Source organism: Xiphophorus hellerii, chromosome 23, assembly GCF_003331165.1.
Source record: "Xiphophorus hellerii strain 12219 chromosome 23, Xiphophorus_hellerii-4.1, whole genome shotgun sequence".
NCBI classification, from domain to species: domain Eukaryota; kingdom Metazoa; phylum Chordata; class Actinopteri; order Cyprinodontiformes; family Poeciliidae; genus Xiphophorus; species Xiphophorus hellerii.
In genome coordinates, this window is record NC_045694.1 from 17,308,684 (window position 1) to 17,542,503 (window position 233,820).

Here is a 233,820-nt window from a genome sequence, read left to right on the forward strand (position 1 = left end):
ATATAATACAACAGATTGAACATTTGTTTTATTATTCTTGCTATAAGATTAAACCAAAATTCCACAGCAAGAGAAAGAATGAACTACTTTTACTTATTCATTCAGTGGGCCTTTTTTGACTGGCTTTGTTATTATGTTTTGTTATTCTATTGTGTAATACGTGTTTCCTGGTATTCAACAGATTCAGTTGGTTATTTGTATCTGACTGAGTCCTGCAATAAATCTGTCCTTTTCAGGGACACAACCTTGTCTTTCAGATAAAACCATGACCGTGGGGTTGCAGATGCAGATGATCAATAATCAGAGCACGCTGAAAACTCAAATTGATGTGGTCTTTGATTTTTCTCAACTCCTCCATCACGTTGGCAGCCGGCCATTGTAGTAAAATGCTTGTAGACGTAGATTTTCGCAAGGCAAAGTTGACAGCCAAACCTGCTACTGCATTTAGTCCTTCAAACACATCGTTACTCATATGTGTGTAGTGTATTGATTAATTTAGAAATGCATCGCTTGCAAAAATATATGTTGCTTTCTCTTTCTTTTTTTTTCTTTGTTTTAGATGTGTAGTGGTGTCCGTGAAAATACAAAAGACACATGAGTTTGGAAAATGTCTTACTTTCTACCTGCAATTATCTAAGTTAATTTGATTACTGCAGCAGTTCCCTCATATGTCTGCCTAAAAAGTCAAACAGCTGCAGTGCCATGCTGCTTGTGCATTCTCAAGAAAACTAGAAAAGTAGAGCACATCACCCTCCTTCCTAAAGTTCTTACACGGACTCACTGTAGCTCATAGAAAAGACTTTAAAATACTTCTGTTAGTTTAAAAACCATAACCAAACATGGAGAAGAGCATTCGGTTTTTCTGTTCCTCTAATCTGGAAAAAACTTCCTGAATACTGCTAAGGTGCTGAAACGGTTCATTTAAATCAAGGCTAAAACTCCATTAGTTTTATAGTATTAATAAGTGAACATACAATAATTCTAGACATGATTTCAACTTTGCATTATTTTACCACTGTCATGTGATGTTTTTTTTTTTTGTTTGTTCATTGATTTTCTTTTGCACTTCGAACTGCCTTGTTGAAGAAATGTGCGATGCAAATAAACTTGACAACTTACATATTGCTTGCTGGTTCTGAAAAAAACATTTTGGACTAATCCCTACATGCACACTTCATTTACTCTAATACTGCTTGATCACAAGTGGTGAAATGTTGTCTATGCTTCCACTCTGGATTCTTTATCGTTTTATCTGGTTTGAGAGTTTGATGTCATACTAGGATTTATCACTGGGAGATTCTACAGCTGTGTGGAAAAAAAACCAAACAACGCAAGGACAGACGGGAGAAACAGAATGTGATTGATATTGTTTGACTTGCAAACATTTGTGCCAAATATTGCTGTTCTCCCTTCACATCTCATTACATTACTTGGTGTGATGCTTGTCATAATGACAAAATGGCTGTCACCCTGATATAATGACTCCTGTTATGACAGAAAGAAAGAAAATGTTCTTCCACAGGCATTTTGGTGGTTGAGAAAAAGTCATTAACCTGAGATTTGCTTCCTGGCATTTGCATTACAGACCCTCCCCTCACCCCCACCCCCACCACTAAATTGTGTTGTTAGAAGCACTGAGCCACAACCTCATGTTTATAGGCTGAGCTTTTGTACGAAACCCTTGAATAGAGTCATGCATGTGCTCATTATATCTGGCAAGCTGTCTGTATTAAATCAGCTGTCATGACGTTTATTTAAATTAATTGCTGGAGAGAGAGAATATATGAATTACTTATAGATTTACAGTACAGACCAAAAGTTTGGACACAACTGTGTGTCCAAACTTTTGGACACAGAAATGTTTTCAGTCCAGCTGCCCTGAAACGCACTCAGTTCTAAGCTCCTCCTCCAAGTCTACAAAGAGAGATGGACGTCCTTTTTGTGTCAGTTCAGTTAAAAAATATATATATACTGCTCAAAAAAATAAAGGGAACACTTTAAGTGTTAAACACCTGTTTAAGTGTTCCCTTTATTTTTTTGAGCAGTGTATATTTTTACTTTTAGACAAGGTTGCATTTTTTGGAGGGGTGGGGTGGGCGAAGCACAACAACTCCCAGAGGGCAGCTGTTTCTCCCAGCTAAGGAAGTGGAATACAATGTTGCTCCGTTTTTCCCGTTACTGCAGCCTCGCCCTCTTCTCAGGCGGAGGTTTTGCTCGGTCCAAACTTTTGGTCTGTACTGTATATAACCAACAAAATTTGAAAAATCAATTAAAGCAGCATTGTTTTTTATTTTTATATTTTTGTTTTCCACCTACATGTAAACAAACATCCATATTGTTTTTTTGTTGTTTTTTTTTGACAGAAGATTGGATGCCTCAACTGGCTTGTGGCAAGCTTTTGCAGACAGCTGCTGTCAGCCAGTTAAACAACTTTTTTATCTGAGCATATTTCCAGAACACACATGCCTAATGCAGCTGTGATGTTCATTTGGTAAACTATAAAATCTAAAAATGGATTTACCTTCCTTAAAGTATGGAAGTAAATCCATTCCATACTTTAAGGATGGAAGGAATTCTTCCATCCTTAAAGCTCAATCTTTATTTGAGCTATTTATAAGTCTGCACATTCTCCAACTATCTCCAAGTACTGCTGCATATTGTTCAAAATGTTTATGAATAAAAAGTAGAAAAAGGCAACCTCACTCTTTGGAGAATGTTGTTCTAATGCAAATAACCTTAGCTCTAACTATGAAAGAGAGACATATTCACACAGACAACATGCAAAGATATGTAAAGCCCTGATGTAGAGGTAAAGAGAAAGTGAAAGTGATTTTAAAAACTGCTGCAAAGAGCACAATGAGAGAGAGAAAGCGAGCGAGTGAGAGAGAGAGGAGTGAAATGAGGACATTTACAACAGTCATTTTCAGTCTCAGCGGATAACGTTCGTCAGGTAAGAAGTAACTCAAATTGTTTGATGGAAAGATGAAAATTGGTGGTGTGACTACAAATTATGCATCACAAAGTCTACTTTTGAGTTTGCTTTGATTTTGTTGAAAAAGGCTTCTGTCGCCTGTATCTTGTTTTGTTTGATCAAATCCAGCTGATCATAATTCTGAACACAAGTAATTAGAGTCTTAGTGGTTGGTTGGAGGAGGAAACTTTTAAAGTGTAAACTTTAAAAAGGGCTCTACATTTTAGCTGTTCTCATGAAACTGCCAAAACAAACTTAAGGTGTGTTCATATTACACAACTTCAGTGGTGCAAGAAGGTATCAAAAAACTACAGACACAGTTTAACATGCTCAGATAGTTTATTTAAACAGAACAAATAGTTTAAATGTAAGCTGAGTTTTAGAATATTTCAGTGGTGAAATCATTTATGGATGATTGTAAAAGTATATGCAATATTCGGTAAAAATAAAGATGCAAAACAAGCAAAAAAAAAACAAATTTTACTTATATTGTCAAGTAGCTTCAGAGAGAGAGAACCAGAGCGAGAGAGATAATATACAGGAACTAGCTTTATGGACTCCTATAAAAAGCCATTAGGCTCCCTCCAATAAAGATATGGCTACCTACACTGCTTTAAAGATTTGAACTTTACTCATGTCATCCCTATTGCTACTGTGACGGGGTTCTATTATGATTTAGTCAAACAAAATGACTGTTCCAAGTCGGAGATCGTTTTGCTACCTAAAGTGGAAAAATTGGAAAGTTACAAATGTATATCCAAAGTGTGATTTAGTTTTCATAGAAGCATGGAAGAAGGACGAAGGTACTGCAAAACTGTAACTCGACACTTAATTCAGATTCCAGTTTTTCCTGTTTTTCTGTTGAAGTGTGCCAACAGGTCTCCCAAAGAAAACAAAGAAGAAAAGAAAAGTATTAGCTTCGTCAGCTCTTTGTGTTTAGAGTTTGTTAAGTGTCCCCACAAAGCATTCAAGTTACTGAGCAACTCAAAAGTTTCTCAACAGTCTTGTAAAATGGAGCCATCAGGTGAACACCACAGTCTCTATGTCAGAAGTACACAACTCCTCTTGGTGGCTGTCCAGTTCTGTAAAATAAGACAACAACAAGGTCAGTATGGTCTGATTAAACCTTCCAGTGGCTTCCTGTGTTTCCTTATGAGTAGCACAGAGCGTGCACAAGACTCTGGGAAATTAATCTGACACTAAAGAATAAACAGATATAAGAAACATAATTAAACTAGAGAAACAAGGAATAATTAGACACAAAAGATAAACATGCTAAACTAGAAAATCTAAGAAAGTACTGTACCAAAGTAAAACAGGAACATGACTGATGTAATCAAAGAAAATGAACTAATGGACACAGAATGCAACAAAACCCAAAACCAAGTCAAAGAACCGAAAGTCCTGACACTTCCCTTTTAACAGTAAAATGTCTTGCTTGTTTTTTCAACTTTTGCTACCAGTAGTTAACAAAGATGGGGAAGGAACAAAGTAAACTGGCACAGGAAGGCTACGTGGTATCAAAAAAAACTGAAAGTGACATTACTGCTACAAAAGATGACGACACATATTTTATAAAGATGATTCATCTGACAGAGGTAAGACTTCAACTGTATGTACACTAAATTAAGTAATAAATCATTCGATGGAAGGAAGGTTCTGCCCCTGCTTTTAGTAATAGTTTAGTAATTAAACATAATTTACCATTCAGAAGCCACTTGGTGGTCGATGCAATAAACTCCACTTCTTCTTCGGTTGAACAGTTGAGTCATTATATCTGTTAACTAAGATGATTTTCTGCTTGCAGATAGCTAAGACACAACATTTAAGACCAGAATATTACATCAGAACATAAATGAAAGAAAACTTGTTTAATGTAGAAATGTTGGCTTAATGTAAAGTATGTTTATTACCTGATTAAAGCTTGATATTTTCAACAGTTTCTTTTAATCTGACCAACAAGCTTCATCAAAATGCATGTTGGAATTCATATAACTATATATTTTTATTTGATGGATGGAGAATATTGTTAGATCAAATCACTATCTTGCAACCATGCTTTGCCTTGCAGCTTCCCAGACAGGCTCTTGCTGCACTGATGTCAGAGATTGAAGTTCTTCGGCAAACAAACCACCCTCATCTTACAAATATAAGAAACTCGTTTAAAGGTATGCTGCTTTATATGTTTAAACCATTTTTTAATGAATATATCTATTTTTTAGTTAGAAATGTTGAAATATGAAAAAGCAACAACACACCCACAAATTGAAAATAGGTTCAAGGTTATAGGAAATAATTTTCAACTATAGACATGAGTTGATTCTCTGCGGGTTCATCGGCTTTCTCACACAGTCAAAACACATGACTGTTAGGTTGGTTAATCTCTCTACATTGCCCTTAGCTATGGCTGTGTGTGTCTGCATGGTTGTTTGTCCTGAATGCTGTTGTGTTTTCTTGTGATGAATTGTCAAACTGTCCATCTCTCACCAAATGACTGCAAGAGATTGGCATCAGCGACACGGCAAGAACAAGAGGGTATATGGATGGATGGATGGATGGATGGATGGATGGATGGATGGATGGATGGATATAGTAAATTCTTGGAGGACACTATATGAAATTCAAAAATGTATATTTACTTGAGCTCTGTAAGCTTTTGTCTGTTTCAGACCTAATAAATTAAAAAAACAAAAAACCTATAACTCATTAACAAGCTTTGTGAATGGCATCATTTTCTGTTAAACTTTCAAGTCTCTTGCTATTTCAACTTTATTGTCTTTAAAAATATGTAATTCCACAGACTGGTGTGTATTTTATGCACATTTGAACTTCCTTATATAGCAGTCTTGTACAGAACATTGCTATTTAAGGAATGTTTATTACAAACATTTTACAAATCAGAGCTCACAATATAACAGAATATGACTTTTTCATAGTTGAACATTTCTTGGACACTAACTAACCCATCTTGTTATTACCCAACAAGAGTTTAAGGAAAGAAGCTATACAACAACCTATTAAGTTGCATCCTTGACTACGAAAAATAGCTAAACTAAAAATACTTGTGTGTGTGTCATTAAGATGAAAATCAAAACATCTACTACATAATACTGAAGGAGTGCCAGGGTGGGAGTCTTGCTGATGTTGTTGGAAAGAATCCAGAAGAGTTGCCACAAGAGTGTGAGGTAAACTAAATACATTTTAAGACATCTTTTATATAGATTCTGACAGAATTCAGATTTCTGATGCCAAGAAAGGGGAAATCATTCCTTTTTTATTTGCTGTCTGTTACGTAGGTACTAAGCTGGATTGTTGAGATCTGTATGGCTCTCAAAGTCATTCATGAGGCGAATTTGCTTCACAAAGATCTGATGCCAAAGGTACTGCACATACTACACAAGCAAGTGGAAAGGCTGCATTTTAATTTTGCATTTTAACATTAAAAAAGAACTCACAAGTTATCTTCTCAATATAATGATGTTGTAATGGATTGACAAGACATTCAACATAATCTTTTGAAATACTTAAAATATTTACCCTTCTTTGACTATTTCTTATAGACAACTTTTTCCATTTTCTATAGAACATATTGTTGTCAGAATCTGGATTGGTGCATTTGGGTGGATTTGGAAATATTCATGAAAGGTAATATTATTCTCAAAATCTATAGTCTGCCAACACCTACCTCTGGCTTTACAATAATTGTAGCAATCATTGGATGTTTTCATTGAACATCCTACTGTTCATGTTTATACTACCTCTGTGGAGTCACAAAATACTAATGACATGTTATGCTGTACTGCTAAATAGAAATTTGTCATGTTTGTCAGCTTGTTTTCAAAGAAGAAATTTAAAATGTGAATTATATATTTTATCTGTTTTTCTCACAGTTCAAAAGGCCAGTCTGCCACAAACTCAAATCCAACAATAAATTACCTAGCTCCTGAAGTCTTCACGGGGGGAACTTATGATGGAAAAAGGTACTTTTTTTTTTACAGTAATATTAAATTAGTTTAAGGTTACATTTTGGTGTTTTCTAGAGTTTGCAAATAGTCACATAATGTTCTTGTTTATTTTAAAAAATATATTAAATAACAATTTTTGCTTGCAGGCTTTAAGGGCATTTGATAATTTTCCCTTAATATATCTTGTTGTAGATTATGCATTTCTTTTGTTCAGCCTATAAGAATAAGAATTAAAGCTGCAAGCAGCCTCGGGCGGCCCTCGCAGCAAGCGCCGCTCCGGCCTATTGGCCACCGCGGGGGTTCCGGCCACCGCAGAAGCTCTCGCACAGTTTCCAGAGCCGCAGCCCGCTCGCCACCGCAGAAGCTCTGCCGCAGTTTCCAGCACCGCCGCCCGCCAGCCGCCGCAGGAGCTGTCGCGCATTTTCGCCGCCCGTCCACTGGGCGACACGCGTGAATGCGTTCGGCGGCGCTCCCCGACGACTGTCAAAAAATCTGATGCAGATCGGTCGATGCATCGAGGAGATACAGCCCAGGTATTAACTTAGGGGGCGCAGTGGAGTCAAATTACATTTCAACCTCGTTGGGCTCTTTAGAGGTGAACAAAGGTCATACATATCCAGTTTGGCGTCAATCGGATGATCCATGTGTGATTTAGAGCCAAACGTATGTATATGGCGAGGGACTGATATTCGCCATTTGGCCACGCCCACACGGTTCAGCCAGAAGCGAGCATTGACAGAGTTTATCATCCGAATCATCTTGATTAGGTCAAAAGAGCCATAAACAGAGCTTTCCAAGTAAAAAAATAGCACTTCCTGTTCCGAGGGGGCGGGGCCTAAGTGATGTCATCATTTGACCATTGGATATTATTGGACACTCGATTATGATCAATCACTGAACGTTTGGTGTCTCTGTGAGTTTTTGTGTTAGAATTACAAATTATTTAATTTTTTCCTCCATTACAACATTGAACTTTCATTCCGTAGGGCAATGCTGCCCTCTGGTGTCGAATTACTGAAATAATGAAACTATTTCAGTGGGCAGCAGAGGGCAGCATTGCCCTACAAACAACGAACATGGACTGTTTATTATGTAATTACACAGAAGATCTCTCTAATTCATTCTGAGGGGGCGGGGCTTAGATGACGTCATAATATGATGACATAGCATTGTCAGGTATCACACCAGGATGAGTCAGGCCAAGTTTGGTGCAGCTCGGTCGAAACATGTGGAATCTAGAAGCAAACGTATGGCATCGGCGTTACAGTTCACTTCGCCACGCCTCCACACCCAGCTGCTTCATCGCAGCAGGTCAGGGCTTGGATCCACAACACACCAACATGTCTTCTGTCTCTGGACACAGTTTCATGTTGATTAGGTCAAAGGGCTAAGATAGCGACCGTTCACAGTAAAACATGACACTTCCTGTTCTCAGGGGGCGTGGCCTACTTAAAAAAATAATTTCACCACAGGGTATTTTAGGACACCCGATGACAATCAATCAATGAAAGTTTGGTCCCTCTCTGTGTTTTTGTATAGGAAATATAAGAGTTTCGTGTTTCATGGCGAGTAGGTGAACTTTGACCCCTGCTAACCCCCCTTCAACAAGCTGATGCAGTCACCAATTTGATAACTTTAAATCAAACATGCCTTATGATCAGACTGACCGAGTTTGAAGTCGATCAATCGAAATCCCTAGGAGGAGTTCGATCAAATGCAAAGGCTGTAAACGTCAAAATCGAGGTCAAATGAACTTCAATCTAAAATGGCCGACTTCCTGTTGGGTTTAGAGCATGGCTCTAAGAGACTTTTTTGTACGTCCTGACAAGATACACATATGTACCAAGTTTCGTAACTCTAGGTTAAAGCATGGCTTGGGGCTGTTCATTTAAAATACTCTAGGGGGCGCTATAGATAAATTAGGCCACGCCCACCAAATTTTGTTATGAATTCCTGTCGGTGGGTGGATAAGGATCCATCCTAGTGAGTTTGGAGCAGCTGGGCCCGAAATTGTGGAATTCAGAGCCAAACGTATGGCAACAGCGTTACAGGTCACTTCGCCACGCCGCCACGCCCACCTGCTATGTCAAAGCCGGTCGAGGTTGGAATGCTCAACACACCAACATGTCTTCTGTCTCTGGACACAGTTTCATGTTGATGAGGTCAAAGGGCTAAGATAGCGACCGTTCACAGTAAAACATGACACTTCCTGTTCTCAGGGGGCGTGGCCTAAGTGATGTCATCATTTCACCACAGGGTATTTTAGGACACCCGATGACGATCAATCAGTGAAAGTTTGGTCCCTCTATGTGTTTTTATATAGGAAATATAAGAGTTTCGTGTTTCATGGCGAGTAGGTGAACTTTGACCCCTGCTAACCCCCCTTCAACATGCTCCAAAACTCACCAATTTGATAACTTTAAATCAAACATGCCTTATGATCAGACTGACCGAGTTTGAAGTCGATCAATCGAAATCCCTAGGAGGAGTTCGATCAAATACGAAGGCTGTAAACGTCAAACTCGAGGTAAAAAATGGACGTTCAATACAAAATGGCCGACTTTCTGTGATAGTTGGCTTATAACATTAAATGTAAGTTCTGAGTCTTTTGGTGAGCTCTACAAGTGTACCAAATTTCATGTCTCTACGATGAAGTACGTTCATACCATTGTGTCAACAGAAAATTGCTAGTTGCTGCCGTTGAGCAATTTTTTTTGCGATTTTTGTGACAACCTTAAAATTCAAAATTTTGAATTTTTCTAGTCGCGACCGCCAAGTTTGGTGAGTTTTTGAATATGATAAAGCCCCCAAAAAGGCACCTCTTTAGGGGGGCAGAATCGTAATAATAATAATAATTAAAGCTGCAAGCAGCCTCGGGCGGCCCTCGCAGCAAGCGCCGCTCCGGCCTATTGGCCACCGCGGGGGTTCCGGCCAGCGCAGAAGCTCTCGCACGTTTTCCAGAGCCGCAGCCCGCTCCCCACCGCAGAAGCTCTGCCGCGGTTTCCAGCATCGCCGCCCGCTAGCCGCCGCAGAAGCTGTCGCGCGTTTTCCCCGCCCGTCCACCGGGCGACAGGCGTGAATGCGTTCGGCGGCGCTCCCCGACGACTGTCGAAAAATCTGGCGCAGATCGGTCGATGCGTCGAGGAGATACAACCCATGTATTAACTTAGGGGGCGCAGTGGAGCCAAATTACATTTCAAACCCGTCGGGCTCTTTAGAGGTGAACAAAGGTCATACATATCCAGTTTGGCGTCAATCGGATGATCCATGCCTGAATAAGAGTCAAACGTATGCATATGGCGAGGGACTGATATTCGCCATTTGGCCACGCCCACACGGTTCAGCCAGCAGCGAGCATTGACAGAGTTTATCATCCGAATCATCTTGATTAGGTCAAGAGAGCCATAAACGGAGCTTTCCAAGTAAAAAAACGGCACTTCCTGTTCTGAGGGGGCGGGGCTTAGATGACGTCATAATATGATGACATAGGGTCGTCAAGGATCCCACCAGGGTCACTCGTGCAAAGTTTGGTGCAGAAGCTATCGACCGTTCACAGTAAAATACAAGACTTCCTGTTGTCAGAGGGCGTGGCCTACGTGATGTCATCATTTGACCATTGGATATTATTCTACACCCGAGGATGATCAATAACTCAAACTTTGGTGTCTCTGTCAGTTTTTGTGTTAGAATTACAAATTATTTAATGTTTTTCCTCTATAATTCAACATTGAACTGTCATTCCGTAGGGCAATGCTGCCCTCTGGTGTCGAATTACTGAAATTACTGAAATAGTTTCATTATTTCAGTAATTCGACACCAGAGGGCAGCATTGCCCTACACATGACAAAGCCCTTTGTATTACACAGTCGATCAAAATTGAACTCTGTCATTCCGTAGGGCAATGCTGCCCTCTGGTGTCGAATTACTGAAATTACTGAAATAGTTTCATTATTTCAGTAATTCGACACCAGAGGGCAGCATTGCCCTACACATGACAAAGCCCTTTGTATTACACAGTCGATCACAGGGGAACTTTGAGCCTTGCTAACCCCCCTTCAACATGCTCCAAAACTCACCAATTTGATAACTTTAAATCAGACATGCCTTATGATCAGACTGACCAAGTTTGAAGTCGATCAATCGAAATCCCTAGGAGGAGTTTGATCAAATACGAAGGCTGTAAACGTCAAAATCGAGGTCAAATGAACTTCAATCTAAAATGGCCGACTTCCTGTTGGGTTTAGAGCATGGCTCCAAGAGACTTTTTTGTACGTCCTGACAAGATACACATGTGTACCAAGTTTCGTAATTCTAAGCTAAAGCATGGCTTGGGGCTGATTTTTGAAATATTCTAGGGGGCGATATAGAGAAATTAGGCCACGCCCACCACATTTTGTTATGAATTCCTGTTGGCGGGTCAATAAGGATCCATCCTAGTGAGTTTGGAGCAGCTCACCCCGAAACTGTGGAATTCAGAGCCAAACGAAATTTGACGGCGTTCGCAACGCCGCCACGCCCACCTGCTTCATCGCAGCCAGTCGGGGTTGGAATACTCAACACACCAACATGTCTTCTGTCTCTGGACACAGTTTCATGTTGATTAGGTCAAAGGGCTAAGAGAGCGACCGTTCACAGTAAAACATGACACTTCCTGTTCTCAGGGGGCGTGGCCTACTTAAAAAATAATTTCACCACAGGGTATTTTAGGACACCCGATGACAATCAATCAATGAAAGTTTGGTCCCTCTCTGTGTTTTTGTATAGGAAATATAAGAGTTTCGTGTTTCATGGCGAGTAGCTGAACTTTGACCCCTGGTAACCCCCCTTCAGCAAGCTCATACAGTCACCAATTTGATAACTTTAAATCAGACATGCCTTATGATCAGACTGACCGAATTTGAAGCCGATCACTCGAAATCCCTAGGAGGAGTTCTATCAAATGCAAAGGCTGTAAACGTCAAACTCGAGGTCCAAAATGGACCTTCAATACAAAATGGCCGACTTCCTGTTGGGTTTAGAGCATGGCTCCAAGAGACTTTTTTGTACGTCCTGACAAGATACACATATGTACCAAGTTTCGTAATTCTAGGATAAAGCATGGCCTGGGGCTGTTCATTTAAAATACTCTAGGGGTCGCTATAGAAAAATTAGGCCACGCCCACCAAATATCGCTATGGATTCCTGTTCGGGGATGGATAAGGATCCATCCTAGTGAGTTTGGAGCAGCTCACCCCGAAACTGTGGAATTCAGAGCCAAACGAAATTCGACGGCGTTCGCAACGCCGCCACGCCCACCTGCTTCATCGCAGCCGGTCGGGGTTGGAATACTCAACACACCAACATGTCTTCTGTCTCTGGACACAGTTTCATGTTGATTAGGTCAAAGGGCTAAGATAGCGACCGTTCACAGTAAAACATGACACTTCCTGTTCTCAGGGGGCGTGGCCTACTTAAAAAAATAATTTCACCACAGGGTATTTTAGAACACCTGATGACAATCAATCCCTGAACGTTTGGTCCCTCTATGTGTTTTTATATAGGAAATATAAGAGTTTCGTGTTTCATGGCGAGTAGGTGAACTTTGACCCCTGCTAACCCCCCTTCAACATACTCCAAAACTCACCAATTTGATAACTTTAAATCAAACATGCCTTATGATCAGACTGACCAAGTTTGAAGCCGATCAATCGAAATCCCTAGGAGGAGTTCGATCAAATACGAAGGCTGTAAACGTCAAAATCGAGGTAAAAAATGGACGTTCAAGACAAAATGGCCGACTTCCTGTGATAGTTGGCTAATAACATTAAATGTAAGTTCTGAGTCTTTTGGGGAGCTCTACAAGTGTACCAAATTTCATGTCTCTACGATGAAATACGTTCATACCATTGTGTCAACAGAAAATTGCTAGTTGCCGCCGTTGAGCAATTTATTTTGCGATTGTTGCGACAACCTTAAAATTCAAAATTTTTAAATTTTCTAGTCGCCACCGCCAAGTTTGGTGAGTTTTTGAATATGATAAAGCCCCCAAAAAGGCACACGAAGAGGTGGGAAGAATCGTAATAATAATAATTAAAGCTGCAAGCAGCCTCGGGCGGCCCTCGCAGCAAGCGCCGCTCCGGCCTATTGGCCACCGCGGGGGTTCCGGCCACCGCAGAAGCTCTCGCGCGATTTCCAGAGCCGCAGCCAACTCCCCACCGCGGAAGCTCTGCCGCAGTTTCCAGCACCGCCGCCCGCTAGCCGCCGCAGAAGCTGTCGCGCATTTTCCACGCCCGTCCACCGGGCGACACGCGTGAATGCGTTCGGCGGCGCTCCCCGACGACTGTCAAAAAATCTGGTGCAGATCGGTCGATGCGTCGAGGAGATACGGCCCATGTATTAACTTAGGGGGCGCAGTGGAGCCAAATTACATTTCAACCTCGTTGGGCTCTTTAGAGGTGAACAAAGGTCATACATATCCAGTTTGGCGTCAATCGGATGATCTATGCATGAATAAGAGCCAAACGTATGCATATGGCGAGGGACTGATATTCGCCATTTGGCCACGCCCACACGGTTCAGCCAGCAGCGAGCATTGACAGAGCTTATCATCCGAATCATCTTGATTAGGTCAAGAGAGCCATAAACGGAGCTTTCCAAGGAAAAAAACGGCACTTCCTGTTCTGAGGGGGCGGGGCTTAGATGACGTCATAATATGATGACATAGCATTGTCAGGCTTCACACCAGGATGAGTCAGGCCAAGTTTGGTGCAGCTCGGTCGAAACATGTGGAATCTAGAAGCAAACGTATGGCATCGACGTTACAGGTCACTTCGCCACGCCGCCGCACCCAGCTGCTTCATCGCAGCTGGTCAGGGCTTGGATCCACAACACACCAACATGTCTTCTGTCTCTGGACACAGTTTCATGTTGATTAGGTCAAAGGGCTAAGATAGCGACCGTTCACAGTAAAACATGACACTTCCTGTTCTCAGGGGGCGTGGCCTAAGCGATGTCATAATTTCACCACAGGGTATTTTAGGACACCTATTGATGATCAATCACTGAACGTTTGGTATCTCTGTGAGTTTCTGTGCAGGATATATAAGAGTTTCGTGTTTCATGGCGAGTAGGTGAACTTTGACCCCTGGTAACCCCCCTTCAGCAAGCTCATACAGTCACCAATTTGATAACTTTAAATCAGACATGCCTTATGATCAGACTGACCGAGTTTGAAGCCGATCAACCGAAATCCCTAGGAGGAGTTCGATCAAATGCAAAGGCTGTAAACGTCAAACTCGAGGTCCACAATGGACCTTCAATACAAAATGGCCGACTTCCTGTTGGGTTTCGACCATGGCTCTAAGAGACTTTTTTGTACCTCCTGACAAGATACACATGTGTACCAAGTTTCGTAATTCTAGGTTAAAGCATGGCTTAGGGCTGTTCATTTAAAATACTCTAGGGGTCGCTATAGAGAAATTCGGCCACGCCCACCAAATTTTGTTATGAATTCCTGTCGGTGGGTGGATAAGGATCCATCCTAGTGAGTTTGGAGCAGCTGGGCCCGAAATTGTGGAATTCAGAGCCAAACGTATGGCAACGGCGTTACAGGTCACTTCGCCACGCCGCCACGCCCACCTGCTATGTCAAAGCAGGTCGGGGTTGGAATCCACAACACACCAACATGTCTTCTGTCTCTGGACACAGTTTCATGTTGATTAGGTCAAAGGGCTAAGATAGCGACCGTTCACAGTAAAACATGACACTTCCTGTTCTCAGGGGGCGTGGCCTAAGTGATATCATCATTTCACCACAGGGTATTTTAGGACACCCGATGACGATCAATCACTGAAAGTTTGATCCCTCTATGTGTTTTTGTATAGGAAATATAAGAGTTTCGTGTTTCATGGCGAGTAGGTGAACTTTGACCCCTGCTAACCCCCCTTCAACATGCTCCAAAACTCACCAATTTGATAACTTTAAATCAAACATGCCTTATGATCAGACTGACCGAGTTTGAAGTCGATCAATCGAAATCCCTAGGAGGAGTTCGATCAAATACGAAGGCTGTAAACGTCAAAATCGAGGTAAAAAATGGACGTTCAATACAAAATGGCCGACTTTCTGTGATAGTTGGCTTATAACATTAAATGTAAGTTCTGAGTCTTTTGGTGAGCTCTACAAGTGTACCAAATTTCATGTCTCTACGATGAAGTACGTTCATACCATTGTGTCAACAGAAAATTGCTAGTTGCCGCCGTTCAGCAATTTTTTTTGCGATTTTTGCGACAACCTTAAAATTCAAAATTTTTAAATTTTCTAGTTGCGACCGCCAAGTTTGGTGAGTTTTTGAATATGAGAAAGCCCCCAAAAAGGCACACGAAGAGGTGGGAAGAATCGTAATAATAAACAGTACAGATACAATAGGCCTTCGCAGCGCTTTGCTGCTCGGGCCTAATAATAATAATAATTAAAGCTGCAAGCAGCCTCGGGCGGCCCTCGCAGCAAGCGCCGCTCCGGCCTATTGGCCACCGCGGGGGTTCCGGCCACCGCAGAAGCTCTCGCACAGTTTCCAGAGCCGCAGCCCGCTCGCCACCGCAGCAGCTCTGCCGCAGTTTCCAGCACCGCCGCCCGCCAGCCGCCGCAGGAGCTGTCGCGCATTTTCGCCGCCCGTCCACTGGGCGACACGCGTGAATGCGTTCGGCGGCGCTCCCCGACGACTGTCAAAAAATCTGATGCAGATCGGTCGATGCATCGTGGAGATACAGCCCATGTATTAACTTAGGGGGCGCAGTGGAGTCAAATTACATTTCAACCTCGTTGGGCTCTTTAGAGGTGAACAAAGGTCATACATATCCAGTTTGGCGTCAATCGGATGATCCATGTGTGATTTAGAGCCAAACGTATGTATATGGCGAGGGACTGATATTCGCCATTTGGCCACGCCCACACGGTTCAGCCAGCAGCGAGCATTGACAGAGTTTATCATCCGAATCATCTTGATTAGGTCAAAAGAGCCATAAACAGAGCTTTCCAAGTAAAAAAATAGCACTTCCTGTTCCGAGGGGGCGGGGCCTAAGTGATGTCATCATTTGACCATTGGATATTATTGGACACTCGATTATGATCAATCACTGAACGTTTGGTGTCTCTGTGAGTTTTTGTGTTAGAATTACAAATTATTTAATTTTTTCCTCCATTAAAACATTGATCTTTCATTCCGTAGGGCAATGCTGCCCTCTGGTGTCGAATTACTGAAATAATGAAACTATTTCAGTGGGCAGCAGAGGGCAGCATTGCCCTACAAACAACGAACATGGACTGTTTATTATGTAATTACACAGAAGATCTCTCTAATTCATTCTGAGGGGGCGGGGCTTAGATGACGTCATAATATGATGACATAGCATTGTCAGGCATCAGACCAGGATGAGTCAGGCCAAGTTTGGTGCAGCTCGGTCGAAACATGTGGAATCTAGAAGCAAACGTATGGCATCGGCGTTACAGGTCACTTCGCCACGCCGCCACACCCAGCTGCTTCATCGCAGCCGGTCAGGGCTTGGATCCACAACACACCAACATGTCTTCTGTCTCTGGACACAGTTTCATGTTGATTAGGTCAAAGGGCTAAGATAGCGACCGTTCACAGTAAAACATGACACTTCCTGTTCTCAGGGGGCGTGGCCTAAATGATGTCATCATTTGACCATTGGATATTATTGGACACTCGATTATGATCAATCACTGAACGTTTGGTGTCTCTGTGAGTTTTTGTGTTAGAATTACAAATTATTTAATTTTTTCCTCCATTACAACATTGAACTGTCATTCCGTAGGGCAATGCTGCCCTCTGGTGTCGAATTACTGAAATAATGAAACTATTTCAGTGGGCAGCAGAGGGCAGCATTGCCCTACAAACAACGAACATGGACTGTTTATTATGTAATTACACAGAAGATCTCTCTAATTCATTCTGAGGGGGCGGGGCTTAGATGACGTCATAATATGATGACATAGCATTGTCAGGCATCACACCAGGATGAGTCAGGCCAAGTTTGGTGCAGCTCGGTCGAAATATGTGGAATCTAGAAACAAACGTATGGCATCGGCGTTACAGGTCACTTCGCCACGCCGCCACAGCCAGCTGCTTCATCGCAGCCAGTCAGGGCTTGAATCCACAACACACCAACATGTCTTCTGTCTCTGGACACAGTTTAATATTGATTATGTCAAAGGGCTAAGATAGCGACCGTTCACAGTAAAACATGACACTTCCTGTTCTCAGGGGGCGTGGCCTAAGTGATGTCATCATTTGACCACAGGGTATTTTTGGACACCTAATGATGATCAATAATTTAAAGTTTGGTATCTCTGTGAGTTTCTGTGCAGGATATATAAGAGTTTCGTGTTTCATGGCGAGTAGGTGAACTTTGACCCCTGGTAAGCCCCCTTCAGCAAGCTCATACAGTCACCAATTTGATAACTTTAAATCAGACATGCCTTATGATCAGACTGACCGAGTTTGAAGCCGATCAATCGAAATCCCTAGGAGGAGTTCGATCAAATGCAAAGGCTGTAAACGTCAAAATCGAGGTCAAATGAACTTCAATCTAAAATGGCCGACTTCCTGTTGGGTTTCGACCATGGCTCTAAGAGACTTTTTTGTACGTCCCGACAAGATACACATGTGTACCAAGTTTCGTAATTCTAGGTTTAAGCATGGCTTGGGGCTGTTCATTTAAAATACTCTAGGGGGCGCTATAGATAAATTAGGCCACGCCCACCAAATTTTGTTATGAATTCCTGTCGGTGGGTGGATAAGGATCCATCCTAGTGAGTTTGGAGCAGCTGGGCCCGAAATTGTGGAATTCAGAGCCAAACGTATGGCAACGGCGTTACAGGTCACTTCGCCACGCCGCCACGCCCACCTGCTATGTCAAAGCCGGTCGGGGTTGGAATGCTCAACACACCAACATGTCTTCTGTCTCTGGACACAGTTTCATGTTGATGAGGTCAAAGGGCTAAGATAGCGACCGTTCACAGTAAAACATGACACTTCCTGTTCTCAGGGGGCGTGGCCTAAGTGATGTCATCATTTGACCACAGGGTATTTTAGGACACCCGATGACGATCAATCAGTGAAAGTTTGGTCCCTCTATGTGTTTTTATATAGGAAATATAAGAGTTTCGTGTTTCATGGCGAGTAGGTGAACTTTGACCCCTGCTAACCCCCCTTCAACATGCTCCAAAACTCACCAATTTGATAACTTTAAATCAAACATGCCTTATGATCAGACTGACCGAGTTTGAAGTCGATCAATCGAAATCCCTAGGAGGAGTTCGATCAAATACGAAGGCTGTAAACGTCAAAATCGAGGAAAAAAATGGACGTTCAAGACAAAATGGCCGACTTCCTGTGATAGTTGCACTATGAAATCTATACCAAATTCTGAATGTCTTTTTGAGCTCTACATGTGTACCAAATTTCATGTCTGTACGATGAAATAAATGAATTGCAAAGGTTCCGTTGAAAATTGCTAGTTGCCGCCGTTGAGCAATTTTTTTTGCGATTTTTGCAACGACCTTAAAATTCAAAATTTTTAAACCACCTAGTCGCGACCGCCAAGTTTGGTGAGTTTTTGAATATGATAAAGCCCCCAAAAAGGCGCACGAAGAGGGGGTAAGAATAATAATAATAATAAACAGTACAGATACAATAGGCCTTCGCAGCGCTTTGCTGCTCGGGCCTAATAAACAGTACAGATACAATAGGCCTTCGCAGCGCTTTGCTGCTCGGGCCTAATAAGAAACAGTACAGAAACAATAGGCCTTCGCAGCGCTTTGCTGCTCGGGCCTAATAAGAGTTGTTGGCCAATTTTATTCAAGTAGGCCTGTTACTACAAGAAATAAAAGCTGAAAAGTACATTAGAAAGATCAGAAATATGTCACTAACACAACTGGCTATAAAAAAATAAAGAATAATGATCATATGAACCTTTGGGAGTCCTCCCCTCAGTCCATCATGGTAAACGGTAAAATGATCTGTACTTGTAAAGCACTTTATCAAGTCCAGAGAACGCCAAAGTGCTTCACACTACATTCATGCAAACAATCACACACTGGTGATGGTAAGCTACTACACTGTAGCCACAGCTATCGTATGCAGCAATCCCATTTGATATTGGTAATATGTGTTAATATGTGAAAAAGCTGAAAAAAGCAACTCTTTTTTTCTTTTAATTTTTTAAACTTTGAGTTAACTTGAAAACATAACAGAAAATCCTTTTTTCATCTCACATTGAAAGCATAATTGATGTAAAATTGGCTGCATCCCATTTGCATATGAATACATAAATAAGCTGTGTTAAATAATTATATCTTTTTTGTTTTAATAAACCAATCAGAAGAAAAACAGAACATATTACACAATCTCCACTCATATCTTATAAAAACAAAGTCAGATGTGTAGTCACCTCAACAGTAGATTCATGATATTAAATATTTTGAGATTTTTTTTCTCATGTTTGTCCTGTATTTATTTAGTGACATCTGGTCGCTGGGATGCATACTGTATGAGCTCTGCACGAAACAGAAAGCAGTAAGTTAACAACACTGACTTGAAATATGTAAAAAACAATAGTCTGCCTAGTTTTGGGTGAAAGTCAGCATTAAAGGCATTTTTTGTATAGTTTTATTTCATTTTTTACTTGTGGATAATGTCTACAGTTCTGATACAAAATACAATTTGGTACCAGGTCAAAATGATATTAGAACAGCAGGTCTTTCAATTGTTCTTTTAAATTTGGCTCTCAAGGCTTTAGTACATACGTTTTATACAGTGACAAAAAATTTGCTTATATGTTGAAAGTTATAAAACCTTGCCTGGTATTGATTTTTTGCTTTTCAGTTCTCTGCAGAGACTACAATCAAGCTCATGCCTAAGATAATTAGTGGTGTTTACCAGTCCTCTTCCAAGCCATTTTTCATTTGAGCTTTGTGATCTCTTGAGTGACCTTCTGAAAAAAGAGCCTGAAGAAAGACCAACAGCCAGTGAGATCCTGCTGCGCCCTATCATCATCAGGTGTCTTAGAACCAAGGTAGGATATTTCCATTTTTCCAATTATTGCAGTGTAGTCTAGAGGTGCCCAAGTAAAGTATTCAAGAACTAATGTTCAGAAACATCTCTGCATCTATACACCAGAATCAAATAGCTGAATTCTCTCAGTTGGCTCTGCTGAGGCCTGGTAACTAGCAGTCCATTTGATTCAGGTGTGTTAGAAAAGAGACGCATGGGGCGTAAGGTAGTGCATAGACATCTGCAAGTTGCTCTCATCTCAGGTGTGCTTCTACAAGGTTTCTTTTTGTGTGGTTTCAGAAACTGACTGTGTTTGTTTTTTATTTGTTGTTTTAGTGCCAAACAACTGTGGAGGATCTTCAGATGAAGCTGGAGAAGCTGAGAGCTCTGGCAGATGGTCTGGAGCGTGTTCATGAAGGCACTACAATCGGCAGCCTGACAGGAGGAGTGATTGGAGCCGTGGGAGGAATTACATCCATAGTGGGGCTTATTCTGGCACCCTTCACTTTAGGAGTGTCACTTATTGTCACTGGAGTTGGTGTGGGGGTGGGTGCTGTTGGTGGGGTCACTGCTGGTGCCTCAAACATCACAAAAATGGTCAACCAGTCTTCTGACCGTAAAGCAGTTCGCAGTATCATTAAAGAAATAGAACAGAAAATTAGTGCAGTGGTGACATGGCTCTTGGAGATTAACAGTGGTATGCAGGCCATCAAAAACCAGTGTCCACAAACACCTGGCACTGATAGCACGTTTACAGAGGAAAACCTGACGAGTGTTGGCACTAGGGTTGGAAAAGGGCTTGGAGGCATTGCTGAACTGGTCCGGTTAGTTAGAGTGGCTAACATTGGCAAGCTTGCTGCACAAACATGCAGGGTAGTGCGTTTGGCAGAAGTGGCAACAGGTGTGCTGTCTGGTTTGTTTGTAGCTGTGGATATTTTCTTCATTGCTTTGGATGCAAAAGAGATTCAGCACATTAAGGAAGCCAGAGAAGCAGAGAAGCGAACTGAACCTCCTTCTGCCTCCGAGTCTGAAACTGGAGACTCAATGTCAGTCTCTGATCAGGCAACACTGTTGTCAAACTCACTGATGCAAGAGTCTGACAACGGTGAAAGTGACCTAGTGGCAGAGGAAGCGTCTTCCCCACCAACTGAAACCAAATCTGAGATCATGAAATTTGTCAAATCAGTCAGGAAGGCAGCACACAACCTGGAGCAAGTCCTGGGTGAGTTAGCCACCATCATTTCATCTATCCCTTTGTTTCAGGAAGATAATGATCTGGAATGGCAAAATATGGAATTCACATAAGCAAAATCACAGCTTTAAAATGTTGTGCTAATTATGTTTGTGTTTTGAATTACATTTGTTATATTGAACAGCAACACATCAAATTTTTGTATGAGGAAATGTGCCATAATTGGTAATTAATTAGTATTATTTTATCCTCAGCAGAATTTCTCCTCCTTTAAGTTTTCAAACTACTAAGAACTGAAATTTATGACTTAGATTTTCTTTTACAAGTATTACTAGATTGTGTTGAAATTCTCACAAGCTTTCAAAGAAACTCTAATCAATCATTTTGAAAATTTCTTAATATTATTAACAAACCATGTTTTCAAATATTATCACTATTTGTATGTTTGTTTGAAAATGTGAATATTCTAATGTTATTCTAATCAAATATTTACATATATGTAGTGTATAAAATATACAAATATATTTTTTGGGTGCAAGGATAATTATTAATACTTCAACAATCACTGTTTGGACGATATTGAAAAAAATAAATATATTCTAAAAGTTCTGTATAAATGTCTTGTACTATGTGCTGTTGCTTTTGGAATTTCATATAATTATTTGTCATAAGGCTCGAGGTACATGCATGTTCTCCAGGTTGGTCTTACATTCTCAAGCTGTGGTACAACTGGTGGTTTTCTTACAGACAGAGCTGCCTTCTCATATTATCCTTTTTGAACTGACATGTATGATATCAAAAGCACCATGCCGGAGCTTATTTAAACCTCACATTTACATTTGCCAAGAACTTAATCCTCACTCAGATTGCATGCAGAGTGTAAATTTTCATATTTTTATACAGATTCTCAATTGAATTTAGCCACATTCAAGTCTTTTGCAGTATTTTACAGGTTCTCTTACAAGATTTTGCATCATACACCTTCCCATTTACTGTGACCAGCGTCCCTTTAAAAAGTATCCCATTATTTCTCTGTTTCATGATGGAGATTATTTTTTTAGGGCGTTAATTTTCTGTCACACAAAGCACATGCAGGGCACATTTCTGTCAATATTCACACAGTGGAAATTTGTTGTTAACAGTGTTTATTCTGATACTGTGATTATGCATGTGTTTAACTGTTTTAATTTCATGTGCATGATTCTTACTCAAATTTTATTTTTACTGCATTCGCAATAAAACATCATAGTTTTAATCCACTATGGTTATTTGGACCTGGACAAATTGCTTGACGTTGCTTGATGACGGTCAATATGTGGAGTTGTGGCTGTGCCTGGAAGTGGCCTATAAGCTGTTTCCTAAACCTGCTAGTGAGGTTTAACACCTGAAAAGTGTAGAACTCAGTCTGCAGTAGTAAGGGAACATATAGCAGCCGGAAGCAACGAAAGGACAGTTTGTTTGATTGCCAGGTGAAGACGACCGATCGGCATGATCTGCAGTTCCGTTCCTGCAGCAGAAAAAAATACAATCAGTGGAAAACATCATGTTAACAGCAGAGCAGAGATGAACCTCTCAAGCTTCTGTGAATTCTGTTATCTACTGACATCTGCAGGGTTTGGCCTCGTAGGTCGCAGAGGAGATTGGCTGGCTCTATGGACTTCTTCTGGCCAGCACCTGTTTTTGTTTACAGGTAGTGACCCGACGGAGCCCATTGATGAGTGAGAGCTGCATGTAGTGGATCTCAGCTGTACTGTGGTGCGACAGAGTCAATAAACGCGGCTGCAGGAATAGATCTAAGAGGTTCCATCTTCTCCTGAATTGAACTGACATGGTTGTAGCTTTTTAAGAGTCATTTTTAACTGAAAATATAGAGAACAATCTCATCCCGGACTGTGAAGACATTTTATAAAGTTGTTTTAAGTTTAGTTTTTAAATAAAACACTTAACTATTGAAATATATTGGTGATTGTCTACAATATGCCTCTGCGAGATGTATAAGGAAGGACTCTAAGATAAACTTAAATAAGTAAACATATTAAATAATCCAAATAAATTCACATATTAATTAATCTATCGTACAGACTGGTCTGGAGGAACAAAGAAACTGCAGTAATTCTGTCTCTTCATAGCAGTGAAGGCAGCATATTAACAGCTTTCCATATTTGGCTTTTCTATGCTTAACCATCACTTATGTACAAAGGTGCATTCGTTCAAATGCACCTCAAGAGTCCATATAGAATAATACTCATTTATAAGATATTACATACTTTCCAAATATGAAGTCTTACTGTATCTGCTACATGTTTAAATGGCTCAAAGCTGCAGTAAAAAGAGCAAAGCAGTTAAATGACCACCGCATGTTTAACTGGAATATGACGAACAAACTACTTTCAATTTCTATGAAATTGTCAAGTTTGTATTAATTAGCAGCTAAATCTTAATATCTGTTGGGTTAATAATCTGACACCCCAAGTCATCACAGCTGTTCTGTTTAGTGTTGCTGATTAATATGCACTGACATTTGTGTTTTTCAATTCCTGTTTAGGAGAACAGACACTGAATAATGAACATAAATTAGAATTTAAAAGTATTATAAATGCTGTAGTGTGGTAAGTAATACTTAGTACAGTGTTACAACTAGCTGATGGTCATAACAAAATCAGGAGACCATGGCACGAGTAAAGGTGCATAATGGAAACATTTATTAAAAGATAAAATTAAGAAAAACTAAAATGGAACATGAGTGTCAGTGTTAGTGGTGTATTGCCTGTCATGTTCCGTGTTTTTCTGTGTATTTATTTCGAGTCTCTGTGTCTGAGTCTCCCTGTTATCCTGTCTTACCCTTTGATTGCTCCCTGGTGTGTTTCGTTTCCTTAATTACTCCCTGTGTATTTAACCTCACCTGTATCCTTTGTTCTTCGTCGGGTCCTTGTCTACCTACAGTCAGTTGTCGTCTGATGTTTTTCTCAGTCCGTCGTCTGTCCATTCGTTTAGCCTGTCGCTACCTGTGTTGAGCCAAGGTCTTCCGCTCAGCAGTGCTGCCTGGCTTTTGGACATTTTGTACTGTTTATTCTTCATTAAATATCATTATCATCACTGCAACCTGGTTCCACTGGTTCCACCACAGCTTATGACATTGCCAGTGCTTGAATGTGTTGTGTTTATGCATAATGGGGTGTTAAAATGTTAAAAAGACAAATGTGCATGTGAAGGAGCCAGAAAGTGTGGACACAGAGAGAAGGAGCAGAAGATAGATAGATAGATATGATTGACTTTTCAAATGCTCAGTATAAAAATACACAACTAAACAATAATTTTTCTCACAGCAGTGATGGACAAACTAGTAAAATGTGGCTCAAATCATAATGAATTGTAAGCAAATATGCCCGATCTATGCACATTCTGAGTGTGAAGAGTTGCTATGATTTACAATCTGAGATGCAGAATACATTATTCATTACACAGCCTCTCAGACAACACAGTATGTTTGTAATGTGTGCTAAATAGCTTCTAATTATATGTAATCAGGCAGAAATGAGAAGATTAGTGTCAGTACAGCGTGACATGAGAAATAAAGAAGGTATGATAGCTTGCCAGCTATATTTGATATATGTTATAGTTTATAAAAAAAAATTACCCACTACTATGCCATTGCCTCCCTTGATTGCAACAACAACCAATGAAATGCTTATAAGGAGGTGGCATTTGAGATATATAAAATAGTATATTACATGACAAAATTTGAGAGTTTCAGGTTTGTTTTCAACACAAAATGTCGTGACAGATGCTTGAACATGCATAACACAATCCACATAACCACAAAATGTATAAACAAACTTATACAGGCGAAGTTTTTAGATTATCTGTTCTCCATCCCAGCTACAGAGTTGTTTTTCTTTATTTTAACATTGGTTTTACTCACTACCACTCCCTCACTTATGTATTATACCACCCTGTGTATGTTCAGAGCCCCTTGTGTTGTTTTGAAGTTACTAGCTGCTGATAAGCTTCCAACATGCCACCCCTGGCTGTGTTTCATTTGTTTCCCTTCTTTCAGTTTTTCTCTCATCTCTCTTCACTCGGGAATCATTTGTTTCCCCTCAGAAAGTGCCAAAGACAAGAGAAAGGCGTCTTTACAGGTGGCCACAGGAGATAGGGATTAGATTTCACACTCTGTGCTTTTGTTTGTTCACATGTAGAAACTTATTTTGCTGTGTGTGATAAGAAAACACAGAAGATTGAAATCAGTGCCCCTTGTAGAGTTTATCACTCCCTTCAAATCTGGCCAGCACACAGGATAGTCATCTTGCATAACAGATCGGCTCTTAAGCTCTCGCCGAGTCTGATGTTTTTTCTCCTCTCTTGGCTTGTCTATCTTGGTTGTGCAAACTGTAACTTAAAAAGTTTATTCTTTCAAGTTTGGAAAGATCAATCTCTGCAAATATCTCCTGATAACTTGAACATTAGTTGAGTTTTTTTGCCAGTCAACAATGTTCTAATAATCTATTGAGTCAGCATTTCTCCCACGCTGCATTTTTGTGTGTGTGTGTGTGTGTATCTTTGATCCTAGAGCTTGGTGGGTGTAACCTTAATCCAACTCTTCTATAAAATACCATTACCTCCACTTCTAATTACACATATGTACATGCCAACACACCTACACAGACAATATGTAAACATAGAAACAGATGCAATAACAATCACATACATATAGCATGCAGCTTCTAAGAAATGTGATATTACATGCTGCTGCTTCCCACTAGACTTTGTCTAGTCCTCTCTGTCAGTGTAATGTTTGTCTTCTTATAATTATCATTGCCTGTCCAATAGCTGATAGTGAAGCTTCATGACCTGGGACTTTCAACATCAATGAAAGTATTGATTCTGAAATCAGTGTTTCAGAAATTAAGTGATAAATCTCTTTTATAATTTAAACAACACGAAGTAACCTCAGGGAGGAACTGTACTCGACCCTCAAAAATCAATAGAAACAACAGTCATCAAGCTCCAGTTTAAGCAAGTTATTGAGAGTGTGAATAAAACTCAACTCTGTAATTTAAGGATCTGTAGTTTTATTCATATTCAGCAAAAAAAAGAAAAAAAAAACTACCAAGAAATTAATATGCTTCAGTGAAAATGGGTGAAAAGTTGTATTTGAAAACTGCTCTCCAAATGAAACGCAATAATTTTACAAATTGGTAATTGTATCATATTATAATTTTTTTTCTGAGGTCAAACCAGGAGAGTTTGGTTTAATACCTTCAGATTTTACTCTAGTCCTCTTGTGCATGGCCAAAAGGTTTCTTCACTTACTATTTTGGTATTATTCATTTGTGATGATAAAAGCATGTCAGGATGGAAGTTTGGCCATTCAGTATAAATAACTGCTACCAAAAAAAAAAAAAAAAAAGGTTTTTATGGAAATATCCTCCACCTATCTCTGCCAAGGAATTACAGCTTATTGTATATATACAAAACAAGACAAACAATACCTTTCTATTTACTTTGTCTTTAAATTCCAGGATGTTTTATCATGTCACGAGTCAGTCTGTGAGAAAATGTGACAGTTCTTTAGTTTACCCTGTTGGCTGTTTATTTATACACCGTTTAAATTTAATTGTACCCAAATGAGAAGAGAACACACCATGACACTTGATGTCCCCCCTGGGCTTGTTTTCCTGATGACAAGGACTTCACAGGGGAAAACCAGAAAGTGAGGACTGGATTAGCTCCATCCAATTTTCCACACATTTTAGAGCATGTGCTGATCTTATTCCTGAACTGGTTGACACATTTTTAACACAAGACAAAACACTGAGGTCATCTTAATGGATGACTTGAGGCTCAGATGTGTGTGACAAAACAAACACAGGTGTGTATTGACAAAAACTGATATCTTGGTTGCTGGCTTTAAGAAACAATGTTCTATCTTGGCCTGAAAATATTTTCTTTTTTAATAATAATTAGGCATGGGGTGCTGGGTGGCTCAGTTGAGCATGCACACCATGTGAACAACACACTGTTCAATAAAAGATACCAGTGCCTAAAAATAGCCTTTTTAAATAATAACAATAATAATAAATAAAAAAGAGTCAACAGTCATTAAGGAGGACAATCTGTAAATATCTATGGTTCTTGTTTTGGCCAATTAATATATATTTTAAATGGGACCTATCATCTTTTCTGACTGCTTCTCATAAAAGTACATAATATTGAGATATTTATTTACGTATGCTGCCTCTCTTACAGTTTGAAGTCAGAGAGAATTTATATCTATAATTATTTAACTTTTTATTTTGCTAAAATTAATGAACACAAACTGTGTGCTTTGCTTTTTTTAAATGCCCTTCCAATCTTACGTCAAATCACTGCAGTTTTGACTAGCTGCCTAAGCAACTGACTGATCGACAGGAAGGGGAGAAAAGTCTTTTTAATTGGCAGTCAGGATTCAGAAGGAATGACTGATTTGTTCAGCTGTGCGAGAGACAGTTTTGGAAAGTTCTCTCAAATATAAGACAGGTTTGAAGGAGTCCCTGTAACTGTTTCTGGATATTAATTAGATGACATTTAGCTGGTTTACAAGCAAACAATATTTTAAATTCCTCAACACACAACACAAAGACACATACAGTGGATGCAGAAACATTAGATAATTATTAGCTTTTCTTTAGATATTGTATAGGAAGTTCACATTTTTTTTCTCCTGAAATATGCAAGTAGACAAAATAGTTGGCACTCCTATAGAAATAACTTGAAACTGACAAAAGCAACAATGGGTTCCATCTATGTTTGTATTATGTGTGTGTAGGTGTGTTCTCACCTGTGTTATTACTCTCTGCTGGATTCTGGAGTCAATCCCTGTTCTGCTCTTTTGTGTCTCCAGTATTTTCTAGTGTTCTAGAAAGTGTTTGGATATTTACTAAATAATTTTCATCACATCTGCCTCTGTCCTGTCGCACTTGGTCATCCTCAACATAAGTCATAAATTATAATGGTTCCAAATAATAGTAAAATAGTATTTGTACGCAAATAGCCTCTAGAAATCACTCATTTATGGAAAAATATTAGGATTTTAGGTTGTTTTGTAGTTTGATTTGAGACTAGTTTCATTATGGTTTTGTGCTTGTTTCTTAATTTGGTTGGATCATTCTTGTTCTTGTTTGTCTTAGTTCAGTCCTTTCTTACTGATTCTCGTTTATTATGTTTATCCTTATTTTCTCTCTCTCTCTCTATTTAAGCATTTCTTTCTCAGTCACTACTCGCTGGTTACTTCTCTGGTTTCCTCTCATGCTCCTCATGTCTCCTGGATGATTTTTTGGTATGGATTATTTTTGTTCAAGTTTGGCTTCCTGTATTTTTGTAAGTTTGCTTTTCTCATTATTTTTCATTAAATTTGCAAAATCACCTGCTGCCTCTACCTTCCCACTTTTGGGTTCACTTTAAATAACACTAAATATGACAACATAAAGTGTATTTTAATCTCAGCACAATGAGAATATTAGTGAACAAACAGCATCATGAAGCCCAATGAACCCAGAAGACAATTCAAGGATGAATTTGTAAGCACGTTTATATTCATTAAGATTTGTATACAAATCAATCTAGAACATGTTTATGGAGCAGAGTTTGCTCAGTTAGATAAGATAAGGTAAGATAAGATTTATTTGTCATTGTCATCAACAGATTACAACGAGATTGAGATTTGCTCGACTCGAGTTGAGATGCAGGTTATGTGTATATACATAATATACAAAGATAAAAAAATAAATAGTACAAAATGAGAAATAAATAGACATCAGAAGATGGTTGCGGCGCCTGGAGGTGTCTCAACAGAATTTACATTTATAACAAAGTGGTGTCAAGAGCAGAAGTTCTTATGCCTTTGAATTTAGTGCCATGATTGCCATCGGGTAAAAACTGTTTTTTAGGTGATTTGTCCTGGTTTTTATTGATTATTTGAAAACCATCAACAATTAACTCGCACATTTAAGACAGAGTGAAGAATAGTAACATTTTTCACACAGCGCTGGGTCAACATTTGACGGAGATACCCCTGCGTTGTTTCAGTTCAACAGCGCTGGGTCTTAAACCAGTACACTGGATATGAATAGCTGTCTGAAGACTGGGATAAATTATTCAGTGTTTAAAGTTCAAGTTACCAAATTGGGTGAAATCAAAACCCATCACAAGAGGTTTTCTGCCATTAATGTTTGGGTCACCATCACCCTAAAACATAACATTAAGCATTTTTTTTCTATGCAGAAATATGCATGATTTCTTCGTTACAAGTGTTGCTGGTCTTATCTGTTCAATCAAAAGTCTGTTAAATTCTAGTCCAAGCAAACAATTTGTAATCAACAAAATTAACCTTATCACTTATGAACAGCTAGAATTAAGTTATTACTGATTTATTTCATAGTGGAGGAGAATTCCCGTGATCACATAGATAAGCTGTGGAGTTACTCAAAGAATAGCACAGTGCCGACTTCAACTCCAGAGTCATAATTTTTTAACTCAATTTTTGTCAGTCTAACCCAGATAAAACCTAACAGCATTTGAGTTGTTAAGAAAAGCTGAATTGTTTGGTGTGTACCAAGGCATTTATCAAAGCAACAGACAAAAGCCCCATAGTATTCCTGGAGGAGATGTGGAAATCCACACCTCAAGTGGGAGAAATCTTTGATGGAACACCTATTAGTCATACACTCCATAAATTTGACCTACGTAGGAGTGAAAAGATGAATGCCATTGTTCGGGATAAACCATAAGAAGTCCCATTTTCAGTTTGAAATCACTGGGGACAAGGCAAACGTGGAGGATTGCTGCTCTGGTGAGAGAAGAAATAGGACTAAATAGAGCTAAAACGGAACTACACAAAACCCTGAGCAAACCTCCCTAACTGTGAAATACAGTGGAATGGTTAAGATTAAAACACAGTCATGTGTTAAATTGGCCTAGTTAAAGATCTGACCTAAGTCCAATTGAGAATCTATTTTAGAAAAAAATTATATTGTCAGCGATTTCCCTTTCACTTTGAATGAGCCTGCGCTATTTTGCAAAAAATGGGCAATTCTAATTGCTGTAAAATGTGGAGAAACAGAAAAGCTAAAAACAAATGTGCACCATAACTATCAAGATGATTTTCTAATAAAATACATTAATGTTCGTGAGATGACAAAATGTGAAAATGTTCAGGAACTGTAGATATTTTTAACAAAACCAAACTGTCTTTCTAAGGTCTGTTGTTTTAACAGAACTAAATGACAATTATTTTTGAACTTTTGAACTGCCTGTAGGAAAACCCAGACAGTAGTATTACGAGAAAAAAAACAACAACAACTAGAAAACACTGGGTCAACACCTTCAAGGAGACTTTGGAGAGAATATGGAAGAATGGATTCAGCAATTAATTCTTCTTGGAGATTTTATTTAGCTGGAAATGCCATAATAGATAATGCATTACAATATGTTTGAAGGGATTTCTTTTGAGTATGTGTTTAAAGAAACTCTGATTAAAAACAAATTGGCCTTACATCTCTTTTCAGACATAGAAACATGTAGTGGATCAGTGAGTTTTATAGTTGTTCTCCATGGAGTCAGAGTGTAATTAGCTTTCACGGCTGTGAGTTCCCTTTGAGAAAAACTTGATAAGGGTTATCTCTTTCCTCCCACTCTGAGGCAGCCGTGGACCCACTGCTGTGGTCAGCTGCTAGATTTCTAGCAACTCTTGTGGGTAGAAAAAAAATTTATCAAGTTGAAAGTTCAGTATTCACCTGGGGTGTGCTTACAACTTGTGCAAAGCGAGAATTTGTCAAAAACTGTCAAAATATATCTTTCCTCCTTAAAATAAATAACAAGGTGATAATACATTGGCTCTGACTGTTTAGTGATTGTTGAGCAATTTCACTGAGCTGAAGTCTTCCATCCTAATTTTTAATTAAAGCTAGTTTTATTCTTAATGAATCTGCTCAGTATGATTTTTACTTAAAAGGAAGCCCTTTGGAACATATGATGCTCTGTGTTATAAAGGAGATATAATAATCAGAGTTGAAAGAGAAGCTCAAAAACCATAGATTTTTCTCTTTGAGTCTTGTGTTCTTAAATATATTTCTAATTTAAATGCATAACAGGTTGCACATTGTCCTTGAAAGGCAAACAGTATATGAACATAACGTATTTAGAACTTTTTCTTTTCAACTTTGTTGAAGCTTGTATATCATCATAGATGTATTACTTTCCATATCCATATCTGGAAACCTTCGTCAAGTTCACCAAGGATGCTGGAGAAAGTTGATGAGTGGTGACGATATCACGTCTGGAGCGCCAACCTTGGTGCAAACGTGATATCCAGTGAGGTGATGGAAGTCACAAGAACTGTTGTGTGAGGGCAGTAACTCAGAAATTTAGCAAAATGGCATTAAGCAGAAGGAGTATGAAGTGATCTGTGGCAACTGCAGTCAGCCTGTACGTTACCGCAGTTGTCTACAGCAAATACTGTCTTTTTAAACTCTTTCATTCTGGGAATATTTCAGGTTAGACGTGCAATTTCATTCCAATGGTAGTCTAATGTTCCAACTTTTCCAAACAGATGCTTTTGAAAAACAGCTGTTCAATATTTTTTATTAGTGAGCTGTTGTCCAAGTCTCACTTTTCTCCACATAACAAGTGTCTATTTTACTCAGGAGATTTAACTACACTAAAAGTAGCAAAACATAATTCTGAGCGTCCCACAGTACTCACACTGTATCGGTCCATCGGCAGTTAGTTTTCTCACATCAATATGTCATTTGTTCTGATAAAACCCACTTCAAGTTATTGCCTCTCATGTGGTGGATGGAAAGGAAGTTTAAAAATGTGGACAGTGTCTGGAGTCAAATGTTCTCTTCTTACGGTATTTTGCTTTTTTCATTCAGGCACAGAAAAAAAAGACAGTTCAGCTGGATAGATATTAGTGTCATAGCCTTAGGCTTAGGTTTTGTCATTTTTCTTAAACTCTAAATTCTAGTTGAGTCATAATCTTTTGGCAAAAAGTGTCAGAGACTGTTTCCTGTCAGTGACGTGCATACCCTGCATGAGAACAGTATTTACTACTTTCTGTTTTGTCACCAGCAAGGACCCACGCATTTACCCAACTTAAGAATTTCCATTTTAAAAAATTCCCAAGAAAAAATAATCAGTTCTATGGTTTTTGTGACTGTTTTCCATGTGCAGTTCCAGAGAACATAAATGGTAGTGAATTTCAGAAGGATGCATTTTAAAATAATGGTTTGCTTTGAAAGACAATGAACGGTGGTACATTTGAGATTGTTGTGTTTCCTGGCTCTGAGTTATTATTTTAAATACCTTTGAAACTCCTTATTTCCACTGTCTGGAGAACAACTTTTTCAGATATGCATACATCTTGAAGAGCAAAAGCAAAAGTTGAGCATGAATCTTACAAATTGATTTATTTGGGATTCAAATATAAAGAAATGAAATAAGGACAAGATTAGTCAGCACTCGACCAAAACACTTTGTTTTTATAGCAAAGTAACTCCCTCCTGACAAAAACTCTCCTGACTACCTGAGTCAAGAAACCTTTGTGACCTTGTGTGTTGCCTCTTCAGTACTACCCAGGAGGGAGGCCCCGGTTTTTCGGTGCAGTACTGCATTGCAGTGTACCTCCGTTCCTTTTAAGTCCTCTCAAACAGTGGGCTGCTGTAAGAAGATAACCTCTCTGTGTCATTGCTGGTTTATAATACCAAACTCTTCTCTCATGTCCTCTGGGTTGCTGGAATATCAGCTCAAATGCCCAAGGAAATTTGAACCCTGATCACAACACTAGATCGCAATGTTAATACAGGTTCAGATTTTTTCTGTTGTATTTATATTCTGTATCATTAGCGAAACCTCTTTTTTTCTGTTCATTATAAATTCACTCTTAGTTTTCATGTCCTTGACCACTGACTAACTGTCTGCTTTGCTGAGTGTTCTGTCATCTTTGTGAGAAAATGACAAACTGAGACTGAACAAACTTTTATTATTGCAGACTTTTCCTGTTTGCTATGGTTTTGTTTTACTTTTTTCATCTTCTAGTTTGCATTCAGGTTGTTTGAATGTTCTATATCTGTCAGTGTCAGCCAGTGATGAATATGTTTAAGTTGAACTTTGTGTGAGATATGCTACATAACATCTTTGGGAAGTCCCAATTCTACATCTTGCTCAGTGTGGTTTAACAATACGATTGATGGTGCTCCGCAGTTTTCCCCATCCAAGGGATTTCCAGTGTTTTAACAGCACTAGATCTGTTTTTCTGTTGAATATGTCACCTAAATGTTGACTTTGGTTCATTATTTTGGATAATAAAATATTCTATTTTCAAATAACAGGTTTAACCATACTTTCCAGCAGTGGTGATCACCATCGAAGGTTTTCCTCTGCACACAGAGTTCCTTTAAATCTGCCAAACATGCATATTTGATCTGTTCTATCATTTGTGTTTTTGCTGAGCACCTAAAACATTCCCCCATTGCCACAGAATTTATACTATTGCTAAAGGTTGAAAAGGTGAAAAGAAATAGGTAGCTTTCTTTTACCCTTGACAAACAAAAATTGTCCTCCAGCAATTTTAATTGCAATTTGTTGATTCTTCTTGTTTAGCTGCAATTTGCCTTGGGAAATAAGAGGAAGTATACAGATGCTTCAGTCAGTTCCAGATTTACTGGATTTTTTTTAACAACTTTAAAATGTGTGGTAAATTCCAGCACCATAGACAGCTCCTAGGAAAATGTTGCCCTGCAGTGTGTGCTGTATTACATTAAATATGATATTTCTGCTGCCCAATTCCAAAAAATAACAACAGTCAAGAACCCAAAAGCTCTATTTAAAAAATGACCTTTGACTATTTTCTCGATTGTATGTTTTTGACTTGTAAACAGAAATGTTAAAATGTCTGAAAATAAAATAAATTACCAGAGGGTAGTCTAAAATTCTGATAAAGACAATAAGAAAAAAACACAACAGTTTGATCATTTTCCAGCATTAAAAATGTGACACCATTTATGAAATGACATTACAGGGTTTTTGTAAAAGGACTAGTTTTATTTAGTTGTTGAGATCATTGCAATACTGTCTCTGGTCCAACTTAGTAGTCCTTCGGATGGCGCTATGATTCCATTACAACTTGGCTAAAAAAATGGCATTCAATAGTTTAGGCCAATCTTATCTGATTTTCTTTTTTCTTTTTCTTTTGACATCACTGTGAGTTATGACCAATGAAGAGTAGTCCTGAGATGATACTCAAGTCTGCAGAGTTTCAAATCTGAGCTATAAAGCACTTCTATTTGTCAACTTCCTTAGAAGTGCATGTGGTCATTCTGATTGTGTGGGTTTATGGTAAATAGGGTCTGTTTGGGTGTTTTATGGTTCACTCAGATAATGAGGGGTAATTCCATGATCCATGTAGAAATAAAGGTTTTCCCCTGATTTGCCGAAACGGAAAAATTCTTTCAGAAAAAAAAGCTGTTCTGTTCTTAGGGCTTTTCCTGTAGTGTGTTATACAGATATAAAGCTGAGCAACAACAAAATCCATCCATCTCCTTGCTTTGAAGCTTACATATAGTAGCAGCCAAAATAGCACAGAACCAAAAAAAAAATAATTAAATACAATCCAACTGAAGGGATCTTGCAGAAAGAATGTATCTTCTTCTATGGGATTTTCATGTGTTTACATGCTAAACATAGTCTCATTACTATTTAGATAATGAATGAATGTTGTTTTTAGATGGGGTATATCAACACCATGTTCTGAACTACAGCATTATAAAAAAAAAGAAAAAAAAAATCTCTCTACATGTTATCCTATTTGCTGGTGTGTTCCATGCTCTTTGAGTTTTCTCTTTTCATCTTGTGTGTAACGTCTTTGGTAATTGGATTTATGAATGCCCCGAAGAGCACTATAAATGTAAATTTTTGTGTGACAGAGATGTTATGTTTTGCTGGAATTCTCTCAGCTTCTAGAACAGGGGAGACCAGACATGCGTCATCTATAAGCTTCATTCTCAGACAGATGGATGGAGCCACTTATATGAAAGTTACACACATAAAACTCATTAAGACACTGTCCATCACAAACCTCTGCACATGTTCAAGAATCATCTTCCTGTTTTCTTGTCTACGGCACACCTACACACATCCACACACTCAACTTGAGTCTTGTTTCATCATTTTGTTAGCCCTCTGTTGTTTTTCTTTTGCCTTCTGCACTTCTAGAGTGAAGGATCTAAAGCTGCAAACTTATTGCTAGGATGCAGTTTCTCCCCTTCACTTGTTTCATAAGTTTTTATCTTCTTATTTAAAATTGGTTAACCCTAAAGCTGTTCTTCTGTTTTATCCTCAGAGGAAAAAAAAAAAAGAAAAACGTTGAGAAAACTATCTGAGTGAAGTGGGACCTTAACTGGAATAAAAGAGTGGTAAAATTTGACTAAAAATGTTAGACAGAAATAACAATTGCATCAGCTCCCGGAGTTAAAAATAGAAGATACATATAATCCAAAGACCTGTTTTGGATGCTTGAATGCACTTATGGTTCACTATCAATAGGCTAAAGTACATGATAGATCCTTTTGTACTAGCATGTCTTTGCAAATAAAGAGCTTATATTATTAACACCAAATTATTTGCTGCTTTTGCAAGTTTTGTATTAGTGATTGAATAAACATACAACCTTTGGTATTTTGCACATGGTTGAGTCTTGCTCAGTGAAAGATGTTCTAGATCAAATTTAGCCCACAATTGAAAAAGCTTTTAAAACTTACATCTAGATGTCTTGTAAATTTTTGAATATCATTTATTCTAATTCATGTCTCTATGAATAGATACTGTATAACTCTTTCAGAACTTCAATTTGTCCACATTGAGCTTCTTAACTACTTTTCCCATTTGGTCTACCACACAATCTTTCTAGCCCTTTCTTGTATTTCAAAGTACAAGATAACAAACTGAAGAATGTACTTACATCTAGAAGAGACACAATCCTTATCTTGTTCGTTATGGAAATAATGCAGTCAGGGCTGTTGTATGTCATACAGCTGGAAAAAGCTGTATTTTTTACTTAAGTATTCCACTTAATCAAAGTAAGAAAGTCATATATTACTTTCTTACTTTGCTTAAGTGGAATACTCTATAGAGTGTTCAACATTTACTTTCAGCCATTTTGAGCCCAAAAGCAAATTCTTGGGTTGTAACAGAAAGTCTGTTACACTTTATGATCATTCTCTGTCAGTCAAACTTATTATAATATGAGTCTGATTGTGTTAAAACACTGACGTGGCTAATTTAATTGGAAAAGGCAACATGTTTTGTATTGCTGGGTTCGTTGACATTAAAAAGAAAAAAAATACACATTAGGGTAAATCCTATTTCATAGGGTTAATCATATCCAATATCATTTCATTTAAGTGATTTCTTAAGAAATATGACACTTTCAGTTTTATGACTTAGGCAACATTAAGCAACAGGCGAATGCCTACATGTGACAGATATTCAACTTTTGATGGCTGTCTGAATGGCCCAATACAGACATGCTGGCCCCCCTTCCAAGAAAATCAGAATTTTGCCATGTCCATATGTGGTACTGAATAGGACAGCTATCTGATTGTTCTCAAAGAATCTGCAGTTTGAACAGTTATGTTGAATTTTATTTGACGTTTAGGTGATTTATGTGAGATGTGCATCATAATTCTGCCCCAGAAGAATGCCAAATGTGGCAAATCCAGACAGAAACAATTAGCTGTTTATGTTCAGATTTGGTGTGATTGGTAACATAGAAACAAGATTAGTACAATATGACGGAAGCAGATGGATAGGAAAAACACTAACTTAAGATAAAATACTTTAGTATGAGAGAAATATATAGTTGGACAGAGCCCTTACATAAAAAATACCACCTATCAAAATGGTGAGAAGAGGAAAATAAAAACCACACATAGTTGAAAATGTATTTTTAATTGAAAATTACATTTAAGAAATAAAAATAAAAAAAACTTTAAAAATTGTTTTCTTCCTGTATCTGATATCAACCACATTCATCCATAGCAGCTGGCCACTTCTCAAGCATCAGCAAAGAAAATAGTGACAGCAGTCAAAACATGCTAAAACAGAAAAACCTTTCATGTGAGACTTGGGGAAATAGAACTGCACTGAGTTACTGCTCCCCTGCCCCCAAAACAAATCAATAGAACAGAACAGATATAGTACAGAGGAGTGGTTTCCATTATTCTTATTTGCCCCAAACATTGACACAAGCATTAGAGCAATAACTTCACTATAAATGTGCAAAAATGAAAGAAAACTAAAGTGGATGATGAGCACTGATTAAATATGAAAGACTTTGCCTTTCACAATGGAGCCCCAGTAATTTGGCCTATATATAACTGGAGGCCACCTAAAAATATGAGCTTTTGAACAGCGTTCTTTGCCCTGTTTCTAAAATGTGCTCTTATCAGATAAATCCATCCTCCATGAGCACCAGTACAAATAAAGCTCTTATTTTGTTTTATGTACATTATGGCAGAGCACACGAGGTGAGATTGTACAGCAGATGCGCGTAACTAACCCGGTGTTGGTGTTTGCACAACGCAGAACAGTGCTTTGACATGACTCCGAAATTCAGCCTTCGCTTTGGTGTGAGCGTAGAAAAGATCCCCCAGCGGAAAATCAATGACACGGTGAGGGCTGAGGAGAGAGAGAGAGAGAGAAGAGAGAGAAAAGGGGGCGGTGTCTGATGGCCGAGGAGGAGGAGAAAGCTCCCGGTCCCCACAGTTGTCCTCCCTGCTTCGCTCCTTTTTTTTTTCTAGCTCAGTCAGTCCCACAAGCAGCCGGGCGCTACAGGAGGAGTTCCCGCTGCCGCCTTGGACTTATTTTCATTTCAGATCGGACACCGAATAACTATCTCGGGTAGGCAAATAATTTGCTGTTGGAACCTGATAGAGTTGATCAGAAACGTGAAATTAAATGTAACAGTTTGAGACTAATGGAGAAAGCAGAAAAAAGCCAGGACAAAGCTGCGAGGGGGTGGTAATTATGTTAACGCCGTTAATTGCTTAATAAAGAAGGGGGTGGTGGACGCTGGGGGGTAATTGTTTGCCCCATCTGTCGCGGTGACAACTCTGTGTTTATAATCCGATTAGACAAAGGATAAGCAGTTTGAGCATTTATGACACTACTCCCAAATATTAACAGTGGTTATTTTTTCCTGCGAAGTTTTTTAATTATTGCATGTGGAATTCTCCATGAGCCTCCCGGTAACATTTCTTTATCTTCTGAAGTGCTTTATCAGACTTTTCTCTCCATAGCCTACACTTTGCAGCAGCTTTCCCTGTCAGCCTCCTTTCTCTCTCTGCTTACAGAAGATGCTCTTCTTTCTGCTACCTGCCGTGGCTCTCTTGCTGAGCACAGAGACCGTGGTCCACGCTATCAGTCACGAGAAATGGCCGGGCACCGTGGCTCATGTACAACAAGGATCGATCCTGGAACAGATTCAGAGATGTGAGTTGCGCTGCAAGAAACAACATAACGAACTTGTTCCCCCAAAATGAGCATATAGTTAAATCCATTGTGCGTAAATGTGCGCGTGTGGGTTTATCGTTAATGCTTGGATCTGCGTGCGTGTGTGTGTGTGTGTGTGTGTGTGTGTGCGTGCACACGTCGCCCTTGATACACCCAGTGAGTACTTGAGCTCTTGCCAGCAGACGTAATCCACCTTGTAGAAACTCAGCAGGTTGGAACCCTGCTTGAAAGCCAGTCAGACTTTTGGACAAACAGCATTACTCGGCTGCACATGGCGGAATGATTATCTACGGCTCTGAATGACTGAGTTGTTTCCCCGCTGCCTGATTTTCATCATCAGTATTGGCATTCTGACATGTTATCCGTTTATTCTTTCTCTCGGCTCATGCAGAACATTAACTTACAAACACTGAAGGATTTTACAATAAGTAGAAAACCTTTCAAACATATCCATCCCCTTTTAAATGTTTCTTTGTTTCCTTAAAAAATATATTGTGGTTAAAGACACAAACTTTTGTGTTTTGTTCTGGGGTTTGATGTGACAGGCCATTACAAAGTTGTGCATACTTTGAAACTCTCGCATCGTTGCTCTTTCAGAAAACTACATTTTTGGTTATTCTTTGCAGTACAACTCAACCTCTATCATATGGGATGGAGAGCACCTGTGAAGATGAATTTTCTTGCCACAAATGTACAATAAATGTATGTCTAGACTTTGACTGTTCCATTTGAACACCTGGATATATTTTAATATAAACCAATGTAGCTCTGGTTGCATGCTTAATGTCATGGTTCAGCTGTTAGAGCAATTTATCTCTTGCTCTAAAGGGCTTTCTTCCATAATTGCCCAATATTTAGCGCCATCCTGATGCTGCCAACTTTGTGTCACCATGGAGATGGTGTGGTTAGTGTGATGAGCAGTTTTGTTTTTCTCTACACATATTTTGCATGTGTGCCAAAAAGTTTGTATGCTCTCATTTGAGCAGAGCGCCGCTTTGAACATGGTTGTTCTGTTTGCTATATGGTCTATGAAAAACTGCCATCGTGTTCATTCAGTAATGAGTTTCTGCCAGGCAAGATTAAGAGTCAGTAATGAACAGTTATCCTGTCAAACATGGGATATGTTTATCACTCCAATGCAACACATTCTAGATCTGTTAAGTCAAGTTAGTGTTATTAGTGATAAAAGGTAAACATGGGGTGATTTACTTTTTTTAAAAATTCAACAAAGTAGAAGTTGAATTTAAAAAGCTGTATTCTTCTTCAGGAAACTCAAGGACAAATTGGAATCAGCACATATTTCCCCTGTTTTCTTTTAAAAAAGGCAAAATTTTACTGTGTTGTTTGGAAGAGAGAGCTCTGATCAATAGATGTATTTTCCTTCTTGCAATTGTTTGTTTAGTGGATAACTGGGTTAGTCTGCTAGAATTCATAGTGCAGAATGTGTTTTTTCTAGCTGGTTCTACGATGTTGCATCATTGGATTTGTGTGCTGTACAAGCACAGATGCACTGCACAGATCAGATTTCTATCAGATGAAGTGCTTTAAATTATGTAGAAAGTCTTTTTCTCAGAGGTAACAAATTATCTTTATCCTGTAAATGTGCAAATTAAACATAACACAACCACCCCATACCATCCTAGATGCTGTTAAAAAAAAGTTTTATTCCACTTTCACCACATGCTCATTCAGGAAGAAGGACTGCTGCAATTAGGCCTGTCGCGATAAACGATAAATCGATTAATCGTACGATAAATTAAAACTATCGACGTCATTTCAATTATCGGCACTATCGTCTCTCCCGACCTTTTTCTCTTTCTGTTAATGACACCGAATGAAAAAAGGCTCAACTCCGGTGCTCTCCACTGACTCCTCCCTTCCTCATTTCCTTAGTGTAAAGCCCAGCGCACACTACACGATCTTAGAGCTGTCGGCCGATTGTCGGCCCATTTTCAAAACCTGACAGATCACACATTAGCCGACAGAAATCCTAGGTATAACGGTTCGATCGGGTTCGTTCCTGCCCTGTGGTGTCCAACAATGGGCACAAAATAATGGCTACAAGTCCAGTGAACTAATTTTAAAACCAGGCATTAATCAATGCTTTACAACAATCTACCTGCAATGCATGTGGCTAGTGTCAGCGTAAAGTCCTGACTGAATGAAAATCATTAGAACCTATTTACGTCACGTTAACGAAGAACAGCTGAAAAGTTACCGGGTTTATCAACTGCGGTAGCAATTTCGCTCCAACTCCTCCTCTTGTCATTTCTATATTCTTTGCATGTTGAATAAACATTAATGTTGTTTCCACGTCGGCTGGACTTCGGGTTGCGCAGTGTCAGCTGTTTGGGATTCCCCGACGTAATTTCCCCTCAGAAAACACGGAGGAGAATCCGAGCTTTCTGATTGGCTACCTGTCACATTCAACAGGCTGCGTTAAGATCCCAGTCGTGGAAAACCCCTGATTTAGATCGGAGCGGCAACGACGATCTACCGTAACACACCACACAATCTTAGGAAGACCAAAGGTCTAAGATTGTTGTAAGGGGAAAAATAGGAGCAAAAAATCATGTAGTGTGAATTATTGCATCAGGTAGTCGATGTGCCCGTCTTCTCTATTTAAATCTAATTATTACTGAAGGGCAACATAGTATACAGACTTCATAATCTGCACTCTTTGGGTTGTATGCAGTATTTATTTCCACTTTGGCTTTATGTTGTTTAGTTTTTATCAAGTACATTTTTTGTTAATGGAGACTGAGAATCCATTTTGTTTTTGGTTGTTTTGTTTATTTAGTTTATCAGCTCCAGTGTTAAATATTCTTTTGAAAATAAAGTGTATCTATCTTTGGCAGGAAATCACATGCATTATTACGTCATTTCCATTAAATCAGTGTAAAAAGGTCTTCAGACAATATTATCGTTTATCGCAATAATTTTTTGAGACAATTAATCGCTCAGCAAAATTTGCTATCGTGACAGGCCTAGCTGCAATCAATTGGGTTTCCTTAGACAGAAAACATTTTATTAACGGAAACCAGACTTGACTGCCATGTTTTTTGAAGTAGGAATGGATTTGAAATATTCCAAGGAATATTGTTTCTGTTAAATTATCTTGATGTGATACTGTTTTCCCTGGATAGTGCATGATCTCCAACTCAGCCAAATCCTTGAGGACCAACATGTCTTGGGTGCTTTTTAGACTACATTAAATAATTTATAAACAGAGAACAAATCCTAGCACTCAGAGCTTTTACTTGTGTCTTTGAAGAATTGGGACAAGATTCTCCTCTGACTAGCTGGAGTAAGAAAAATTTACCTCCAAATCTCTTCTGAACCTTTTTCAGAGAGTATCTTCAGTACTAAACCTGCCCAGTCTCAAGTTATTTCACTGCTGACAGCTACAGAAGTGATTCCACGCTCTCAACTCTATGATGTCCTTGTCTTCCTGCAAACATGTTCCCCAGACATTTCAGCAGTCTAAGGGGTAACTTTGGCCTTATTAGAGGTGGCCATCTTGGTCCAGCACAGGACCTGTGATGTGAAAGATGTTCATGACAGCCAGAGCTCGACTACCTGGTGTGTGTGCTTCTCCACTGCTTTCTCTTAATGCTGCTCTATGGTCTCCTGTGCAAATGAAACTTGTTAATGGCAAACTGTCAGTGGGGGATGGGAGACAGTAGAGGGGAGTCAGCAGAAATAGGAGGGGAAAGGAATGGCAATAGATAGGGGTGGCATTTATGTTGAATATTTCAAGCTCTGCTGCCGTACAGATGCAGGAGCTGCTGTGGTGATTATGTGTGTGTGTGTCCGAGTGTGTGTTGTCTGACCTATCGCATGAAGGAACCTGCTGTTTGCAATTTGTCTCCTGCAACAGTGGCTGTGGCTCGCTCTGCTGTGTCTCCTTTCCACCTCCATACTTAGCTGCTCATTTCTCTCTTCTTTGTCACCCAAATTAAATTTGCACGAATAGTGCCTCAAAGTACAACAGCATTAAACCATGGCACTGTTTAGAAATCGGTTATGTGGTGAGGGATTGCTTTGAGTGTTGGTAAAAAAACAAACTAAATACTTCTACATGCATCGCTACAAGTCAGTAGAAGTTCTGCAAGATGAAACTGAACTGTTAGACTTAATTGAATAAACTGTACATAAATATACCCAGGTTCAGATTTTCAAGATAGTTTTTTTTATCTCTGTTTCACCCTGTAGCTGATGATTTAGTTAAAAAAATTTTGAAGTAGGCGTTCTTTATTTTCACTTCATTTCTGTGCAATGCACCACCACCTCTGGCAGTAAAACCACACAACATGATGATACTGCCACCACCAAATTAATATATATATTTTTAATTATTCGAAAGTTGACTCATGTTTTGTCTATACCTGCTTGTCCATGCAGGGTCACGCATAGTGCCTATCTCCAGTGTCCATATCTGCGAAGGAAGGTAGACAGGTTGGCAAGCATATTGCAGGGCAACACAGAGACTTACAAGACAAACAACCATACTTGCACATAAGGGCAATTTAGAAAATCCAATTAACCTAACAGTCATATTTTTGGATTATGGCAGTACTTGCAAAGAAGCCATGCATACATGGGCACATGCACAATGCTACCACTTGCACCACTGTGCAGCTCAGTATGAAATCCTTTTTTAATATAAAACACCTGGGACTTGGACTCCTTTTTGCTATTTTGTTCTTCCTGAAAGGATTGGCATGACATTTGGGTCTGAAGTCACCCCGCTGCTGTTCTGCCTCTCAGCTGCCAAGAGAGGTAGTCGCAGTGTTATCCTGACTTGAATCAAGTCGGGGTTTGCTGGCATCATAGCTGAAGGATGTGGACGGTCTGTGTGACCAGCTGGTTGGGCGATTTAATGCAAAAACCCAGTGGAACTGGTGCTGATTAACAGTGGACAGGATGTGCTCAAGTGCACAGAGACAGAACAGTTTACTTAACTTCAACCAAGATTAGTTCCTTCAGTAGCAGTGATGCTTGAAACCAAAACTAATAAGAAGCACTGTATTGTTTTATCCTTTCCTCTCTGTGGTATATCCTTTATATGAACCCTGTGAGTTCCAACCCAGGCTAGATTCATTTTTGAAAATGTCCAAGCTAGAGAGATATTTTAGACCTCATTAGAAGGTTTATGAACTTATATTCACAGTGTATGTAGAGTGCCATATCTGAGTGATTTTTATTACAGAACCATTTGTTGTACAAGAAAGCTAAAGAAGCCTTACCATGATGCCTCCAAACACAATTCTTTATAAATGTGACCAACTAGCTCAACATTTGTTTGACTGTAAAACATTTATCCAGACACTTCTCCCTTGGTCAACATCCTTTTAGTTTGGTGACTCAAAATATCCTTTGCTTTAAACATAAACCCTTGTAATTCAGCAATGTCCAGTTCATCTCCAGCTCCCCCTTCCTAAATATCTCATACAATTTGCTGTTATTTTATGGTGACAGGTTAGGAATTATATCTTGAAGTGATTCCACATTTGAATAAATGTTATTTACAGCTGTTTAAACAGTTTAGCTTGAAATCAGCAGATGTTCATAAATTGTTATAAAATACTGGGTGTCTAAATCTTCTTCTTGGATGTTTTCTGTAATACTGTACATTGTTACAGTTGTTAGCGCGGTTGCAGCTATAATCAAGTCCTTGGATCAAGGCTTCAGGGTTTTTCTGCATGGAATTTTCTTGTTCTTCCAGGTACATTCCTGGTTTCGCTTCTTGTATTAAACCTTCCTCTCACAGTCCAGAAACAGGCATTTTATGTTAAGCCACTACATCAGAGTTTAAGTGTGTCTTTCTTGCCCTGTGATGAACTGGCGACCTGTCCAGGGCGAACCCTGCCTCTTGTCCATTGACAACTATTCACATTCAGGCCTTCTAGGGTTGATGGGGACCTGGTGTGTAAATGGTTAAAGAAAATGGATAGAAGCTATGGATACATTTAGCCTATATGTCTAGTTTGGATTTACCACTGGATGGAAAGTTAAATTATAACTTGTAATTTTTGTTCTGATATTTTAAAAATAATCAAAATTGTATTTATATAATTTTTCTGATGAAAAATAGCTGGTCCAAACAGGTACTAAAATTCACTTGATTCATGCCCATGATGAATGTCTGAAAATGTGTGCATATGAAACCCATTCAGCTTTACACAAAGGTAGGATGTAATCATATTGTCTTCTGCATAGATTAAGTAGTTTTGATCTACCCATCCACTCTCCCAACATATACTGAATTATAGATGAGAATTAGGGAATAAGGCAATGCCAATCAAAGTTGACCTCAGCATACAAGCTGGGAAATTTGTTGACCAAGTAACAAACAAATGCTGAAGGAGAGTGATTGTGACATGACGTACTCACAAGCTCACTTTGTATTCCCATATGCCCCAAATGAAAATTAGCACTCATGAGAAATTTGTGATTTTGTTCTTCATCAATCATAACTGATAATCTTCCATTACACTATGTGACAGGTGTGTGATAAGATCTGTCATGATTGTGTAGTTTTAGCTGACAACTGCAATATAAATAATCACTACTGATAATTCGGCTTTCTTTTGTTATTTTATGTAGTTTCTATAGAGCATTGTAGAAGTGATTGCACACACATCTTGAGAAGATGTGAATATTTTAAGTGAAAATGTTGTTTTCTTGACTTCTTTGGGCATTTATAAAGAGAATATGACTAGTAAGGGAAGACATAAATAATAATTTGGTGCTGTCACCGTCTTTCCAACGTCAAGCAAAACAGATTTCTGTGGTGCAACTTTTAGGTGTTTTAGCTTTTTGTGTTGTCCTCTCGGTGTTAAAAAGAGGATTGTGCTTTGCTGAATAAGAGTTGAAAAAATTGCATATTACAGTAAGTTTATGGCTTGGTTGGTGTATTAGGAATAATTACTTTTATCCTATGCAGGATACTAAAGGTATAACAAACGTCACAGAAAAGTTCACCACTATTTTATCTTATATTATCTCTAACATGTAAATCACAGTTTAAATTTCTTTTTTCCTGTAAACCGCCTTCCTTCATTACACATTATTTTATTTTTATTTTTTTTATTTAAGTCATAAACTCAGTATTTTTGTACTGAGTTTCTATCGTTACGCTCCTGGTCTTTTTCTTGCTGTGACCCTGTGCTCCCTCAGCCATGCCCTCTTTGTCTCTCTCCCTTTTTTCCCAGCACCTCCTTCTGTGACTCCTCCTCTTTGCTGCTCTCCCCCTGCCTGCCATGTTTCACTCGGCATCCCCACTGATAAACCATTTGCTACTTCTTGCATTATGCATGAGTGTCCATGCTCAGGCAGAGGAGCCTGTCCAAGACTTGGAGTCAGAGTTCAGTTAAGAAAAGTAGGGTTTGATTAATCCTTTTGTCGAGTACTAATCACTGGACTATGAAGTGTAGGAGGAGGGTTGGGATGCACTCTGAATAAACTATTTTTATCTTGTCTAAATTTAGTCCAGGAAAGTTTTTTAGTAGATGTTTTTAAATTGTCTCATCAGCAAACCAGTTTTCTTTTTTTTTCAGAAATATATCTGAGTTTTTCATAAATGGGGGTGGAGGGAGAATTTCAGAACAAAAATAGTCCAAATGTGCAGGTACCTACAATATTGGAACAGGAGTCATGCATTACACATTATAGAAAAACAAAGGTAAGAGTGTACAAATAATCAAGTCACAAAGTCAGTGAGAAAGGAAACTAGCTGGGTACACCAACAACTCTTCAGTCGCATCACTCACTGAATAATCATTGTCCTTCATGTGGATTATGAAACAACCCCAAACTTTCTGGAATAGATCGTGTCTGATTTTGAGTATAGCAGAGATTTTTTTCAGGGTTAAGCAAGAAGTTCGTTCCTCAAACCATCCCGTGATACAGTTTTTATCCATAAATTTCCAGGTAAGTGCAATTTTCCTATTTGCTCTTTTATTTTGGTTTCACTTTGAGTAAAGACCTAGCAAGAAGATCCTGCGATCAAGTTCCAGTCTAATGAGAAGAACCTCCTGTATGGATATTCCATATTATCAAAAATAATGAAACAGAGTGCCCTCATATACCACACATTTGTTGTAGGTTTCTTTAATGTCTTGATTGAATTTGCTTCACTTTTCTGAGTTAATGTCTACTCTCATCTACCATTATGTTGTAGTAGCTTAGGGCTTGTATTACCTGTTTTTGACTAATCTGTTTTATGTGTTGTTCTCCAATGTCCCAAAGACAAATTTTTCTAAAGGTCTGCTTTCCATGCATTTTGTTCAGAAATAGAAGAATCAGAAGAGTCGTCTCAGCAAGTTGTAACATTCTGAAATGCCTTTTCTAAAAGGATTTTTTATAAGGATTAACTGGTTTTATTATTATTATTATTGGAAACTTTATATTTAAACTATATCTTTTAAAGCAGCATATTTCTGATTCATAGAGAAGACTTGGTACAGTTCTTTTTATTTTTTTAGCTTTTTGCTGAGCTAACAAAAAATATAACAGTTGTTTAGCTGTAAGTTAAAGCTAAAACAAAACTGTGTTTCAGTAAACTACAAACATCCCTAATCTTTTCTTCTATTTACAAAGTAGAATCTGTTTCTTACCCTGCAGATTTGATTGTGCACCTTTGTTCCACATTTGCCTAATCTCCCGTTCTTGTTTATGAAAACAATATGTCATTTTGCTCAGGCTATAGTTCCCATTTTAATTTTCCAGGCGCTTTTATGTTAATACAGAATAGCTGCGGAGAATACAGTCACATTTGTATGCGACGCTGACTTCATCTGCGCTTCTGTTTCAGACAGGGTCAACTTTGTTGTGAGCCTGCAGCTTCTCTGTGCTGTTTGGCTGCATCAAAGTGTTCTGGTCAGGAGAGAAAATATCTGGATATGCACAGTACAGCTGGAGCAGTGGGGAAGAAATGGCAAAAATAAACAAAAGAAAACTCAAGCAGCCAATCAAAATTTAGTGACAGAGTTCAGGCCACAGAGAATAAGAATAACCGGGCTGATTTACATAAAGTAGAGGCAGTAACATACACAGTACCGGCACGTTGAACACAGACATACTGCTTTTCTCTGTCACAAATATCATTTCTGTAGCTTTGTGACATAAACAATATTTGTCAGTAGTGTACCAGAATAAACACCTTCCCGATTAGAGCTTAGATTAGAAATTGTAGCTGCCTTCTACACTGATTAACTATTTGTTTTTTTAAAAGGCAAGTTAAGACAATGAAGGATAAAGGATTAAAGTTCTGAGGTTTGTACATTGAATGACAAATGTTTTGAAGTACTATCATTAAAATACTTTCCCTCCATTGTTTGGTACAAATTTATCTTTGTAGTATGAAAAAAATGGGTTAAGAGTTGGACATTTCGCCTGGAGGAGCTCTCCTAGCACTATACATCCATGAACAACTTTTTATGACTATTTTATGTTGACCAGTTCTTGTCTTTTAGTTAAAAAAATAGTGGAGAATAATACACAACATTTAACCAGTATTACATGCTCTACATTAGTTTAGGCCTATTTGTCATTGTACTGCACTTAAATCATATTTCAATGTAATGCAACTGTCTCTGTATTTCTTATAAGAGAGATACTGTCCCAATTTAGCCTCAAAATGCTTCTCGTACACAAGTTCACTAGGTCAAGAAAACCACTAATTTTGACAATGCATCACCTAAGACCTGCACAGCTTTCTGTTATTTAGCCATTTACTTTTTGCTTTGATATTGGTTGATAATTTGACTTGTAAAATAATGTTCCAAATTAACTGTCTGCAGACAAAACTCACAGAAAACATTGTGCTACTTCATGAATTTACTGTTTTGTTTTAAACATTGTAACATTTTCTACATAGTTTCTACAGAGCTATGTAGAAATTCTACATAGCTCTGTCTCCTGTACTGAGAGCTGTCTGTGGATATGTTTGCTCAGCCAGCACAGATATATCGAGTGCTGCAGCAACTAGCACAGTTTCACTGTGAAAGTTGTTGTATGCAGCAAACACCTAGGGGAAAGCACAAAAGACAGATTTAACAAGAAATGACAGCAGACGTTGCAGCCACATAGCTCATTCAAAGACAGTAATCCACCAGCAACAGTTCACTTTAGTCAGTAACTTTGACACCAATCATTTAAAAATAAATATTGATTGGTGTGGGAATGTAACACTTGTAACTGGACAGAGAAATCCCTACTCGCATCTTTTAAACCACGTTTAGGCCTCTGTATGCATCTTATGTGGATATTTTAACAGCATTTTACGCTGTTTTCATGGGACGCAGTGTAGTCTTTTCAACAAAAATATTGCTCAGTGGTTGTACATAGCACTATTTAATTTATATTAACAGAAGTAACAAAGAATGTTAGTTTTTCTTGTAAGATTTGTCCAAACACTGATCTCCTTTTACCAAAACAAACTGTCATCATCACCATTTTGGCAGCTTCACTGTTTTTGTCAAGATGTGGAAAATTAGTTTTAACACTTCTAAATCCATTGTTTGTTTTGTCTTCAAAGGATTTGCCTGTCCTTTCCCTCCCTCTCTCACTTTCACTGTTTTCAGACTGAAATCCGGTTTGCCCTGCTGCGTGCTGCCGAGGTTACAGAAAGGCACTAAATCATACTTGCGCAGGACACGGCTTGCCTGCAAAGCACCAGATTGTCAATTCATTAGTTGATGAACCTGGTGACGGGTAGAAAAAAATGCTCAAATAATAGCGTGAGTGTTGAGTATTAGAGCGGCCTGTCTCAACTCTCTCACAGTGGGAATTAAATGTTGTCATCGTTTATCAGCAGCACTTTGAGATGACAGCCTCTTCAGAGCTGCCAGTCAAAACACCAGCATTGGCTCACTGATCATTTAGGGGAATTCGTGTTAGCAGGTGTTGTTCTGCAGTGGAAGCATCTGACATTTTATTTTTACTTCCAACTTGCTCTGGTTGCTTGTTTTGTGCATTCTCGCCCCCACCTTTTCATTTCATTCATGGAGGAAAAAGGTTTTGCTGAGCATGCATGTTCTTTTTAGCACTCTTCGGCCTTGCCGTGCACACATTCACACCTGGAAGCACGCCTCCCCCTGTTCATCCAAAATAAATTGCTGTCCTCAGTGTATCTTTGTCTTTGCCCTGGTGTGCTACGTGCAGAGATTGGCTTTGTTATTCAGTCATTGTTATTCAGTAGGGAGGGGGGCAGGGCAGGGTGTGGCTCAGAGAATCCCCACCCCCCACAACTTTCAGACGCCTGTATAAAGCCTTTCAGCGTATCTCCCCACCAAACATGCATCATTTATGGCTGTTTGGCTCGCCTCTCTTTTTAAAACCCTGTGCCATCTCCCCTTTTTCTCCTGTCGTTCTAATTCAAGAGCAAATATTTTGCTCCAAGATCTAAATTTTTCTTGTTTTTTCCAAAAATTCTACTGAAAAAATGTAAAAATCCATTGTTACAGCGGTGATTGCACTTTAAAAATATCAGTGTAGAAATATCCACATCTTGACTTTGCTGACTTGTTTCTTTGCGTATTGATGCATAAACACATTCAGGCTTTCATTTACTCTGAAAGTCTTGGAGAGATTGATTTCTAAATGCACAAGGAGAGGTAACCCAGACTGGAGTTTCAATATAATTTGTTTGCATTTGAGAAGCCAGTTACAAAAAGGTAGCAGAGGACAATTTGGACACAGGGAAGATAAAGGTCGCTGCCCCTTATAACTGAGACAAATAGGTTGTCTGGTAGAGTATTTGGGAGTGTGTGTGCATGCGAGCTGGAGTTTACAACGGAGAGAAAGGAAATAGCAGGGTCACTGACGGCAAAACAGGATCTGTGCGAGAGGAAGATGAAATTTAATATGAAGCCCATCAACACTATGAGCAGATGTACAGTCACAAGGCCAAAGGGATGTGAGAATTGCACAATCCGTCATTAGTACAACACGTCGGTGTGTGTTTTCTCTCTTGACTTTGTCATGACAGCCTCTCCAAGTTTTATTCTTGCTCTGGAGGAATTGCCTTTCTGTCAGCATTCTGGGTGCTGATATGAAGCTCTCCTGCTAAACTGCAAAGTCTTTTGTAGAGATGCTGTCGGATATGTTGCTTAGCAAGACAGTGAAGCCACCGTGGGTTCTGTGTTTGGATATCTTGTTCTAATTTATAAAGAGGGAGACAAATAAAAACACATTGCTGCTGTTTTTGAATGAATCAGGGTTCATATTATGTCCTTCATCCTTCATTTAGTCACTTCTTTAATCTGTTTGAATTTGCCAGATGAAAATGATCAACACTGATAATTAACATGAACTTTTTTCATTATAATTGTTTAAACCAGGGTCTTACTGTGCTGATTTCTGTTTGTCAAACGTAGCTATTAGATAAAGCATCAAAAGATTTTGTAATCCTTAGAAGAATGAACCCTGATGTATACTGATGCTTTTTTTGCTTACTCCAATGTATGTCGAAACTTGCATTATTATAAGGTGATGGGCATGATCAATGTTATTTATATTGAAGTGGGAATTTTTAAAATATTAGGCAAAGAAATGTAGATGCTCATATTGCAGTGAAAAAAAATACTTGTACAGCAATTTTAGACAACTGATTGACTTAAGTAATTTTAGTAATAAAGTATCTTTCACAGGCTACAATGATGACTAGATATAAAGTATGAGTAAAGAAGCATTAAAGAATAATACAGTCTCTGCAGGCCAATTATGCAGTATACTGGGCATTTAAGAGCAGCTTAGGTATGATAATTAAAGAGGAAAGTAAAATAACAAAATAAATTGAAAGTGTGAAAATCATATTGGTAAATACTGTTTTGTTTAATCCATTTGCTATTCAGTCTGCATTTTCAGCTCTGAAGAGTGATTTATTTCAAAATCTTATTTTTATTTTATTTTTTTGCACCATACTTCATATTTTTGACTGCATGTCATTTCTGGTTAAAATCTATGGTATAGTAATGATAGGGAGGCATCTCCTCGTTACTGCAGTGGGACTATAAAACTGCTGTATTTTCATTCTTCACACTTCAGCTGCATGCTGTTTTTTTATGGGGGAGGGTGTGTGTGTGTTCATGAATCAAAGTAATGAGCTGATTTACACCTCTTCATATTCTGCAAATGAAGAAAATTATGCATAATTCCACGTATAAACCATCTGTAGTTTTTTTTTTTGTTTTTCTGTAAGACTAAAAATGGTTTAGTCTTATGTTATGATTCATGTCCTGATATATTTTTTTTCATCTGTGGATTTTGGTGAGTGCTTTTTTGTCATTGATATTGATGAAGCTGCCACCCCTGCTGTGTGCTGGATCAAGCATTTGATTAGATGGTGTAGTTTTTTCCGTCTTGGTTTGGCAGCCTCTACATCTCCGTATACTGTATCAGGGTGTTATTCGTCTTCCTCTAATGTGTTTTATTGGCTGAATCCATGAGTAGAGATGAGCCATAACATTCGTATTTGTCTGTTTCCTATCAAGGGTATTGTTTTCAGGGTGTCAGCATTGCTTTGTTCAGAGCATAACGTCTTTTTTCTTTGATTCATTGAGTGCTTAATATCTGTTTGATGTGTATCACAGCTTGTACTACTCCAGTTCTTGTTTGGAACTGGAGTAGTACAAAACCGATCTTGATGGTTTTCGATCTTTTGAGAGTTTTTGTTTAACAACGATTCTAAAGTACCATCAATTCTCCCCTTTGCTCACCACATGGAGATTGTGCAGCTAAATTACAAACATTTTCTTCTATGCCACAAATTCATCCACTTGTTTTTGAAATGTCATATCTTAAAATCATCAGTTCTCAGTAGTAATAGTTCTTGGTAGTGTTAGTGTGATGTGGCGAGAAGGCTTTTCTCAGCAAGAGTCCATTACAATTTAAATTGCTCACAGGGGCTCATTGTCTCCAGTATTGTGTCCAGAATTTTAACATCAACTTTGCTTATAATCATTTGAATGAAACGATTGACAAGAAAACTAAACAAGAAACACAAGTTGTTACATGGACAAAACAAAAATATTTCATTTGTTTTATTTTACAAGTGTTCTTAGTGTTAAAGGTTACTCAGCAACTCATGGGAAGTCAGTTTAGCATAATCTGAGGATGGAGTAAAGTTGGTTCTTCTCTGATCTGTCATGGCGAAAGAGTTGAACCATCATACGTTATGAGGCTGTCCACCAGATAATGCTTGACAGAGCAAGGTTTCAGAAATAGTTTTAGACTCAAGTTTCAAATCTTGAGTCTCCAAGAAGTCTCAAAATCAAAGACTTCTTAAACTTAGATTTAAAGTTTTGAATTTTAGGGTCATTAATAACACTTTTCTTATGTAAAAGGTTCTGATAGAAGACTCTTTGCATCTACTTATTCTCCTCTAAAAGGCTGAACTTGGTATTTAAGAAACTATTTATTTAGCTTCATCTTCATAGTAATGGCCATATGGAAATCTCTCACACAGAATGCTTTGACTTTGTATCATTCCAGAAACAAAATAAGAATAATCTGTTTTAAACATCTAAAAGGCCCAGAATAGGTGGTCCAAAGATGAACTGTTGATACAGAGTCACATGGTTTCGGAGTGTTCATTTTCGTACAGAACTTTCACGGTTCACAAGTCACACTTTGCCGTCATGGTGTTTTCCCGTGTGTGATTTACAACAGCAGAGAAGAATGAGTATTACAAGTCCACAAATTTGGAGGAGAAAATTATTTATCACGTTAAAACAAAACAAAAAATGCAAGATGTTTGTGAAACGTTTGCCCAGTGTATCAAACCAGAACCGAGCAGAGAGAGTTTAATATTTCAGTAGATATTTCCTAACAGTCTCGAACAATTGCTCCACAAAATCTGCTCTGACAGAAAAACCGGTGTTCTGACTGTCTATGCTGCCTGACAATCTGTCCTGCCTTGCACAGTTAGTCAGAACACCGACTCATGGAAGTTGAGCAGCACATAAATAAACACACCCATGAAATTCAGACCAATCACACAAGAAGTTTGCATGGAGAGAGGGGGTTCTGGGGCTGTTGTGACAAGAAGGAAAGGACGACATGAGGCCGAGAAGAAAATTACGTGTCAATGAGAACTTATTTTGACAGTTCAGCTGAGCCATGCAGAGACCTTTTGCTGTGTTGCTGTTAAACTTGCGTCATTGCAAACAAAGGTCCTTTCAGCTAATTGAAATAAAAGCAATTCATATTCTATTCATTCAGAAATTCAACATCCTGTCTCATTTACTTACCAAACTGTCTTGTACATTATATTGTAATTTACAAACCTATTCAAGAAGAGTACTATTGAAGTGTCCATTTATTTAATAAATTAATTTATAAAGGAAAACATAATATATAGATTAATGACACACAGATTGAAGTCTTTTTTTGTAAATTATTATTTTCCACTTAGAATATTATATTGGATGAATAAATAAAGAAAGGGCTTAAAGATATGATCTTGTTCTTTTCAAATGGTACTTCTAATCTGTAAATTGAGCCCAATCGGGACACACATTCTAATTTCTAACTTCACTAAGTTTTATGTCCTCTAAAAAACAGTTTCTGTGTGGATGAAGGGCAAAAATGGTATAAAAGTTTTAAGTTTTACAAAAATAAATTCTTGTCTGGGCAGAGGCATAGGCTTGGGGATAAATGACTTATTAATATCTGTGTATGTAATTTCAGCTGAAATTAGATTCCTCCATAAGGTGGCAAGGCTCTGCCTTAGAGATTAGGCATACAGTTCTTTCATCTGACGGGAGCTCAGCGAAGAGTTGCTGCTCCTCTGCTCTAATTGCAGTCAGTTGAGGTTGTTCGCATTTGATTAGAATGCATCCCTTCGTAGGTTTTCTGAGCATGTCCCACTGAGAGGCGACCCAAGGACAGACCCGGATCCCACAGGAAGGACTCCTGACCTGGAACACCTTTGAATCCTCCAAAATAAGATGGAGGAGTTCACCGGGGAAACGGATGTCAGGATTTCTCTCCTTGACCTTTTAGCCCCTGCTAAGTGGATGGGAGGGTGGGGAATGTACTTGCAGCCACAGTTTATCCTTAACTAACTTCAATTTGCACTAGGGCTACTGTAAAATAATATTCTAGTAATCGAGTACTCTATAGAATATTTTTACGATTATCCGAGGAATCGGATCTCTCTCTCTCTCTTTCCGCCAGTCCTACTGTTTGCCCCAGATCCATGACGACCCGATTCCGACGCCAGAAAAGCTGTCATAGTCCAACCATCGCACCTGCAAAGTTCAACAATCCTTATTTGTCCCCCAAACCCTAACAAAACACCACACAATGCAACACCATGCTGCTAGCACTACACAACAACTCATAGGTGGAAGTAAAAGCGCTGCCCACCTCAAATAATAATCCAGCTGGAACACGATGCGTTACATAAGGAAACATAATGTGACAAAGCTTCGAGGCAGATAAAGTTTCTTCGATAATCGAGGTACTCGAATCATTCGAGGAATCGTTTCAGCTCTAATTTGCACAATCAAAAAATGAGCACTGGTTTCTGTATTTTGCTCTGTCCCACATTACTATGAATGCTGTTTGACTGTGAACCCAACACTTGGCAGTGCAGGACATTAAGTCATAAGGTCACAGAGCTCTGTCCAATTATTCGTTCATTGGGACTAAGTAAATTTTCTGCTGTTTGCAAACTATTTCTGTTATACCAGCACCGCATCAACCAACTTGTAATAGTTAGTTGACGTAATGCAGGACTGCTTGTGAACTAGATCTTGCTATTGCAGAATAAGACATGAAGACTTTGTGTGAGTGGAAAGTAGGTTTCCTATTTCTAATTCCTTCCTGTGTCCTCCAGTATGTTGTCACCACTCTTTGGACCAACATTTTTCTCTTCCCAGTGCTGCATAATGAGCTGTACAGTATCTTATGATTTATATACAAGCGCCACACCGAGACTGATTGTCTAGTTCAACTTGTTTCCTGTAATCATGGCCGTTAGTTAGTTAAAATGAAGGCAGTCAGTCAGAGAATACATTGTTTGGCTGCATATTTTTGGAGGCAAGCTGTTTCAGTATAAAATGGGAGAGGTCATGTTGGCAAAGTGGGCAGTCCTGCACCAATCACATTTTAAAATTGCCTTTCCAACTCAAGTGTCACAATGTAGGATAAATCAGGCTCTCTGTTTTTTCACACCTCCTCAGTGTCACCATCACTCCTCTACTGTACTCTTGTTCTCTTCTATAGCTATCATGTTTATGGCCCCTAAAACCATGTCAGATTGAATTGGTCATTATCTCATTTTTCCTCCCCGAGGGCACAGATAGGGTTACTGTTTGTGTGTGTAAGTGTGTGTATGGGATTTTGACAATTGTCTTGTCTGCTTCAATAATTCACAAGGTCTCTGCTGTTACACCTCATGCAATGCTTGGGGGGGAAAGTGAGAGACAGAGTGAGGGGAAAGAGCCATGGATGGGAGGGACCGTGTGACACTGTAATGTGGTAGAAGTACAGCTTGTAGCTTTTAGTGCCTTTTCATATTTTGTACTGAAGCACTTTGTAGTCTGCAGAAAAAACAACCTGTTATTTTTTTTAAGTCATTTTTTACACAACATATAAAACAGCTATCTCAACACGTACCTTTTATGTAGGTGATAAGGCTTTTATCAGCACCTGGGGAAAAAAAAGCTAAATTCACTGCTTACTCTTACAGTAAATGTCCCACTCCAGCAGTTATGAATTAATATGTATTTCTGTTTTTTAGAACATCAAATACAAAGTTTCTGAAGCCTTGAAGTGGTAAGTAGGCTGATTTGAAATTGAGTAATGTGGAGCACTTGCTTGTACATACAGTAGTATCTGCCTTTTGGTGCAGTTTGAAAAATCTGGAAAAGTTTTTCACAAGGGTTTTGGATTAGTTATAGGGCAGCAGTGGCTGAGGAGGTAAATTACAGGTTAGTGGTGGACTTGCTGGTTCGAGCCACCACTCCATTCCTCTTTTGACTCTGCTGTTGTGTCCTTCAGTAGGACTCCAGCTCTTGAAGGCTGGATTTGAAGATCCCTGATTTAAAACAACTCATTCACTCATGAATTTCCTGGACCCGTTTTGCCCTTGCAGTGTCACAAAGGATGTTTACACAAGGATGACCATACACATATATACGCTCATGCCTAAAGGAAGTTTAGAGTGGCTTATGTGAACATTTATGGGCTGTAGAATGAAATCTGTGTACCCAGAAAGAATCCATGCACAGAGAGAACATGCAAACTCCACACAGAAAGACCTTGGCTAGGATTTAAACTCAGCCATGCAGCCCTAAAACACCCTAACTTGTTTCAGCCAAAGTTTATGTGCCATCATTTCTTGGAGTTTTGCAGAACTATAGCTTGATCAACATAGAACAATAAAATATTGATTCCACCACATTCACTGTTTACAGAGAATGCCAATCAATGCACATAGTACCACCAGGCATTAGCATTTGTTCTTGATTTCTGTATTCTCACAACATGTTCAATAATAGTAAAATATACAGCATTAACGAGAGTAAAAATATTTTTGCTGTCTACTTGTAATATGTATGTTTAGTTCGAAATATTCTAAATACTTTGGTCTTGTTAAACTGCTTTTACAAAGTTCTCTAATTCTCTGTTCCACAAGAGTTTTTTCTGATGAACTCTGAGAAAATACCACATCAAAATATGAATTTCTCTCCACTACATCAAGGGGAAGAAACTTAAACTAAGAGAACCAATATGGCAGATATGTTTTTGTTCTAACAGTGAAAGCAATTTACTCATCATCTTTTGATCTGATACAGGTTGATGAGAAAGGAAAAACGATTTTACTAAAATTGTTTTAAGGCACATTTCACACATGAAACAGAACAAAAACATTACAGTTGTATGGTAAGAAAACTTTGTTTCTGAAGCCAGTTGGATGCATCTTGTTCAGACCAGCAATATTTGTGCTGAACTTCATGTGAACTCATCCTGCTTGTCAGATTAAATAGAAATGTACTATTACTCATAGAGCTGTATTGCTAACTTAACTGGAAATATGGTATTTTTTATTTTTTTTTCCAAGGGAGCAGATAAGAAACTTGTCTTCCAGTTTTTGCAGCTGCTGTATGTGACTTACAACTAAAATGAAGGAATTATATTTCAGCACCCTGGTCAGCACCACACTGTTTTCAGCCTGTGTGTTGGTGTGAATCTGGTGTTGAGTGTAGTGTTGAGTTGTTCTATACTCCTGAGCTGCGTGTCAAAAAAAAAAAAAAAGAAAAAGTTCAAGTGGATAAAAATGTTTTTTTTTTAGCTGGATGTTGATGATGATCTGCATTACATTGGTACTTTTAGTGAAGTTCTCATTTTTCTTTGCTGAATCTGGTTCTGTTCTCCCTGGCACCATATGACTACTCTCTCCAATCACGTCAGAGCGTTGTCAGTGAAACAGCTGGCTGGACGTCCTGTTTCAGGCTGACTTTCAAACCCAGAGAGACACGACGAATCAGATTTAGGCCAGATGGTGTTTTTTTATCCCTCATATGTTATTTTATTAATTTATTTACTGTACATTTCTTTTCAAAATGGAGAGTTGAAGGAGAAACCAGAATTTAAATGTCATGTGGTGATGTAAATGTAGCTAAGAGTGTACTTGTTATGGAGGGCAGCTGGCTGAGCAAAGGACACCTGCTCTTTTTATTTATCTTTTATTTTTTAGTGGACCATCGCTACATAAAATGGAATAATAAAACAACCCCAGTGGGCTGGTGGACTTAACAACCACTCATTTGAAACATATAATTTTGTCTCTAACCCTAACATTAGACAAAATTGTAATACACTGCTTTTCAAAAATATTAACTACCCTTTACTCTAATACAAAGTAGTGCATAATAATTTACAGTCCACCCTTTTGGGTGAATGCCTTTACCAATTTTGTGTAAATTTATACTGATTCGTTCCAGAACAGTTCAAGCTCAGAAAGATTGGAGTATGCCTGTGAGCATCAGTTTTCAAGTTATGCCAGAGATACTTAATCAAACTTTGTAGGAATTCATTGATGTACTAATATTGATGTCAGATATTAATATTGCTGTCATGACAAATACTTACTGGTATTATATGTAATGTTTCCTTACACTTTCAACACTGTGAGAGTGACCACTCCATGTAGTTTGCTTTTCTGCTTTTAACACCCCATAATCCTTCACTGCATCACTGCATCATGAATTGTCAAATGCCATTTGTATGCATACACATACACAAACAGCAACAAGATGCATATAAAAATGGGTTGTTAATATTGGCCCAGTTTTATTGATCAGACTCGTACCAATATGTTTAAAAAGTTTAAAAAAATATTGGTGGATGCCAATGTAGATGCTGATATAATTAATCCCTAATATTTAGCCTTTTAGGTCATTCTACACATATATATTTTGATGTAAAACACTACATTCTAGCACTGGTTAAATTTTTATGCAAGTTTATGGCTCTACTGAAAGGTAAATGTCTGGCCCAGTTCTAACTATTTGCAGGCTTTATAAAATATCGGCCTGTCTTTAGCTCCATTAATCTCCCACCGGCTCTGACCACCAACCTTGTCCCTGATAAATAATAGCATTCCCAGGACATAATCCAGCTGCTAGGCTATTTTATGGTAGAGATGTTGTTATTAGGGTATTCAATCTCTACCACTTGTAGCATTTGTGTGTAGGGTACAAAGTTAAATTTGTATTTCATCTGACAAGGCCTGGGTGGGCATCTCTTAAAGAGCGAGTATTCTGCATGGTTTACATGTGTCCTTGCTCCAACGCAGCTGAATTAATGACTGAATTATCGCCACAGTATGAAATCAATTTCTCCAGAGGCTTGCTAATAAGCCAGTCATGTCATTCAAATGTTTTTAACCAAGAAAACATCAAAAACATCCTCGACTCTTGGGAATTGAAGTTTGCTACCCTTGGACCTTCTTACATATGTTTGCTCTATTCCCCTTTAAAGAAATAGCTCCAAAATCTTGACACTCTTCCATAAAGAGCACATTACTGTTAGGTATGCTGTCCATTCTCTCAGTTTTGGCTTTTCTGCAGCTCCTTCAAGGTTTACTACAGGCAGCTTACTTGTGTTGGTTGGTTGGTTTGAAGTTCTGCCATACTGTTCTCAATTGAACAGTGCCCTTTTGAATATGTACAAGGCGGGAATACTCTTGTATGCTCTAACACAGCTTTAAACTTCACCACCACCTTATCTGTGAGTTGTCAGTTTTAATGATTGCTTTTAATGATGCTATTTATTCACTAATGTTCAAAAAGAAACTTCTGAAGCCTTCACAGTACAGCGGTGTTTCTACTGTTTGAATCACACATAGATGAGCTGTATTTTCTAATTAGATGACTTCTGAAGGAAATGGGTAGGATTGGATTTTATTGAAGGTAAAATAAAAAAGACTGACATTTGCACACTGCACTTTTTCAGATTCTTATTTGGAAAATGAAATGACACCATGTGTGATTTATTTATTTTTTTCTACCTGACAATTATGCCCTGCTTTCTGTTGGTCTGTCACAAAGGGGGGAAAAATCTAATTAAATACATTGATGTTTGTTGTTGTCATGACAGAAAAGGTCAAGGGATATAAATATGCTAAAAAGAAATGTTATAGATTTTCAAAGCCGCAAAGAAATAATTTAAACTATGTTGGCTAATAACAGTAGTTTTCTTTGTGCTACTTTTTAGATAAAATGTCTTGCAAAAAGAAAGCAATCATTCATGGATTTGTTACCACATCGCCAAAGTTAGTTAGACTAAAGCACTACATCAAATTTGACTTATACAGTATATGCCCTCATTTCAAATTGTATAGTTTGTATATATTTTTTCTTCAATTTAAGACATTAGATTGAAATGTCTGGACAAAAATGTGCATCAGGAGGATAAATGAGACCATTGGTCTACGTTTCATCTATTTTTTTAATCCATCTGCTCTTCTGTCTGTTAGCAAAGGGCAAATAAATTAACAGACTGAATTTTGTTAAACTTGTTGTGGAGTTGCAGCCAAAGGAGTCATTAAGATTTGGCATAAAAAAATGTCCTATTTGTCAAAAAGGCACAAAAAAAACCCCCACCACTGCTCATGTTCAAAAATGAGTTATGTCTGGATAATGTTCTTGACTATAATGATATAATGACCATATGATAATTTTATATGGTCACTAGACCACAGTCATGCAAAGAAAATCTTTAAAACATTGTAGAGCTTCTGATTAGTCATGATTACAGTAATAAGCATCATGCTTGACTAAATTTGACATCTGCTTATTGCTGCTAGATAATTGGTGTTATATTTCCATAGTGCATAATTTTAAATGATGGTAATTGTGGGGTGTCTTGCAAAATAGCGAAATGTGTACTGTGTTTTTAAGCTGGCTTAAGTGCATGAAAAATATTAAAGTTAATTTAGATATATTAGGTCCTCTGTGGAAGAAAAAAAAAATCAATTTTTCTTTCTCAATGATAGGTCACTTTCTTTTTATTTGAAAAATGTCAAACTAAGGACAAAATGATGCGAGTGGGGGAATAAATCAATACCCTTCAGACAGAAGTTTATTGGCACATAAATTAGGTCTGGTCCATCTTGTATATTAGATTTTTAATTTTGGGGAGTTTCTTGGTTAAATACAGGCAAAATAAAAATCAACTGAAATTTCAACTTCAGTATACAAGACTTGGTGTATTCACATCTGAGACAATTGGTCTGTATTGAGCGGATCAAAGTTTATTTCCAGTGTTGCTTCAGACCATTTGTGCAGATGTGAACACTGCACAAATGTGAAATCTTCTTGAAATCTGGTACAGACTGAACATCCAGACTGAGACCCACTTTCTGAAGCAGATTCGGTCCGCTTCCAAATGAACCCTGGTGTCTTTAGCTTCAGGTGTGAACACAGACTGACCTCCATCCAAACTAATTACGGTAAATATTTAACTTATATTTGGACTTCACAAGCCACCGGTTACAGGGCATCATAATAAAAGCGAGCCCTTTAGTGTTGCTAATGCTACTATGTTCTGATAGTGAAACACACATAATCTGCTGTTTTCTGCCTTAGCGATGCTGCTGCCAGTATGTTGAGGGTCATGTCACACGGAGCGTCTCGTCTCATTCAGCTTGCAGAACACATTTGGTGACGCCGCTCTAAAATTGGATGATCATATGGATCGAATGAGCTGCTGTTGACATTCAAATGCTATTGCTGTTGTAATGTCAGAACAAATGTGCACAACAGAAATGATGAGGATTTCTGTGCTCTATCCAGTCTTCATCATTTCTGCCCAGTGGGACCAATGATTGTCACCTTTGTGGCTTTGTTTACACATTATATTCCCTTCCAAAATGCTAATGCATGTGGTAACAAACCACCTCAAACAAACAAATTATAATAATTCCACATTTGGTTCGGACTAAACAAGCGGACCAAAGGACTTTCCGAGTGTTCATATACATTCACAATAAATACAACCTTTTTCACTCGATAGTGGTTTTTGTTGTATGGAAATTCTGTTTCACCAATTTTTCACTGCAAGGTCCAAGTATAAAATGTTCCTCTTTTCTTCATTCGGCACGGAAAGCCACATGTTACAAGAAAGTGGTCAAAATGTACATAAAAGCAGCAACCGTGATCTAGTTCTCACCCAATGCAGTAACAATTTCTGACAGGGTCGAATGCTTATTTGAAATGAAAGCTACACAGTCCAGCGAAGCATGCTTTCTGATGACTGGAGCTCCACCCAGGTAATAACAAAAAGAATGATGGATTCACATTTTGGTTTTTTCCCTTTCACTCTGTCACTCCTCAGTTCATCTCTTATCCTTGTGTCACAGTAGGGATGCACGCACATTTTGTATGTGTTGACACCAGCAGTCCGAGGGATGGAGAGCCGGCAGAAAGTGACGGGAAGAATGAGAATGAGGCCAAACGGCTGGTCATGTGTTAGGATGAGTCAGGAAAGATTGATTATGTGGGTGTCACACTTCAGTTGATGACACAAAAAAAAGAGAGTGGGAGAGAGAGTTTGTGGAAGAAAATGTATGCATGTAAATGCATGCTGGACAGTGACACAAGAACTGTTTGACACCTTTAATTAAACTTTGCTGATTCAGCCTGTGGGCTGCAGTTTCATTTTAATAAGCCACAAACCCTGCAGCCCACCTGGGATAAACCCTGTCTCTTTAAGCAGGCCTGCCTTTTCTGTGTGTACTTGTGTGTGTGTTGGGGTGTGTGTGAGTGTGTGTATTCCTAACCTTGAAGAACAAAAGCCTTTCGGCTCATTCCTATCGACCCTGTCATGGATTTTTGATAATAAAATGTGCTGGGATGTTGCTGATCAACACTGTGAGCTTCTTTTATCTGGAAGGGACAGATGAAACTCATCCATTTCTTCTACTACTGGCAGACACGGTGTCACTGTGAATGACACTTTTTTTTTGTCCTGTTTCAATTATGGGATTTATTTAGTCAAAGCCCTTAAATTAGACTGCATTAGAAGCTGAATAATAGACTGTTAGGCCAAATCATGATCTCAACTTGGCTTGTCATAGATAGTGTAATCTATTTATGCCACGAGTTAGAAGAAAATACGAATCTGTAGTCAAAGTTATTAATTTCTCATATTACATATTGCCAAAAAGCTTTGCAGAAACAAGGGTGAATCTAATTTTGCTCTTTGCCTTGACTGCTTAGCAATGCCTCATCCTTTGCCCATTAAAAAATGCAACAGAGAGGGAAGGAGAAGAGCTACCTGCCCCTACAAACTAATGGCATCATAGGGAAGGTTGTCAAACGAGTTACACTTGAATTAAAAAAAGAACCTTACAATAATAACTTACTATGCTCTTGTCTGCTACAAAGGCATCAAATGCCTTTGTAGCGATGAAGGTTAGTTTCAGGCTTAGGCTTGGACTTGCAGAAACAAAGACTTCTGACTTGACTTGTACTCTAAATACTTCATATCTGACTCAAACTTGTTGTATGGAACTCAAGTCTCGGGAACAAAACCACACACAAGCAACTCCATCAAGAATGCGCCGCATACACGTTCTTCTGCATGTACTTGGTTTATCAGTCAGAAATGCTATCAGCAACTAATGGCTTATGACATCCTGTTTATGTTAGCAATAATTTCAAAACTTTGATATGGATGTTTCTTTAACTGCACTCAACATTTAATTACTTCAAGTTGCTCAATAGCACAATAAAACGGAGCAATATGTATTCAGGTATCAACAGGTTTTAAGTATATAATTACAAAGACGCTAATTATTTTAGACACCGGCGTTGGTGATCAATTTTCAAGGTAATTTTTAGCTTTTCCTAACAATTTAGTTATTATTGAGTATTATTATGTCTTCTTATATGAAAGTTGTCCAAAGGAATACATTTAATTTGTAATCTTCAGCAATGTGGTGATATAGATGGTATTCATTTAGTATTGAATTAAATTTAATATGAATTTAGTCAGCAGAGATTGTTAGTCTAAAAAATTACTATAATGTCAAGTTTGTTTATGTTACAGTGTGATGTGTGAGTCTCTCATAACAGGAAAGACTTATCAGCATTACTAATCAACTTTTAAAGGACCGTCCCATTTTATATGAGAATGTTGCATCCAAAATCCATTGCAATGTTAAATTCTAGACTCGGGCAACACTTGAAATTCAGAGATATGATAATATCAGGAAAAAACAAATTACTCAAAGTACATATGCAGGTCTTTTTCCCTTTTTTTGTGTGTGACTTTCACAAGGACTGAGGCTTTTTTACGTGACGCACATTTTAGTTAACATTGCCACGACATAACAGTTATACCAGCCTTTTGTTGGTATAACAAAAGGCCTTATTTTCTGACACTTTTGTTGCATCTAATATCGCTGTCTGTATCAATTTGTATTATGTATGCAGAGTTGTTTTGCGGTTGAAACATAATATAAGGTCTCTGCTATTGGAAAGATTGGAAGAAACAAACAATATTATATTTGTCACAGGCTGCATAGAGAATTTTATTGAGTGAGCCAAATAATATCTGCAACAAAATATTCTCAGTTTGCTCATGTGCGACATATCTATTTATCATGTAGTATAGGAATAGAGCAATTTAAGAAGCAGGCAGCCAGTATGGTTAAAACTATTTTGTTTAGGATGTAAGAGAGGTACCTTTACAAGCTACCAGAAAGTATATTTTTAGTGGTATAGTTAACATTCCTTAAGCAATGGTCCCCAAGCCCCGGGCCGCGGACCGGTACCGGACCGCTCAAGAAATAATTAAATATTTCCGTCTTATGTATTATTTGAGTCTGGAGGATCTTTTACTTTGAAAATCCTTTAACCAGATTCTATCGATTACGTCTTGCTCGCCAACATTGAGCCCACAAGCAGCAAAATGAGTAAGAAACAGATCAGATGTATTTGGAAAGTTTCTTTGCAAAGGGGAAAAGGCCCAGAGGAGAGACAGGAGAATGGATTTATCCCGGTAGGTGATTCCCACATTCCAAGCCCGCTCTGCATGATATGCGGCGACCGGCTCGTTAATGAGGCAATGAAGCCTTCAAACTGCTTCGCTACATAGAGACCAAGCACCTTGTGCATAAGCAACACTTCGGGTTGCTTATGCACAGCTCCCAGATGGGACCGTCTCGTTGCAGAGAAACAAGCTCGGGGCTCCCATTAGTCGTTATCGTGAGTTAAAATTTTCACAAAAGTAAAATGTTCGTTTTTGTGGCGCATATGTATCTTATTTTCAAAATAAGATACATTTTGTATCTTATCTCCAACCAGAGTCAGAGAGCGTTAAGGTAGTGGTCGAGACGAGATGAGAGGAGTGGAGCTTGTGAGTTTTAGGTGTGGTTCACACGGCAGGATTTAAGGATGGTCGGCCGATTTTCCAAACCTCTGTGACCACAGAGCCAATAAAAGTCCAACAGGTTCGGTCGGTTCGTGTGTTCAGCCACACGGCAGGAGCAACACACCACACGAACCGATTCCACTCACCAACATCCGGATTCCAGAAGAAAATCCAATAAAACCCCCAACATGCCATACGTGAATTTAGAACAATCAAACACAGAATGACGATGTAGAAGCAGTAGTGATAGTTTGTGGACTCATTTAAGCGATAAATTGTAACAAAAAGAAAAGGTGTTTGATAAAAGATGGCGGGAGCAGCCGCTCTATTTGTTGCACTATTATTTGGAGGTGAGTTATGTTTTTTTGTGGTTAACATTTTTAACTAAATAAACATAACCACATATAATAAACATATATAAAAATTACTTTCACATATAGTAATAGACATTTCCACATATCACCTCAGATGTCCACCGGAGTCTCAGTTGCCATGAAAACTGTTTGGGATTCTGATTGGCTACCGGTCACATTCAAGAGGCTGCGTTCTCGCTCCCAGTCAGTAAAAACCCCGCAGGCAGAGATAATCGGGCCAAGACAATGTTGAATATGCCCGATTTTAGATCGGACATATTCAACACACCGCCACCTAACACACCACACACTGCAGGACATTGGAACATAGTCGTAAAGAGAAAATTGTGGCAAAAAATAAATTAATTAAAAGGCTTATCTGACGGTTCCTCTCGCCCCCCGGACCGCAGCAAAATTGCCAAGTCTTGACCGGTCCGCGGTAATAAAAAGGTTGGGGACCACTGTCCTATTAATGCATTTAAAGTAATGAACAACACTGTAAATTACTTAGCTTTCTTCTATGCTTGTGCTCTCTCGTATACACGCTCTCAAATGAGAAAGTTTATGACCCTTTACTTGTGTGTGGTGTAACTCTTTAATACTGCCGCCTGTCATTGTGAGAGCTCTGACATTTAGGTGGAAAAAGTCAACACAAACACTGACTTTTTTCTGACTGAGTGGGTGAGAGTTTCTGTGAATCACTTCATCTGGAAGTACTTTATGCCATTGAATGTGACAGATTTGAATGTGTGAGAGTGTGTGTGTGTGTGTTAGGACACTGTACGCCTTAGTAAATTCTGTCTGTTCTCATGTTTTTATTTGGTTCTTTTGTGACCGAACAAGACCTGCATTGCCTCCATGTGAGGTTGTTCTTTAGGGACCCCAGTGAGTTGTGACTGTAACTCATGGTGAATAAGATGAATTCTATGGATGCATGGATCTGCCATCTCTGCCAAAGAAAAATATATGGGGTGCCGTTTAGGACAGAAACCATTTACTCTGGAGTGTGTGTATCTTCAGCAGTGTATGCACGGTGTTGGTGGTGTGTGTGGGAGGAAAATTTCCTGTCATTCCTTAACTGCTCCCCATAAAAATAGATCTATATAATGCTGTAATCTAAAAACTTTATAGCATTGTTCATGTTTGAATAATGAGACATTTTGTGCTAACAATATCATTTACACATTCGGTCAACAAATTACAAATGAAAAAAATTGTTATTGTATGATAAATATGTATATTGTAGCAACATGATATTATATTGTCCATACATGAACTGTAAATTGTGTTAGCATGCTAATATGTTGTACAAACATGAAAAAGTGATTGTTGGAGCAAAAAAATGATGCATCTCTCTTTTTCTTTTGCTGAAGTGGCAGCTCTATGCTTTTACAGGATTTCCTATTTTGAATATTTTATTTTCCTATCTGGCATATTAAGTGACTGGTTGACTGGATGATTGAAGGTTTATTTTTACTTTTTTTTTTTTTTTTGGAGTTGCATTGTCCCATTGTATTACAGAGATGTTCAACATGCTGACAAAATGCTCGTTTCTGTTTATTAAAAAACATCACTCATGTCTTAAAATATAATTTAGTGATGTACCAATCAACTGGAGAGAGACCGGCCTGGAAACTGCCACTGTCTTGTCTGCCAGTGTCGGCAAAAAATACGCTAGGTTACTGCCTTTGTGAAACTGTGTTGTGTATGTTGACTAGTTTGTGGTTACATTAATTGTGACTAGAGGGATTTGCGCTATGCTGTTGGCAACATGGCTTGTTGACTTTGTGCATCATGTGTCTTAGGAAGAACAGCCTTAGTTACCACAACACAGGCCTCCGGGCTCATGTGTGACAGCAAAGACTTAGCTCCTCTCCTTTGCTCTTCCAGAGCTTCCTTGTACATTTCATTTCAGTGCAGCTTAATATCACCATAAATGACAAAAACTGTCTTGTCTTTAGTTTTAGTTCAAACAGGCAAAACAAGATGGCAGGACGTAGGTGATGATGTACTCCACAAACACCACAACACCATGTGAATGCGCAAAGTGTGATAACCCTGAGATGGGTGTCATGATCTCACTGACGGTGTTTATCCGCCTACTGACAACTATCTCTCTTCAAGTGCATTTCAAGATCTTCCATGCAAGGTACACAAAAGCAGCATAATTTGCACAGCAACAACAAAAGAGATGAAATATAAACAATTATATGTACAAGTAATCTGTCAATTGTGCGAGAACCGAGTGGCTGCTGACCTCGCCAGTGTTTCCTGTAAAAGCAGAAGTTGGAGAAAATTTCCGCTCATTAAATTTCAAAGTTTGGCTTTTAAGCTCCAAAAATTAAATTCTGACAAGTGTGTTTTTAAAGACAAGTACACTCCTGAATACAAGAGAGTTCATGAATGGTCTAATCCTCTTAAGTAAAATCTAAACTAAAAAAAAATACTGATTTCTATTTTTAGTGACTGATACAGTGGCTTAGAAAGAAATGTTCCAAAAATGAACCTACAATTCAGTTTAATGGGGATTTAAGCACTTAGAAACTGGAGTGTTGTTTGTTTTAACTAGATGTGCTGTCGTTAGATTCTACTAATACACTTCAACAAATTATCTACAGTTTCACTGCAGTGTAAATAGAAAAAATGTTTGAGTGTGTCAAAATATGACTTGTTGCTAAAGCAATTCAATTCAACATCAGTCTTTTTTCTATTTGGGTGTTATCACAAAGGGCAGAACTTTGAGTGAATAGTTGCTGTTAGAAATGTGTTTTCTACATGCTAAAGGACGACACCTGTTCTCTGGAAAAGAAGTGGGTTTTTAGTCTAGATTTAAACATACTAAAGATTTTCAGCTGTTAGTAAATGAAGGTTAGTAGTTGCAGTGCATTTTCTCTAGAACAATGTGTTTTAGTAGCTCAATAAACCTGCATTTCTCTCATATTACTAACGACCAACATGGTCCAATATGCTACCAATAATTATGTGTAAATGATGTCCAAACCTAACGGAGCTCATTATTATAGGACTTGACCTGACCAATGATTAAATGAGGGCCTTGAGCAGCTGTTGAGCAGCGAAAGCAAAAGGCTCATATGGCTCATAATGTTGAATTAAAAGCCTCCATCATATTTGCACTGGATTATGTGTATTTGTGCTCTGCCTCTCCCCTTACTGATTTGTTTGTTCACTGTTTTTAGGCCAGCTGAACAGCAGAGCATCATGTTTGTACCTTTGTAGAATCTTAAATGCTTAACACACATAAAGCAAGAGACTTTGCATAATAATTGCTTCAGATGATGCTGACTTTTAAATAGACAATTTAATTGTTTTTCTTCCTTTCTACTACAGTTCTATAGATTGGATTTTTTTTTTTTTCCATCATTTTAGCCATAAAATTAATATGCGGCTGAAAGCACCTTTTGAATTTTTTAATTAGCCTATGTTTGATGTTAGTGGCAACTTCTTCCAGTGCTGAGTCAACAGTGTAATCAGCTGCTTGTGCTCCTTTCATCAGTTTATTTTTATGTTGTTTTAGGTGGGCGTCATGTAGATTCGAAACCACTTCAGACTATATTCTCTTTGTAGAAGTCTAATCCTCCCACAATGAGTTTATCTTTTCAGTGATATTTAAGGGAATTTAGAGGATGTCATATACACTTGTGACTAATTTTGTGTTCTTCCTAATATCCTGATAATTTGGGATCTGATGTTTGCAATGGCCCCTGTTTGGTCTACTTTTGAAATGTTGTACTTTATATCACCTGATTTCAGTGTATTTTGTCAATACAAAGCATTTTATCCATATTCCTTTCTCTTGCTAAAGTTGTATGAAATCTCAATGTTAGATTTGGATATATCAGAAAAAACTTGTCTTTATTTAGGTTAATGCAATAGTAAAAAAATTTTACTCAAAGGATCATTTAGTTTCACTGCTTTGTTTTAATTTTGGTATAATCGTCTTTAATAAAATCTACATACTACCATGGAACTTTCAAAAATATCAATAGCCTGTGGCTGATAAACAAATCCATGCAAACCACATCTTCAAATATACCTCACTGGCAGTACAAGTTTATGTAAATTCAGCCTCATTTTATTCTGCTTTTGATTCAAAGAATAAATAATGTTGGATGTAAATATAGTTTTTCTTAGTGTGCTAGGAGTATGAAAAATTCGTTCATACATCCCCATATTTACTAAAGATATTTGCTTTAATAAATTACATGTTTCTATGACGACTGACAGACAATGTAGGGTGATTATTATTGGAGCAGGGATGCATCTAAAAGTAGCAGGGTTGTAGCTCTTGAGGGCAGCATTTGGGCACCCCTGGTTTAATCCCTGCTAGGTTGGTTCTCCAATTCCAGCAAAAGGAATTGCAGATACAACAAAGACAACAATTTTTTATTTTTTTTTGGAGAGACTTTTCACAATTACTGTTGGCTAAGGCTGGAAGATGCACATTTGAAGAAAAATTATATATAATTTTGATCCAAAACTTGTACTAACTATGAACAACAATGGAGGCCTGGTACTCTGAACATTTACAAAATGGATGCTCTCAAAAGCATCCACTACGGCTGAAGAATAAAAACAAGCTATTCTCGGCCTCTGTTAACTGCTTCCTCCATTACTAAGCCTATTGAGGAGTAGCTGCTGACAGGATATTAGAGGTCAAATTAAAGTCTAGAGGGTCAAGGCACTTATTTCCTAAAGAGTAGAGTGGGATGGTTGTGGGTTTTCATTTGGGTACAACTTATCCAGCTCTAGAGTAGCAGTGCCCTTTTTTATTTTGCAGCCACACATTTAAAATATGACCTTTTATTGAAAAAGTCACCAGGACAATACCTCTTTCCGATCCTCATCACCAAATTCCATGTCAGAGGTTTTGTATGAATGTACAATAATATATATATATATATATATATATATATAAAACATATTTCCATTGTTACATGAAGAGGCGTGGATTGATTTTGCCTCAGGCAAATGGTGCTCTGTGACACATGGAACATTTCAATGATGGAGGGAGAAATGTGTTGTGCTGTGAACTGCTTGCCAAATCTCACTGCAAATATTTCAAAGTATCAATAAAAACAGATGAAAAAACATTGCTTAGACAACATGGGAATGATTGTAAACACACTTTAAAATCTACAGCAGACTACATCAGGAGAAACTAAGGGTTTTGTCATGACCCATTCTAACCACCACAGGTTATCTGTCACTGATTGTGCGAAATCACATGAGAAAGTTTCTGTGCCAGAAGCGTTTTTGTTTATTAAGAATAAATGAAGCTCCACAAAATATGCAATAAAAATAAAATCACAGTTACAGACAACATTCGCAGATGAGAAAATATGGAAGGAGACTAAGGAGGTGAGTGACTAAACTAAAAAGCATGGCTTTGGGAAGTGACAGCTGCATTACTTCTGTCATTCATTAATGAGGCGCCAGGTCATCAGTGTGAGAAATGAGTCCAGGTGTCACAGACACAAACAAACACATTGCTAATCTCCGTTCTCATACAGAGTGTCATCAGTCTAGCATAAATAAGAGGAATGAAAAGTGAGTTGAGAGGTCAGGGGGAAGAAGCAGAAAGCACTGTAGGGAAAGCACTACGAGAAATTGTGACAATTGAGAAGCTGGCAGGAATGTATTACTTGGTGGATGCCACAAATAGAAAGTATCCTGGAAAATGAGAAGCATGGGCTAACAAAAAACTGAAAGCAACATAAAGAGAGAAAAGAAAGATGTGAAGTGGTTATTTTTTTGCAGAGAGACTCCTTTTTTGAAGTTTGGACAATGACAACCATTATTTCCATCATCGGAAGAGCCCACTAAGTCATTACTGCAACGAAAGAGTCCTGGTGCATGGAGACAAATAAGCAGTACTGATCAAAAGTTTCAAACCAAATGCCAATCAAAAGCATGCTTGTGATGAATGTTTAATAAACTATTAATGAGATGGGGAGTGAAAGAAGGAGCCAATGTAGTCTGGGCTTTGTTTAATGTGTTTCGCTTTACTAAAACTTTCATAAGTTATCTATCATTTTCCTTTTTGAGTATGCATGCCTTTGCTTTTTATCATTATTATTGTTTAATATAACTCGTGCAATATTTGACCTAACCTCACAAGTCTTGTTTTGCCTTTTTGTTTAGTTGAAAGATAATGAGTTGAAGCTTCATTGTTTTGTAATATAATTACAGATTTTCCAGACATGTATAATTAAGAAACAACATTTTTGTTTTAATTCTGAAGGCAGCCAGGGTAAATGTATGTGTATAATTTAAATGGCAAATTCAATTTCATCTTATAATGAAAATATACTAAAGTTTTCTTGATTATTCTGGGTACACGAATTCTTTGCGGTATACTTTAAAAGTTAAGGTGAAATACTGAACAAAATATAAACTTTACATTCAGAAGAAAGAGCTTTATGATAAATTTAGCAAGAGAACAAAATGTTTTGGGAAAACCAAGAATCAATGTTTTAGTGAAGTAAATATTTCACAAAACAATCAACTCAATCAGTAATTTAGTACGAGTTGATAAGTCGATATCATGTGGGTTTTATTCTTTAATTTATTGTAGTTTTCAAACTTGTGAAAAACCACTTGAATCTGTGTTTGAAGCGACCAGCTGCCTTGTTACTATTTTGCTAGTCACATAAAGTCAATTAACATTAAATATATTAGGAACTTGAAGCAGGTGTGTTTTCTGTGCTCTGACAGCAGTGAGAATTTGGAAGATTCAGTAAAGTAACACTGAAAATACTTGGTCAGAGTTTAAGTATATGGACCAATCACATCGGCTCATTTAATTGCAGAAGACAGTTTTCTAATGAGTTGGGTAGATGGTGGTGGTGGGGGGGGGGGGATCGGGTCAGGCTGTCATTGGAAAAACTTCTCCTGGAGGCAGAGAAACTACAATTACATTAACTTCTGCATTATTAAACCCATCTGTATTACTTGTTTAATTAAGTGATTAACACACGCAGTGGCAGTTATTTTCCTTGAGTTTTCTATGTGGCCAATTATTTTACCTCTCAAATGCTGTGAAATTACTTCTAGTTCTGTATAAGCTCCTTTTATTTTGTAGCGTGAGCACATTCAGAGGGCATGTACTTTTTAAAAAAATTTTTTTAGATCTTTTCTCGCTAATTGTTAAGGTAAGCATGTTTAATTTGATCAGGCTGCAGATTGAAAGTTACAATTATAATCGCTTTTGGCTCAATTTACCAATAGGACTGAACGCCAAAGAAAATTAGGCAGTTAAACTATTTATCCCAATTACTGGAGAATTTTTACAAACGTTTAGAGTTTATATTTTAAATGACAACTTGCCCATTTATTCTGACCTATGGGATGAATGTACATTATGGATGCCTGTGTGTCTGTCTACACCAAGTAACAATTAAAAATTTACTCCTTTCAGACTAAACTGACCCAGAAATGATCATTTACTGTCAATGTGCATAAGATGAGCCAAACTATCATTGAAAATTCTTTTTTTTTTTTTTTTATCTCAAAAGGACAATTTCAGAATTATGGTGTTGCTCACCCTAAAGTTTTGAATCTTTTTAACAAAAAATCTGGAGCTGCTCATATTTGAATGATTGTTGATTTTGTATTCTTCATCATATTTATTTGTTAAATAGGTAGTCAGTCTGCAATTTAAGGTCTCTTATTCATGTGAATGTTCTGCTGCTTGCTGTGACGAAGCCACCTTGGGCTGAGTGTCACTAGGGAGCCCCGGGTCCTGATGAAAAAATGATTTAATCATGCTCTTTCACTGGAGCCTGCAAGTTGTGTGTGTTGAACGCGTGTCCTTTGGAGTCCTTCAATTCCAAAACTGAATTGTTTTGCCTCAATCATTCATTTATAAAGGATGGGAATGGATAGACAAAAAAATGGAAAATAGAAATTCCCACGGCAAATAAAGGAGCCTTGAAATTACGATCAGGCGTAGTAACCCCCCCTTGCCAATCCCACACCCGTTCGATCCCTGCTTTCCTGTCTCCCGAGCCATTTGACGACAGTGTTTTTAAGTTTACCTTGATCTCTGACCTTGTTGGAGGCGTGCTGTGAGCTGCACTTTGAATTGTTTACTGATGGTCTATCACTTTTTTTTCGACAGGAAAAATACAGGACTAGAGCACATCCATCATTTTGGATCCTCTTAGAATCAGGCATCATAACCTCATTTTTATGAGACATGAAAACATGAAAAAAGAACAACATGAAAAAAGAAAAAGGAAAACATGAAAAAAGAACAACTTGGAATATAAAATCTTCAGTTATATTTAAATTTACTTTTAATTATACATGCACTGTGCATCAGTGGACATCACCTTGGGATGTTTTACCTTTAAGTAACAATGGAAATATTTTTACTTTAACAGAAAAAAGAAAACATTTACGTACCTCAATCTTTTTATCATATCAAACAGGTGTTTTTTCGTTGTTTTGATTCATTATTGTTGCATTATTTTACTTTTTACTTCTACCACTTATTTTAAAAGTGATTAATGATACTCTTGATGAAAATTGTGATTTTCATTGTTGTGCAGGCAGCTTGTTATTATGGGCGGTTAGAATGAAATGTTTTGGAGGAAACTTGATTTTACACATCAAGATTTTTTAAGATACAAATTCCTGTTTGACAGAATACAGATTTTACTTGGAGGTTATAATCTACTTATCTTTATATTTCATCAAAATACTTGATCAACATTACAATTGGAGCAGTACTCTGTAATGGTTACGGATGTGGTTACAAAATGAAAGTACTAGTATGAAGCTACAAAATGGCTGCATGTAGGTATGGAACCAAGGTAGTAACTTGACAATGGGCGAATTGAACCAGAACGTTCATGAAACCATAGAACAGGTTTGCTAATCATCAGTGTTAATAGTTTGAATTAATACAGTAAAAATACATGAAACATCCAACTGGTACCCCATGTTATAAAAATATTTTTGCATAAATAATGTTATTATATAAGATGGCCCCAGTACACTTAACAACAGGAGACATTTCTTTGGTTTTCAACAAAAACATCCAGTTACCCATTCTTGGCCAAATGATATTGTTGGGACTATCTGGATGTACTCCAGGCTTATTGAAGCCTTAATGAAAGCAATCGAGTTTTACTAGCTTTTAGGAGAGGATTGTGTTTGATGGAGTATTCCATTTAGAGTCTCTAGGGGTTAATTGAAGTTGTTTGAGACACAAGGTGCAGCGACTGCATGAAACAGAAGCAAGCTTTACTGGATGTAGATAATGGTCTGTTATTGGGAGGTGGCGAGAAAGACAAAGATGTTTTCATTAACCTGCAGCCACACTTAGCCTAATGTATTGTCGTACAGTGAGTTAAGTGTGTTCCTTATCCTTTCAGATGTTTTGTACAAGTAAACTACAAGAAGTTTCTTTCGTCTGCTAACAAATGTCTCCCACACAATAATGAAAAAAATAATGAGTTCAATATTTTTCAACAAGAGTACTCATATGTACGTAATTTTGTCTGCATTGTTAACTCTCACTTTGGTAAGACATATCTTGTTTGACTAAAACAATACCAAGCTTGCTGTAGATTTGACACATGAATGTGATGAATGTACAGCTTTTTGGCAGTCCAGCTAGAGAGGCGGTGTTGTTGTCAAGAGGTCAAATATCTAAGCTGTAGATTTATTTTTTTAGGATCACACTCAGTTTGGTCCAGAGCCGACTTTGTTGTTGTCAGAAGTTAGCAGAAAACTATTAATCAAAACCTTTGGGCTATTTTCAGCTATTATTTTTTTTTTGTAAAGAGTTAACCTTTCAAAACACAGTTTAAATGATTTTTGTCACTTAAGGAATATAATGTACAAGGCATGTGATTTTTTTTTGTAACCCTCCTGCTGTAAGTGTCCATTTATTATCTTAATTTGGAGCACAGGCGATGTTGCACCTTGTGTGAATAGCTGCAAGGATTTTACTACTTCAAAGACAACACAAGACTTTAAATTATCCATTAAATATATTTTTACGAAAAAAAGCAATTCTAAAAGCAATTCTGTGGGGGTTTTATAGAGCGTACAAATCCCTCAACTAAAAACTTTGAGTTTAGCTTTGCAATGTGAACATTTTCTACATTTTTTCAATCCAGTATGATCTTACCAATGTTACCAATCCCACCAGTGTAGCATTCACTATCACAAAGCTGCAGCATGTATATGTCTCACGCATTGCAGAAAACGCTGTTTTCCTTTTAAGTAGCTCCTACCATTCTTATACTTTCCTCTGGCTTTATTAGCTAGCTTTATTTTCAAAAACTTCACAGGAGCAGAAAATGGCTAACTTTGAGTCTAATTCTTACATTTCTAACTTGGACTTAAGAGTGTTATCACTATGTTGGTATGACTTGACTGGGAAAAGACTGGATTTTGTGGTTCTAAGTGGCCAGGCTCTGGTTTGGGTTGATCAAGTAGAAAATCAGTTGATGCTTGTAACCAGCCGGTTTTATTTGTGCATGCCTAGGTGATATCATTGTGACGATGAGCATCTAATTTGGAGGAGAGGCTATGACGTTTCAGCTCTGCTAAAACATCATAGGGCAAAAAAATATATCTATACATTATTAATGTGAAGAAATACCCCATTCATTTTAACTGATATCATACATTCAGTCAAGAGTGATGACCAAATCCATGTGTTGAGACCAAAGATGGGTAGAATGCACAATGACTAAAATCTTTGCATATTGAAATCTGAAGTAAATATCTCACATTAAGAACAGAGAATAGAGATTTTACATAGAAAACAATGTTTTGACACCAAAAGAGATGAGTGAAAATTTGCAATGATGCATTTTCATTTATATGAACTTTCTTCCTTATACTGAGTAGGGAGGTACATAGTTTATAGGAAATATTCAGGCATAAAAATGTAAAGTTATAGGATGAGCTGTCTGCTTGGTTGAAAATACATTAAATTACAATATTTATCTGAAACATTGGATCAAAATGATCATGCCCTTAAGGAATATTTTGGTGTTTTGTTTTAGAAAGAGTAAAAAAATGCAGCAGAATCACTGGTGTGTACTTAAAAACACAGCTCGACAAAACTAATACTTCAGCCTTTAACCTCACTTTGCATTTTCAACTCTTCACCTGTCTTTCCTCTGAGATAATACGTTCCCTGTCTGTTTTAGTATGCAGAACACATCCCTTCTTCCTCCTATCTTTTCAACTACTTGAACTGTGCTGACACACATATTCCCAGTTACAAACATCATAGCAAATATGCAGTCACAACAGCAGAGGAATGTAAAACCACCTCTGTAGCTCCCCTCACTTTCACAAGGGTTGAATTTGAGAAGAAAGGATCAATCTTTACAACAGAGATTAATACCGTTGCAGTCATTTCAATTACTTTAACACTTTACTAACAGCATTTTGATTAGCACCCTGTCAACTTTATGATTATGACGCTAATTGTGGATGATGACTGTGTCTTTGAGATTTATTATTGACTGTTACTTTGTGATTGGTGCATCATTTTAAGTGCTGTTCAAATGGAAGCTTTACCTGCTTATACACTGTTAAGATAAAAGATTCATAGCACACATTGTACCTTATTCAGTTGTTCCCCCACCAAATTATTAAAAAGTAGCATTCTGCTGTTTTTGTTTTTCTGAACTACACTTAGTTTAAAATAATGACAAAAACAAAAGGTTGATCAGATGTTACACTGGATGCTATCATTTGGTTATATTGCATTACATTAGGCTCCCTAAAAATCCCATGAAAACAACTTTCAGAAGCAAGACTAAGTGGGGATTTGTTGATGCTGAACACTGTGTAATAAAGTTGTTCACATTTGGAAAAAATGAAGATAATCTTCCAGTTTTTGTCTTTACTAAATGACTTCCTGTACAGGTTGTGATTAAAAGCACCCTCTAAACACTGAACATCCTGGTGATCGTGGTAGAAGATAAATCAGTTCAGCCTCTGTTTGCCCTTTCTGAGGTCACAAAGAGATTTGATTGGGCTTTGTTAAATCCCGCATGATTTGCCCATCTGTGACGGTTCAATTCACACATCTGTTTTATGTTTTGAATAAAATTAGTTAAGTAACATTTTCAACCAACTTATGGCATCATCTAATATAACATGATTAAAAATTCTTTGGGGGGAAATCTCGGCCATTGTATTATTTAAGCCAGAAGAGAAAATAAGTTATGTTTCTAATTATTAGCGAGGTGAGTGAGAGGTTCCATGCAGAGACCGCATGGAACGTTGGGAGTGAATTAGGACACATTGCTTGGTGAATTTACATTTGAAGGTGCTATTATTAGGAAGGATGAAGGAAATGTTCCTTTATCATGACTTACCTTCAAGTAAAATCTGCATTTTCAGAAATACAGTGCAAATCGCTGCTCAATTAAGCAGACAATTTATTTTTTTAGGCACATATGATGGTATATCTGAAGCATGTTTATGCTGGTCTAAATATGAATAATATGAAGACATTATGTGTAACATCAAGTTCTGTCTTGTCTACTAAGTATGTGTGCTGCTTTTCACTCAGAGTTCTGCTGCATCAGAATGGCTTAAACCCTGACGTCATTTATTCTTTCCTTACTTAGCATCTGTGGGTGAAAATTCAGTCTATGCACAGTGTATGAATGTCCCTTTGTGGTCAAATAATTTAGCTAAATTAATCTGAGAGCAGGTCGGGCTGCAATTAGTTGGAGCAAGTAGAATATTTTCCCTCCTTTCACTTCACTCCTACATCAGCTAGCTATTAAGTTTATTGTTCTGAGCAGAAGACTTTTTTTCCACAAAAGAAGAGAACCAATAAAAGGGTCCCATGAAAGGGAACATCACCTTCTTTCACACCTGACGCTTTTGTGAAATGGGTGACAAAAACTCCAAGTGCCCTAAGAGAAGCATTTTATAGCAAAAGAAACACAGATGGGAGTAAAGAGCTATTATCACAGCAGTTTATTTATGGAGGCTAAAGTACAAAGTCGAAGAACAGGACAGAGGGGAACATGCTGCTAAATGTTACTGTCAGTTTCAGAGATTTATGTCTCATTTATCACCATTTAGGACAAGATGGAAAGAAGTAAGAGGAAAAAAGATGACATGAGTAGATGCATTTGAGCATGTTAGATTCTTGGCAAGAAACAAGAAATGAATAGAAAAAAACATGAGAAGTCATAACAATGACTGAGTTTTGAAAATAACTGTAATTGTTTTATTTTTTTTTTATATTGCTGAATAATGAAAGTTTATATATCACAATGATGAAAAGCAGACAGCAGCTCATTATGCATTCTTTATAGACCTTGTTTGATGAAGATTCTGCAGATAGCCCACCTGTCAGCTTTACACAGCAGTTTTCAGACCATGTACGGAATAGCAAACCAGCTGTCTGTCTCAATGAAGGATGTAGATCTCCGTTATTATGCAGAGCAGCCCACTAAACACAAAAAGATCTCACAGAAGAGTGCAGGCTACACCCAAAACAAATCTGCATTTACGGCAGGGCTTCTGGTAACGTTATTAAGACCCTCAATCACCCTTACTGAATTACTGTTTGAACAGCATGGCGGAAGAAGTGTGTGAGGGCTGTTGGAGTTCTTTATGCGCTCCACACACTCAATTCAGAGAGATTTTGTTGAGAGCTTTAAGCAAAGATGACTATTAAGACTCATGGAGTGCTCCTCAGAGGATAAGACTTTTGTTTAAGTCTTACTATCTCCCTGCATTTTTGGCATGACTGTCATGTTGTCAGTCTAATTATACACATTTTGGTGATTACAATGTGAGAACCAAGGATTCTAATTAGAAACGCTGAAACTTTACCAATAGACTATTAAAGTTGACTGAAGAAGATTTTCTCGGGAACAGCTGGAGAAGCTCAAGGTGATGTGTGTAAAATCATGTCCCTCTGAAGCACTGAATGAAAGGTGGCTAGATTCAGGCTGCAATTCGGAAAAAAGAAGGTTAAGAGCTTGAACTTATCTTAGGAGGTCTACAATCTCTATATAAAGCGATATAAAATTTCCTATCAAAGATACAGACTTTAACATGGATTTTCAGACTGAAGCACATTGACTACTTCTTAATCTACCATCTGTTTGAAAAACATTTTCTCTTTGGATATATGAATTGCACATGAATAGAATATAAAAAATATCCCAGAAACCACATATTTTACCACATTCATTTCGCTACAACATCAGCCGTATTTCTATGGAGTTGCTGTTTTTTCCAAAGAATTCTATGTTGGTGTCATATTTGGTATCTCTTTGGTTTAAAATCTCCAAGTTGCTGATCATATCTTATCACATTATGTTTGCATTGTGCTGTATGCCAAAATATATTGTATGAAGTGATTATGCATTGCATGATATATTAAAATGTGTGGTGTCTTAATATTACTGAGTGAACAAATGCAAAATTTGTTCTTGCATCTGCCAGGGACATAAATAATTTAGGCTGGAAGTGGATTAATTTATGTTATTGAATCATATTGTGATTAATTTCTTCACATCGTACTATATGCCTTAAAACTCATTTTGTATCTTATCACATTGCGTTTATCAGGCTTGTATTGTCTTATTACAATTATTTTTTGTAAAATACTTCAAAGCAACAATGTGTTAATTATGTTTATAACCGAAACACATAATTTAGTACTTACAATGAGGTTGATTTTAATGCTCATTCAAGAAAAAAAACAAACAGACATAGTCAAAAAGCTGCAAGTTGGAGTAGCTGTGCTTGTTATTCTGCAGGGTGTAAACATAAACACCACATCCAGAAAAGCAATCTTGACAATTTACTTGATGCACTGAAAGATGGATGAAGAGAAAAGTGGATGGGACTGGTGGTTCAAGGTAAAACTGAACAGGATTTAACATCCAGGGACCTGTTTCACAGAAGCAATTTGTACGACTATTTCTATGCAGATAGTGGAAATGATGCCAAACTGCCAGTGCTATTTTACAAATGGTTGGCACTCAGACTGCAAATTGCAGATAAACTCATCTTTCACTATTGTTTGTCATGCAGATCTGGTGCATTTGTAGTGTAATGTTCACTTCTTGACAAATGTAATTCCCCAAACTAGCACCAAAGATGGTCCAACTTGCAGTACACATAATGTGCTGTTGCATGCATATCACAGTTCAAATATGAAACTTTTTTTTGAAAAATAATGATAAACCCCAGCAGGAGTTTAAATTCCGAGTTTCTTTTAGAGGTGGACATAAACGCACTGTGCTTGTCTGAGGTTTCCCTCAAGGAATCAGAATTCTCTAACATACCTGCTTCACATTAAGCACTGTTCGTAGACTTTGTGTCCTGTGTGAAAAGTAGGATTCATATATATTTTGATGTGAATTTGACAAATGAATGAACACTGTTAAACAAAAGCTATTCATGAGTTTATTGTACATGGAAAATATTTATTTTAGGTGACAGAATATATTCATGGCGCTTCTGTATAACACCCAGGTGAGTAATGTGGTCAGTGACAAGCACCTGCACTGTTTGCTTTGTCCCTCTACCTAAAAGTGAAGGTCAGTCTTTAAAATATGTGTTTGACACTGAACACCCAAAGCAATAAATCTGGACAGTGACTACAGGTATTGTTACATAAAATGTATAATTCCTATTATGATTTTTGAATGTGCATGTTCTGAATCTCCTCGTTTTATTGTAAAAGGATGTCATTTGCATTTAATGCTGACCTGTGAAGGTGAGGGTTTTTATTAGACAACTCGAATGGATCTTTTTCTCAGGAGACCTCATTAAATCTTATTTTGTTCCTTTTAAATCAAAGTTAAGAACATCTTGGTGTCATTTCAGACTTTAATCATTTTGAAGTAAGAGTGACACAATGCTCTCTTTACAGTCACACAGCACTGATGGTCTGATAGAATCTACAGCAATAATTGCACTAGATTCTTGTATTAATCCGGCGGAGGAGAGACGGCCCTCAACCAATCAGAACAGTGATTACGTGGTTGGAGAAGCCAGTTCCCCTTGTGGGCTTGTTAGGGACCTGATGTTTGTTTGTCGAAAGAGAGTCAGTTAGGATTGATGCAGGTTAGAGTAAAACAAAACTGCTACCTGGGTGTGCCTCTTCCATTATCTAAACAAAGGGTTTGGGATTTTGGTTCAGCGGCACTAGGTGGAGACAAATAAAGCAAGCAGGGAGTTATTCTTATTTTTAATATTGTTTTAGACGGCACAATGGGGGTGTCTTTTTGTTGAATGCTTTGTTTGGTGTGCTTGGCAGAGAAATATCAGTGTTTACACTTAGTATGTTGCTTTGATATGGGGCATTGTAGGCACCGTAAACAACAGCGTGCTGCGTGACTACAATGCGAGCCCAACAGCTTCTCCACAGGCTAAACCACCGGCCCCCTAATGCACCGGCCCACTGGGCCCGGGAAGTATATAAATTTTATCAAACTTCATCTCAAACATAGAGTCCAGCACTGGGCGAGTGTCACACACAATTTGTTGTTCATATATATTTCACAATTTGCTCAACGCGCACCTCCAAAAGCATGATTATAGATTATTTTGTTGCTTTTAAGCTTGACACCTACCTTGATGGACGGGGTTCATTTAAATGCAGATACAGGTGAAGCTGGTCTGCAAGAACACCTTCCAAAAAATCTAGTTTGAGTGAAAGGTAAGGAGCACGAACCCCATCAAGGGTGCCCCCAATTTCATGTCCTGTTCTATGCATCATCTATAAACCCACCTTTCAGGATTGTCTCCGCTCCGCCAGTAAACTGTGCCTCCAAGCATGAATAAAAAAACTATTTAAAATAGAAACAAGCAACTTTTAGCCTGGCAAGGGAGTCAAGTAAAACCTGACTGACTGCCAGGCTTTACTTGACTGAAATTGCTCTTTGCCTACAACATGTGCTACAAATACGGCTTTATGATAAATAATTGCTATTCAAGAAACGATAAAAGATTATACTCAGTCTGGACAAGCTAATCAAAAATAGTCATTTGTTTACCTTTTTACCTTCGATGTTGAAGAAGACTTAAAGAAGTTGGTATGTGCTTTGTTTAGTCATGTACGTGTTTGACATCAGATTTCCAGACAAAGTAAGACCACAGTCAAAACTGAGGAGCTGTTTTTTCTAAAATTGTGTCTAATTAATTTATACTTTTTGCTTGCTTAGTCTTAGTCTAGATTTGTTTATATAGAAAAGCACAGTGGAAGGAAGCTATAACAGCTCGTATTCTGCAATGCCTACAGCATTCATCCTCAAAATGATGGGCCTTCCACTGAAGTTTGTCGCTTCATCTTTACTATTTTTTTTCTAGTGCTTTTACTGACATAGAAAAAAGATTTTGCTCCAAATCTGCATTTGCCTTCTCTCTCTTCATACTACTCTTACACTCTCCTTGTTCTGTGTAGGTTTTCATTTAGCGTTTAACTTTCCAATTGAGTCTCATTTTTATTTTTCTACATCAGCACCTTTCCCTCTGTTTCTTTTGTTTCCCTCAGACTTTGTTTCTGTTCCTGAGTAAGCCTTTTAGATTCCTATGAGGCAGTGTGAAATTAGCTCCTGGCTCATGTGGGCCATAGAGATTTGTGAGTTTGTGTGTTAGTTGGTGTGAGTCTCTATAATCTTTACTGCAAACTCAGAATAGATATTCAGTAATTGGGGTTTCTATTGTACTATAGCAAAGTAATGGAACAGATGTACAATACCAATTATTGCTGTCCTATTTAGGAGTAACTTCAGTATGGATATTTTGTTTTTACATATTCCTAAAATGATCAAGAAATGCATTTATTTTACATATTTCTATCAAGTACTTATAAAGATTTCTCATAGGTTTTTGTTTCCTTTTTTGTATTGCTTCACTGGCTCACTGCGGCTCAGACTATGACTTTTGGTTAATTCAGTTGTTTTATTTTACAAGCTATGACCTTTCCATGTTTATTGGACTTTCCCTGTTATGGAAACAAAGAAAAATTGGATTGTTGTTCAGATTTTCTGGCTGCAGCTTAAGGTTGGATTGTTGACTCTCAGCATTTTGTGTTGTGGAAATCCTTACTAGACATAGGGTGGGTTGGGGTTATCAAAAGAATCATTTATAGAACATTTCTTCTAGGTTTTTTTAAAATTGAAAATAATCTGAGAATACTTTATTATTGTAAAGTACTTTTTGCAATAGAAACCACAGGGAGAAATTTGGTCATGAATCAAAGACACTTTGCTTAAACTTTCTAAGTAAACATTACGGTTTAATTCTGAAATGTACTTTTAAAAAATCTAATTTGGACAGGAACCAGATATTACTTATTAAATTATTTTTCAGTAACTGCAGGTAATTATATCAAAAATATCAAACAGCTGTTTCTAGCTCTTTAGTTGATTTGTAAGTTATGAAATTAAAAATTCAATATTAAAATAACAGTTTTAATAGAAGAGCTACATGGAGAGAGGGGATATCATTTTTTTCTCAATTAACTTTAGCTATATTTTGGTTTTCTTTTTCTTGAGAACATTATTATTTCAATAACATTTAGCTTAGTGAAAAGGCAACTTTAAAGACAACTTTTTAACTGCTCTACATCAGTTAGTGTCGCAGCAGTTCTGCCTTATGCTATTTTCAGGGGGAAAGTGATTGCTGCTGGCAAAACAAGAAGTACTAACTTTTTTTTTGTGGTAAATGAAGCCCACATTTTCCTGGGAGATATTTCGCACCCTGTGGCAGATGGAATTGCATACTGTAGTAAATTACATTGTTAGCTTAAGGGAACCAATCTAAATGCTGATGTGTCCTTATTCTGTTGTCATTACACTGTGCAAACAACATTTACCTCATAATGATGAGTACAGAGAAAAGTGTTTATTGCCACTTAGAGTTTAGTCTTCTTCAAGCACAATGTGTGGTTGTGCAGCATCATTTGTTTGAACACAAATAGGCACTGAGCTGCAGTGATAAATGTTATATGTGTGCCGAGCTTCAGGTATCACCAAATGTATTTTTAACAGTAATGGACAAAAGTAAAACACATCCTCTTTTAATTATGCGTCAGGAAATAAACATTTTCTGGTCTTTTTTGGGACTGTATATTGATGTAATAAGTATACAAAAAGCAAAACAGAGATTCCAAAAAAAAAAGATCCAACATGTCACTTCTTATGATATAAAAATTTGTGCATGTGTGGAAATCTAATTATCATTACAATACTCAACAACTTGTGGAACCACTTTGTAGCAATAACTCTTAAAACCTTAAATCTTAATATTTGACCTTAATTTTTTTTACTTTCCTTCATTAATGTAGAAGCCTTTGTTTATGCATAGATCTTAAAAAGTTCTACCAGAACATGTCTATCAGGTCGAGGTTTGAACTTTGACTGGCCCATTGCAGTACCTGATTTCTTTTCTCTTTCAGCAGTTCTAGTGTAGATTTGCTGCAGTGCATGATTCTCTGTTGGTAAGGCTTTACCTGTCGGACAAATGTCAGCTCATTGACTCTAGAATACTTTGTTATTGAAAGGTGTTCATTGTTGACTCAACAATGGGAGGACAACTTAGTCTGGTAGCCACAGACAAGCCAGAGTTGTCACCCTGCAGCTTGGCTAAACTTCTTGAAATTGGTTTCATCTGTTCCAAAAACGTCTTGGCTATTCAGATTCAGATATGTCAACCTAAGTCATGCTGCCATATTCTTTGAGACAAGAGCCTTGACCTTAGGCTTTTTCTTAGCACATGAACAAGCTGTTTGTATGGTCTTGAACATTTAAAGTGCCAGCGGAGCTTTTAACTGGCTTTTGTTTTTTACTATTGCGTTGAGCATTTCAGGGTCTGACCTTTAGGGTGAATTTGCTGACGGATGCACTCCTGGAAGGGTTGATATTTGTTTCTACATGTTTCAATCTCCTTAGTAATTTTTTTCACTGTTGAATGAACTTCAGAACAAAATGGACATACATATTGCATCTGCAAGGTAATTTCTGATGTCTTTATTTTTTTAAATTGTGTTAAAGCACAACATATGCAACACATGAGCAGCCATTCCTGCTTTTTACAGCGATTATCAATTAAAGAAATGTATTTAATCAGCAGTATCTGGCTACAACCCTTTGCTTTATATCCATATGAATGCAGCTATTGTTTTAACCTATGAAATTTCTAAAAAAGTAAAGATAATGTACTTTTTTTCACAGTGGCTGCAGGGTTGAAAATATTCTGACATGGTTTGTATTAAACCATGTCAGCTCTTACTGTACAAACTTAATAAAAATGCACTGCAGAAAAATTAACAGGTTGCACATTAGAGGTTAGGTGTGCAGAATTTTTCATGCATTTATTTAGCTTAAATTGACTGACTAAATCCTAAAGACAGGTGTGTAAGCTCAAACACAGAAACACACACTGTGGTCTTTTTTTTTTAACAGGCTAACTTTTTCAACTTTGTATCATTCTTTCTGTTGTTCAAAGAAAACGGGCCACACAGCGTTTGTGCAGAGGGAAGGCAAATGATGGAGCTGCTTAAAAAGTAAGAAGATGCTGAGCACAGAACTCATCGAATTGAGGACAACTGTGAGATGCTGAGGGAGGAGCAACTTCTGCAAACTTGCTGTGGGGAAATGAGGTGGAAGAAGAACAGGAGGAAAGGATTATACGGAGCAGAGTAATGCACTTAGAGTAAAGAAAGGACATTTATCTCTCCGTCCTCCAGAGCTGCTGCCTTGTTTTCCCAGTGGAGCAGATAGATAAGAGAGAGCCTGTGCATGATTGGCTTAACTCTTGGCTCACTGCCACTGCTGCTGTATCGCTGTGGAATACCGACAGGTGCTGAGGGATTCTGTCAGATGCAATGGTATTTAGACAAGATTGAATAGTTTTGTACATGAAGTCAGCTGCATGAATTTAAATCAGTATATTTGAATTCTGTGTGCGAGCTAAGACAAGGACTGCCCAAAAATCACAGCTGCAAACCTACTATCAGTCTCTTACATGTCCCTCACATAATTTCCCCAGATTGTATTAGTTATGGTTTGAGTCCTGTTCTAACTGTGAAGCATTAAATATATATATTACAGAATCAACCTCTCTGCAGGATAAAGAAGTGCTTTTTCTTCATTTTTCCTGTACTTATCTATTTGTCTTTACTTTTTAGAAGCTTTCCTAGGCGCATGAAGGCAAATTTATTAATGCAGTTACTTTCTGTTTGTTTTTTGTTATACTCGGTAGCCTAAAAAGTGAGAAATGAAAGGTCTGTATGTTGGGTTTTACAGCAGAACAGAAAAGGTACATATTTGTTATGTGGATGGAAAAAGTTATAAATGTAGCAGGCATTTGTACTAAAGGCATCTGCGTTCTTTAAAATGGTCAAAAGTTGTGAAATTGTTTTATTACAAAGCACTGATTTCAACTTTTTTTTTTTCCTTTTGCTTTGCGATTTTGCGCTATATTGTGTCAGTCTGTCACATACGATTCGAACAAAACACTAACGTTTGTGGTTGTAATATTGCAAAACATTAAAAAAAAGTTTAAAGGGTCTGAATACTTTTGCCAGATGTACTGTACTGGTTTGTGCTAGCTTTTCTATCTTTCCTAGTTCTGCAGCTCCCTGCAGATATCACCTTCTGCATCTCTTCCTCATAAATTATTCAGGATTAGAGGTTTAGCTGTGGTACAAACAACCCAATGAAAACAGGTGGGCTATTAACAGTTTGCAATTTCCACTCTGTAGATGCACATCTTCCTGCAGTGATGTGGAGGCAACAGCTGTCAGAAGGGAAACTGTGAAAATGTTCACAGCGATGTCTTGAAAGACGGACTAAAGAAATGACTTTAGCTTTGTATTTCACACCAAGAAAAGGTTACAGAAGCACGACTGGCTGTTAGCGGACAGCAGCATCAGACTGAGTTTATCATCATCTCGCTTGTGGCTGAACACACAATGGGTGAAGCCCTTTGTGCTGATAAGAAAATCAAGGACACACACTAAGTGACATGTGGTCAAGCGCTGCAGAGAAAAAACAAACAGCTGTGGGGAAGCAGACCTGTATCTTTGTCAGGCTAAGCTAGTGACATGTTGTCTTATCTGGTATTTATTACACTGACTGCTCTGTTCCGTTATCTCTAAATGTGTTAAATCTACGCTGATCTCAATACGCTTGGGAGCTGCTGAAAGGCTTATGTAGTTAAGAAATGCAGCTCTGACAGCAAACTGTTTCTAACACGAGCGAGGTGCGTGGCGAGGATGTCGGAATCAAAGCAATTTTTTTTATCCTTGTCAGTTTGCTTCCGCGTCCCTTGATTTCATCCGCCACAATTTTTCTGTCACTCTGTGTGAAGCTGACATGTGGGCTCACCTTTTTCCCCTTTACCCTTGTCACGTTCTGACTCCTTCACTATTTCAGTAAGTCAGATGTTTATCTGTTTACTGTGTCAATAATGGGGGATGCACACTTCTTGGCAAACAGATGAGGCTAACAAGAAAATATGTAACGAAATGTCTTTAAAATGTAGTCTTACAATGCTGAGTACTGAGATCTCAACACATGCGAAGGCTGGTATTTTGGCAGGATCAGGGAAAATTAGTAATATGTTGAAGAAGTTTAATAATCTGCTTTGCATCTCTATTGCCTTTTCAGCATTTTAACATATTTTTTTGTGCATTATTCCAAACACCTAACATTGTACTTTAACTCCTGACCTTAATCATTATAGAGTAGTTTATTCTCTATAAAGTGGATAGGTGTGCATTACTTAGGAATGAGATTCTCACAGTGGGGCACATTGAATTGAAAAAAGATTTCGTAGTGTCATGGTGTTATCAGAAGAAAGTCAACCATACAATATAAAATAATATACTGGTCAAGAATGTCATTTGATTGAACCAAAATGAAGGCAGATAAAGCCAGTGCTGTAAAGTGCAAATTTTATTGATGAAATAAAAAGACCTACAGATCATAGCACGACAAGAACAGGACATAGGAAAGAGCCTAATGAAAGAATCCAGCAAGAAAAATGCTATATAAGAAATGCTACAAATGAAAAATATACTATTGCATGTGACTGCTTGTTATTTAATTATTTGTTTATATCTAGTCATTTTGAACTTATCACTCTTAGGTATATATATATTTTACAAACTTTGTATTTATTACCTAAAATAGAGTAGCTTTCAACAAATAAGCAATTTCCCCTTGGGGATCAATAACGTCTATTCTAGTCTAAAACCACCTGAGTTAAAGATCTACAAAGTTTGATGGCAACATAGAAAAGAGGTGAGTTCAATCAGGAGAATGCTAAACAGCTGAGAGAGTACTGTGCAGGAACTAAAACAGAAAACCCCAAATTAACTACAGTTGGTAAATTTTGCAAAAGTAAAAATCAGATGTGTACTTCGTGGCACTTCGTTACCAGAAAACGCGTTCATCTCTTAGCAACAGATTAACAACAATTATTGTTGTTGTTCAAAAAACATAAGATTTCTTCTGATATTTTGAAATAATACGTATCTTATAAAACTTAACAAGAATTGTGCATTTGGTAAATTTTGCAGAAAAGTGAAAATGTTTTTTTTCTTGCCACTGGTGGTAAATATTTTATGAAAGAGACATTCAAAACAAAAGTAAAACTTTGTGGCAGTTCGTTACCAGAAAAAAAAAACGCTCATCGCTTAAAAGGATCCAGGATGAGTTGAACATGTTGGCCTAAATACAGTATGTTGCAAGTTTCCTATTACCTGAACAAATGCTGTTTGTGATACACCAAAACTGATCATTACTTAAACAAATGTGCACCTTTTGTTATATTTTTCACCCATGGAGGCCGCCATTTCTTCACCGATGGGTTAATGACTTGTTTTGGTCCATTCTGTACTGGGATCTACAGAGTAAACACAGGAAGGCTACCTTTACCGGAGTAGTTGTTTATCATATTGCGTTTGACTGGTGTAATTTTAGAGAACGCCACACTGTGTCACTATTGGCTGTAATTAAAACAATAAATACATTTTAAAAATTAGGCGAATCTGGATAGTTTCCAACATGAAAGAAAGGAGAGCTGGAGTGGAACACAACTTAATGTGGACCTAATCTGGACGCTGGACTTTTTTGAGCCATTTATACCAGCAGAACCAACGAAGGGTCTAAACAGGTGATTGTTACCTTAACGAGCTAAAAATAAATGCCGAGCTGCCGCTGAGACAGGCGGAGCTGGAAGCTCTTTGAGATGCTAACAGGAGCTATACTGCCTGCGGTAACATCACCGATCTGATCGGACCCATGGAGGTCCGGTGTCGGTGATAACAAAGTCCCGTACCAACACACCAGACTCTACACGGCACAGCTGACGCCGAACCGGACACAGCCCTACAGATGGTGGGAGAAACGTCAAAGACAAGCAGCGCTAATGGAGCTATTCCTACTGGAAATGCTAATGGAGCTAGAAAACCAGTACTGAATGTGAAACCACTACCAACACTGAACAAAGTTCGGACTCTAAACCGCTGTTGCCTAACTGGACACAGAGCTACAGAAGTACTTACCGGATCACCCCGTCCGACCAGAGGTAAGTATCATTCATTGTTTTGTTTTCAAAGCTGAAGGCAGCAGCACCAGATCCTACAACCAACTCCGTCCTCCTCCTCATCACCTCTTCTGATTTCTACGTTATGATCGGTTTCAATGCTCTCTGGTTCAAAGTAAAAAGGCTTAATAAAGTTACTCATCACTGCTTTGGCTGGAGAAGACAGGCAGTTGGGCCGTTACACGTCATTTACCCAGAATGCATTGCAGCGTGAACAACATGGCGACATTCCTGTGAAAATATTTAATTAAAATGTATAAAAACTAAGTAACCTACAGTATTTTTACTGTATTGGTTTTACATTTAAGACAAATATTTCCTAAATAAGGTCTATTTTATTATTTAGGCACAAGAAATTTACAGTTGGTAAATTTTGCAAATGTAAAAATCAGATGTGTACTTAGTGGCACTTCGTTACCAGAAAATGTGTTCATCTCTTAGCAACAGATTAACAACAAATATTGTTATTGTTCAAAAAACATAAGATTTCTTTTGCTCTTTTGAAATACTTCTTACCTTATACTACTTAACAAGAATTGTACATTTTATGAATTTTGCAGAAAAGTGAAAATGTTTTTTTGTTTGTTTGTCATCGGTGGTAAATGTATTATTAAACAGACATTCAACACATAAGTAAAAATCTGATTTATACTTTGTGGCAGCTCGTTACCAGAACAAAACACTCACCTCTCAACACCAAAGTAGTTATTATTTATGAAACATAAGTGCTTTTGAAATACTGCTTATCTGCTTAGACACAAGAAATTTACAGTTGGCAAATTTTGCAAAAGTAAAAATCAGATGTTTACATCGTAGCATTTTACCAGAAACCCGCTCATCTCTTAGCAACAGATTAACAGATATTATTTTTCAAAAAACATAAGATTTCTACTTCTCTTTTGAAATACTACTTTTAGAATTGTGTATTTGGTGAATTCTTCAGAAAAGTGAACATGTTTTGGGGTTTTTTTGTCGTTGATGGTAAATATATTATAAAACAGACATTCAACACAAGAGTAAAAATCTGATTTATACTTCATGACAGTTTGTTACCATTGTTATGCCAGGCCCCAGGAAATGAGAAACTAAACACAAAGGACTGAATATAGCTAGACATAAATTGCAATAGTGAAGCCCACAACGAAGTATCTTTTTCTGGTTTAACTTTTCTTGGAGAAAAATGAAATAAACTCGGCAAAGATTTTGTATCTTTCTGATGTCATTCCCAGCAATCTGAATCATCAAACACCAGAAGGTTTTTAGACCAAGATGCAAAAATTTCCCCAAGTAGACAAGCTGTGCTTTTAAAATGTTACTATTCGAGGGTTTTTTTATTTATCCTTTTTGACAACTGAGAGCCTTCTCTGAATACTTTAAAAGGCCTGACAGTTCACCACTTCCTTTTGGCAGTTCTGCCCTTTATAGAGCACATAAATATAACAGACTGCTATTAGCCGGTTAATTAGACAGGCTATCTGCTTGGATTCCACTGTAGTTCTGTAATTCCCCAACAATGACTGTTTTTTCTAACTTGCAAATATTCAAACTGTTTTTGTGAGTCAGTTGATCAGCAGTTACAGCAATCTGTTTAAATAATCAGAGAAATGTTATGGTTAGAAAGTAAATCTAAATACTACTGATTGAGCAATACTCAAATTCATATTTGCTCTTACATTTTTACCTACCAAAGCTGTTTTGTTTTGTATAAGTAGGTTAGAAATCTGTAAATCTGCTATACAGTGATTGTTAAAACTTTCTATTGCTAGTCATCTTAGTCTAGGCAGATATTTAATCACCAGTTTTAGCTCTATATAATGTGTACCAAACTGTTTGGCCTCAAAAAAAGTCAAGTTGTTCTTGCTTTCACAATCATCCGTTTTTACTTTCTCACTGCTGTTGGTCTGCAGTTAGTCTGATGTAACTGTGAGTCACATTTATTTAGCATTTAAACTGCTTTTGTTACTTTGCTCTTGAACAGGCCCTGCTGTGAGCAATTAGAACATCTCATAGGAACGTTTAGTTGCTGGGAACCTTCTGACTAGCATTTAGCACAGATAAGATTCTGACTGCTCATTGCTATTTCACACAGCCAAAGAATAAAATGGCGAGTGCAAATTAAGAAATTATGGAGACTGTGTGTGGAAAATTGAAATGACGATGGAGAACATTAGGCGACATGAGTGAAAGATGACTGATGAAGACAGGATTCTGCTGGATTAGTTTACCGTCACTAAGTCCTTATTTCTTCCTTATTAGTTCTTTTAAGTCATATCTTTCTTTCTTGGTTGCCTCATCACACAGGAAGCAATGTTGTTACAACTAGCAAGATAAATTAAGTGTACACTTAGCATGATGAGAGGCTGCAAGTAAATATGTTTCCATCGAAAGACAAGTAGAAAATGTGCAAGTTGTTTACTCTTTGTCTTGCAGTATTTTCCGAAGTAGAACCAAGTAGCTTTGACATATCCGTCGTACCTCTAAGTTGTGATAAAGTTTGAAATGTAACATTGCATACATGGCAACAGGATAGAAATACATGCATGATAACATATAGCTGTCATGTTTGTCTTTCATTGGGTGCTTTGAAAAAATATTTTATACCACTTGGAACTTTTGTACATTCTGTCACAAAGACTTTAAAATATTTTATTGGTATTTTTTGTGAAAGATCAATGAATAGTGGTGACATGTAGGGAAAAGGATAAATTATTTTCTACATTTCATCCAAGTAAAAAACAGTAAAATGATTTGATTTAATCAAAGTATTTTATTCAGCTTCCTTTGAGAAAATACATTACAGATTTTCTTTCATCAGCAATTACAGCTGGAATTTTTTTTCTAAGCTGGATTTTTACATCTAGAGACAGAGCTGCTCTTTTTTAAGGTCTTTTTTGGCACAAGTGGCCTTTATTCATTAGTAGTTGAGCAGGCATTAGGGCAAAGAGAGATCGGGAAGACATGCAGTAATTGGTCTAGGCATGGAAATCGAACTTAGGACAGCTGCTTCGAGGACTATAGTTTCAGCATGGAGTGTCTGCTTTATACTGAGCCACATAACACCCCTGACATGACCATTCTAACAAGGAAATATGTCTTGATCCGATCCATGCAGTTGTCATTCTGGCTGTACGTTCAGGGTTGTTGTCCAAGTGGAAGGTGTGGCCTCTGCTGCAGTCTTTTGAAGGCTCTAGCAGCTTTTCTTTAAGTGTTGCCATATTTATATTCCATCAACTTTGACCATCTTTCCTGTTCCTGCTGGAGAAAAAATATCCCCACAGTATGATGCTGCCATCACTATGTGTTACTGCATCATTATCACCATATGATGTTTTTTTTTTTTTTCAGGATCATATGCAGTGTTTGTCTGCCTCCACTTATAGCATTTTGCATGTAGGCCAAAACTCTTTTTTCCCCACCTTCATTTATGGCCTATGGCACTCTGAATACGGTAATTTGTTGGGTTTCTTTTTAGCTGTCATGCTGACAGTATATCCTACATAAACTGCAGCTCCTCCAGAGTTACGTTGGGCCTATTTCCTGCTAAACTGATCAGTTTTCTCTGGTCCCAGCATCACGTTTGGAGTTGGATCGTCCGTTTCCCATGATGGACTGAGTTGATGTTGAAAGTTGATGTCCAAAGTTTGGTATATTGTTTTCCATCCTAATCCCCCAATACAAATTCTCTATAACCTTATCCCTAACCTGTTTGTGCTTTTTGGTCTTAAAGACGCTGTTAGTTCTCTGAGAAATACACTGATAACCTCTGAGGTCTTCAGAGGTTTGCAAGATACTACAAATAGCATATTATAGAAATTGGGTCAGCCCAAAAGGAAGCAAAAATGAACTTCTATACATTTGAAAGTCTAACTAGAAATAGTAACAAAAATAAATAAATAAAAAAAATTATGTGATATTTCTATGCTAAATTTTACTTTACCTCTCTGTCAGCAAGTTGCTGCACAGATTTGATTAAATGTGAGGGCTAAATGTGCCCTTGTTACCCAATCAAAGTGCTTGTCACATGGACGATTAAGTTGTCCCAGTAAGCCAAGACAATGAGCCAGCATGCACCGGTCAATGGAACGAGGTCACCGACAGTTGTGACGTAATTAAATGTACTTGTTTTTCATTTGCTATGAAATGTCAACAAGTTCACAGTGAGAAAGATCTAACAAACATAAGTACTACTACTAGATGTCACTTTTCTCTAATGGCAGACATTTATGTCTGCCCTTAAACAGAACCCTTGAATGCATCTCAAAGTACTTTTACCTTTTGAGGACGCTTAAAAAAGCATTTTGCAACTCAGTATGACAGGTTTTAGAGCATATTTTTTTCTAAATGCAAAGCCGAAAAGGTATAATTTTGTTTAAGCATTTAAAAAGAAAGGGGCAGATTAAAGTCCCCCTTTCTATGTGTCTCTCATAAACCGGCTTGTACAACTCTAAACTCATGTACAACACTGTTGATTATTCATTTTCCCAATCATTTCTATTTCATGGCTTGCACAATTTCTGAAGCAACAAAATCACTTGACATTTGAATAGAAATACAACTGTCATTTTACTATCTGGACTCTTTTTCTCTCCGCACTAATTGCTCCTGTCATTTCTGCTCAGTCTCTTTGTCACTCGGTTTGTTCTGTTATTAGCAGCTGAAAGCTGTTGATTTCCAAAGTACTCAAATAGATTTTTGTTTCTCAGAATTTCACTGGAGGCTTTTAATTTTCTCCTTTTGTTTCTTCAAAAGCTTCAGTTTTTCCTCTCTTCTCTGTTCTAAGTACTTTTCCTTAACACTTTTTTTTCCTCCCTCCAACACTTTCCGTCTTTCTAATTTCTTGATTTTGTGTTCAGTATTCTGACAGAAAATTGGACAGGAAATAAATGAAAGAAAACCATTTGGATAGCCTATCGGAAAGAGAAAACGATGTGAAAGATGGCACAATATTTTGATTAACAGACTGTCCAGTGAAGATTTTCCCTCTCATTAACTTGAGAAAAAAAAAGACAGATTGAAGAGGAAGCACATTTTATGATGTTGGCTTTGAGCCACATTTTGGGTTTCTGGAACTGCTGGGAGACGTGTTCGGTGGAGAGAAGGGGGAGAAAATGATGAATGAAGGGGGTTTTAAAAATGGAGCCATTGGGAGAAGAGTAGGGAAGTAAGCAGAAAGAAAATTATTTGTTAGTTTCTGTTTAGCGAGGCTTGCTTGACTGTGACTGTTCATGTTGTCATTGATTTGCCAGATCCTTACATAACTTACAGAAATAACAGTATTAACAGACTCCTTTTCCTGATTTGTTTTGTTTTTTCTTTTTTTTGAAAGTCCTTAGTCATTCTATTTTACATCCTTTTCATCTGTGAAATACAAAATATGAAGAACTAGAAAATAAATTACAAATGAATCAACTTTTTGCCTGTAACTTCTGTGTAGACATAAATAAAATGTAAAATACCTTTGCCTCAAAATATAGACAGTTGTGTTAAGTAAAATGCATAACTAGAGATTAATCATAAAAAGATGATGTTCTAAAGTGTTTGTTTTTAAATCTTTCATTTTCACATTTAAATCATTTAATTTCTGTCAATATAATGTGAAACTGGAATGCTTTGGTTTGAATTCCTCATTATTGTAGCTCCACATGCCCGTCTTTTACCCCTGTCATGAGGTCCATTTCAGAGCAACTCGTTTTGGTGTTCTTTAAAGGAGACTCTTCACATGCCGCCCACCTCCAGATCGCAGAGCGTTTCACTCCGCTACATTTATGACGGGCCTTTTTAACATAAAATCTGTTTCGTCTGACTATCCGTAATTACTATCTAGATATCTAAAAATGACTAGACTAGACCCAACTACATTTTGACTATCCGGAATGGTCATTTGAGATATCTGAACATTTGCATTCTTTAGTAAGAATAATAATTCAAGATATCTTCAATTATATTTTGATGAGTCAAAATTCCTTTCCAGATATCTCAAATGACATCATCGGATTTGTAATTTGACGGGTTACATATAAGTAATTACAATTTAAGATATCTCGAACATAATCATGACTAGTCAAAATTAAATTAGTCAAAGATCAATTTAAAATCTTAAATTTATCTTAAGAATTATGTGTAAGCCACTTGTGCTGCCACTGAGCTGTCCAAACAGTTGCCTGCAAATAAAACACAATAAAACCAACAGGGGGAAGTTTAAACCTCCAAAGCAAACATCAATATCAAAGCCAAACCATGACAGTGCAAATGGGTGAGGGAAGCATTCACACATTTCTGTTTAGCATGCTTCACTTCTTCTGATGCCCAACAGTACAGTAATCTGATGCAGTGTATTTCTGGAAGCCACTCTCTCCTCCACTGTATGTCCCGCTCACAAAGCTCATATATCAGCTTCAGCAGCTGCTGATCAGATCAGACGATGTAGCCTAAGGAAAGGCATAAAGATTGTTCGAGAGGAGAGAAAGGGAAGACATAGATGGAGAGGGGTAGTTTAAGAGACTATGGGGGGGAGATAAGGAAGGAAAGGAACTCTGCGATCTTCCAGAGTCATGAATAAAATGTATAAAGTACACAGTAAAATTTTAATGCTGTTTAGTTTCCTCAGAGAGGCCAGATTTGCATCCTCATCCCCTTATTATGACATCTACGGTCAGCACTGCAGGCTTGGATATGCCTTTTGTAATGTTAATGTCAGTATTTGCACAGGCTCACAATTACCCACTTGTGAGCACGCACACCCCGACACGCATTCAGCCCTGCACGCACACACACATGCACACACACATCCAATGAATGCTATATTTTGCTGAGAGAAGCTGTTTGGATTGAAGCCAGTTCCGCTTTAGTTCCCCTATGGATCGATGTTCCTTCTCTCCATTTTCCTGTCACAAACTTCCTTAAGGGTCTTTTATCATAGTAAATTTTATAACTATCAAATTAAAACAGGAAAAAGGACTGACCCAGAATGCTTGATGACCACATGCACATGGTTTTTATAGAAATGAAATATGTTTTACTCTGCACTATGTTTTGAAAATCAATGGTATATCAGTGCAGCTTTAACAGTCAGTTTGCACTGACCACCCTCCTTTTCTGCAGTTACATCCTTTAAAATCTGTAAGCCTCAAAGTTTGTAATGCAGTGACAAGAAGTCATGAAATCATTTCATAGTAAAACCAGAGGGCATTGTAGCAGATGATTTGTTGTAAACAAAATCAAAGAGTGCAATAATATTGGCAAAGAAAGATCAGTTTAATAGAGATTAGAATGGAGATAACATGCAGTTACTACTTTATGCTGTGTTAATGATTCCTGTGCACAAAACATATATATTTCGAGGGAAAATTAATAGGTTTACGTAATTCAGAGCACATTCAATATATTCTTTTCCTGTTTACACACTTCTATTTAATATGTACCACTTACCTCTCCCATGCTCCACAGAAATATTCATGCCTGATTTAATCGAGTCTGGTATGCTATTAATGTAGTGCAATAAATAGTTTGAGCCAGAAGTAATGAATTGGATTATGAATGTTTTTCTGGTGTGGACTCACTTCCTTACTGACTTATTGTTGTTGTTTACTTATTTGAGAAATCAGTTCTTCTTTGCTTCTTTATTACTTTGTCTGAACACAATTGGGCTGATATGAGAGGCTCGTATCTTCTTCCAGACGATGTTTTATGAATGAGCGAGCATGACAATGGCCAGATCTCAGAACATGAACTGAATTATATCATCCTCAGTATGCAGTTGAAGTCCTCCAGAATCCTGGTAGTCAGTTTAGTATTTGATTCAAGTGATGAAGCAGAGACACACCAGAAGGTTGCAGGACACCTGCCTCCGAGGCCTGGTTTTAAAGACTCCTGTCATAGAACATCCGCCAGGAGTTTAGTGAAATCCATGCTTTAGCTGGAAATTTATTCATATATACCGTAAACATAGAAGTGAACTAAAGCCTCCAGGGTTTCTTGGATTCAAACTGTTGCTTCAGAGTTTCTTGTTCACAACCACAACACAGGAAAAATCTGTTAATATCGCAAACCATGCAAAAATGCCACAATATAGTAAAGCTTAAACAGCATCTCTAATCATGTAGTACTTCCATTTCCTTATTATCTGCTCTTTCCTTCTTTTCCTTTCATTGATTGAACATTGCAACCTAGTTTAATCTAAATCCTCTAGTTGCTAAAAAGCAAAACCTGATAAAAATGCTTCCTTACCAACTCAGAACTGTTGAAAAGCATACTTGCATTGGACACCAATTAAAGCAAGGCATTGTGGAATAAACTTGTGTGCAGTTTTATAAATAAGGAATCCCATTTACACTGACAGATTCAATTTATTTTAAATGATTTTTAATTAAATGCTTAAAATAATCTTTCAAGTCATTCACGTATTTTGCTCCAGCAGAGCCTTCCTAGCTTTGAACCAATACGCTTTGATCAGTTTGACACTTGCTGCTGAAGGTAGCAGCTCCACTTTTATCAAAGATTATATAATAATAAAGGCACAGTTTTATCTCCTTGTAATCTCTTTTAAAGGTTTGAATGACATTGGGACAGTGTTGCAGTGAGCTAAGCAGGGTATTAATGCTTCAGAGATGTGCACATTCAAATATTAATGGGAGACTTTTGTGAGGAAAGGTCATTCCTGTTACTTCAGCTGAATAGTAATTTGATCACCAGCAACCCTGTGATGCCCAAATAACAGTAGCTTGTATACAGTACAAGGTCTTTGGTTAGACACTGCAGGTGAATGCAACATCGTAATAGCTCCAGGTCAGAATTAATATAGTGAACTGGTACCACAAATTACAGACTGTCTAGATGGTTGAAGAATGAACAAGACACCATAAGTGTTCGTTCTATTGAATATGAGTCAGATGTGTCATTGAGGCAGAGAAACCTGTGTTCTGGAAATCACCAGGCTGTGAATAAGAGAAATGTACAGATTAGCAAAAACAAAGACAATTTTAATAGGAAAGGAAATATGTACATTTATATTAGTATCTAGCTTACTCTATTAAATTTTATTTGCATAAAAATTACCCTGAGAATGAGTAGCAGTATGTATAACACTGTTGTACAGTAACAGAATAGAAACTGTGGTAAATAGACAGTTAAACTTTTCCCTTAGTCCACAAGACCCAGAGGAATTTGAAGTACTGCACACTAGCCTTAGGGGCCCTTCAGGGAAACATGCTTTTACCAAACAAACCCACTCTTTCACACATTTTGTCCTTTTACAACACATTTTGTAAGAGCACAGATCCTGGTTTTTGCAGTCCAGAGTTGGACACTTTTGTTTTAAGTTCATTTCTATTAGTCAAATATAAAAACAATCTAATAATCAATAATTTTACAATATTTTAAACATATTTTTTTAAAAACAACTGCAACCATATGAAGGACAAATTATTCAAAATGCACTAATCCTAAACTATTTCTTATTGCCAACAATCAAAACCACATATGACATAATTTCAAACTTATATTTTTACAGTCAAATGTGGAAAACAAAGGGAAGATCATGCTCCTAACAAGTCAGGAAACCAGTAACTGGAAGGTCAAATATGCCTATGCATATGGAAGTTCTCATTTTTACTAACAAATGTCAAAGCTGAAGAAACACAAAAGATTTGTAAATTTTTCACAATAATACAATAAGGAAAAATGTGTGTTTTCTTGCACACTTTTAGGAAGTTTTAAGAGGTTATAGGATTTTGTGAAATATGCTTTGCACTCTTCTTTGCCCTGACTACATTTTTTTCACTTTCAGTTCAGTGCCATTTTAAATGGCAAGCTGAGCCACTCCATTTCCTGACTGGATGTCTACACTTTGGTTTGCTATTCCACAGCCATGCCAACTCAAATTTACCCTTGACACACATTTAAGCACATCATTAATGTATGAGGAACCATATGTAACCTTTACAGCTCCACACAAGCACACAGAAATCTGACATTGCTCTATTGGGCAAACACAACACCATATTTAATGATACTGGCAGGTCTTATGGGCAAAAATTTAAGTATTGAAACTAACAGTGTCATTTAATTCAATACAAACAAATTGAAGGCTTTTTGCTGGTCAGATTTAGGTTTTATATGGTAAGCTACATCACAACATTCATATAAAGTGAGATTTAATGGCATCAGAAGGACAACAAACACACTTGCTCACTAGATAAGACAATAATCTAGTGGAAATAAGGTTATTTCCACTTATTTCAGTGTAGAGTTGGGAAAGAGGGGGCAGTTATTTATTTATTGATTATTTTACAGTTAGATGGTGCATAAAATGTGACCTCAGACCAGACACAAGCAACAGTCATGGTCAAACTAGCAACTCTACATTAAAACTAAAGACTGTATAGATTTAGGTGAAATAACAAATTACATAACGGTAATTATATAAAAAAATATATATATATTTTTTTAAATCACCAAAATAAATAGAAAATTAATTAACTTCATTCAATTTGCCTTTGAATCAAATGTACCAATACGCTGCTGACCTAATGGCATCTCAATAAGTTAGAATATTATTTATTTCAGTAACTCAATTCGTTAAGTGAAATACATTATAGACATTAATTCCACAAATGACGTTTTCAAGCCTTTACTTAACTGATAGTTTTCTAACCATGAAAACATGACATTTAAGATTAGAGTATTACATGAGACTACTAAAAGAAAAGAAAATTGTACAGCATTGTGGATTTAATGAAAAGCATGTTTAATACTTGAAGGTTATGTTTGAAAGATACTTTTAATCTGACAAACCAGTGTCAATGGAACAATTTACTGAGATGCACTTGAATTTCTCGTTGCCTTGGGCCAGCTCTGGTGCAGGGCATAAAAACAAAGTTTAATGTCAGGCACGCCTGACTTTTGAAGACGGGTAAGGTATGTTGAGCTGTATCTGGAATTTAAACCTTATACCTGTGTGCTCACGGTAGCGTAACCCTACTGTCAACAGTCATGTCTGACCTCATCGGATCAGTGCATTATGACATTATTCAGAAGTTTTCCTTGATGCAACAGCATAGTTTAAGTTCTTCTAGAGTGTTTTGCTTTCCCAGCTGTGGAAGAAAAAATTGCACATGTCCAGATGCTGACATTCAGTCCAATTCAAAGTGCATGTTCATTATATCAGCATGCAGCTCAGTTCCATTGCTAGAAGACACTAAAGGCATTAAGTTGTGACTTTGGTAGGTCAAGATTTTTTTGTTATGTTCCCTTATTTTGCTATCATTTAAGCAAAAAAATATATTTCTATATACATTTATGTGGGATGGATAGTTGCATGCGTAGATATGAAGATGAGTAAATGTTTATCTTTTTATCTTGCATCAAAAAGAAAACGCAATTGCATATCATTTAAACTCCTGCCTTAATTCTTAAACTGATATCTGCCACATGTTTGTGATATCTGCCACAAGAAAGTAATGACTAAAAATAATCCAATCAATAAAAGATTAAGGACGGAAAAAACTATAAATGCATTTAAAGAAGATTTATCTAAACAAACTTGGGAGTCAGTACTAAAAGAAAATGACGTGGATGATGCATATGATAATTTTCTGAATATTTTCAAATTATTATATGACAAAAATTGTCCGATTGTAGAGTTTCCTTCTGAAAATAAATATTTTGATCATCCATGGATCACAAAGGGATTGCAAAATGCCTGTAAAAAAAAGAATAAGCTATACAGAGATTTTATAAGGCATAGATCAACTGTGGCAGAAAATAAATATAAGAAATACAAGAATAAACTGACTGTTGTTTTAAGAAAAGCAAAACAAGATTACTATAGTAAACAGTTGGACAGAAATAAAAATAATATTAAAGGTATTTGGAATATCTTAAACAAGGTTATTAGAAAAAATATTAAACATGTCAGTTATCCACAAAACTTCACAAACAATGAAGATAAACATTTAAATAATATGGAAGAGATAGTTCACAATTTTAACAAATACTTTGTGAGTGTGGGCCCAAAGTTGGCGGAGGAAATACCGCAGCCCACAGGACATGAAATATCAAATGATGCATTAGTGAGAAACCCAGATTCCATGTTTATTACAGCAGTGGAGGAAAACGAAATTATAGATATAGTAAATAAATGTGAAAATAAAAGGTCAACTGATTATGATGGCATCGACATGATAATAATTAAGAAGGTGATTGTGGAAATTATTAAACCGCTAACATATATCTGTAATCTGTCATTTCAAACAGGAATATTTCCAAAAAAAATGAAAATTGCAAAAGTAATCCCACTATATAAATCGGGGAATAGACATGATTTCACAAATTATAGGCCTGTTTCATTACTTCCACAATTTTCAAAAATTGTGGAAAAAACATTTGTTGTCAGACTAGAAAGTTTTCTTAGTAAACATCATCTACTGACTGAAAGTCAGTATGGATTTAGGTCACAAAGATCCACAGCAATGGCAGTTATGCATTTAATGGAAGAGGTGACCAGTGCTTTAGATAAAAAGAAACATGCTGTTGGGGTATTTATTGATTTGAAAAAAGCATTTGACACAATTGATCATGATATACTACTCAGAAAACTTGAGTGTTATGGTCTAAGAGGAGTAGTGTTGCACTGGATGAAAAATTATCTCAGCAATAGGCAACAATTTGTGCAGTTGGGTAATTTCCAATCCTCATGCTTGGATATTGTTTGTGGTGTCCCTCAGGGCTCGGTGTTGGGGCCAAAATTGTTTATTTTGTATATAAATGACATATGTAAGGTATCTAAGAGATTTAACTTTGTATTATTTGCTGATGACTCAACCATCTTTGGCACGGGTGAAGATTTAAGAAAGATGTTGTTTGAAATGAATCGAGACTTATGTAAACTGAAGGAGTGGTTTAATATTAACAAATTGTCACTAAATTTAGATAAAACAAAGTTTATGTTGTTCGGTAAGTGTAAAGAGAAGAGTGATTTAATAATACAAATTGATAATATGATTGTGGAGAGAGTGACTGAAATTAGGTTTTTGGGAGTACTGATTCAAAACAAGATCTGTTGGAAACCTCATATAAGATATGTCCAATCTAAATTGGTAAGAAGTATTGCAGTCCTTGCTAATGCTAGAAAATATTTAAACTCCTCTGCCCTATACATTCTGTACTGCTCACTTATTTTACCTTACCTAAGTTACTGTGTGGAAATTTGGGGCAACACTTACAGAACGTTACTACAACCATTATGTACATTACAAAAAAGAGCCATTCGTTTAGTTCATAAGGTTGATTTTTATTGTCATACCCACAATCTATTTATAGATTCTTATTTATTGAAATTCACTGATTTAGTAGAGTCTCAAACTGCACAGATTATGTTTAAAGTCAGAAATAAAATATTGCCAGAAAAGATTCAACAATTATTTTCCGATAGAGTGGGGGGATATGACTATAGAGAAAACCTTAACTTCAGAACCTTGAAGGCTCGTACAACAATGAAAACATTGTGCATTTCGGGGGTTGGTGTGAGGATCTGGAATAAACTCTCTAAAGAGCTGAAGCAAAGTCCAAGTATGAGACATTTTAAGAAAGGTCTCAAGGCAGGCAGCTATTATTCAAAGTTATAAGGAAGAACAAGGGGGATAACCCTGGTTGGGAACCAAAACTTTAGGTAGGATGTCATCAAGTAGGTGGCATGTCGGCGCAGGTGTGGGCAAATATATAAAGGTATGAAAATAACAGTGTATTTTGTCTATAAGCAGATGGGTGTGTATATGGGTGTATGTACGTATATATGTTTGTATATGTAAATATATATATATGCATGTGTACAGATGTGTATGTGTGTGTATGCACTATTTTCATCTAGCTGAGGAAATCTTATTATACTTATTATTTCCTTTGTCAGAAAGGATATCGGACATTGAAAATACTGTGATAAATTACAGCTGGAAAAGGGGTATGACCACATAAGTTATACTTCAGCATACTCCTTTTCAGACTCATAATCACCGATGTGATGTGTTTTTTTATTGTTTTTGTTGTTTTTTTTTTGTTTGTTTCTTTTTTAAAAGAAATATATTCTGTACTTTGTGTCGTTTACACTGTCGGTGAAAGGTTTGTCTGAAATAAACTAAACTAAACTAAACTAAACCAGTTTGATTCGTCTCCTTCCCCTTTTTCCTCCTTTTTCATGTTATGCTGTGCCGCTGCTCTACCCGCACAATTTGCCCCGATTGTGTCTTAAATTGCATGCCACATCAAATAAGGCTGCCTCATAAGGCTGGCAGTGTAAGGAGGGTGAATGTGTGAGTCTTCTGGTATTTTACCACCTTCTGAATCAAATTCGCATTAAATGGATCTTTGGGGGTAAGCTCGGTATTCAGAATGAGTAACACAGGCTTGTAATAGATCCGATGCATACCGTACTGAGCCATAATTACTAACCTTTCTTTCTTTTCTCTTTCCCTTCTATTCTATTCTGCCTTCTTCAATTATTTAAAGGAAGCAGAGGTGAGTATTGTCTTTGTTTGTTTAATTTAATGCTGTTTTTGTTTTACTTAGTAATTTGAGACATTGCAGGGTTTGTCTGACACTTGCATAAAGTCAAAGAGCTGGAGAAAAGTTAGTGATTAAAATACAAGACACAGTTGATATCTTGAAATCAAATTTAATGCCTGATATGAAGTAGCTTGGCACTGCTAAGCATATTAAACTCTTGCTTCACTGGTTTTATAGATTTAATTCTTTCTACATTTTAAAGTATTAGCAAACAGTTTCTCAACTCAACATTTTGTTTTGAGATTTAATGTGAAGAAGAGCAAAAAGTTACACAAAATGAAAAGAAAAGAGAAAGGTACTTTTTTTTTCTTCTTCTTTTTTTTTTTTTTTACAAATAAAAATCAGAAAATTTTATATGCATTTGCATTCAGACCCCCTAATGAAATCCAATCCAGCAGAATTGCCAGCAGAATATTAAGCTAAGCATTTAATTCCACCAACACACAGAGTTTTTAAATTGTAAGATGATAACATGTGACAAAGTTCAAAGCCTTGGAAAACGTTTACAAGGCTACTTCACCTACAGCTCACTGTAGGTGGTAAAGGGCAACTGAAGTTCAGCCAAACTGTTTAGACTGTTGGGAATTAGCTGAGGAGTTTAGCAAATTTGGCTAATCCTCTTAGCGTGCATGCCATAACTGACCCAGACTGTGTAGCCATAATATCCTAGGTGAACTCTTTCTTTTCGATGATTATGTAGAAGCAGTTTTCAGTGATGTTGGTTGCAATTAAAATATTTTGCATTAATAAATTGCATATAGAAGCATCTAAATATTCTCACTCGGATCTTGACTTGTTCTGCATACTTTTACAGCAAGAAATATTGGTTCAGACCCAGCTATGGATCTCATTGCATTTTAAATTTTCTGTCTGAAACCTTTTGTTGAGTGTTTAGAGTTGTCGTTTATAAAGTAAGCATTTGCTCTATTTCAGCTTTTATCAGGATTTATTATTTCAGTCTTTGGACTTTTGGATTCAGCCATCCATTTCATGCACACCAACCCCCTACTCACCCTCCACCGCCATCTCTCTTATTCAATAATGAAGGAGATAGAGATCCCACTTTGAGGCCCAGCAGGCTCCTCTGCCTCCATCACGTCGTGTCACTGACACTGGCTGACTTCCCGCTGATAAACATATGGTTCGCTCTGGGAAATACTTGAACTTCAGACACCACTTCAAGTCTAGGAGTGTGTCTGTGCACTCACCCTCCTTTTTTTAAAAAAAAAAAACACTTTGTGAACTTTTTTATTAGAAAGGTTGGCTTATTAACCTTAGGTCACTGGAGACCATAAAAAAGAGGCTTTTAAAGCCAAGTCTAAAAACTTTACACTTTAAAAGGGGTAACATGTCAAAGCTATTTAAAAAGCTTTGTAATCTTTTTAGACTGCAAGATGTTAAAGTATACACCTGTTTCACCAGCAGGTTGTCTTAAACTAATTCCTCAAACAGTATCACATATGACACTTAAAATCTGTTTTCACTTTCACTTAATTAAAAAAAGTTAGTTACCGATTCTTTTTCACTTAGTCGATTTTGATTTGTAGTCTTTATATGTGCACTAATGCAATGATACAAATGAAACTGAAGTTATCTCTGTTCTCAAAGAAAATCTAAATCACTTATGTTTTATGCTTGTTTCTATTGGGTTTTGTGCAGTAACATTCTTTATTCTTGAAGATATTTTTATAGCCTAGTTTCTTGTGTTTTCATTTAGGATGATTACTTTAAAAGCTGGGCTCCTGCCAAGTCTCTGGACCAAGGTAAGTTAATCTTTATGTGCAATTTACTCTGTCTGGTAAAAGTGTGTAACAAATAAAAACAAGAAATAGGTCAGACAATTAGAAAACTTAAAGTAATACAATAAATCAGAAAATGATACTACATTATCACTGTTCCCCCCAGTAAGAACATCTTGGGTTCCTGACCAGCCTGGGCTGGTCCAGACTAAACTGTCACTTGATCTAGCCTGTCACGCTGAGATGAAAGAACATTTGTTATATTAAGAAACACCTTTGCATCCACTGAGGCTCAAGTTTGCTTTAACTTTCCACAGTTTTAAAATGGGATGGACAATGAAGTTGGACAAGGAAAAAGTTAAAAAAAAAAAAAGGAAATAATTTTTTTTTGCAAAAAAAAGAAGCTAAAATGACAAAATTTGCATCTTTAGGCTTGACTGAAATTTGCAGATGTCCACATGAACAAGTCAAATATCAACTGGATATTACAGTCGGAACAAATATTGACCCATTCCTCCTCAGTGGCAAGAAGTATGTATGGAGGAGACCAAGTAAGGTTTTAAAACCTAAGAACACATTTTTAGTCATTCACTCATTTATTCACACATTCATATGCTGATGGTGGTAAGCTATTAGACAGTAGCTCAGCTGCCCTGGGGCAGTCTGACCGAAGCTCTGACCACCACCAACAGGCAAAGCGGGTGAAGTATCTTGCCCAAGGACACGACAACAGACTGGTGGAGCAGGGATCAAACCATCAATGGGGTGAACTCCTACCACCATCATAGTACAAATAATTAATTAAAAGCCCGGAATTAATGACATAAAGCTTCATGATGACTTCAAGTAAACAAATTTTAACAGTTTATAAATATTGGTTGACCATTGAGGATAAGCCGATTCTTGGTTTTGCAACCGTTGCATGATGGAAGCAAACTTTTTATCTGTGTTGTGCTTATCGTGTTGGAGTATAGCAGTGGCTCCCAAAGATTTTCTTCTGGACCCCCCCAGTGGTTCCCAAATATTTTTCTGGTCCCCCCTATGGGTTACAATAAAATTCCCCCCAAAAAAGAAAAGAAAAATCAACTGGGCACACACATCGTTGAACCAGACATAAACATATGAACATATTCTGTTTTCAAACTCCACTGAAGTTTATTTCACACTTCAGATTGCAACAAAACAGACTAGAAACCATCTTTACAGTGAAACACATTTGTGTAACTTTTTTTTTTTTTCATTCATCCATACTGCTTCCCGAGCCCCCTCTACAATGGCACTGCCCCCCCTGCCTCCCAGGGGGTGCGCCCCACACTTGGGGAACCACTGGAGTATAGAATAAATACCAAGCTCTCAAGTGTGTAATGTTCTTGGATCCACAGTAACTCTCAACTAAACTCAGTGATTACAAACATCAACTCCCTCACACCCAAACTCTCAATCTCATCTTCACACTCACAGTTTGGTGGTTTGTGGAGGCTTTAATTGAACTGCAGCTCTCTGAACAGCATTCCAGACTTTAAAACCTCCCACCACTGAGCTCGTTCTGTTCTTTGCTGGCTTGCTTTTGCATATCTAGCACACTAACTGCAACTCTTCAGGGAAAGACTTGCTGAGCAGGTTTATCTGGGCCAGCTCCTCACGGATACTGAGACTAATGAGAACAGCCTTGCCTCGGTGCGTCAAAATCCGACGTTGCTCTTAGAGATGACTGAAAGGAAAAGGTAACACGCACCCTCCTAACTGGGGTCTAAGCACACATGAGAAAAAGAATAAAGCCTTTGTGCCAAAGTCATTGAGGTGGGAAGTCAGATTTAGATGCTTAAAGATTTACTTATTCAGATATTTGTGACTGTGGAGGCAGTATTTTGCTTTTCATCAAGGCAAAGACAAAACACAGCCTGTTTTATTTAGGTTTTATCTGCAGAGACAGAAATCTGGCACAGGTATGACACTAAATTCACTATTTTTGTACTGACATCAGTCTGACAAAAGAATTGAACGACTTCCAATATGATCACTTTGATTAAAACAATGGTACATTTTCATTTAATTCAAACGCCAGTGCCAGAACTGTCCTATTTTTCATACTTGGAAAATGTACAACTTCAATCCAGATCAGTAACCACAAAGGTGAAAATGGGCAAAGTGTCATGGTTAAAATTTAGCGGCCCCTTGGTGATATCAAAATACTGCAAAAAAAAAAAGAAAACTAAAATGCAAAGCACATCAGGAGAGGGTTGATAGTAAATATGTGCAGGGAAATGTGAATAAAGTTTATTTAATAATGAAGAGAGCAGGTGGAAAATAAGACATATCAAATGATAACAAAAAGGAGAAATTCCCACAAGTTCTTAGCTAAGAAAAAAAGACATTTGGATAAAATGCCATCGAAAAACCAAATATAATTTCTTCATCTTTTTAAAGAAAAAGAAAAATTTGGAAATTGCTGATAGTTTTCCTGCCAACAGCGAGAGCAAATGTGACATTCACTGCTTTGGGTGAAACAAATGACATGAAATCATTTGGATGTGTCTTTAGTTTTGTGTATATTAGTTTTTTATATAGACTCTGTTACACTAATGAGGTCATATGCAGTTTTTTTTTATAGATATTCTATACATTAATATTGTATAGGCAATGTTGTAGATGTTTATTTAAATTTTTCCTACGTTTTCTTTAGGATACATTATTTGGCATAATTTATTTGTTTTTATTTATTGATTTATTAATGTATGAAACATTCAACTGCTATCTCTGTAAAGGGTTTGAGTAATTCACCTCTTCACGCCATTTTGTCGCATCACCTTTCTATGTTTTAGTCATAAACTAAATGATGCTTCAACTTAAACAGTTCCACATCATTTACTCTACTTATGTCAAATTTTAGTTAATAGTACTTATGGAAATAATCAGCCCAAATCTCCTTTTTTATTTAATTTAATTGTATTATTTTTAGAAATAAGATTTTTGCTTGTAACATTATTTATTGGAGGCACTGTAGGCACTTCTTCCTACAGTATTTATAAATAGAAAGTAGAAAATTACTTTGTTGAATTGTTGGTTGTCAAGGCTGGTACAAAATGTACCAGCTGATGTATGGTCGGTATGAAATGATGTGCAGAAGATGGCTTTGACAAAGCAGGGTGCAAAAAATGGGGAAAGGCTAAAGACAGCACCCATCCACCAGGCTGACAATAATTTAATTAAATTATGAGATGTGCTTTTACTACAAGCACTGTTTGAAATGTTTTCAAAAATGTCAAAATCCAATATAATAAACTGTTTTAAATATTATTTTAGTGCCAATAAAATAAAAGAACAAAGTCTCTCAGCTGCATAACTCCAAACCATTGAGAACCCATAGTGGTGACTATATTTGCTTTCCATCATGTCAGGATTCAAATTTGTTCAAGCAGCATTTTTCTTCTCTTGTCCAACTGAGCAAGCAGAAACTTCTAATAGATTTTAGTGCTTGTACTTTCTGCCCTGCTTCTTAACCTACTGAAGATTAAAAAAAATAATACTGCAGCACTCTGAGATCCTAATAATTATTTCAGATAATTCAGTCATATTATATCGGCCAGATCACAAGACAGTTTTGTTCAACAAAAACCCATGAGCAATAAACATTATTCTTCACTTAACAGTTGGGGGAGACTGTAAAGATTTACTTAGACAAATTTCTTTTTAGATAGTTTAATCTATCATTTTAAATGCTCTAAATATTTCCAGAGATTGTTTGAAATTATTTTTGAAAGTTCTGTAACAGACAACTTCTCAGCCCCTAAGCAGCCCAGCGCATAAAATACTTCACATGCACATGAGTAACTGTGACAATTTGTCAGGATGTAGTGAGATGAGACAGAGACATCTGTGCATCCATCTAATGAGTCTGTCCATGCATAACTCTGTGCCAATTATATAGATGATAACATAAGGCCTAAAATCATTTTATAAGTCCTGCATTTGCTGTGCTGTTTGTGCTGCACTGCTACGATGTGACTGCTGCAGAATTGAAACAAGTTGCTGCTTCCCACACAAATGGCACAGCTGGGAGTAATGGATGGCAAAACAATTAGACATTGAAAAAGTTACAGACATCAGTCAGACAATCCCTATGGGAGAATTTTCTGGTGTCCTGACATGCTTTTACAGTAGTTTCCATTATCAGTCAAGTGGTACTGTAGGCGTCACACTCCAGCTTTTTAAAACCTACTTGCATTTGGATTTTGGATGTAAAATGATTCGTGATGTAGATAATGTCAGAATACTTTTACCGAAATTGACCATCTTTTTTTTTTTCTCGTTTTTTTCTTTCTTTAAGCTCCAAATATCTTTTGGGCTATTTTAGTCAGGATACAACATTAAAAAGCAAGAGTTCAGCTTCCAGGAATGATGGTTCTCTTGCTTCACAACTGTTAAATTTTAAGGAGTTTTTTTCAACATAATGTACCATGTTATTCTGTACATTTCTTATAATTTGATGTGTTGAAACTGTATTGATAAGTGTGACAATAACATTTTGAGTTGAAGTCCGTTCCGGCCCACAGATGCAGACATTAATCAGCAGGCTGCTGATTTCAGTTCGATTAATGAATCCATGGTTGCCCTTGGAGACTAATCAGCAACTGCAGGAAAGTTGATGATGAAACTCCAGTCCACTGGATCAATCATTAAGCAATTCATTAGTTCTCCTTAGTTGCATAAACAGATTTGATGGCATCACAAACTTCCTGATACCTAGCAATCAATTCCTGCTCTGATAAATTAGTTTTTTTTCAGACAGTAATTGGAGTGACAGGTTCATTTGTAAGGCTGTAGTAAAATTAAAATGAACCCAACATAATGAAAAAACAAAATGAAACCTTGATTTCCTCTGCTAGTGTAAAAAGAAGAATCCGTTATCTGGGATCTAGCTGATGATTATGTTGGTGATTTTGTCAGCTACTCCTCTGATGCATCAACCTCAGCTCATTAACATCTTAAGAGGACTGAAACCATCTGTGAAATTGAGCCTTGCAGGCATTGTTTGCTCTTTTTACATAATAGTGCAATTTGCAATGTCCATCTTAACCAGTGACTATCCAGTGTTTATTTGAAATAATATTGTGAAAAAGTTATCAAGGTCAAGTTACTAACACCAGGCTTTATAAACTGCATAACTAAGTATGCATATTCTGCAATTTTGCATGTATGGGTAGATTTCTTAAAGTATCAAAGCAAGAATTGGCTTCTAGTTCTTACTGTGTTTGTGTTTGCCTCATTTTGAGTAATGCTGGATTGAGAATGAATTAAACATCAAAAGTAAACATTGAATAATAAACAAAAAGTAAATATTACTGTTTGTAAAGAGCCTTATTGCCCATTTAAAAAAAAATGTCGGAGTATTTTTTGTAATCTCTCTTTAGGAAGTCAAAGTTAGCATCAACAGAGATGCTAACAAAGTGTGGCTAACTGTTTGTATAGTTGAGATAGAAAAATGTAAAAAAAATATTTACTAACAAAGCTCAAACCAAATCTCTGTTGTTTTTTTTGTTTTGTTTTACAAAGTAATGCAAGTATCTACATGCTGCAGGACATTAGAAAGTAGTTCATAAAACTATTATAAATCATTACTTTAAAAGAATGGCAACAACTGCTAGGACTGTTAGTTCCTGGAGCAATCATGTTTGTCGGACGATCAACTCTGTGAATAGTCGAGCTAATAAGCTTTAATAGAGTATAAACTAATATATTCTTTCATAAAACAGGGGTGTCAAATTTGGCCAAAGCACCTTTGAAAAGATTGTCACTGAAAAACTGCAAAGAAAACAAAGGTCTGAAACCTCCACTCTTTTCAGCAGCAGCACTCAGAACAGGCACCCTAATATGGCTCTTGTACCAAGCTTACCCAGTAATGGTATTTATGCTCCATTTGTTGGCTTATTAGCTATCAAATTCTCTACATTCAGCTTTCTGCTCGCACAATCATCTAGGTCTATTCTCATTTGCGACAATGATATTCCCCTCAGCGAGACAAACTCATAAAGATAAGTTACTCAATAATACATTCTTAATTAACCTGGATAAAAGAGCGGATGTCTCTTAGGATGCCTGTCGCGAAGCATGTAACAGAATAGAAGAAAGTCCAGCGTTTCTGTATGAAATCTAAGAACATGAGAAAATAAATACTGCCCTGTTATAAGTGACTCAAAATAAATAAGACAGAAAAAATAATGAACAAACTGAGACCAATTTGACAAAATGAAATGGCCATAAAGTTCCAAAAGGAGGAAACTGCAATTGAAAATTAGCCATTGTCCTTGAGTAATTTAGTAAGAAATAAGAAATGAGCCCCGATCAGAAGACAACTATCATGAAGGATTAGCATAATTTATAGATAGCTGTGTGGTATACTTTAGTTAATTTAATATTGGCTCTTAACCATAAAATCAATCTATTTTTACCCATCAATTTTTAAAATAATAAATTACATATTCAATTGCATCTAATTTTCATTCAATGTAATTACTGGCTTGCGACCCATAGTTGTCACACATGCGGTTCAAAGCGTATATAAGCGTATGCAACGCGTTACTCTAATATATTTGTCTTCAGGGAAAAAGATGTTACTTTGTTCTCAGATCTGAGGTAGTGACGTTTTATGTGTAATACCACACAGTGACACAAGCTTAAACAATGCAGGACACGGAGAGATGAAGTACAGGCCCTAGTTTGAGTTCATGTCAGATAAAGATGACAATGTCAGTTTGTTGTACCCTCTGTTATGGCGATGAAGAGCTATTGTTACATTCTTGAAAACTGGGGAAACAGAATAGTGACAGCAATTTTTGTAGCCTATTTTTCTCATCCAGCAGTTGAAAGGCCTCGACAAATTCAGCCAAAGCCGAACAGTCAATGCACAGCAACATTGTTATGAACGGTTCGTATTTGCACACACCTTTCATACAACGGTGCAGACCACCTGGGGGACACCCGTCCCGCTTCAGTATACGTCACGCCCTACCCTCCCTTCATCCTCTTTTTGCTTTTACAGAACGGTCATGTAGCTAGCGCCACACATTTCTGTAGACTGCCTCCTCCATAAACAGCGACATTTCTATCCAGGAGTTAACCATTCACCAGTCTTATTTTTATCTGAGTTATTCAGAGAAGAATGGTACAGATGTCTATAATTCCTCATTGCTTCAGATAAATGCTCCTCCAAAAGTATCGATATCTCCTGCCGATACAAAAACCTGATATTGGAAGCGGAATAGTTGAAGAGAAATATCAACATCGCTGTCTGGGTGCATTTCCACAAAAAAGCACAGCCAACACTTGAAATAGTTCAATCTGGGCGAACAAAATGGTACAATTTTTGTCACACGTCTACATCAGTCAGAATCGATTTCATCAGTCAGAATCGAATTCAGCACTTCATGTCTATGCGTGTTTTTTTATAAGCATCCCCCAAGAGAGGCTTACATGAGGAAGTTTAGAAGATTTGCATAAATGTCTGTAATGGTCAATCATATTTTTCAGTACTGCATAGAACATATTGCCAGGATTTGACATTGGGTACTTTAGATGTATTTAAAAACAACTTTTCTTAATTTTTAATGAAAAAATTATCTCTGGTTATTATGCTACAGGCAATTCTTTGCAACACATAAACAATTTCCTCTTTTGTGGCTTCTGTTATTTACATTTCAACATCCATCAAGTTAAAACTAAAATCCCTTATGTCCTGCAGGTCAGCTTAGCCTTCTTCCAAAGTCAAACTTTTTATTCAGTACTTATAGTTTAGTTCTGCTCTCTCCTGTCAGTGATGCTTTGAGAGTAGTGCTGAGCAGGACCTTTGGGCGAGCAAGGCGGAGAGGGGGAAGCAGATAAAAGCTATGCCATCAGCGAGACCAATGACTAAAACTGTATTCAAGCTATTTGGGTCTGGCTTCTTGTAAATGGCCATGCCCTGCAGAATTGTGAGCTTGTGATTTCAATGCATTATCAAGAGAGGAAAGTCAAAGTGAGGATTACAAGGACCACATTATCACAGCCAGTCCAGAAGACACAGGAGAGTCTAACTGGCATCAAGAAACAGGCAGAGGGCACAACACCGATGGGCACAATACAGACGGAGACGGGGAGTAAACAAAAATTGAAAAGTCATGTTGACCCCTGTTTTGCCCCAGTGTTTGTCTTAACAGGTTACACAATGAATAAGTGGTTGGTATGGGAACCATTTTGGCAGCAGAAATCAAACTTGGTTGCAACTCGCTCTTGTTTGGCCACACCAGCAGCAAACAAAGCCTTGAAAATTTGTGGCTTCCAAATTGCCAATCAGCCTGATTAGAGTCGACATTGTGTTTTCCCAGCAGAGCGTTTGTCGTCGCTCTATGTATTTCGTCAGCTCTTTCTCCAGCTCACTAAGCCCTCCTCTCTCAGTAGATATGCCTTCTGTCTGCTCACATTTCTCATCGGTCCATCTTTAATCTTTCCCGACTTCGTCACCGCCTCCTTAATACGACCTCATAAAACTATGTTTGATCTCCCCCTTTAGAAGCTGGGAGAATTAGCAAGATAAGAAAAGAGACAGAGAGGACTCCAAAAAGGCGTTGAGCACCTCAGGTCTGCTTGAAATAGTGTGCAAATAAATATCTCATTTCGGAGTAATGTGATGAGGGTTCACAACTCTCTATCTCTCTCCAGGCGTTCTTTAAAACATTGTTTGCTGCTCTGATTTTAATGGCTCGTTGGCCGCATCATAAAGAGTGACTCGATATCTGTGACCCTTAGCTCAGCCTTATCTTGCTTTTTCAGAGTGGTGAGTACTTACAGTGTTGAGTCTGAGCACATAAACAAGATTATCTTCTGAAACCTACGCGTACTTGCTACAGTGATATCCGACATTCAAAAGTAAATTAACCACTCGAGCATGCACACCCTTGCAGAACAGGCTGTAAATAATACCTGGAGAGGAAAGAAAAAAATACTGCCCCATCAAAGATTTAGTTCATTTAATAAACTGATACAAGGTTATCAAGAAAGGCATTAAATATCCAGGCAGCAGTGATGGGGAAATAAGAGAATGCTTTCACTGAGGAATATCAGCTAAACAAAGGGACAGGAAAGGGTAACTGTTGGCTCCCAGGACCCCGGTGAGCACAGTGAATTGTTAGTGTCCTGCACCTTCAATTTACAAAGATGGGTCCGAAGCAAGTGCACGACAGAATAAACTGTCGAATCAATAAACTGCAGTGTGTGAACAGTGCTGAACAAGCTGTTTTCTGTGAGATTTACACACAACAACAGATCTCAAAAATGAGGGAAGTATATGTGTTGAATCTTCTCTTTTTCTCCATAGCCAGTGTAATCTGATGATCACTGGCACATTAGGATAAATAAACTTCGCAGGTAGGCGAGCACACGTTGGTTGTTTGCGATCCTAGCAAGAACCCGTGGACTAAATGCGGGCTTGAGAAAGCGACAGTGGCATCAGAGGAGTGTCCCAGGGGAGGAAGGCAGAGGGAGATATAAAGATATATAGACACAAGGCCCACAGAGAGCACTTGAGAAAGATTCCCTCTAGAGAGGATAACTCAGAGATAAGAGAGTCATCCAGTAATGAGGAGAAAAGAGTTTTGCCTGGTGAGAGGGAGAGAAAAGAAGAGTGGATGGTAATGAAAGGAGGGCATATTGGCAAAAGTTGGATGAACTTTTTGCTTCACACACACTTTTTTCTGCTCTTTATATTCAGTCCATTGTCAGGACTATTCTTGCTAATAAATACCAGTAGATGAATGAGTTCAGGGAGCTAATCATTTCTGTCTCTTAATGTCATAGCCTACTGACTATTTCTTTTCTAAGACTCCTACTAACTACTAGATACTACTAGTTAATGCCCTATGCAGTATTTTGAAATGGTGAGTAACTGAGGAAGGTGGATTAGTCCCTGTTACAGTGCATCATCTCTCTATCTGATATTCAAGACTTGGCTAAGGGTTCTGTAACATGTTCAATCCTCTTGCTTACGATTACTTTGTTTTTATAGTTTTTGGTTTAGTTTGCTGGTTAATGTTCCCATAATTTATCATTTTCTAGTTATCTATGGAGTTTATGGCTTTTTTGCCCCATGTTAGACACAGGATCACATTGCTTTGTGTGATACTTCATATTGTTTGGGATAACTGTAGGATTAGGATATTTCTTCAGTTGACACATCTGTATTGGATGTGCAGCTGACCAATGTGTATTGTCATGCTATTATGCCAATATAGACCAAAATCTCTAAGGAATGTTTCTGAGACCCTAATCTATACTATGAAGTGATGTGATTGGTAAAAAAAATAAAAAAATTTTTCAGAAGCATGCCTTTTCTATGGCCTTCAATTCTCCACTCACTTTTAAATCAAGACACTTCTGGTAAAACATAAAACTGTGTCTCTTTCCAGCACTAGCATTCAGTTGACACCACAAGTTTACTTGCAGCAAATAAAGACAGCTAAATGTTTTTTTCTTCTTTGTCTGAAGTTAAATCACACCAAATTTCCCTTATTTTTAAATTTATTTATTTATTTTTTTGGATTAGTTAAAATTACCAAAATGTTCTATATTTGTGGCATGCCAGAAAACCTAGTGGGAACATTTTTTTCCCACTAGGAAAAGAAAAGCATTTTTTCGATGCTTTTCTTCACTTTCTTAAAATTCAGAATTTTATATCAATTGCTTTGTATGTGGGATAACTCTTTCAAACAATGTCTTCAGCTATTAACAGGCATAGCAACTTACAGTCTACAAATGGAACAGCTCATTTCACCATTGTTTAAGCCACTGATATATTCTGAGCCACTTAGCCTGACACCTATCTTTGGGCTTACTTGGTAATATTAACGTCACTGATGCAACCTGTTGGAAAATCTGAGAAAGTGGGTCATTATCGAGATCACTGTCATCAGCTCTGCCTCTTTTGCAGGCTCTTTTAGGGTGTTTTGTTAGCAGCATGCAACTCGTCAGCTGATAAAAGTTAAATTTACGTTTTAACTAGCAGTTTATGTTTTTATACGTTAAAAGCTTTCAGTGAAAAGTGCTGAATCTGACAACTGTTTGCTTATGAGAGACATACTAGGACAGCAGAGGGGTATTATACTTTAAAGAGAGACTGCACCAAATGTTGTTTGTCTTAGTTCATGGATCTGATGCAAACATCTCAGTGGTTTTAGTTTTCATTTCTATTTTAAACATTGTTTGCAACATTGCATTGAGATACGCATGGACAACTTTAACTAATTGCTTGTATTTACTGTTTTATAAAGAGCGAGTGGCTGAACCTGGCAGAATCAGAGAAGAAGGGATTCAAGCCCACTCTGCCAAGAAGACTGGACAGAACGGTGAGTTTGGGCCACATCCCTTTCAACTTCTGTGGGCATTCTTACCTTTTGTCATGTCCAAAGCTTGTATATAAAAGACACAATACTTGTATATGTGAACTTTTAATATACATCATGTCTCTGGTTTGTTTTTGTTTTATCATATGAAAAATAGCGCCAAGCTAGGGTTCATTGTCAGACATATTGAACTGGAAATAATTATTCATGTTTTTGTTCCATCACGATTGGATTATTGCAACACACTTTAAATAGGTCAAAATGTCACTACAGCAATTGTAAGTTATTCAAAATGCTGCTGCCTGACTTCTGTGAAAAATACCCCAAGTTTTCACATGTGATGCAACTACTGTTGCTTGCAGTTTGGTCTACAAAACCCAAGCCAGAACCTACTACTTCGATCTCTGATTACAACATGGCCTCGAAGACTTATAAAGTAGATAACATGCATGACGGTTCTGTCACCTGCCCTTCGCTTTGGACTCATCAGCAGCTTGTTTTGGTCCAAAGTCCAATTATTATGCTCTTCTGCAAATTGCAGCAGTTTTTACTCTTATATCACTCATCAGTGGTTTTCGTAACAGTTGTACAATTGTTCAGTACAATCCTTTGACCTCTCTTCTCATTGCGTGTATGGGAATGCTCTTACTTTCATGACTGAACCTAGCTATGAGTTCTGCTGTTGATTAAATATGTTTTCCATCCATATCACCTCCTCTAAGATGATTGTTCCCCTCTATCCATTCAGTTTTTGATGATTTGTCAGATATAGCGGCCTCCTTAGATCCATAGACATCCTTACAATGTCATTTTTTCCATGTCTGTAGGATGTGTCCACCAACATTAAATTGGTGAACACATCGATGTTGTGAAATAAAACATAATCATCCATACAATGATTATCCAATGGAATGGTCTTACCTATTAGCTTTGTTAAATTTAGTGCATGACTTTTTTTGGACAGGTAGTTTGCACATTTTGTTTCTGTTGCCAGATAATTTCATAATAGTAATTTCCTAATTTACCATACTTTGACTAATGATTCATTTTCTATCTCTTACTGTTTAACAGTTGTTTAAATTGATATGTATAAAACAGAAGATAGTTCTGTCACGTAAGCCTCCTAAAAATAAAAGCTGAATAATGCACATGTATTGTGTTCGAGCAGGTATTAAAAGCGGTTTTGAAGAAAGAAACAATGCTCTTAGCAAAACCCAACAGGATCATAGGGCGTATTTTTAAAAAGCTATGTTGTAGACCACATCTGTGTAAGTGCCAATGTGCAGAAGTGAGGTTATTATCTGTGTCTTAGTGTGCTAGGATGAAATGATTCTCCTCCTCTTTAATAAAGTTTAATTTGCCTATTAGTATTCCATCAAGCAACCAACTGGGAGACAATTTTGCATATTTGTAAGTACTCACAGAGGCTGAATTACTAAATAAATGGTAATAACTCTGAACCCACTCACGGCAGTCGTTATTTAGAAGGTATATTAAAACCATCCCTGGTAACAAAGTTTATCAGCTTTATATGAAATTCCCAATGTTTGCGTCACCTTAATATAAGGTCAGGCGACATGGGCATACCATCTTACATCAGGTTGCCACACGTAACACAACAGCCATTTTTACTATTATAAATTGTAATGCAAACTGTGTTAAGTGCCTTTCTTCATGTAAATAAAGACAAATGCATGAGGAAAAACACTTTGTACTGTAAGGTTTTGACAGACATATCAGATTACTTCCTGATGAGTAACTTTCTTATGAACTAAATAGCTTCAATTAATCAGAATTATTCATGTGCTTCATGTATTCAGGTACATATCAATCTCTGACATTTATATTATGAGCCATGCACTTTTATAAAGTTCATTCCACTTTATAAGTGGAATAGACAAATTGATCTCAAAATCAACTTGTTTATTCCTAAATAGACCGTATTTGGCCCTCTTTAAAAATGTCTTGGATACACCCAAGACATTTTGCTAAACTGAAGCCTTTTGCTAAACTGAAGCCTTTGAAATAAACATTAACTTAAGCACTGATGCCTTTAAATATATTGGATATAGTGCACTAAATTAAAACTCACTTAAAACGACACCTGGGACATCAGCACAATAATTTGTTGCACATAAAGTTTTGTCAGATACAACACATTTGTCACACTATACAGCCCTGTGTTTTTCAAGATTTGTTTTAATATAATTGCAAGGTTAGAAAAGAAGCACGTCTATTAACTGGAAACCAACTAAAGGTTGAACCGACACAAACTGTTTGCCAGGCGACAACGCGTGGTTAGAAAAAGGCCCTGGGCATTTTGGCAGACATTGTACAAGAGTGTGAGAAGAGGGCGAAAATTTTTCAGGGTAATTAAAAAGAAAAACCTTCACTTGTTGTACAGCAGCTACCCTTTTACTTCTGGCTGTTAACATGTTGCTAAAAATAACATGATCGTTATTCCTCTTCTTTAAATATATGCAAACAACATTTCAGCTACTTTAATATAAGGTCAGTTTAAAAGTTAATTAGAAGACAAATGGCAGCTAAGAAAATTGATTAAAAAAAGATTCTAAAAATGCAGGGAAAGTTGAGAAATATTCATACCAATAACTATATAACAGGATAAAAGAACAGCTTTCAAATATATTTTTGTAAGCTTCCCAATGTGAGCAATCATGAATTATTTTTGCTAGAAGCAGAAAATTGTTAAACTCGTGTGTGGGGGGGGGAGGGGTGTGTGTATTGGACAAAGACATACTTATTAAAATTTTTTTTATTCAACACAGTTTTCCATCATGTCTTCCACAGCCGGTATATCCCTACTGTTTACCTGCTGCATTAAAAGTGGCTGCCAGAAGTTTCTTTGCATTAATGTGTGACCTGAGGGTGATAACGTAGTCTCACAGGACTTAAAAATGTACCTTTGCTCAAACAAAATTTCTTTTTGAGCTCTTAAACTTATCAGAAACAAATGAAAGGGAAACACATTCCTGGAGAAATAATGTTATTCAGTGTTCAGGTTGGCTGGCAGCAATGTGACTCAAAATTAAACCCTTTCTACTTTATGCCCGTACACGCTGTGACCACCTTGCAGTCTGCTTTACCCTGCTCTGTTATCTGTGTGTGTATATGTTTCTACCTAACCAACCCTATTTCATGCATTTCCTGTTTTATTTGTACTTGCTCTCTTCTTCACTATGATGACAAAAATTGCCAACCCACTTCAGGCAACACAGGTTACCTTTGTTTAAACCGTGACAATTACCGACTTGCACCTAAAACGAGTGTCCTCTGCCAGGCGTGTTGTCCTTAAATGCATCTTTGCTCCTTTGCTTTGAAGCTGTCTTCAAAGACCACTTGATTATTTGCTGACATGGTGTCTGTCCTATTAAAATTGGTCCGCTGCAAGCAGGAGATCCACAAAGGCTCCTCTTTCAGGAACTCACACAATAAAGCATGGATGTGCAGCTGTGTGTGCATATTGGTTGTGTGGCCGTGATGAATATTCTGCTTATAACCGAGAGTCAATAGTGTCTCCCTCCAGATATTTTTCTGCCCTGAGCCACTGTGGTTTCCTTCCTGACATTCAAAATGGAACAGCCTGTTTATCTTCCCCATTCCTCAGTTACAACCACAATAATATGATTTGCTGATGGTTTCAATAATTAATTTTCTGGATGGTGAATCTCTTCCATCACCTTGTCCTCCCAGAGGCCCTGTCTGTGCTTTCATCCCTCCATCATTTGTCTCTGACATCCCTCGCCTTGGTGCCATTCTTGGGCCAAACAGCCAGACCCGGAGGAGCACTCACAAAGCGAGGAGTGAAGTGGATTTTAATCTCCTCTTGATCTGTTTGTCTTATAGCTGCCTTTTCCTCCGTCTGGGCTTCCTCAGTAGCCCCCAGGTATAAGAAGAAACACCTTTTTAATTAGTTTATCAGCCTGAAAGCAAAGTTCATTTTTCTAATAACAGTTCAGAATTTGTCCTTTGGGGATGGTTGTCAAAGCTTTTGTTTATTTAATCTCTGACTTGTTTGGCTGCCATTAAGAAAAACAGCACAGAGGGCAAACAGTGGAGAGCAATAGTTCAGTGGGGTCAACACAGAACATACGACCCGTTTCCAGCTTGGCATCAACTAATTTGAGCTCAATATCTACTCTGACAGGGCTTGTTGGCTCTTTAACCTCTCTGACTATCTTTGGTATCAAATTACTGTGTGTCATCCTGGTATATGTGCAGAATTGGAGAGCAGAGAGAACATTATTCCCCATCATATTGTTACTTTTTTAAGCGATATCATGGCTAGAGAAAGGTTAAAAAAAAGAATTAGAAGGCTAATTGACTTCTGGCTGTAATTGTGAAAGTACATTGTTTCTCACAAGTATAATGTGCTCTTTTGCCAGGGACACACCTCGAAAGCTTGTACCAGTTAGATTGTGCAGAAAGTAGCATATTTGCTCTGCTAGGTGACATTACCCAGGAACTTTTTTGTTTAGAACATTTTAATGCACATCACATTGAAAACCAATGCATGCAGAAAACGTTTTGATTCTAATCTTGCTGCAATTCATACTAAATCCATTGCTGTTTGCAACCCTGCACACTCAACATTTCTCACTCTTTGATATTTATCTAAATGATAAATGATAGAAATAGGATTAACTTGTATTTTTACCATGCCTTCTTTGGTCTTCAAATTAGGTCTCTGCCATAGCCACTGAACTAACCCTTTTAAGGATGTGGGTGTGTGTGGGAAGGTATACATGTGAACAGCTATTAGACAACCAGAACAAGTCCTCTAAATCATGAAAATTAAAATGTTTGTTCTTTTTTAATAATGTGCACATTGACTCATGAAGAAGCCACTCCATGCTGCAAATAACGATGTGAGAGGCTTTAAAACTGTGTAAACTGTATGTGTAAATTTGGACTCTTTTAGAGGAACATTTTAGCAGGACAGATTTTGAGCCTTTGCTTTTCACAGAACTATTTTGAGCAGTCTTCACATTTAAATCGTCACGTCTTCTTCAGATATTTTAAAATTTCCATGTGTTTGTCTCCCCTGTAAAGTACGGTGTTGTCAGATTGTTGTTAACTCAAACTGCCTCCTCTGGAGACGTGTTTCTGGTTTCCCTATTGGGAAAATTCTCTAAATTATTTTTTCAAACACAAATTGTCAGCAATCAACCATAAATCCTAAACACCTCAAGAATACCTTGCAAATATTTCCACAGTATGACAACTTAACAGAACAAAACATTAACATTTGTTAAAATATTTAAGTTTTTTTTTTTTTTTGGAGAAACTGTAATTAATGATATTCTGCTGACTGAAATGAACATCATGGATCACTGGCTATGCTTTAAGTTACTTTTTCACCAATTTAGGTATAGTAAGGTTCATTTTAATTTAACCACAGCAAATGTATTTGCAGTAAAATATTTTTTAGACTGTAATTTATAATTTGTTGTACCAAAAGCAATATTTTTGCATATAATTATCAAATGTCTTTTTGTATTGTAAAAGTGAAGTACAGTATGACTGGAAGAAATATCAAATCAGTTTGATGCTGGTGAAAGTGTCTCTGATTGACAGAAAGGGAAAGACAGTGTAGGAGAGATTTATTTTGTGTGCTGTAGTTGTACTGACAGATTGTAGTTAAATCTGTCAGTATAATATATTTTTGAGTTTGATTGTCATTTCATTTTTGCTAAATGCTTTAAACAATATTGTTCTTGTAAAAAAATTCATTGTTAAAATACACATTCTTTGGTGTCTGACAGGTGAAGAGCAAAAAGCTAAATTATGGATGGATGGGACAGAAACAAGAAGAGAGTATGGACAGGACAAGCTGTTTATACTTTCATTACACTGAACAATATTCTGAAATATGTAGCTTCATTCATTTAACAGTAATATTTTCATTATCTCTTTATATGACAGTTTTCACGTATTATATATCATGATGTATTTGTCACATACATATTTAAATGCACATTATTCTAGAGATTTGCGTTTACTGTAACATATGTGAAGAGTACATGTTTAATATATAGATAGGTATAGAGTGAAGCTATTATAATCCATGCATAAAAGAGTTTATGTTGAATAAAAACCTGATGTGCATGAAATGCTATTATATAACAATGTTTGGTACACAGAGAAATTTTTAAAACCTTACATATTTACACATATACTTTAACTGGACATTAGCTTGAAGGCTTTATCTTTGGTCTTCTTGTTCAGTCAGATGAATCTTATTTTTCTCAGCAGAACATTGGATGTCGGCAGCACATGTATTTTCTTTTATGCGTTTCCTGTTTTCTCCAAGCATGAGCTACCAACGAAGACGAATATTGATCTCCCCCCACAGCATTATAAAAAGAAATCTGGCCAGATGGCAGCTGGGTTGACAGCAACAGCAGAGTGTTCAAAGCAAATATTATTACAACAGTGAAAAGTACATCCGACATGCCATGGCAAAGGCAACAGAATCTTAAAGTCAAATTGCAAAAGTCATGTAGTTTGGCCATGCGGGAGCAGTTTGACAGCGAGACTCTAACGTTATGACCACTGAGAGATGATAACAACAGGGCTCATCTTGTTACAATCATTGAAATGTATCGGGTCAACATAGTTTATTTATATAGTTCCAATTCAAAAATGTCATCAAGACACTTTGCAGGGCAAACTGATATAGATCCTGCACAATTACTGTGTATGTAATTCAGTTCAAAACAAATGTAATTCATCTATCCATCAATTTTCTATAATTCTCTTATCCTTGGGTTGCCTGAGGGTGGGTGCCTAACCCCAGAGCTAAATAGGTGGGGCAAACCCTTGAAGGGGCAGTTTTCTCCTATCATAATCAAGTAACTGTTACGTTTTAGTTGTTATAAAAATGCTATATTTATATCAAATATGACTTTTAAAAAATTACTTCCAACTTTAACACGGTGAAATTAAATTAAATGAATTTAATTTAAATTAAATTTTTTTAAAGCATTTAAATTAAATGTTTGCAGCGGAAGATTAAAGGATTTCTCAAACATATATGAAAGGATCAAGGCAACACTCCAGATATATTTTTGATGCGAGAATAACATCATAACATGATGTCAAACTCAAAGAAGTCAATTTTACATAATACTGCCCCTATAAAAGGTAACCACTTCATCACAGGGCTCAGAAGGATTCAGTTAATCTCCAATCATTCAGTCAGAACCAGACCCAGCTCTGCACCGACTAATTTAATAGTGATTTACTAACAATAGAGTCAAAGTGAGATGGTCATAAAATTCCTCTTGGCAAAAACATGCATAAAAAAACTGATTTCATTAACTTGTCACTTTACAACAGCACGACCTCATAAGCAAGCATGGGGCGACAGTGGACATGCGTGCTTCCTATACTCTGAAGGATTGGGTCTCTATATAAACGGCCACAAGAGAGAGCCAAAAATATCACAAAGACTTGAGGTATTTATCGAGCCCTGCAGAGTGAAACAGACAAACCAAACAGCATTAGAATCAATCTGCTCTCAGAGGCACAACAAACACTTACTCAGCAGTAGGCTGGAGGTCAGAATAGCATGGCTCATTGATGTGAAAACTGAAAAGCTCAGCAAACTAAACACATTTCTTGAAATTAATTCAGCTTAAGTTCATGTAAAGAATGTGTCGGTCCCTTTTTAATGACCTACTTGTGTCATTTGCTCTTGTTAACTTCAGCTAAGGCTCTGCCAGGTTTTTCTATCTGGCACGCACAAGGCGCATTGATGGTGGCACGAGTGAATAAAGCCATTTCTCTTCTGTACAAATACTTTCTGTAGCACTTAAGAGCATGCTTGATTTCTCTCACCCTGGATTGTATTTTATATTAGCTGCAGAGTATAGTTTTCTTAATTTGAAAGCTACTCAGACTGGAGGTTTTCTCTTCTGCTAAGCTGTTGCAGTCAGGCCGGTATTGGAGGAAAAGGATTACAAGGCTCCATTTTCCCATCACTCTCCCACCTGTTCCACATTTTATTGTCCTGTTAACTTTTGGTACTTTGAAATGTGATAGTGGCTCACGTTCTTTCTCTCTTTTTTTTTTTTTTTGAGTATGCAGAATCTTTTGGCAACTAGTTCCCTTATTTTGCACTTGGTCATGAAATAATCTTCAAGGTACACTTAAATTAAAGTTTTATGTAACTAAAGAGTTCAACTGCCATTCTTACGTTGGCCCTTGTACTTGCATTATAAATCTTTTTAATAGTTAGATATTAAGTTTAGATTGACAATGGTATATTAAAACCATTAATTTAAGTAGGGTTTTTCATCATTCTATCAAGCTTAAAATTTTGAGTCATAACTTAAAAGTATCTTAAAAGTAAAATTAAATGTAACTTACAGACATTTGTTGCTGCTGTTGTTGTAAAATGTGACAAGAAATGTTGCCTGCTTGTAGAAGAGCTACGAAGAAATAATTTTGGTTTAATAATTTTATAACTGTTACCACAGAGGAGGGCTGAGTTGGCAGTTAAAAAACTACAATGATGGAGGAACTCTGACTGACTACAGAAGGAGGCTGAATGTTAGAACTACAGACACGGCAGAATGTTTTGGGCAATATATAACTGATTTACCCCAACCACTGTTACACATGGGATTAGTGATGACATTTAAAATGAAGCTTACTGAAAATTTCAAAATAAAAGCCTCAATATTCCTCTCAGGTTAGTGCATTTTAGCTAATAATATTAGCCTGTATTATCTTTACCTCTCAGGTTAGTGCGCTGCCTTGCGCAGCAAGGCAATGCGTTAGCATTAGCACAAATATTAGCATTTCACTTTCTTCCACTATGAGCCTTTCCGCTAACATAAGCATTTTAGCTATTTCTTATACATTAGCTATGTTTACTATACTCAATGGAGGAAGTGAATGTAAGACAGTATGCTAGTGATACCCACATGCCACTCACAGCATTCATGCTAACATTAGCATTTTGACTAATTTTAGCTTATGCATTAATTTTAACATACTGAATGTTGCAGGTCCATGTTAGTCAACATTCTTGTGATTCTCCACATGCTACTTTGTAATTTTTTAGCTTAGCTTAGCATTGATGCTAATTCTTAGCATCAGAACGCTGTGTCCAAACCGACGGGCACACTTTGGCAGGCTCCGGTTAAATTTCTTCGGGAATTTTCTAGTTTGCTCTTATTAGTTACATCTGCATTTTGAAGGGGCTTTTAAAATATTTTTAACTTAAATACTTGTTGCAGAGGTTCTACCAAACAGCTTCTATTGTATTTTGGCCTGTGCTTGTATCTTCAGAACCAAGAGGCAGTTATAGGAGCTGCCATTTCCAGTAGTTGTGTTTACTAGAAAAGAAAACGCTGCCAGCAGTACTGGATATAGCCGTACTCATGAAAGTAATGGCAGAGTTGTTGATTATTTTGGATCCCTGTACGTAATAAAAATCTATTAACTTGTTCTCAGATCCAACAACACAATCACAGCACTTTATGTTTACACATCAAAGAAGCAACAGATCTGAAAATGGTTTGACTGTTATTGCAGATATGCTTAATGGTCCTTAAAATGAACCTATCAGATAAGGCTAATTAAAGAAAAAGGACACACCAGCCTCAGTTGCGATTTCTTTATCAACCAGACATGCATATGTTGATCAGTGAGAAGGGAATAAGCATGGTGAAGCTTTTTTTTAAATGCTGCTCTGTTATCAAATCAAATTTGATGGGTAGCAGATGAAGATTTTACACAAATCAATGAAAATTTAAAAATTTTTAGGTGAGGCTTAGGGACAAAGTTTTCCTTGTCACTTGAAAGCAAATTTCTATGCAGCAAGACGAGCTAGATTTCTTGCGCCTATTGATTGATCACGCAGATGAGAATAACGTGATGCTTTAGATTAGAAGGATGAGAGGGGAATGACAGCAGATGAGAGAATCGTATTAAGGAGAGTGAAGGAGGGGTGGCAGCATGTGCTGCAGTGCTTCTGCATTACAATTGATCGACTGCTTTAACCACCAGTGCTGCTCACTGAAGCTTTAAATAGATGGATAAAACTCTCCTTTACCCAGCTCTCTGTTGGTCGCTTCTCCTCCCTGTCTCCTTGATGCCTTCCTCATCCTTTCACATTCACCTCCTCTCCCTCTCTCTTTTTTTCTTTATCGGCTCTGCTGTTTACTCTTGTTTCCTGTTTCATTTATCTCCTTTCCTGTGCTCCTTTGCCTTCAATGCTAATTTTTCTTACTGACTCCACTTATCTGTGCTTTTATTCTGCTTTCTTCTTTTCTTGTGCTGTCTCTCCCTCATCCTTACACATTCTTTCACTTTGAATTTTCATGAAATATTTTTTTAACTGATCTTTATAGCTTCTGAAGGATGTTCAAACATTTTCTTTCACCTTCAGCTCCGTCTTTTAAGTTAAGTTCTGTTAACACGAAAATTAATCGATATGGTCACAGCAGATAACCTCTCATACTCGGTCTGGTTCTGGCAAAGGAGTCAGTCTATGGCTGCTGTCGCCATATGCTTGCTCACGAAGAGCAAATGCAGCCAACTGAACCCGTCAATGAAAATGACTGGGCTTCCTTAGATGGACCACTTTTGAAATCACATTATCAGCTAATTTTGACTGTGCTGTATTGTAACCTGGACCCAGCTAGAATGGATATAAAAAACAGTTTATGTTTTGCCCCACTTTAATACTTCAAACCACCAAATAAATGTTAACGTCAGAGAAAAGTTTGCCAAATTAATACAAAATGCATTTGCATGTCATGAAGCGGGGTGAGGGTATTATGTATTTTCAATCACAAAGTTCCATTTTGCATCATAATCAGGTAATCTGCAGTTATTAAAATGTTGTGTAGCAAACATAACTTGAAAGAAATTTGACTTTGTGTCTCAGAGCTGCTGCCGCTAGTCTGTGGGAGCTGAGCGGGGCGCCGCGGGGGAGATGTGTGGATGATAAACAAATGGGATAAATTGTATAGCAATTTAATAATTTGCCCATGTTTTAGATTTTACCGTAAATATCAAGACACATTGATGGTGTGGATTTTTTCATTCAAGTTTAACACGCTGGAAGAATCTAATATTACTTAAAGAATAGATTGAACTAGGGGACAAAGAGCAAATTATTTACAGCATGTTACAGGTAAGTTAATAAAAATCCTGTTTTGAAATAGGTTATTTGCTAAATTGTTTTATCTGCAGACACAACACCATGTTTAGATCATTTTATTATGTTTTTGAGGTGTTTATACTGCAATAATACAGGATTAAAAAACAACTGGACTAAATATGAATTTTAATATTCCTAAAAAGACTCTGCTAAAACTCAACAAATCTATTCAAAACCTCTGAATCTGCTTTAGTGCTTGCACCCTTTTGCTTCTTTTTTTTTTAGTTTTGCTAGAGAGTAGTAATCCTGACTTGTCCTCCACTTCGCCTCTAACCAGATACAAGCCTCATTTTTTTCCTCAATCTTTTTGCTTTCACTTTGTCTCCTAGTTGTCTTCAGCTCTCATTTCCTCACAGCAGTAATGCCATTTTTCAGCTAAGTGAAATGAGATGGGTTTTCTCCAGTGCTAGACAGATGGAGGTGAGGACAGGTCCAAATCAGCAAGCAATTGAAGCACACTGCACCACAGACTTATCTTCTCTATGCTTCAAGGGAATATGACAGAGCAAACAGCCTTGCAGATGTGCTTTTACGTGTTTGTGCAGACTGTAAAGAGAAAATGTGTTGCTCAGTTATGATAAATATACACAACAAAGTCTCCCCTTCACCATTTTCACTCGGTTGATGGTTCCTTTTCATCACAGTTGGAAAAAAAGCGGCTTCAGATGTAGCATGTCTACAACCTAGGCGTCATCTCTAAGGTGAGAGAGGAAATTACAGCATAGGATCAAATATTGGCACAAAATCCTCTCAAGTCTGTATTTCTAGCCAGTCTGCCTCTAATAAACATAAGCAGGTTGTTTGATCAGGGTGGAAACCAGGTGATGTTCACATCCGACACCAGCAGCAGCTCAAACACAACCCATTAGGTCGCTAATGGAGTCAAGGCAGGTATCATTCCTTGATGTTAGGAGCCAGATGGTAATGACTCGTACATAACGCAGGTCTTTGATCTTTAAACTCTGTACTCGGTCTCATTTAACTTGGGCATTTTATATAATTGAGCCATTTCAGATTGCCTTCCCTGGACAGAGTTTAAAACTCACTTTGTCTTTGATCTAATTTTATCAGCATTGACATTTTGTTCAGGCCTTTGTACTTCTGTAACACATGTCTGTTAAACATTTCTGATAAAATCACTGTGATCAGCAGTGGTCATTTCACCTGCAAATGTTGGGGTACTTTCTTTTGGTTTTTAGGCCCGAGCAGCAAAGCGCTGCGAAGGCCTATTGTATCTGTGCTGTTTATTATTAGGCCCGAGCAGCAAAGCGCTGCGAAGGCCTATTGTATCTGTACTGTTTCTTATTATTAGGCCCGAGCAGCAAAGCGCTGCGAAGGCCTATTGTTTCTGTACTGTTTATTAGGCCCGAGCAGCAAAGCGCTGCGAAGGCCTATTGTATCTGTACTGTTTATTAGGCCCGAGCAGCAAAGCGCTGCGAAGGCCTATTGTATCTGTACTGTTTATTATTAGGCCCGAGCAGCAAAGCGCTGCGAAGGCCTATTGTTTCTGTACTGTTTCTTATTATTATTATTACGATTCTGCCCCCCCAAAGAGGCGCCTTTTTGGGGGCTTTATCATATTCAAAAACTCACCAAACTTGGCGGTGGCGACTAGAAAATTTAAAAATTTTGAATTTTAAGGTTGTCGCAAAAATCGCAAAAAAAATTGCTGAACGGCAGCAACTAGCAATTTTCTGTTGACACAATGGTATGAACGTACTTCATCGTAGAGACATGAAATTTGGTACACATGTAGAGCTCACCAAAAGACTCAGAACTTACATTTAATGTTATAAGCCAACTATCACAGGAAGTCAGCCATTTTGTATTGATCGTCCATTTTTTACCTCGATTTTGACGTTTACAGCCTTCGTATTTGATCGAACTCCTCCTAGGGATTTCGATTGATCGGCTTCAAACTCGGTCAGTCTGATCATAAGGCATGTTTGATTTAAAGTTATCAAATTGGTGAGTTTTGGAGCATGTTGAAGGGGGGTTAGCAGGGGTCAAAGTTCACCTACTCGCCATGAAACACGAAACTCTTATATTTCCTATACAAAAACACAGAGAGGGACCAAACTTTCATTGATTGATTGTCATCGGGTGTCCTAAAATACCCTGTGGTGAAATTATTTTTTTAGGTAGGCCACGCCCCCTGAGAACAGGAAGTGTCATGTTTTACTGTGAACGGTCGCTATCTTAGCCCTTTGACCTAATCAACATGAAACTGTGTCCAGAGACAGAAGACATGTTGGTGTGTTGAGTATTAGAACCCCGACTGGCTGCGATGAAGCAGGTGGGCGTGGCGGCGTTGCGAACGCCGTCGAATTTCGTTTGGCTCTGAATTCCACAATTTCGGGCCCAGCTGCTCCAAACTCACTAGGATGGATCCTTATCCACCCACCGACAGGAATTCATAACAAAATGTGGTGGGCGTGGCCTAATTTCTCTATAGCGACCCCTAGAGTATTTTAAATGAACAGCCCCAGGCCATGCTTTATCCTAGAATTACGAAACTTGGTACATATGTGTATCTTGTCAGGACATACAAAAAAGTCTATTAGAGCCATGGTCGAAACCCAACAGGAAGTCGGCCATTTTGTATTGAAGGTCCATTTTGGACCTCGAGTTTGACGTTTACAGCCTTTGCATTTGATCGAACTCCTCCTAGGGATTTCGATTGATCGGCTTCAAACTCGGTCAGTCTGATCATAAGGCATGTCTGATTTAAAGTTATCAAATTGGTGACTGTATGAGCTTGCTGAAGGGGGGTTAGCAGGGGTCAAAGTTCACCTACTCGCCATGAAACACGAAACTCTTATATTTCCTATACAAAAACACAGAGAGGGACCAAACTTTCATTGATTGATCGTCATCGGGTGTCCTAAAATACCCTGTGGTGAAATTATTTTTTAAGTAGGCCACGCCCCCTGAGAACAGGAAGTGTCATGTTTTACTGTGAACGGTCGCTATCTTAGCCCTTTGATCTAATCAACATGAAACAGTGTCCAGAGACAGAAAACATATTGGTGTGTTGTGGATTCCAACCCCGACTGGCTTCGATGTAGCAGGTGGGCGTGGCGGCGTTGCGAACGCCGTCGAATTTCGTTTGGCTCTGAATTCCACAGTTTCGGGGTGAGCTGCTCCAAACTCACTAGGATGGATCCTTATTGACCCGCCAACAGGAATTCATAACAAAATTTGGTGGGAGTGGCCTAATTTCTCTATATCGCCCCCTAGAATATTTCAAAAAATCAGCCCCAAGCCATGCTTTAGCTTAGAATTACGAAACTTGGTACACATGTGTATCTTGTCAGGTCGTACAAAAAAGTCTCTTGGAGCCATGCTCTAAACCCAACAGGAAGTCGGCCATTTTAGATTGAAGTTCATTTGACCTCGATTTTGACGTTTACAGCCTTCGTATTTGATCAAACTCCTCCTAGGGATTTCGATTGATCGACTTCAAACTTGGTCAGTCTGATCATAAGGCATGTCTGATTTAAAGTTATCAAATTGGTGAGTTTTGGAGCATGATGAAGGGGGGTTAGCAAGGCTCAAAGTTCCCCTGTGATCGACTGTGTAATACAAAGGGCTTTGTCATGTGTAGGGCAATGCTGCCCTCTGGTGTCGAATTACTGAAATAATGAAACTATTTCAGTAATTTCAGTAATTCGACACCAGAGGGCAGCATTGCCCTACGGAATGACAGAGTTCAATTTTGATCGACTGTGTAATACAAAGGGCTTTGTCATGTGTAGGGCAATGCTGCCCTCTGGTGTCGAATTACTGAAATAATGAAACTATTTCAGTAATTTCAGTAATTCGACACCAGAGGGCAGCATTGCCCTACGGAATGACAGTTCAATGTTGAATTATAGAGGAAAAAATTAAATAATTTGTAATTCTAACACAAAAACTGACAGAGACACCAAAGTTTGAGTTATTGATCATCCTCGGGTGTAGAATAATATCCAATGGTCAAATGATGACATCACGTAGGCCACGCCCTCTGACAACAGGAAGTCTTGTATTTTACTGTGAACGGTCGATAGCTTCTGCACCAAACTTTGCACGAGTGACCCTGGTGGGATCCTTGACGACCCTATGTCATCATATTATGACGTCATCTAAGCCCCGCCCCCTCAGAACAGGAAGTGCCGTTTTTTTACTTGGAAAGCTCCGTTTATGGCTCTCTTGACCTAATCAAGATGATTCGGATGATAAACTCTGTCAATGCTCGCTGCTGGCTGAACCGTGTGGGCGTGGCCAAATGGCGAATATCAGTCCCTCGCCATATGCATACGTTTGGCTCTTATTCAGGCATGGATCATCCGATTGGCGCCAAACTGGATATGTATGACCTTTGTTCACCTCTAAAGAGCCCAACGGGTTTGAAATGTAATTTGGCTCCACTGCGCCCCCTAAGTTAATACATGGGTTGTATCTCCTCGACGCATCGACCGATCTGCGCCAGATTTTTCGACAGTCGTCGGGCAGCGCCGCCGAACGCATTCACGCGTATCGCCCGGTGGACGGGCGGGGAAAATGCGCGACAGCTTCTGCGGCGGCTGGCGGGCGGCGGTGCTGGAAACTGCGGCGGAGCTTCCGCGGTGGGGAGCGGGCTGCGGCTCTGGAAACCGAGCGAGAGCTTCTGCGGTGGCCGGAACCCCCGCGGTGGCCAATAGGCCGGAGCGGCGCTTGCTGCGAGGGCCGCCCGAGGCTGCTTGCAGCTTTAATTATTATTCTTCCCACCTCTTCGTGGGCCTTTTTGGGGGCTTTATCATATTCAAAAACTCACCAAACTTGGCGGAAGCGACTAGGCGGTTTAAAAATTTTGAATTTTAAGGTCGTTGCAAAAATCGCAAAAAAAATTGCTCAACGGCGGCAACTAGCAATTTTCAACAGACCCATTGCTATTCACTTACTTCATCGTAGAGACTTGAAATTCGGTACAGTTGTAGAGCTCACTAAGACGCTCAGAATTTACAAGTAATGTCATAGTGCAAGTATCGCAGGAAGTCGGCCATGTTGGATTGAAGGTCCATTTCGGACCCTGATTTGGCCGTTTACAGCCTTCGTATTTGATCGAACTCCTCCTAGGGATTTCGATTGATCGGCTTCAAACTCGGTCAGTCTGATCATAAGGCATGTCTGATTTAAAGTTATCAAATTGGTGAGTTTTGGAGCATGTTGAAGGGGGGTTAGCAGGGGTCAAAGTTCACCTACACGCCATGAAACAAAAACCTCTTATATTTCCTATACAAAAACACATAGAGGGACCAAACTTTCAGTGATTGGTTGTCATCGGGTGCCCTAAAATACCCTGCAGTGAAATTTTTTTTTTATGTAGGCCACGCCCCCTGAGAGCAGGAAGTGTAATGTTTTACTGTGAACGGTCGCTATCTTAGCCCTTTGACCTAATCAACATGAAACTGTGTCCAGAGACAGAAGACATGTTGGTGTGTTGTGGATTCCAACCCCGACCGGCTGCGATGAAGCAGGTGGGCGTGGCGGCGTTGCGAACGCCATCGAATTTCGTTTGGCTCTGAATTCCACAGTTTCGGGGTGAGCTGCTCCAAACTCACTAGGATGGATCCTTATCCATCCCCGAACAGGAATCCATAGCGATATTTGGTGGGCGTGGCCTAATTTTTCTATAGCGACCCCTAGAGTATTTTAAATGAACAGCCCCAAGCCATGCTTAAACCTAGAATTACGAAACTTGGTACACATGTGTATCTTGTCGGGACGTACAAAAAAGTCTCTTAGAGCCATGCTCTAAACCCAACAGGAAGTCGGCCATTTTAGATTGAAGTTCATTTGACCTCGATTTTGACGTTTACAGCCTTTGCATTTGATCGAACTCCTCCTAGGGATTTCGATTGATCGGCTTCAAACTCGGTCAGTCTGATCATAAGGCATGTTTGATTTAAAGTTATCAAATTGGTGACTGCATGAGCTTGCTGAAGGGGGCTTACCAGGGGTCAAAGTTCACCTACTCGCCATGAAACACGAAACTCTTATATATCCTGCACAGAAACTCACAGAGATACCAAACTTTAAATTATTGATCATCATTAGGTGTCCAAAAATACCCTGTGGTCAAATGATGACATCAATTAGGCCACGCCCCCTGAGAACAGGAAGTGTCATGTTTTACTGTGAACGGTTGCTATCTTAGCCCTTTGACATAATCAATATTAAACTGTGTCCAGAGACAGAAGACATGTTGGTGTGTTGTGGATTCAAGCCCTGACTGGCTGCGATGAAGCAGCTGGCTGTGGCGGCGTGGCGAAGTGACCTGTAACGCCGATGCCATACGTTTGTTTCTAGATTCCACATATTTCGACCGAGCTGCACCAAACTTGGCCTGACTCATCCTGGTGTGATGCCTGACAATGCTATGTCATCATATTATGACGTCATCTAAGCCCCGCCCCCTCAGAATGAATTAGAGAGATCTTCTGTGTAATTACATAATAAACAGTCCATGTTCGTTGTTTGTAGGGCAATGCTGCCCTCTGCTGCCCACTGAAATAGTTTCATTATTTCAGTAATTCGACACCAGAGGGCAGCATTGCCCTACGGAATGACAGTTCTATGTTGAATTAAAGAGGAAAAAATTAAATAATTTGTAATTCTAACACAAAAACTGACAGAGACACCAAAGTTTGAGTTATTGATCATCCTCGGGTGTAGAATAATATCCAATGGTCAAATGATGACATCACGTAGGCCACGCCCTCTGACAACAGGAAGTCTTGTATTTTACTGTGAACGGTCGATAGCTTCTGCACCAAACTTTGCACGAGTGACCCTGGTGGGATCCTTGACGACCCTATGTCATCATATTATGATGTCATCTAAGCCCCGCCCCCTCGGAACAGGAAGTGCCGTTTTTTTCCTTGGAAAGCTCTGTTTATGGCTCTCTTGACCTAATCACGATGATTCGGATGATAAACTCTGTCAATGCTCGCTGCTGGCTGAACCGTGTGGGCGTGGCCAAACGGCGAATATCAGTCCCTCGCCATATACATACGTTTGGCTCTAATTCACACATGGATCATCCGATTGGCGCCAAAATGGATATGTATGACCTTTGTTGACCTCTAAAGAGCCCAACGGGTTTGAGATGTAATCTGGCTCCACTGCGCCCCCTAAGTTAATTCATCGGCCGTATCTCCTCGACGCATCGACCGATCTGCACCAGATTTTTCGACAGTCGTCGGGGAGCGCCGCCGAACGCATTCACGCCTGTCGCCCGGTGGACGGGCGGGGAAAACGCGCGACAGCTTCTGCGGCGGCTAGCGGGCGGCGATGCTGGAAACTGCGGCAGAGCTTCCGCGGTGGGGAGCGGGCTGCGGCTCTGGAAAACGCGCGAGAGCTTCTGCGGTGGCCGGAACCCCCGCGGTGGCCAATAGGCCGGAGCGGCGCTTGCTGCGAGGGCCGCCCGAGGCTGCTTGCAGCTTTAATTAGGCCCGAGCAGCAAAGCGCTGCGAAGGCCTATTGTATCTGTACTGTTTATTATTATTATTATTATTATTATTCTTATTTTTCTGCCCCCCTAAAGAGGCGCCTTTTTGGGGGCTTTATCATATTCAAAAACTCACCAAACTTGGCGGTCGCGACTAGAAAAATTCAAAATTTTGAATTTTAAGGTTGTCACAAAAATCGCAAAAAAAATTGCTCAACGGCGGCAACTAGCAATTTTCTGTTGACACAATGGTATGAACGTACTTCATCGTAGAGACATGAAATTTGGTACACTTGTAGAGCTCACCAAAAGACTCAGAACTTACATTTAATGTTATAAGCCAACTATCACAGGAAGTCGGCCATTTTGCATTGAAAGTCCATTTTTTACCTCGATTTTGACGTTTACAGCCTTCGTATTTGATCGAACTCCTCCTAGGGATTTTGATGGATCGGCTTCAAACTTGGTCAGTCTGATCATAAGGCATGTCTGATTTAAAGTTATCAAATTGGTGAGTTTTGGAGCATGTTGAAGGGGGGTTAGCAGGGGTCAAAGTTCACCTACTCGCCATGAAACACGAAACTCTTATATTTCCTATACAAAAACACAGAGAGGGACCAAACTTTCATTGATTGATTGTCATCGGGTGTCCTAAAATACCCTGTGGTGAAATTATTTTTTTAAGTAGGCCACGCCCCCTGAGAACAGGAAGTGTCATGTTTTACTGTGAACGGTCGCTATCTTAGCCCTTTGACCTAATCAACATGAAACTGTGTCCAGAGACAGAAGACATGTTGGTGTGTTGAGTATTCCAACCCCGACCGGCTGCGATGAAGCAGGTGGGCGTGGCGGCGTTGCGAACGCCGTCGAATTTCGTTTGGCTCTGAATTCCACAATTTCGGGCCCAGCTGCTTCAAACTCACTAGGATGGATCCTTGTACACCCACCGACAGGAATTCATAACAAAATTTGGTGGGCGTGGCCTAATTTCTCTATATCGACCCCTAGAGTATTTTAAATGAACAGCCCCATGCCATGCTTTATCCTAGAATTACGAAACTTGGTACACATGTGTATCTTGTCAGGACGTACAAAAAAGTCTCATGGAGCCATGCTCTAAACCCAACAGGAAGTCGGCCATTTTAGATTGAAGTTCATTTGACCTCGATTTTGACGTTTACAGCCTTTGTATTTGATCGAACTCCTCCTAGGGATTTCGATTGATCGACTTCAAACTTGGTCAGTCTGATCACAAGGCATGTTTGATTTAAAGTTATCAAATTGGTGACTGTAGGAGCTTGCTGAAGGGGGGTTACCAGGGGTCAAAGTTCACCTACTCGCCATGAAACACGAAACTCTTATATTTCCTATACAAAAACACATAGAGGGACCAAACTTTTTGGGATTGATCGTCATCGGGTGTCCTAAAATACCCTGTGGTGAAATTATTTTTTTACGTAGGCCACGCCCCCTGAGAACAGGAAGTGTCATGTTTTACTGTGAACGGTCGCTATCTTAGCCCTTTGACCTAATCAACATGAAACTGTGTCCAGAGACAGAAGACATGTTGGTGTGTTGTGGATTCCAACCCCGACCGGCTGCGATGAAGCAGGTGGGCGTGGCGGCGTTGCGAACGCCGTCAAATTTCGTTTGGCTCTGAATTCCACAGTTTCGGGGTGAGCTGCTCCAAACTCACTAGGATGGATCCTTATTGACCCGCCAACAGGAATTCATAACAAAATTTGGTGGGCGTGGCCTAATTTCTCTATGTCGCCCCCTAGAATATTTCAAAAAATCAGCCCCAAGCCATGCTTTAGCTTAGAATTACGAAACTTGGTACACATGTGTATCTTGTCAGGACGTACAAAAAAGTCTCTTGGAGCCATGCTCTAAACCCAACAGGAAGTCGGCCATTTTAGATTGAAGTTCATTTGACCTCGATTTTGACGTTTACAGCCTTCGTATTTGATCAAACTCCTCCTAGGGATTTCGATTGATCGACTTCAAACTTGGTCAGTCTGATCATAAGGCATGTTTGATTTAAAGTTATCAAATTGGTGAGTTTTGGAGCATGTTGAAGGGGGGTTAGCAAGGCTCAAAGATCCCCTGTGATTGACTGTGTTATATGTTACACAGTCAATTACAGAGGGGATTATTTTGTCATGTGTAGGGCAATGCTGCCCTCTGGTGTCGAATTACTGAAATAATGAAACTATTTCAGTAATTTCAGTAATTCGACACCAGAGGGCAGCATTGCCCTACGGAATGACAGAGTTCAATTTTGATCGACTGTGTAATACAAAGGGCTTTGTCATGTGTAGGGCAATGCTGCCCTCTGGTGTCGAATTACTGAAATAATGAAACTATTTCAGTAATTTCAGTAATTCGACACCAGAGGGCAGCATTGCCCTACGGAATGACAGTTCAATGTTGAATTATAGAGGAAAAAATTAAATAATTTGTAATTCTAACACAAAAACTGACAGAGACACCAAAGTTTGAGTTATTGATCATCCTCGGGTGTAGAATAATATCCAATGGTCAAATGATGACATCACGTAGGCCACGCCCTCTGACAACAGGAAGTCTTGTATTTTACTGTGAACGGTCGATAGCTTCTGCACCAAACTTTGCACGAGTGACCCTGGTGGGATCCTTGACGACCCTATGTCATCATATTATGACGTCATCTAAGCCCCGCCCCCTCAGAACAGGAAGTGCCGTTTTTTTACTTGGAAAGCTCCGTTTATGGCTCTCTTGACCTAATCAAGATGATTCGGATGATAAACTCTGTCAATGCTCGCTGCTGGCTGAACCGTGTGGCCGTGGCCAAATGGCGAATATCAGTCCCTCGCCATATGCATACGTTTGGCTCTTATTCAGGCATGGATCATCCGATTGGCGCCAAACTGGATATGTATGACCTTTGTTCACCTCTAAAGAGCCCAACGGGTTTGAAATGTAATTTGGCTCCACTGCGCCCCCTAAGTTAATACATGGGTTGTATCTCCTCGACGCATCGACCGATCTGCGCCAGATTTTTCGACAGTCGTCGGGCAGCGCCGCCGAACGCATTCACGCGTGTCGCCCGGTGGACGGGCGGGGAAAACGCGCGACAGCTTCTGCGGCGGCTGGCGTGCGGCGGTGCTGGAAACTGCGGCGGAGCTTCCGCGGTGGGGAGCGGGCTGCGGCTCTGGAAAACGCGCGAGAGCTTCTGCGGTGGCCGGAACCCCCGCGGTGGCCAATAGGCCGGAGCGGCGCTTGCTGCGAGGGCCGCCCGAGGCTGCTTGCAGCTTTAATTATTCTTATTTTTCTGCCCCCCTAAAGAGGCGCCTTTTTGGGGGCTTTATCATATTCAAAAACTCACCAAACTTGGCGGTCGCGACTAGAAAAATTCAAAATTTTGAATTTTAAGGTTGTCACAAAAATCGCAAAAAAAATTGCTCAACGGCGGCAACTAGCAATTTTCTGTTGACACAATGGTATGAACGTACTTCATCGTAGAGACATGAAATTTGGTACACTTGTAGAGCTCACCAAAAGACTCAGAACTTACATTTAATGTTATAAGCCAACTATCACAGGAAGTCGGCCATTTTGCATTGAAAGTCCATTTTTTACCTCGATTTTGACGTTTACAGCCTTCGTATTTGATCGAACTCCTCCTAGGGATTTTGATGGATCGGCTTCAAACTTGGTCAGTCTGATCATAAGGCATGTCTGATTTAAAGTTATCAAATTGGTGAGTTTTGGAGCATGTTGAAGGGGGGTTAGCAGGGGTCAAAGTTCACCTACTCGCCATGAAACACGAAACTCTTATATTTCCTATACAAAAACACAGAGAGGGACCAAACTTTCATTGATTGATTGTCATCGGGTGTCCTAAAATACCCTGTGGTGAAATTATTTTTTTAAGTAGGCCACGCCCCCTGAGAACAGGAAGTGTCATGTTTTACTGTGAACGGTCGCTATCTTAGCCCTTTGATCTAATCAACATGAAACTGTGTCCAGAGACAGAAGACATGTTGGTGTGTTGAGTATTCCAACCCCGACCGGCTGCGATGAAGCAGGTGGGCGTGGCGGCGTTGCGAACGCCGTCGAATTTCGTTTGGCTCTGAATTCCACAATTTCGGGCCCAGCTGCTTCAAACTCACTAGGATGGATCCTTGTACACCCACCGACAGGAATTCATAACAAAATTTGGTGGGCGTGGCCTAATTTCTCTATATCGACCCCTAGAGTATTTTAAATGAACAGCCCCTTGCCATGCTTTATCCTAGAATTACGAAACTTGGTACACATGTGTATCTTGTCAGGACGTACAAAAAAGTCTCTTGGAGCCATGCTCTAAACCCAACAGGAAGTCGGCCATTTTAGATTGAAGTTCATTTGACCTCGATTTTGACGTTTACAGCCTTTGTATTTGATCGAACTCCTCCTAGGGATTTCGATTGATCGACTTCAAACTTGGTCAGTCTGATCACAAGGCATGTTTGATTTAAAGTTATCAAATTGGTGACTGTATGAGCTTGCTGAAGGGGGGTTACCAGGGGTCAAAGTTCACCTACTCGCCATGAAACACGAAACTCTTATATTTCCTATACAAAAACACATAGAGGGACCAAACTTTTTGGGATTGATCGTCATCGGGTGTCCTAAAATACCCTGTGGTGAAATTATTTTTTTACGTAGGCCACGCCCCCTGAGAACAGGAAGTGTCATGTTTTACTGTGAACGGTCGCTATCTTAGCCCTTTGACCTAATCAACATGAAACTGTGTCCAGAGACAGAAGACATGTTGGTGTGTTGTGGATTCCAACCCCGACCGGCTGCGATGAAGCAGGTGGGCGTGGCGGCGTTGCGAACGCCGTCAAATTTCGTTTGGCTCTGAATTCCACAGTTTCGGGGTGAGCTGCTCCAAACTCACTAGGATGGATCCTTATTGACCCGCCAACAGGAATTCATAACAAAATTTGGTGGGCGTGGCCTAATTTCTCTATGTCGCCCCCTAGAATATTTCAAAAAATCAGCCCCAAGCCATGCTTTAGCTTAGAATTACGAAACTTGGTACACATGTGTATCTTGTCAGGACGTACAAAAAAGTCTCTTGGAGCCATGCTCTAAACCCAACAGGAAGTCGGCCATTTTAGATTGAAGTTCATTTGACCTCGATTTTGACGTTTACAGCCTTCGTATTTGATCAAACTCCTCCTAGGGATTTCGATTGATCGACTTCAAACTTGGTCAGTCTGATCATAAGGCATGTTTGATTTAAAGTTATCAAATTGGTGAGTTTTGGAGCATGTTGAAGGGGGGTTAGCAAGGCTCAAAGATCCCCTGTGATTGACTGTGTTATATGTTACACAGTCAATTACAGAGGGGATTATTTTGTCATGTGTAGGGCAATGCTGCCCTCTGGTGTCGAATTACTGAAATAATGAAACTATTTCAGTAATTTCAGTAATTCGACACCAGAGGGCAGCATTGCCCTACGGAATGACAGAGTTCAATTTTGATCGACTGTGTAATACAAAGGGCTTTGTCATGTGTAGGGCAATGCTGCCCTCTGGTGTCGAATTACTGAAATAATGAAACTATTTCAGTAATTTCAGTAATTCGACACCAGAGGGCAGCATTGCCCTACGGAATGACAGTTCAATGTTGAATTATAGAGGAAAAAATTAAATAATTTGTAATTCTAACACAAAAACTGACAGAGACACCAAAGTTTGAGTTATTGATCATCCTCGGGTGTAGAATAATATCCAATGGTCAAATGATGACATCACGTAGGCCACGCCCTCTGACAACAGGAAGTCTTGTATTTTACTGTGAACGGTCGATAGCTTCTGCACCAAACTTTGCACGAGTGACCCTGGTGGGATCCTTGACGACCCTATGTCATCATATTATGACGTCATCTAAGCCCCGCCCCCTCAGAACAGGAAGTGCCGTTTTTTTACTTAGAAAGCTCTGTTTATGGCTCTCTTGACCTAATCAAGATGATTCGGATGATAAACTCTGTCAATGCTCGCTGCTGGCTGAACCGTGTGGCCGTGGCCAAATGGCGAATATCAGTCCCTCGCCATATGCATACGTTTGGCTCTTATTCAGGCATGGATCATCCGATTGGCGCCAAACTGGATATGTATGACCTTTGTTCACCTCTAAAGAGCCCAACGGGTTTGAAATGTAATTTGGCTCCACTGCGCCCCCTAAGTTAATACATGGGTTGTATCTCCTCGACGCATCGACCGATCTGCGCCAGATTTTTCGACAGTCGTCGGGCAGCGCCGCCGAACGCATTCACGCGTGTCGCCCGGTGGACGGGCGGGGAAAACGGGCGACAGCTTCTGCGGCGGCTGGCGTGCGGCGGTGCTGGAAACTGCGGCGGAGCTTCCGCGGTGGGGAGCGGGCTGCGGCTCTGGAAAACGCGCGAGAGCTTCTGCGGTGGCCGGAACCCCCGCGGTGGCCAATAGGCCGGAGCGGCGCTTGCTGCGAGGGCCGCCCGAGGCTGCTTGCAGCTTTAATTAGGCCCGAGCAGCAAAGCGCTGCGAAGGCCTATTGTATCTGTACTGTTTATTATTAGGCCCGAGCAGCAAAGCGCTGCGAAGGCCTATTGTATCTGTACTGTTTATTATTATTATTACGATTCTTCCCACCTCTTCGTGTGCCTTTTTGGGGGCTTTATCATATTCAAAAACTCACCAAACTTGGCGGTGGCGACTAGAAAATTTAAAAATTTTGAATTTTAAGGTTGTCACAAAAATCGCAAATAAAATTGCTCAACGGCGGCAACTAGCAATTTTCTGTTGACACAATGGTATGAACGTACTTCATCGTAGAGACATGAAATTTGGTACACTTGTAGAGCTCACCAAAAGACTCAGAACTTACATTGAATGTTATAAGCCAACTATCACAGAAAGTCGGCCATTTTGTATTGAACGTCCATTTTTTACCTCGAGTTTGACGTTTACAGCCTTCGTATTTGATCGAACTCCTCCTAGGGATTTCGATTGATCGACTTCAAACTCGGTCAGTCTGATCATAAGGCATGTTTGATTTAAAGTTATCAAATTGGTGAGTTTTGGAGCATGTTGAAGGGGGGTTAGCAGGGGTCAAAGTTCACCTACTCGCCATGAAACACGAAACTCTTATATTTCCTATATAAAAACACATAGAGGGACCAAACTTTCACTGATTGATCGTCATCGGGTGTCCTAAAATACCCTGTGGTGAAATGATGACATCACTTAGGCCACGCCCCCTGAGAACAGGAAGTGTCATGTTTTACTGTGAACGGTCGCTATCTTAGCCCTTTGACCTCATCAACATGAAACTGTGTCCAGAGACAGAAGACATGTTGGTGTGTTGAGCATTCCAACCCCGACCGGCTTTGACATAGCAGGTGGGCGTGGCGGCGTGGCGAAGTGACCTGTAACGCTGTTGCCATACGTTTGGCTCTGAATTCCACAATTTCGGGCCCAGCTGCTCCAAACTCACTAGGATGGATCCTTATCCACCCACCGACAGGAATTCATAACAAAATTTGGTGGGCGTGGCCTAATTTATCTATAGCGCCCCCTAGAGTATTTTAAATGAACAGCCCCAAGCCATGCTTTAACCTAGAATTACGAAACTTGGTACATATGTGTATCTTGTCAGGACGTACAAAAAAGTCTATTAGAGCCATGGTCGAAACCCAACAGGAAGTCGGCCATTTTCTATTGAAGGTCCATTTTGGACCTCGAGTTTGACGTTTACAGCCTTCGTATTTGATCGAACTCCTCCTAGGGATTTCGATTGATCGGCTTCAAACTCGGTCAGTCTGATCATAAGGCATGTTTGATTTAAAGTTATCAAATTGGTGACTGTATGAGCTTGCTGAAGGGGGGTTACCAGGGGTCAAAGTTCACCTACTCGCCATGAAACACCAAACTCTTATATTTCCTATAAAAAAACACATAGAGGGACCAAACTTTCAGTGATTGATCGGCATCGGATGTCCTAAAATACCCTGTGGTGAAATGATGACATCACTTAAGCCACGCCCCCTGAGAACAGGGAGTGTCATGTTTTACTGTGAGCGGTCGCTCTCTTAGCCCTTTGACCTAATCAACATGAAACTGTGTCCAGAGACAGAAGACATGTTGGTGTGTTGAGGATTCCAACCCTGACCGGCTTTGAGATAGCAGCTGGGCGCGGCGGCGTGGCGAAGTGACCTGTAACGCCGATGCCATACGTTTGCTTCTAGATTCCACATGTTTCGACCGAGCTGCACCAAACTTGGCTTGAGTGATGCTGGTGTGATACCTGAAAATTCTATGTCATCAGATTATGACGTCATCTAAGCCCCGCCCCCTCAGAACAGGAAGTGCTATTTTTTTCCTTGGAAACTTTCATCTATGGCTCTCTTGACCTAATCAAGGTGATTCTGTGTTGGATGACAGATAGGAAGTTGGTCTCGCTTGCTTTAAAGTGCCAAGAGATTTCAATGGCGGCAACGCCGTTCGTATACGTTTGCCTCTACATTCCACATATTTTGACCGAGCTGCATCAAACTTGGCCTGAGTGATCCTGGAGGCTTGCCCGTCAATCCTACGTCATCACATTATGACGTCATCGAAGCCCCGCCCCCTCGGAACCGGAAGTGCCGTTTTTTTCCTTGGAAAGCTCTGTTTATGGCTCTCTTGACCTAATCAAGATGATTCGGATGATAAACTCTGTCAATGCTCGCTGCTGGCTGAACCGTGTGGGCGTGGCCAAATGGCGAATATCAGTCCCTCGCCATATACATACGTTTGGCTCTAATTCACACATGGATCATCCGATTGGCGCCAAAATGGATATGTATGACCTTTGTTCACCTCTAAAGAGCCCAACAGGTTTGAGATGTAATTTGACTCCACTGCGCCCCCTAAGTTAATTCATCGGCCGTATCTCCTCGACGCATCGACCGATCTGCACCAGATTTTTCGACAGTCGTCGGGGAGCGCCGCCGAACGCATTCACGCGTGTCGCCCGGTGGACGGGCGGGGAAAATGCGCGACAGCTTCTGCGGCGGCTGGCGGGCGGCGGTGCTGGAAACTGCGGCGGAGCTTCCGCGGTGGGGAGCGGGCTGCGGCTCTGGAAACCGAGCGAGAGCTTCTGCGGTGGCCGGAACCCCCGCGGTGGCCAATAGGCCGGAGCGGCGCTTGCTGCGAGGGCCGCCCGAGGCTGCTTGCAGCTTTAATTATTATTATTATTATTCTGCCCCCCCAAAGAGGCGCCTTTTTGGGGGCTTTATCATATTCAAAAACTCACCAAACTTGGCGGTGGCGACTAGAAAATTTAAAAATTTTGAATTTTAAGGTTGTCGCAAAAATCGCAAAAAAAATTGCTGAACGGCGGCAACTAGCAATTTTCTGTTGACACAATGGTATGAACGTACTTCATCGTAGAGACATGAAATTTGGTACACATGTAGAGCTCACCAAAAGACTCAGAACTTTCATTTAATGTTATAAGCCAACTATCACAGGAAGTCGGCCATTTTGTATTGATCGTCCATTTTTTACCTCGATTTTGACGTTTACAGCCTTCGTATTTGATCGAACTCCTCCTAGGGATTTCGATTGATCGGCTTCAAACTCGGTCAGTCTGATCATAAGGCATGTTTGATTTAAAGTTATCAAATTGGTGAGTTTTGGAGCATGTTGAAGGGGGGTTAGCAGGGGTCAAAGTTCACCTACTCGCCATGAAACACGAAACTCTTATATTTCCTATATAAAAACACATAGAGGGACCAAACTTTCACTGATTGATCGTCATCGGGTGTCCTAAAATACCCTATGGTCAAATGATGACATCACTTAGGCCACGCCCCCTGAGAACAGGAAGTGTCATGTTTTACTGTGAACGGTCGCTATCTCAGCCCTTTGACCTCATCAACATGAAACTGTGTCCAGAGACAGAAGACATGTTGGTGTGTTGAGTAATCCAACCCCGACCGGCTGCGATGAAGCAGGTGGGCGTGGCGGCGTTGCGAACGCCGTCGAATTTCGTTTGGCTCTGAATTCCACAATTTCGGGCCCAGCTGCTCCAAACTCACTAGGATGGATCCTTATCCACCCACCGACAGGAATTCATAACAAAATTTGGTGGGCGTGGCCTAATTTCTCTATAGCGACCCCTAGAGTATTTTAAATGAACAGCCCCAGGCCATGCTTTATCCTAGAATTACGAAACTTGGTACATATGTGTATCTTGTCAGGACGTACAAAAAAGTCTATTAGAGCCATGGTCGAAACCCAACAGGAAGTCGGCCATTTTGTATTGAAGGTCCATTTTGGACCTCGAGTTTGACGTTTACAGCCTTTGCATTTGATCGAACTCCTCCTAGGGATTTCGATTGATCGGCTTCAAACTCGGTCAGTCTGATCATAAGGCATGTCTGATTTAAAGTTATCAAATTGGTGACTGTATGAGCTTGCTGAAGGGGGGTTAGCAGGGGTCAAAGTTCACCTACTCGCCATGAAACACGAAACTCTTATATTTCCTATACAAAAACACAGAGAGGGACCAAACTTTCATTGATTGATCGTCATCGGGTGTCCTAAAATACCCTGTGGTGAAATTATTTTTTTAGGTAGGCCACGCCCCCTGAGAACAGGAAGTGTCATGTTTTACTGTGAACGGTCGCTATCTTAGCCCTTTGACCTAATCAACATGAAACTGTGGCCACAGACAGAAGACATGTTGGTGTGTTGTGGATTCAAGCCCTGACCGGCTGCGATGAAGCAGCTGGGTGTGGCGGCGTGGCGAAGTGACCTGTAACGCCGATGCCATACGTTTGCTTCTAGATTCCACATGTTTCGACCGAGCTGCACCAAACGTGGCCTGACTCATCCTGGTGTGATGCCTGACAATGCTATGTCATCATATTATGACGTCATCTAAGCCCCGCCCCCTCAGGATGAATTAGAGAGATCTTCTGTGTAATTACATAATAAACAGTCCATGTTCGTTGTTTGTAGGGCAATGCTGCCCTCTGCTGCCCACTGAAATAGTTTCATTATTTCAGTAATTCGACACCAGAGGGCAGCATTGCCCTACGGAATGAAAGTTCAATGTTGTAATGGAGGAAAAAATTAAATAATTTGTAATTCTAACACAAAAACTCACAGAGACACCAAACGTTCAGTGATTGATCATAATCGAGTGTCCAATAATATCCAATGGTCAAATGATGACATCACTTAGGCCCCGCCCCCTCGGAACAGGAAGTGCTATTTTTTTACTTGGAAAGCTCTGTTTATGGCTCTCTTGACCTAATCAAGATGATTCGGATGATAAACTCTGTCAATGCTCGCTGCTGGCTGAACCGTGTGGGCGTGGCCAAATGGCGAATATCAGTCCCTCGCCATATACATACGTTTGGCTCTAAATCACACATGGATCATCCGATTGACGCCAAACTGGATATGTATGACCTTTGTTCACCTCTAAAGAGCCCAACGAGGTTGAAATGTAATTTGACTCCACTGCGCCCCCTAAGTTAATACATGGGTTGTATCTCCTCGACGCATCGACCGATCTGCGCCAGATTTTTCGACAGTCGTCGGGGAGCGCCGCCGAACGCATTCACGCCTGTCGCCCGGTGGACAGGCGGGGAAAACGCGCGACAGCTCCTGCGGTGGCTGGCGGGCGGCGGTGCTGGAAACTGCGGCAGAGCTTCCGCGGTGGGGAGCGGGCCGCGGCTCTGGAAAACGCGCGAGAGCTTCTGCGGTGGCCGGAACCCCCGCGGTGGCCAATAGGCCGGAGCGGCGCTTGCTGCGAGGGCCGCCCGAGGCTGCTTGCAGCTTTAATTATTATTACGATTCTTCCCACCTCTTCGTGTGCCTTTTTGGGGGCTTTATCATATTCAAAAACTCACCAAACTTGGCGGTGGCGACTAGAAAATTTAAAAATTTTGAATTTTAAGGTTGTCACAAAAATCGCAAATAAAATTGCTCAACGGCGGCAACTAGCAATTTTCTGTTGACACAATGGTATGAACGTACTTCATCGTAGAGACATGAAATTTGGTATACTTGTAGAGCTCACCAAATGACTCAGAACTTACATTGAATGTTATAAGCCAACTATCACAGAAAGTCGGCCATTTTGTATTGAACGTCCATTTTTTACCTCGAGTTTGACGTTTACAGCCTTCGTATTTGATCGAACTCCTCCTAGGGATTTCGATTGATCGACTTCAAACTCGGTCAGTCTGATCATAAGGCATGTTTGATTTAAAGTTATCAAATTGGTGAGTTTTGGAGCATGTTGAAGGGGGGTTAGCAGGGGTCAAAGTTCACCTACTCGCCATGAAACACGAAACTCTTATATTTCCTATATAAAAACACATAGAGGGACCAAACTTTCACTGATTGATCGTCATCGGGTGTCCTACATTACCCTGTGGTGAAATGATGACATCACTTAGGCCACGCCCCCTGAGAACAGGAAGTGTCATGTTTTACTGTGAACGGTCGCTATCTTAGCCCTTTGACCTCATCAACATAAAACTGTGTCCAGAGACAGAAGACATGTTGGTGTGTTGAGCATTCCAACCCCGACCGGCTTTGACATAGCAGGTGGGCGTGGCGGCGTGGCGAAGTGACCTGTAACGCCGTTGCCATACGTTTGGCTCTGAATTCCACAATTTCGGGCCCAGCTGCTCCAAACTCACTAGGATGGATCCTTATCCACTCACCGACAGGAATTCATAACAAAATTTGGTGGGCGTGGCCTAATTTATCTATAGCGCCCCCTAGAGTATTTTAAATGAACAGCCCCAAGCCATGCTTAAACCTAGAATTACGAAACTTGGTACACATGTGTATCTTGTCGGGACGTACAAAAAAGTCTCTTAGAGCCATGCTCTAAACCCAACAGGAAGTCGGCCATTTTAGATTGAATTTCATTTGACCTCGATTTTGACGTTTACAGCATTCGTATTTGATCGAACTCCTCCTAGGGATTTCGATTGATCGGCTTCAAACTCGGTCAGTCTGATCATAAGGCGTGTCTGATTTAAAGTTATCAAATTGGTGACTGTATGAGCTTGCTGAAGGGGGGTTACCAGGGGTCAAAGTTCACCTACTCGCCATGAAACACGAAACTCTTATATATCCTGCACAGAAACTCACAGAGATACCAAACTTTAAATTATTGATCATCATTAGGTGTCCTAAAATACCCTGTGGTGAAATTATGACATCGCTTAGGCCACGCCCCCTGAGAACAGGAAGTGTCATGTTTTACTGTGAACGGTCGCTATCTTAGCCCTTTGACCTAATCAACATGAAACTGTGTCCAGAGACAGAAGACATGTTGGTGTGTTGTGGATTCAAGCCCTGACCGGCTGCGATGAAGCAGCTGGGTGTGGCGGCGTGGCGAAGTGACCTGTAACGCCGATGCCATACGTTTGCTTCTAGATTCCACATGTTTCGACCGAGCTGCACCAAACTTGGCCTCAGTGATGCTGTTGTGATGCCTGACAATGCTATGTCATCATATTATGACGTCATCTAAGCCCCGCCCCCTCAGAATGAATTAGAGAGATCTTCTGTGTAATTACATAATAAACAGTACATGTTCGTCGTTTGTAGGGCAATGCTGCCCTCTGCTGGCCACTGAAATAGTTTCATTATTTCAGTAATTCGACACCAGAGGGCAGCATTGCCCTGCAGATGAAATTCTTCGATTTTGTAATACACAGGAAAAAATGAAAAATTGGTATTTCGAACACAAAAACTCACAGAGACTCCAAACTTTCAGTGATTGATCGTCATCAGGTGGCCTACAATACCACATGGTCAAATGATGACATCACGTAGGCCACGCCCCCTGAGAACAGGAAGTGTCATGTTTTACTGTGAACGGTCGCTCTCTTAGCCCTTTGACCTAATCAACATGAACCTGTGTCCAGAGACAGAAGACATGTTGGTGTGTTGAGGTTTCCAACCCTGACCGGCTTTGAGATAGCAGCTGGGCGTGGCGGCGTGGTGAAGTGACCTGTAACGCCGATGCCATACTTTTGCTTCTAGATTCCACATGTTTCGACCGAGCTGCACCAAACTTGGCTTGAGTGATGCTGGTGTGATGTCTGAAAATTCTATGTCATCAGATTATGACGTCATCTAAGCCCCACCCCCTCGGAACCGGAAGTGCCGTTTTTTTCCTTGGAAAGCTCTGTTTATGGCTCTCTTGACCTAATCAAGGTGATTCTGTGTTGGATGAAAGATAGAAAGTTGGTCTCGCTTGCTTTAAAGTGCCAAGAGTTTTCAATGGCGGCAACGCCGTTCGTATACGTTTGCCTCTACATTCCACATATTTTGACCGAGCTGCATCAAACTTGGCCAGAGTGATCCTGGAGGCTTGCCCGTCGATCCTACGTCATCACATTATGACGTCATCTAAGCCCCGCCCCCTCGGAACCGGAAGTGCCGTTTTTTTCCTTGGAAAGCTCCGTTTATGGCTCTCTTGACCTAATCAAGATGATTCGGATGATGAGCTCTGTCATTGCTCGCTGCTGGCTGAACCGTGTGGGCGTGGCCAAATGGCGAATATCAGTCCCTCGCCATATTCATACGTTTGGCTCTAAATCACACATGGATCATCCGATTGGCTCCAAACTGGATATGTATGACCTTTGTTCACCTCTAAAGAGCCCAACGGGATTGAGATGTAATTTGGCTCCACTGCGCCCCCTAAGTTAATACATCGGCTGTATCTCCTCGACGCATCGACCGATCTGCACCAGATTTTTTGACAGTCGCCGGGGAGCGCCGCCGAACGCATTCACGCGTGTCGCCCGGTGGACGGGCGTGGAAAATGCGCGACAGCTTCTGCGGCGGCTAGCGGGCGGCGGTGCTGGAAACTGCGGCAGAGCTTCTGCGGTGGGGAGCGGGCTGCGGCTCTGGAAAACGTGCGAGAGCTTCTGCGGTGGCCGGAACCCCCGCGGTGGCCAATAGGCCGGAGCGGCGCTTGCTGCGAGGGCCGCCCGAGGCTGCTTGCAGCTTTAATTAGGCCCGAGCAGCAAAGCGCTGCGAAGGCCTATTGTATCTGTACTGTTTATTATTACGATTCTTCCCACCTCTTCGTGTGCCTTTTTGGGGGCTTTATCATATTCAAAAACTCACCAAACTTGGCGGTGGCGACTAGAAAATTTAAAAATTTTGAATTTTAAGGTTGTCACAAAAATCGCAAATAAAATTGCTCAACGGCGGCAACTAGCAATTTTCTGTTGACACAATGGTATGAACGTACTTCATCGTAGAGACATGAAATTTGGTACACTTGTAGAGCTCACCAAAAGACTCAGAACTTACATTGAATGTTATAAGCCAACTATCACAGAAAGTCGGCCATTTTGTATTGAACGTCCATTTTTTACCTCGATTTTGACGTTTACAGCCTTCGTATTTGATCGAACTCCTCCTAGGGATTTCGATTGATCGACTTCAAACTCGGTCAGTCTGATCATAAGGCATGTCTGATTTAAAGTTATCAAATTGGTGAGTTTTGGAGCATGTTGAAGGGGGGTTAGCAGGGGTCAAAGTTCACCTACTCGCCATGAAACACGAAACTCTTATATTTCCTATATAAAAACACATAGAGGGACCAAACTTTCACTGATTGATCGTCATCGGGTGTCCTAAAATACCCTGTGGTGAAATGATGACATCACTTAGGCCACGCCCCCTGAGAACAGGAAGTGTCATGTTTTACTGTGAACGGTCGCTATCTTAGCCCTTTGACCTCATCAACATGAAACTGTGTCCAGAGACAGAAGACATGTTGGTGTGTTGAGCATTCCAACCCCGACCGGCTTTGACATAGCAGGTGGGCGTGGCGGCGTGGCGAAGTGACCTGTAACGCCGTTGCCATACGTTTGGCTCTGAATTCCACAATTTCGGGCCCAGCTGCTCCAAACTCACTAGGATGGATCCTTATCCACCCACCGACAGGAATTCATAACAAAATTTGGTGGGCGTGGCCTAATTTATCTATAGCGCCCCCTAGAGTATTTTAAATGAACAGCCCCAAGCCATGCTTTAACCTAGAATTACGAAACTTGGTACATATGTGTATCTTGTCAGGACGTACAAAAAAGTCTATTAGAGCTATGGTCGAAACCCAACAGGAAGTCGGCCATTTTAGATTGAAGTTCATTTGACCTCGATTTTGACGTTTACAGCCTTTGCATTTGATCGAACTCCTCCTAGGGATTTCGATTGATCGGCTTCAAACTCGGTCAGTCTGATCATAAGGCATGTCTGATTTAAAGTTATCAAATTGGTGACTGTCTGAGATTGCTGAAGGGGGGTTACCAGGGGTCAAAGTTCACCTACTCGCCATGAAACACCAAACTCTTATATATCCTGCACAGAAACTCACAGAGATACCAAACTTTAAATTATTGATCATCATTAGGTGTCCAAAAATACCCTGTGGTCAAATGATGACATCACTTAGGCCACGCCCCCTGAGAACAGGAAGTGTCATGTTTTACTGTGAACGGTCGCTATCTTAGCCCTTTGACCTAATCAACATGAAACTGTGTCCAGAGACAGAAGACATGTTGGTGTGTTGAGGATCCAAGCCCTGACCGGCTGCGATGAAGCAGCTGGGTGTGGCGGCGTGGCGAAGTGAACTGTAACGCCGATGCCATACGTTTGCTTCTAGATTCCACATGTTTCGACCGAGCTGCACCAAACTTGGCCTGACTCATCCTGGTGTGATACCTGACAATGCTATGTCATCATATTATGACGTCATCTAAGCCCCGCCCCCTCAGAATGAATTAGAGAGATCTTCTGTGTAATTACATAATAAACAGTCCATGTTCGTTGTTTGTAGGGCAATGCTGCCCTCTGCTGCCCACTGAAATAGTTTCATTATTTCAGTAATTCGACACCAGAGGGCAGCATTGCCCTACGGAATGACAGAGTTCATTCCGTAGACAGAAGACATGTTGGTGTGTTGTGGATTCATTAGAGAATCAAGGTTCTCTAATCAAGAGAACCTTGATTAGGCTCTCTTGACCTAATCAAGGTGATTCTGTGTTGGATGACAGATAGGAAGTTGGTCTCGCTTGCTTTAAAGTGCCAACAGTTTTCAATGGCGGCAACGCCGTTCGTATACGTTTGCCTCTACATTCCACATATTTTGACCGAGCTGCATCAAACTTGGCCTGAGTGATCCTGGAGGCTTGCCCGTCAATCCTACGTCATCACATTATGACGTCATCTAAGCCCCGCCCCCTCGGAACCGGAAGTGCCGTTTTTTTCCTTGGAAAGCTCCGTTTATGGCTCTCTTGACCTAATCAAGATGATTCGGATGATAAACTCTGTCAATGCTCGCTGCTGGCTGAACCGTGTGGCCGTGGCCAAATGGCGAATATCAGTCCCTCGACATATACATACGTTTGGCTCTAATTCACACATGGATCATCCGATTGGCGCCAAACTGGATATGTATGACCTTTGTTCACCTCTAAACAGCCCGACGGGTTTGAGATGTAATTTGACTCCACTGCGCCCCCTAAGTTGATACATCGGCCGTATCTCCTCGACGCATCGACCGATCTGCACCAGATTTTTTGACAGTCGTCGGGGAGCGCCGCCGAACGCATTCACGCCTGTCGCCCGGTGGACGGGCGGGGAAAATGCGAGACAGCTTCCGCGGCGGCTGGCGGGCGGCGGTGCTGGAAACTGCGGCAGAGCTTCCGCGGTGGGGAGCGGGCTGCGGCTCTGGAAACCGAGCGAGAGCTTCTGCGGTGGCCGGAACCCCCGCGGTGGCCAATAGGCCGGAGCGGCGCTTGCTGCGAGGGCCGCCCGAGGCTGCTTGCAGCTTTAATTATTATTATTATTCTGCCCCCCCAAAGAGGCGCCTTTTTGGGGGCTTTATCATATTCAAAAACTCACCAAACTTGGCGGAAGCGACTAGGCGGTTTAAAAATTTTGAATTTTAAGGTCGTTGCAAAAATCGCAAAAAAAATTGCTCAACGGCGGCAACTAGCAATTTTCAACAGACCCATTGCTATTCACTTACTTCATCGTAGAGACTTGAAATTCGGTACAGTTGTAGAGCTCACTAAGACGCTCAGAATTTACAAGTAATGTCATAGTGCAAGTATCGCAGGAAGTCGGCCATGTTGGATTGAAGGTCCATTTCGGACCCTGATTTGGCCGTTTACAGCCTTCGTATTTGATCGAACTCCTCCTAGGGATTTCGATTGATCGGCTTCAAACTCGGTCAGTCTGATCATAAGGCATGTCTGATTTAAAGTTATCAAATTGGTGAGTTTTGGAGCATGTTGAAGGGGGGTTAGCAGGGGTCAAAGTTCACCTACACGCCATGAAACAAAAACCTCTTATATTTCCTATACAAAAACACATAGAGGGACCAAACTTTCAGTGATTGGTTGTCATCGGGTGCCCTAAAATACCCTGCAGTGAAATTTTTTTTTATGTAGGCCACGCCCCCTGAGAGCAGGAAGTGTAATGTTTTACTGTGAACGGTCGCTATCTTAGCCCTTTGACCTAATCAACATGAAACTGTGTCCAGAGACAGAAGACATGTTGGTGTGTTGTGGATTCCAACCCCGACCGGCTGCGATGAAGCAGGTGGGCGTGGCGGCGTTGCGAACGCCATCGAATTTCGTTTGGCTCTGAATTCCACAGTTTCGGGGTGAGCTGCTCCAAACTCACTAGGATGGATCCTTATCCATCCCCGAACAGGAATCCATAGCGATATTTGGTGGGCGTGGCCTAATTTTTCTATAGCGACCCCTAGAGTATTTTAAATGAACAGCCCCAAGCCATGCTTAAACCTAGAATTACGAAACTTGGTACACATGTGTATCTTGTCGGGACGTACAAAAAAGTCTCTTAGAGCCATGCTCTAAACCCAACAGGAAGTCGGCCATTTTAGATTGAAGTTCATTTGACCTCGATTTTGACGTTTACAGCCTTTGCATTTGATCGAACTCCTCCTAGGGATTTCGATTGATCGGCTTCAAACTCGGTCAGTCTGATCATAAGGCATGTTTGATTTAAAGTTATCAAATTGGTGACTGCATGAGCTTGCTGAAGGGGGCTTACCAGGGGTCAAAGTTCACCTACTCGCCATGAAACACGAAACTCTTATATATCCTGCACAGAAACTCACAGAGATACCAAACTTTAAATTATTGATCATCATTAGGTGTCCAAAAATACCCTGTGGTCAAATGATGACATCAATTAGGCCACGCCCCCTGAGAACAGGAAGTGTCATGTTTTACTGTGAACGGTTGCTATCTTAGCCCTTTGACATAATCAATATTAAACTGTGTCCAGAGACAGAAGACATGTTGGTGTGTTGTGGATTCAAGCCCTGACTGGCTGCGATGAAGCAGCTGGCTGTGGCGGCGTGGCGAAGTGACCTGTAACGCCGATGCCATACGTTTGTTTCTAGATTCCACATATTTCGACCGAGCTGCACCAAACTTGGCCTGACTCATCCTGGTGTGATGCCTGACAATGCTATGTCATCATATTATGACGTCATCTAAGCCCCGCCCCCTCAGAATGAATTAGAGAGATCTTCTGTGTAATTACATAATAAACAGTCCATGTTCGTTGTTTGTAGGGCAATGCTGCCCTCTGCTGCCCACTGAAATAGTTTCATTATTTCAGTAATTCGACACCAGAGGGCAGCATTGCCCTACGGAATGAAAGTTCAATGTTGTAATGGAGGAAAAAATTAAATAATTTGTAATTCTAACACAAAAACTCACAGAGACACCAAACGTTCAGTGATTGATCATAATCGAGTGTCCAATAATATCCAATGGTCAAATGATGACATCACTTAGGCCCCGCCCCCTCGGAACAGGAAGTGCTATTTTTTTACTTGGAAAGCTCTGTTTATGGCTCTTTTGACCTAATCAAGATGATTCGGATGATAAACTCTGTCAATGCTCGCTTCTGGCTGAACCGTGTGGGCGTGGCCAAATGGCGAATATCAGTCCCTCGCCATATACATACGTTTGGCTCTAAATCACACATGGATCATCCGATTGACGCCAAACTGGATATGTATGACCTTTGTTCACCTCTAAAGAGCCCAACGAGGTTGAAATGTAATTTGACTCCACTGCGCCCCCTAAGTTAATACCTGGGCTGTATCTCCTCGATGCATCGACCGATCTGCATCAGATTTTTTGACAGTCGTCGGGGAGCGCCGCCGAACGCATTCACGCGTGTCGCCCAGTGGACGGGCGGCGAAAATGCGCGACAGCTCCTGCGGCGGCTGGCGGGCGGCGATGCTGGAAACTGCGGCTGAGCTTCTGCGGTGGCGAGCGGGCTGCGGCTCTGGAAACTGTGCGAGAGCTTCTGCGGTGGCCGGAACCCCCGCGGTGGCCAATAGGCCGGAGCGGCGCTTGCTGCGAGGGCCGCCCGAGGCTGCTTGCAGCTTTAATTAGGCCCGAGCAGCAAAGCGCTGCGAAGGCCTATTGTATCTGTACTGTTTATTATTATTATTCTTCCCACCTCTTCGTGTGCCTTTTTGGGGGCTTTATCATATTCAAAAACTCACCAAACTTGGCGGAAGCGACTAGGCGGTTTAAAAATTTTGAATTTTAAGGTCGTTGCAAAAATCGCAAAAAAAATTGCTCAACGGCGGCAACTAGCAATTTTCAACAGACCCATTGCTATTCACTTACTTCATCGTAGAGACTTGAAATTCGGTACAGTTGTAGAGCTCACTAAGACGCTCAGAATTTACAAGTAATGTCATAGTGCAAGTATCGCAGGAAGTCGGCCATGTTGGATTGAAGGTCCATTTCGGACCCTGATTTGGCCGTTTACAGCCTTCGTATTTGATCGAACTCCTCCTAGGGATTTCGATTGATCGGCTTCAAACTCGGTCAGTCTGATCATAAGGCATGTCTGATTTAAAGTTATCAAATTGGTGAGTTTTGGAGCATGTTGAAGGGGGGTTAGCAGGGGTCAAAGTTCACCTACACGCCATGAAACAAAAACCTCTTATATTTCCTATACAAAAACACATAGAGGGACCAAACTTTCAGTGATTGGTTGTCATCGGGTGCCCTAAAATACCCTGCAGTGAAATTTTTTTTTTATGTAGGCCACGCCCCCTGAGAGCAGGAAGTGTAATGTTTTACTGTGAACGGTCGCTATCTTAGCCCTTTGACCTAATCAACATGAAACTGTGTCCAGAGACAGAAGACATGTTGGTGTGTTGTGGATTCCAACCCCGACCGGCTGCGATGAAGCAGGTGGGCGTGGCGGCGTTGCGAACGCCATCGAATTTCGTTTGGCTCTGAATTCCACAGTTTCGGGGTGAGCTGCTCCAAACTCACTAGGATGGATCCTTATCCATCCCCGAACAGGAATCCATAGCGATATTTGGTGGGCGTGGCCTAATTTTTCTATAGCGACCCCTAGAGTATTTTAAATGAACAGCCCCAAGCCATGCTTAAACCTAGAATTACGAAACTTGGTACACATGTGTATCTTGTCGGGACGTACAAAAAAGTCTCTTAGAGCCATGCTCTAAACCCAACAGGAAGTCGGCCATTTTAGATTGAAGTTCATTTGACCTCGATTTTGACGTTTACAGCCTTTGCATTTGATCGAACTCCTCCTAGGGATTTCGATTGATCGGCTTCAAACTCGGTCAGTCTGATCATAAGGCATGTTTGATTTAAAGTTATCAAATTGGTGACTGCATGAGCTTGCTGAAGGGGGCTTACCAGGGGTCAAAGTTCACCTACTCGCCATGAAACACGAAACTCTTATATATCCTGCACAGAAACTCACAGAGATACCAAACGTTCAGTGATTGATCATAATCGAGTGTCCAATAATATCCAATGGTCAAATGATGACATCACTTAGGCCCCGCCCCCTCGGAACAGGAAGTGCTATTTTTTTACTTGGAAAGCTCTGTTTATGGCTCTCTTGACCTAATCAAGATGATTCGGATGATAAACTCTGTCAATGCTCGCTGCTGGCTGAACCGTGTGGGCGTGGCCAAATGGCGAATATCAGTCCCTCGCCATATACATACGTTTGGCTCTAAATCACACATGGATCATCCGATTGACGCCAAACTGGATATGTATGACCTTTGTTCACCTCTAAAGAGCCCAACGAGGTTGAAATGTAATTTGACTCCACTGCGCCCCCTAAGTTAATACATGGGCTGTATCTCCTCGATGCATCGACCGATCTGCATCAGATTTTTTGACAGTCGTCGGGGAGCGCCGCCGAACACATTCACGCGTGTCGCCCAGTGGACGGGCGGCGAAAATGCGCGACAGCTCCTGCGGCGGCTGGCGGGCGGCGGTGCTGGAAACTGCGGCAGAGCTTCTGCGGTGGCGAGCGGGCTGCGGCTCTGGAAACTGTGCGAGAGCTTCTGCGGTGGCCGGAACCCCCGCGGTGGCCAATAGGCCGGAGCGGCGCTTGCTGCGAGGGCCGCCCGAGGCTGCTTGCAGCTTTAATTATTAGGCCCGAGCAGCAAAGCGCTGCGAAGGCCTATTGTTTCTGTACTGTTTATTATTATTATTCTGCCCCCCTCTTCGTGCGCCTTTTTGGGGGCTTTATCATATTCAAAAACTCACCAAACTTGGCGGAAGCGACTAGGCGGTTTAAAAATTTTGAATTTTAAGGTCGACGCAAAAATCGCAAAAAAAATTGCTCAACGGCGGCAACTAGCAATTTTCAAAAGACCCATTGCTATTCACTTACTTCATCGTAGAGACTTGAAATTCGGTACAGTTGTAGAGCTCACTAAGACGCTCAGAATTTACAAGTAATGTCATAGTGCAAGTATCGCAGGAAGTCGGCCATGTTGGATTGAAGGTCCATTTCGGACCCTGATTTGGCCGTTTACAGCCTTCGTATTTGATCGAACTCCTCCTAGGGATTTCGATTGATCGGCTTCAAACTCGGTCAGTCTGATCATAAGGCATGTCTGATTTAAAGTTATCAAATTGGTGAGTTTTGGAGCATGTTGAAGGGGGGTTAGCAGGGGTCAAAGTTCACCTACACGCCATGAAACAAAAACCTCTTATATTTCCTATACAAAAACACATAGAGGGACCAAACTTTCAGTGATTGGTTGTCATCGGGTGCCCTAAAATACCCTGCAGTGAAATTTTTTTTTTATGTAGGCCACGCCCCCTGAGAGCAGGAAGTGTAATGTTTTACTGTGAACGGTCGCTATCTTAGCCCTTTGACCTAATCAACATGAAACTGTGTCCAGAGACAGAAGACATGTTGGTGTGTTGTGGATTCCAACCCCGACCGGCTGCGATGAAGCAGGTGGGCGTGGCGGCGTTGCGAACGCCATCGAATTTCGTTTGGCTCTGAATTCCACAGTTTCGGGGTGAGCTGCTCCAAACTCACTAGGATGGATCCTTATCCATCCCCGAACAGGAATCCATAGCGATATTTGGTGGGCGTGGCCTAATTTTTCTATAGCGACCCCTAGAGTATTTTAAATGAACAGCCCCAAGCCATGCTTAAACCTAGAATTACGAAACTTGGTACACATGTGTATCTTGTCGGGACGTACAAAAAAGTCTCTTAGAGCCATGCTCTAAACCCAACAGGAAGTCGGCCATTTTAGATTGAAGTTCATTTGACCTCGATTTTGACGTTTACAGCCTTTGCATTTGATCGAACTCCTCCTAGGGATTTCGATTGATCGGCTTCAAACTCGGTCAGTCTGATCATAAGGCATGTTTGATTTAAAGTTATCAAATTGGTGACTGCATGAGCTTGCTGAAGGGGGCTTACCAGGGGTCAAAGTTCACCTACTCGCCATGAAACACGAAACTCTTATATATCCTGCACAGAAACTCACAGAGATACCAAACTTTAAATTATTGATCATCATTAGGTGTCCAAAAATACCCTGTGGTCAAATGATGACATCAATTAGGCCACGCCCCCTGAGAACAGGAAGTGTCATGTTTTACTGTGAACGGTTGCTATCTTAGCCCTTTGACATAATCAATATTAAACTGTGTCCAGAGACAGAAGACATGTTGGTGTGTTGTGGATTCAAGCCCTGACTGGCTGCGATGAAGCAGCTGGCTGTGGCGGCGTGGCGAAGTGACCTGTAACGCCGATGCCATACGTTTGTTTCTAGATTCCACATATTTCGACCGAGCTGCACCAAACTTGGCCTGACTCATCCTGGTGTGATGCCTGACAATGCTATGTCATCATATTATGACGTCATCTAAGCCCCGCCCCCTCAGAATGAATTAGAGAGATCTTCTGTGTAATTACATAATAAACAGTCCATGTTCGTTGTTTGTAGGGCAATGCTGCCCTCTGCTGCCCACTGAAATAGTTTCATTATTTCAGTAATTCGACACCAGAGGGCAGCATTGCCCTACGGAATGACAGTTCAATGTTGTAATGGAGGAAAAAATTAAATAATTTGTAATTCTAACACAAAAACTCACAGAGACACCAAACGTTCAGTGATTGATCATAATCGAGTGTCCAATAATATCCAATGGTCAAATGATGACATCACTTAGGCCACGCCCCCTGAGAACAGGAAGTGTCATGTTTTACTGTGAACGGTCGCTATCTTAGCCCTTTGACCTAATCAACATGAAACTGTGTCCAGAGACAGAAGACATGTTGGTGTGTTGTGGATCCAAGCCCTGACCGGCTGCGATGAAGCAGCTGGGTGTGGCGGCGTGGCGAAGTGACCTGTAACGCCGATGCCATACGTTTGCTTCTAGATTCCACATGTTTCGACCGAGCTGCACCAAACTTGGCCTGACTCATCCTGGTGTGATGCCTGACAATGCTATGTCATCATATAATGACGTCATCTAAGCCCCGCCCCCTCAGAATGAATTAGAGAGATCTTCTGTGTAATTACATAATAAACAGTCCATGTTCGTTGTTTGTAGGGCAATGCTGCCCTCTGCTGCCCACTGAAATAGTTTCATTATTTCAGTAATTCGACACCAGAGGGCAGCATTGCCCTACGGAATGACAGTTCAATGTTGAATTAAAGAGGAAAAAATTAAATAATTTGTAATTCTAACACAAAAACTGACAGAGACACCAAACCTTCATTTATTGATCATTATCTTGTGTCCAATAATATCCAATGGTTAAATGATGACATCACGTAGGCCACGCCCTCTGACAACAGGAAGTCTTGTATTTTACTGTGAACGGTCGATAGCTTCTGCACCAAACTTTGCACGAGTGACCCTGGTGGGATCCTTGACGACCCTATGTCATCATATTATGACGTAATCTAAGCTCCGCCCCCTCAGAACAGGAAGTGCCTTTTTTTTCCTTGGAAAGCTCCGTTTATGGCTCTCTTGACCTAATCACTATGATTCGGATGATAAACTCTGTCAATGCTCGCTGCTGGCTGAACCGTGTGGGCGTGGCCAAACGGCGAATATCAGTCCCTCGCCATATACATACGTTTGGCTCTAATTCACACATGGATCATCCGATTGGCGCCAAAATGGATATGTATGACCTTTGTTCACCTCTAAAGAGCCCAACGGGTTTGAGATGTAATTTGGCTCCACTGCGCCCCCTAAGTTAATTCATCGGCCGTATCTCCTCGACGCATCGACCGATCTGCACCAGATTTTTCGACAGTCGTCGGGGAGCGCCGCCGAACGCATTCACGCCTGTCGCCCGGTGGACGGGCGGGGAAAACGCGCGACAGCTTCTGCGGCGGCTAGCGGGCGGCGATGCTGGAAACTGCGGCAGAGCTTCCGCGGTGGGGAGCGGGCTGCGGCTCTGGAAAACGCGCGAGAGCTTCTGCGGTGGCCGGAACCCCCGCGGTGGCCAATAGGCCGGAGCGGCGCTTGCTGCGAGGGCCGCCCGAGGCTGCTTGCAGCTTTAATTATTCTTATTATTCTTCCACCCAAATGAATTGCCTTTTTGGGGGCTTTATCATATTCAAAAACTCACCAAACTTGGCGGTCGCGACTAGAAAAATTCAAAATTTTGAATTTTAAGGTTGTCACAAAAATCGCAAAAAAAATTGCTCAACGGCAGCAACTAGCAATTTTCTGTTGACACAATGGTATGAACGTACTTCATCGTAGAGACATGAAATTTGGTACACTTGTAGAGCTCACCAAAAGACTCAGAACTTACATTTAATGTTATAAGCCAACTATCACAGGAAGTCGGCCATTTTGTATTGAAAGTCCATTTTTTACCTCGATTTTGACGTTTACAGCCTTCGTATTTGATCGAACTCCTCCTAGGGATTTTGATTGATCGGCTTCAAACTCGGTCAGTCTGATCATAAGGCATGTCTGATTTAAAGTTATCAAATTGGTGAGTTTTGGAGCATGTTGAAGGGGGGTTAGCAGGGGTCAAAGTTCACCTACTCGCCATGAAACACGAAACTCTTATATTTCCTATACAAAAACACAGAGAGGGACCAAACTTTCATTGATTGATTGTCATCGGGTGTCCTAAAATACCCTGTGGTGAAATTATTTTTTTAAGTAGGCCACGCCCCCTGAGAACAGGAAGTGTCATGTTTTACTGTGAACGGTCGCTATCTTAGCCCTTTGACCTAATCAACATGAAACTGTGTCCAGAGACAGAAGACATGTTGGTGTGTTGTGGATTCCAACCCCGACCGGCTGCGATGAAGCAGGTGGGCGTGGCGGCGTTGCGAACGCCATCGAATTTCGTTTGGCTCTGAATTCCACAGTTTCGGGGTGAGCTGCTCCAAACTCACTAGGATGGATCCTTATCCATCCCCGAACAGGAATCCATAGCGATATTTGGTGGGCGTGGCCTAATTTTTCTATAGCGACCCCTAGAGTATTTTAAATGAACAGCCCCAAGCCATGCTTAAACCTAGAATTACAAAACTTGGTACACATGTGTATCTTGTCAGGACGTACAAAAAAGTCTCTTGGAGCCATGCTCTAAACCCAACAGGAAGTCGGCCATTTTAGATTGAAGTTCATTTGACCTCGATTTTGACGTTTACAGCCTTCGTATTTGATCGAACTCCTCCTAGGGATTTCAATTGATCGACTTCAAACTTGGTCAGTCTGATCATAAGGCATGTTTAATTTAAAGTTATGAAATTGGTGAGTTTTGGAGCATGGTGAAGGGGGGTTAGCAAGGCTCAAAGATCCCCTGTGATTGACATATTACATAGTCAATTACAAAGGGGATATTTAGTCATTCCGTAGGGCAATGCTGCCCTCTGGTGTCGAATTACTGAAATAATGAAACTATTTCAGTAATTTCAGTAATTCGACACCAGAGGGCAGCATTGCCCTACGGAATGACAGTTCAATGTTGAATTATAGAGGAAAAAATTAAATAATTTGTAATTCTAACACAAAAACTGACAGAGACACCAAAGTTTGAGTTATTGATCATCCTCGGGTGTAGAATAATATCCAATTGTCAAATGATGACATCACGTAGGCCACGCCCTCTGACAACAGGAAGTCTTGTATTTTACTGTGAACGGTCGATAGCTTCTGCACCAAACTTTGCACGAGTGACCCTGGTGGGATCTTTGACGACCCTATGTCATCATATTATGACGTCATCTAAGCCCCGCCCCCTCAGAACAGGAAGTGCCGTTTTTTTACTTAGAAAGCTCCGTTTATGGCTCTCTTGACCTAATCAAGATGATTCGGATGATAAACTCTGTCAATGCTCGCTGCTGGCTGAACCGTGTGGGCGTGGCCAAATGGCGAATATCAGTCCCTCGCCATATTCATACGTTTGGCTCTAATTCAAGCATGGATCATCCGATTGGCTCCAAACTGGATATGTATGACCTTTGTTCACCTCTAAAGAGCCCAACAAGGTTGAAATGTAATTTGACTCCACTGCGCCCCCTAAGTTAATACATCGGCTATATCTCCTCGATGCATCGACCGATCTGCACCAGATTTTTTGACAGTCGTCGGGGAGCGCCGCCGAACGCATTCACGCGTATCGCCCGGTGGACGGGTGGGGAAAATGCGCGACAGCTTCTGCGGCGGCTAGCGGCGGCGGTGCTGGAAACTGCGGCAGAGCTTCTGCGGTGGGGAGCGGGCTGCGGCTCTGGAAACCGTGAGAGAGCTTCTGCGGTGGCTGGAACCCCCGCGGTGGCCAATAGGCCGGAGCGGCGCTTGCTGCGAGGGCCGCCCGAGGCTGCTTGCAGCTTTAATTATTCTTATTATTCTTCCACCCAAATGAATTGCCTTTTTGGGGGCTTTATCATATTCAAAAACTCACCAAACTTGGCGGTCGCGACTAGAAAATTTTAAAATTTTGAATTTTAAGGTTGTCGCAAAAATCGCAAAAGAAATTGCTCAACGGCGGCAACTAGCAATTTTCTGTTGACACAATGGTATGAACGTACTTCATCGTAGAGACATGAAATTTGGTACACTTGTAGAGCTCACCAAAAGACTCAGAACTTACATTTAATGTTATAAGCCAACTATCACAGAAAGTCGGCCATTTTGTATTGAACGTCCATTTTTTACCTCGATTTTGACGTTTACAGCCTTCGTATTTGATCGAACTCCTCCTAGGGATTTCGATTGATCGACTTCAAACTCGGTCAGTCTGATCATAAGGCATGTTTGATTTAAAGTTATCAAATTGGTGAGTTTTGGAGCATGTTGAAGGGGGGTTAGCAGGGGTCAAAGTTCACCTACACGCCATGAAACAAAAACCTCTTATATTTCCTATACAAAAACACATAGAGGGACCAAACTTTCAGTGATTGATCGGCATCGGGTGTCCTATAATACCCTGCAGTGGAATTTTTTTTTTACGTAGGCCACGCCCCTTGAGAGCAGGAAGTGTAATGTTTTACTGTGAACGGTCGCTATCTTAGCCCTTTGACCTAATCAACATGAAACTGTGTCCAGAGGCAGAAGACATGTTGGTGTGTTGTGGATTCCAACCCCGACCGGCTGCGATGAAGCAGGTGGGCGTGGCAGCGTTGCGAACGCCGTCGAATTTCGTTTGGCTCTGAATTCCACAGTTTCGGGGTGAGCTGCTCCAAACTCACTAGGATGGATCCTTATCCACCCGCCAACAGGAATCCATAGCGATATTTGGTGGGCGTGGCCTAATTTTTCTATAGCGACCCCTAGAGTATTTTAAATGAACAGCCCCAAGCCATGCTTAAACCTAGAATTACAAAACTTGGTACACATGTGTATCTTGTCAGGACGTACAAAAAAGTCTCTTGGAGCCATGCTCTAAACCCAACAGGAAGTCGGCCATTTTAGATTGAAGTTCATTTGACCTCGATTTTGACGTTTACAGCCTTTGCATTTGATCGAACTCCTCCTAGGGATTTCGATTGATCGGCTTCAAACTCGGTCAGTCTGATCATAAGGCATGTCTGATTTAAAGTTATCAAATTGGTGACTGTATGAGCTTGCTGAAGGGGGGTTACCAGGGGTCAAAGTTCACCTACTCGCCATGAAACACGAAACTCTTATATATCCTGCACAGAAACTCACAGAGACACCAAATTTTCAGTTATTGATCAACAATAGTTGTCCTAAAATACCCTGTGGTGAAATTATGACATCGCTTAGGCCACGCCCCCTGAGAACAGGAAGTGTCATGTTTTACTGTGAACGGTCGCTATCTTAGCCCTTTGACCTAATCAACATGAAACTGTGTCCAGAGACAGAAGACATGTTGGTGTGTTGTGGATCCAAGCCCTGACCAGCTGCGATGAAGCAGCTGGGTGTGGCGGCGTGGCGAAGTGACCTGTAACGCCGATGCCATACGTTTGCTTCTAGATTCCACATGTTTCGACCGAGCTGCACCAAACTTGGTCTGACTCATCCTGGTGTGATTCCTGACAATGCTATGTCATCATATTATGACGTCATCTAAGCCCCGCCCCCTCAGAATGAATTAGAGAGATCTTCTGTGTAATTACATAATAAACAGTCCATGTTCGTTGTTTGTAGGGCAATGCTGCCCTCTGCTGCCCACTGAAATAGTTTCTTTATTTCAGTAATTCGACACCAGAGGGCAGCATTGCCCTACGGAATGACAGTTCAATGTTGAATTATAGAGGAAAAAATTAAATAATTTGTAATTCTAACACAAAAACTGACAGAGACACCAAAGTTTGAGTTATTGATCATCCTCGGGTGTAGAATAATATCCAATGGTCAAATGATGACATCACGTAGGCCACGCCCTCTGACAACAGGAAGTCTTGTATTTTACTGTGAACGGTCGATAGCTTCTGCACCAAACTTTGCACGAGTGACCCTGGTGGGATCCTTGACGACCCTATGTCATCATATTATGACGTCATCTAAGCCCCGCCCCCTCAGAACAGGAAGTGCCGTTTTTTTACTTAGAAAGCTCCGTTTATGGCTCTCTTGACCTAATCAAGATGATTCGGATGATAAACTCTGTCAATGCTCGCTGCTGGCTGAACCGTGTGGGCGTGGCCAAACGGCGAATATCAGTCCCTCGCCATATACATACGTTTGGCTCTAATTCACACATGGATCATCCGATTGGCGCCAAAATGGATATGTATGACCTTTGTTCACCTCTAAAGAGCCCAACGGGTTTGAGATGTAATTTGGCTCCACTGCGCCCCCTAAGTTAATTCATCGGCCGTATCTCCTCGACGCATCGACCGATCTGCACCAGATTTTTCGACAGTCGTCGGGGAGCGCCGCCGAACGCATTCACGCCTGTCGCCCGGTGGACGGGCGGGGAAAACGCGCGACAGCTTCTGCGGCGGCTAGCGGGCGGCGATGCTGGAAACTGCGGCGGAGCTTCCGCGGTGGGGAGCGGGCTGCGGCTCTGGAAACCGAGCGAGAGCTTCTGCGGTGGCCGGAACCCCCGCGGTGGCCAATAGGCCGGAGCGGCGCTTGCTGCGAGGGCCGCCCGAGGCTGCTTGCAGCTTTAATTATTATTATTCTGCCCCCCTCTTCGTGTGCCTTTTTGGGGGCTTTATCATATTCAAAAACTCACCAAACTTGGCGGAAGCGACTAGGCGGTTTAAAAATTTTGAATTTTAAGGTCGCCGCAAAAATCGCAAAAAAAATTGCTCAACGGCGGCAACTAGCAATTTTCAACAGACCCATTGCTATTCACTTACTTCATCGTAGAGACTTGAAATTCGGTACAGTTGTAGAGCTAACTAAGACGCTCAGAATTTACAAGTAATGTCATAGTGCAAGTATCGCAGGAAGTCGGCCATGTTGGATTGAAGGTCCATTTCGGACCCTGATTTGGCCGTTTACAGCCTTCGTATTTGATCGAACTCCTCCTAGGGATTTCGATTGATCGGCTTCAAACTCGGTCAGTCTGATCATAAGGCATGTCTGATTTAAAGTTATCAAATTGGTGAGTTTTGGAGCATGTTGAAGGGGGGTTAGCAGGGGTCAAAGTTCACCTACACGCCATGAAACAAAAACCTCTTATATTTCCTATACAAAAACACATAGAGGGACCAAACTTTCAGTGATTGATCGGCATCGGGTGTCCTATAATACCCTGCAGTGGAATTTTTTTTTTACGTAGGCCACGCCCCTTGAGAGCAGGAAGTGTAATGTTTTACTGTGAACGGTCGCTATCTTAGCCCTTTGACCTAATCAACATGAAACTGTGTCCAGAGGCAGAAGACATGTTGGTGTGTTGTGGATTCCAACCCCGACCGGCTGCGATGAAGCAGGTGGGCGTGGCAGCGTTGCGAACGCCGTCGAATTTCGTTTGGCTCTGAATTCCACAGTTTCGGGGTGAGCTGCTCCAAACTCACTAGGATGGATCCTTATCCACCCGCCAACAGGAATCCATAGCGATATTTGGTGGGCGTGGCCTAATTTTTCTATAGCGACCCCTAGAGTATTTTAAATGAACAGCCCCAAGCCATGCTTAAACCTAGAATTACGAAACTTGGTACACATGTGTATCTTGTCGGGACGTACAAAAAAGTCTCTTAGAGCCATGCTCTAAACCCAACAGGAAGTCGGCCATTTTAGATTGAAGTTCATTTGACCTCGATTTTGACGTTTACAGCCTTTGCATTTGATCGAACTCCTCCTAGGGTTTTCGATTGATCGGCTTCAAACTCGGTCAGTCTGATCATAAGGCATGTCTGATTTAAAGTTATCAAATTGGTGACTGTATGAGCTTGCTGAAGGGGGGTTACCAGGGGTCAAAGTTCACCTACTCGCCATGAAACACGAAACTCTTATATATCCTGCACAGAAACTCACAGAGATACCAAACTTTAAATTATTGATCATCATTAGGTGTCCAAAAATACCCTGTGGTCAAATGATGACATCACTTAGGCCACGCCCCCTGAGAACAGGAAGTGTCATGTTTTACTGTGAACGGTCGCTATCTTAGCCCTTTTGACATAATCAATATTAAACTGTGTCCAGAGACAGAAGACATGTTGGTGTGTTGTGGATTCAAGCCCTGACTGGCTGCGATGAAGCAGCTGGGTGTGGCGGCGTGGCGAAGTGACCTGTAACGCCGAGGCCATACGTTTGCTTCTAGATTCCACATGTTTCGACCGAGCTGCACCAAACTTGGCCTGACTCATCCTGGTCTGATGCCTGACAATGCTATGTCATCATATTATGACGTCATCTAAGCCCCGCCCCCTCAGAATGAATTAGAGAGATCTTCTGTGTAATTACATAATAAACAGTCCATGTTCGTTGTTTGTAGGGCAATGCTGCCCTCTGCTGCCCACTGAAATAGTTTCATTATTTCAGTAATTCGACACCAGAGGGCAGCATTGCCCTACGGAATGACAGTTCAATGTTGTAATGGAGGAAAAAATTAAATAATTTGTAATTCTAACACAAAAACTCACAGAGACACCAAACGTTCAGTGATTGATCATAATCGAGTGTCCAATAATATCCAATGGTCAAATGATGACATCACTTAGGCCACGCCCCCTGAGAACAGGAAGTGTCATGTTTTACTGTGAACGGTCGCTATCTTAGCCCTTTGACCTAATCAACATGAAACTGTGTCCAGAGACAGAAGACATGTTGGTGTGTTGTGGATCCAAGCCCTGACCGGCTGCGATGAAGCAGCTGGGTGTGGCGGCGTGGCGAAGTGACCTGTAACGCCGAGGCCATACGTTTGCTTCTAGATTCCACATGTTTCGACCGAGCTGCACCAAACTTGGCCTGACTCATCCTGGTCTGATGCCTGACAATGCTATGTCATCATATTATGACGTCATCTAAGCCCCGCCCCCTCAGAATGAATTAGAGAGATCTTCTGTGTAATTACATAATAAACAGTCCATGTTCGTTGTTTGTAGGGCAATGCTGCCCTCTGCTGCCCACTGAAATAGTTTCATTATTTCAGTAATTCGACACCAGAGGGCAGCATTGCCCTACGGAATGACAGTTCAATGTTGTAATGGAGGAAAAAATTAAATAATTTGTAATTCTAACACAAAAACTCACAGAGACACCAAACGTTCAGTGATTGATCATAATCGAGTGTCCAATAATATCCAATGGTCAAATGATGACATCACTTAGGCCCCGCCCCCTCGGAACAGGAAGTGCTATTTTTTTACTTGGAAAGCTCTGTTTATGGCTCTCTTGACCTAATCAAGATGATTCGGATGATAAACTCTGTCAATGCTCGCTGCTGGCTGAACCGTGTGGGCGTGGCCAAATGGCGAATATCAGTCCCTCGCCATATTCATACGTTTGGCTCTAATTCAAGCATGGATCATCCGATTGGCTCCAAACTGGATATGTATGACCTTTGTTCACCTCTAAAGAGCCCAACAAGGTTGAAATGTAATTTGACTCCACTGCGCCCCCTAAGTTAATACATCGGCTATATCTCCTCGATGCATCGACCGATCTGCACCAGATTTTTTGACAGTCGTCGGGGAGCGCCGCCGAACGCATTCACGCGTATCGCCCGGTGGACGGGTGGGGAAAATGCGCGACAGCTTCTGCGGCGGCTAGCGGCGGCGGTGCTGGAAACTGCGGCAGAGCTTCTGCGGTGGGGAGCGGGCTGCGGCTCTGGAAACCGTGAGAGAGCTTCTGCGGTGGCCGGAACCCCCGCGGTGGCCAATAGGCCGGAGCGGCGCTTGCTGCGAGGGCCGCCCGAGGCTGCTTGCAGCTTTAATTATTATTAGGCCCGAGCAGCAAAGCGCTGCGAAGGCCTATTGTATCTGTACTGTTTATTATTATTATTATTCTTACCCCCTCTTCGTGCGCCTTTTTGGGGGCTTTATCATATTCAAAAACTCACCAAACTTGGCGGTCGCGACTAGGTGGTTTAAAAATTTTGAATTTTAAGGTCGTTGCAAAAATCGCAAAAAAAATTGCTCAACGGCGGCAACTAGCAATTTTCAACGGAACCTTTGCAATTCATTTATTTCATCGTACAGACATGAAATTTGGTACACATGTAGAGCTCAAAAAGACATTCAGAATTTGGTATAGATTTCATAGTGCAACTATCACAGGAAGTCGGCCATTTTGTCTTGAACGTCCATTTTTTTCCTCGATTTTGACGTTTACAGCCTTCGTATTTGATCGAACTCCTCCTAGGGATTTCGATTGATCGACTTCAAACTCGGTCAGTCTGATCATAAGGCATGTTTGATTTAAAGTTATCAAATTGGTGAGTTTTGGAGCATGTTGAAGGGGGGTTAGCAGGGGTCAAAGTTCACCTACTCGCCATGAAACACGAAACTCTTATATTTCCTATATAAAAACACATAGAGGGACCAAACTTTCACTGATTGATCGTCATCGGGTGTCCTAAAATACCCTGTGGTCAAATGATGACATCACTTAGGCCACGCCCCCTGAGAACAGGAAGTGTCATGTTTTACTGTGAACGGTCGCTATCTTAGCCCTTTGACCTCATCAACATGAAACTGTGTCCAGAGACAGAAGACATGTTGGTGTGTTGAGCATTCCAACCCCGACCGGCTTTGACATAGCAGGTGGGCGTGGCGGCGTGGCGAAGTGACCTGTAACGCCGTTGCCATACGTTTGGCTCTGAATTCCACAATTTCGGGCCCAGCTGCTCCAAACTCACTAGGATGGATCCTTATCCACCCACCGACAGGAATTCATAACAAAATTTGGTGGGCGTGGCCTAATTTATCTATAGCGCCCCCTAGAGTATTTTAAATGAACAGCCCCAAGCCATGCTTTAACCTAGAATTACGAAACTTGGTACATATGTGTATCTTGTCAGGACGTACAAAAAAGTCTATTAGAGCTATGGTCGAAACCCAACAGGAAGTCGGCCATTTTGTATTGAAGGTCCATTTTGGACCTCGACTTTGACGTTTACAGCCTTTGCATTTGATCGAACTCCTCCTAGGGATTTCGATTGATCGGCTTCAAACTCGGTCAGTCTGATCATAAGGCATGTTTGATTTAAAGTTATCAAATTGGTGACTGCATGAGCTTGCTGAAGGGGGGTTACCAGGGGTCAAAGTTCACCTACTCGCCATGAAACACCAAACTCTTATATATCCTGCACAGAAACTCACAGAGATACCAAACTTTAAATTATTGATCATCATTAGGTGTCCAAAAATACCCTGTGGTGAAATGATGACATCACTTAGGCCACGCCCCCTGAGAACAGGAAGTGTCATGTTTTACTGTGAACGGTCGCTATCTTAGCCCTTTGACCTAATCAACATGAAACTGTGTCCAGAGACAGAAGACATGTTGGTGTGTTGTGGATCCAAGCCCTGACCGGCTGCGATGAAGCAGCTGGGTGTGGCGGCGTGGCGAAGTGAACTGTAACGCCGATGCCATACGTTTGCTTCTAGATTCCACATGTTTCGACCGAGCTGCACCAAACTTGGCCTGACTCATCCTGGTGTGATACCTGACAATGCTATGTCATCATATTATGACGTCATCTAAGCCCCGCCCCCTCAGAATGAATTAGAGAGATCTTCTGTGTAATTACATAATAAACAGTCCATGTTCGTTGTTTGTAGGGCAATGCTGCCCTCTGCTGCCCACTGAAATAGTTTCATTATTTCAGTAATTCGACACCAGAGGGCAGCATTGCCCTACGGAATGAAAGTTCAATGTTGTAATGGAGGAAAAAATTAAATAATTTGTAATTCTAACACAAAAACTCACAGAGACACCAAACGTTCAGTGATTGATCATAATCGAGTGTCCAATAATATCCAATGGTCAAATGATGACATCACTTAGGCCACGCCCCCTGACAACAGGAAGTCTAATATTTTGCTGTGAACGGTCGATAGCTTCTGCACCAAACTTGGCCTGAGTGATCCTGGAGGCTTGCCCGTCGATCCTACGTCATCACATTATGACGTCATCTAAGCCCCGCCCCCTCGGAACCGGAAGTGCTATTTTTTTACTTGGAAAGCTCTGTTTATGGCTCTCTTGACCTAATCAAGATGATTCGGATGATAAACTCTGTCAATGCTCGCTGCTGGCTGAACCGTGTGGGCGTGGCCAAATGGCGAATATCAGTCCCTCGCCATATTCATACGTTTGGCTCTAATTCAAGCATGGATCATCCGATTGGCTCCAAACTGGATATGTATGACCTTTGTTCACCTCTAAAGAGCCCAACAAGGTTGAAATGTAATTTGACTCCACTGCGCCCCCTAAGTTAATACATCGGCTATATCTCCTCGATGCATCGACCGATCTGCACCAGATTTTTTGACAGTCGTCGGGGAGCGCTGCCGAACGCATTCACGCGTATCGCCCGGTGGACGGGTGGGGAAAATGCACGACAGCTTCTGCGGCGGCTAGCGGCGGCGGTGCTGGAAACTGCGGCGGAGCTTCTGCGGTGGGGAGCGGGCTGCGGCTCTGGAAACCGTGAGAGAGCTTCTGCGGTGGCTGGAACCCCCGCGGTGGCCAATAGGCCGGAGCGGCGCTTGCTGCGAGGGCCGCCCGAGGCTGCTTGCAGCTTTAATTATTATTACGATTCTGCCCCCCTCTTCGTGTGCCTTTTTGGGGGCTTTATCATATTCAAAAACTCACCAAACTTGGCGGTCGCGACTAGAAAATTTAAAAATTTTGAATTTTAAGGTTGTCGCAAAAATCGCAAAAAAAGTTGCTCAACGGCGGCAACTACCAATTTTCTGTTGACACAATGGTATGAACGTACTTCATCGTAGAGACATGAAATTTGGTACACTTGTAGAGCTCACCAAAAGACTCAGAACTTACATTTAATGTTATAAGCCAACTATCACAGGAAGTCGGCCATTTTGTATTGAACGTCCATTTTTTACCTCGATTTTGACGTTTACAGCCTTCGTATTTGATCGAACTCCTCCTAGGGATTTCGATTGATCGGCTTCAAACTCGGTCAGTCTGATCATAAGGCATGTTTGATTTAAAGTTATCAAATTGGTGAGTTTTGGAGCATGTTGAAGGGGGGTTAGCAGGGGTCAAAGTTCACCTACTCGCCATGAAACACGAAACTCTTATATTTCCTATACAAAAACACAGAGAGGGACCAAACTTTCATTGATTGATCGTTATCGGGTGTCCTAAAATACCCTGTGGTGAAATTATTTTTTTAAGTAGGCCACGCCCCCTGAGAACAGGAAGTGTCATGTTTTACTGTGAACGGTCGCTATCTTAGCCCTTTGACCTAATCAACATGAAACTGTGTCCAGAGACAGAAGACATGTTGGTGTGTTGAGTATTCCAACCCCGACTGGCTGCGATGAAGCAGGTGGGCGTGGCGGCGTTGCGAACGCCGTCGAATTTCGTTTGGCTCTGAATTCCACAATTTCGGGCCCAGCTGCTCCAAACTCACTAGGATGGATCCTTATCCACCCACCGACAGGAATTCATAACAAAATTTGGTGGGCGTGGCCTAATTTATCTATAGCGACCCCTAGAGTATTTTAAATGAACAGCCCCAGGCCATGCTTTATCCTAGAATTACGAAACTTGGTACATATGTGTATCTTGTCAGGATGTACAAAAAAGTCTATTAGAGCCATGGTCGAAACCCAACAGGAAGTCGGCCATTTTGTATTGAAGGTCCATTTTGGACCTCGAGTTTGACGTTTACAGCCTTTGCATTTGATCGAACTCCTCCGAGGGATTTCGATTGATCGGCTTCAAACTCGGTCAGTCTGATCATAAGGCATGTCTGATTTAAAGTTATCAAATTGGTGACTGTATGAGCTTGCTGAAGGGGGGTTACCAGGGGTCAAAGTTCACCTACTCGCCATGAAACACGAAACTCTTATATATCCTGCACAGAAACTCACAGAGATACCAAACTTTAAATTATTGATCATCATTAGGTGTCCAAAAATACCCTGTGGTCAAATGATGACATCACTTAGGCCACGCCCCCTGAGAACAGGAAGTGTCATGTTTTACTGTGAACGGTCGCTATCTTAGCCCTTTGACATAATCAATATTAAACTGTGTCCAGAGACAGAAGACATGTTGGTGTGTTGTGGATTCAAGCCCTGACCGGCTGCGATGAAGCAGCTGGCTGTGGCGGCGTGGCGAAGTGACCTGTAACGCCGATGCCATACGTTTGCTTCTAGATTCCACATGTTTCGACCGAGCTGCACCAAACTTGGCCTGACTCATCCTGGTCTGATGCCTGACAATGCTATGTCATCATATTATGACGTCATCTAAGCCCCGCCCCCTCAGAATGAATTAGAGAGATCTTCTGTGTAATTACATAATAAACAGTCCATGTTCGTTGTTTGTAGGGCAATGCTGCCCTCTGCTGCCCACTGAAATAGTTTCATTATTTCAGTAATTCGACACCAGAGGGCAGCATTGCCCTACGGAATGAAAGTTCAATGTTGTAATGGAGGAAAAAATTTAATAATTTGTAATTCTAACACAAAAACTCACAGAGACACCAAACGTTCAGTGATTGATCATAATCGAGTGTCCAATAATATCCAATGGTCAAATGATGACATCACTTAGGCCCCGCCCCCTCGGAACAGGAAGTGCTATTTTTTTACTTGGAAAGCTCTGTTTATGGCTCTCTTGACCTAATCAAGATGATTCGGATGATGAGCTCTGTCAATGCTCGCTTCTGGCTGAACCGTGTGGGCGTGGCCAAATGGCGAATATAAAAAAGTTGCTCAACGGCGGCAACTACCAATTTTCTGTTGACACAATGGTATGAACGTACTTCATCGTAGAGACATGAAATTTGGTACACTTGTAGAGCTCACCAAAAGACTCAGAACTTACATTTAATGTTATAAGCCAACTATCACAGGAAGTCGGCCATTTTGTATTGAACGTCCATTTTTTACCTCGATTTTGACGTTTACAGCCTTCGTATTTGATCGAACTCCTCCTAGGGATTTCGATTGATCGGCTTCAAACTCGGTCAGTCTGATCATAAGGCATGTTTGATTTAAAGTTATCAAATTGGTGAGTTTTGGAGCATGTTGAAGGGGGGTTAGCAGGGGTCAAAGTTCACCTACTCGCCATGAAACACGAAACTCTTATATTTCCTATACAAAAACACAGAGAGGGACCAAACTTTCATTGATTGATCGTTATCGGGTGTCCTAAAATACCCTGTGGTGAAATTATTTTTTTAAGTAGGCCACGCCCCCTGAGAACAGGAAGTGTCATGTTTTACTGTGAACGGTCGCTATCTTAGCCCTTTGACCTAATCAACATGAAACTGTGTCCAGAGACAGAAGACATGTTGGTGTGTTGAGTATTCCAACCCCGACCGGCTGCGATGAAGCAGGTGGGCGTGGCGGCGTTGCGAACGCCGTCGAATTTCGTTTGGCTCTGAATTCCACAATTTCGGGCCCAGCTGCTCCAAACTCACTAGGATGGATCCTTATCCACCCACCGACAGGAATTCATAACAAAATTTGGTGGGCGTGGCCTAATTTATCTATAGCGACCCCTAGAGTATTTTAAATGAACAGCCCCAGGCCATGCTTTATCCTAGAATTACGAAACTTGGTACATATGTGTATCTTGTCAGGATGTACAAAAAAGTCTATTAGAGCCATGGTCGAAACCCAACAGGAAGTCGGCCATTTTGTATTGAAGGTCCATTTTGGACCTCGAGTTTGACGTTTACAGCCTTTGCATTTGATCGAACTCCTCCGAGGGATTTCGATTGATCGGCTTCAAACTCGGTCAGTCTGATCATAAGGCATGTCTGATTTAAAGTTATCAAATTGGTGACTGTATGAGCTTGCTGAAGAGGGGTTACCAGGGGTCAAAGTTCACCTACTCGCCATGAAACACGAAACTCTTATATATCCTGCACAGAAACTCACAGAGATACCAAACTTTAAATTATTGATCATCATTAGGTGTCCAAAAATACCCTGTGGTCAAATGATGACATCACTTAGGCCACGCCCCCTGAGAACAGGAAGTGTCATGTTTTACTGTGAACGGTCGCTATCTTAGCCCTTTGACATAATCAATATTAAACTGTGTCCAGAGACAGAAGACATGTTGGTGTGTTGTGGATTCAAGCCCTGACCGGCTGCGATGAAGCAGCTGGCTGTGGCGGCGTGGCGAAGTGACCTGTAACGCCGATGCCATACGTTTGCTTCTAGATTCCACATGTTTCGACCGAGCTGCACCAAACTTGGCCTGACTCATCCTGGTCTGATGCCTGACAATGCTATGTCATCATATTATGACGTCATCTAAGCCCCGCCCCCTCAGAATGAATTAGAGAGATCTTCTGTGTAATTACATAATAAACAGTCCATGTTCGTTGTTTGTAGGGCAATGCTGCCCTCTGCTGCCCACTGAAATAGTTTCATTATTTCAGTAATTCGACACCAGAGGGCAGCATTGCCCTACGGAATGAAAGTTCAATGTTGTAATGGAGGAAAAAATTTAATAATTTGTAATTCTAACACAAAAACTCACAGAGACACCAAACGTTCAGTGATTGATCATAATCGAGTGTCCAATAATATCCAATGGTCAAATGATGACATCACTTAGGCCCCGCCCCCTCGGAACAGGAAGTGCTATTTTTTTACTTGGAAAGCTCTGTTTATGGCTCTCTTGACCTAATCAAGATGATTCGGATGATGAGCTCTGTCAATGCTCGCTTCTGGCTGAACCGTGTGGGCGTGGCCAAATGGCGAATATCAGTCCCTCGCCATATTCATACGTTTGGCTCTAATTCACACATAGATCATCCGATTGGCGCCAAACTGGATATGTATGACCTTTGTTCACCTCTAAAGAGCCCAACGAGTTTGAAATGTAATTTGACTCCACTGCGCCCCCTAAGTTAATACATCGGCTCTGTCTCCTCGACGCATCGACCGATCTGCACCAGATTTTTTGACAGTCGTCGGGGAGCGCCGCCGAACGCATTCACGCGTGTCGCCCGGTGGACGGGCGGGGAAAATGCGCGACAGCTTCTGCGGCGGCTAGCGGGCGGCGGTGCTGGAAACTGCGGCAGAGCTTCTGCGGTGGGGAGCGGGCTGCGGCTCTGGAAAACGCGCGAGAGCTTCTGCGGTGGCCGGAACCCCCGCGGTGGCCAATAGGCCGGAGCGGCGCTTGCTGCGAGGGCCGCCCGAGGCTGCTTGCAGCTTTAATTAGGCCCGAGCAGCAAAGCGCTGCGAAGGCCTATTGTATCTGTACTGTTTATTATTATTATTACGATTCTTCCCACCTCTTCGTGTGCCTTTTTGGGGGCTTTATCATATTCAAAAACTCACCAAACTTGGCGGTCGCAACTAGAAAATTTAAAAATTTTGAATTTTAAGGTTGTCGCAAAAATCGCAAAAAAAATTGCTGAACGGCAGCAACTAGCAATTTTCTGTTGACACAATGGTATGAACGTACTTCATCGTAGAGACATGAAATTTGGTACACTTGTAGAGCTCACCAAAAGACTCAGAACTTACATTTAATGTTATAAGCCAACTATCACAGAAAGTCGGCCATTTTGTATTGAACGTCCATTTTTTACCTCGATTTTGACGTTTACAGCCTTCGTATTTGATCGAACTCCTCCTAGGGATTTCGATTGATCGACTTCAAACTCGGTCAGTCTGATCATAAGGCATGTTTGATTTAAAGTTATCAAATTGGTGAGTTTTGGAGCATGTTGAAGGGGGGTTAGCAGGGGTCAAAGTTCACCTACTCGCCATGAAACACGAAACTCTTATATTTCCTATATAAAAACACATAGAGGGACCAAACTTTCAGTGATTGATCGGCATCGGGTGCCCTACAATACCCTATGGTGAAATGATGACATCACTTAGGCCACGCCCCCTGAGAACAGGAAGTGTCATGTTTTACTGTGAACGGTCGCTATCTTAGCCCTTTGACCTAATCAACATGAAACTGTGTCCAGAGACAGAAGACATGTTGGTGTGTTGTGGATTCCAACCCCGACCGGCTTTGACATAGCAGGTGGGCGTGGCGGCGTGGCGAAGTGACCTGTAACGCCGTTGCCATACGTTTGGCTCTGAATTCCACAATTTCGGGCCCAGCTGCTCCAAACTCACTAGGATGGATCCTTATCCACCCACCGACAGGAATTCATAACAAAATGTGGTGGGCGTGGCCTAATTTCTCTATAGCGACCCCTAGAGTATTTTAAATGAACAGCCCTAAGCCATGCTTTAACCTAGAATTACGAAACTTGGTACACATGTGTATCTTGTCAGGACGTACAAAAAAGTCTATTACAGCCATGGTCGAAACCCAACAGGAAGTCGGCCATTTTAGATTGAAGTTCATTTGACCTCGATTTTGACGTTTACAGCCTTTGCATTTGATCGAACTCCTCCTAGGGATTTCGATTGATCGGCTTCAAACTCGGTCAGTCTGATCATAAGGCATGTCTGATTTAAAGTTATCAAATTGGTGACTGTCTGAGATTGCTGAAGGCGGGTTACCAGGGGTCAAAGTTCACCTACTCGCCATGAAACACGAAACTCTTATATATCCTGCACAGAAACTCACAGAGACACCAAACTTTCAGTTATTGATCATCAATAGGTGTCCTAAAATACCCTGTGGTGAAATTATGACATCGCTTAGGCCACGCCCCCTGAGAACAGGAAGTGTCATGTTTTACTGTGAACGGTCGCTATCTTAGCCCTTTGACCTAATCAACATGAAACTGTGTCCAGAGACAGAAGACATGTTGGTGTGTTGTGGATCCAAGCCCTGACCGGCTGCGATGAAGCAGCTGGGTGTGGCGGCGTGGCGAAGTGACCTGTAACGCCGATGCCATACGTTTGCTTCTAGATTCCACATGTTTCGACCGAGCTGCACCAAACTTGGCCTGACTCATCCTGGTGTGATACCTGACAATGCTATGTCATCATATTATGACGTCATCTAAGCCCCGCCCCCTCAGAATGAATTAGAGAGATCTTCTGTGTAATTACATAATAAACAGTCCATGTTCGTTGTTTGTAGGGCAATGCTGCCCTCTGCTGCCCACTGAAATAGTTTCATTATTTCAGTAATTCGACACCAGAGGGCAGCATTGCCCTACGGAATGACAGTTCAATGTTGAATTAAAAAGGAAAAAATTAAATAATTTGTAATTCTAACACAAAAACTGACAGAGACACCAAACCTTCAGTTATTGATCATTATCTTGTGTCCAATAATATCCAATGGTTAAATGATGACATCACGTAGGCCACGCCCCCTGACAACAGGAAGTCTTGTATTTTACTGTGAACGGTCGATAGCTTCTGCACCAAACTTTGCACGAGTGACGCTCGTGGGATCCTTGACGACCCTATGTCATCATATTATGACGTCATCTAAGCCCCGCCCCCTCGGAACAGGAAGTGCCGTTTTTTTCCTTGGAAAGCTCCGTTTATGGCTCTCTTGACCTAATCAAGATGATTCGGATGATAAACTCTGTCAATGCTCGCTTCTGGCTGAACCGTGTGGGCGTGGCCAAATGGCGAATATCAGTCCCTCGCCATATGCATACGTTTGGCTCTTATTCAGGCATAGATCATCCGATTGGCGCCAAACTGGATCTGTATGACCTTTGTTCACCTCTAAAGAGCCCAACGGGTTTGAAATGTAATTTGGCTCCACTGCGCCCCCTAAGTTAATAGATGGGTTGTATCTCCTCGACGCATCGACCGATCTGCGCCAGATTTTTCGACAGTCGTCGGGGAGCGCCGCCGAACGCATTCACGCGTGTCGCCTGGTGGATGGGCGGGGAAAACGCGCGACAGCTTCTGCGGCGGCTGGCGGGCGGCGGTGCTGAAAACTGCGGCGGAGCTTCTGCGGTCGAGAGTTGGCTGCGGCTCTGGAAAACGTGCGAGAGCTTCTGCGCTGGCCGGAACCCCCGCGGTGGCCAATAGGCCGGAGCGGCGCTTGCTGCGAGGGCCGCCCGAGGCTGCTTGCAGCTTTAATTAGGCCCGAGCAGCAAAGCGCTGCGAAGGCCTATTGTATCTGTACTGTTTATTATTAGGCCCGAGCAGCAAAGCGCTGCGAAGGCCTATTGTATCTGTACTGTTTATTATTATTATTATTACGATTCTTCCCACCTCTTCGTGTGCCTTTTTGGGGGCTTTATCATATTCAAAAACTCACCAAACTTGGCGGTCGCAACTAGAAAATTTAAAAATTTTGAATTTTAAGGTTGTCGGAAAAATCGCAAAAAAAATTGCTGAACGGCAGCAACTAGCAATTTTCTGTTGACACAATGGTATGAACGTACTTCATCGTAGAGACATGAAATTTGGTACACTTGTAGAGCTCACCAAATGACTCAGAACTTACATTTAATGTTATAAGCCAACTATCACAGAAAGTCGGCCATTTTGTATTGAACGTCCATTTTTTACCTCGATTTTGACGTTTACAGCCTTCGTATTTGATCGAACTCCTCCTAGGGATTTCGATTGATCGACTTCAAACTCGGTCAGTCTGATCATAAGGCATGTATGATTTAAAGTTATCAAATTGGTGAGTTTTGGAGCATGTTGAAGGGGGGTTAGCAGGGGTCAAAGTTCACCTACTCGCCATGAAACACGAAACTCTTATATTTCCTATATAAAAACACATAGAGGGACCAAACTTTCAGTGATTGATCGGCATCGGGTGCCCTACAATACCCTATGGTGAAATGATGACATCACTTAGGCCACGCCCCCTGAGAACAGGAAGTGTCATGTTTTACTGTGAACGGTCGCTATCTTAGCCCTTTGACCTAATCAACATGAAACTGTGTCCAGAGACAGAAGACATGTTGGTGTGTTGAGGATTCCAACCCCGACCGGCTTTGATATAGCAGGTGGGCGTGGCGGCGTGGCGAAGTGACCTGTAACGCCGTTGCCATACGTTTGGCTCTGAATTCCACAATTTCGGGCCCAGCTGCTCCAAACTCACTAGGATGGATCCTTATCCACCCACCGACAGGAATTCATAACAAAATGTGGTGGGCGTGGCCTAATTTCTCTATAGCGACCCCTAGAGTATTTTAAATGAACAGCCCTAAGCCATGCTTTAACCTAGAATTGCGAAACTTGGTACACATGTGTATCTTGTCAGGACGTACAAAAAAGTCTATTACAGCCATGGTCGAAACCCAACAGGAAGTCGGCCATTTTAGATTGAAGTTCATTTGACCTCGATTTTGACGTTTACAGCCTTTGCATTTGATCGAACTCCTCCTAGGGATTTCGATTGATCGGCTTCAAACTCGGTCAGTCTGATCATAAGGCATGTTTGATTTAAAGTTATCAAATTGGTGACTGCATGAGCTTGCTGAAGGGGGGTTTCCAGGGGTCAAAGTTCACCTACTCGCCATGAAACACCAAACTCTTATATATCCTGCACAGAAACTCACAGAGATACCAAACTTTAAATTATTGATCATCATTAGGTGTCCAAAAATACCCTGTGGTGAAATGATGACATCACTTAGGCCACGCCCCCTGAGAACAGGAAGTGTCATGTTTTACTGTGAACGGTCGCTATCTTAGCCCTTTGACCTAATCAACATGAAACTGTGTCCAGAGACAGAAGACATGTTGGTGTGTTGTGGATCCAAGCCCTGACCAGCTGCGATGAAGCAGCTGGGTGTGGCGGCGTGGCGAAGTGACCTGTAACGCCGATGCCATACGTTTGCTTCTAGATTCCACATGTTTCGACCGAGCTGCACCAAACTTGGTCTGACTCATCCTGGTGTGATTCCTGACAATGCTATGTCATCATATTATGACGTCATCTAAGCCCCGCCCCCTCAGAATGAATTAGAGAGATCTTCTGTGTAATTACATAATAAACAGTCCATGTTCGTTGTTTGTAGGGCAATGCTGCCCTCTGCTGCCCACTGAAATAGTTTCTTTATTTCAGTAATTCGACACCAGAGGGCAGCATTGCCCTACGGAATGACAGTTCAATGTTGAATTATAGAGGAAAAAATTAAATAATTTGTAATTCTAACACAAAAACTGACAGTGACACCAAAGTTTGAGTTATTGATCATCCTCGGGTGTAGAATAATATCCAATGGTCAAATGATGACATCACGTAGGCCACGCCCTCTGACAACAGGAAGTCTTGTATTTTACTGTGAACGGTCGATAGCTTCTGCACCAAACTTTGCACGAGTGACCCTGGTGGGATCCTTGACGACCCTATGTCATCATATTATGACGTCATCTAAGCCCCGCCCCCTCAGAACAGGAAGTGCCGTTTTTTTACTTGGAAAGCTCCGTTTATGGCTCTCTTGACCTAATCAAGATGATTCGGATGATAAACTCTGTCAATGCTCGCTGCTGGCTGAACCGTGTGGGCGTGGCCAAACGGCGAATATCAGTCCCTCGCCATATGCATACGTTTGGCTCTTATTCAGGCATGGATCATCCGATTGGCGCCAAACTGGATATGTATGACCTTTGTTCACCTCTAAAGAGCCCAACGGGTTTGAAATGTAATTTGGCTCCACTGCGCCCCCTAAGTTAATTCATCGGCCGTATCTCCTCGACGCATCGACCGATCTGCACCAGATTTTTCGACAGTCGTCGGGGAGCGCCGCCGAATGCATTCACGCCTGTCGCCCGGTGGACAGGCGGGGAAAACGCGCGACAGCTTCTGCGGCGGCTAGCGGGCGGCGATGCTGGAAACTGCGGCAGAGCTTCCGCGGTGGGGAGCGGGCTGCGGCTCTGGAAAACGCGCGAGAGCTTCTGCGGTGGCCGGAACCCCCGCGGTGGCCAATAGGCCGGAGCGGCGCTTGCTGCGAGGGCCGCCCGAGGCTGCTTGCAGCTTTAATTATTATTATTCTTACCCCCTCTTCGTGCGCCTTTTTGGGGGCTTTATCATATTCAAAAACTCACCAAACTTGGCGGTCGCGACTAGGCGGTTTAAAAATTTTGAATTTTAAGGTCGCTGCAAAAATCGCAAAAAAAATTGCTCAACGGCGGCAACTAGCAATTTTCAACGGAACCTTTGCAATTCATTTATTTCATCGTACAGACATGAAATTTGGTACACATGTAGAGCTCAAAAAGACATTCAGAATTTGGTATAGATTTCATAGTGCAACTATCACAGGAAGTCGGCCATTTTGTATAGAACGTCCATTTTTTACCTCGATTTTGACGTTTACAGCCTTCGTATTTGATCGAACTCCTCCTAGGGATTTCGATTGATCGGCTTCAAACTCGGTCAGTCTGATCATAAGGCATGTTTGATTTAAAGTTATCAAATTGGTGAGTTTTGGAGCATGTTGAAGGGGGGTTAGCAGGGGTCAAAGTTCACCTACTCGCCATGAAACACGAAACTCTTATATTTCCTATATAAAAACACATAGAGGGACCAAACTTTCACTGATTGATCGTCATCGGGTGTCCTAAAATACCCTGTGGTGAAATGATGACATCACTTAGGCCACGCCCCCTGAGAACAGGAAGTGTCATGTTTTACTGTGAACGGTCGCTATCTTAGCCCTTTGACCTCATCAACATGAAACTGTGTCCAGAGACAGAAGACATGTTGGTGTGTTGAGCATTCCAACCCCGACCGGCTTTGACATAGCAGGTGGGCGTGGCGGCGTGGCGAAGTGACCTGTAACGCCGTTGCCATACGTTTGGCTCTGAATTCCACAATTTCGGGCCCAGCTGCTCCAAACTCACTAGGATGGATCCTTATCCACCCACCGACAGGAATTCATAACAAAATTTGGTGGGCGTGGCCTAATTTATCTATAGCGCCCCCTAGAGTATTTTAAATGAACAGCCCCAAGCCATGCTTTAACCTAGAATTACGAAACTTGGTACATATGTGTATCTTGTCCGGACGTACAAAAAAGTCTATTAGAGCTATGGTCGAAACCCAACAGGAAGTCGGCCATTTTGTATTGAAGGTCCATTTTGGACCTCGACTTTGACGTTTACAGCCTTTGCATTTGATCGAACTCCTCCTAGGGATTTCGATTGATCGGCTTCAAACTCGGTCAGTCTGATCATAAGGCATGTTTGATTTAAAGTTATCAAATTGGTGACTGCATGAGCTTGTTGAAGGGGGGTTAGCAGGGGTCAAAGTTCACCTACTCGCCATGAAACACGAAACTCTTATATTTCCTATACAAAAACACAGAGAGGGACCAAACTTTCATTGATTGATTGTCATCGGGTGTCCTAAAATACCCTGTGGTGAAATTATTTTTTTAAGTAGGCCACGCCCCCTGAGAACAGGAAGTGTCATGTTTTACTGTGAACGGTCGCTATCTTAGCCCTTTGACCTAATCAACATGAAACTGTGTCCAGAGACAGAAGACATGTTGGTGTGTTGTGGATCCAAGCCCTGACCGGCTGCGATGAAGCAGCTGGGTGTGGCGGCGTGGCGAAGTGACCTGTAACGCCGATGCCATACGTTTGCTTCTAGATTCCACATGTTTCGACCGAGCTGCACCAAACTTGGCCTGACTCATCCTGGTCTGATGCCTGACAATGCTATGTCATCATATTATGACGTCATCTAAGCCCCGCCCCCTCAGAATGAATTAGAGAGATCTTCTGTGTAATTACATAATAAACAGTCCATGTTCGTTGTTTGTAGGGCAATGCTGCCCTCTGCTGCCCACTGAAATAGTTTCATTATTTCAGTAATTCGACACCAGAGGGCAGCATTGCCCTACGGAATGAAAGTTCAATGTTGTAATGGAGGAAAAAATTAAATAATTTGTAATTCTAACACAAAAACTCACAGAGACACCAAACGTTCAGTGATTGATCATAATCGAGTGTCCAATAATATCCAATGGTCAAATGATGACATCACTTAGGCCCCGCCCCCTCGGAACAGGAAGTGCTATTTTTTTATTTGGAAAGCTCTGTTTATGGCTCTTTTGACCTAATCAAGATGATTCGGATGATAAACTCTGTCAATGCTCGCTGCTGGCTGAACCGTGTGGGCGTGGCCAAATGGCGAATATCAGTCCCTCGCCATATACATACGTTTGGCTCTAAATCACACATGGATCATCCGATTGACGCCAAACTGGATATGTATGACCTTTGTTCACCTCTAAAGAGCCCAACGAGTTTGAAATGTAATTTGGCTCCACTGCGCCCCCTAAGTTAATACATCGGCTGTGTCTCCTCGACGCATCGACCGATCTGCGCCAGATTTTTCGACAGTCGTCGGGCAGCGCCGCCGAACGCATTCACGCGTATCGCCCGGTGGACGGGCGGGGAAAATGCGCGACAGCTTCTGCGGTGGCTAGCGGGCGGCGGTGCTGGAAACTGCGGCAGAGCTTCTGCGGTGGGGAGCGGGCTGCGGCTCTGGAAATCGCGCGAGAGCTTCTGCGGTGGCTGGAACCCCCGCGGTGGCCAATAGGCCGGAGCGGCGCTTGCTGCGAGGGCCGCCCGAGGCTGCTTGCAGCTTTAATTAGGCCCGAGCAGCAAAGCGCTGCGAAGGCCTATTGTATCTGTACTGTTTATTATTATTATTATTATTATTATTATTCTTATTATTCTTCCACCCAAATGAATTGCCTTTTTGGGGGCTTTATCATATTCAAAAACTCACCAAACTTGGCGGTCGCGACTAGAAAAATTCAAAATTTTGAATTTTAAGGTTGTCACAAAAATCGCAAAAAAAATTGCTCAACGGCGGCAACTAGCAATTTTCTGTTGACACAATGGTATGAACGTACTTCATCGTAGAGACATGAAATTTGGTACACTTGTAGAGCTCACCAAAAGACTCAGAACTTACATTTAATGTTATAAGCCAACTATCACAGGAAGTCGGCCATTTTGTATTGAAAGTCCATTTTTTACCTCGATTTTGACGTTTACAGCCTTCGTATTTGATCGAACTCCTCCTAGGGATTTTGATTGATCGGCTTCAAACTCGGTCAGTCTGATCATAAGGCATGTCTGATTTAAAGTTATCAAATTGGTGAGTTTTGGAGCATGTTGAAGGGGGGTTAGCAGGGGTCAAAGTTCACCTACTCGCCATGAAACACGAAACTCTTATATTTCCTATACAAAAACACAGAGAGGGACCAAACTTTCATTGATTGATTGTCATCGGGTGTCCTAAAATACCCTGTGGTGAAATTATTTTTTTAAGTAGGCCACGCCCCCTGAGAACAGGAAGTGTCATGTTTTACTGTGAACGGTCGCTATCTTAGCCCTTTGACCTAATCAACATGAAACTGTGTCCAGAGACAGAAGACATGTTGGTGTGTTGAGTAATCCAACCCCGACCGGCTGCGATGAAGCAGGTGGGCGTGGCGGCGTTGCGAACGCCGTCGAATTTCGTTTGGCTCTGAATTCCACAATTTCGGGCCCAGCTCCTCCTAACTCACTAGGATGGATCCTTATCCACCCACCGACAGGAATTCATAACAAAATTTGGTGGGCGTGGCCTAATTTCTCTATAGCGACCCCTAGAGTATTTTAAATGAACAGCCCCATGCCATGCTTTATCCTAGAATTACGAAACTTGGTACACATGTGTATCTTGTCAGGACGTACAAAAAAGTCTCTTGGAGCCATGCTCTAAACCCAACAGGAAGTCGGCCATTTTGTATTGAAGGTCCATTTTGGACCTCGAGTTTGACGTTTACAGCCTTTGCATTTGATCGAACTCCTCCTAGGGATTTCGATTGATCGGCTTCAAACTTGGTCAGTCTGATCATAAGGCATGTCTGATTTAAAGTTATCAAATTGGTGACTGTATGAGCTTGCTGAAGGGGGGTTACCAGGGGTCAAAGTTCACCTACTCGCCATGAAACACGAAACTCTTATATTTCCTATACAAAAACACATAGAGGGACCAAACTTTCTGGGATTGATCGTCATCGGGTGTCCTAAAATACCCTGTGGTGAAATTATTTTTTTACGTAGGCCACGCCCCCTGAGAACAGGAAGTGTCATGTTTTACTGTGAACGGTCGCTATCTTAGCCCTTTGACCTAATCAACATGAAACTGTGTCCAGAGACAGAAGACATGTTGGTGTGTTGTGGACTCCAACCCCGACCGGCTGCGATGAAGCAGGTGGGCGTGGCGGCGTTGCGAACGCCGTCAAATTTCGTTTGGCTCTGAATTCCACAGTTTCGGGGTGAGCTGCTCCAAACTCACTAGGATGGATCCTTATTGACCCGCCAACAGGAATTCATAACAAAATTTGGAGGGCGTGGCCTAATTTCTCTATATCGCCCCCTAGAATATTTCAAAAACTCAGCCCCAAGCCATGCTTTAGCTTAGAATTACGAAACTTGGTACACATGTGTATCTTGTCAGGACGTACAAAAAAGTCTCTTGGAGCCATGCTCTAAACCCAACAGGAAGTCGGCCATTTTAGATTGAAGTTCATTTGACCTCGATTTTGACGTTTACAGCTTTCGTATTTGATCAAACTCCTCCTAGGGATTTCGATTGATCGACTTCAAACTTGGTCAGTCTGATCATAAGGCATGTCTGATTTAAAGTTATCAAATTGGTGAGTTTTGGAGCATGTTGAAGGGGGGTTAGCAAGGCTCAAAGTTCCCCTGTGATCGACTGTGTAATACAAAGGGCTTTGTCATGTGTAGGGCAATGCTGCCCTCTGGTGTCGAATTACTGAAATAATGAAACTATTTCAGTAATTTCAGTAATTCGACACCAGAGGGCAGCATTGCCCTACGGAATGACAGTTCAATGTTGAATTATAGAGGAAAAAATTAAATAATTTGTAATTCTAACACAAAAACTGACAGAGACACCAAAGTTTGAGTTATTGATCATCCTCGGGTGTAGAATAATATCCAATGGTCAAATGATGACATCACGTAGGCCACGCCCTCTGACAACAGGAAGTCTTGTATTTTACTGTGAACGGTCGATAGCTTCTGCACCAAACTTTGCACGAGTGACCCTGGTGGGATCCTTGACGACCCTATGTCATCATATTATGACGTCATCTAAGCCCCGCCCCCTCCGAACAGGAAGTGCCGTTTTTTTACTTGGAAAGCTCCGTTTATGGCTCTCTTGACCTAATCAAGATGATTCGGATGATAAACTCTGTCAATGCTCGCTGCTGGCTGAACCGTGTGGGCGTGGCCAAATGGCGAATATCAGTCCCTCGCCATATGCATACGTTTGGCTCTTATTCAGGCATGGATCATCCGATTGGCGCCAAACTGGATATGTATGACCTTTGTTCACCTCTAAAGAGCCCAACGGGTTTGAAATGTAATTTGGCTCCACTGCGCCCCCTAAGTTAATACATGGGTTGTATCTCCTCGACGCATCGACCGATCTGCGCCAGATTTTTCGACAGTCGTCGGGGAGCGCCGCCGAACGCATTCACGCCTGTCGCCCAGTGGACAGGCGGGGAAAACGCGCGACAGCTCCTGCGGCGGCTAGCGGGCGGCGATGCTGGAAACTGCGGCAGAGCTTCTGCGGTGGGGAGCGGGCTGCGGCTCTGGAAACTGTGCGAGAGCTTCTGCGCTGGCCGGAACCCCCGCGGTGGCCAATAGGCCGGAGCGGCGCTTGCTGCGAGGGCCGCCCGAGGCTGCTTGCAGCTTTAATTATTATTATTATTATTCTGCCCCCCCAAAGAGGAGCCTTTTTGGGGGCTTTATCATATTCAAAAACTCACCAAACTTGGCGGTCGCAACTAGAAAAATTAAAAATTTTGAATTTTAAGGTTTTCGCAAAAATCGCAAAAAAAATTGCTCAACGGCGGCAACTAGCAATTTTCTGTTGACACAATGGTATGAACGTACTTCATCGTACAGACATGAAATTTGGTACACTTGTAGAGCTCACAAAAAGACTCAGAACTTACATTTAATGTTATAAGCCAACTATCACAGGAAGTCGGCCATTTTTTATTGAAAGTCCATTTTTTTCCTCGATTTTGACGTTTACAGCCTTCGTATTTGATCGAACTCCTCCTAGGGATTTTGATTGATCCGCTTCAAACTTGGTCAGTCTGATCATAAGGCATGTCTGATTTAAAGTTATCAAATTGGTGAGTTTTGGAGCATGTTGAAGGGGGGTTAGCAGGGGTCAAAGTTCACCTACTCGCCATGAAACACGAAACTCTTATATTTCCTATACAAAAACACAGAGAGGGACCAAACTTTCATTGATTGATCGTTATCGGGTGTCCTAAAATACCCTGTGGTGAAATTATTTTTTTAAGTAGGCCACGCCCCCTGAGAACAGGAAGTGTCATGTTTTACTGTGAACGGTCGCTATCTTAGCCCTTTGACCTAATCAACATGAAACTGTGTCCAGAGACAGAAGACATGTTGGTGTGTTGAGTATTCCAACCCCGACCGGCTGCGATGAAGCAGGTGGGCGTGGCGGCGTTGCGAACGCCGTCGAATTTCGTTTGGCTCTGAATTCCACAATTTCGGGCCCAGCTGCTCCAAACTCACTAGGATGGATCCTTATCCACCCACCGACAGGAATTCATAACAAAATTTGGTGGGCGTGGCCTAATTTCTCTATAGCGACCCCTAGAGTATTTTAAATGAACAGCCCCAGGCCATGCTTTATCCTAGAATTACGAAACTTGGTACATATGTGTATCTTGTCAGGATGTACAAAAAAGTCTATTAGAGCCATGGTCGAAACCCAACAGGAAGTCGGCCATTTTGTATTGAAGGTCCATTTTGGACCTCGAGTTTGACGTTTACAGCCTTTGCATTTGATCGAACTCCTCCTAGGGATTTCGATTGATCGGCTTCAAACTCGGTCAGTCTGATCATAAGGCATGTCTGATTTAAAGTTATCAAATTGGTGACTGTATGAGCTTGCTGAAGGGGGGTTACCAGGGGTCAAAGTTCACCTACTCGCCATGAAACACGAAACTCTTATATTTCCTATACAAAAACACATAGAGGGACCAAACTTTCTGGGATTGATCGTCATCGGGTGTCCTAAAATACCCTGTGGTGAAATTATTTTTTTACGTAGGCCACGCCCCCTGAGAACAGGAAGTGTCATGTTTTACTGTGAACGGTCGCTATCTTAGCCCTTTGACCTAATCAACATGAAACTGTGTCCAGAGACAGAAGACATGTTGGTGTGTTGTGGATTCCAACCCCGACCGGCTGCGATGAAGCAGGTGGGCGTGGCGGCGTTGCGAACGCCGTCAAATTTCGTTTGGCTCTGAATTCCACAGTTTCGGGGTGAGCTGCTCCAAACTCACTAGGATGGATCCTTATTGACCCGCCAACAGGAATTCATAACAAAATTTGGTGGGCGTGGCCTAATTTCTCTATATCGCCCCCTAGAATATTTCAAAAAATCAGCCCCAAGCCATGCTTTAGCTTAGAATTACGAAACTTGGTACACATGTGTATCTTGTCAGGTCGTACAAAAAAGTCTCTTGGAGCCATGCTCTAAACCCAACAGGAAGTCGGCCATTTTAGATTGAAGTTCATTTGACCTCGATTTTGACGTTTACAGCCTTCGTATTTGATCAAACTCCTCCTAGGGATTTCGATTGATCGACTTCAAACTTGGTCAGTCTGATCATAAGGCATGTCTGATTTAAAGTTATCAAATTGGTGAGTTTTGGAGCATGTTGAAGGGGGGTTAGCAAGGCTCAAAGTTCCCCTGTGATCGACTGTGTAATACAAAGGGCTTTGTCATGTGTAGGGCAATGCTGCCCTCTGGTGTCGAATTACTGAAATAATGAAACTATTTCAGTAATTTCAGTAATTCGACACCAGAGGGCAGCATTGCCCTACGGAATGACAGTTCAATGTTGAATTATAGAGGAAAAAATTAAATAATTTGTAATTCTAACACAAAAACTGACAGAGACACCAAAGTTTGAGTTATTGATCATCCTCGGGTGTAGAATAATATCCAATGGTCAAATGATGACATCACGTAGGCCACGCCCTCTGACAACAGGAAGTCTTGTATTTTACTGTGAACGGTCGATAGCTTCTGCACCAAACTTTGCACGAGTGACCCTGGTGGGATCCTTGACGACCCTATGTCATCATATTATGACGTCATCTAAGCCCCGCCCCCTCAGAACAGGAAGTACCGTTTTTTTACTTAGAAAGCTCTGTTTATGGCTCTCTTGACCTAATCAAGATGATTCGGATGATAAACTCTGTCAATGCTCGCTGCTGGCTGAACCGTGTGGCCGTGGCCAAATGGCGAATATCAGTCCCTCGCCATATGCATACGTTTGGCTCTTATTCAGGCATGGATCATCCGATTGGCGCCAAACTGGATATGTATGACCTTTGTTCACCTCTAAAGAGCCCAACGGGTTTGAAATGTAATTTGGCTCCACTGCGCCCCCTAAGTTAATACATGGGTTGTATCTCCTCGACGCATCGACCGATCTGCGCCAGATTTTTCGACAGTCGTCGGGCAGCGCCGCCGAACGCATTCACGCGTGTCGCCCGGTGGACGGGCGGGGAAAACGCGCGACAGCTTCTGCGGCGGCTGGCGTGCGGCGGTGCTGGAAACTGCGGCGGAGCTACCGCGGTGGGGAGCGGGCTGCGGCTCTGGAAAACGCGCGAGAGCTTCTGCGGTGGCCGGAACCCCCGCGGTGGCCAATAGGCCGGAGCGGCGCTTGCTGCGAGGGCCGCCCGAGGCTGCTTGCAGCTTTAATTAGGCCCGAGCAGCAAAGCGCTGCGAAGGCCTATTGTATCTGTACTGTTTATTATTAGGCCCGAGCAGCAAAGCGCTGCGAAGGCCTATTGTATCTGTACTGTTTCTTATTATTATTACGATTCTGCCCCCCTCTTCGTGTGCCTTTTTGGGGGCTTTATCATATTCAAAAACTCACCAAACTTGGCGGTCGCAACTAGAAAATTTAAAAATTTTGAATTTTAAGGTTGTCGCAAAAATCGCAAAAAAAATTGCTGAACGGCGGCAACTAGCAATTTTATGTTGACACAATGGTATGAACGTACTTCATCGTAGAGACATAAAATTTGGTACACCTGTAGAGCTCACCAAAAGACTCACAACTTACATTTAATGTTATAAGCCAACTATCACAGAAAGTCGGCCATTTTGTATTGAACGTCCATTTTTTACCTCGATTTTGACGTTTACAGCCTTCGTATTTGATCGAACTCCTCCTAGGGATTTCGATTGATCGGCTTCAAACTCGGTCAGTCTGATCATAAGGCATGTTTGATTTAAAGTTATCAAATTGGTGAGTTTTGGAGCATGTTGAAGGGGGGTTAGCAGGGGTCAAAGTTCACCTACTCGCCATGAAACACGAAACTCTTATATTTCCTATATAAAAACACATAGAGGGACCAAACTTTCCCTGATTGATCGTCATCGGGTGTCCTAAAATACCCTGTGGTCAAATGATGACATCACTTAGGCCACGCCCCCTGAGAACAGGAAGTGTCATGTTTTACTGTGAACGGTCGCTATCTTAGCCCTTTGACCTAATCAACATGAAACTGTGTCCAGAGACAGAAGACATGTTGGTGTGTTGAGCATTCCAACCCTGACCGGCTTTGACATAGCAGGTGGGCGTGGCAGCGTGGCGAAGTGACCTGTAACGCCGTTGCCATACGTTTGGCTCTGAATTCCACAATTTCGGGCCCAGCTGCTCCAAACTCACTAGGATGGATCCTTATCGACTCACCGACAGGAATTCATAACAAAATGTGGTGGGCGTGGCCTAATTTCTCTATAGCGACCCCTAGAGTATTTTAAATGAACAGCCCCAAGCCATGCTTAAACCTAGAATTACGAAACTTGGTACACATGTGTATCTTGTCGGGTCGTACAAAAAAGTCTCTTAGAGCCATGCTCTAAACCCAACAGGAAGTCGGCCATTTTAGATTGAATTTCATTTGACCTCGATTTTGACGTTTACAGCATTCGTATTTGATCGAACTCCTCCTAGGGATTTCGATTGATCGGCTTCAAACTCGGTCAGTCTGATCATAAGGCATGTCTGATTTAAAGTTATCAAATTGGTGACTGTATGAGCTTGCTGAAGGGGGGTTACCAGGGGTCAAAGTTCACCTACTCGCCATGAAACACGAAACTCTTATATATCCTGCACAGAAACTCACAGAGACACCAAATTTTCAGTTATTGATCAACAATAGGTGTCCTAAAATACCCTGTGGTGAAATTATGACATCGCTTAGGCCACGCCCCCTGAGAACAGGAAGTGTCATGTTTTACTGTGAACGGTCGCTATCTTAGCCCTTTGACCTAATCAACATGAAACTGTGTCCAGAGACAGAAGACATGTTGGTGTGTTGTGGATCCAAGCCCTGACCGGCTGCGATGAAGCAGCTGGGTGTGGCGGCGTGGCGAAGTGAACTGTAACGCCGATGCCATACGTTTGCTTCTAGATTCCACATGTTTCGACCGAGCTGCACCAAACTTGGCCTGACTCATCCTGGTGTGATACCTGACAATGCTATGTCATCATATTATGACGTCATCTAAGCCCCGCCCCCTCAGAATGAATTAGAGAGATCTTCTGTGTAATTACATAATAAACAGTCCATGTTCGTTGTTTGTAGGGCAATGCTGCCCTCTGCTGCCCACTGAAATAGTTTCATTATTTCAGTAATTCGACACCAGAGGGCAGCATTGCCCTACGGAATGACAGTTCAATGTTGAATTATAGAGGAAAAAATTAAATAATTTGTAATTCTAACACAAAAACTGACAGAGACACCAAAGTTTGAGTTATTGATCATCCTCGGGTGTAGAATAATATCCAATGGTCAAATGATGACATCACTTAGGCCACGCCCCCTGAGAACAGGAAGTGTCATGTTTTACTGTGAACGGTCGCTATCTTAGCCCTTTGACCTAATCAACATGAAACTGTGTCCAGAGACAGAAGACATGTTGGTGTGTTGTGGATTCAAGCCCTGACAGGCTGCGATGAAGCAGCTGGCTGTGGCGGCGTGGCGAAGTGAACTGTAACGCCGATGCCATACGTTTGCTTCTAGATTCCACATGTTTCGACCGAGCTGCATCAAACTTGGCCTGAGTGATCCTGGAGGCTTGCCCGTCAATCCTACGTCATCACATTATGACGTCATCTAAGCCCCGCCCCCTCGGAACCGGAAGTGCCGTTTTTTTCCTTGGAAAGCTCTGTTTATGGCTCTCTTGACCTAATCAAGGTGATTCTGTGTTGGATGACAGATAGGAAGTTGGTCTCGCTTGCTTTAAAGTGCCAAGAGTTTTCAATGGCGGCAACGCCGTTCGTATACGTTTGCCTCTACATTCCACATATTTTGACCGAGCTGCATCAAACTTGGCCTGAGTGATCCTGGAGGCTTGCCCGTCAATCCTACGTCATCACATTATGACGTCATCTAAGCCCCGCCCCCTCGGAACCGGAAGTGCCGTTTTTTTCCTTGGAAAGCTCTGTTTATGGCTCTCTTGACCTAATCAAGGTGATTCTGTGTTGGATGACAGATAGGAAGTTGGTCTCGCTTGCTTTAAAGTGCCAAGAGTTTTCAATGGCGGCAACGCCGTTCGTATACGTTTGCCTCTACATTCCACATATTTTGACCGAGCTGCATCAAACTTTGCCTGAGTAATCCTAGTGGTATACCCGTCGATCCTACGTCATCATATTATGACGTCATCTAAGCCCCGCCCCCTCACAACAGGAAGTGCCATTTTTTCCCTTGGAAAGCTCTGTTTATGGCTCTCTTGACCTAATCACGATGATTCGGATGATAAACTCTGTCAATGCTCGCTGCTGGCTGAACCGTGTGGGCGTGGCCAAACGGCGAATATCAGTCCCTCGCCATATGCATACGTTTGGCTATAATTCACGCATGGATCATCCGATTGGCGCCAAACTGGATATGTATGACCTTTGTTCTGCTCTAAAGAGCCCAACGGGTTTGAGATGTAATTTGACTCCACTGCGCCCCCTAAGTTAATACATCGGCCGTATCTCCTCGACGCATCGACCGATCTGCACCAGATTTCTTGACAGTCGTCGGGGAGCGCCGCCGAACGCATTCACGCGTGTCGCCCGGTGGACGGGCGGGGAAAATGCGCGACAGCTTCTGCGGCGGCTGGCGGGCGGCGGTGCTGGAAACTGCGGCAGAGCTTCTGCGGTGGGGAGCGGGCTGCGGCTCTGGAAACCGCGCGAGAGCTTCTGCGGTGGCCGGAACCCCCGCGGTGGCCAATAGGCCGGAGCGGCGCTTGCTGCGAGGGCCGCCCGAGGCTGCTTGCAGCTTTAATTATTATTATTCTTACCCCCTCTTCGTGCGCCTTTTTGGGGGCTTTATCATATTCAAAAACTCACCAAACTTGGCGGTCGCGACTAGGTGGTTTAAAAATTTTGAATTTTAAGGTCGTTGCAAAAATCGCAAAAAAAATTGCTCAACGGCGGCAACTAGCAATTTTCAACGGAACCTTTGCAATTCATTTATTTCATCGTACAGACATGAAATTTGGTACACTTGTAGAGCTCAAAAAGACATTCAGAATTTGGTATAGATTTCATAGTGCAACTATCACAGGAAGTCGGCCATTTTGTCTTGAACGTCCATTTTTTTCCTCGATTTTGACGTTTACAGCCTTCGTATTTGATCGAACTCCTCCTAGGGATTTCGATTGATCGACTTCAAACTCGGTCAGTCTGATCATAAGGCATGTTTGATTTAAAGTTATCAAATTGGTGAGTTTTGGAGCATGTTGAAGGGGGGTTAGCAGGGGTCAAAGTTCACCTACTCGCCATGAAACACGAAACTCTTATATTTCCTATATAAAAACACATAGAGGGACCAAACTTTCACTGATTGATCGTCATCGGGTGTCCTAAAATACCCTGTGGTCAAATGATGACATCACTTAGGCCACGCCCCCTGAGAACAGGAAGTGTCATGTTTTACTGTGAACGGTCGCTATCTTAGCCCTTTGACCTCATCAACATGAAACTGTGTCCAGAGACAGAAGACATGTTGGTGTGTTGAGCATTCCAACCCCGACCGGCTTTGACATAGCAGGTGGGCGTGGCGGCGTGGCGAAGTGACCTGTAACGCCGTTGCCATACGTTTGGCTCTGAATTCCACAATTTCGGGCCCAGCTGCTCCAAACTCACTAGGATGGATCCTTATCCACCCACCGACAGGAATCCATAGCGATATTTGGTGGGCGTGGCCTAATTTCTCTATAGCGACCCCTAGAGTATTTTAAATGAACAGCCCTAAGCCATGCTTTAACCTAGAATTACGAAACTTGGTACACATGTGTATCTTGTCAGGACGTACAAAAAAGTCTATTACAGCCATGGTCGAAACCCAACAGGAAGTCGGCCATTTTAGATTGAAGTTCATTTGACCTCGATTTTGACGTTTACAGCCTTTGCATTTGATCGAACTCCTCCTAGGGATTTCGATTGATCGGCTTCAAACTCGGTCAGTCTGATCATAAGGCATGTCTGATTTAAAGTTATCAAATTGGTGACTGTCTGAGATTGCTGAAGGGGGGTTACCAGGGGTCAAAGTTCACCTACTCGCCATGAAACACGAAACTCTTATATATCCTGCACAGAAACTCACAGAGACACCAAACTTTCAGTTATTGATCATCAATAGGTGTCCTAAAATACCCTGTGGTGAAATTATGACATCGCTTAGGCCACGCCCCCTGAGAACAGGAAGTGTCATGTTTTACTGTGAACGGTCGCTATCTTAGCCCTTTGACCTAATCAACATGAAACTGTGTCCAGAGACAGAAGACATGTTGGTGTGTTGTGGATCCAAGCCCTGACCGGCTGCGATGAAGCAGCTGGGTGTGGCGGCGTGGCGAAGTGACCTGTAACGCCGATGCCATACGTTTGCTTCTAGATTCCACATGTTTCGACCGAGCTGCACCAAACTTGGCCTGACTCATCCTGGTGTGATACCTGACAATGCTATGTCATCATATTATGACGTCATCTAAGCCCCGCCCCCTCAGAATGAATTAGAGAGATCTTCTGTGTAATTACATAATAAACAGTCCATGTTCGTTGTTTGTAGGGCAATGCTGCCCTCTGCTGCCCACTGAAATAGTTTCATTATTTCAGTAATTCGACACCAGAGGGCAGCATTGCCCTACGGAATGACAGTTCAATGTTGAATTAAAAAGGAAAAAATTAAATAATTTGTAATTCTAACACAAAAACTGACAGAGACACCAAACCTTCAGTTATTGATCATTATCTTGTGTCCAATAATATCCAATGGTTAAATGATGACATCACGTAGGCCACGCCCCCTGACAACAGGAAGTCTTGTATTTTACTGTGAACGGTCGATAGCTTCTGCACCAAACTTTGCACGAGTGACCCTGGTGGGATCCTTGACGACCCTATGTCATCATATTATGACGTCATCTAAGCCCCGCCCCCTCGGAACAGGAAGTGCCGTTTTTTTCCTTGGAAAGCTCCGTTTATGGCTCTCTTGACCTAATCAAGATGATTCGGATGATAAACTCTGTCAATGCTCGCTTCTGGCTGAACCGTGTGGGCGTGGCCAAATGGCGAATATCAGTCCCTCGCCATATGCATACGTTTGGCTCTTATTCAGGCATAGATCATCCGATTGGCGCCAAACTGGATCTGTATGACCTTTGTTCACCTCTAAAGAGCCCAACGGGTTTGAAATGTAATTTGGCTCCACTGCGCCCCCTAAGTTAATACATGGGTTGTATCTCCTCGACGCATCGACCGATCTGCGCCAGATTTTTTGACAGTCGTCGGGGAGCGCTGCCGAACGCATTCACGCGTGTCGCCTGGTGGACGGGCGGGGAAAATGCGCGACAGCTTCTGCGGTGGCTGGCGGGCGGCGGTGCTGAAAACTGCGGCGGAGCTTCTGCGGTCGAGAGTTGGCTGCGGCTCTGGAAATTGTGCGAGACCTTCTGCGGTGGCTGGGACCCCCGCGGTGGCCAATAGGCCGGAGCGGCGCTTGCTGCGAGGGCCGCCCGAGGCTGCTTGCAGCTTTAATTATTCTTATTATTCTTCCACCCAAATGAATTGCCTTTTTGGGGGCTTTATCATATTCAAAAACTCACCAAACTTGGCGGTCGCGACTAGAAAAATTCAAAATTTTGAATTTTAAGGTTGTCGCAAAAATCGCAAAAAAAATTGCTGAACGGCGGCAACTAGCAATTTTCTGTTGACACAATGGTATGAACGTACTTCATCGTAGAGACATGAAATTTGGTACACTTGTAGAGCTCACCAAAAGACTCAGAACTTACATTTAATGTTATAAGCCAACTATCACAGGAAGTCGGCCATTTTGTATTGAACGTCCATTTTTTACCTCGATTTTGACGTTTACAGCCTTCGTATTTGATCGAACTCCTCCTAGGGATTTCGATTGATCGACTTCAAACTTGGTCAGTCTGATCATAAGGCATGTTTGATTTAAAGTTATCAAATTGGTGAGTTTTGGAGCATGTTGAAGGGGGGTTAGCAGGGGTCAAAGTTCACCTACTCGCCATGAAACACGAAACTCTTATATTTCCTATATAAAAACACATAGAGGGACCAAACTTTCACTGATTGATTGTCATCGGGTGTCCTAAAATACCCTGTGGTGAAATGATGACATCACTTAGGCCACGCCCCCTGAGAACAGGAAGTGTCATGTTTTACTGTGAACGGTCGCTATCTTAGCCCTTTGACCTCATCAACATGAAACTGTGTCCAGAGACAGAAGACATGTTGGTGTGTTGAGCATTCCAACCCCGACCGGCTTTGACATAGCAGGTGGGCGTGGCGGCGTGGCGAAGTGACCTGTAACGCCGTTGCCATACGTTTGGCTCTGAATTCCACAATTTCGGGCCCAGCTGCTCCAAATTCACTAGGATGGATCCTTATCCACCCACCGACAGGAATTCATAACAAAATTTGGTGGGCGTGGCCTAATTTATCTATAGCGCCCCCTAGAGTATTTTAAATGAACAGCCCCAAGCCATGCTTTAACCTAGAATTACGAAACTTGGTACATATGTGTATCTTGTCAGGACGTACAAAAAAGTCTATTAGAGCTATGGTCGAAACCCAACAGGAAATCGGCCATTTTGTATTGAAGGTCCAATTTGGACCTCGACTTTGACGTTTACAGCCTTTGCATTTGATCGAACTCCTCCTAGGGATTTCGATTGATCGGCTTCAAACTCGGTCAGTCTGATCATAAGGCATGTTTGATTTAAAGTTATCAAATTGGTGACTGCATGAGCTTGCTGAAGGGGGGTTACCAGGGGTCAAAGTTCATCTACTCGCCATGAAACACCAAACTCTTATATATCCTGCACAGAAAATCACAGAGATACCAAACTTTAAATTATTGATCATCATTAGGTGTCCAAAAATACCCTGTGGTGAAATGATGACATCACTTAGGCCACGCCCCCTGAGAACAGGAAGTGTCATGTTTTACTGTGAACGGTCGCTATCTTAGCCCTTTGACCTAATCAACATGAAACTGTGTCCAGAGACAGAAGACATGTTGGTGTGTTGTGGATCCAAGCCCTGACCGGCTGCGATGAAGCAGCTTGGTGTGGCGGCGTGGCGAAGTGAAATGTAACGCCGATGCCATACGTTTGCATCTAGATTCCACATGTTTCGACCGAGCTGCACCAAACTTGGCCTGAGTCATCCTGGTGTGATACCTGACAATGCTATGTCATCATATTATGACGTCATCTAAGCCCCGCCCCCTCAGAATGAATTAGAGAGATCTTCTGTGTAATTACATAATAAACAGTCCATGTTCGTTGTTTGTAGGGCAATGCTGCCCTCTGCTGCCCACTGAAATAGTTTCATTATTTCAGTAATTCGACACCAGAGGGCAGCATTGCCCTATGGAATGAAAGTTCAATGTTGTAATGGAGGAAAAAATTAAATAATTTGTAATTCTAACACAAAAACTGACAGAGACACCAAAGTTTGAGTTATTGATCATCCTCGGGTGTAGAATAATATCCAATGGTCAAATGATGACATCACGTAGGCCACGCCCTCTGACAACAGGAAGTCTTGTATTTTACTGTGAACGGTCGATAGCTTCTGCACCAAACTTTGCACGAGTGACCCTGGTGGGATCCTTGACGACCCTATGTCATCATATTATGACGTCATCTAAGCTCCGCCCCCTCGGAACAGGAAGTGCCGTTTTTTTCCTTGGAAAGCTCTGTTTATGGCTCTCTTGACCTAATCAAGATGATTCGGATGATAAACTCTGTCAATGCTCGCTGCTGGCTGAACCGTGTGGGCGTGGCCAAACGGCGAATATCAGTCCCTCGCCATATACATACGTTTGGCTCTAATTCACACATGGATCATCCGATTGGCGCCAAAATGGATATGTATGACCTTTGTTCTGCTCTAAAGAGCCCAACGGGTTTGAGATGTAATTTGACTCCACTGCGCCCCCTAAGTTAATACATCGGCCGTATCTCCTCGACGCATCGACCGATCTGCGCCAGATTTTTTGACAGTCGTCGGGGAGCGCTGCCGAACGCATTCACGCGTATCGCCCGGTGGACGGGCGGGGAAAATGCGCGACAGCTTCTGCGGCGGCTGGCGGGCGCCGGTGCTGGAAACTGCGGCGGAGCTTCCGCGGTGGGGAGCGGGCTGCGGCTCTGGAAAACGTGCGAGAGCTTCTGCGGTGGCCGGAACCCCCGCGGTGGCCAATAGGCCGGAGCGGCGCTTGCTGCGAGGGCCGCCCGAGGCTGCTTGCAGCTTTAATTTTCTTTTACTCTTGTTGTTTTTTTCATCTCCTTTACCTTATTTTATCTATGTTTAGTCAAATAAAAGTATGGGATTTTTTTTGCTGTTGGACACAATTCTCAGAGTCAGTGAGTTGTTTTAATTCTCAGAGTCAGTGAGTTGTTTTAATTCTCAGAGTCAGTGAGTTGTTTTAATTCTCAGAGTCAGTGAGTTGTTTTAATTCTCAGAGTCAGTGAGTTGTTTTAATTTTTTGTCAGCTACCTTTAACACCCAGTCGTTCTTGTCTGCTATGGCTTTTATGTCACACTAGAGATTGATTTGCAGAATGAGATTAACGCTCTGAGAAAATAGCCCTCATTAAGCAGCTCACAACACAGAAAGCAGAGCGTTTACCTCATACCTTTCACCGTTTTTCTTTGCTATTCTCTCCGACTCATTATTTTTCTGCCTGCTTCAGTTATTCGAAGGTTAGAGTCTGCGAGCTGTAAAATCAGGAGAACAGCTTGATGTTTCGCTGCATCAACTTTTAACTTCAGAACCACAATGTGCTGATCCTCCTGGTCTGCGTTTTTTTTGCAAACTTACTTTTGCAGCTCAGAGATTCAGTTTGTCCCTGCTGTTCCTTGTTAGGCCCTGATGCAACCAAGGATCCATGTTTGAGAGTTCGCTGTCCTCCTCACAAAGTGTGTATCAGCCATGACTTCCAGACCGCCATCTGCACTAATAACAAGCAACCTTCACACAGGTAAGAGTCGGTCGGACTACATTTTGAATATAAAGCAGTATAAAAAAATACTAAGAACATTTAGCTGCAAATGATAAAAATTGTTTTATCTACAAACACTGAACACTGGATGTTTAGATGTTCATTTGATGAACAGTAAAGCTTTGTGTAGCTTTTTTTTTTCTTTCCAGTGTTTTTAGAATAAACATTTCTGAAAATAATTTACAATAATAATTACCTTCACTTGACGTTTTGTTTTTGTTTTCTAATGACTTTATTATAGACCGAAGGTTGAAAATTGGGTCAACATTTTGGCAAGGGAAGCTAAAGGGTTTCTTATCAAATCCAATATGGCTGCCTCACACATATTGTATAAAATTTGGAGGCTGCAATAAATAACATTCATTCGAGTTTGTCTCTCTAATCAGTTCGTTCAGTACAACCACTACTAGGAACAAAATCATCTGTATTCTATTTTGGGATTAAATGCAAGCATTCATATATTTATTTATCTTTAATTTTTTTTATTTGAAACTGGAACAGTGTTAAATTGATCATGTCAGTCCCCATATGTGGTAGCAGCACTAAAGCAACTAGAACCTTCACAGGTTCTGGTTTTTGAAAGCCTATTATAAAATTCTTTTCCTGTATTTATCTCAGTTCAGCTCATATTCATAGGCTCAATTCACAAAAAATATCATAATTTTTTAGTCAATTTGCAAGGTTCTAATTTATCAGGAGCAATTGTTTAAGAATCACAGAAATTCACTATACATCAAATCAAATAATCAAATTCATGCCAATGAAATTAAACTCTGTAGCAAGAATAGATTCAGTGACACACAGTCCAGTCTGAATGTAAATTTAGTTGATATCTATGCAAAGAAGCTCGGTCAGATTCCCCACAGTCATTGATTTTGCAGCAATCTCTTCTCCTTAGAAAGCACATGCCAACAGTGGCCATATCATCAAGCTGACTATGCAGCAGTCTCACACATCTGAGCGAGTTTGTGACGATGGTTCAAAAGAGTGATGCCAATTTACCAACATGAGACTCGTTCTGCTGGAATAGGCATAGTGTGAGGGTCCATATTTTGTGACTGACTGGGGATTTTCCATCTCAGACAGAAAGCAACACACAAAAAAACAAAAACTTGGCCTAGGACCCGTTTTCTATGGCTTAGAGTTTATTGTGCCTGCAGCTCCATTAGTGGACCGGATTTTTCTTTCTTGGAAAGAAAAATAGTTAAACAGAGAATGGCTGGGCAAGTAGCTCTATAGGGTGACAAACACAGAAACTATGCATACTTTGTAATTTTTGCAAGACTTTATTATATTTTATTTAATGTTTGTGTAGCAGTAAGGCAAATTTAGTAAAGAAGATGTATCATATTCTTAAAAAGTTGGAGTTAAACAAATTGCTTCAGAAGTATTGCAAAAAGTTGAAGCTCATTATCCTAAACACATCTGGGTCACAGTCTTTTCACAAAAGTGTGAAACATAGCCGTGTTTTGTGCTGAAATCTTTTGAGAGTCACATGCATTCTGCTGACGGATGCGTGCATACATATTCTTCTTACAGCGCCAATTAATTTTAATCACACTATCTGTTTGCTCCATCACCACCCAATTTGTTTGCGTTTTCAACCATTGTTAATTTTTAAGGATTTTCAATTTCTCAGCTCAACAAGCATTTTCTCAAAAAAGAAATTGGAGCATATTTTTATTTTTTTATTTTTTTTCTCTCCCTCTCTGTATTGAATGTAATTGATTTTCCCAAGTCATTAGCTCCCAAGAATCTTGGTCTTACTCCTTTCCTTTCTGCTACATTCATTACAAGTCCTATTTGCCGGTTAATATGTTAGATTATTCATCTGCAATTGGTGTTTTCCCAATAGTATCACTCACTGAAGCTTGATGTATAAATATATATATATTTTTTTTTTCCATGAGATAAATTAGTTGTAGTAATTAGCATAACACATATTTATTGTCCTCCCAGAAGACAAATCTGAACTTAGTTTCTGCAAATATTTGCAGAGATATTGTGCAATGCAGAGGGTTTGCACCCTGGTGGCGGGTGTAATGTTTATTTAGATGTTATTCACTGCTTGAAGGCATTCATACATACACTGCTTACTTTTGTAATTCTACCCAAATCCGCGCACGGATTAATTTTTGTCTTTTCTAAGGAGCTGTCAACACAAACATAAAAGGCAGATTTGCTTACAGTATTTTTGCAACAGAAATAGAAAATTAATATAACAGTCATTTACATTATCAGCAAGGTGTGGTTTAACAACCAGGAAGTTCAAAGAATTAAATCATGGACTCTTAATGCTGTTTTTAGTGTCTTGTAAAAGAATTCCTGTCTTCCAGTATTTCCTTATGTCATTACATAACAAATACAAACTGTACATTTAACATGACGCATCAACATATAAAATTGCACACAGTTTTCAACATTTGTTTTTACAAATAAAAGATGTATAAGTGTAATGTGCTTCTATTAAGGTGTTTGCTAAAAAATCAAAAGGTCAAGCTAGTTGTCCTTTAGAGTTCACAGCTGATCTGTGAAGGGCTCAAATGTTTCCCATAGAAAACATTATTGAACAAACGGCATCAGACCAAGGAACACACCAGATGGGGCAGGAATAAAATTGTAGAGAAGTTTAAAGTAGAATGAGGATTATAATCCATATCCTAAGCTTTGAACAGCCCACAGAGCTTTTTTCAATCCATCATGTGAAAACAGAGTAAAGGATCATTGCTAACCTACCAGGACATGACCATCCAACTGAACTTATTGATTCTGAAGCAATCACAGAAGAAGCTAAAAAACCTGAGTCAACTCTTGAGGAACTACAGAGATCCTACCGCTCAGGTGGAAGAACCTAACGACTGGACAACTGTTAGTCTTGCACTCCACGTAAGTCAAAGTAGCCACAAGAAGCCAAATTTGCAGTTTTCTACAAGTCACGTAGGGGTCAATGGAAATAAGACAAATATTTAACTTTCTGGCCAACATGCAAAACCTTACATGTGGTTAATAACCAATATTGCACATGCCTCTGAAACATGGTGGTGGCAGCATCAGGCTGTGGGGATGCTTTTCATCTGCAGGGACAGAATTGAAAAGAAACAGACAAATCAGAGAAAAAGTGGAAACCATGTTTTCTCTTTCTTGTACTTTACATTACATAAAGCACATTGTGTTTTTTCATTGTTACTTGAGAAAATACATAAATAAGTTCAAGGATTACAAAGTACTTAGACTGAGCAGTGTACATTACTTATCTCAGTTTTTCAGCATATTCTCACAAATATCTACCAAACATGGATGCATGTCATTAACTTATACCAGATGTTCAGAGATTATTCAGAACAATAGTCCTATTACTGAGCCATCGTCACCTGCTGCAGTGGTTAATCTTCACTTTTTATAACTCTGTGAAAAAGTTTGTTTGGCTCTCATTGCAGCCCTGCTCAATGGATCAAGCACCAGGCTGTTCAGTAGAGCACTTAAATAGAAAATTGCGACCAGATTTGAATCAAACATAATTATAGTGGGTGTTGAAGAGGTCTCCTTGGACCAATCAGGATCTGCTTCATCTGACCCTGACAGCCAGAGACACTTTCTCCTCTGTAGAGAAGGGATTCTGTTTGAAAACTTTAAATGGCTGTAAAATTATATTCATACACACATATATATATTTAATGTATCCTTTCTGAAGTGCCTGGCATTTAGCATGGTAATATTTTTGTCCTATGGTTTCATGTACATTCTGGTAACCTTTATGAAATAAAAAATAAAAAACTTTCAGACTCATTAACTTCTAAAATACTTTTTCTGTTTCTCTCCTCCGCAGTGTGAAAGCCAGGAAAGGCAGCGTGGGCCACAGGCATGGGGTTGAACCTGGACCTCCTGGGAAATGTAGACTCTGCTCAGCATCCCAGTCATCTCCTTTATGTGGCTCTGATGGACACACCTACTCATCTAAAGTGAGTTTGGGATTCATACTTTTTTGTTGAACTTTATCCTCAATTTTTTTCTTGTTCTATTTCTTCACAAATCAATTACATAAAATCCATCAAGCTACTGATAAGTATATGCAATCAGACGTTCCTGTAACATCTTGTTTCCACCTCCTTCTCTTTTCCCGCTTCAAAATCTAATTCCTGTTTTTGTTCAGCGTCATTTGTCTAAGATCTCTCCATACTTTGTTGGCTTTAACAGAAAATCTCTGTGAGTCTGGTAAATGCCGTAACTGAGGACAAAGACAATTTGTCAAAAGTCTTTTCATCTGCTGGAAGTCATATTTGGACAGTTCGTAAAACTGCCTGACTCTTATTTCCAAGTAGTAACTCAAAGCTCATGATCTTGTGCCAACAACATAACAGGCACACAATTTCATGATCCAGGAAAAACGTCAAAGATTAACCTTTGTGATGAGTCAGGAAGTCAGTGAAAGGAGGAAGATCAGAATAAGTGTGAAGACTGATAGCCAATACCGAATATAAAGATTATAGATAAAAGAGAAGCTTTGTCCTTGAAGTAACACTCTGTAAATTCTTATTGACATCAGCTTTTATGTCTCCGTATTGTCCTTGTATTCAGTCATTTGGATGGAAGGAGTGAAGCCATACAAGTGAGCAGTATCAGACTTCACTGAAGTGCAGTACACAGCTAAATCAAAGTCATGCTTGAGCTTGAAAAGTGTCAGAGTTGTGTTAGTCTCAGTTTTACTCAGTTATTCATGTTGTTTTAATCACAGACTTTGCCTAAATGCTTAATAGAGTTGAAGGATAAACCACACTCCATTTGTTTTAAAACACAGACATGGCATCATTTTTCTGTTCCTTTAAGAAGACTTTCAGTTGTTGCCCCTGTTGTCAGCATCTATTTCACAAAGCAAATAGCAATTATGATTTATTGATGCAGCAAAGGCTTTGAGTTTCCATAAATAATCTCAAAGCATCCATAAATAAGAACAAATATCACATTTGATTCAGGACAGAGCATTGTGCAGTACATTTTGCTTCTTCGTCATTTTACACGTCAGTAGTTTTATTCATACAGTCATCTGCTTCAAATTGTTCATCTGCTTCAAATGATGAATATGTTTCAGGACATCTGGATTTAGACCGTTGCAATATTGTAAAAATGTATAAGCTGAATATAAAAAAATTATAAAAATCACTTTAAAAAAAGATTTATGGATTTGTTAACTTTGCAACAAGATCAGGAACTCTTCAGTGAAAGAGATGATGAGTTATATTTTTGTTGACATTTCTTTCCCCTTTTTCAAAGATTATATTACATGGCAATAGAGTCCTTATTTTTCTTTTTCCAGCTTTTAGGAGGTGCTAAATGTGCAATAAAACCTGTTTCTCAAACACCAGGCATCTAAATAAATAAACATAGAAACAAGTGATTTTCTAGAAATATTTGCATTGTACCGCAGTCAAATGCAACTGCCTACAATGATCATTTTTGCTTGGCATTGCACATAAATTACTCTTTCAATAGCATTGTGATTTATGCTGATGCACAACCTCTTCCTTTCTCTTGCTTCTGCTTCTCCCTCATTCTAGATCCGATCCTAGTTTATTATTTATTACGCTTGCAGTGTAGTGTTCATTCCCTCCTCCATATCAGAGGTTTGGATTTTAGATGTCCTTTGTCAACTCTTGATTTCATTTGGGGTTTATGTTTATCTGTGGCTGGTACAGATTTTCATCCTAGCTATTTACCACTGTGTCTATTTCTCTCAGTCTCTGTACAGGTTTAAATAGACTTTGCAACACTTTGTTTTAAAAGTGCACCTACTTCACATAGATGAGCATATTCAAACTGTAGCAAACGTAATCCTAATTGTAATTAATGTCTGCTTTAGTAAGCCATTGATATGACTTCTTTGAGAAACTGGAACACACGTGACATCATGGAGGCTGGATGACCTATCCACACCACTCATGTCTCCCCTTCACCCTGGCTTTGCCCTTTTTTTTGTAATGCCAGTTGACTTCCTTTTCACATTCGTCATCCTAGAAGTATAAACCACCAGAGAATGACTCAGCCTGTGTGTTTGAAAAGAGGCAGGAAGTACACCTCCTTAATGACCTGTCTGTCTGCGAGTCAAGAGTGTGTTCAGTAGGAGGAGGAGAAGTGCTAAAGGAGAAACAAGAGAAGCAACAAAGGCAGGAGGTCTGGGAAATCCCTCTGCTCTCTGCGGCAATTTCAGGTGGAGGGTTCAGCTGGCTGGTGGAGTGATGAGTCCCTGTGGTCCAACTTAAACTCTGTTCACCATTGAGCTGCTGGTCTCAAGCTTATTCATGTTTTATTATTACATTACATGCATCCTTTGTCACAACCACACACTCTCACGCACACTCTATATCCTATTAAGAGGACGGTGCTCTTATCTCCTGAGAGGCTTCAGTTAAATCCATTACTTCCCTCCTCCTAAATCATCTTTTCTCCTATCCCCTTCGGTTTTTTTTTCCTTCTCTCTCTTTCTCGTTTTCTTTCCAACCACATTAGGTGTTAAAATACTCTTTCATCAAAACCACATTAACCTGTGGAGAAAGACAAACATAAAGATTCATGGGGCTTGTCTGTGTGCTGACAGTGATTAGAAGAGGTCATCCATTTCCAGGACTTTCCCACTGCTTCTCAGTCTTCCTTTTTTCCGATAGCTAATTCAATATGTTGGAAGCAGAATAAAGCACGGCTCCTTTGTCAACAAATTTCATTAAGCAACATTAGCAGTGATATCAAAGAGGTGGCAGGGAGGAAAAGATGGATCTAAAATTAGAACATTGGAAATGAGAGCGCTCGCAGGATAACGCCAAGGCGTGATATGTGCTAGGAGGTTCATGCACAGTCATGGACTCACACTTACAGATCTCCTCGTCATCATCTTGCAAACAGAATTTACATAACTCATTTCATTTTTCATTATTCCTTTTGCAATGGTCTTGTAATTGGATTTTTTTTTTTCTTCAACATGTCCAAACAATTTCTTTCCCTCCGCTTACCTGAAATAAGATTTGTACTGTTAAATTACATTCAGAAGTGCTCAATCTTTTCCTCTTTCTTTGCATTAGATTTGTACTGCAATAAATTATAAAATGTCACTGGGCATCCCTGTGTCTGCGGGTGTGTCTACATGGCTGACTAATAGACACATCTGTTCATCGAAGATAAATGACTTTCCCTGATGTAGCAAATATTCCCCGTAATCAGCACAACTCCAAAAGTTCAACACAAGTGTTTGCTATCTTGCAGTCAGATTTGTTGAGTAGTTATGAATAATTTTCCCTGGTAGGAGCTCTCCAGAATTTACTGCATTTATTTTTATCAGTGTCAGAATTTTATTCTAATCATTCAGAGATTCATTTATGTATTTTCTTCTTGCCTGTTTTCTTAAAATTGATTTTTGGAACTTCTCACATGCTGATGGATTATGAAATATTCACATGCTAAAAAGTTAAAATCTGCTTCACAAATGTTCAATAAATTATCTATTTATCCCAGATTTTTGCTATTTCCATTTTTTTTAAATAGAAAATTAAAATTAATATTTAGCTTGCAAGGCTAGAGTTTGAAAATTTCAAAGCAAGTAGAATTACATTTGCATTAAAAGAACTTTTATATATTTATCACTGCCATGTTTACAGACATGGCAAATACTGCCATTTAATAGCACAAGTAACCTCTCTTTTTTGGAAGCCTTATTGCTCCAAATATTGATATTGTTATTTATATGTACCCTAATCTTGTTCATTGTACAAAAAGCTGCCACATAAGTGGTTAAAAAGTGATGTAGGACGGAGGTAAACTGAATGTTCCCTGGATCCGGCAGGAAACATTCCCTTGGAAAGTGTTTGGAAAGACAGATTTTTCCTGTCACATTACTTTTTATAATCTCCCATCATTTTTGTTCGGTAGCTGAGTCAGATGTCTTTAAAACACAAGGTTGCTTTAATCTTCTGAGATTAATAGAAATGTTTACTATTTTGTTGTCCTTCCAGTGCAAGTTGGAGTTTCAAAGCTGCTTGTCTGGGAAGACGATCTCAGTTAAATGTGATGGACAGTGCCCTTGCTTACCTGGTCAGGAGTTCAGCAAATCATCACATAACACAGAGAAGGCTGGTAAGTACAGAGCATCCATGGCCGACTTTCATCTAGTTAGAGAAATAAGTAGGTCAGTTAATCAGTTCCGTATCTGTCTTTTGTCTGTGCATGTGATTTAATGAGTGCTTTGAACATAGCATGTAGATTATTCAGGACGATGTAGGAAATCGGGGTAAAGAGACAAAGGGATGACTGAAGAAGATTTATCTTTTTCCAAGTCACTTTGAGGACCAAAAACTCACCATTGTGACTCACTCGCCATCCAGTAAAGCTCCTTTTGGTTCTTCAAACTCATTGGTGATTCTCAGTGTTTTCCTTTTCTTTCCCCTCCCCTGTCATCCTTCCCTTTACTTGTGTTATTTTCTCCCTCTCGCATCTCAAGCCCCCGCAACCCCCCATTATGTGACAGCTGCAGGAATTGGTGATGGAGTGAGTGTGTGTGTCTTATTGTTTGTCATGAAAATGGGATTTCGGCAGATGGATGGAGGGATTGTGGTGGAGAAATGCAATCTAAAAGAAAGCAGCGCCGAAAAGGATGGATTGTTATTTTTACAGGCTTCCTTTATCTTGAGCAGGGAGGTGGGGAGGTGGTGTTACTGAATTTGTTGTAAATATCTGTTTGTCCCTCCGTCCATCCGGCCGTCTGTCTGTCCCAGCCTTCCATTGCAGATCTATTCTAATCAGCCTCAGATTAGGGGGTGTTTATGTCGGTGCCAAGGTTCATCACACACATTTTCATGCAAACTGAAATTGTCTCCTAATTAAGGGCAGAACTGACTTTGTCTTGCATCCAGTTTAAGCCTGAATGATGGAGAGAACTAGGACTGATGCTGTTAAAGAAAAGTGTTTTACCTGCTTGACTTCTGTCACATTAATTCCCACATGTCTTTGCTCAGATTAAACTATAATTATGTGTTCAGTTTACTGAGAGCCTGGTTATTGGGGTAAACAGTGTTTTTGTCAGGAGAAACAAAAGTCTATTTATAAATCGTAGCAAATGATTTGACTTTTTTTTTACCTCTTTAATCCTTGATTACACCCTCTTTTTATGTTTCAAATTCTGATCCTTTATTTTATTTCTTTTTTTTTTGCTAAACCTTTCTACACTTTTCAGAACAGACGGTCTTCAAACTATCTACCAGACAACAGATTCGAAAGTTTGTAGACTTGAAGGTGGCAGAGATTTTTCAGTTTCACATTAGATCAACAAGGCAAAATGGTAAATAGATGGGGATAGCAGTAAGTGAAGAAAAAATTCTCTATGCATCACATTGCATTCCCATGGAAACAGTTAAATGATTGTTGTCGTGTGATATCTGCAATCAATCCTCTGGGTTTACTGATAGCCACAGGTTGCAGCTGGATTTGAACATTTGCAGCAGAGTCACAAATATCCCACCTGCACAATTAGAGTCAGAAACCTATTTTTAAAACCAAACACCTCTTACCTGTTATATTTCGTTCAGTGCTGTTTATTCCTGGACATTTATATCCTGCAAAAATAAAACAATAAGGCAAAAATATGTAAAAGGTAAAGTGCAGTGTTTTAGAATAATTGCGCAGTAGGCTGTTCTAAATATCAGTGGTTTTCCTTTAAATAATTTCGATTAAAAACTGGTGCAGATTTGCTGCCAGAGGTGTAAAAACAAAGTCACAATGACGCTTTGTGTTTAGTGGAGTGATTGTAGTAACCGCCAGCGGAACAAGTCAGCGTTGGGCTGGGGTCAGGACTAATGACAGGGCCCTTTATATACAAACAATAAAGCTCAAGTTTCCTGGCTGTGTCTGCAGTTTTGGGGGCCCGGAATCGCTACCAACAAAAAAGTCTGGTTCATCTCCAAGACGACGAACAAAATATGCATCTAGTTTTTGGCTTGTCCTTGCTCTCTCTTTTTTCCATTCTTTTTGCCTTGCCGCGCCATGAAGCTCCACTCACGTTAACTTAGTCCGTAAAAATGCTCTGCCTAGTTTGCCATCTGTTGCCAAGTGACTGATGATGACGTTGGTGGACGGCTGGTGACAAATTTTTATCCAGAATACACTTGGAGACAATGTGGGCTACCCACTTGTAATTTTGCGTGTCATAAAGTTAAATGTAAGAGTGAAAATAAAGCCAGTCATGTAGCACAATATTTTATTCAATATTTTACACCCACTACATCAATAAAACCAATTGGTCTTCTTCTTTTTTTTTTGCTTAGATTACTTTGTGGTATGATATTTATATTGTTGAACTAACAAAATAAAGTTTAAGTTAACCGGAAAACCTTGAAATGCCCTAGAGTACATACAGTTCTTTAGCAGCATTACAAGTCTATAGAGAGGTAGTAACGCTGAATCCTCCGGTATATTTTAGGAAGGCTCACAGCATTAAAACTAGACATTACCCAGGCTTTAATTAGTTGTAGTATTTTACTTATGAACACTGAGAAGGATAATATTTTTCATTTAACGTTGTGTGTTAAATGACAAATTGTGTGCGATTATTGAGTCTGCTGTATTTGATATATAACGTGGAAAGAAAGAAAGCTTTTAAGACGCATTCTGTATCTAGTTGATCAAGCTGCTATTCATTCTTCAACTAAATGGACAAACTACTAATTACTTAAAAGCGTAACCTTTCCATTTTGCACTGGAAAAATCCAAATAGTGCCTGAAGCTGAGAATTTTGATGAATGTCAAATATTGCACCATATTTGTAAGCTGAATATATGTATGAATCATAAATGTGTGTGTTTGAAATCCAGTTCAGCTGTTTTCTTTTTGTGTCTGTCAGCAAAGGTTAGTGAATTGTCACCATGGCACTGAGATGTAATTTGATCTGTCATCTCCCCTGCTGCAGCACTGCTGTCCACAGCGAACGTCAACACTTTTCCATGTAAAACACTGACTCAAGCTGGCACACAGAGATTCAGCAGGTGAAAGTCCCATGTCTGTGCTGATTATGGTCAGTGAGATTTTTAAAGTGCAAATACTTCCTTTTGTGTCAGCTTCTGTGAAGCAAAGGCATCGCAGGAAAAATCAAAGAGACCTGTTGGAGCCTGAACGGAATAAACCCACTAACTAAATTAGATTTTTTATTTTATTTTTTTTTACTGGAATGTCTGCCTCTCGACCCCACAGGGAGTACACACGATTACAGACTGTGCTGTCCTCTTTTCTGCCTCCACACTTCCTACCAACACATGCCAATTGTGTAGAGATTTTTTGAGCTCTTACCAGTATGAAGAGACAATGCACATCAGTTTTGGTGTGTCTTAAAAAGTCAGCTTTTTCTGGTTTTGTGCTCTTATTTCTGTATTGTGTAACGGTGAATCAGGAGGTAGGTTGCCGGTTCCCGCTCCGGCCGTCTCATTCATTCACACTTCATCCTTCTCAGAGGATATGTTGGCAGTAATTAAATATCAGCCTCGCTTCTGCCAGTCTGCTCCTGGGCAGCTGTGGCTGCAACGTAGCTTATCGCTAACAGTGTATAAATGGGTGAATTGCTGATTGTAGTGTTTGGAGTCCTCGGACTTAATAGGTAGCTACGCAAATGCAGGACATTATTTTGCAATGGTTTTGTTACAAAATTGGAAATTTAAGAAACTCAAAAATTTCCAGCAAAAAAAAAAAAAAACATCTAAGGAAATATGATTCTCTAGAAGTTCCTATCACACCAGTATGATACTATGACAATGATTTCAGTCATGGCTAGCCCACTTGTACTTCTAATTCTTAATGTCATAGATAGCGGGTGGTGATGCATCCCATCCCATCATGCACCCCCACTCAGGACCCTGAGACATTACCTTCAAGACAATAAATGATGAGCTTGCTATAATAGTTAATTGCATGCTTAAAATTATTTTTAAACACTTCATCATAATTAATGAATGTCTTGTGTTTTAATAACTTTTCAAGAAACTGTAAATACCACTGATTCATAACTTGCTCTTTATAAAATATTATTTTACCTAAATCTTAATTCTTTGTGAACGCACAATAAAATTGTCAGTTTGTTTTATATAAAAAAAACAATAAATTGATTGTTTAAACAGTAGATTTCTTTTATTTCAAGGTCCACTTGAGAACATAGTGTATTTCGAGCTTTAATTTTCACAAGATGAAAAAAGAAATTAATTATGTCGACATTCAAGCTAACCAGACATTTGTGACTTATCTCATATTCAGTGACTCAGTTAAGGTTTTATTTGTAAAACTAGAAGTTCTTTAGTCGCTGTTGCTGAGGCGACAACAAATTATAAACCCATAAGACACTTGAGTAACTCCGCTATTTTGATAAGCTCAGCATAAAACACTGCAGAAATATTTTAATTATCCTGATAAAAATATAACAGTGGAATGTTGCTCATTGACCTAAACAAAGTATGAATTACAAGAATGATCTTGTAATACTATTGCACCGCCTGAGAGAAAACCTCAGAGGAATATTGAGGCTTTTATTTTCGAAATTTTCAGTAAGCTTCATTTTAAATGTCAATCACTAATCCCATGTGTAACAGTGGTTGGGTTAAATCAGTTCTATAATGCCCAAAACATTCTGCCGTGTCTGTAGTTCTAACATTCAGCCTCCTTCTGTAGTCAGTCAGAGTTCCTCCATCATTGTAGTTTTCCAACTGCCAACTCAGCCCTCCTCTGTGGTAACAGTTATAAAATTATTAAACCAAAATTATTTCTTCGTAGCTCTTCTACAAGCAGGCAACATTTCTTGTCACATTTTACAACAACAGCAGCAGCAAATGTCTGTAAGTTACATTTAATTTTACTTTTAAGATATTTTTAAGTCATGATTCAAAATTTTAAGCCTGATAGAATGATGAAAAACCCTACTTAAATTAATGATTTTAATATACCATTGTCAATCTAAACTTAATATTTAACTATTAAAAAGATTTATAATGCAAGTACAAGGGCCAACGTAAGAATGGCAGTTGAACTCTTTAGTTACATAAAACTTTAATTTAAGTGTACCTTGAAGATTATTTCATGACCAAGTGCAAAATAAGGGAACTAGTTGCCAAAAGATTCTGCATACTCAAAAAAAAAAGAGAGAGAAAGAACATGAGCCACTATCACATTTCAAAGTACCAAAAGTTTCAAAGTACAATGAGTTTGATGCATATCTTTTCAAACCTTCTCCGGCTGGAGAAGGTTGCTGGTGAGAAAAATCTGAACCATCAGGACGAGTGCACTGTCTCTGAGTACGACACGTTCGATGATTATCTTTTCAGTCCTTCTCCAGTTGGGGAACCGGAGAAGGATTTTCTGGATTCTCTGGCCAGAGAAAACGCAGCAGAAGTTTGCAGTAGAATTTTCAGAGGACAGTACTCTTGAAGAGTACTTCTACTCTGTAGAAGAGAACGATTCATCCAGTCTTTCTGAAGAGCAAACGTCTCCGGCTGGGGAAGTTTGCTCTGAAAAGGAGACAGTGGAGTCTAAAAATTCAACTTCTGCTGGAAACAAAAGCGGCATTAGAAGACCGGTGCCATGAAAAGAGATCGGTCCGAGGGGACGATTTCACCAAACGTCACGAATCTCCCAAGGTCCCAAGACCACCAATTTTACCCGGCTGCAACATTTGCAATGAAGAGAAAAGACGTCGCGCTGCAATGAGCAAACGTTCGCGCAGACGTCATGCTAAAAATCCTTGTTGCTCCTTATTTTGACTCACAGCATGTTCCATCTGTCACGCTCCTCCTGACTTTCAGTATGGCAGATTTGCATCTTCTCCATGTGCCTGACTGGGTTCTCTCTGGGTACTCCGGCTTCCTCCCACAGTACAAAAAGATTTTATGCACATTAGATAATAGATGGATAATGGAAAGTTTTTTAACTTGTTTCTAATAATAATTGTTATTATTCTTAGTAATAATAGTAGCAATAATAATATGAATACTAGAAAATTCCCGAAGAAATTTAACCGGGGCCTGCCAAAGTGTGCCTGTCAGTTTGGACTCTGCGTTCTGATGCTGAAAAATATGGACTTGCACCATTGAGTATGTTAAAGTAAGTGTATCAGCTGAAATTAACCAAAATGCTAACGTTAGCATGAATGCTGTCAGTAGCATGTGGGGCATCACTAGCATGTTGTCTGTACTTTACTTTCTCCATTCAGTATACTAAACATGGCTAATAAGTAATAAAATTAGCTAATAGCTCATTTAAGCTAAAAGACTAATGCAAACATTGTTTTAAATCAAAATGACAAAAGTAGCATAAAAACACATTGATTTAAACACTGGTCCAAAAAGACCCACTCATGGAAGACTGTATAGTCAATATGTCATGCATCAGAGGGTTAAGGAACTGTTTTTCTCTTACTTATTACACAACCTAATAACGTATTTAACCTAATCCCACACTAACAGCGTAGGTTCCTGTGTGAGTGATGCCCTGGGTGAGCCTATCCTTATGTGCACGATTTCCCCTGAGTGATCCACACACACCCACTCCCCAGAAAACGACCAAATATGATTCCATTGAGCTTCATTTGTTCTGGAAATGGTTTTGGCAGTAATAAAGATTTGATAGATCTAAAGTTATGTTTTACAGAATCTCTGTTTATTGTAGAATATCGCAGTTCAGCGGTGACCAACATTAGTGTGTTAGGTTTATAATTAGCTGATCAAATGCAAGCCAGCCTCCCTCAAACATGCCCTGTAATTTAATTGAATTAGAACCTGCAAATCAGATTTGCATCATTAGCCGTTGATTATGATGCTGGAGTACCAATATATTCTTACACTCTACCCAACAAATTGGGGTATCCATTCCTAATTCTCAGTACATATCCTCAGTTGAAAACTTGGTGGGGTTCAAAAGACAGATGACTTTCTATTTTCGTCTTGAGGCTTTTTGCATCCTCTCCGCCATGCCACCCTGGGGGCTGAGCTGCATCGCCCACATCAAAAGCTGATACTGAATGTTAATGAGAATAAATGTTTCATCAGAAATCACAAATAAATTAAGCAAACATTGAAACGTTGCAACTCCTACCTTAACTGGTGACAATTTTTATTCCCCTCTAAATGGCGAGCCACTGATGCTTTACAACAGGGATGTCCAAACTGTGGCCCGGGGACCATTTTCAGGGCTTGGGATGCTTGACTTTAAATCAAGAATCTAAATATTTAGTTTAGAAAGAACATTTTTGTCTTGGGAAAAAATGTAGGAAACTGAATACTTTATATTGAAATGTTTGAGACACTTCTTGTGCAACCTTCATGCAACATAAACCACAGATCATTAAAATACAGACAGAAAGTGAATGGTAATTCATTGCATTGTAAACAACCATTGGATAAAATCATACCAGAGGAGCTTCTCATCTGTTTTCTGCCTCAACGATGCATTTTTTTCTAACTTTGAGAATGTGCTTCATAACCGCAGAGAACCTAACAACTCTGAATCCAAGAGGAAGGCCCCGTTGAGGTTCTTTCTTTAACATGGTAACATGTCTCCCTCATCATGTTCCAGCTACCAGCTAATGTTCATCAAAGGAGTTCCTGTATGAACCAATCGTTGCCCAGAGAAATTTACCTTGCCCTTGTGCAGCTTCACCCATTTACACCTGATGCATCAAACTGCTCTCTTGCTTAATAATGTACTCTGAAATGCCTTTTAAATCTATATAGGTAGTTCTGAGCAAACGAAAGCCGCCTTTAAAGGAATGCGAATATTATTTAACTTTCAAAGTGCCATCTTCTGCACAAAGCAGGCATTCAAAACAGTAAAGGCTTTCTCACTTGTAAAATTATAGTAAATTGCTACGTCTGAAGTCTGCCTTAATCACCAGGCGCCACTGAACCCAACACCTCCTAACCATGAATGAAGAAGGTTAACATGCTTAGGATCTATTTAGGAAAATGTTTGTCTGCTTCTTGTCAGTATTGACGTATTCAAACTCATATGAATGTGGCTAAAGAGGCTGAAACTGAGATATTCCTATTCTTTAGACCTCATGCTAAAGAATAGGATAACCAAGAGACACACTGACGCAGAGGGAGGGGCTTCTGATGCAGGGATGCTGCTTCTCGTTTGCCTGTTAGTCAGACCAGAGGAAGCTAGAAGTCAGGTTAGCAACCCAGAGCTGCTGATGTTCTGACACTTCCTCACTTTATGACCAGCCACCCAGCTCAGTGGCGGGTGGAGGTCTGAGGGGTGAAAGCAGGAACTCTTTTCTTAGAAGATGACAAATGTAGTCTTAATAGGAACCTTCTGTATGTACTGTTTTGATCAATATTTGAACACATATTTGATGATAGTGGGTTCATCAGCCAGTAGGTATAACTGTGAACTGTAACCTGATTTTGTTGCACTTTTTAAAATCTTCTCTTGTGTTTTGCTGTTCATTTAGGCTAAAGCCAAAAAGAGCTAAAACAGAACTTTTTAGCAGACTTCTCGCTTTCCTAAATATCATACAGTTCTCTGACAAATATTACACAATTCTCTTAGATTGTAATAAGAATTTAATTGGTGTCGCACGAATCCTTAACACTTTTTCACATCAATGTGTTCTGATGTGAAAAAGGTGGAAAAGCAGGATCCTTTTAAAGGTTGAAACTTCAACGGGCTTTCCTCTGTCCCTATCATATTTATCTCTACCTGTCTCTGAGACTGAGCACAGAGTCTATTACTGATCATTATCTGGACTAACCTTAACTCACTGCCTGTGGGATTGCTCTGGGAGGTTGATAGCTTCGGGCACAGAAAAAAAAAAAAAATCAGACATACCCTTGTATCTTTTTAATGAATCTGACCTTCTATCCTCTTTATATCTCTTACCTGACTTTTGCAGTTCGTTTTTCTTTCTCCCTGTGTTACCTTGTTAAGAAGTGTCATCCTGTATCTCTGCGTCCTATCATCTGATCTCCCTCGCTAGCTTTCATTTTGATCCTATCAGACAACTGAAGTCTCAAGGTGATTACCGCCCACTTTTTCTATTTGGAATAGAGCAAAACTGTCTTTTGTATTCCAAACTTTGTTGATTACAAAGTTACATGACAAAAACACAGCTGACAAATTCAAGGCCTGTCTCCTGATGGTGTTTTGAATGGTGTATTTGAAGCAGGCACACATCTGCAGAGATACAGAATCTGGATACTGAACTACAAAAAAAAAAAAAACTTCCACAAAGTTTAATATTTAAATGATTGATGTGACTAGGGATGATGCAATTTTGGCTGCTGTAGTTTGTCAGTCTGACCTGTTTATCAGCATAAAAAGCAACTGGAACCGGTTCAGCATCTCGAAATAGTCCAGAATTTCATGGATAGGCAAGATGCAAACCACTCCAACTCATCCCACTTCTGATGGATCCCAGTTTGTAGACATAAAAGAGATTGCATTCACATGTGTGATTATAAGAGAGGAGGATAGAAGATCAGTCCAAGTTATGAAATGAGTGTTTTATATCTGATTTAAAACTGCAATTCCCACAAAATGTCTATTTTGACCGAGGCAGCTGCTTTTCACCTACTTCCACAGAAGTGTTTGCATACATGCAGAATGCATTTTATAGAATTCAAGTACAACTTTGACAGCTTCAACTTGCCTTGAAAGTTGACTAAATTAAATGTGTTTTTTCAACAACAGCGAGATCAAACCAGTTTGTCATCACTAGTCATGGTAAAAAAAAAAAAGATCTATATTCAAATATTTGAGTTCTTAATCAATGACAATTTGTCTTTTTAAAACACATATATAGTGTACTGTAAAGAAGCTGAAGCTTTTAATTGGATTTTATTTTTGAAATAAATATTGCTTTTATTTTAGGGTAAAACAGAAGTTGGTGGTGTCAGCTTTTCTTTTGAATATTGTATATAGTGCTGTATTATACATGAATACCTCTGCTCAGTGTCTTCACATGCTGGACATCATGTAACATGACACTTTGAGGTTTATTACAAATTATATTGCCATAACGCATCACAGTCTTTTGTATACTTAAATTAAATTGCCATCTTGCATGTTTTTCCAGATTGGCCTTTGGTATGTTTTCATTTACAGGACTATTCCTTGGCAGCATGTCATTTTTATCTTTTTAAACTTTAAACTTTAAACAGCAGGTTATATAGCAGGGTCTACAACCTCCAGTCTCAAATTGCAGAAATATTTTACTTGAGTGTATCCGTATATATTTTATTGTTTGTCTATGTTTATTGTGACTATGTGCTGCAACTGAGTGTTTTTTTGTATGCTGTCACAAAAGAGATGTTTTGTTCTCCATGGGTCAAACTTGATTAAACAGAGGTCGTTGAGTGAAAAGGGGAGGGTGAATGCAGAGACAAAGAACAACACATATAACGATGCTAACCACTTTTGGACTTGAGCTTTTAGTGTCATCAACATATATTTCAAAGATTGACTTTAAAAGTTAACGACTGCAGCTTTAAGCAAAGATTTCTGGCTGCTTTCTGTTGGAGTTTATTCCTTTGTCTCTTTGCTCCAACAGGTCCGTTTACCAGTTTCAGGACCCAACCAGAACCCCCGAATGTAAATTACCTTGAGAAATAATGAGATTTGGTTATATATAAAAGCAGGCTTTAATGCCGAAAAATTATCAAATGTTACAAGTCATACATGTCGTACAAATGGAACAGATACGGAGCTACATTCACTGTCCAGTGCTGGGGCCACACTTTGCTCACCTTATGGATGGAACCAAGTGAGGGAAAGATTGTAGCGCATGTTTAGCTTTTTATTCTTCTCTGCAATCTGTACCCTCCCTAAAGTCTAATCAGTTTCAGTCTGTTTATGTATGACTGCCAGCAGACACACATAAACATGATTATATAAGCTGCATCGTGTGCGTGTAAGCAGTTAAAAGAAGCTGAAAAGAGATAGAGGAAAAGATAGAATCTACAACATTTCTATTCTTCTTCTTTGGTTCCTCACTTTGTTGCAGATTTATGAGGATTAACACTTAAACTGATAGAAACAGCAAAGAAAAACAACTATAGGTCAGAAAATCTTATGGTTTTCCTACAGCTGGGTATAATCTTCTAACACTGTTTCATCACCTTTGGATATCTACCCCAGCACAGTCATTGCTGGTGCTGCTGGTGGTTGCCATGGTGAACTGATCAGAAATTCACACTAGTTCAGCTTGTTATGTTCCATGTTCATAGCTGATCAATACTTTCCTGCATCATATTAGATTCAGAGTCATGTTTCAGATAATGCCTTTGTGAAATGAAATCATAATAATGGTAGAAATAATGTAAAATTATTTGTATCAGTCAGTTTAGTCCTATGGAAAGGTTTATCATGACCAGCATGTTGCACAAGAAGCCTCCTGTGATGGGTAAAACCAAGAAACTCTTGAAATAACTGTGAGAAACATATCAATTTAACAAATTACATAGTGATGGTATCATTTGAAACATATTTATAAACAAAATGCTGTGGAACTTATTTTCCATACATACATATACTGTATATCTCTTTGAATCAAATATACACAAATATAAAACTGCTAAGCAAGATGGAAAAACTTAAGCTTCTGATGGTCTGGAGAAATGGCTTAAATTAAAACAAAAGAGCAGCCAAAAGAAAATTAATTATTTTTTAAGTAAAAAATTAAGATGTACGAAGTATTAAATGTATTAACTTTTCTTAATGCATTAGTGATTTTAACTGAAAAATATTTTTAGCATCAAATAAAGGGGAACTTTTAAAACTTATTTCTAAAACAGACTGAAGTGTCAAACCTCTCTGGAAAAAAATATTCAGACACTTGGAGAACAAAGTCTGAACTCCGAGAGAATTTACTCAAAAGACTAAAAAGGAAAAAAAAGGAGAAACTCTCAAGTTCCCATCAGTTGGGGATGTCTAAAGAGAAGTGGGAAATAAACTTCTCAAAGTAATGAAGGTAAGAGAAACAAAGAGTGAGAATTATCAAAGTGGTTTTCTAGGTCCAAGAAAGAAATAAGGTTACGCACCAGGTGTGATAAATGAAACTTGCAGAACTGATGAAATAAAAAGTAGGAAAGAAAATAGGAACTTTCACCAGAGGGAATTTAAAAATGAAGAACTAGAAATACAAACTGGTTTTGATGTAATGATGTGGAGATTAAAAAAAAAAAAACCTTAAATGAGTTTAGTTTTGGAAATTATTTCTTGAATTCTTGTTTGCTGTTTTGTCCTCTGCTCTATAGTGTGGAAGTAAATACATTGATACATAAAGACATAAACTCTGAAATAGGAAATTTTATCTGGATGTTCTTGAAGGATTATAATACTCAAACTTGCACATGCACAGAGAGCCCACCTTGTAATTCCAGAGGTAATGTCACTCTGAGCGCCTGGGAGATAAATGTTATCTGTCCTCTGATGCAGCTCCTGTCTGTTACCTCGGGCATTCGCTGTTTTATAGAAACTGTCGTGCAGAGGCTCAAACTATTACTGAGAAATACAGTGTGTGTCTCCATCTGTGTGTATATGCAGGATACAACTTAAAAATAGAAGTAGGGCCCAACAGGAAAAGAACTTTACATAATGAGTAAAGTTCTTAGTATAACTTTTTTTATGATTCCTTGGTATGTTTGTGTGCTGTAGTTATCTTTGATGTCCTTCTGAAGACGTTTTGTTCCTCTGTCAAAAAACTGTTATTTGGGTCTTTATGTAGATAATGACTACTCTGTACTTTAGGTCTGTGTGTGTGAACAGTATGTATGAACCTCATATGTAGGGTGTCTTGCAAAAAATGTTCATGCATCTAAACTTTTTAACAATATTCCATATTATAACATTTCAACCATAAACATTAATGCATGTTATTGGAAATTTAGTTGATAGACCAATACAAGGGACTGTGTGACTGTTAAGTAGGAGGAAAAGATGCATGTTTTTTTTTTTTTTATAGAAAGTTAAAAGAAGACCAGAAAAGACTTGCAGCTGTAATTGCAGCAAAAAAAAAGGAGAGAGTATTGACTTGGGTGGGGCTAGTACAGATGTTCTGAATTGTAAAACAAGTGACAAAAGCTATCCATATGAAAATAAACCTTCAGTGTGTATCAAGGGTTTTCATAGAAAACTCAGATCCCGACCCTCTTTCCCCTTTGCACTGTACTGCATGACAAACTTTCAGAGATTAGACTGGCAGGCTCTGTTCCAGCTGGAGAATGAGTCTGCCCTTTGGAGTCATCTATCAAGCTCTAAAAAGAAAAAAGAACGAGGCGAAAAAAAATCTGTCAATCACAAGCAGAATAAGGAGAAAGAAGACAGAGAAGGAAAAACGAGGCAGACTGCTTGATTTGTACGCAGACTTTGTCAGTCTAACTGAAACAACCAGGGTTTTTTTTCTGTTCGTTTGTTTATATTTTGTTATCAGAGATGTCATTAAATACATGGTTCTGCTGGTGCTTCGTGTGGGTAGAATGATGAACAGAAACATCAACATGCATGGCCCTGCTGCCACAGCCTTCTTTACGACTGCACGGAGGAAGTGAGATCTAGGGTAAATGTACAGACGCGCATTTATCTACAAAAATGCAACCGCCACTGAAAGATTGCCATTTATTTTTGTTTTTTTTTTTTGAGCCAAGAGGAAACGAATTTCAAATAAATCCGTGTTATGTCTGTGTTCAACTGGGTTTCCCATAAAATCATTTATTTGATCAGGGGTTCAACTCCAGATGGGTGGAAATAAAAGCAGACAAGCAAACAACAAAATAGTTATCCGAATTTGTGTGTCTAACAGTCAGGAGATAGCAGAAGCTTAGTATGTGTTATCAGCCTTCTGTGTTTGCTCGGGGAGCATAAACAAAAGAAAGAAAACATTCATACAGTGAATCTCTGATAAGAAGTGAATAACGATAAGTTATTTTCTGCAGTGATAACAGCAGCAAGAGTGACTGCATTCCTTCTCATTATTTGGTGCTTTTATGTCGTTTTGTGTGCAGGCTGCTCAGACGCAGGAGCTCCACAGTCTGGCTGCCAGACTGAAGGACTGGTTTGGAGTCCTGCACCTCGATGCCAACAGAGACCTCAAATCCTCTGACAGCTTTTGACGCCACCACCGGACGTGAGCGCTTTCCTTCCCCTCTGTGATGTTTTTTTTTTCTCTCTTTGTGCCTAAATGTATCATCTATTTCTGACAAGCACACACACACACACACGCGCCCACACGGAGGTCCCTTCAACAAGCGAGAGATGATGTTGATGCTGACAGTGACCCTGCTGTGTTCCCTGTTATGTCAGCATGTCTCAACACATCTCAGCCCCGTCACTGTCAACACTTGCTTTCGCTCAGTTCTCGCTTTGCTCCTGTAAAAAGAAATGATCCAGACATCTTTTTGTACTTCCAGTAGTTAATTCTTTTGTTTCCTCCTCCTGTAGATTTTGACACCAGCATATTACCCATTTGTAAGGACTCACTGGGCTGGATGTTCAACAAGCTTGACATGAACTTCGACCTGCTGCTGGACCAATCAGAGCTGAACGCCATCTATTTAGACAAGTATGAGCTGTGCATGAAGCCTCTCTTCAACTCCTGTGACTCCTTTAAGGACGGCAAGCTGTCCAACAACGAGTGGTGCTACTGTTTCCAGAAGCCTGAAGGTAAGTGAGGGGAGCGAAAACATGTTGACTTGAAAGCTCACACACATAAAGAAATCAAAGCGAAAGAGTCTTAAGTTACTCTGAAGAGCTTTACTTGAACATTAAAAAAAACTTTCTATCAATCAATCTAATTTCAAACCAGAATGTTCAAATGTTGACATATTGCCCTCAACTTGGAAAAACCTCATTATAACGAGAAGGGAACTGTGATGCTTTTGCAGACTTAATTTTGAGTAAATAGAAAGACAATTTTATTATATTGTTTTTCTTGCTCGTTTCCTGGCCATTTCCAGCCCAACGCCACTCCACCAGGTGTCACATCTGCACTACAATGTTTCCTCATTATCTTTAGTTTCCTTGGAGAAATGGAAATCCTGGTGAGGAATAAATGAGAACACCTCCACATCTATTCAAGCTCTTGCTGCTGTTGTATAAAAAAAAGCATAACTAAGCAATTAGAAACAGACTGAACACGTATAACTTTTATGAGATTTATGCCAGGAGAAAACCTTTCCAAGAAAAGCAAAGAGCAGGCTGAAGTTTTACCAGATCGAACATGGACGAAGGCAGTGCTTTTTTTAGTTGTTTGGGAAGATTAATGTAGAATAGAAGCATTTGGACACCAGATCTCTGGCAAATGAAGCATTCAGAAAAATAAAATCAGACCAGCGGTGAAGCTTAGAGCTTGAAGTGTCTTGGTTTGCTGTAGCAGGACCTGGCCATCATCATACCAGCCCCAGGAACTGATGAGGACAGGAAAGTGTATGTGAGGATTGGGAAAATGTGGGAACATCTGTGACAATTTAAACCTAAAGCAGAACATAAGAGTGTCACTGAAGATATTTCCGCTAAGGGGCTTAAGACTAGTTCCTGCGCAGTAGGGTGACTGAATGTTGCCCTCAGAAAAAATGTCATGCTATACATTTTATTTTATGTCCTTTAATAAAAACCATCGAGTGAGCGACAGTTCCAGCTTGGCCACCCTTATGAAGGTTTTCTGGCTCTGCCACCTAGTTTGACTAAACTAACAGGATAGGTCAGAGGAAGTTTGGGAAAATCATAGAAACAAAATAAAAGGAGTGACAAAGAAGGCGCGTTGCATCCGATGATCTGTTTTCAGTTTTGTTGTGAAATGATTTAATGAAGTCATCTTGTATCCTCTCTCACTGCAGGACTTCCTTGTCAGACTGAGAAAAGCAGGATCCAGAATCAGAGTCGAAGAAAGAGCCTCATAGGTAAGTGTTAAAAAATTATAGCTATCATTCAACTTTTGGTGTCCATCATTAAAACACATAGACTAGAACAACAAACATATTCCTATCTTTTAAATTTCAAAACATCTGGATTTTAAAAGCATATCAGCAAGCATTTTGTTTAAATGCCGCTGTTCGAATTGGGTAGATTTTATATTGTTCCTGCTCACAGTGAAAGGACTTGAAAAATAAGCTGCGACTGGGTCAAATGAAGGTAACAGAGAACGGGTGTGTGTTTGTGAAACGGCGAGTGTGGAGGCGTGTTTGTGTCTGTGTTATTGAGAGTGACTGTGTCCACTTAAGCAGGATGTATGGTTGTTGTCCTGCAACCTTCACAGGAGTAATTGATTGTTAAACTCCCCCTGTGAATACACAAGAACTTCAGTTCCTACTTCCGGACGAAAACGCGTACCCTCTGCCTAGCAGCAATCGAATTATACAGCGTGTTCCATCCTCACAAACTTAATGTTCTTAATCTTTTCTTTCTTCTTTCACTTAACTTTATTTTCTTTCCAATTTGTCTTCTGTTTTTTTTTTTTACCTTTTCTTGTTGTTTTCTTCTCTTTTTTTTAATGCTTCTAGGCTCCTATATTCCTCGCTGCACTGAGGAGGGCTACTACAAACCAACCCAGTGTCATGGCAGCACCGGCCAGTGTTGGTGTGTGGACAAATATGGCAACGAGATCGCTGGATCCAGAAAACAGGGCAACCCTAACTGTGGTAAAACCATTACTAATAAACTATGTATTACACTAACATATGCACACTATTAATCTTTCTGAAGCAGAAAGACTGCATAATTGGTGGTCTTCCTGACCGAATCTCTGTTTATTTTTGTGTTGGTGGTCAGATTCAGGTGGAAACATAAGATCTGTCTTTCCTTCTCCTTTTGCATTATTATTAAACTAATTTGACCTTTATTAATGTTTAGATACCAATATGTCTCAAAATCTATCAAAAATCAACAAAACTTTTTCTGGAATTATTCCAAATTTCCAGGAGATTGTTCTTTGTTGCATAAGAAGCATCATTTCTGTACTGTTTCTCTTTATTAAGAATCAACACAAGTTGACACTTTATCCTAAACATGTAATTAAGCCTAAGCTGAATAATTTTATGATGTAATTCTGAGTTCTAATATCTAAAACAAGAAAGCAGTGGAAAAATGAAACTCTTCTAATTTTGTTCTGTTCGATTTTAGCACCAAAACTGTCACAACAGCACAGGGAGTGAAGGCATTTACTTTAATTTGTGCTGGGTTCCTACACCTAACACAAACCTGACTGGATCTCTGCAAGTGGACAGATTGGAAAATTGGAAGTGGAAAATTTGGCACAAGCAGCTGTTCAGTTTGAAATGTCGCTCTGAGGTAGGCCAGGTGGTACTGGTATCGTCTGGTAATGGACTTGGGATGTATGAAGTTTCATAAAGAAGCAGGTTGCTGCTGTTAAGAACGTAATATTCCTCTTTATAAGTTAAGGTTTAAGTTGACTGAGCTTGCAGAGTGTGTACGGATGGAAAACAAAAAATAATCTTGCAGGAACTTTTCACCTGAGCAGGCTCATGTAGAAAAGATGTTGTTTTGTTTAGATCTATTGCCGCATGGGAATATTTAGTTCGACCTGGAGGAAAGCAGTTGAATAAGTTTATATTTAAAGAAAGGCAGGTCATGTTACATTTTATAGTATAGAGAACAGACTGTGATGTGTCAACAATACATAGAAAGCAGCTACTTGCAGGTTTGTTTTGCTGCTTTGTTCTGTTAGACTCTCACTCTGTACTCATTTCTCACCTCTATCTAGACATCAGTTATCATATCGGACATTCCTCTAGAGCCACTCTCAGTTTCTGCGACGTCCCATTTCATCTACTTCTTATATCTTTTCCCACTTTCATCTTGCAAGTCAAATAGAAATATTTGTCACTCACAGGGGATAGCAATATGAAAAAGAAAGTCTTGGAAATGTGATTTAGGAACAGCAACGGAGTCACACTTTGTGGAGGAGAGTAATGAGACTGAAATATAAATAGGAAAATGTTTTTACATTTTAAAACCACACTTTGCACGCCAGCAGCTGAGACTCAAAGAAAACAGTTTAAAAAAAAAAACTACACTTTGGCATAAATCAATTCCAGAGTGATTTTACTGTGTAACTCCCCCCCCCCCCAAAAAAAGCAGAATAATTAGCAAACAAAAATTCAGGCAGACATAGCGATTACCAATCAAACGGTGGACTCAGAAGCACAGATTACAGCTCAGTCGAATGCCAGCCTAGTCCAAGCCAGTAATTGCAGCTTCCAATATTGATAAGGTGTTTATCCAGTCACAGAACACACACAGATGCACACATAGACAAACAGAGACAACAGAACTCCTTTTGTCTGTGGTGTAACAAGCTCATCAGACTCAGCCTGAATGGCTTCAGGCTATTGCAGCTTGGAGTTCTCCCATTCCCCCATGCATACAGCAAGTCTCGCAGCTCTCCACTCATTTGGCTTAAATACAAGAAATGATGAGGTGGAAACAATGGGAGAGTGCGCCTGTACATCCCAACCTGTGAGGATCCTAATTTTGGAACATCAGTGGGAAATACCATACTGTGCAAAACTACAGGGTCATCTCTCAGTTAATAATTTTTTGCTTCTATGAAGCCAGACTTTTAATGTGCTCTGGTTCAGTGGTTCTCAAGGCTTTCTGAAGCTCCTTTCTAATTTGAATTTCTGCTGCCTATTCATTTCAGTTTCTGACTATTTTCAGTTAAAGTTTTTTTTTTATTATTATTTTTTCTTTATTATTTTCAATACTCCTTACGTCTGATTTCTGAATCATTCGGGCAAAACAAGTTTAATCACCCAATTATTGAACCGAAGTTTTGTCTGCACACAACACATCTTAGGAAATAACCAACTTAATATTTAATCATTTTTCAACTAACAGACTGTTCTAAATATGCAATTTATTCCCATTTCTTCAGTTGTATCTAAAAAGACAACGATTTTCTTCAGAGGTCAAACAAAGATAAAACTATTTTCCCAAAACCAAGGAGATTTCCAAAGATCTACTGCTGTATGTAATGAAATCATGGAAAAGTAGATTTATTGAGGTAATTTAATCCAGAAAGTGATGTGTGTCAGTGATATATTTCAAGGGTTTGTATGTGTTAATTTGATTATTAAGTTTACAGCTAATGAAGACAAAATTCAGTTTCTCAGAGAGTTTTGATATAACCTAGGACCACCTTAAAAGAAAATAAATTTTAAAAGGTTATTTTGTGAGTTCTGTCTCCAAGCAGTGTATGTACAGTACATGAATATAAATAATAAATACTTGAAATATGACACCCTTTATGAAATAATTAAACTTTTAAATATTCTTTAGAAAATCTGGCTAGTCTACAGCTTACCAAGTAGTGGAAAATGAATGAAAAACCAGTCCAAGGAAAAGCGTTTAAATACATTACGTAACCCTGAGGAACCATCGATCAAGACTATTTTAAAATATTCCAAGAAAGTCTGGTCTTCTTGTAAGCAAAATATAAAGAAATAAAATGTGGCTTACTTTTTGAATCCATTATGTAGTTGTTCTTGACTTGTACTTGTCTTTGATTATTGGTAATCTATTCACAGATGAGGACCCAGAGACATCGGGGGACTTTGGTAGCGGCGGTGCTGTCATTCTCCTCGATGACCAGGAGGAGGAGCCATCACACAGTGAACGTAGCAGGCAGAAGAAAAGGCGGGGCCGGATCCACCCCCGGGGAACTATCGAGGATGACGAGGACGAGGATGAGGACAAGGACGATGAAACTGGTTATATCTGGTAGCTCCACTACGTCATTTTACTTTGCCATCAGCTGACCAGAAAACTCTGTTAACTCAGCACAGATCTGAAGCCATTCCAACATCTCCTCCTCCGGCTACCTTGGCAAGCGGCCCATCTTTTGACTCTGAACCTGCTCTTGTAATCCCTGCATTTTACCCAATCCTCCTCTTCGCTGAACCTCATTCAAACTTTTTATTCCTTAAATTCCACTCATTTCTCAGATAAAGAAAACAGAGTTTAAAACATTTTAAACAAAACTGTCAAGATCCTGTTAGAAATTTGCCCATTTCCGTCCACATCCTTGCTTTTACTCCTCCTAAAAAAGCCCTCCAATTTGTAAACCCTTCAAGTATAGATACTTTTTTTCTTTTGCTCTGTTCCCATCCTTGTTCTCTCCTATTGATGTGAGTATCGGTGTCTCTGGTAAGTCTGTAAGCCCAGGCACATTAGCTGATATATTGGATGTAAATATGTTTCCTCCAGGAAGGCTTGATTGTGGATTCTTTTCCCTGTTGTTTGTTCGCGGCTCATTTTTGTGTTCTGTGTTCCCCCGCTGGGCTCCCTCCAGTGTTTTCCACAAATTGCTGCCACAGTTTAAAGCTCCGAGATGCCCCACCTAGTACCAACCTGCTCCACTCTCTGTTAATTTTTGGAGGATTGTAATTTTTTTAATTTTATTTTTATTTTTTTTATGTGTGTTCGGAGAGCCCAGGAAACAATGAGATTAATGATGTATTGTTGTTGTTGTTGCATGTTTCTCATCTTGTACCTGTAAAAGAGAGATTTACCTGGCCAGGTCCAGCTCTATGCATCTCAAACTGAAAGTGATGCCTATTTTGGCTGCTACAATATGTTGCTGTTGCTATGTTGATGCTGTCTAGTGTCCTTTCAGTTCTTCTCCCAATCTCAGGAGGTAGGAAATTGTATTGCAGAGAGATAGCGGGCCTGGAGTGCAAATCTGTATGCCTCGGCCTACTCGTATTTTGCTAAGTGGTCCGTAGGTCTGCTGAGGCCTTTTGACTGTGCATGGACACCGGATGAGGTAGCTGCTCCTGAGCTGGGAGGACATATGACATCCAGCGGAGACAAGAGTCTGCTCTGCCTCCCAACATTGGATATGTTCAGTGAATTGAAATCAACTGCGTAAACTTTTATTTATTTTAAAATTTAAGTAAAGTGACACCTTGAGTGTCTTTTGAACCTTACGTGTCAATGTTCACTTGTCTCTTCTTTTCAACATGTTGGCTTATATGCTACATCCAAAGTCATAAGAAAATCGTGAATTAAGAACACGTCTCTCGGCTCACTTTAAAACCACAAAAACATTCACACAAGTTCCTCTTTCTTGTCCCTTTTCCTGTTTCTAATGCCTGGATTTCTGTGCAGTCGAACAACCAAAGCCCTCTATCAGCTCTGACCTTTTCTAGCCTTGAGAAAGCAGCATCCCCTTTTAGAGCCAGAGATAAATGGCAGCGAAATAAAACACTCTTTTCACGCGCCTCTTTTGAGAGAGGAGGATGACAAAGTCGACAGCGACCAAAAAGAACATGGAGGCTTAATGAGTGTTTTTGTAATGTCGTTGGCTAATGGGACAGCTGACCTCGCTGCACTGAAACAGCCATGCTCAGCACTTTGGAAAAAACATCATACCCACAATCAGAGGCTAAAAGGACAACTGAATCTTTTGGCTTGGAAAGGCTGAGTCGGCAGTCCTCCGCAGACACTGCCAGACTGAATTAGTAATTTGCTTTACATAGTTGATGCATAAAGGGTGCGTCAACTGAGTGACCTTACCTATTCTGCTTGTGGCTCCAGACTTTGTGAATATAGCCGTTTGCTTTTCAGCTTAGTAGAACTTTCCATTTAAGATTGTCGTCAACTGTTTGGCTGGATCTCCTTATATCCTTGAAGGAAATAGTGAAACTAACCACGTGATGAAAAAGTGAAAAAAAATAAATAATAAAAAGATTAAAATGTATAATTTTTGAGATTCTGGGTGGAAGCGAAGAACAACACTGCAGCCACTGGGAAATCTCAGAGTCCACAAAAAGTAGATCCATATTTAAAGTCAGGCTTTTTCCCAAATACTAATACTTTTGCTGCTGAGGCTGCAGACAAATTCAGACCTTATAGCTTTCAACTAATTACATAAAAACTCATTTTAAACATTTCTTTAGACACTTGCCATTTTAATATTGGTAATGTGCCAATTTATTTGTTTTTCACCAACATTTATCAGACTTTTCATAGAACTTATTTTTTTGCAAGCCATGCACATAGAAATACATAGGTTGCTATTTTTTTTAAATTGGGTATAGGTCCTGCTAGGGGTGTCACAAAAGTTACACCCTTTGAGTTGAGAATTTGATTCAGTTGGGACATCCTTGGTCTTAAAATCCACAGGCGTAAACCTGGCTGCACAAAGGTTTATTCTATTAGATCATGAGCTAGTTAACACCATTAACAATTTATTCATATTGAAAACTACTAAACACAGCCACTTACTTTAGTAAATGGTTGCATCATGTCCAAAATCAATAAACAGATTGTAAACAATTGGAAGAACAGAAATTGAGATTACTATCTCGAGCTGTATTCATATTTTCCAGTGCTACAGCTATATTTTTGTTAGTTTCTCAAATTATGACAAAATGCAGCAATCTTTGATTCTGTTTGTGTAAATTTACTGTTGACCTAAGTTGAAATGTCCTCAAGTCACCACTTGAGGACATTTCCTTAGCAGCAAACGCCCATAGCCCCACTCTCCTTCTTAACCTAGACAAGCATTTTATTCTTCTTTCACTTAAAAGTAGATTTATGTCCAGACATTTTAAACATACAATTTTATTTTAATTAAAAACCCTGGAGCTGCTGGAATCTACATTCTGAAGTCATATTGCTGGTTTGAGTAAGAATTATAACAGCGAGAAGTAATTTGATGACATTCACATATTCTAAACCCCTATAATCACCTTTTTTGATTATTTGGTATCCAAATTTTTTCAGCAAACACATCTGTTGCAGTGTTCATATTCTTCCTGTTCACACACATACTCTGACACATTCATTCTCACTCTCTTATTACAGTTTCTATTTTCTCTTCCTGCTCTCCTCACTTTCCTGGAGTGAGTTCCATCTTCATCACAGTAAGGGGAATATGTGGTTATGTTTTATCCTCAGGGTGC

General features: G+C 40.1%; 2 protein-coding genes across 2 annotated transcripts; both read left to right on the top strand.

The window, feature by feature from the left end:
• The first annotated feature begins 2,851 nt into the window (after positions 1-2,851).
• On the top strand, positions 2,852-21,795 carry LOC116714857 (calcium/calmodulin-dependent protein kinase type II subunit beta-like). Its single transcript, XM_032555617.1, is given in 11 exon segments — positions 2,852-2,950; positions 4,435-4,569; positions 5,043-5,139; positions 6,053-6,156; positions 6,268-6,351; positions 6,555-6,616; positions 6,862-6,951; positions 19,459-19,513; positions 19,823-19,892; positions 19,894-20,012; positions 20,327-21,795. Coding segments are annotated over 10 exon segments (1,668 nt in total). The 5' UTR covers positions 2,852-2,950; positions 4,435-4,551; the 3' UTR covers positions 21,296-21,795.
• Positions 21,796-38,571: 16,776 nt separating this feature from the next.
• On the top strand, positions 38,572-231,840 carry spock1 (SPARC (osteonectin), cwcv and kazal like domains proteoglycan 1). Its single transcript, XM_032555366.1, is given in 15 exon segments — positions 38,572-38,668; positions 38,670-38,708; positions 105,080-105,088; positions 106,854-106,899; positions 118,173-118,247; positions 202,762-202,876; positions 206,724-206,856; positions 210,892-211,016; positions 211,817-211,826; positions 224,917-225,003; positions 225,005-225,023; positions 225,338-225,559; positions 226,732-226,794; positions 227,395-227,532; positions 230,440-231,840. Coding segments are annotated over 15 exon segments (1,374 nt in total). The 5' UTR covers position 38,572; the 3' UTR covers positions 230,637-231,840.
• Positions 231,841-233,820: the final 1,980 nt, after the last annotated feature.